Raw genomic sequence first — 288358 nt, 5'->3', positions numbered from 1 at the left:
TTCATTGACTAGAGTTCAAATCATTTTGACAACAGCCTACAGAGTCCATTGGCCACTTCATCAGCAGATGCAGAGAAAAGAGTACGTACTGTGGTTTTTCAAACACAGAGCTAGCAGACAAAATTGTTCAGCTGGTGATCACATCCGGGAAGATCTGCTAGACAAGCCCAAAACATATAGCATTGAAGTACTGCTCAAGGATGGACATAAGTAGGAAGTGATCCTCACAGGTCAACAAAGCTTACAGGTCCTAAGTACCACCGCAAAGCTAACAAGGCATGTGGAATGTGTGGCCTTCTGAATGCACCAAGGAAATGCCCAGCTTTCCAGCAATTCTGCAAAGCATGTGGTAAAAATGGCTATTGGTAGCAGCAGTGCACTAGAACAAAAGCTGATGCAGCTACAAAGAGCTGTGCACTGATCCAAAAAGACCGTACACAAACACATGCCTTCAGGCAGGAAGAATGACCATACGGAATCCCAGCTGAAACAAATCAATGAGGTGACTGACAAATTAGAAAATGGCGATGATGTGCATGATGAGACGCAGAGCGGTGAACGTTTTTCACACCATCATTCTGGTCAAAAACTTAGTCGCTGTTGGGGTTGTGGCATAGTGGTATTGTCACTGGACTAGTATTCCAGAGACCTGTGTTTGAATCCCACCATGGCAGATGGTGAAATATGAATTCAGTAAAAATCTGGAATTAAAAGTCTGATGATGAAGTCATTATTCAACTGTTGTGCACACTCAAATACTAATTTCAGTTTATTTGGTGTGCCTAGAGAGATCATTACAGATAACGGCTCTCAATTTATTGGCAAGCCATTTCAGGGTATATGTGAGAAGTGGAATTTCAATCATACTACTTGTTCTCCTTGGAAGATATATCCTTGGATCTACAAGTTAACATCATTCACATCAAACTTGAAGATGTTCTCCAAGTTGATCTGGTACATTTAGCACAACACAAATGCCAACAACAACAGGAAAAAATGGTGAAAGATTCTACAGTACAGGAACTGTGGAAAACCATCATTGAAGGTATTGACTGATCCAATTCAGCATGTCCACAAACACGTGAGACCATTTTGGCCTTATCAGGACAAGCTAGGCATCTCCCAGGAAGTCATTTTTAAAGGTAGGCAGGTCACCATACCAGAATCCTTGCAACCTGATATCCTTCAACAACTTCATCACTCACACATGGGCAAGGATCGGACGAGAAGACTCACAACAGAGAGTCTATTGGCCAGACATGAACAATGACATTGAAGTTGTCATCAGAAAGTATGAGGTGTGTCAAGAGTATCTGCCCAGTCAGCACAAAGCACCATCGTTTCCACATGAAGTTCCTTCACATCCATAGTCCAAAATGGCATCCAACCTCTTTCATGTCCATGACACTGACTCCTTCACACCGTCGACTACTTTATCAAGTACCCCATTATTCAACAATTGCACAATACATCAAGCACAACTCAAGTACTATTTTCAGTTTATTTGGTGTGCCTAGAGAGATCATTACAGATAATGGTCCACAATTTATTGATAAGCCATTTCAGGATATGTATGAGAAGTGGAATTTCGATCATACTAATTCTTTTACTCATTACCCTAGTTCTAACGACTTAGCTGAACAAATGATTTGCATGGTGAAATCTCTAATTCTCAAATGTAGACTGACCAAGCAAGATCTATTCATTGCAATGTTACACCTGAAATCAACACCTTTAAGTGCAACTATTCCATCACTGGCAGAGCTCATGTTTGGCAAACCAGTGCATACCAAAGTACCTACTCTTACCCACTCTCTCAGAAACTAGAGAGCAACTTGTAAAACAGCAAATGTGACCAACATGCACAATAAAAATGTGGGTACAGAATTGCCAAGTTTACAGTTGGGACAAACAAGTTCACATCCAGAATCCCACAAAAGGTACGTGGCAACCAGCTGAGGTGACAAGGATTTGTGCAGGACCAAGGTCCTATAAAGTCATTACACACAAAGGCACAAGAGTGAAGCATAACCGAAGACAAATCAGATCCATTCCAGCTCTTCAACCACTGTGCAGTCCAATTGCATTGAAGGCAAGATCCCAAATGCAACCAGGAACATTGTCCAAGAATGACAATCCCACAGATCACTGTGAGCAATTATAGAAACCTCCAGACAAGGTTACCATTGTAAGATCTGAGCAGGCCAACAGATTACATCTAAGCTCTAGGTGCTCTAGATTCATCAGTTGTATACACTCATATAATGGTAACTAAACATGAACATGTGTTGTAAATAGTTATACTTCTTTGGAAGTGGGGGGAAGTACCTTTAAAAAGAAAAGGGGATATTGCCTTTAAGGGATAGCAGCATGACACCATTGGAAAGGAAGTCTAGTTTCACTTTTTCCTTGGAGCAGAGCACAGGCACACACACAGAGCTCAGCAGTTGATGTCTTCAAGTTTTCTACCTATGTATAAATGTTCTCATGTGCCTATTCTAAATAAATGAACCCTTATGAGCAATTTGTGTTTATATCAACACAACAGCGGTGAACCTTCTTAAACCTCTGCAAGCCATGTGGTGTAGGTACTGCCACAGAGCTCCAGGATTTTGACCCAGCGACAGTCAAACAAAGGCAATATCATTCCTCATTAGGATGGTGTGTGAATTGGAGGGGAACTTGCAGGTGGTGGTGTTCCCATGCGCCTGTAGTCCTTGTTCTTCTAGCTAATAGAGGCTGCATGTTTGGAAGGTCCTATTGAAGGAGCCTTGGCAAGTTGCTGCAGTGTATCCTGTAGATGTAGGGGCAAAGATGGGAGGCTGCCAGGACACTGTTGGAATAATCAAGTCTAGAGCTTTTGGTCATCTATCCCAAGATCTTGTTATGTATCCCGGTGTCAAATTTTGTTTGAAATCTGTGAACTTTTGTTTCTGTGAAGCACTTTGGAATTTTTTACTACGTTGAAAGCACTACATAATACAAGTTGTGGTTATTGTTGTTGAGCAGAGAAGGCCCTTCATATCTCATGGTCTTCAGCAATGCTGGACATTACAATGCTGGGTAGCTTTGGAATGATGGACAGGAATGATTTAACCCCTTTTGCACATTTGGTACTCTACAATGTATAGAAGCTGAGAGGCGTACATGAACCATATAGTATCTGCTTGAAATGAATCACTCACTTTTACCTAGAGGATGCTCCACATGTAGAGGAGCCAACACTGAGACATACACAAACCATACAGCACCAGACAGTAGTGAATCACTCCTCTTTACTTAGTGTATACTTTACACATAGAGAAGCTGAAACTGAGACATACACAAGTTGTGCCATACCACACAGAAGTGAATTGTTCCCTTTTATCCGGTGTGTACTGTACATGGAGGAGCTGACACTGAAACATACACAAGCCATACCGTACCAAACAGGAGTGAATTGTTTCCTTTTATCTGGTGCATGCTTTATTTGTACAGGAGCTGACACTGAGACACATATAACCTATACTGTACCAGATAGGGGTGAATCGCTACCTTTCAACCAATGCATACTTGAAGAATCAGAGGTTGCACAACTCGTGCTGGCCTCCACTTTAGATAACTGGCCCAGCAAACAGCAGAGGGGTGATGTTGAGTTGGCTGTGCGAGTCAAGGAATGTGCAAAAGTGACTTAAGTAAGAAAACATCTGCTTTCTCTGAGTGTTCCTTTGAAATGGTGACTATTTTTCCTGTTGCAACCAGTGCTGAAAGTCGATGAGTGGAACATCAGATTAATTCATTTCTTTCACGTAAATACCAACCACAGACGGGTGCTGTGGAAGCTCGGGCTAGACAGCCAGACCACAGAAAAGGAGTAATTCAGCTGAGAAGGAGGGTGGAGAGGGGCAGGCGACTCGCAGCAATACTCTTGAAGATTGTTAAGCTAATCAAAGGCAACACTTTACAAGACCTAACCTTTGAGGAACGCAGTGAGTTCAGACACAGACCTTTCATTTCTGGGGTCTTGGTTCAAATTAGGCCCAGACTGATGCAATGAAAATGCCCTTGATCTGTTGACTGTCAGGGTTCAATCTGGTGCCTTCATGGGCCCGATTGCACAAAACTAACACTGATTGGCAGTTTCATTCATAGGAACATAGAAACTGGAGATGGTCATTTGGCCTCTTAAGCATGTGCCACCATTAAATTAGATCATGGCTGATCCAATATTAAATGGAGTTACAGTCAAAGCAAGTGACCTGCTTCTGAATCTGCTGATTCTAACCATTAGCTCAGGTGATGTTTCCTCCATAATGGATTGGGATGGAGCCAATCTATAACCATAGTTTTAGAGGTACTGTTACTTCCCAACTTCCTTCACCCTTCCCCTCATCCCACACTCTACTATCTGAACTCCATCTACCTTGCTTGATTCCATAACCCTTCAATCCATCAACTAACTTAAATCTATCAATCTATTAAACACAATTTTTAAATTTTCAGTAGCCACCACCCCACCCCCAGTCACAATAAGATTTAGGAGAAAATTCAGAATTCCACTACCCTTTGTGTGAAGAAATGCTTCCTGACATCGCCCCTACACATCTGAGTATCCTTAGCTCTAATTTTATGGATATCCGCCATAGCTTTGGACCACCCTCTGCGGGGGTGGGGTGGTTGAAGTAGGAAATTATAAAAATGCCATAATGGTGCCATTTTGGTTGAGGCTGGAGCATACTTTTGTGTGTATGTTACTGGACCAGATATCCAGAGACTTGGGCTAATAAGCAGCAAAACACAAGTTAAAATCCCAGTTTGAGAATTTGAATTCAGTTAAAAAAAAATCAGGAAGTAATGTTCTTTTCGCATTTAAAAAAAAACCTAGCTACTGATATCAGTAAAATTGGCCATGAAGCTGCCAAATTGCTGTTAAAAACTCAATTAGTTCAATAGTGCCCTTTGGGAACATTAGACTGTGCTGGAATTGACTTCTAGGGCTATCTTGCGTTGGGGCTTGGGATTGGTCTTGAATTTCAGAATGGGAGTGAGTCTGTAGCTGTGGGAGCCTATGCTTTCCTTGTGGGGACTGGAAGAGCACTCTAATCTCCACCCTAAAAACCTGCCATCCTCACCCGCTCTGGGCCTATATGTAATTCCAGCCCCACACCAATGTGGTTGACTCTAAAGTGCTCTTTGAAGTGGCTGTGAAACCCATCGGTTGTGGCAGCACAACATGAATGGACACACAGACTGTGGACAATAAATACCAGCTTTGTCAACAACCCCCATGCCCAGAGAAATTAAAACAAACTTAGGTGGGCCAAAATAGAGAGAAATTTAATCTGTATCTAAGTGGTGCTGCACCTTCACAGCTGCTGTACCACCTGACAAGATGGGATTGTCTGTCAGAGTTACAGTTAGAAGATTATGAGCCTGATCCTGTCACCTATGTTCCTCATTTAGTGTCAATGGACCTTTAGTGACCTATTGTTGCCCCTGGCCCTTTATCAGGCAAATTATCACAATCTGCGCCATTTCTATAACATCCAACCAAATATTGATGCACCTCCTCATTGAAGGGGTTTGTTGACTCAAGGAATATTTTTAGTCTAACTACCTGGTGGATATAGTGCAGGTTTGGGGGATATTTCAGGTCTGCTGAAAAGGCACCAGGAATTCACTGTTACTGAATTCTAATCTGCTTGATTGAATAGGCAACAAGAGCAAACATCGAATGACAGTGTCAGGACCTGGTTGTAACTTTACCCATAGCCTGAGCAGCTGCCGTAACTTTCCCGCCAGATGAAGACAGGGAGTGATGGAGCCAGGGCCAGACCACACCCATACACACACTTTTTACAAACTTTTCCTTGTGAGGCTAGGAGGGACAAAGTGTTCCTCTGGGCCGCACTTGAATGTTTAAGCTACCCAAACCACAAACTCCACCACCACCCCCTCAACCTCCTCCCTTTCCCAAACGCGAGTCCATCCCACAGAGAGACATCCCTAGAAGCTAATCCCGCCACTTCCCACCCAGCAAATTTTAGAAGAGACCCAGGTGTTTAAATTTCCCAGGGGTAGTGGATGGGGGTTTGCATTTCTGGAGAAATGGATGAGCTTCCTAATCACTTTGCCATCCATCTGTCCACAATGAAAATGGAGAGCTCAGTCTCAGATGCTGCAGTCTAACGTTCAGTGTAAGAGATGGTTATGAACAATGGCCCTGAGTTCAGGCATTGTCACAATTGTACATAAGTATCATATACATAATTATGCACCAGTAGCCAGTGTTTATGTAGCTGTATCAAAAGACGTTTAATGTAAACTTTTATATTCTTTTGTTCATTCTTGTTTCACTGGCAAGGCAGCATTTATTGCCCACTTTAAGTTGCCCTTGCCCTAAATGGCTTGCTAGGCCACTTCAGAGGGTACAGTCAACCATAGTTGTTGCAGGACAGGAGTCACAGGTCCAAATTAAATAAGGATGGGAGCTTTCATTTCCTCAGGACATAAATGAACCAGTTGGGTTTTTATGACAACCCAACAGTTTCTTACACACTTCTACTGATACCAGCTCATTTACTTTTATCTCAATCTGCTCTGGTGGAATTTGAACATGTACACTGAGATTGCTAGCTGAATAACATAATTGCAACACCACCATACCTCGCTTACACATGCTGCCCTATGTGTAGGTCTCAGCTGGGTACAGGATTTGAATGGATGTTCCTGCTCCTTCTGACAGTCACTTGCATTTCACTGACTTCAACAAAATTCAGTAAATTTGGAAAAGATTTAAAATGCAAAATGCTTCTTTTTGGGCTGTAGTTTAGGGTGTGCATTCACGCTTGAGGAACTCCTTCTCCTTAAATGCCCCTGCTGAATTCTGTCACTGCTTCAAGAACATGAATACACAGACCTCGTTCCTCAGAGGCCTTGAAATTTACAGCCTTGCCCTCAAACTAAGAAACAATCGCCTGCCCAGGAGACTGGCTCTCCACGGCTAGTTGCTGTGACTCACTGGCCGTCAGCGGAGTCAATGAAAACCTGCATCCTTTTGTCTTTGCAAAGAGACAAGGCTTATATTTCAACACAAGGCTCTCCCAGCTCCTTTCAGGCAGAGGTAAATTCTTTGAATCCTGGCAAGTACGTCCTGTCAATAACCGCGCCATTAGCTTTCTGGGAAATGAGATCTTTGAGGACAGATCAGCCCCTTTGTAATTCTCTATAGACAAAGCTGAGAACATACTTCCAAGTCGAATCATACAGGTAATAAATTTCAAAATGAGAACATAGACCCATGTCTCTTTTGTATAGTTTATATTCCCACTTTTATGTGCTTGCTTTTTGGAATGTGTTGACTTGTTGTTGACTGTTGGTTCCATGACCAGCCCTGCACAACCATTTATATTGCATTTGTATAACCCCTTTAACATTGTGAAGCTTCCCGAGATGTTCACTGGAGCGTTATCAAACAAACTTTGACACCGAGCCACATAAAGAAATATTAGTTCAGGTGACCAAAGTTCAGACAAAGAGGTCAGCTTTAAAGTGGAAAGAGAGGTAGAGAGGCAGAGAGGTTCAGCGTGGGAATTCCAGAATTTAGGGTGTAGACAGCTGAAAGAACAGCCACCACTGGTGGTGTGCTGAAAATCAGGAATATGCAAATGACCAGAATTGGAGGAGCGCAGGTATCTCGGAGGGCTGTAAGGCTGGAGGAGATTACAGAGATAGGGAAGGGTGAGGCCATAGAGGAACTTGAACACGTGGATGAGAATTTTAAAATAGAGATTTTGCCAGACCAGGAGCCAACGTAGGCCAGTGAGCTCAGGGTGCCTGAGCTCCCTGTCCAAGGGACCAGTTGCTATGTGCGTGAGCCTAGATAATAAGTATTGGTGGATTCTCAACCGCAGGGAAACAACACGGCCCAACCCAGTAACCTTATTTCACAATCTCCTTGCACATTCACACCCAGCAATGTTACTGGACATCAGCCAGCTCTGACCTTGACTGATACCTTCCCCCAACTTACACTGGCCCTGATATTAATCTGAAGGTGCCTTCCAGATGATATGGTGCAGGGTAGGTAGGTGGTGGTGGTAGCGGGGAGAGTGGTTTGCAATTGTGTGGACACCCAGAAGTCAGAGGAAGTGAGCAGCAGGACATTGTGCCCTGGCTTGTGGCAATGCATGCAGCAAGTGCTTTAATAGCCTAACCAGGGTCAGGAAAGGTAAGTACATTTGATGAGTCAACTACATCCTGTGCTTTATAAGCCCCAACCCCATGTCACTTACACCAAGGAGAGGGAGAAGCCTGCAGGTGGATCACAATAAATGTGCTGCTCACAGGTGCAGAGGAGTAAGTATTGGAGATAAATGGCATATTGGTGTCTCTCTCAGCTGGAGATGAAGAGACTGAAGTTCATGGTCAGCTGGTGACAGACTTGGCAAATACCTCCAAAACACATATGTTGACTTTATTTCATCATTGATGGAATTATAAGCAGACTGAGTATGTTGATTGGCAAGAATGTGACTTTGTCACAGTTAACACTTTCTTTTATTTTCCAGAGAATGAATGCTCCAAGTTCTTGTTGGTTTGGCTGCTGTGAGGAAACGTGGGGCCCAGGCTGACTTACTGGGGGAAAAAGGTGTAAGATGTTCACACCTGTAAACAATGGCAACAGCAGCTATGCTGACTGTGGATAGGTTTTCAGTCTCTAAAGAACCACAGAATCGCTACAGCACAGAAGGAAGCCATTTGGCCCATCATGTCTACACTGGCTATCTGAATGAACAATTCACCTACTGCCTTTCCCCTGCGTTTGCCCCATGTCCCTGCGCATCCTTCCTTTTCAGATTAACAGTCTAATTCCCTTTTGAATGCTTGAATTGAACCTGCCTCCACCACACTCTCAGATAGTGCGTTCCAGACCTTAACCACTTGTTGCATGAAAGAAGTTTTTTCTCATATCACGTTTGCTTCTTTTGTCAATTACTTTAAATCTGTGCCCACTCCTTCTTGATCCTTTCACAATTGGGAACAGTTTCTCTCTATCTACTCTGTCCATATCCCTGATGATTTTGAATACCTCTATCAAATCTCCTCTCAGCCTTCTCTCCTCCAAGGAAAATGGTCCTAGCTTATCCAATTTTTCTTCATAACCGAAGTTTCTTATTCCTGGAACCATTCTTGTGAATCTTTTCTGCACTCTCTCCAATGTCTACACATCGTTCCTAAAGTGCAGTCTCAGAACTAGACGCATTACTCCAGTTGAGGCTGAACTAGTGTTGTATACAAGTTCAACATAACCTCCTTGCTCTTGGACTCTATAATTTACTAATTAACTCTACTAATAAAGTTAGGATACGTATGCTTTATTAACGGTGCCACTCAACCTTTGGGCAGCAAAGAGAGAGAGAGAGAAGAGAGCCTCATGGACAGGCAAAATACTGCAGCTGGTCTGTGGTAAGCAGAGAGGAATGTTTCCTTTGTGTGGGCTGCCAAGCAGAATGCGGGAGGGTACATGTTCTCTGGTTAAAGAGATGCATCCTGTGGTAATCTAAGGAATCCAGCAGATTTGTCCTGCTGCAGCTAAGGGGGAAAGAATCGCCGGAACAGGCCTTTTGCTATTAGTCGGTTTTGGACTTCTCCAGTAACTAAGAGAAGTGCCTTTTGATGATCACTCGACATTGCAAATTGGCGAAATGGGGAGAGGTAGCCTTTGGAAGCTCAAAGTGATGTTGGTCTGGTTACTGTAAGAATTGCAATTCTGCAGATAGCAGGCAGTGAGGTATAACTGTAGCTGGGCTTTTCAGGCATGTTAAAAAGTTAAATTTGGATATCTTCTCTGTAGATTATAGTTTAAGTAGCCGACTAAATAATTTTTTAAAAATTCATTCACGAGATGTGGGCGTCGGTGGCTGGGCCAGCATTTATTACCCATCCCTAGCTGCCCTTGAGCAGGTAGTGGTAAGCTGCCTTCTTGAACTGCTTCAGTCCATGTGGTGTAGGTAGTGGTCATGAGTTTGGAAGCTGCTGTCTAAGGAGCCTTAGTGAATTCCTACAGTGCATCTTGTAATTGGTACACGATGCTGCTACTGTGCATCGGTGGTGGAGGGAGTGAATGTTTGTGGATGTGGTGCCAATCAACTGGGCCGCTTTGTCCTGGATGGTGTCCAGCTTCTTGAGTGTTGTGGGAGTTGCACTCATCTAGGTAAGTGGGGAGTATTCCATCACACTCCTGACTTGTGCCTTGTAGATGGTGGACAGGTATTGGGAAGTCAGGAGGTGAGTTACTCATTGCAGGATTCCTAGCCTCTGACCTGCTCTTGTAGCCACAGTATTTATATGGCTAGTCCAGTTCAGTTTCTGGTCAATGGTAACCCACAGGATGTTGATTGTGTGTGATTCAGTGATGGTAACGCTATTGAATGTTATGGGGCAATAGTTAGATTCTCTCTTGCTGGAGATGGTCATTGCCTGGCACTTGTGTGGCGTGAATGTTACATGTCCCTTGTCAGCCCAAGCCTAGATATTGTCCAGGTCTTACTGCATTTGGACATGGACTGCTTCAGTATCTGAGGAGTCGCGAATGGTGCTGATCATTGTGCAATCATCAGTGAACATCCCCACCTCTGACCCTATGATGGAAGGAAGGTCATTGACGAAGCAGCTGAACATGGTTGGGTCTAGGACACTACTCTGTGAAACCCCTGCAGTGATGACTTGGAGCTGAGATGACTGACATCCAACAACCACAACCATCTTCCTTTGTGCTAGGTATCACTCCAACCAGCAGAGAATTTTCTCCTGAATCCCATTGACAGTTTTGCAAGGGCTCCTTGATGCCACACTTGGTCAAATGTGGCCTCGATGTCAAGGGCTGTCACTCTCACCTCAGCTCTTGAGTTCAACTCTTTTGTCCATGTTTGAACCAAGGCTGCAATGAGGTCAGGAGCTGAGTGGCCCTGGCGGAACCCATACTAGGTGTCAGTGAGCAAGTTATTGCTAAGCAAGTGCCACTTGATAGCACTGGTGATGATCCCTTCCATTACTTTACTGATGATGGAGAGTAGACTGATGGAAGGAAGGTCATTGACGAAGCAGCTGAACATGGTTGGGCCTAGGACACTACTCTGTGAAACCCCTGCAATGATGACCTGGACTGACCTCCAACAACCACAACCATCTTCCTTTGTGCTAGGTATCACTCCAACCAGCGGAGTTGGATTTGTCCTGGATTTTGTGTGCAGGACATACCTGGGCAATTTTCCACATAGCCAGGTAAATGCCAGTGTTGTAGCTGTACTGGAACAGCTTGACTAGGAGCGCGGCAAGTTCTGGAACACAAGTCTTCAGTACTGTTGCCGGAATATTGTCAGGGCCCACAGCCTTTGCAGTATCCAGTGCCTTCAGCCATTTCTTGATATCATATGGAGTGAACTGAATTAGCTGAAGTCTGGCATCTATGATGCTGGGGACCTCTGGAGGAGACCGAGATGAATCATCCAATTGGCACTTCTGGCTGAAGGTTGCAGCAAATGCTTCAGCCTTATCTTTTGCACTGATGTACTGGGCTCTCCATCATTGAGGATGGGGATATTTGTGGAGCCTTCTCCTCCAGTGAGTTGTTTAATTGTCCACCACAATTCACGATTGGTTGTGACAGGACTGCAGAGTTTAGAGCTGATCCGTTGGTTGTGGGATCACTTAGCTCTGTCTATCACCTGCTGCTTATGCTGTTTTGCACACAAGTAGTCCTGTGTTATAGCTTCACCAGGTTGTCACCTCATTTTTAGGTATGCCTGGTGCTGCTCCTGGCATGACATCCTGCACTCCTTATTGAACCAGGGTTGGTCCCCTGGCTTGGTGGTAATGGCAGAGTGAGGGATATGCGAGGCCATGAGGTTGCAGATTGTGTTCAAGTACTGATGATGGCCCACAGTAGCTCATGAATGCCCAATCCTGAGTTACTAGATCTGTTTGAAATCTATCCCATTTAGCATGGCGATAGTGCCGCACAACACAATGGAGGGTATCCTCAATGTGACAGCAGGACTTCATCTCCACAGCAACTGTGCGGTGGTTACGACGATCGATACTGTCATGGACAGATGCATCTGCAGCAGGCAGTTTGGTGGGGATGAGGTCAAGTATGATTTTCCCTCATGTTGGTTCCCTCACCACCTGCCACAGACCCAGTCTAGCAGTTATATCCTTTAGGGCTCGGCCAGCTCGGTCAGTAGTGGTGCTACCGAGCCACTCTTGGTGATGGACATTGAAGTTCCCCCACCCAGAGTACATTCTGCACCATTGCCACCCTCAATGCTTCCTCAAAGTGATGTTCAATATGGAGGAGTACTGATTCATCAGCTGAGGGAGGGCGGTACATGATAATCAGCATGAGGTTTCCTTGCCATGTTTGACCCGATGCCATGAGACTTCATGTGGTTCGGAGTCGATGTTGCGGACTCCCAGGGCATCTCCCTCCCGACTGTTTACCATTGTGCTGCTACCTCTGCAGGGTCTGCCCTGCCGGTGGGACAGGACATACCCAGGGATGGTGATGGTGGTGTCTGGGACATTATCTGTAAAGTATGATTCCATGAGGATGACCATTTCAGGCTGTTGCTTGACTAGTCTGTGAGACAGTTCTCCCAATTTTGGCACTAGCCCCCCCGATGTTAGTAAGGAGGACTTTGCAGGGCTGAGTTTTCTGTTGTCATTTCCGGTGCCTAGGTCAATGCCAGGTGGTCCGTCCAGTTCATTTCTTTTTAGTGACTTAGTAGCAATTTGATACAATTGAGTGGCTTAATAGGCCACTTAAGGGTCAACCACGTTGCTGTGGGTCTGGAGGACATTAGTGAACCAGATGGGCCTTTACAACAATCGACAATGGTTTCATGGTCATTATTAGACTTCTGATTCCAGGTTTTTATTGAATTCAAATTCCAGCATCTGCCATGGCCAGATTCGAACCCAGGTGTCCAGAGCATTATCCTGGATCTCTGGATTACTAGTCCAGCGACAATAACACGACACCATCATATTAGTCAATGTTGTTTTTAGTTTGTTTGTTACAGTAAACATCTTAAAACTTTAAATCTTGTCATGCAATTCCCTTAAGTTACCTTTTTAAAAGTTATGGATCTCTATGGGGATCATGACAGACGTCTGTGACCATCTCACATGACAACCTCAGCCTTTGGAAGCACCACTATTCTAAGATGTCAAGGAAGGTGAGCCTCTGTCTGTAAAGCCTGTGAAATGTGTAGCGCCTCTTGCGACCTCAGTCTCCCCACCACCGCACTTCTGACCTCTGCCCCGCCCTCCTGTACACTGCTCTCCTCGGCAACTCCCACCTCTACACCTCTGACTGGTGCATATGCTGGTCCCACCCACCACATCACTGGGATGGTGATATTCTTCCTCCTCTGAAGTGCTGTCAAACACGTCAGACATGCCTCCCATTCTGCTCTTGTCGATTTGAAAGCTTTCAAAGTTTAGAAAAAGTTATTTCCAAACAAGTACTCCATTCCAAACATTTGTCAGAGGAAATTAGAACACAAGCTGTGCTTAGTGAGCTCTTATTCAGATGAAGCAATCACAAAATTAAATATCCATTTGAGATATGCAGCTCAATCTCACCTCCACTTCTCTGGTCAGTTTCCCAATTCCAGGGAACATGTACTGGAGACAGCAGTTTTAAATCTCAATGGGAAACTGATTGAATTGGATAACCTCTCTGATTTATACTCACTCTATTTTACACCAGCCACATTTAACACCCTTCCCAATTTACACCCATCTCATTTTATCCACGTCCAATTTCACACACACACACACTTATATTTTACATCTGTCCCAATTACACTAGTCCCAAATTACAGCCATTCCAATTATACCTGTCCCAACTTACTTTCCACTGAACTCAATAGAAGGTAATATTGTGGAAGTTAACATGGATGGCCAATCTTATCCCATTAGTTTCTCACAAAGAGGTTTAAGTCATAATTACCCTCAATAAATGATCAGATAATCAGTTATTGCTACAATTACTGTTAATCAGCATACAGGCAGAACTCACATTGTGCCATGGGATCTTTAACAACCACTTGGGCAGATAGATGAGGCCTTGGAATTATATCTCATCAGAAGGTGTTATAATGCCCAATCATCTTCAGCTGCTTCATCAATGACCTTCCCTCCATCATAAGTTCAGAAATGGGGATGTTCGCTGATGATTGCACAATGTTGACCACCATTCAAGTCTCCTCAGGTACTGAAGCAGTCCATGCCCACTTGCAGCAAGACAATATTCAGACTTGGGCTGATAAGTGGCAAGTAACATGCACATCACACAAGTGTCAGGCAATGGCCATCTCCAACTAGAGAGAATCTAACCATCTGCCCCTGGCATTCAGTGGCATTACCATCACTTAACCTCCCACCATTAATATCCTGGGGGTTCCCATTGACCAGAAATAACTGGACCAGCCATATAAATACTGTTACCACAAGAGCAGGAATTCTGCAGCAAGTAACTCACCTCCTGATTTCTCAAAGCCTGTCCACCATCTACAAGGCACAAGTTGGGAGTATGATGGAATACTCACCTAGATGAATGCAATTCTAACAATATTCAAGAAGCTCAACATCATCCAGGACAAAGCTCACTTGATTGGCACAACCACCACCACCTTAAACATTCACTCCCTCCACTACCAATGCACAGTGACAGTAGTGTGTACCATATTAAAGATGCAACGCAGCAACTCAACAAGGTTTCTTTGACAGCACCTTCCAAACCTGCGACCTCCACCACCCAAAAGAACAAGGACAATGGATGCATGGGAACCCCACCACCTCCAAGTTCCTCTTTCCTGGTTTGGAAATTTATCACTGTTCCTTCACTGTCACTGCATCAAAATTATGGAAATCCCTTCATAACAGTGTTGTGGGCGTACCTACATCAGATGGACTGCAGTAGTTCAAGAAGACGGCTCATCACCACCACCTTCTCAAAAGCAATTAGGGATGGGTAACAAATGCTGACCTTGCCAGTGATGCCCACATCCTATGAAATAATATGAATAAAGTAACAAAATACAGTATTTATTCTGTCTCCCCAGTTCAGGTTCCTTCTCCTCCTCACAGAGAGAATTCCAAAGGTTAGGAATCACAGGTGCACACAATGTCACTTGGCATCCGGCTTCATATATTTTCCTTTGCAAATCAGTTGATGCATCTCACCTCCTCCAGAGTGGTCTCCTAATTTGTCAAAAGCTAATAATTTGAATTAAGTCAAGTTCATAATCAATAGAAGTGGTCTCAGCATTGTTTGGTTAGCTGTAGCTCAGAAGGTAGCACTTTGCTTCTGCGTCACATGGTTGTGTGTTCAAGCTCCACTCCAGAGACTTGAGCATATCATGCAGGCTGATGCACCCAGTGCTGCATTGTGGAAGGTGCCACCTTTTAAATGAGGCGTTCAGCCAAGGCCCTGCCTGTCCTTTCAGGTTAGCATAAATGATTCCATGGAATCTATTTTGAAGGCATGCAAGGGGAGTTTTTGTTGGTGCCCTGGGGCCAATATTTATCCCACAGCCAACATCACTAAAACAGATTATCTCATCATTATCATGTTGTGGGATCCTGCTATGTGCAAATTGTCTGCCAAATTTCCTATGTTACCGTGATTAAATTTCAAAACTACATCATTGGCTGTAAAGCACTTTGGGCATCCTGAGGTTGTGAAAGGTGCTATACGAATGCAATTTTTTTTACAAGGAACTATATAAATAAAAATAAGAATAGAAAGTGCTGGAAATATGCAGCAGGTCAGGCAGAATCTGTGGAGGAAGAAAAACAAGAGTTACATTTTCAGGTCTGTGACCTTTCATCAGAACCAGAAACAGAAGTGAAACAGAGACAAGGAGAGGGGCAGAGGTGAAGATCTATGATAGGGAAAAGGAAGGAGAGATTAATGAGGAAAGGGATGATGGAGCAAGGCAAAAGGGGCTGTTAATGGAACAACAAAATAAATAAAAGCTGCGTTTGGAGGAGCTGAAAATGACAAAAGCAGAATCATTACCAGTAACTGCAATCTGAAAAAATGGGACCAATAATTATGATTTGAAATTGTTGAACTCAATACTGAGTGCAGAAGGCTCTAAATTACATAATCAAACAGTGAAGTATATGAATAGAAATATTATTATATTTATGAGAAGGAGGGACTGAATACAGTGACAGGGAGTGTTACAGTGAAAAAACAAGTCTCAAGGAATTTTCCTAGTCAGCAGCTGAGCCATTCAGATCCAAGTAGTGTGAGGCTCTAATCCTCTACTCTTAATGAGTTCATGGGGATGGAGGGGGAAGGAGGGGGGGGGGGTTCACATAAAGATGCTAAAATTGTTCTCAAGTACCCCTGTAGGAAACTGAAAACTGGCCAGGATAATACTTCCATGTCAATATCTAGTAATCCACGGTGGATAGTCTGCACACGTGTCTGACGAATGGGGAAGGAATTAGGCTTTCATGTGATGCCCCAAATGGTTGAATGGCCAGTTTACATTCACTCAGACATGGAGAATGGCTACAAGGAACAGGAATCAGAAGATAACCAGTGAACATGACCTGCAGCTCAACATGAGTCTATGTCATTGGGAGAGGAGAGGCTGAGAGAGAAAGCTGGGAAGGAAAATAGTGCTGGATGCATCATCCCTCACCAAAGATATTGCATTCATAATTCTTCTCACCTGAAATAACATAGGAACAAGAGTCAGCCATTTAGCCCATCAGGCCTGTTCTGTCATTCAATGAGATCTTGACTGATCTGTGATCTAACTCCATATATCCATCTTTGCCCCATATCCCTTTTTACCTTTGGATAACAAAGATCTATCAATCCAAGGTTTAAAATGTACAATTGATGTAGCATCAATTGCTTTGTGGAAGAGAGTTCAAATTTCTGCCACCCTTTGTGAAATTGTTTCCTAATTTCACTCCAGAAAGGCCAGGCCCTATAATTTTGCTTATGCGCCTAGCCCTAGACTCCGCAAACAGCGGAGTCTCTCTCCGAGAAACAGAGTTTCTCTCTGTCTCTACCCTATCTGGTCACCTTAATACCTTGAAACCTTCCCTTAAACTTCTAAATTCCAGGAAAATCAACCCTAGTTTGTGTAATTTCCCTTCCTAATGGGATCCATGATGTCTAGGTTTCATTTTGGTAAATCTACACTGTGCTCCCACCAAAGCCAAAACAGTATTCCAGGTGTAGTCTAACCAGGGCTTTGTATAGCTGAAGCATGACATCTACTCCCTTGTGTTCTAGCCCTCCAGATACAATGGGTAGCATTCCATCAGCCTTCCATTAGTTTTTTTAAAAAATTCTGTACCTATTCATGACATTTTAATGATATATGTACTTGGAGTATATGTACTCCAAGTTTCTGAAGATCTCCACTGTTTCTGTCTTTTCACCATTTAGAGAGTACCCTTCCTATCCTTTTAAGGTCCAAAGTGAAAGACCTCATATTTGTCTGCATTGAAATCCATTTGCCACAGCCCTGTTCATTCACAACTTATCAATATCTCTTTGTGATGTTGTGCTTCAATCCATTAATCAATTACAAATTGATTATCATAAATCGATCAATATGTGATTAATCTAGGCAACTTGCAAAACATCTGTCTTGCTCTTTATAGACGTATTTTAAAGAAATTGTCCCTGCGATTATAAACATTCAAGTGATTTTAAAAAACAGAATGCAAGAATAAGTACCCTTTTAATTGGTGCACAGCCGGTGTGATTGACAGCAGCGTCTCCCGGGATCCGCCCCCTTTGTTTCTTTCAGACGCCAGCCCGGAGTCGCCATGGTGACTGACTGCATGACGTCAGGGATTCCCCTTCCCCCCTCCCCCACCTGCTGCTTGCGGCTTTGAATGGCAGATTGAAGAGACCGGAGAAGCTCCAGCCTGGGTTCTTCCCTTTGTATTTTAAATTTATTTCCATCTTTTTTTTTAACGGAGGAATGCAGGGATCGTCGGACGTCACGATCAACGCTATTGACCGGAATGGGTGGAAAGTCTTTAAAACGCTGACCCCTTTGCCCTTGTAAACAATGGAGAAAGGAGAGCATTTCAAACCCTAATTGTCTCCAGTGAAGAGAAATGTTACATCTGTAAGTTATGCTCTAACACAATCCATTATTTTGCTTTAATGCAAATACTTCAAAAAAAAGTGCGTCAAAGAAATTGACGCCAGGGCAATAAATCAGTTTGGAAGCGCTGCCCTCGAATGTGCAGGGCGAAGATTTACAATTACAATTGTGCTTTTCCTGTACTGAAGTCGAAAGTGGGAAGTCTGCATCCGAGATACGCTCGTATTTTACAGTCTGACTAATTTTATTGTGCCAGGTCTTACAATGTCATGTCGAAGTTATTAGAAGCTGCAAGATTTTCTTTATAAAAACAGTCCTCACTTCCTGCACGGGTATTGAGGGTGATGGTTTTTAACAACAATATTACTGAACTTAATAATCTGTGACGGCAGTGGACTCATTAAATTCCCTTCCAACACAGCACGTGTCAATCCCTGTGCATATACAGTGCACGAGATATAAAGGAGGATGATTCACCCCTCTCTGGGAGTATACAGCTCGTATGACTGTTGTGCATATACAGTACAAATTTGGGTCAATGAGAATGAGTCACACCTGTCTGGTACTGTACGATTCATGTGAGTGTCGCAGTCAGCTCCCGTGCATTACAGCACACACCAGTGAAATACAAAGATTCACTCTCATTGTATATGTCTCAGTGTCAGCTCCTGTACGTATACAACACACATCAAGTAAAAAGGAACGGCTCACTCCTACCTGATTGTGTACAGCTCGTGTTTGTCTCAACGTCAGTTCCTATCCAGGTAGAGTAGCAGTGGATAAAATGTACTGTGCGGGGAGTAGAGCTCCTGTTTGTCTCAGTGCCAACTTTTATCCAAATACAGTTCACAGCAGATAAATGGGAACAATTCTCTCCTATCTGGTACTGTAGGATTCGTTTGTGTCTCAGTACCAGCTTTTGTACCTGTACAGCACACAGTGGGCAAGATGAAACAATTAACTCCTGTCTGTACAATCCTGTACTGTACAATTCATGCGTATTTCAGTGTCATTTCCTGCCCAGGTGGAGTACAGCACGGGTGAAAGGGAACAGTTGACTCCGTTTGATTCTGTATGGTTTATGTGCATCTCAGTGTCAGCTCCTGTAGATTGTACAGCAAATACTGAGTGCAAATGTGAAGTAAAAAGAATTGCTCAGGTTCAACGCAGTACATTGGTATGGTGACATCAAAAATATGAGGTACTGTAAAATTCATTGTATAAGTCATACAAGTCAATCTCCTATAAATATACCAGTCCATCTGCAAGATTTGAACAACCAAGGGTTGGAATCACACTGCTTGAGATTAGCAAACAATTAGTTGTGGTCTGCATTAAAATGGCAGGCAGGGAGGTTTATATGGAAGGGTTAATAGTTTTATCTCCAATAGTTTTTAATAACAGAAGATGGGATGGGACCTGGCAAACAAAAAAAGCAAAATATTATTGCAATGAAGAACCACCATATTAGTTAGCAATCGACAAACTTATTTAGGACTTTCTTCAAGCAGTACTTTCAGCTGGGACGTCTTATATTTAATTATATACATTTTTCTGAGCTCACACACAGCTCAGAGCTATACATGATGGAAATAGATCCCTGTACCTGGAATTCAGGATAAGGTTGCAAACCTCCCTAAACTGTCCTGGAGTCTCCAGCAACAGCAAGCAACACCTGGGAGAAAAATCATGGGAAAAATCACCCTAAAATTTTTTTTTCAATTTCTTTGAACATATTTGTTCATTAGTTATTAAAATCTTAGCAATAGGGAGAAAAAACCTTTGATTGCTAGTCAAGAATCATCTAATCAGTCATGGAATTGGCAAACTGGGCAACCATTGATGGGAGCACAGGGATGAGACAGTTGGAGGTTGGAAGTCATGTGATGAAACTTCCAAGAATATGTCCAACCAGAGTCGGCAACCCTAGGTTCAGAGGTCAGTAATCTGATTCATGAACTAGACTATTTTTTAAATGGTGGAAAATCATGTATCCTATGCCTGAATTCCTGAAATGGCTTCCCTAAAGTGGCAGCTGTGGCTGAGTATTTCGAGGGGTATGCCTATGGGAATTCAGTGAACATGAGGGTGAGAACTGTGAAGAGTTCATCAAAGAGACACCTATCTACATTTATAGCAGACTCTGTAGACATTCTCTTATCCATATATGTAGGTTTGTGCATTTCCTACCACACTTACTGTATGAAGAACAGTTGAATTCTATTGCACTTGCTGTAATTTTTGAATTTGCCCCAAGTTTTGCCCCAAAGCTGCAAACTGGACGTGGAATGTATTTTGAAAATATCAAGAGAATTACAGTTGTACGGAGGCACCTAAGAGTGGAACATACTGTAAGGAGACAAGTCAAATTTTATGGCACTTTCTGTAATTTTCAAGTTGAAATGTTTTGTAATGTACTTTTACAAATTTTATGAATAAAGTATACTTTGGGAAAAAAATTCATACCGTTCTTCACTCTCTCTCCTTGATTAAGTGAATGGGTGCAACTGTAAGAGATGGGAGTTCAACAGGGTAAGTATCATGTTATCCACTTTGGACCTAAGAAAAGTAGATCAGGGCATTTTCTAAATGGCGGGAAGCTAGGAACTATAAATGAGCAGAGAGATTTGGAGGGTTGGGGATGGGGGGTGGGGGTGTTGGTGTAGGGGTTGCAGTTCAGATAGAAAAAGCACCAAAAGCTAGGGGACAGGAACAAAAAATAATTTAAAGTGTTAATGAAATGTTGCCTTTAATCTCAAAGGGTTTATAATACATTGGAGTACTAGTTATGTTACAGCTGTCCAGAGCCAAGCTTATATCTGGAGCACTGCATTCAGCTTTGTGCGCAGCACCTCAGGAACAAAATATTAGCTTTGGAACAGATGCAGTGCAGATTCACCCAGAAAGATACCAGAGCTAAAATGGTTAAATTGTGAGGACAGTTGTGTTGACTGGGTCTGTATTGCTTTGAGTATAGAAGATTAAAGGGTGATCTAATTGAGGTGTTTAAAATGGTTAAGGGAGTTGATAGGGCAGATAGAGAAAAACCTATCTCCCCTGGTGGGGGAATCCAGAACAGGGGAACGTAACTATAAAATTAGAGCTAGGCCACTCAGGGTGATATCTGGAAGCATTTCTTCACATAAAGGTCAGTGGAAATCTGGAACTCCCTGCCTCCCCCCACCACCCCCGCTTCCCCTCCACCCCCTCCCCCACCCATCACCCAAAAAAAAACTGTTGTTGTTGGCGATAATTGAAAATTTCAAAACTGACATTGATAGATTTTTGTCAGGCAGGAATATTAAGAGTTACAGAGCCAAGTGGGATGAGGGTGTATGGAGTTAAGACACAAATCAGCTGTGATCTAATAAATGGTGGAACGGGTTTAAGGGGCAGAACAGTCTCCTCCTGTTCTTATGGTCTGAACAATATTCCACTTACATCCATGGCAAACCCTCCAGAAACGTTCAAGCCAGGAATAATTAAGTAAGCGATCTGCCTCAAGGAAACTGCAGAGAATCATCTGACTGTCTTTCACTAGCTTTGCACCAGCACTAGCTAACAGCACTAAGTCAATCCTAAATTTTCTTAATGTCTCTTACAACAGTGCTCGCCTCTGGAAATAGAACTGGAACTCCTGCAACTTGTCCATTTCTAAAATCTCCTTCAATATTTTGTAACATCTTTCCAAGATTTGCACACTGCTCCCATATAGAATCATAGATTGGTTACAATCTGGGAGTTCAATAAAATTGAATAATTTCAGTGTTAATTTACTAATAATTATGCTTGCAATTTGTTTCTCAGGATCATCTACATTGACGATCTCAGTGTGAGATAGACCAGGATGGGGTAAATGGAACATTATTGAATTAGATATGCGACACTAATGGTCTGCGGTGTAAGATAAACCTGGGTATGGTATTGATCTATCTACTTACCCACCTTCTCACCATAACGCCTAATCCTTTCTCTCTTTAGAAGCATTTCTTTTCCCTCCTTGAGCTACCTCCTTGCGCATGAAGAATGCTATAGAACTGAAGGCTGTTGCTTAAGTTATTTGTAACAACTATTTCAATGACTTTATATGGTATCTTGATTCATGTATCTATTACCCTTACAGTGTCAATAGATGGAAAACCTAGCTTAGTTTTAAATCCTATCCCATGGTTTTGTCAGTATAAATCACAGAATTTTAATGGCACAGAAGAAGGCCATTCAACCCATCGTATCTGCACCTGCTCTCCAAATGAGCTTTATGACCTAGTGCCATTGCCCTGCCTTTTGCCTGTACCCTTGCACATTGTTTCTATTCAAATAATTATCTAATGCCCTCTTGAATGCCTCGATTGAACCTACCTCTACTGCACTTCCAGGCAGTGCATGCCAGACCTTAAAAATTCATTGTGTGAAAAAGTTCTTTCTCACATCACATTTGCTTTTTTTGCAAATCACTTTAAATCTGTGCCCTCTCGTCCTTGATCCTTTTACGAATGGAAACAGCTTCTCTCTATCTACTCTGTCCAGCCCCGTCATGACTTTGAATATCTCTATCAAATCTCCTCTTAACCATCTTCTCTCCAAAGAGAACAGTCCCAGCCTCTCCAATCAATCCTCATAGCTGAAGTTTATCATCCCTGGAACCATTTCTGTAAATCTCTTCTGAAATCTCTCCAATGTGTTCACAGCTTTCCTGTAATATGGCACCCAGAACTGTACACAATATTCCAGCTAAGATCTGAGGAGTGCCTTTTTAAATTTCAGCATAACCTCCCTGCTCTTGTACTCTATGCCCCTATAGATAGAGCCCAGGATACTATATGCTTTCTTAACTGCTCTCTCCACCTGTTCCGTCACCTTCAATGACCTATGCACATATACACCCAAGTCTTTCTGCTCCTGCACCCCCTTCAAAATTTCACCCCTTATTTTATATTGTCTATCCATGTTCTTCCTACCAAAATGCATCACCTCACACTTTTCCGCATTGAACTTCATCTGCCACCTATCTTCCCACTCCATCAACTTGTCTATGTCCTTCTGAAGTTTCACACAGACCTCATAGTTCAAAACACTCCCAAGTTTCTTATCATCTACAAACTTTGAAATTGTCCCCTGCACACCAAGATCTAGATCACTAATATATATCAGGAAAAGCAAGCGTCCCAATACCAAACCCTGGGGAACTCCACCACAAACTTTCCACCAGCCCAAAAAATATCCATTGTCCTTTACACTCTGCTTCCTATTTTTCAGCCAATCTTCTATCCTCATTGCTACTGTCCCTTTTATCCTATGAGCAATAACTTTTCTCACAAATCTGTTGTGTGGTAATGTGTCAAATGCCTTTTGAAAGTCCATGTACATCACATCAACATCACTACCCTCATCAACTTTTTCTGATACCTCTTCAAAAAACTCCAGCAAGTTAGTTAAACATGATTTCCCCTTTAGAAATCCATGCTGGCTCTTCTTATCAACCCATATTTTTTCATGTGACTACTAATTCTATCCTGAATAATTGTTTCTAGATCTTGCCCACCACTGAAGTTAAATGATTGGTGTAGATCAACTTGGTAATCCTTTCATAATTCTGAAATTTTGTGTTTGGTCTTCATGAAATCTCCAGCTTTCCGAATGTTCTCAAAACTCCTTTCTAACAAAGTCCAGTTATCTTCCTTGTTAGGTACCATCTTCTCAATGACCAAAATCTTCTGGCATAATGACCATTATAACCATTGACCTATGTCGGAACAGTATCAATCTCCTTTGATATATTTGGAGCTAGTCAGGTGAGTCACGATGATAATTTTTGACCCTGTCCATTCCCATACTTCAATCTTCCTGTCTCTTTGCCATTGTAGCCCAAAACACTGCCATTTTGCTATAAAATCTCCTGGATTTTTTCCTTCGTCACGATACTGCAAGACTCTACTCAAGGGCAATTAGGGATAGGCAACAAATGCTAGCCTTGCCAGGGTCACCCACATCCCTTGAAAAAAATAAAAAATACACCTGCTTCCTACCTTGTTTCTTGTTCTCCTACCTTGTTTCCTGGTCCCCATTTAGTTACTTTCTCCTTATCTTCACTGAATTTACCACAAATTTGCCTGATTTCCCAAAAATCAACAGCATTCAGGATTGTGTTGCATTGCTCCTTGGAATTTTCTCTTCTCTAGATTTTGTCACTTGTAATTGTTAAGATCTACTTTCAACATTAAAGTTATGTTTATTGTAACAGGGAACTCCAAGAAAGATTTCTTGGGGTAACTGATCAATAGTCCCTTTCCAGCCTGAAAACCAGTCAAGGTACTTTGGATTTTATGTCAATTTTCTATCCAATATTTGGCTTATTTCCCAATCTAATGTTGAATCTTGTGTCCAATGTTAAAAAAGACATTTTTATCATCAGCTGAGTATATGTAATACAACTGCATATGTGCACCAACTGCTGCATGTATACACCAGCCACTGTATTTATGTATACTACTAAGAAGTTACAACACAGAAACATGCCATTCATCCTCACTTGTCCAAACTTTTTTATTCATTCATGTAATATGAGCCAGCATTTATTGCCCATCGCTAATTGCCCTTGAGAAGGTGGTGTTGATCTTCCTTCTTGAACCACAGCAGTTCATCTGGCTTGGGTACACCTACAGTGCTGTAGGGAGGGAGTTCAAGATTTTTGACCCAGCGATAGTGAAGGAACAGTGATATAATTCCAAATTAGATGGTTGTGTGGTTTGGAGGGGAACTTATAGGTGGTGGTGTTTTCATGTGTATACTGCCCTTGTTCTTTTAGGTGGTAGAGGTTGCAGCTTTGGAAGGTGCTGTTGAAGGAGTCTTGGCAAGTTTCTGCAGTGCATCTTGTAGCTGGTATGCACAGTTGCCATTGTACACTGGCGATGGAGGGTCTAAATGAGGTGGATGGGTTGCCCATCATGTAGGCGGCTTTGTCCTGGATTGTGTTGAGCTTCTTGGGTGTTGTTAGAGCTGCAGTCATCCAGGCAAGTGGAGAGAATTCCATCACACTCCTGACTTGTGTCTTGTAGATAGAGAAGCTTTGAGCAGTTAGAAGGTGTCAGGTGTTGATGTTTACCCTTCATTCAAGCAAGTAGTCCTAATCACATCTAAAACTCTGTTCTCAAATCCCTCCTTGTCCTTTAACTTTATCCACTTATTCCAGCTAACCCTGAATGTTGCTGCTTCAACCACTAACCCTGGAAGTGATTTCCAGAACCTCATAACACTGTATAAAACAATTTATCCTACCCCCCACCCACCCCCCATTCTAACTAACTTTCATTAATTTTGTACTTATGGCAATGTAGTGCACTTGGACCTGAGGAAGCCTTTTGACAAGTAATCACATGGTAGATTACTGGAGTAGAGTAGGGGTATAGAATTGGGGGCAGTGGTGGGGGGTGGGTGTTGGGGGGGGAATAAAAAACTAGAATAAGAATTGGTTACAAAGGAGAAAAAAGAGAGTAGAAGTTGAGGGCAGTTTTTCAGAGTGGTTGGATGTGGATAATAGAGTGCTGGTGTACATTACAGCTACTGCATTTCACCCATCCATCATGTCTGTAAGTTCCTCAAAGAATTCTGTGAGGTTTGTCATTCTACTTCTACAAGGATATCTCTATTTTCTCTCTATATAGATATGTGGTAATCTCATCCATAATTATAATTTTCCCCATCACAAGTACTCCATTAACCAATCTGTTAACCTAGATAAATTCAGTCTTCTCTTAAAAATATATGACCATTCTCCAATCCTGCAATCCATCCACACTCAACAGTGCCCTCAAATATAATGTCCAGAGCCTCAGCAATCTCCTCCCTCACCATCCTTGGGATCCTAGGATGTATCTCACTGGGTCCTGCTGCTTTGTGTTCCTTTAACTTATCTAAAATATTCCTTCCTTCATGGTATCACTCAAGTAACTTTCAGCCATTTTAGGATTTCCTTTATCTCTCATATCCTCCTTTATAATAAAGATAGATGCAAGCCACACACTAAATACTTTTCTATATTTAGATCATCATCCACAAATTGACTAGTCTCTCTCTCAGGAATCCCACCTTGCTGTTATCATTGTTTAAATACTTTGCTGTTTCTATTGTGGCTCAGTTAGTAGCACATTCATCTCTAAGTTAGCAGAGTGCAGGTCCAAGCCCCACTCCAGAGATTTGAGCACATAATCCAGACTGGCATTTCAGTGATGCACTGAAGGAGTACTGCACTGTTGGAGGTGCTGTCTTTTTAGATGAGACATTAAACCAAGGATCCATCTGCCCTCCCAGGTGTGTGTAAAAGATTCTATGGTACTACTTGAAAAAGAGCAGGGGAGTTCACCCCAGTGTCCTGGTCCATATCTATCCCTCAACCAACATCACTTAAAAAAGCACAGATTACAACAACAACAGTTTATATTTATATAGCACCTTTAACATAATAAAATGTTCCAAGGTTCCTCACTGGAGCATTATATAAAAAATTGACCCTGAGCCACATATGGACTTATTAGGTCAGATGACTAAAGGGCATGGCCAAAGAGGCAAGCTTTCAGGAGTGTCTTAAAGGAGGAAAGTGAAGTAGAGAGTGGAGGGAGGTTTAGGGAGGGAATTCCAGAGCTTAGGGCCTGAGCAACTGAAACCACTGTTACCAATGGTACTGATGGAGTGATTAAAATCAGGGATGCTCAAGAGACCAGAATTAGATAAGTCAGAAGTTAATGGAGCTGGAGGAGATTACAGTGATAGGGAGGGACAAGGTCATGAAGAATATGAAAACAAAGATGAGAACTTTAAAGTCAAGACATTGCTTGACATGGAGCCAATGTGGATCAGCAAACACAGGGGTAATAAGTGAGCAGACTTGATGCGAGTAAGACATGGGCAGCAGAGTTTTGAATGACTTCAAGTTTACAAAGGGTTGAATATGGGAGAGTGGCCAGGATGTGTTGGAATAGTTGAATAGTTGAATGTAAAGGTAACAAAGGCATAAATGAGAGTTTGAACAGCAGATGAGCTGTTATGGAGGTGGAAATAGGTGGTCTCAGTGATGGCATGGAAGTTTATCTCGGGGTCAAATGTGAGTTTGGAGCAGGGACAGCAAACAATGCTTCAGTCTTCCCAATATTTAATTGGAGGAAATTTCTGCTCATCCAGTGCTGGATGTTGGATAATTTAGTTTAACTTAGTCTGATAATTTAGCAACAATGGAGGAATCCAGAGAGAGGGTGGTGAGGTAGAGCTGGGTGCTGTCAGCATACACGTGAAAGCTAATGTTGTGCTTTCAGATGCTGCCCTTCGAATAGATGAGAAGGAGGGGTCCAAGAATGGACCTTTGGGGGCTTGTCTGGTCACTATCACATTGCTGTTGTGGGAGCTTGCTGTGTGAAAATGTTATAATAATGACTAAACTTCAAAAACACTTCATAGGCTGAAAAGCGCTTTCAGATGTCCTGTAAATGTAAAACAGGATACATAAATGCAAGTGTTCTGCTTCTGATATTTTATTTTCCCCTCATATTCACTCCTCTTTTCTTATCCCGCTCATAGCCGCTTTTCTTATTTTCTCATCTTCTTCCGGACAGTGCGGCACTCCCTTAGTACAGCACTAAAGTGTCAACCTAGATTTTGCGCTCAAGTTTCTGGATGGGGGTTTCATCTCATGGCCTTCTGAGAATGCTACCGGCTGAGCCAACCTAAACAAGTTACATTCAAATCGAACTTTAAAAAAAACAGTTGCAAATAAAGGAAATAACATAAGAATCTGGTCGAATGGGACAAGTTTAATAAATAAAGTTTAATAAACAACAGCATATTCTGTCAAGACACCTTCTCTGAAACATCCTGTTGGTTCAGGGTTTTATTTTTAAATTCCCTTTAACTGTAACTTCTGTAACTTTTTGATACTGTATTACATTGATATTCCGGCCCAACTCCAAGATTTGCTTTCAACTTTCTCTCTCTCTCTTGTCATACAGGATTTATGAATTCGCTCCAAACCCCTAACATTGCTCATCCAATTAACGAAGAAGTTTGGCCAGGTCGGGAATAACTGGGGTCAGGTCGGGTTTCCAAAATGCTGAAAACTACATGAATCACACGCACATTGTGCAATGGAACTCCGAATATAAGGGCCGGCTCAACGAAAGCAGAGTGAAGAGCCGGGCGACCAGCCAGTCTACAGGTAAGGAAACTGAGATTGGAAGGCGGTGGGGGCTGGTGAACTTTTGAGGGGACCACAGATTCTCGGTCGGAGACAGGCTCTGGAAAGATTGGTCTTCGGAAAGAGGAGTGAGATGCAGGGCTCTTTTAGTTGTTGATACTCATTTTCATAAGTAGGATTTATTCAAAACAGCACATGATTCTTGTTACAGAATCCTGCTGCACTTCTCAACTGGAATGAAACAGGTTCCTGTCCTATCAGTGATGTCAGTCAGCTCGGCTCCGCCCGGGACTACTGCAGAGAAGAGGAATTTTTAAAAATAATTTTAAACTATTTTGATCAGGTTTCTCCCCCACTCCCCCGGAATCTCTCCCACTCTGTTTGCCTCACTCACGCTCTTTTTGTCACATTCACTTTTTCTTTTCCTTTTCCCAAACATCTGTATTCCTTCCTCACTCCCTTTCTACTTTTCTCACTGAGTCTTCCTTGCTCTTTGCTATACCCCTCCCCCCTCCCCGCCCGCCCCACACCCCATCCCTCACTCACTCTACCTCTTTCTCAGAGTCTCATTCTCCTTCTGCTGAGATTTCTGGTTCTTTAACTCTCTCGCTGTCTCTCGTTCTGTTTTTCGTTTTCTCCCATGTGTTTACTGTTTTTCTCTCTCCTTCCCATTCTGTCTCATTCCCCTCTTCGATTTCACCCATCTCTCTTCCCCGTCCACGACTGTGTCCTACTCTACCCCTCTGCCACACTCACTCCTTGTCTGTCTCTCTTATTCCTTCTGTGTCTCATTTGCTCTTTCTATCCATCTTTGCCGAGTCGATCTTTAACTCTCTCCCTCTATATATCAATCTCTCCTTTACTAAATGAACCGTCCAATTCCTTGACCTTCCTTATGGCTGGTGCAGGAATACAGATTATTGCTGTGAAGCAGTAATAATTCCTAGAAAGTTCCAACTGTTGCTCAACAAGAGTACCTGACAAGCTCACTGGAGTCTTGAGTGGGAGACCAGTAAAGGTGTAGCAGAAATCAGGACACCACCGCCCCCACCACACGTCCCCAGTACAAATACCCTCTAATTTTATGTTCTCCCGGCTGTGTGATTTATGCCCCCTTTTGGCCCTGAACACGGTCACGTGAGGTGTAAATAGGATTTCCTCGCGTCTTTAGCGGGCACCATCCCACTCTGAGTAAGCGAATCTGGGCCACCCCGAGTACTGCCCCCCGATCAGGGAACGATGAGGTACAGAATGGTGCTAGGATGGGACAAATTCCGCGGGAAAGGGAGAATTGGTGTCCCTTTGACAATACTTTTCCCGGGTGTATCTGAAGAGCATTGTCACAGAGCGGTAAGGATTTGTACGGGCGTCACTGCAATAAAATCCACATGTTTGAAACTGGAAATGAATTTTCCTGTCTTTGTTGCCAGATTCACCTGATTCCGCCAACTCATCGTTCGGGCAATTCTTCAATCTCACGTTCTCAAAATGAGGAGATTCGCCTTGCCCGCCTGGACCGTTCTGTGGATCCTGGTCCCACTCTGCTCGGGACGTCCCGCTGTCACTGAGAGACTCATCCGTGACACCCGCCTCCTGGCCCAGACCGTCATCAGCCGCGTTCAGGAGCTCAACAACCAGGTACAGAGGGGCAGACATGGCCTCGCTCCCAGCCGCATCCAGTGGGAGTCAGTTGAAGGGGGTCAGCGGGTGGGGGCTGCAGCTTGGAACTGGGTTGAGGACACTGCAGGCGGGACAGTGGGATGGGGTGCAAAGAAGGGTCTGAAATAGGGAAGATGTTTGTAGCACCACATCTTTCAAATGCTCCAAATCTGATATCTGTTGTGTTAGGGAACAACCTCAGTCTCTCAGTCTTCAGGTATCATTGTGATGGATGAACTATTCGTTTGTTGTTGCTGGTGTTGGTTGAGGCGGGGGGGAACGTTGGCCAGGATACCGGAGAAATTCCCAGTTCTTCAAATAGTACCCTGAGATCTTTAACATCCACTGGAACCATTGAGACAGATAAAGGTCCCCCTCAAAAAAATCAGAGCTGGGAAGAGAGTTAGAGGAAATAACCAGGCAGACAGACAGACAGATAGATAAACTGACACAAAAACAAAAAAAGCTGGAAAAGCTCAGCAGGTCTGACAGAATCTGACAGTTAACGTTTCGAGTCCGTATGACTCTTCAACTGAGTTTTCCCAGCTATTTTTATTTTTGTTTCAGATTTCCAGCATCCGCAGTATTTTGCTTTTATCTTAGATACAGATAGATAGACAGACAGACAGATAGAAATACAGAGAGACAGACAGAAAGAAAAGAAAGAATCCGCGATGTTTCCATATGATGCTTGCGGCCGCGGGACCCATCGATTCACTCAGCCACTCATTTTTCGATTCATTTTAAGCATAATTTACCCATACCTTTGGAAATGTAACATTTCTTCAACGTACAGAAACATTTCAGCCATCAAAGTTCAGAAGAGCAGTTCGGCGACATACAATGTTCCGGGCATTAAACGTAAATCATACAGATCCAGCATGCCCAATCATTAAATAACCTTCTGTGTCTCAATAAGTAACAGGTTCATGGGAGTAAACGATGGAGGGGTTGCAGGAAATTTCGGGCAAAGTTAGTAGGAGGGAGAACGGAATAACGGAGCGAAAATTAATAAGGAGAGAGAGGGGAAAAAAAAGAAGTGAGAAAGAAAAGTAACAAAGAGACAGGGTTAACAAACAGGGAGTAAAGAAACGAGTGCGGGCATTAATTCCACGGTTTGGAGTTAGAAACATTTCGTTATCCGGAGCAAGGCAATTTCCATCCTGCTCTAATTGTACATCTCTGTCAATTTCAGGTAAATTTCACTACTCTTCACTGTAACAACCTTTGAATAAAATTCATATATTTTATATAAGCAGCTAATTGTCGACTTGGTCGATGGAACATACAATCACTTCCTGAATGTTGTTCAGTTCCCAGCCACCGGATTGGAAAACACCAGTGGGACTCAACCCGATTGGCGAAACGAAATTAGCAGCAACAAATCCGTGCAAAACGGAAGAAATTAAACAGCCATCATTTACTGTGGGTGTCATCGCGAAATAACATTTTTCCAGCAGAGAAATTTCAAATCGCCATCAAAATTCCAAAGTACAAATAGCCGGACCGAGAGTGACAACTGAAAGTAAAATTTCTAGTTAGGATTCGTGAACGAAATGTGAAGTTAAAGAGTTAGGAAACGATAACTAATTAAACAGGGAGGAACATAACAAATGGAGATTTCATTAACAAGAGTTAAACTGGGTTTTCTGATAATTCTGGATTTGAGGAATCCGGGAATTGAGCGAATTAGTTTTCTCCCAGATTTAACATGTTGGTATCGGATACTGTTGGCCAGTTTTAACATGGTTAAAACCCTGTGCATTCTAAACTGCTTCATCCCTGGTTAAAATGATACGAGACTAGTTCTGTAGGGGAGAATCGTTAAATCCTTTAATTCTCTGAGACATTCCAGTGTGCAGATTTTTTTTATTCATTCAAAGGATGTGGGCTTCGCTGGCTAGGCCAGCGTTTATTGCCCATCCCAAACTCAGCAGGGGTGTGGGAACCAGGAGAGAATATTAGGAAGTAATACCAGGGAGCACGGAACGCTGGGAGAGGCAGATAGCGCTAAAATAGAGAATAGGTAAGTTAATGGATGGATTCGGAGTAAGGGAGCAAGTAATAAAGTCTAAATCAGGGTTACACTGCACGTATATGAATGCACGGAGTATAGTTAATAAAACTGGGTAGTTACATGCACAGATTGCCTTGTGGGATTATGATGTTGTAGTGATAACAGAGACCTGGTTTAAGGAAGGGCAGATTTGGGTGCTAAATATCCCTGGTTGCAAAGTATTCAGAAAAGATAGGAGAGAGAAATCTGCGTTTTCAATTAAAGCGAGTATTGTAGTACTGGAGAAAGATGATGTGTCAGGGAATTCAAGGACAGAATCGACTTGGTTAGAGCTAAGGAATGAGAAAGGTGCAATTACATTGCTCTTGGGAAGGATATAGAGGAACAAATCTGCAAGGAAATTACAGAGTGGTGTAAACATCAGAGATTAGTTATACTGGGGGACTTTAATTACTCATATAAAGACTGGGATAGTGGTAGTGTAAGGGACAGTGAGGGACAAGCATTCCTAGATTGTGTTCAGGAGAATTTCCAACAGCAACATGTGTCCAGTCCAACAAGGAAGGAGGCACTGCCAGACCTGGTTCTTGGCAATGACGAGGGCCAAGTAAATCAAGTGACAGTGGGGAACATTTAGGGGACAATGATCATTGTGTCATAGGGTTTAGGATGATGATGGAAAATGGTGGCAGCTAACATAAAAGGAAATCTCAAAGTATTCTATAAGCACAAGAATAGTAAAAGGGTGAGAGAGGAGTAGGGCCGATTAGACACCAAAAAGGAGATTTACACATCGAGGCAAGAGGCATGGCTGAGACGTTAAGTGAATACTTTGCCTCTGTCTTTAACTACGAGGCAGATGCTGCACAGGCCATGGTGACAGAGGGGGAAACTCATTCACCAAAAGGGTTTAACTTTGATATGGAGGAAGTATTGGATAATCTGTCAGTAATCAAAGTTAATAAGGCACTGGGACTGAATGAGATGTATCCAAGAGTACTGAAGGAAGTGAGAGTGGAAATTGCAGAGACACTGGCAATAATCTTTCAATGGTCCCTGAATTCGGGGGAGGTGCCAGAGGACTGGAGAATTGCAAACATTACGAGCTTGTTCAAAAAAAGGTTGTAAAGATCTGCCCTGCAATTACAAACTAGTCAGTTTAACTTTGGTGGTGGGGAAACTTCTAGAAACAATTATTCAGGATAGAATTAATAGTCACATGGCAAAATGTGGATTGATTTGGAAATTTCACCATGGATTTTTTAAAAGGAAAATTGCATCTAACTAACTTGCTGGAGTTTTTTGAAGAGATAATAGAGATGGTTGATGAGGGCAAGGCCATTGATGTGATGTATGTGGACTTCCAAAAGGCGCTTAATACAGTGCCACACAACAGACTTGTGAGGAAAGTTATAGGTCGTGGAGTAAAAGGAACAGTAGCAACATGGATACAAAATTGGCCTGAGGGTTGGGAAACAGAGAGTAATGGTTAATGGGTATTTTTCAGGCTGGAAGAAGATTGGTAGTGGTGTTCTCCAGGAGTCGATATTGGGACCCTTGCTTCTCCTGATATATATATATATAAATGATCTAGATCTTGGTGTGCAGGGGACAATTTCAAAGTTTGCAGATGACACAAAACTTGGGAGAATTGTAAACTGTGAGGAGGACAGTGTAGAACTTCAAAAGTGTATTGACACATAGTGGAATGGGTAGATAGGTGGCAGATGAAGTTCAATGTGGAGAAGTGTGAGGTGATACACTTTAGTATAAAGAACATGGAGAGATAGTATAACATAAAGGGTGCTATTCTAAATGATGTGCAGGAGCAGAGAGACCTGGGTGTATATGTACATAAAGTGGCAGGACAGGCAGAGAGAACTGTTTCTAAAGCATACAGTATTCTAGGCTTCATTAATAGGGCATAGAGTGCAAGACCAGGGGGGTTATGATGAGCTTGTATAAGACTGGTTTGACCTCAGCTGGATTATTGTGTACTGTTCTGAGTGCCACACTATAGGAAGGATGTAAATACATTGGAGAGAGTGCAGAAGAGGTTTACCAGAATGGTTCCAGGGATGAGACACTTCAGTTATGAGGGAAATTGTGGACTGTTTTCCTTGGAGAGGAGAAGGCTTGAAAAAAGTTTTCAAAATGCTGAGAGGCCTGGACAGAGTAGAAAGGCAGAAACTGTTCCCACTCATAAATGGATCGAGAACCAGAGGGCAGTTTTAAAGGGCAGAATTTTATGACCTACGGGCAGGCCCGTGCCCGATCTGATTGGGTTTAAAATAACCCGCGATGACGTTGGGTGAGCATCCCGAGGTTATCGCGTACTCGTACGATATTTCAGTCAGCGGGCAGATGTGAGAGTTGGCAGCCCACCTGCCGACAATTAAGAGGCCTATTAAGGCCATTAATGTAGAAATTAACCTGTTCATTTTACTGCCCGCTCACCACTATGTTTGGCGGGTGAACCAGCCAGGAAACCTTTGGATTTTTGAGGAAACCTCATCCAAGGGTGGGATGAGGCTTCCGATATTAATTTAAAAAACATTTGGGCAGAATTTTTATCATGAATATGTTTAAGTGAGTGATTCTTAAAGGGTGGAAATATTTTTTGGAATTTCTTAATGTTTATTTTTCGCTTCAAAATTCTCCAGCTCCCTGAGACAGTTCTCTGCCTTCATGGAGCTTTTATTGCATGCTCCCCCTTGCACGCGCTGACTTCACTGCTTGCCCTCTTCCCACACCGACCCCAGCAGTGCTGGGCCTTTCAGTGCATGTTTCACACTGGCTGCCTGTTAATTGGCCAGCCAGCGTGAAATCGCGGTCGGGGGCTCATTGTGGGTGACGGCCCGTTTCCCAGCCACTTCTGGGCATGCCCACTGTGCCCACCCGACGACCCGAAAATCCTGCTCAAAGTATTTTGCAAATAAAGCAAATGCGAGGTGAGATTAAACTTTTTCACACAGCAAGTAGTTAGGGTTTGGAATGCACTGCCTGGAAATGTGGGTTCAATTGAGGCATTCAAGAGGGCATTGGATGATTATTTAAATAGAAACAATGTGCAGGGTTATGGGGAAAAGGCAGGAGGTTGGCACTAAATTAAAATGCTTAGAAAGCCGGTGCAAACATGATGGGCCAAATGGCCTCCTTCCACACCGTAACAACTGGTTCTATGAACTGCCCTTGAAAACGTGTTGGTCTGCCTTCTTGAACCGTTGCAGTCCATGTGGTGTTGGTACATGTGGTGCTACCGTACAGAATATCAAAGATCAGGAAGTTCCCACTGCAGATTCCCTCATCTTGCTGAATTAGCTGATCTCAGCTGCTGCAGCAGTGGGCTGCAGCTCCTCTAGGCTAGGGAGGGGAAATCTTACAGCTGCACAATTCTTGCTGACTCCTGCATTGTGTGAATGTTGGGTGAGGGTAGGATTGAGCTCTTGTGGCCATTGATAAGTTCAATGTTAAGGTAGTAAAGGACCTGCTAGAAAGATGAGACGCTGTTCCTCGAACTTGCTTTAAGTTTCACTGAGGTCAGAGGAGGAGTGGGAAGGAGAATTGCCAAACAAATTGAAGTTCATGGTCATCCTTGCAGACTCCAAAGTGTTCAGCAAAGCGTTAACACAATCCATATTTGATCTCCCCAATGTGAAAGAAACTGTACCTGTGAGTGGCAAAAGCAACAACAATTCACATTTGTATATTGCCTTTCAGACAGTGAAATGTCCCTAAGTGTTCACAGGAGTGATTATCAAACAAAATTTAACACTGAGCCACACAAGGAGATGTTAGGAAGGTTGATCAAGAGCTTGGTCAAAGAGACAGGCTTCAAGGAAGGTCTTAAAGGAGAAGAGAGAGGAGGCGAGGTGGACAGGTTTGGGGTGGGAATCCCAGAATTTAGGACCCTGGCAGCTGAAGGTGTGACCATCAATAGTGGAGCGATGGTAATCAAGATGTGCTGGAGCCCAGAATTGGAGGAGTGCAGATTTCAGAGGGCTGTAGACCTGAAGGAGGTTACAGAGAGAGAGGGCAAGACTAAGGAGGGATTTGATTACAAGGATGAGAATTTTCGCATGGAGAATACAGGACAGAAAGCTGGAAGAAGTACAAGAAAATAGCTGCTTTATCCGAAAGGTATGTTTGGGGCTCTGGATGGTGGGGAGAGAAACCTAAAAGGTTAAATGCTGAATCAAGCTGCACTGATGCCTAATTCCATGTCAACCCTCACTGCCCAGTTCAAGCTGATACAAGAAAGAATAGTCACTTGAGCAAGACGCTGGGGAGGGGTTAACCCTTAACCATGGAACTTTACCCCAAGAATCTGCATGTCCCAAGGGGGAGCAGATAGAAAGGAAAAAAATGAAAATAGCTTAGCTGAGATGCAAGTTACTATTGAATTAGATCTTGTGCAGGATCCATTGCAAAATAATTTTGTCCCTTACAGAGAGTAATAGCTATTGATAAGTCATTTGCTAATGTTGCAAAATGTTATTTTGCCCTGATTAAAATGATCAGGAACTATGATTCCCTTTGGGGAAAATGTTCTAACTATAAACAACCTGAAATCATGAATATATATAAATATAAAGGGTCCTCTTAACATCTGAGTGACATAAGTACCATAAGAACACATGTAGCAAGTGGCAATTGGGCTCAGCCAGTAGCGTTCTTCAATGTGAGTTATAAGGTTGTGGTTTCAAGCCCCACTCGTGAGCAAGTAATCCAGGGTGATCGTGCAGTACTGAAGAGATGCTGCACTGCTGAATGTGCCATCTTATTGCTAGTAAGGCAACAAGTACTGAAATTTGATAATATTAAGGACCGCTTGGATTCCAGAGACCCCAGTATGAAAACTTACAGTTTGCTGCACCAATGTCATTTGCATTGGTAAGGTGACCACATTTGTAACCTGGTAGATAATTGTTAGACAAGTAGATGGATGGATGATCTTGGTAGACAGATGGCTTTGTCCATTGAGCATGACTGGATGATAAAAGTAACTCCATAAATTAATGCTAATGTTAAATAGATCAAATCATGTGCGTTGTGTTTTTTTTTCAGTTCAAGCCATCCCCAAGCCTCGTCATCAGTGGACTTGACCTGATTCCGGAACCACTCAAAGAGAATAACCTGGAGAACCTGGGCACAGTGGAGGAGGCACTGGGCTGCTTTATTGAGAGTCTGTCCACTCTCCAGATAGATAACACTATGCAGATCCAAACTGATGTGAAGAACCTCAAAGTCCTAGTTAGGTCTTTAGCCACTTCATATGGCTGCTCCATCTCTAAGTGTGAGAAGGCACATCACCTGAAGAAGTTTCTCCGGAAGAACTCTGCTTTCGTTTTCACCATAAAGCATGTGGTTCTGGATAGGCTCCAAAAATACCTCAGTAGGCTGCTCAGGACTTTGGACAACCCCAGGAGCTGCAGGGCGTCTTAATCCATGGACAGGTCCATTGGATAGACACCTTGAGCATTTGGGAAATGCACCAGCAACATAAGAGTGTGCATTAATGAGACATTGCTCTTTCTTAGCTGCATATAGTTTAATACCACAATCCTTAGCTGGCAGTAAGAGTATCATAATTGGATTCAGAGTCCCTGGGCTAGGGAGGGAGAAATCAGCAAGGGCTGTTGCTCCTGATTGCTAGCTTGTGACTCATGCTGGAAAATATATCCACGTGAATATTGGGTGAGGACACAATTGTGTGCCTCCTACACATCACCAAGACTTGTAGAGTAAGTGAAATATTAGGGGACTAGTGGGGAAATGAGTCATGAATCACAACCTTAAGATCAGGAGGGGAAAATGTTAGAAGGGAAACTATTTAGCGTTTACACCTGCCTGTCTAGAGATGGTTTTGTTGACACATGACATCCTCATATGAGAACCAATAGAGAAGAATGTTTTACAAGTTGGCAACATGATGTAGGGGTCAGGTCATGTCCAAGGTTGTCAGAGCCATCTGAACTCAGAGATATGTTAATCTCGTTAAACATTTCTGGAAATATTTATTATCTGATATAAATACTCACCAGAAACTAAAACATGAATTTGTGACAAGCAGTGTGACAAGTTTCTGAATATCCCAATTTACATTGACATAACTCATTTGGAAGCGTCCCAATTCATATAAAGGGTGTAATATCTCATTGTCTTGAAATTATATCACATAATACAGTGTGGTGCCTTGTTAATATTCCATTAGTTGTTTAATACAAGATAACAGCTTGTATGTAGGAATAGGTAAGAGAGAACGAGAATGAGAGAGAGAGAGAACTTTCTCTCCATCCCTCTCCATATATTAGCTATTCCCTAAGCCCACAAAGCTACATGATAAAATTCAAATGTTTATATTTGGCCAATAGCTTGTAAAGGGAGTTAAGAACTAGCCCACATCAAAATCTATGATGTCTCCTAACCTACAGATGACTAATTGGCTCCAATATTTTGTTGAATCTGGCTTTGGTAGAATTCTTACAAAGAAAATATTAAAAACTAAACCAAGATATTTTTCAGCTGTCGCTGGAGATGGCTGATGATTGATCCCAAAGCACCCCAAAAAGTTACTGAGGCTAGACCATTCGAAAATTTCCAAACTGGGATCAATAGACTTTTGTGCCAAAAGAATAGTAAGAGGTATGGAACCAAGACTTGTAAATGTATGAGCTAAGTGAATGGTGGAACAGGCTTATGTGGTGCAATGGCCTCCTCCTGTTCATATGTTTCTATCCCACAGACCAAGAGGACAGGCTGAAAATCTGCTCCCAGTTCTCTGCTAATTCTTCTTGTGAACTTGCTTGTTGCAAAATTGTTTTAAAAGACAGCAGAGAATAGTTTATTCAATCCATTGGTCACCATCTTCCATTGCCAGAAATTGGATATGGAAAAGTTTGAATTACATACACCCCACTGCATCTGATTTGTCCACTGAGTCCTTAGCTGTAAACTTAAACTCATTCAAAATTCTGTTGCCTGAATCCTAACTTACAGTACCTTGGGACATTTTTACTATGTTAAAGACACTACAAAATGCAAGTTTTATATGGATTTATATGGAGCCTTTCACAACCTTAGGACATCCCAAAGTGCTTTACAGCCAACAAAGTACTTTGAAGTGTTGTCACTGATATAATGTGACGCTTAGTAATATTCCAGTAAAGTCATAAAGTGAATCCCTGTTAATCTGGAATTATGCAGCTATAGGAAGTGCATTGATGTCTCGTTAATGTTTAACACAGTAGATCTGGTAATTTATTTATTTATTTGCAGCAAGTAGACTTTACAGGGTAGAAAATATTTAGAAGCAATACTATTTATTCTTTTCAAGGCAATAAGTGAATAATGTTCCAATTTTTTGCATCCACTGTCAGTGCCAAGCACTAACTGATCAGGTCAAGCATGGCCTAAGCTCCCTTTCTGCTGCCTCATTAAGTATTTCTGAGTCCTATTTATGCAAGGGTCGATGCAAAGTAAAACCTCCTTTGCATTCACCCAATGAAGTGCCTTAATTCCAGTCTTCATTAGAGTGGCTCATTGCCAATGATTGGAGCCAGAAAGTAATTCACTGCTGTGTGTAACTCAGTGATGTACACTATCTCACAACCTCACCAGCGCTGTACACTCACCCATCTGAAGACTGGTTGGTGTGTGGAGTTCTACAATGCAGATCTAGCCTTGTCTCTTAATATCACTCTGGTAAAGTTCATATTTATTTGGAAGACTGGGCCTTTAATAACACCAGCGATTATGGCGCTTTAACACCTGTGATTTCCCCTTCATCTCAGTGGTTACTCACTGTTCACGTACTGTATTTATTAAATATGTACTGTGGTTGCTTAGAGTTATAAACATTATCCAGTCAGACTGAAACAGGATTAAAAAGACTGAATGTCTGTGTTGCTTCTTTATTGGGAAAAAGTAACTTATTTATAGTAATGCAGATTTTAAGATTGATGCTTGTATTTTTAACTTATTAAAAATAAATGCACTACTTTAATATTTAAAAATTACTGTCTTATTTATATCTTTCATTAATGTTTCCTTTATACAAATCAAATTAAGGGTCTTAAATCCTGTCCAAGCCACAGAGCACTATCCATTCTGAAATTCTGAAGATTTTACCCAGAAGTGCCTGGCTGCTAGTACATAGCAAGCCAGCAATGCACTGATCAGATTCAATGCATTTTTCGAATAATTATAGAAACATAACATCGTGCAGCAAAGAAGGAAGCCATTCAGCCCATTGTTCCTATGCCAACTCTTTGAAAGAGCTATCCAATAAATTCAAATCCCCCTTCTTCTTCTGTTTAACCTTACAAATCTTTCCTTTTCAAGCACAGATCCAATTTCATTTTGAAAGTTACTACTCAATCTTTTCATCACACTTCCAGACAGTGCATTCCAGGTCATAATGGCTCGTTGTAAAAAAACACAATTCCTTTCAACTTACCCTGGTTCTTTTGTCAATTATCTTAAAACTGTGTTCTCTGGTTACTGACCCTCCAATAGAAATGGCTTTTCCATATTTAATCAAAACCCCTTATAATTTTGAACATCTTCATTAAATCTCCCCTTAACCTTCTCTGCTCTCAGGAGAACAATCCCAGCATTTCTTGTCTCTCCATATAACTGAGAAAACATAAGTTAATGCTTACACATAAGTACAGTGAGGACAAGAACAAGTCAGAAGCTGGGTATTCTGTGATGAGTAACTCACCTCTTGAGTCCCCAAAGATTCTCCACTAACTAAAAGGCACAAGTCAGAGGTGTAATGGAATACCCTCCACTTGCCTGAATGCTCTTTGCTTATCAGGATGAGTGCAGTTCCAACAATACTCAACACCACTCAGGATAAAGCAACCTGATTGATCCATCAAATTAAACATTCACTTCCTCCACAATTGGTGCGCGGTGGCAGCAGTGTGTACCACCTACAAGATGCACTTCAGCAATTTGCCAAGGCTTCTTTGACAGCACCTCCCAAACCTGGAATCTCTACCAACTAGAAGGAAAAGGCCAATTAGTGCTTGGGAGAATACCACTTACAAGTTCTCTTCCAAATGACTCAGTATCCTGACTTGGAAAGTCTATCACCTCTGGATCAAAATCGTGGAACACCCTACCTAACAGCACTGTAGAAGCATTTACACCAGTTGTTTACAACAGTTCAAGATGGCAAGGACAGTTGGAGATTGGCTCTAAATGCTGGCCTTGATGCCCTCATTCTGTCAATTAATTCAAAAATTGCATTTAACTACCCCTCCTTTAATGTGATTAAATGTCCTATATTCACAGGATTGTTACCTGACAAAATGTAATACTGAGTCAGCTTTTGCCACTTCAAGTGTCACATGCAAATTTCCATGGCCTGAATTTTCCTGTTGGAAGGGTGGTTGGGGGGGAGGGGGGGGGGGGGGGGGGGGGGGGGGTGGGGGCGGGTGGGGGTGGTGGCGGAGGGGGGAGGTGTTGAGTAGGAGTGGGAGCGGGCGAGGGTGGGCGCAGACCCGATCACCGCCCACGATTGGGTCCACGCTGCCATTTTACACATTTTACAGCGTAGTTCTGAACTCCCGAGGATAGCGGGAGTGGGCAGGCGGCAGCGGGCAGGCACTGACTGCCAGGTCCCATGGCTACCCAGCAGCCTGTTTGAATGAACGCCTGGCAGCCTTTTCTAGGCTGCTCACAATGGCAAGTGCAAGGCCACAGCAGAGGGCTTCTGGTGAGCAGGCCAGCCCAGAGGGTAAGCCAGCGGGAAAGGCCAGGCCAGGCCGGAGGTGTGTGCCCCTCATTTTTCAGATGACTGCCTTGCTGCCCTCCCCGAGGAGGTGGCAGCACGGGCGGTGGTGCTTGTCCCCCAGGATGGAAAGAGGAGGCCCCCCCCTCACATGACGAAACCCGCCTGGGAGGAGGTGGCGGAAGTGGTGAGGTCCCGCGAAGTGGTGCGGTGCACCTAGATCCAGTGTCACAAGAGCTTCAATGACTTGTTGCACTCTGGCAGGGTCAATACCATGTTGGCATTGGGCATTTAACCCAGCAGGTCGGCTTACCCACCACCCCCCCCCACCCCCCACCCTGCTGCCACCCCCTGCCCCCGAATCTGAGTGTAGTGACTGCATTGAATCATTGATGGCATTTGGTCCTTTGCTGGGTGGGCCAGCAGATATTGCCCATGCTGAGGTCAGCCTGAGATGGTGATGAAGAGATATGTATTGCCCCCCGCAGTATGTGTTACACTGAGTCCCACATGACTGGTATGGGGGAAACCTGGAGGAGCTGCACCTAGGAGCTGTGTTAGAACTCTAGGACATGTCCTAGTCAGGGTGAAGAGATGGTGGGAGGGGAGCTTCAAGGTGGCGTGGCAATGAATCATCTACTGCGCTCTGCGCTCCACGTGCTTGCACCTCCTTGCTTTGGAAGGATATACCGTGTGGTGCCTAATGTGATGTAGGCAGCATGTGTCCAAGGGTGGGGTGGGAGGAGCGGGGAGCAGGCTAGGCATCTTTGTGTAAGTGTCGGCAGCAGCCGGGTGAGGAGGCTCTGGAGCCCTGCAATGTCCCACTCTGGTTGGGGTGGGCCGTGCGCGAACAGAGTCCATGTACAATTTGCACTAATCAATGCTCTTCTCTCATTTTCAGGAGAAGAATGCTCATAACGCAACAGAGCGTGCGAGGACAGGCGGTGGCCAGGCGCAGATCGCCATTCTAAGCCGTTTCAAGCAGAAGGCCCTGGATCTGGAGCACCCAGGTCTACTGGTGTCGGTGAGGCTGGGGTGCCACGGCCAGGTATTTATGCCCAACAGTGAGGTCAGCATTGTCCTCCCAACAGCCATAGCACTGCTGAATGTTAAATGATTTCATTTTATAACATGGCTTGACCTTGGTTATGGAAGGATGAGCACATAATGATCCGGGGGACAGGGATGGACTTTGTCATTGTCTCCCCGGTAAGTGATCTACTGTCCTTGTTCTTCCTTTCAGCATCAATGGAGTAGTGCCAGGAGGACGAGCAGCAGAGGCCCCCTCTCACACCTGAGGGGCCTGAAGTCTCACCAGTTTCACTCCATTTCTGCCAGGCAGACACCAGCGCAGATACTAACACCTCAGTGAGAATTCGAACAATGGCTAGTGTCCCAGGGCACAGCGGTGAGGGTACCACAGTCGCTGGAGGAGCTGGCAGAAACAGAGAGTGCCCGTGGCACCAGCAGTCAGAGGACTGCAGGGGACCAGGCACATGCTCGGTTGGTGCCTGATGATGTGCCTCTGGTGTCGACCGCGACCCAGCAGGTGCAGGAAGTGCGGCCGTGTGTGCGGGAGCATCTGGGGGAGATACATGAGGCTGTACTTGGCATGGTCTCCGTGATGGAGGAGTCTACACGGACGATCGTCGAAGCAATGAGCCACATGTCCAAGCACCATGCTCCCCCATGGAGAGAGTGGCGACTCTCGTGGAGAGGCTCCTCCAGGAGACCCATCAGGCTTCCTGGTGATGAGCTGTGACCAGCAAGCCCTCACATCAGCATTGACATCAACTGGTCAGTGCCAGTGTGGGAGATGGTCTGGGCATCAAGTATCCCAGCTTGGTGCATATCCATCCATGGTGAGCAGGGAGGTCAGAAGCGACCTCACGTCAGTGCAGCAGCTGCCTGCCGTCTTTATGGGCACCTCGCAGGGCACTCCGGATGAGGGCAGAAGCTCTTCCGCCCGTCTCCCAGTGACTGTATCATCCGGTGAGTCTGTGACGACTGGGGAGATGCCAGCTGTGGAACTGGCAGCTCCCTCCCGTGTGGGGCCAGCACAGGCTCCATAGGCCAGAGGACGGTTGCCAAGGTCATCAAGGCCAACAGGACAGCAGAGTCAGCAGGCTGTCTCAGATGCCACTCCGAGCAATGGGAAAGAACCTAGACTTTGCACCTGGAAACGAAAGCATAAGGCACCTTAGGCACACCACGGGCTTTTCACTGTGGTTTTTTGTTGGCCCGAGATGAGGCCCTTATGATTTTATTTGATTTGTAACACCCTTGTCTTTTTTTTGTAATAAGCTGCTTTGTTTGACACATTAAATTCAGATATGTTACCATAGCTGAGGGTGCCTCTTTTCTTCTGCATTTGTATGGCTTCCAGAACTGTAATGAGTGCTTCTTTGGAAGTTCAGCTTTATTAACAAGGCCCTTAGTTACTGTTGCTAACCTGGCAGACTTTGCACTTAGGTGTCAAGTATCGAGCCAACAGCCCAGGCTTGTCCTGGTGGGCCCCCTGCGGCGTGCTAGCTCAAGGTTCATTGAGTTAAAGCCTCCCAGGTGTCCCTGGCTCCCTGGGAAATGCCCGGGTCAGCATCTACCGGTCAGCATTTCCCTGTATGTGCTCATCCTAGGACTCACTGCTGGACTCATCATGTGCAGCCGCAGCTATTGTGTCAACGTCTTCATCGTCCACTGCGTCCCCCCTTTCCAGCGCAAGATTGTGGAGAGCGCAGCATGCAACCATTGTCACCGAGACACGATCTGGAAGGTACTGGAGTGTCCCCCCTGAGCGGTCCAGGCATCAGAAGCGCATCTTGAGAAGGCTGATGGTTCTCTCCACCACAGCTCTTGTGGAGCCGTGGTTCCTATTGTACCGCTGCTCAGCTTCTGTTCTTGGGTGGCGGAGAGGCGTCATGAGCCACCTTCTGAGGGGATGGCCCTTGTCACCCAGCAGCTAAACATCCAGCCGGACCGGACCACTGAAGAGCCCCGGCACCAGGGAGTGTCTGAGGATGTAGGCATCGTGGGAGCTGCTTGGGTATCTTGCACAGACTTGTAGCATCAGCGTCCTGTGATCACACACTATCTGCATGTTCATGGAGTGGAAGCCCTTCCTGTTGATGAAGGCACTGGGCTCGCCTGCTGGTGCCTTGATGGCCACATGTGTGCAGTCTATTGCACCCTGGACAGGGGGCAAGCCAGCAATGGCCGCGAAGCCTCTGGCTCGCTGTGTCTGACTTGTCTGGTCGCAGCAGAAGTGGATGAAGGTCAATGCACGCCTGAACAGAGCATCTGTGACCTGCTTGACACAAGTGTGCACAACTGATTGGGAGACACCGCAAAGATCACCCACCGAGCCCTGGAAGGAGCCAGAGGCATAGAAGTTGAGGGCAGCTGTGACCTTTAGAGCTACTGTGTCCACCCACACAGTTAGCGGAGATCTCAGGCCCTATCATCTGACAGATATAGTTGACTGTCTCCCTTGAGAGACAGAGCCTCCTTCGGCACTGCAGCTCAGACATATTGAGGTAGCTGCTTCGCTGCCTGTAAACCCTGGCAGCAGGATGGTGGCATTTTCTGCTGCACCTTCCTCCTTGGACTTCCTGTTGGCCCTGCGCCCCTTGTGCCTGCGCTTGTCCTCCCAAAGGTGGCTCCCCTGGAGGCTGAATGTGCACTTCTGGCCTCCTCCTCCTTCTAGCCCTCCCTTCCTCCTCAGAGGAGCTGGACAGTTCAGCTCCCATTCCCAGGCTAAGGGAAGGCTTCTTGAAACCTGCAGGCCCAGAAAAGATTCCTCACTGCAGAGTGCTGACCTGAAGATTAAGATTCCAGAAAAAGCAGCTGGTATCCCGGTTTGAAGTGCTGTAGATGACACAAGCAAGTTTGTAAAACTTCCAAAAATAAATAGTTGACTGTGCACATTCACGGCCTCACTGAGCCCTCTTATACCACCCATGGATGAGGTTAATGCAAGTGTGTCCTATCTGTGTGCCTATTGTGCCCATGCGCCAACTCAAAGATTGCAAGATTGCACTTGTGCAGAAAAATCGGCGTCAGTTGAACACTGAAGGGTCTTAAATGGCCCGTTAATTAATGGTGGGCGCATGTTGGATATCGCGATGGCGCGCGGTGACATCGGGACACTCACCCAACGTCACCACGTGTCATTTTACACACGCGCATGCAGGGCCCACCCTCTGCACGGCAACCGGAAAATTCTGCCCCATGTTACATTTCAACCCTGTAACATTTCTGCAGCAGCATCTCCCAAGCTCTTGGCCTCTACATAGAAGGATAAGGACAGCAGGTAAATGGGAACAGGACCATTTCTGTTTCCCCTTCAAATTACATACCATCCTGACTCAGACGTATATCAGTTGTTCCTTCATCGTCGCTGGGTTACAATCCTGGAACTCCATACCACAGTGCGTGGGAACATCTTCACCATATAGACTGTAGTAACTGAAGAAGGCCTGCCACCACCATTACAAGGACAACTAGGCATGGATCTTTGGATTTGATCCACAGATACCTAAATAGGCAGTTGACTAATTATAAGTAATTTTAAGATGGTTTATTAAGTTGATTAAGAAACAACAGTTTAGACATGATACATTAACTAAATAGACAGAAAAAAAGATGTGACCCATAACAGCTTGTGATAACAGCAGTCCACTCTCCAGTCAAAGTGTTCAGAAACTCTTCCCTCGACCTCTCAACCTTCCTCCTCTTTCTCTGGTCCATCTTCCATCTGAAGTAGGCCTCTGCCCAACGAATACTGCCACCTCACGAGGACCACAGCAGCCCCTCACCAGCACCTCAGCAGCACCTCAGCCCCTCACCAGCACCTCAGCAGCACCTCAGCCCCTCACCAGCACCTCAGCAGCACCTCTGCCCACTACCACAGTTTGACACCAATCTATATGTTCTTTTTTGGGGGCTGGTAGCTTACCCAGTGTTAATCATCTATCTAACTATTCTGACCAATGGATACAGGGCAGGTACTCAAAATGTCAGAATGGTTACCACCCCCGTTGTGCATCATCCTGCTCAAGGTCAGCTTTTTAAATTACATCTTGCCGAGGGTCATATCCTGGTCCTTTTTAAACATTTGCATAGATAAGGGGGTACAGGAGATGCCATCATAACTTAGGAATGACAAAATGAACTAAGTGACCTTGCCTGTTTCCACAGACTGTTTAAAAATTGTTGCCTTTTTAGAAAGCTTTTTAGGGGGTGTTATATTATGCAGAAAATATCTGTTTATTCAAGACCCCAATTTCATTCAGCTCCCCCCTTTGAGATTGACTTCTCACAACTGATTTTTAGATAACAGTTATTTCTAAAATACAAGCTGTTTCCCTAATTCCTTGATTACATGTCGTAGAAAGCATACTAAAGCTACGAGAATTATCTAATTACTTGGTTTGGCACTCCCCACCAGCAGATCTTACAGTTTCCCCCTATGAGAGGGAAATGTCCTTAGGGAGGGATTCTCTGGCCCCGCGCACTGCTGGAATTGCTCAGTCCCGCCGAATGTCAATGGGCCATTGGCTGGCCTGCCACATCCTCCGCAGTGTGTCCCGCCAATGGCAAGGCCAGAAAATCCCAGCCTTATCCTATTGCAAGAGTGCTGCTAACGTCCAGGCTCTTAGCACATAAATATGTATAATTAAGGTAATAGATTATGCATGGACTTAAAAGATTCTCCAGCTCTCTCTATTCATCTGTATCCATCTTGTGGCTAATTCTATTAGATAACAATGAGTAACCCACCTCCTGTCTCCCCAAAGCCTGTCCACCATCTACAAGGCACAAGTCTGGAATACCCCCCACTTGCCTGGATGAGTGCAGCTCCCACAACACTCAAGAAGCTTGACACTGTCCAGGACAATGCAGCCTGCTTGATTGGCACCACATCCACAAACATTCACTCCCTGCACCACCAACGCACTGTAGCAGAAGTGTGTACCATTTACAAGATGCCCTGCAGGAATTCACCATTTTTCCTTCAACAGCACCCTATCAAACCCACGACCAATACCATCTAGAAGGACAAGGGCAGCAGATAGATGGGAGCACCACCACCTGGAAGTTCCCCTCCAAGTCACTTACCATCCTGACTTGGAAATAAATAAGAAGATAAGAACATAAGAACTAGGAGCAGGAGTAGGCAATTCAGCCCCTCGAGCCTGCCCCGCCATTCAATACGATCATGGCTGATCTCATTTCAGCTCAACTCCAATTTCCCGCCCTCACCTCATAACCTTTCAACCCGTTACTAATTAAAAATCTGTCCATCCCCTCCGTAAATTTATTCAGCGTCCCAGCATCCACTGCTCTCTGAGGTAGTGAATACCATAGATTCACAACCCTTTGAGAAAAGTAATTCCTCCTCATTTCTGATTTATATCTACCACCCCTTAGCCTAAAACTATGGCCTCTTGTTCTAGAATGCCCCACAAGTGGAAACATCCACTTCTACTTTATCTATCCCCTTTAGCATCTTATATACATCAATTAGATCTCCGCTCATCCTTCTAAACTCTAGCGAGTATAGGTCTAAACTGCTCAATCTCTCCTAATAAGACAAGCCCCGCATCTCTGGAATCAATCTAGTGAACCTCCTCTGAATTGCCTCCAATGTAACTACATCCTTCCTCAAGTAAGAGGACCAAAACTGTGCACAGTACTCCAGGTACGGTCTCACCAATGCCTTGTACAGTTGCAACAACACTTCCCTATTTTTATACTCTATTCCTTTAGCAATAAATGCCAAAATTCCATTTGCCTTCCTTATTACCTGCTGTACCTGCATACTAGCTTTCAGCGATTCATGCACGAGGACACCCAGATCCCTCTGCACTGAAGCATTCTTAAGTTTCTCTCCATTTAAATAATAAGTTGCCTTTTTATTCTTCCAACCAAAATGGATAACCTCATACTTATCCACGTTAAACTCCATCTGCCAAATTTTGGTCCATTCACCTAACCTGTCCATATCCATTTGTAAATTTCTAATTTCTTCATTGCAACTTATTTTGGTGTCATCTGCAAATTTAGCTATCGTACCTTCTATCCCTGAATCCAAGTCATTAATATAAAATGTAAATAGTTGGGGCCCAAGGACCGAGCCCTGTGGCACCCCACTAGTTACAGCTTGCTATTCAGAAAAAGACCCATTTATCCCAACTCTCTGCTTTCTGTTGGTTAGCCAATCCTCTATCCAAGCTAATATATTACCCCTAACTCCGTGTGATCTTATCTTGTGTATTAATCTTTTGTGCTGCACCTTATCAAAGGCCTTCTGGAAGTCCAGATATACTACATCTATAGGGTCCCCATTATACACTTTGCTTGTCACATCTTCAAAGATATCGCCATATAAAAAATATTGCCATCCCTTCACTGTCATTGGGTCAAAATCCTGGAACTCCCTTCCTAACAGCACTGCGGGTGTACCTACACCACATGAACTCTGCGGTTCAAGAAGGCAGCTCACCATCATCTTCACAGGGCAGCTAGGGATGGAAAATAAATGCTGGTGAAGCCCACATCCCATGAATGTATAAAAAAGAAAAAAAATTCTTATTAAGTATTATTTCTCCCTAGCCTTCATTTGTCCTGATCCAAAATTCCTTTTACATTTACTTTAGTTTGACTCTAAAATGGTAATTGCCAGAGGGAGTAAGATTAATTGTCTTAAAGTCAGTTTCTTTATGGAGTCTGTGTCAGTGCCTTGATCATTTAAAAATGTTTTCTTGCTCTTCAGGCCATATTAACCACTTCATGTCACACTGTTTGTCAAGTAGCTGAGCAAGTCTGGGACCCGTTCTTCAGTGTAGCTGCACCATGTCGTCTCGCATGTCAGTTATTTCAAAAGTTACAAATCACTTCTGTGCACTCACACCGGTGTTCCAATTCCTTCTTTAACCCTCTGTTGGAATTTCACATTCATAATTTATCTTCACACGTTTCCTTATCTGTTGGATGTGGTCTCTAGGGATTCTCTTTTTACCATATTTTGTATTCGGGCAATGTTCCTTCCGTTACACGTCACTTCGTCATGTATGGTGGCAATCTCTCTGCCCTCTCCCACAAATCCTCATTTTGCATTTGTGGAAGGTTTATCAGCTTTATAGGGATCATGCTGTGTATTTTGCCAATCAACTTCTTCATCAGGGATTTCACTGTCTTTAAAAGGATGTACCATTCAATAGTTCTTCCTGACTTTCTGATCATCTTCTCAAAAGAACTAAGGGGGTCTCCTGTCTCAAGATTTTTGCTTATCTCTCCCTGTAAGTTCCCAAGGTCTCAGGTGGTGGCCAGGTTCTCAAATTCGGTTCTCTAAAAAAAGTTCATAGGCAGAGACACAAATGTCTCCAAGAGAAAGCTGTCACCTTACTCATCTCACCTACACTTTCCTTTCACTAGAATGTACATCAATAACAGATTTATATTTCCATTGAACTACACCCAAGGTGAGTTATTCCAATTGCCATTTTGTGTTGTGTCCTTTTTCCTCTAACTCTATCTCTAATTCTAAGTGGGGCATCTCATTTATTACCATTGTATCTCTTCCATGAGTTCTGGAGAAACTGTGCAATAACATGTTTTCATAATATTTTTAAAACATAAATTGAGCATTCCTGTTTGATTCCAGGCATTAACAAATTTTTCTTGTTTGTTCTTCCACTTTAGCAACATTTTATTTTCTCAAAAGTAACCCACTAGTTCAGGCTTGTCCAAGGGCTGGTCCGCGATGCAAATGTGGCAGGTGCTGATACAGCATGTGGTGGGGAGGGAGAGCTCATCACGGGCTGACAGATCTGGGATGCGCTATGATGTTACATTGACTCCTGTCCCAGGCAAAAACGAGGGCGGATGTCTCATTGATTCAGTGCTTAATGGGCAGTGGAGGTAAAGCAATAAATTAGTATTCTCATCTGCAGCTTGTTTACAGAGATGCAGATGTGTGTTGGCTGGAGTAACAGTGGGGTAAATTTCAATTCGTCTGAGCCTGTTTCCTTTCTTCCCAAAAATTTTGCATTGGCCCCCACCCCACAAACAAGAGAAAATGTGAAATTGACTGCCCTCCCCAAGTGAAAAGGTTGAACAAGCCTGCACTAGATTGTGCCTGACTTTGCTTTATTTTAAAATTATCCCAAATTCAAATAGCGGTGTTGTTGGCAGACAGATTTTGTTTCTCCCAGAAACAAACTTTATATTTTCTGATACTGAGAAACCACCTGTTTTTCCATTAGCTTTCTTTTGAAAAAGTAGAATTTGTTTATTCCCTTAAATGTCAGGTTAAATTTCCCTTTGAATGCTTGAAACAGCAACTTACGTCCAGTTATTTATCAATTCCAATTTCAGAAACAGGAATGGTGGTTTTAAATGGTGATTTTGCATCAGAGACAAAAGCGTTTGCCATCAGTTTAGAGATGATTTCCATGTCTCCTGCACTGAAACACTTTGTCTCAAAAGATAACAAATGGTCACAAACGGCTTGAATGGTTAAGGCGAAGTCTCTGAAAGGTGAAGTCTTTTTGCTGTGCTTTAATTCTCAAACCTGCTGGGTTCACTCAGAGCTGGAAACCATCATCACCATCATTTTAAAATAAAAACACAAACAATCCATTGTGGCTCGGGCCAATCATATCTGTAAATTTGTAAACTTTAAATCTAATAATGCCCAATATACATTTAGTAATCCGAACATTGTGTGTTGATCTTTTTTAAAAAAAGAAACAGCTGTCAGCAGAAACAGTTAACTCCATAGCTTGTTCAGGGGATTTGGCAGGGCAGGTGGCAGTAGAGAAAACTTGGCACCCATAATTTAACTTATTATACTTATTTATAACTTATTATAAATTATACTTACATAATTTTTAAAAAACTTCTCCAATCAGAAACCAAACTCCATTTTTAACTTGTTCTGTTAAAACCTCTTGTTACCTCCAACTTCCCCCAAATTTAAGGTTAGATTCCAATTATTTCGAAACCTTTTTAGCGTTTTGTAAGAAACGGCAGCTTCCTAAAAAAAAGGCAACACTGAAGCCTCTCAGGTAACTGTAGAAAAGGAACAGAATCTTTCCCTCCTCTAAAACAAATTTCAATTTTGATGTTTGCTACTTAACCAAATTTGAAAGAAATCGTAAAAAGTGTTTTATTTTGAATTTTAGCAGTTTAGTTAACTCATATGATTTTGAAAAGTTCAAATTGGATTGCTGCCAAACTCCAGGCTTATCTTTATATTTTGGGAACAACCTGGCCTTCACAGTTGTACACTGGCACAAATTGTAAATCTTTTTTCCAAACAGAGACTCACAGTTTAAATTAAAATCAGCAAAGCGTGTCGTTTGAATTTTAAACATTTTAGCTTCTTCCTCAAACCCAATTTTTTTGAATCTTTGATGTTTGCAGACAACACCCTGCTTTAGCAAAGATTTGACTCGAATGTACGGTATATTCTCAGCTGGACAATTGCTGCCAACTTCATAGTGTCAGAGTAAGGGTTGTGTGTGATGACAGTGCAGGAGTCAGGCCTGTTGGCGCGTACACTCGGGCTTTCAGTGGGAGCTGTTCTTCTTGAGCTCGCTCTGATACAAGATGTTTGATGTTAACTGGGACCTTGTGAGAGGCCCAGCCCATCTCTTGTTTTGATTCGTGGAAGCCTGCAGCTAGGGTGATCTGTTTAAAATCATTGCTCTCCAACTCTGCTTTGGAACCTTCCAGATCCCTTTTTAACTCTGAAAGGAAAGATTCACGTGGCTTCTCCAGAGCCACTTCAACGCTTGTGGATGATAGGGTTTGCTCTAATTTTACACCTTGTATAACGTACTCTGTCATGTGTTTCCTGTTCACAGCAGAACTGATCGAACGGGTCGATCCCTTTTTTTTAACTTACTGACCTGTTCATTTAACTCCTAGCACTTTTTACTCATCTGTTAGGCAAACACACGTACACCGGAGAACAATTTATTCTGGAACTTTTTAAACTTCACCTTTCCTTTCTGAACCTTTTTAGAAAGCCCATCAAATCTCAGTATCACCCTCACTCCAGGCTCACTTGTTTTCACAAGCTCCCAATCGCATATGCCATTGTGACTCCTGGCTTCACTTAAAAACTACTCCATACATTTAACTCCAACCTAAGACTGCTGGTTCTCAAATTCCAAGCCAGTCTCGATGACTGTGGATCCAACTTCTGACACCAATCGTAAGATTTTTGGATTCAGCACCACAGATACCTAGTCATAGGTAATCATAAGAAGGTATATTAAATTGGTTAAGAAACAACAGTTTAGATATGATACATTAACTATTTAGACAGGAAAAAAAACAGACAAAGTGTTAGGAAACCCTTCCCTCGATCTCTCGATCTTCCTCCTCCTCCTTTGGTCCAGCTTCCATCTGAAGAAGGCATCTGCCCAACAATGACTGCCACCTCACCAGCACCTCACCAGCACCTCAGCCCACTATCACAGTTTGACACCAATTTATATGTCCTTTTTTGGGGGGGCGGTAACTTACCCAGTGTCAATCACCTTTCTAACTATTCTAACCAATGGATACAGGGCAGGTGCTCAAAATGTCAGGATGATTACCGCCCCCATTGTGCATCATCCTGCTCGAGGTCAGCTTTTTAAATTACATCTTGCCGAGGGTCATATCCTGGCTCTTTCTAAATTGCACAGCTAAGTGGGTACAGAAGACACCACCTTAAATTAGGAATGACAACATGAACTAAGTGACCTTGACTGTTTCCTCAGACTGTTTAAAAATTGTTGCCTTTTTAGAAAGCTTTTTAGGGTATGTTATAGTATGCAGAAAACATCTGTTTATTCAAGACCCCAATTTCTTACAGTAAATGTCAGTGACACACACATCCTGAGAATCAGTTAAAATAAAGCATAAAGAAACTCAAAAGGCATTTAACACAGGTGCAAAAATGGCAAAACTTACATATGGCAGCTTTTTAAAAACAAAGGTAAATAAAGTCAGAGTAATGAGTTACAGCCTAATGACGGTTGACAATAGTTAGGATTTAAAGAGATACAGCTTCACCTTAGCAGCAGAATAATACACTGTGGACCAGGAAGTGTAAATCATTCAGTTTCTTATGAGCAATGCCTCAGGGATTTGCCCACCAGCACATCTACAAGTTTTGTAATCAGCACTGCCACACATTGTTACAGATGCAAAACAACACGATAGCAGTCATAATATGATGGCGTTCAATGTAGTGTTTGAAAGGGAGGAATGTGAAATAGCTGCTAAGACTCTAGAGTTAGGTAAGGCTGGCTTCAATGCAATGAGTCAGAGACTGTTCAAGGTAACCTGGGAAAATCTGTTAAAGGGTAAAGCAACAGTGAGAATTTTCAAAAATTAATTTAGTGTGATATAGGACCATTTTATAGCACTAAGGGGCAAGAGCTCTACTGACCAAAACCATAGATGCCTAAAGAGGTAAGAGACAACATAAAACTAAATTAAAAAGCATATAAAAATGCAAAAGCTAGTTCGGATACTGGAAACTGGGAGAGATACAAAGAACAACAGAAGGTAATAAAGCAAATAGTAAGGGCTACAACAGGGTGTCTGAAAACCTGCTAGGGATATCAAAATCAGCACAATTTTTTTTTTACAATAACAATAAGGAAAAAAGAGGGTGGCCAGGAATAAAGTGTATAGTGTAAAGGGTTAATGATTATGTGAATGAGACAATGATGTTAATGATGATGTAAGCATGACATCAAAAGTCAGATGACCAAGAGATTTCAAGCGAGCAAAACATAAAATAGACAGTGCCCAGAAAACCATGTACTTATGAGATCTTTGTAAATAGTTCTTAATAAATAGTTTCAAGAAATACTATATACCAACTATCTCAAGTCACTCACAGGATAAGCAAAACATCATCAAGACCTGGTGACAACACAAAACATGGTGCCAGTGCTGGAGGCCACAGTTTAAGAAACTGAGGCCACAGATTGGTAATGCACAGGTGAAGACCTTGGAACAGCTTGAATTCGCAATGAAGCAGAACAAAACTGAAATGTACCCTGGTTGGGGCACAGTGAACCAGTCACAATGTCAACAGCTATTGAACAGCCACTGCCCCTTCCACAGCCTTTGCAACACATCAAGGGTCCGCAGCAAGGACAATGATGGGAGCTCTGGAGGAGACAGCTTGAAACGTACTGAACGGCTTCAGATTTACAAGATAAAGTACAGAAAAAGCAGGTCGGTACCCTTTTATATACAATTGGGGCCATAGCCGATGATATCCTGGTTTGACAAGGATTTGAGGAGACTTCAACATCCTGTAAGGAGGTTATAAGGGCCTTCGATAATTACTTCAGCCCTAAGAAGAATCTAGTCATTGAAAGGGTGAGATTCAACCAGAGGAGCCAAATGGATTCGGGTGAATCCATTGATGAATTTATTAAAGATTTGTATTGACTGGCCAGTAGTTGCAGCAATGGAGCTTTAAAGCATGAGTTAACTAGTGACAGCATTGTAGTCGGCATGCTCGACAATGCATTATCAGACTTATTACAAAGCAAAGGGGATTTAATGCTAGAGAAGGCCGAACAGTTTGTAAGACAGGTGAAGATGCGACAGCAGAATCGAGGTATACTTTGGGGGGGCATCGAGGGTTGGGAGGGGTTGATCCAATATATAGACTCAAAGTTGGGAACTCTGCCCATCGAAAAGCCCACAAAAAAGCCCATCAAAACCACTGAAGCAGGGGGCAGAACACTTCCACCTATTTTAAAATGTTAAAATATTAAATGAATTATCCTTTCATTGAAGAAAGTAATAAAGAGATGAATTTGTCTACTGATTCCACTGACTCCACCAATGACATACATCAACAATTGCATACAGCCCGCAGAATGTTATCCTGGGAGAACGAGATGCTTAACTCCAAGTTGGATCAAACTATCGGAGGAAGTTCAGTGCTTATCAATTTGTATGAGTGTAAGCTTGGATCTCACCAACAAGTCATGGATACATTCAAATCTTCTTTCAATAAAGAAGCAGGAGAGGCCCAAACTGCAGAGCTTCTACAGCTGAAGAGCATTATGCAGGAACTTCATGTAGATCTAGATCTGGAGATTTATTCCATTGTTGATGATAGTGCAATCCTCCTTTCTCAGGCTAACCCCTAATCCCATTGTCTACGGTAGAGCAGCATCATGCTGAAGCAAGCGTGCAAATGATACCATTACCTACAGAAAGTGAAAATACTACCCTAAAAGTTCTTCATATTCTTCGTATCCTGCAATGTCTTCAGGATGATCTTCCTTCTTCTTAGTATACCAGATTTGTTCATGTCTCAGGTATTGAATACTTCTCTCGATGTCAAAGCAGCAATGAATGATACAGCTGCAAAGTTCTTCATGGAGTTGAAAGTGCTTCATTGTCTCAAACCAGTGCTTTTACCTTCCCCTAGTGTGCAACACAAAAGAAATAAAAATAGAAAATGCTGGAAAAACTCAGCAGGTTTGGCAGTATCTGTGGAGAGAGAAACAGAGTTAATGCTCCGAGTCCATATGACTCTTCTTCAGAGCCGAATGTCAGGAGCCCCGTTTTGGAAGTTGGCATCATCAGAACAGATATGACACAGGCAGAAAAACTGGGAGAATGGGATGGAAGGAGGGTGTGAGGAGCTGTCGTCGAGGTAGCTGTTGGAGTTGGTGGGCCTGTAATGAATATTGGTGGACAGTCCATCACCAGAAATGGAGACAGAGAGGTCAAAGAACGGAAGCAAAGTGTCAGAGATGGACCATGTGAAGGTGAGAGAGGGGTGGAAATTGGAAGCAAAATCGATAAATATTTCCAGGTTCAGACGAGAGCATGAAGTGGCACTGATACAGTCATCGATGTACTGAAGAGATAATTGTGGGAGCGGACCTAAGTAGAACTGGAACAAGGAATGTTCCACATACCCCACAAAAAGACAAACATAACTGGGGCCCATGCGGGTACCCATAGCCACAGCTTTTATTTGGAGGAAGTGAAACAAGTTAAAGGAGAAATTGTTCAGTGAGAGAACAAGTTCAGCCAGGCGGAGGAGAGTGGTGGTGTATGGAGATTGTACAGGCCTCTGCTCAAGGAAGAAGTGGAGAACCCTCAGCCCAGCCTTGTAGGGGATAGAGGGGTAGAGGGACTGGACATCCATTGTGAAGAGGAGCCAGTTAGGGTCAAGAAACTTAGCATTGTTGATATGACAAAGTGTGTCAGAGGAATTGCAAACGTAAGTGGGAAGAGACTGGACAAGGGATGAGAGAATGGAATCAGGATAGGAAGAAATGAGTTTCATGAGGCAGGAACAGGCTGACATGATGAGTCTATCAGGACATTCCTCTTTATGGATTTTGGGAAGGGGTAGAAGCAGGCTGTGTGGGATTGGGAAACTATAAGGTTGGAAGCTGTGGAGGGAAGATCTCCAAAGGAGATGAGCTCAGTGACAGCTCTGGAAACAACGGCTTGCTTTTCGGTGATGGGGTCATGGTCCATGGGAGGTAGGAAGCAGTGTCTGAGAGTTGATGTTCAGCCTCTGCAAGGTAGAGGTCAGTACGTCAGAAAAAAACAGACCATCATTGTCAGTGGGTTTGATAACAAAGTCAGGGTTTGACCTGAAAGAACAGGGCGCAGCAAGTTCAGGAGGAGACAAATTGGAGTGGGTGAGGGGAGCAGAGAAATTAAGATGGCTGATGTCACACTAGCAGTTCTCAATGAAAAGATCAAGACCAGGTAAGAGGCCAGAAGGAGGGGTCCAGGCAGAAGGAGAATACTGGAGGCGGGTGAAAAGATCTGTTGAATGGGGGGAGGGCTCCTGCCCAAAGAAGTGAGCACAGAGACAAAGGCGACAGAAGAAGAGTTCAGCATCATGCTGAACATGAAATTCGTTGAGGCGAAGGTGTAATGGAATGAAACTGAGTCCTTTGCTGAGTTCAAAACGCTCAGCATCAGAGAGGGGAAGATCAGAGGATATGATGAATACATGGCAAGGGCTGGGATTAGAAGAAGGGATGGGGTCAGAAGGGCAGGAAGGGGCGGAGGGTCCTGGATGGGCATTGGTATCAATAAATTGTTGGAGCTTGCATTCCTTAACATCTGCAAGGAAGAGGAATAGTTTCTTGTTAAGGTGTCAAATGAGATGAAGAATAAAATGAAACTGGGAACAAGGACAGCTTTGAGATAGGATGAGTCAGCACTGCTGCTGGGAGAGGTTGAGTGTGTACATATGGCAAGGCATGGCACTGAGAGTAGATTACAGGATGCGGCGAGAACAGCATTCCAAGGAATATGAGGGATGAGACTTCAGTTGGAATCCACGTGGGGTAAGTCAGAGACAGAGACAGTCGCTAAGGAAGGAAATATGGCTATTTTGGTAAACATCTTGTCAAACACAAGGAGGGAAATGGAAAGTGCCATGACTGCGGAGCCTATCTCCTAGATACTTATGGACATATTGAACTTTTAAGTATAACATGTGTGTTTTTTAAAAAGGACTTGCAAGAAAAAGCTGGCTGAGACTGTAAGGTAACCATTTGCTGGAAAATTCCTATGTGGATTACTTGACCAACTAGTTAGAGAGAACAATATATTGCACCTGAAAGATGTGATATGGCCTACTTCAAAGGGAAAGATACAATGCAAACTGAACTGTAATCTCCTATGGTTGCAGATATGATGGAAAATGATTACCATCCCAGCTGAAACCACCTCCTGTTGAGTTATATCCCAGGCTATGAACATGAACTGAGTTGAAAAGAAAACAGATCTGGGCAAAAGACATGTTTGTTTTTTTTTTCCCTTCCAGAGATACACAAGGAAAGGGGTTTAAAACTGCAACCCTAATTCTATGTGCTAGTCTGGTGTTCTGTTCTTGCGTGTCTGTGTGCTGTGAAGGTCACAGCTGAAGAACACCATCTGAGCATCCCTGCACTTGCAGGTAAAAAAACTGTTTCTCACTGATTGCTGAAAGCAAGGTGCAAGTCAGCAAAGCCACATTCGAAAAGGAAACGGGACAGCTCCTTTCAGCTAACCTGTAGACCAAGAATCTCCAAACAAACTGTTCAACTGCAAAAGTCAGTGCTACTGGCATCACCCCAACTTAACAGCAGCAATGTTTCACCATCTACTCCTTATGAACAAGCCAAAGGATTGATCCTTATATCTTTTTAACTTATATTTTTGGACTCAATTTCTCATTTCTAATCTGTGCGTATGTGTGCTGCATTTTTATTATTTTTGCTCACATTTGGCAACTAATAAACTCACTCTTTCTTTGACTCAAGACAACCTGGTTAAATTGGCTCCTTTTTAAAACATAAACACATTTGGACTGGAAAAAGGTATCAACAAGGGGAGGGATCTCTTTTAAATTAACCTTGTTGCCACCAGCCAAGTGGGTTGAATAAAGAAAGGGAGCTAGTTCATCCCTCCTCATCCAGGAGCATAATTTGGGTACTTTATCCGGGATTATGACAAATTGAGGAAACATTGCCCGGGGACCGGTCATAACAAAAGCAGTGAAGGTGAACATAGTGAAAGAGACAAATGGAAATTCCGTTGGAGAAAAGAGCAGTGCTTCTTCAAGGTAGGCATTCCTGGAAGAGACGTGGAAGTGAATTAAACACTAAGTTAAAAGCAAAATACTGCAGATGCTGAAAATCTGAAATAAAAACAGAAAATGCTGGGAAAAACTCAGCAGGTCTGGCAGTAACTGTGAAGAGAGAAACAGAGTTAATATTTAGAGTCCATATGACTCTTCTTCAGAGCTTCAGGATGTCAGTTTGTTGTCTTCCTTTTCAAGAGGTTGTGATCATTTGAGTCCTGAAGATTTCTCTGATGAATCAGTTTTTCCTTGATTGGTTTTCATTGCCTTTACATTCAGGTTGTCATAAGAGTCACAGCCCAGGAATCAGCTGTTGTGCGAAGCTGGTAACCCACTCCACCAATGTGTTTGCCTTGCAATGAGAAGGAGACAGAACACATATATCAGACACATCTTCCATGAGAGCCAGGCCACACTGTTGGGGTTTGATGCCTTATGTGACAGTGACTTGTTGGAGGGGGTGGGGGGGGGGGGGGGGGGGTGGGGGGGGTGAGAATGGAGGTAAGAGTTGGATGGAAACTCTAAACAGTACATGAAGTTTACAGTTGGTGGGAATGCAATGTGAATAGTTAAACAGAAGAATGTATGTTTTGAGATTATATCTGGGGGGAGATGTAGAGTTAAGGGTTAATGGTTGTGTTAATGAGACAATGATGTTAATAAAGATGTAATCAGGTCATCAAAAGTCAGGTGACCAAGACATAGACTAGACTGTGTCCAGAAAACCATGTACTTATCGTGAGATTTTTGTATAGAGTTCTTAATAAATAGTTTAAAGAAAAACTATGTACCAGCTATCTCAATTCACCCACAGAGTAAGCATAATCTCATCAAGACATGGTGATAACATGAAAAAACATGGGCTCTTGAAAAGTGACAAAAGTGATATTATCAATGAAAGTAAGGAAATGGCAAAAATATTGAATAATTGCTTTGAATCTTTGTATTTACAGTAGAGGAGGTCAGCATGCCAGATAGCCCAAGCAAACTAATATTGAATCAGGAATGTGGATTCACCAAAATTAATGTAAATAAAACAACGGTAATGAAGAAAATAATGGCATTGAAGAGTGACAAATCCCAGGATCAGACTGTTTCCATCCCAGGCTTCTAAAGGTAGTAGGTGAGAATGTTATAGATGTCCTACCTATAATCTTTCAAAGTTCTCTCAATTTAAGAGCCATTCCTTTAGATTGGAAGATTGAACATATCACTCCACCATTTATAAAATTGAGAGAAGTAAAGGTATTATTGACCAGTTAGCCTAACATCTGTTGTCAGGAATTTACTAGAATCTATAATTAAGGATATAGTGACTGGACACCTCGAAAACTTTCACCTGATCAGAGTGAGCCAGCATGAATTACGAATCTGATTGAATTTTTTGAAGAGATGTCTAAAGTAATGGACAGGAAAATGTCAATGGATGTTATTTATATAGACTTCCTGAAGACATTCAATAAAGTCCTTCATAAGAGATTATTAGGTAAAGTTGAAACTTATGGAATTGAAATTATTCACCATAATAGGCAATTGGTTTGAGCAGCAGGATATAGACATTGGGGATAATGGACAAGGTACTCTAATTGGCAAGACGTGAATAATGGTGTCCCACAAGGATCTGTGCTGGGCGCTCCATGTCTCAACTATTCACCATATTTATTAATTGTTTATTAGATGATGGGATAGAAAGCCAAGTTTGCCAATGACACAGAGATAGTCAGGTCAGGGTTGTAAGCAGTGTAAAACAAAAACAGAATTACCTGGAAAAACTCAGCAGCATTGGCGGAGAAGAAAAGAGTTGACGTTTTGAGTCCTCATGACCCTTCGACAGAACTAGAAAGCAGTGTAGATGGTAGCAGAATTACAAAAAAGGTATTAATAGATTAGGTAAATGGGCAAAACTGTGGCAAATGGATTTCAATCCTCAGGAGGATGGAACAGAGTACCTTCTAAATGGTGAAAAGCAAGAAACAGTGGAGTTCCAAAGAGACTGGGGGGCATGGTGGTGGGGTTCCAGGTACATAGATCATTAAAATGTCATGAACAGGTACAGAAAATAATCCAAAAGGCTAATGGAATGCCGTCCTCTATATCTAGATGATTAGAATATGAGAGGGCAGCTGTAATGCTACAGCTATGTAAAGCCCTGGTTAGACAATACCTGGAGTACCATGAGCTGTTCTGGACACCACACCTTGGGAAGAATATATTGGCCTTGGATGGAGTGCAGTGTAGGTTTATCAAAATGATGCCTGGATTCCAAGGATAAAATTACAAGGAAAGATTACCCAAAATGGCTATATTCCCTGGAATTTAGGAGGTTAAGAGGTGATTTGATCTAAGTTTTCAAGATATTAAGGGAACTGATAGGCTCGATGGAGAGATTGTGGTGGTTGCAGAGACTAGGACTAAAGGGCGTAGCCTAAAAGTTAGAGCCAGGCCTTTCAGAGATGAATTTAAGAAACACTGCTACATGCAAAGGGTGATAGGATTTTGTAATCCTCTTCTGCAAATGGCAATTGGTGCTAGGTCAATTCATTTTAAAATTAAGATGCATATATTTTTGTTAATTAAAGCTATTAAGGGATATGGGGCAAAGGCAGATGCTGCATATAGTGTTGGGTCACAGATCAGCCAGGATTTCATTGAATGGTGGAACAAGCACGAGGGGTTAAATGCCCTACCATTGGTCTTATGTTCCATCTTTGAAAAAAGAAGAAAAAAACCGCTATTCTGAAGTCTGGAATTGACAATAACTTCTACTTGCCCTCTGGTTGACCTCTGGAGTTTATAAGCAGTTTAACTTTATAATTAGCATCTATAGCTCAATCACAGATTGAGCCCCAGCTGGAATATTGTGTCAAGTTCTAAGTATCACAGTTTAGGAAGGGTGTCAAGGCCTTGAAGAAGTTCCAGAAGAGATTTACTAGAATAATACAAGGGCTGAAATACTTTGATCATCTGGAGAGTTTATAGATGCTGGGATTGTTCTCTTTAGAGCAGAGAAAGTTAAGGAGAGATTTAACAGAGGTGTTTGAAATCATGAAGGATTGTGTTAGAGTAGATAGGGAGATACTTTTTCCACTGGCAAGGTATAACCAGAGGACACAGATTTAAGATAATTGGTAAAGGAACCAGAGTGGAGATGGGGAAATTTTATTTAATGTAGTAATCTGGATCGGGATGTGACCTGCAATGCACTGCCTGAGAGGGCAGTGAAAACAGATTCTGTAATAACTCTCAAATAGTAATTGGATAAATACTCGAAGGGGGGAAAATATGCAGGGCTATGGGGAAAGAGTAGGGGATTGGGTCTTATTGGATTGCTCTTTCAAAGAGCTGATACAGGAATGATGGCCTGTATGGCCACTTCATTCAATGATTTAGTGTAGTGGACCATAAAAGATGCAGGCCAGGTTAGCAGCATAAAAACTGCTTTCAAAACTTCCTGTGAGCACCTGGTCATTTTAATGCATCCATTTAATATAATGGGCACACTCTCCTGTCTGGGTCTAGGAGTTGTGTCAAGTGGATGCTTAAAGAAGAAAATTTACTTCATAAGAAAAATATTAGTTGGCGACTGAATTAGTCACCAGCCCATGATAGATCATTGCTACTTTCTGATCTGACCACTAATTGGAGTAGAAAGGTTTGTCTTACATGTGAGCAGGCAAACCTCATTCACTCATTCAATCTGAAGTTGTTGCAACTTGCTGCAAATTACTGGCGGTTATTATTCATGACAAGGGATCGTGTAGCCTAGTAACTGGGATATTTATTCACAATTGTGCAGAAAATGGAGTCAATCCAAGGATTTTTTCATCAGATCAAATCTTCTTAAATTAGTTTTTCTCTCTCCTGTCCTGAAGGTGTTGACTCATGCTGGATTTCACTCTCTCCTTTCCTGAAGGTGCTAACTCATGTTGTTCACAAGCATTGCTGCCCTACAATATCTCAAGCAAGTAACTTTACTTCACAGTGTCAATTAGCAGATTGATTGTGGAAGTGATCAAATTGGTGCCCAATCCCGGTCACATTCAACAGCCACAAACCAGTACTGTGACTTTTTTCATTTTGAGCCAAAAGGAGAAATGTATTTTATTTAGTTGAAGCAACCAATATAAAGTTGCATCATTAGAATCCTGTTTTATCATGCTGCTTCTCACATCTCTTCTAGTTTAATAACAGACTTGTCACAAAATTATAGCTAAATATGACCAAGGGGAGTGAGGTGACCTAACCTGCAGTACTTCTGTCCACCACCAGATGCACTAGCGATCTTTACACAAGTGGGCAAATAACCAGGCAAAAGAATTACCTAATTCAACAGTGCCCTTCACTGGTGGGAAATGGTACCTCTCCATCGACACCCACCCTTCCTAAATGCAGCAACTGCAGACAATATTTTAAACTTTGTTCTGTGAGCAATTTATGAATCCAGTAAATTTTACTTGCTTAAAAGTGATTGTCAATATTTTCTAATTTTTAAAAATCTATTGTTTGCAACATTGATGCAGAGATAGAGACCACAATTGTCTAGAGTGTACATAAACTATGCAAGGAGATTAAATTGGTGTGTAGAGTTCACAATAGGGTAGAGTGTAAAGGAGTGTGGGAGGAGATTAGATGGATAGGTAGAGTCCATTATAGGAAAGAGTGAACATGGGCTGAGAATTCATTCGACCTGATTTTGGGTGCAACCCACCCAATTAATCTCGCTGTAATAAGAATGGAATCAATGGAGATGGGTCTCATGGACGAGATAAACTTGGAAGGGATGGGGGTGGGGGAGATGGGAGAGAAACTAGAGAGAAAACTAATTCTGTCCTCAACTGCCAAGAAAATTTCTGTAAAATTTAGCCTTCACTCTGCCAGCATTTCCTTGTTTAACATCTGGTTCCACCATGGTAACTGTGTTAAAAACAAAACCCAATAGTCTGATTCTAAATGATGCCAGCTAATATCAATCTTCCAAAGCCACCATTGATATTCCTGAGCTGTACCTGCCCTGCAAGTACTTGTTACGCAATGCAGAGAGAGTCTTACTCTATATCTATCTCAGGCAGTCCTTGATCTGGGAGTGTTTATTGAGACAGTGTAGAGGAAGATTTACTTTGTATCTAAGCAGTGCTTTTTCTGACACAGAAGATGCAAATAGAAAACTTTCCCTTCCCCATAAACTCAACAAACACAAAACCATAAATCCAACTATAAGATCATATGAAAATGCACTTAATGCATCTAAAGATTTTCAACCAAACCCTTTAGACCCTGAGGGAACTTGACAGGGTGGATGCTCAGAGAATGTTTCCCCCGGTGATGGAGTCTGGAACGAGGGGGACACAGTTTAAAAATGAGAGGTCTCCCATTTAAGACTGAGCTGAGGAGTAACCTTTTCTCTCAGTGGGTTGTTTGTCTGGAATTCTCTTTCTGAGGAAACAGTGGAGGCTAGGGCATTAAATATATTCAAGACTGAGTTAGATAGATTTTTGATCGACAAGGGAGTCAAGGGTTATGGGGGACAGGTAGGAAAGTGGAGGTGAGGCCACAATCAAGTCTGCCATAATCTTATCAAATGGTGGAGCAGGCCTGAGAGGCTGAATGGCCTACTCCTGCTCCTAATTCTTATGTTCTTGTGTTCTTTAGCTCTACCATGCATGAAACATATTCCATTCATATGAAACAGTTTGCCAAATGAAAGGCGAGTATATGGAAGAGTTTTCAAGTGATTCCCCTGTGTGGTGGTGTCTATGGTTTATTTTGTAGTCTGTGTTCTGTACATGGTCATCCACAAGAGAGAAAGTGTGTTTGGAATGTCCTGTTGGACCCTTTCCCAGTCAGTCTGAAACCTAGCTTCATAGTTTTTGGCAAGTGCAGGGAGTAGTCAGCCTAACATACAACTGCACAGATTGAGCAACATTTTTAATACTGCCAACATTCTTGGGGAAGGGAAAGCAAAATGAAGAGTTCACACAGTTTGGGGAAGGTCTGAGGAAACTGAGTCACATGGGCTGCAATAGATCTACGTCAATTTTTAAAAAAATAGAAAAGGGAAATACGCTTTGGGGATTACTTTTTTATTAACAGCACTCAGTGTCTTGGGAATGCAAAGTAGGGATTAGGATATTGAGAAAAAAAATATGAGTAAAGGGACAATGAGCAATGGAACTTCCTTGTTTTCCACTTCTACTGACGTGCAAGACATCTAGAATTTTAACTCATCACTTGTCCTGGGTGCAATTCCTCATCCTGATGCTGTGGCCCTGTGGGAGAAGTAGGACCATAGGAAGAGGAGGGGGCCATTCAGCCTCACAAGCCTACTCCAAAATCGCTGATCTGTGTCTTAATTCTATTTCTCCACCTTGGCTCCATTTCCTTTAATAACCTTACCAGCAAAAATCTATCAATCTCAGCTTCGAAATCTTCACTTGACACCATCCCCCACCTCAACAGCATATTGGGGAAGTGAGTTCCCTTCAATCTAGAGCTTCTCCAGAGTTACTCCAGGTTCCCAAGCTATGTTATTTAACTGGGGCCAATTGTATGCTGTAGACAACATTCCGAATCGGAGGCATCCTACACAACACAGGGTGTATCCCACAGGAACCCATAATAGATAAGGATGAGGAAGAACATCTACTTTATCCAACTGTTTCTTAGATTATTCCAAGGTTTTTCTCTTCATTAATTTACGTGGGAATCCAATCTATCTGTTCATAGAATCATTGAACACAGAAAGAGGCCATTCAATCCATTGTCTCTATGTTGGCTGTTTGAACGAGCTATCCAATTAGTCCCATTTTTCCACTTCTACCCCATAGTCATGCTAATTTTTCCAGTTTAATGGTCTTGTTAGCAAAACTGAAGCCAATGAGATTAAAATGACAATAATTGTGTGGATGGGAATTGGCTCTGTTTGATATATATTAATAACCTGGGCTTAGGTATACAGGGCAAAAGTTCAAAGTTTTCAGAAAAGACAAAACCCAGAAATATAGTAAACACTGAGGACAATGGCAGCAGATTTCAAGAGGACATAGAAAGACTTGTGAAAGAGGAAGTCACATATTGGGTGAAATTTAATGAAGAGAAGTGTTGAAGTGATACATTTTAGTAGGAAAAATGAGGAGAGGCCTGCCGGGGGCTAAGACCTCACTCTATATTTTAGTTTATATTTCATCATGGCTAATTTATAAAAAAATTTAAAACTAGACAAGGTTTTAAAATGACTTGAGCCATGGCTGGCTATGACTCAAAAAGAGGAATGTTCTGGCATTCAGAAAGACTGATACCTCATTATCTCTAAAGAGATGCTAATGACCCCTGTGACTGTGGAGATCAAATCCAAGGGAATTGTACAAAGGCCATTTACATTTCTAAGGCCAGGCCTGGCCAATGGAGACTACCAGTCTGATAGGACAAAGCACCTTGAAACCTCTTCTGAAATCCTTAATGATTGAAATATTAACCATCTCAAGAACTCAGACTAAGGAATATACATCCTTTGCTTAACCCCCCCACCCCTCACAACAAGCTGGTGGAACCTGTAATATTGCCTTGTGGAGCTACAAAGCATTCCACCATCTAACAACTGGCAGCTCAGGACCAGGGCTCTGTCTAAGTTTAATTGTCTGGCCTCCTCTATGCTGTTTCTTCTGCAACTTCTGAATTTCCATATCAACACCTACAAGACTAATTCATCTCTACGTGCCAAACCCATCGTGGAAGTCATCTCCACTGGAAAAGTGAATTATCCAGCATCAGTCTTCAACGTGACAATTCTGTGAAAGAATACACCATTGGACTTTGCTTCTGGACTCTGGATTCATGTGAAACAATAATTCTTTATCCAGTGGTTTTTGCCCTAAAAATCCTTTTCTTTCTCTATTCCCCCCTTCTTTAATTGATTGTGTGAAAAAGGAGGCTACATTGAAACCCCTCCCCTCGGGTTTGAGTGTGCACAAATAAACTACCCCTCTGAGTTTACCCTAACTTGAGTTTTCTGTGGAGATGTTAATAGAAATTGGAGCACACCAAAACCAAAGGGTTAAGAAAATATCCCACCATTTATAAAGGGGAAAATCAAAATCAAAATGCCTTTCTGTTTATGGATGGGTGGTAAGAGGAAAAATCAGGACTGTTTAAATTAAACCCCCTCCTATCCATAACAGGTCATATAATTTAAATTATGCAACTTTAAAGTGGTGAAGGAACAGAGAAACTTCAGAGTGTGTGGACATAAATCTGTGAAGGGGCAGGGCCAGATCGGAAGGCTATTAGAATATTAGAAAATGGTTACAGGTTAGAAGGAGGCCATTCAGCCCATTGTGTAAGAGCAACAGCTAGTCCCTCTTGCCCTGCAAGTATTTTCTCTTCAGATGCTTATTGAATTCCCTTTTGAAAGGGACACAATTGAATCTGCATCCACAAGGCTCTCAGGCAGTGCATTCCAGGTCCTAACACTCATTGTGTAAAAAAGCATTTCCTCATATTGCTATTGGTTCTTTTGCTTAAAAATTAAATCTGTGTCCTCTGGTTCTCAACCCTTCTGCCACTGGGATCAGTTTCTTTCTATCTACTCTGTGTAGACCCATCATGATTTTGAATACCTCTATCAAATTTCCTCTCTGGGTAAAACAACCAATACATCCAGGCAACTCAAGTCCCTCAGTCCTGGAATCATTCTCGCAAATCTTTTCTGGACCCTTTCTAAAGCTTTCATGTCCTTCCTAAAGTGTGGTGCCCAAAATTGGACACAATACTCTAGTTCAGGCTGAACCAGTGTTTTCCATCATAACTTCAACACAAAAGTAAATACTGCAAATGATAGAAATCTGAAATAAAAACTCCTGGAAATACTCACCAGGTCAGGCAGCGTCTGTGCAGATATACAAAGTTAACAATTCAGGTCAAGGTGAACTTTTGCCATAACTTCATTATCTTTGTACTCTATGACTTTATAAAGGCCAGGATCCCATATGCCTTTTCAACACTTTCTCAGCCAACCTGCCACCTTCAATGATTTGTGAACACATACCCCCAGGTCTCCTTTTTCCTGCAGCCCCTTTAGAAATATACCTTTTGTTTTATATTGCCTCTCTGCATTCTTTCTACTAAATTGTATCATTTCACAATTTTCTGCATTGAATTTCATCTGCCATGAATCTGAGCACTCCACCAGGCTGTCTAATTCCTATTGACGTCAATCACTACCCTCCTCACAGTTCACAATACTTCCAAATGTTGTCATCTTCAAAATTTTTAAATTGTGCCCTGAACACCCAAGCCTGGGTCCTAGTCCTCTATCAAGATAAACTATGGACCTAGTACTGACTTCTGGGGAAACATTCCTCCAACGCAAGAAACAAATGTTTACCATTGCTCTCTGTTTCCTGTCACTCAGCCAAATTTGTATCCATGCTACCTTTTCTTCCATGTGCTTCAACTTTGCTGACAAACTATTATGTGACACTTTACAAAACATCTTTTGGAAGTCCATGTACACCACGTCAATGACACTACCATCATCAACCCCCCATGTTACCTCATCAAAAAATTCAAATTAGTTAAACACAGTTTGTCTTTAACAAATCTGTGCTGGCTTTCCTTAAGTGTCTATTAACTTTGTCCTAAATTAACATTTCTAAAAGCTTTACCACTGCTAAGGTTAAACTGACTGGCCTGTATTAGCTGTGTTTATCTTTACACCCTTTTAAACAAGGGTGTAATATTTGGAATTCTCCAGTACTCTGGCATCACCCCTGTATTTAAGGAGGATTGAAAGATTATGACGAGTATTTTCACAACTTCCACCCTTACTTCCTTCAGCATTCCCGAATGCATCCCATCTAGTTCTAATGGTTTATCAACCTTGAGTACAGCCAGTTTTTCTAATACCTCCACTTTATCAATTTGTAGCCTATCCAGTATCTCAACTACCTCCTCTTTCATTATGCCTATGACAGCATCTTATCCTTGGCAAAGACAGATGCAAAGTACTCATTTAGTACCTCAGCTATGACCTTTGCCTTCATGTGTAGATCCCTTTTTGGTCCATAATTAGTCCACACACTTCCTCTTACTACCCTTTTATATGCCTGTAGAAAACTTTTGGTCTCCCTTTTAGCTTAGCTGCCAGTCTCTTCTCATACTCTCCCTTTACCTCTCATTTCTTTTTTCACTTCCCCTCTAAACCTGGTACTCACTTGTATTATCAACCTGACATCTGTCATATGCTCCCTTTTTCTATTTCATCTTAATCTCTATCCCATTTGTTATCCAGGGAGCTTTGGATTTGCTTGCCCAACCTTTCCCCTTGTGGGAATGTACCACAACAATTCTTTAAAGGCAGCCCATTGTTCTGTTACTGTTTTGCCTGCCAATCTTTGATTCCAATTTACCAGGACAGATCATTTTCTTCCCACTGAAATAGGCCTTCCTCCAATTAAGTATTTTTTATTCTGGATTGCTCTTTGTTCTTCTCCATAGCTAACCCAAATTTTATAATGCTATGATCAGTGTTTCCTAAATGTTCCCCTCCTGACACTTGATCCACTTGACCCACCTCATTCCCCAGAAGCAGATACAGCAATGCCTCATCCTTTATTGAGCTGGAAAAATACTGACCAAGAAAGTTCTTCCGAACACACTTCAGAAAATCCTCCCCTGCCTCTGCCCTTAACACTATTAATATCCCAGTCTATATTAGGATAACTAAAGATCACCCATTATCACTACTCTATAGTTTTTGCACTTCGCTGTAATTTCCCCAACAAATTTGCTCCACTGTACTTTCCTACTATATGGTGGCCTACAGAATACAATCATTAATATAATGGTGCCCCTATTGTTACTTAATTCTAACCAAAAAGAACTTGTCTTTGATCCCTTCAGGACATCCTCTCTCTCCAGCACTGATATTTTCCTTAATCATTTCTGCACCCCTTATCCTTTCTTTCCTTTACTATCTTTCCTGAATACCTTGTATCCAGTCCTGCCCTTTTTTGAGCCATGCCTCCATTAATGCCACATCACATTCCCTTGTGGTTATTTGCACCTGCAGCTCACCAATCTTATTTACCACGCTTTGTGCATTTGCATATCTACACTGTAAGCCTAACTTAGACCTCACTGCATTCTCTCTTAGTCTGACCCAACCCAATACCTTACTATGTCTCGCTCTAGTGTTATCTGTTTCTCCCAATCCTTGTGCACCTTGCTTTTCCTCTCTAATGTTACAGCGTGGTTCTCAACCCCCCTCCCCAGCAGCACTAGCAAACTGCGAGGGCATTGGTCCTGGCTCTGTTCAGGTGCAACCTGTCCAGCCTCCCCCAGAACTGGCCCTCAGGTCCCAGGAATCTGAAGTCCTCTCTCCTTTTAATGAGAAACATATGAGATCCTTGGCTTTATCAATAATAGAATAGAGTACAAAGGCAAGGAAGTTATGTTAAACATTTATAAAGTACTGCTTCAGCCTCTACTTGAGTTATACGTTCAACTCAGGGCAACGCACTTAAGAAAGGATGTCAAGCCCTTGAAGAGGTGTAGAAGAGATTTACTTGAGTGGTACCAGGATGAGGAATTTCAGTTATGTGGAGAGACTGGAGAAGCTGGGCTTGTTCCCTTTAGAGCAGAGAGGGTTAGGAGGTTTGAAAGGGATGTTCAAAATTGTGAACATTTTTGATATAGTGAAGAAACTGTTTCTAGGGGCAACCAGGGGTTACAGATTTAAGGTGATTAGCAAAGGAACCAGAGGTGACATGAGGAAACATACTTTTTACACAGTGAGCTGTTATGACCTGGAATTTCAATTTCAATTCACTTTATTGTCCATACGGAAATTAATTTCAGGTACATTGCTCATTCTTTAAAAATTACCTATAAATGAATGACAACAATAAAAGAAAGAAAAGTACCCTGTTACAAAGATCTAACTTTAACTAATATATGTGTTAAGAATTATTACAATACATTCAAATTATCAGTCAGTGAGTCCCACCCTGAATGCGTATTCTCATCCATACATCAAACTCCAAATGGACTGCAGAAGCTCAAGAAGGCAGATCATCATCACCTTCTCAAGGGAAATTAGGAATGGGCAATAAAAGCTGGTCTTACCAGTGACAGCAACATCCTGTGAATGAATAAAATACACCAAAACTTGTATTTATATAACTCATTTAAAGTGATGAAATGTCATACATTCATGGGAGTGTTAGCTGATAATATTTGAAACTGAAGTACGAGGACAGGTTACTGAAAGCTTTGTCAAAGTGGTAGGCTTTAAGGAGCGCCATAAAGGAGGAGAATGAGGTAGGGCAGCAGAGAGGTTTAGAGACAGTGTCTCAGAGTTTAGGGCCTTGGTAGCTGAATGTATAGTTGCCGATAATGGAGTAAATAAAACAGAGAATGTGCAAGAGGCTAGAATTAGAGGAGTGCAGATATCTTGGAGGGTTATAGAGCTGGAGGCGATTGCAGAGACAGTGAGAGATGAGGCCATAAAGAAAATTGAAAACAAAGGTGATATTTTTAAAATTGAGCAATTGCCAGATCAAGAGCCAATGTAGGTCAGCAAGCACAGGAGTGAAGTGTGAATGGGACTTGTTGTGAGTTAGAATACAAATAACAGAGTTTTGGATGAGCTCAGTTTTATAGACACCACTCATGTTATGGTCTGGCCAAAGCAGTAATTTAATGACATCCTCTGACTTCTATTTGCCTGTATTGGTTATAATTCAGCATTCCAGGTTGAGTGTAGCATCTACTGAAACCTCCAGATCTCCTTCAACATCAGCCTTTCTTATTTTGACCTAATATCTATTTGTCATGTTTTCTTCATATGTGCAAGGCTTTGCATTTGTCTATCCCAAATTTCATCTGCAATTGCTCCATTTTTTTTGTGTTTGGTCTAACTCATATTTGAGTTTCTAAGCTGCCTCCTTAAGGTTAACTTGTTAATTATATTGTTAAGGTTTGTTAATGTTATTGTTAAGGTTAAGAGAACAGGTAACGGGTATTGGTTGTCTTTGAGCACATATAAATAGAGAATAGGTGGGACACTTGGTAGAATGGGAGGACAACTATGTAACTGAACAAGTCAATAAACTTTCTTGATAAAGAAAAGCTCGGTGTCTTGGCTTCAGCTTCACCCATCAGCTTGGATCTGTTCACAAATTTCATGAGTTTGCATTGAATTTCTGAACCCAAGTTACGAAAATGTAAACTGAAAACAGCAGAGAATCGAACATCAATCCCTTAGCTGCCCAGTTCAGAATGTCCCTTCTCCCCATCTCCAACATAACTCCTCTAACAAGTCCCCAATACTTTCTAATCTTCAGCCAATTTCTTATTCATTCCTAAATCTGCATATGTAAATACCTTTGTGCCTGTTACAGGTGAGGGCTCTGTACACCTAAATAAGGGCATTTACCAATATGGTGGGCATTGCAAAATGTCCACATGAACACAAGCTGCCAAATTGGACACCTAGATGCCAGTTTCATGCCTCAACAAAATTCTAGGTCTCTTGAACATACTTTTGGACATGGACAACTATGCCAAATATCCACTCTAAGAAAACCTGGCACTGTAAACAAAATATCATATTAACGTTGGCCTCAATCTTCCCATCCACTAAAATGTGCCTCCCTCAGTGTAAGAACTTCTTGGAAAAGTAGATCATCAGAAAGCAATCTGAATGGCAGACATAGGAATAGTAGTGGACCATTAAGTCTTTCTAGCCTGTCCCACCATTTGAGTTAGGTCTACATCTCAAATAGGAATCTAAGTTGACAACAACAGTTTAAAATGTTGGAATGGAGGGCAAGAATTGGAAGGGATCAAGAGAAACCACATTGGGGGACGGGTAGGAAATGTGGATCCTGCCAGGATTCAGCCAGCAATACCAATGAGACCATTCATAACCCAACAGTGAGTTACAGATGGAATCATGGATGGCTGCAGGTGATTAATCAGCCAGTAATTCAACCAAGGGCGGTAGATGGTATATTATAAGCCACAAAGCAAATACCAAATGATTAGTGAATGTCATTTAAACTGTGCAATTGGACGATATCCTTTTAGTCAGTATTAACTATTTTATATTAACTTACGCTGACTATCATAGTCATAGAAAAACTGATTTATTTCAACATTTCTGACCTACCAATTGAACCACAATGATGTGTGTCTCATACAACAGCACAGTACAGTGACAGAAGAGTGAAAGTAAACCACAAATATCACTTTCAAAGTCCTAATCACCTCCTAAGCCATACACCATTCTATTTGGAACTATATTGCCGTTCCTTCACAGTTACTGGGTCAAAATCCCAGAGCTCACTTCATACCAGCATTGTGGTGTAGCTATACCAGATGGACTGTAGCAATTCAAGGTGACGGTTTCTTCTCAAGGGGCTTTCCAGTGACACTCTCGTCCCTTTGTGTCTGTTGGGCTCAGCGAAAGAAAATTTACAGATGAGTGCTTATCAGCTAAAGTTTCTGTCATTCTGTCAAAACTAAATTTTCCACTGAATATTTAACTGGAAACAAAACAGATATGTCCAGCCTTCTAACAGAAACTCATTGAAAAGCTACAGCTAAGATATAGAATTTAATCATTTCCTTACAACCAGGGCTTAAATGGTTAAATTATGAGGCAAGTTGCATCGATTAAGCTTGCATTCCTTGAGTAGATTAAGAGGTGATTTAACTGAATTGTTTAAGGTGATTAAAAGTTTTGATAGGATAGACAGAGGGAAATTATTTCCTCCAGTGGGATAGTCTAGAACAATGGGGTGTCACCTTAAAATTAGAACTTGGTCTGTCAGGGGTGATGCAGGAAGCACTTCTTCACACAAGGGTAGTGGAAATCTGGAACTCCTGCCCAAAATAGTTGTTGAGTTTGAGGGTCAATTGAAAATCTCAAACCTTTCAAACCGATAGTTTTTTGTTAGGCAAAAATATTAAGGAATATGGAAGCGAGGCAGGTAAATAGAGTCAAGATACATATTAGCCATGGTATAATTGAATGGCATGGAATAGGCTCAAGGGGATGAATGGCCTCCTTCTGTTCCTATGTTTCATGTCTGTTGATAATCTAACCCTACAACTGCCTTCACCTCACATCCTGCTTGCACTGACTGACCTTCCAACTCTGATCTCTTGAACCTTCATTCTCTTCCCTTCAATCTATCACCAAGCCTTCAATCTCTTGCCCTGAGACTCTTGAGTTCTTTCCCCAATCACCTCTGCCTTGCTTTGTCACTTCCTCCTGGTTTCTTCAGCAGCTACATCTTTGATCAGGCTCCACTAACACCACTGGTACCCCAGCAGGGCTCTGGCCCCAAATGGAACACTTTGGGGAAAATTCACTACATTAAATCTGCTGCATAAATGTAAGTAGCTGTAATTATTGAGATATGAAAAATATTCTCAACATCCAACTAAACAACACTCAATCACAATTAGATCACTCAAGAGATATCAGGCTAGGCCAGAGTGTTCTCATAGCAGACCCTGGTTTACCCTATATTCTTTCATCCCCGCCTCCAGGTTCGACTTCAATATAGATAGACTGAGGGGTGGCGGTGGGGTGGGGTGGGGGGGCGGGGGGTTTAAAGATCCCTCTCTTTGATGGTCTTTAGGTGCTGCACAAAATGAGGCTAGGACAATTTGTGGCTAGTACCTAGCGGGTTGGGCCCCAGCATGAGGCTGCTCCTAATTTGAATTGACATTAAAATGTCGATCTTATTTTGAAAGGTCCTAAGGAATTCAGGCTGGGGTGCGGGGAAGGATGGGGAAAATTCATACTGGAGGAAAATGTCATTTCTTTGGACACTGTTCAATGATATTTTAACACTATCCTTCAGTGCATTCTTCAACTGTTAGCAGTGTATGTCTAGGTTTAATAGTGAAAATAATTAGATTCCCTCCCATCTATAAATGTGCTTTATAGTCAGTGGTAGGGAAGATTCTTGAACGAATCACAAGGGAGACATTATACAACTACTTAGACAGAAAAGGATAGATTTTGAATTATGCGTTAAACCAAGGACCTATCTGCCATTTCTGATGAATTTAGAAGATCCTTTGGTACTATTTTGAAGAAGAACCAAAGAGTTCTCCCTGGTGTCCTGGCCAATATTTATCTGATTTGTCTGGGTCAATAAGAATGTTATGTTGGAGTCAAAATGATGAAGCAGGAGAGATGGGGAAGGTGTGTTTAGTGGTGATGTTGTGCTGAAGGAGGTACAAATAGCAGGGTGCAATCTGTTAAAAATAGGGGCTGGGGGGTTGGAAATCAAGTCAAGGGGGATCCTATCAAGTTTCTAGGAGGGAGAAAACAATTAAGACAGAAATGCAAAAATGGGAAAGACACCATCAGGGGTCTTGTAAACCACAGTAGAGGGCACTCAGTAAGATTGTTGTCCAGCTGCAAATGTTTCTTTGTTGTTTTTAGATAGTAGCATTTATGGATTACTAACCAGCAGAGGCTTTAAATGCATGCATTTCAAACTACTTTGAACTTTCAAGCTGTAGAATGTGCTGATGTGACAGCAAAAACACCAAGACTCAGAGAAAAAGACCAAAACAAACTAATATTGGCCAGTCAGGGGCTAAAACCAGTGCTGACTTGATCAGGGTCAAAAACATAGCCACTTAAGTGCTCAACCATTGTGATGTCCAGAGAAAGCAGAGTGGTGGTCAGGTACTCCGGGAATGTGGCAGTGCCAGTGGTGCTACTGAGGCCGGAGAGCTGATGGCCATTTGATTGGCTGCAGCTCTTGAAGGCGGGACTTCCTTCCTGATTGGGGAGGACGTCCCACCTCAAGCCACTTAATGGCCTGGCGGCTGTTAAATGACTACAGGCAAGCTGGCCACGTGGAGGTGGGGTCACCACTGACATTTACACCCCCTTGTAAAATTTAGTCCTATGTTGGGCAGGCAATCTGTTATAATTTAATAGAGAGAAAAGGAAAAGAAATGATTACGTTTTTAGTAGTTTTCACAACCTCAAGATGGAATGCATTAAAAGCATGGTCACTGTTGTAGTATAGGAAAAGCAGTAGCCATTACGCACACAGCAATATCCACTAACAGCAGTGAAATAAATGAACAGGCTTTAGGTGTTAGTTAAGGTATAAATGTTGGCCAGGATACACCAGAACATAAAAAATAGGGGCAGAAGTAGGCCATCCGACACCCTGAGCCTGCTCCACCATTCAATAAGATACTAGCTGATTTGACTGTGGCCTTAACTCCACTTTCCTGCCTGCCCCCCATAACCCTTGACTCCCTTGTCAATCAAAAATTTGTCTAACTCAACCTTGATATACTCAATGACACCCACCTCCACTGCTCGCTGGGGAAGAGAATTCCACAGACTAACAACCTTTGAAAGAAGAAATTCCTCCTCATCTCCATCTTAAATTGGAGACTCCTCATTTTTAAACTATGCCCCCTAGTTCTAGATTCCCCCAGGAGGGGAAACATCTCTCAGCATCTACCCTGTCAAGCCTCCTCAGAATCTTATATGTTCCAATAAGATCAGCTCTCATTCTTCTAAACACCGAAGAGTACAGGCTCAACCTGTTCAATCTTTCCTCATAAGACAAACCCCTCATCCCAGGAAACAGCCTTCTCTGAATTGATTCCAAAGGAAGTCTGACCCTCCTGAAGTAAGGTGACCAAAACTATACACAGCATTCTAGGTGTGGTCTCACCAATGCCCTGTACAGTTGTAGCAAGACTTGCCTACTTTTATACTCCACCCTCCTTCCTAATTACTTGCTGTACATGCATGCTAACTTTTGTGATTCATGGACAAGGAAACCCAGGACCATCAAGAAGTCTATACCTAAACATTCTAAAATGCAGTCTGTCTCTATTTAAATAATATTCTACTTTTCTATCTTCCTGCCAAAGTGTACAACCTCACATTTTCCCACATTATATTCTATCTGTCAAATTTTTACCCACTCACTTAACCTATCTATATCCCTTTGCAGACTCTGTATCCTCTTCACAACTTGCTTTCCTCCCTACCTATCTTCCTATTATCAGCAAATTTGGTGACAGTCCCTTCATCTAAATCTTTTAACATAGATTGCAAATAGTTGCGGCCCCAGCACTGATCCCTGTGGTACTTCACTATCACAGTTTGCCATCCTGAAAATAACCCTTTTATCCCGACTCTGTATCCTGTTTGTTAGCCAGCTTTATTCATGCTAATGTATTACCCGCAATGCCATAAGCTCTTATCTTGTGTAGTAACATTTTATGTATTACCAGGTGAATCTCCTGTGTTCTTCTTCGAATAATGCCTTGTGACTATTTAACATCCAACTGAGAGTGTAGAAATTTCATTTGAAGGGTTGCACCTCTGGCAGTGCAGTACTCTGTCAGTGCTGAACTGGAGTGTCAGCCTAGATTTTGTGCTCAAGCCTCTAAAGTGGGGCTTGAAACCAAAAACTACAAACTCAAAGGAAAGGCAAAGGGAGTCATCATCAATGGGAAATGGATCTGAAGGTGGATTCTTGTAGTGCTTTGTGTTGAGTTCAGTGCTGTTCGTCATCTTCATTATGGATTTTAATGAAGGAAATAATGGAACAATTCACAAGACTGCAGATGGTACAAAAATGTGTAATGTTATTTAGATAAGTTAGAAGAAATGTCCTATATGTGGCAGATTTGATCAACATGATCAATTTGATCAACAGAGATGTATGTATTTGGGTTTAGTAAACTCCAGCTATGTTTCTACCTGCTAAAGTATACAAGTCAAGAAACAGAGCTAAGGGTCAGAGCTGGTAAACCTTTAAAGCTCCACAAACAGCATGACTAAGTTGAGAAGGTAAATGGAGCTTTAACGTTTTATTGCTAGGAGAGTACAATATAAAAACCAAGAATGCTATACTGAGGTTTCACACATGGTGGGAGATATCGAGATCCTAAAGAAAGATACAGAACCGGGCGACCAGAATGATACCCAGTCTTAGAGCTCATAGGACAGATTTCAGAAGTTGAGTAGATTTTCATTAACAAACTGTAAGCTTAGAGGGGACATGATTGAGACGTTTTAAAAGATGAAGGTTTCTGTCCAATGGATAGGTTATTTGAGATGGTTAGGGATGGTTAGGGATGATAGAACCAGGAGACTTTGCATCCTTTGACCTAGGTTAGCTGTGAGGAAGTATCATTACCTTTTAGAATAGATCACCAAAAGGCACAGTGAATATGGATTTCCTACAATCTTTCGAAAGTTCCTGAGCAAGTAAGACATTTCCAGCTATAGACATTAAGTTGGGTTGAGAAAGATTATGGTTTACTGCAGTTTCTTGGGGCTTTGTTGTTTTGCCTTAGGGAGGTGAAAGAAGGTGGGTCAGATTTTCCTCTTGGCACCATGCCTGGATCAACAAGGCTAAATGGTTTTCCCAATCCTTTTTGCATGTTTGTACGAAATAATATTTGCATATAAGACCTTTTGCTTACTTTATATCTTCAGCTTTATATGGCTTGAAGATAGCAATGAAATAGGAACACTAATTGACCTTATAGAGATTGAAAAGAAGTTTCAATGAATGGGATTATTGCAGGCTTGTCCAACCTTCTTGTGTGGGGGGCCACATTTCAATTTTTTTCTCAGTCAAGGGGCTGATGAGCCAATTTCTGAAAGTTGAGGTTTGGCACAACATTAAACATGAATTTCAAAAGAAGAAAGCTGACATATGAAAAGAAACAACTTGCTGAGCAAAACAATGTCAAAACAATAAATTGATAACTTTATAAAAAAGAGTTCCACATTAGAGTATGGAAAGGTGAGTGTGTGTATGTGTCCAACTCACTCCAAGTCTCGGGTGCTCAGTCATTCACCCTCACCCATCTTAAGAATGGGTGAGAGGCTGAAGGTGAATGAGAACCCTGAGACTGGGAGTGAGCCATAAACAACAACACACACACACACGCACACACACTCACCCCTCTCACACACATACACTCACAACTCTCACACATACACTTATAATCAACATCCTAAGAATGGTCAATCCTGTATTTGGATGAGTAATAATAGTAGACATGAAGTCAGTCAGATATCTGGTTTGGATTTTTACAATATAAGTGATGTCAGTAATCCATCTGGTTGGGTGTTCAATGCTCCAGTTTTGCTAAGACAAATTGGATGGTGCTGCAACATAATCTTAGTTGAAAATCCACCTATTATATGGTTCAGGGACATTGTCTGTATGTAAACCATCCACTCACTCTCCCTCCCCACCCATCCCCTTTCCCTCACTCACCCTCCTACCCACACCCTTACCCACACGCTCACTCACCCATTCACCTTCATTCACCCTCACTCACTCACCTTCACTCACTCAACTACCCTCCCTCACTAAATCCTCAGAGGGGAAGTGATGAGAGGGGAAGAGAGACCTGGAGCAATGTCTGAGGCTTAGCTGCGCCCGAGTATGGCTGCACTCCAAGGGCCGTGGGAAAGCAGTGGGAGCCGGGTGAAGCAGGGAGAGAGCAGGGAAAAGTGACAAGAGCCTGAGGAAAGTGGCGAGAATACAGAAAGAGCCAAGGAAGTGTGGTGAGAGCCATGGGAAGCAGGGAGAGAGCTGAGTGGAAGCGGGGCAAGAGCCGGGAAGTGGGGAGAGGGTGGGGGCAAAGTGCGGCCCTACGAGCCCCACAGTCTCTTTCTCTTTTTATCTCCACATGTTCGCAGCTGCCGGTGTTCACTGCTCCTCCAATCACAGCCTGTTTCTCTCCCATGTTTGCTGCTAGGAGCCTATCAGCAGCAAACATGGGAGAGAAACAAGCTGTGATTAGAGGAGCAGGCCCTTTCAGAAATCTTCAATTTCACCAACCGGTCTTACTGGCATTTTGATCAGTGGCTCCAAGGCCACAGAAAGGGGCTTCATGGGCCACAATGCAGCCCACAGGCCATCAGTTGGACAAGGCTGGATTACTGTGTATTCTCTTCATTTCTTTATTGCTATATGGAAGATGTTTTGACTCAAAACATTCCCAATTTCCGCCTGGGTTTTAATGGCATTGTTGGCTCCACATCAGAATTTAACTGTCTCCTGCTTCATATCATCCTAAATAATGAGGTGTTCTGAGTCATGGCTATGATATTTGGTTTCACTGCACGCATCTTGTAAGCTCAAGATGTTGGATTTTCCAAGACCAGGCCTTTGCACGCAATCCCTAGGATTGATGCCTGTGGTTACTGATTGGCAAGTCAAATTGGAAGTTGGGTTTTTCTTTTGTGCCTGACACAGCACTCAGTTCAGGAGCTGCGACCGCAGGCATCCCAAGAGATTGTGTATTGAAACAACATTAATCTGACTGTCCTTTAGTTTAACATTTATAACCTTCCTATCCTCTGACACCACCCCCATTTCCAAGGAGAATTGAAAGATTGTTGTCAATGCAACTGCAATTTCCATCCTTATTAATTTGTATCCTATTGAGTATTGCTACTGCTTCCTCCTTTACTGCTACATTGGCAGGAGCATCTTCTTCTGTCATGAAGGCAGGTATAAAGTACACATTTACTACCTCAGCTATGCCCTCTGCCTGCACAAGAAGATTTACTATTTGGTCCCTAATTTGCCCCACCCTTCCTTTGACTACCTTTTTACTATTTATGTGTTTATAAAAGGCTTCTGAGTTTCTTTTTATGTTAACCACTGATCTATTCTCAAATACGCTGTTTGCCCCTTTTGAGATCTCCTCTGTATGTCCCATATTCAGTTTGGATCTCTACTGTATTATGACCTTACAATAGCCATAAGCCTACAATTTCTGCCTCATTTTAATCTCACTATCTTTAGTTATCCAGGATGTTCTAACTTTGGATGCTTTCTTTTCCTCTCATGAGAATGAGTCTACTCTGTACCCAAACCATCTCTTGTTTGAAAGCCTTCCATTGTTCAATTACTGCTTGGCCTATCAATTTTTGATTCCAGCCCATATGGGCCAGATCCCTTTTGAATACATTGAAGTCAGCCCTCCTTTATGTTAAGTATCTTTATGCTTCATTGACATTTGTCCTTTTCTTTAACTATTCTAGTCCTGATGATATCTTGATTACTGTTCCTTAAATGCTCTCCCACTGAAGCAGGCTCCACTTGACCCATTTCATTCACCAGAACTAGGTCTAGAACCTCTTCCTTCCTTGTTGGGCTAGAAACATAGTGATCAAGATAATTTTTTTGCCAGATTTCCTTCTCCTCTTTGCCTTTTACACTGTTACTATCCCAGTCTATATTTAAGATACTTCAAGTTCTCCCATTATCACTACTCTCTAGTTACTGCATTTTTCTGTAATTTGCCTGCAAAATGGCTTCTCTTTCTCTTGCCCAACATTTGGTGACTTATAGTAGATACCCAGTAGCATAATTGCCCCTCTATATGCCTATTCATACATGTATATGTATGAATGTTATGTATACACACATATATAATATGTACATCTGTTATACAACTGTTTATGTAAAATTTATCTCCACCTGATTAGAACAGTGAATAGAGTTTGGGTCACACAGTAGATTTGGATAAAAAAGGTCTTTCAACTAATTTAAACCATTGTTGTAGAATGCCAATCTGATCATCTCCCCAGTACAATTTCTATGAGTTTCTGAAATGAGTCCAGTGCCCTAGCATCAACCATTCCTGGCAGCCAGTTCCAGTTATTGACCACCTTCCATGTAAAGGATCCTATTACTGATCCGAAATTTGCCCTTCACAGCTTTGAAACTGTATCCTCTTGCCTCTCTGATCCTCAGCATATTTCTCTGAGTTTACCTTGGCTATCTGGTTAAAATATTTAGCACACTACAAGATCTTCATTTTCCAAGGCTGACCATCTTCTTTATTTGTCAGGCAAGCATGCTATCAAAGAGAACCAACAACTATACACATTTAACAAATTTGATTCTGCCAGTTACTGGGAGCAAAAATTGCAAAGCACAGCCTAATGCAGGTTACGAATAGTGTCCATGTATAGTCAGATGATAATTAATTTCATGATATTGGTCTCTAGTGGAACTGTTATTTCTGCCTGGGCATATTTCTGGAGGTTCCATCACATGGTCTCCCACCTCCAACCACCAGGCTCCCACCATGGATTGCCTGACACATTCAGCTTACAGGCACAGACTTCCCACATCAATTGGACAGTGAATGGATTCTTTGTTACCTGACTGAATGACTCTTGACTGTTAGTCAAACAGTCATTTTCTTATTTATTCTAATCTACAGCATTTTTATAACAACTGAAAATGTTCAAGGAAAATGAAAAAAAAAAGCACACTTTTTTTTTTGTCTGCCTATGATTATTCTCCTGGGTGTTGCTGGCAGATTATCTTCAATTCCTGAAGACCGCAGGACAATCTTGAAGGGTTGGTAACTGGTAACTTGAAATTCTGTTCACTTTGGGCAGCCATTGTTGACAATCATTTAGAGGAAGGGAAATGCAGCACCTCCATTTACATTAACTGTACTGGGGCGACAGTTCAATCATATTGCTGTCTAGCCAGAGGAATAGATACAAACAAGTCATTTAACTTGGACAGGGAGCAAAGAACTAAAGAATATGAACACAAATTAACAAGTCTGAAGTAAGAAATTCAATTGGATGAAATCTTTTCTGACATAATACTGGATGTGTGGAATTGACTGAATAAATTTATAATCTCAAATAACACACCTTAAAGGAAAAAACAATTTTCATTCATTCATTCATGGGATGTTGGCGATGCTGGCTAGGCTAGCATTTATTACCCACCTCTAATTGCCCTTGAGAAGGTGATAGTGAACTGCCTCCTTGAACTGCTGCAGTCCATGTGGTTTAGGCACACCCACAGTACTCTAAGGGAAGGGTTTCCAGGATTTTGACCCAGCAACATTAAAGGAACAGTGATATATTTCTAAGGCAGTTTGATGAGTGGCTTGGAGGGGAACTTGCAGGTGGTGATATTCCCATTTGTCTGCTGCCAACATCCTTCTAAATGGTGGTGGTTGTGGGTTTGGAAGGTGCTCTTTAAGGAGCCGCGGTGAGCTCCTGCAGTGCATCGTGTAGATGGTACGCACTGCTGCTACGATGTGTTGGTGATGGAGGGAGTGATTGTTTGTGAATCGGGTGCCAATCAAGCGGGCTGCTTTGTCCTGGATGGTGTTGAGCTTCTTGAGTATTGTTAGAGCTGCACTCATCCAAGTGGAGAGTATTCCATCAAACTCCTTATTTGTGCCTTGTAGATAGTGGACAGGCTTTAGGGAGACACGAGGTGAACTACTTGCCACAGGATTCCTCGCCTCTGACCTGCTCTTGTAGCCACAGTATTTATATGGCTAGTTGAATTCAGTTTCTGGTCAATGGTAACCCCCCCCCCACGATGTTTATAGTGGGGAATGTAACAATAGTAATGCCATTGAGTGTCAAGGGTTGATGGTTAGATACTCACTTGTTGGAGATGGTCATTGCCTGGCACTTGTGAATGTTACTTGCCACTTGTCAGCCCAAGCCTGAATATTGTCCAGGTCTTGCTGCATTTGTAGATGGACTGCTTCAGTTTCTGAGGAGTCACGAATGGTGCTGAACATTGCGCAATCATCAGCGAACATCCCTATTTCGACCTTATGATGGAAGGAAGGTCATTGATGAAGCATCTTAAGATGGTTGGCCCCGAGGAACTCCTACAGTGATATCCCAGAATTGAGATGATTGGCCACAACCACAACCAACTTCCTTTGACTCCAACCAGTGGAGAGTTTTCCCCCTGATTCCCATTGACTCCCATTTTGTTAGGGCTCCTTGATGCCACACTCAGTCAAATGCTCCCTTTATGTCAAGGGCAATCACTCTCACTTCACCTCTGGAGTTCAGCTCTTTTGTCCATGTTTCAACCAAGGCTGTAATTAGGTCAGAAGCTGAGTGGTCCTGGCGGAACCCAAACTGAGCATCCGTTAGCAGGTTATTACTAAGCAAGTGCCACTTGGTAGCACTGTTGATGACCCCTTCCATTACTTTACTGATGACCAAGAGTAGGCTGAAGGGGCGGTAATTGGTGAGATTGGCCTTATCCTGCTTTTTGTGTACAAGACATACCTGGCAATCTTCCACATTATCAGGTAGATGCCAGTGTTATAGCTGTACTGGAACAACTTAGCTAGGGGCGCAGTAAGTTCTGGAGCACAAGTCTTCAGTACTACTGTCGGAATATTGTCAAGGGTCATAGCCTTCGCAGTATCCAGTGCCGTCAGCCATTTCTTGATATTATGTGGAGTGAATCAACTTGGCTGAAGACTGGCATCTGTGATGCTGGGGACCTTGGGAGGAGGCCGGGATGGATCATCCAATCGGCACTTCTGACTTCTGGTTGAAGATTGTTGCAAATAATTGAATCTTATCTTTTACACTGATGTGCTGGGCTCCCTGATCATTGAGGGTGGGGATATTTTTGGAGCCTCCTCCTCCAGTGAGTTGCTTAATCGTCCGCCACCATTTATGACTGGATGTGGCAGGACTGCAGGGCTTAGATCTGATCTGCTGATTGTGGAATTGCTTATCTCTGTTTATCGCTTGCAGCTTATGCTGTTTGGCATGCAAGTAGTCCTGTGCTATAGCTTCACCAGGTTGAAACCTCATTTTTAGGTATGCTTGGTGCTGCTCCTGGCATGCCCTCCTGCACTCTTCATTGAACCAGGATTGATCCCCTGGTTTGATAGTAATGGTAGAGTGGGGGATATGTCAGACCATGAGGTTACAGATTGTGGTTGAGCACAATTCTGCTGCTGCTGATGGCCCACCGTGCCTTATGGTTGCCCAGTCTTGAGTTGCTGGATCTATTCAAAATCTATCCCATTTAGCATGGTGATAGCGCCACACAACATTGGTATCCTCAATGTGAAGACAGGACTTCATTACAACAAGGACTGAGCGGTGTCACTCCTACCAATGCTGTCATGGACAGATACATGTGTGGCAGGCAGGTTGGTGAGGATGAGGTCAAATATGTTCTCCTTCTTGTTGGTTTCCTCACCACCTGCCATAGACCCAGTCTAGCAGCTATATGCTTTAGGACTCAGCCAGCTCGGTCTGTGGTAGTGCTACCAAGTCACTCTTGGTGATGGACATTGAAGCCCCCCACCCAGAGTACATTCTGTGCCCTTGCCACTCTCAGTGCTTCCTCCATGTTGAGCATAGCTGAGTTGGGTGGTGGGGGAGGTGGGAAGGTATATGGTAATCAGCAGGAGGTTTCCATGCCCATGTTTCATCTGATGCCATGAGACTTCATTGGATCTGGAGACCATGTTGAGGACTTCCAACTGTATACCACTGTGCTGCCACCACTGCTGGTGGGACAGGACATATCCAGGGATGGTGATAGTTGGTGTCTGGGACGTTGTTTGGAAGGCAAGATTCCCTGAATATGACGATGTCAGGCTGTTGCTTGACTCATCTGTGGGACAGCTCTTTCAATTTTGGTACTAGTCTCCAGATGTTAGTAAGGAGGACTTTGCAAGGTCGATAGCGCTGAGTTTTCCATAGTTGCTTCCGATGCCTAGATCGATTCCATTCCTTTTAGGCTTTGTAATGGTTTGATACAACTGAATGGCTAGCTAGGCCATTTCAGAATCAACCACACACTGTGGATCTGGAGCCACATATCGGCCAGACCAGGTGAGGACAGCAGATTTCCTTCCCTAAAGGGACATTAGTGAACCAGATGTGTTTTTACAACAATCGACAATGGTTTCATCAGTCACCTTCAGACTTTTATTTCCAGATATTTATTGAATTCAAATTTCACCATCTACCATGGCGGGATTCAAAACCAGGTCCCCAGAGCATTACCTGGGGTCTCTCGATTACCAGTCCAGTGAGAATACCACTACTGATGAATAGAATGATAGTTTCTGACACCATGAAGGTGCCATGATATTCTATTGACTCACTGAACTGCACTGATGTGCAATCAGGTGGCGGAATTTTCAAAGTAAGTTGTGGTCAGGAATGGAGGTGAGTGGCTTCACAATTTGGTGCCACCGGCCATAATGTCAGTGTGGTACTACCATCGCACTTGGAGAGGCCTTATCACAAGTAGTGGGTATCTAATTTAGATCAAATTAATGTAATTAAACGGCCAGTTAAGGCTCTGTTCCCCATCGACGGGAATGTCAGTCAGCATGTGGGCAGCCCACGTTGGTCTGGGCCACGTTCAAGTCAACATGGTGGGCTCAGGTTGGGGAGGGTGGGTGGGGCGGTAGCCTCAATCAATTCCTCGAGGGACCCCAACCCCCACCCCTATAATGGCTGGCATGCAACAGCTGCAGCTGCCCCTCCAAGATCACAACAAGGCAGCTGTGACCATTTTCAAAATAAAACTTATCTTCTCCCTCTTTCCCGCCATCCTCAGACTGGCCTGTGGGGCTCGCAAGTCTCAGGAGACCGCTTGCCATTCCTAATCACATGCAATCTCTCTGGCCTTTAATTGGCTACCGCTTAAAATATAGTGCTGGGCATGTCTGTAACACACTGTGCAGGGTCAGGATCCAGGATTGGTTCCTAACTCAGGTTCCAACTTTCAGAATGAAAATTCAAAATTCAACCCATAGAGTCTTACAGTATAGAAGAAGGCCATTTTGCCCATCATCTGTACCAGATCTTTAAATGAGCTATCCAATCTATTTGAGAATGTGTCCTGAGAAATTAGATACACTGAGCATGCTGAGACTGCACAATCGATACTCAGCTTCCAATGCCACAGCTCTGTGCAGAAATATTAAATCCAGTTTAATGTTTTTGGGAGGGGTCTTATCTTCCAAGTAAAACTTTAATGAAGCCATTAAAGGGCACATGAAATAGCACAAGAGGTTATACAAAGTAATTATGTTTTTCTGAAATATGTATTTTTTTTTCAATGTTTAACCACTTTTTGGAGATTAGAAATTGCAGCTACTGTTGAAAAATTGCAATCAAAATTTTCAGAACGTATTTTGAACAAAGTAATTTAAAAAGCTAAACTGTGTACTTATAATGTGATAATTTACATAGGTGATTCTATTAGAAACAGGGACACATGATGCTACAATGGATTAACAACAGGAAGTAAAGTTTCATTGGCAGGAAGTACAAGGGGACATAGATTTTTAATAAGATATAGCTATAAAAAAGAGCCCAATGACTAACTTTACAGTGGAATTAAATTACATTATGTGTGTCCTAGTCCAATTATTCCTCACACTAACCCGACTTAAAGACTGCACTTGGTCTCAACACCTATTGTGCAAACTTAAGGAAATAAATGAATTAATGCATATATTTCTACCTGAATGTGTGTGTGCATATGTATGTGCATGTATGTATGTGTATGTGAATACATGTCAGCCATTTCTTAGCTGTGGCACTCTTATCTCTTAGGAGGTGGTCGATTCAAGACCCATTTTTGAGGCTTAAGCACATAATCTAGGCTGATACTCCAGTGCAGTGCTGATGGGATGCTGCACTGACGGAAGTGCTGATTTTTGGATAAGACGATAAACCAAGGTCCCAACTGCCTTAGAAGATGAACAGGGAAGTCCTCTCAGTGTTCTGGCCAGCATTTACCCCTCAGCCAAAACCTAAAAAAGACATTATCAGCTCATTTATTTAATTGCTGTGTATGGAATGTTGCTGTGTGCAAATTCGCTGCCAGGTTTCGTACAACAGTGACGACACTTCAAAACTACTTAATTAGTTGTAATGTGCTTTGTGACATCCAGAGGTCATGAAATACACTATATAAAATCTTTAACAACATATACATATATATTGAACCACACCATGACACTGAGTATAACACTGCTGTGTAGATAATATATATATATTTAAATTTTGATTGCAATTTTTCAACAGTAGCTGCAATTTCTAATCTCCAAAAAGTGGTTAAACATTGAAAAAAAAATACATATTTCAGAAAAACATAATTACTTTGTATAACCTCTTGTGCTATTTCATGTGCCCTTTAATGGCTTCATTAAAGTTTTACTTGGAAGATAAGACCCCTCCCAAAAACATTAAACTGGATTTAATATTTCTGCACAGAGCTGTGGCATTGGAAGCTGAGTATCGATTGTGCAGTCTCAGCATGCTCAGTGTATCTAATTTCTCAGGACACATTCTCAAATAGATTGGATAGCTCATTTAAAGATCTGGCACAGATGATGGGCCAGTCACCACTTGTCACTGGGCGCAACATTTACTGCATGTATTAAATATAACACTGCATGCCCTTGCCCCATTTTCAATACTCAATCTTATGATATAAGCCTGTGATCAATTTTACTGATCTGTTCTAACTGAACCTGGATTGTACTTTTTTTGATCAGTACTCCCAGCCACTAAGTTATCTCCACAGGCATTTGGTGGAGATTCACCAAAACCGATCACCATTTTAATTGAAATTTAAAAGTTGACAAAATACGCAGGTGCAAAATTCCTAAAACCGAACATTCCGGTAATTCCTCCAGTGAGATATATCTTCAGCAAAAATGACAGTGAAAAAATGTTTGACTGGCACCTGGAAAACATAGTTTTGTGTGAATATGAATTCTACAACAAGTTGCATATATATGGCACCTTTAACATAATAAAACCCAACATGCCCTACAGAAGCATTATCAGAAAAAAAACTGATATCAAGCCCCATCAGGAGATTTTAGGAGGGGTAACCAAAAGCTTAATCAAAAAGGTGGGTATTAACAAGAACCTAAAGAGAAGAGAAGAGCTAAAGGAGGGAATTCTACAAGTCAGGGCAATGTTCCCTCTAAGTTCCATGGATGCTCAGTTGCACAGCAATCCAGAGCTTACCATGCAGGGGACAAACAGGTTGCAAGCAACAAGCGGTCTTAAGATGTGCACAAGTGAGGCTGCGCAGCAATCTTAAAGGGACCTTGTAGAGCACTACTGACCGAGCTGGCCGAGTCCTAAAAGTCCCAAAGTTCAAGAGAGTCGGGGGGCAGAGGTGAGTATGGTGGCCATTACCAAGGAGAAGGTGCTAGGAAAACTGAAAGGTCTGAAGATGGATAAATTACCTGGACCAGATGGATTACACCCCAGAGTTCTGAAGGAGATAGCTGAAGAGATAGTGGAGGTGTTATTGGTGATCTTTCAGGAATCACTCAAGTCAGGGAGGGTCCCAGGGGACTGGAAAATCGCTAATGTAACCCCCCTGTTTAAGAAGGGAGTGAGGCAAAAGTTGGGAAATTACAGGCCGATTAGCCTGACTTTGGTCATTGGTAAGATTTTAGAGTCCATTATTAAGGATGAGATTTCAGAATTGGAAGTGCATGGTAAAATAGGGCAAAGTCAGCATGATTTTATCAAGGGGAAGTCATGCCTGACAAATCTGTTAGAATTCTTTGAGGAGGTAACAAGTAGCTTAGACAAAGGAGAGCCAATGGATGTTATCAACTTGGACTTCCAGAAGGCCTTTGACAAGGTGCCATACAGGAGGCTGCTCAGTAAGATAAGAGCCCATGGTATTAGAGGCAAGGTACTAGCATGGATAGAAGATTGGCTGTCTGGCAGGAGGCAGAGAGTGGGGATAAGGGGGTCCTTCTCAGGATGGCGGCCGGTGACTAGTGGAGTTCCGCAGGGGTCGGTGTTGGGACCACAACTTTCCACTTTATACATTAATGATCTAGATGAAGGAACTGAGGGCATCCTGGCTAAGTTTGCAGATGATACAAAGATAGGTGGAGGGACAGGTAGTATTGAGGAGTTGGGGAGGCTGCAGAAGGATTTTGACAGGTTAGGCGAATGGGCAAAGAAGTGGCAGATGGAATACAATGTGGGGAAGTGTGAGGTCATGCACTTTGGTAGGAAGAATAGAGGCATAGACTATTTTCTAAATGGGAAGAGAATTCAGAAATCTGGAGTGTAAAGGGACTTGGGAGTCATAGTCCAGGATTCTCTTGGGTTAACTTGCAGGTTGAGTCGGTAGTTAGGAAGGCAAATACAATGTTGGCATTTATTTCGAGAGGACTAGAATATAAAACAGGGATGTGCTGTTGAGGCTTTATAAGGCTCTGGTCAGACCACATTTAGAATACTGTGAGCAATTTTGGGCCCCGTATCTCAGGAAGGATGTTCTGGCCCTGGAGAGGGTCCAGAAGAGGTTCACGAGAACGATCCCAGAAATGAAAGGCTTAACATATGAGGAATGTTTGAGGACTCTGGGTCTATACTCGATGGAGTTTAGAAGGATTAGGGGGGGATCTGATTGAAACTTACAGAATACTTAAAGGCCTGGATACAGTGGACGTGGGGAAGATGTTTCCATTAGTAGGAGAGACTAGGACCCGAGGGCACAGCCTCAGAGTAAAGGGAAGACTTTTTAGAACAGAGATGAGGAGAAACTTCTTTAACCAGAGAGTGGTGAATCTATGGAATTCATTGCCACAGAAGGCTGTGGAGGCCAGGTCATTGAGTGTATTTAAGACCGAGATAGATAGGTTCTTGATTCATAAGGGGATCAAAGGTTATGGGGACAAGGCGGGAGAATGGGGTTGAGAAACTTATCAGCCATGATTGAATGGCAGAGCAGACTAGATGGGCCGAAACGCCTAATTTCTGCTCCTATGTCTTATGGTCCTAAAGAACATGGCTGTTAGACTGGGTCTGCAGCCAGTGTGAGGGAACCAACAAGAAGGAAAAACATACTTGAACTCAACCTCACCAACCTAACTGCTGCAGATGCATCTGTCCATGACAGTATCAGTAGGAGTGATCACCACACAGTCGTGGAGATGAAGACCCACCTTAACATTGAGGATACCCTCCATCATGTTGTGTGGCTGTACCACCGTGCTAAATGAGATAGATTGAGAACATATCTAACAACTCACTACTAGGCATCCATGAGGCGCTATGGGCCATCAGCAGCAGCAGCAGAATTGCACTCAAACACAATCTGTAAACTCATGGCCCGGCATATCCCCCACTCTACCATTGCCATCAAGCCAGGGGATCAACCCTGGTTCAATGAAGAGTGCAGGAGGGCATGCCAGGAGCAGCACCAGGCATACCTAAAAATGAGATGTCAACCTGGTGAAGCTATAACACAGGACCACGTGCGGTGCCAAACAGCACAAGCAGCAAGTGATAGACAGAGCTAAGTGACCCCACAACCAACAGATCAGATCTAAGCTCTGCAGTCCTGCCACATCCACTAATGCCCAGTTTGGGTTCCGCCAGGGCTACTCAGCTCCTGACCTCATTACAGCCTTGGTTCAAATATTGGACAAAAGAGCTGAACTCCCGAGGTGAGGTGAGAGTGACTGCGCCCTTGACAACAAAGCAGCATTTGACCGAGCTTGGCATCAAGGAGCCCTAGCAAAACTGGAGTCAATGGGAATCGGGGGAAAACAGTCTGCTGGTTGGAGTCATACCTAGCACAAAGGAAGATGGTTGTGGTTGTTGGAGGTCAGTCATCTCAGCTCCAGGACATCACTGCAGGAGTCCTCAAGATAGTGTCCTCGGCTCAACCATCTTCAGCTGCTTCATCAATGACCTTCCTTCCATCATAAGGTCAGAAATGGGGATGTTCGCTGATGATTGCACATTGTTCAGCACTATTTGTGACTCCTCAGATACTGAAGCAATCCATGTCCAAATGCAGCATGACCTGAACAATATCCAGGCTTGGGGCTAACAAGTGGCAAGTAACATTCATGACACACAAGTGTCAGGCAATAACCATCTCCAACAAGAGAGAATCCAACCATTGCCTCTTGATGTTCAATGGCATTACCATCACTGAATCCCCCACTATCAACATCCATTGACCAGAAACTGAACTGGACTAGCCATATAAATACTATGGCTACAAGAACAGGTCAGAGGCTAGGAATCCCACGACTAGTAACTCACCTCCTGACTCCCCAAAGCCTGTCCACTATCTACAAGGGACAAGTCAGGAGTGTGATGGAATACTCCACACTTGTCTGGATGAAAGCAATTCTCACAACACTCAAGAAGCTTGACTCCATCCAGGACTAAAGCAGCCCGCTTGACTGGCACCACATCCACAAACATTCACTCCCTCCACCACCGACACACAGTAGCAGCAGTGTGTACCATCTACAAGTTGTACTGCAGGAATTCACCAAGGCTCCTTCAACAGCACCTTCCAAACCCACAACCACTAGTATCTAGAAGAACAAGGGCTGCAGATAGATGGGAAAAACACTACCTATAAGTTCCCCTCCAAGTCACTCACCATCCTTACTTGGAAATATATCGCTGTTCCTTCACTGTCGTTGGGTCAAAATCATGGAACTCCCTTCCTAACAGCACTGTGGATGTACCTACACCACATGAACTCTACCTTCTCAAGGGCAACTAGGGTTGGGCAAAAAATGCTGGCCCAGCCAGTGAAGCCCACATCCTGTTAATGAATTAAAATGACAAATAAGCCACACACAGCGAGGGGAAATCAGAGGGAAAATTGGTTCAGGGCCTTGGCAACTGAAAGCACAGCTGACAATGGTTGAGCAATTTAAATTGGGGATGTGCAAGAGGTCAGAATTGGAAGAGTGCAGTTGCAGGACTGGAGAAGGTACTGAGTTTGGTCAGGGATTTGGGTGGTATTCTAGTTAAATACACTCGCAAGATTTATTTTGCTGACAAACAAATCATATTCTGAGAAGTGCAGTCAACTAAAACTTTGGCCTCAGGTTTCGGAGAGTAACCAGTTAAAACTCCCAGCAACTTAATTCTTCCTGTGTTTGCTGGCCTGCAGCCATTGAGTTAGTTTCTGCCCGGATTGACTGAGACAATCAGCTGCCAGAGACAAGCATAACTGTAAAAATATTTGCCTGCGGGAGGAATATCCTGCACAATCGGTCCTGCGTCACTTTTGTTTGATCTTCTGGATCATGAACCGGAGATTTCGGTCCATGAGTGGTGAGTATTAGTCATCAATAAACCGTGAGCAGTGTCACAATGCAAGTTACAGACCTACTTCTGTACATTTTAGTCACCGGACGTCTGTACTACAAAATTGAGATCGCTCAAATGCACTACTTAATGTCAACACATAGTGACTGAGTGATGTTGTCGTCTCCACACTAACAGGGTGGGGGTTGGGAGTGTGCTTATGATGGTATCCAGGGATACTGAAAAATATAGAATGATATTTGGAATCTGTTCAAGATTAGGGTTGTTATGCATGAACAAATGGAAATATTTTTGTGTTTTTTGCATCTAACAGCAATGTCAAACACTCTCAGGACAGTTACGGCACAGGTTAGATGCAGAGTAAAACTCCTTCTTCACAGCCCTATCAAACCTTCCCAAGGTGGGACAGTACAAACCAGATATAAAGCGCCCTTTATACTGTCCCTTCAAACACTCCCAAGGTGCTACAGCATGGATTAGATATAGAGCAATGTTCAGCATAGGTTAGATAGTGAGCATTGTTCCTCCAAATTTATAACTCATCTCACACCTAAGTGAAACTAACAATGTAACACTATTTGTAGTGAATTGAGAGTATGTGATCTATAACAAGTGACCCTGAGATGGAATGCTCACTTGTAGATGCCAAGTTAGGGCAGAACTGAATTATAGAATTACCTGGAAAAACTCAGCAGGTCTGGCAGCATCGGCGGAGAAGAAAAGAGTTACGTTTCGAGTCCTCATGACCCTTCAACAGAACTAGGTGAATCCAAGGAGAGGGGTGAAATATAAGCTGGTTTACCCCCCACCCCCCCACCTTAAACCAGCTTATATTTCACCCCTCTCCTTGGATTCACCTAGTTCTATTGAAGGGTCATGAGGACTCGAAACGTAACTCTTTTCTTCTCTGCCGATGCTGCCAGACCTGCTGAGTTTTTCCAGGTAATCCTGTTTTTGTTTTGGATTTCCAGCATCCGCAGTTTTTTGTTTTTATATCTATAGAATTGAATTATAATGCTCACCACCATCAAATATTCTTCCTAAATTAAACGTCAAGCCTCACATATAAAATATAGGCACTTACCAAAATACCAAAGGAGCACTGGTGCTTGAAAGAGCAGGAGAGAAAGATAAATAAAGAGAATTGTTAAGAAGGTCAAACTTGAATATAAGATCATGCGAATTGTATGAAGAGGATGGAACAGAAATGTGAAAAGGCCTAAACTTTGAGGTACAGGGAAAGAAACCGAAGGCCAGAAGCTGGTGTGATGAGTTAAACATAGTAGGTCTAGTGAGAAACTTGCAACTAGAGAGTCTATTACATCTTGCTTTCTTTTCTCAAATTATTATTTATGGGATCGCTTAGGTGGTAGGATGTTGTGCCTCCAATCTGTAGATTTGACATTCATCACTTTCAGTGGTGAGTTGGCACACTGTATACGTGATGTTGTGCATATTGCTCCTTGTGTTGTAGGAGTTGGGCTTGATATTGCGTCAGTTGCTGGTGATGTTATTGATGTTGCACCACTTATTAGCAATGTTGTTGATGTTCTCTCACTGGTTAGTGATGTTGCTGGTGCTATTGATGATCTTTTCTGCTTTGCCAGCTCAGATATAGGTTGAATATGGACTCTGTTCTTTCTCAGTTGCTTACTGGTTTCGGTCTCAATGATTTATGACCATGCAGTCTCTGCTTCACTAACAACTTTTTATAGGTTCCAGATTTTCATGATTGGATCCTGTACATGTACAGTTTGCCCTTTCAACAGCTCAGGCAGGGATTTAGTATGCTAATTGAAGTGCTGACCTCCTTCTACCTGTGCATCAGTGAATTATTGTTCTATTTCCTCCAATCACATAGATGGAGTATCTTGCTTTGCTGAATTGTCTTATACTTTCTTCCATTCAAAAGCTCTGCAGGTGATTTCATGTTGGCCTTGAGAGATGTAGATTGGAGTGACAAGAAGATTTGGATCTTCCTTTGTCTCTCAGCATTTCATGAGGATTCTCTTGACCGCCTGGAAGTGTTTTTCTATAAACCCACGTCCCCTTGAGTAATGTGGTGAGAACCCATACTGCTCAACGAATCCCTCCAGTTTTCTGGAAGTGAATTAGGTTCCGTTGTCAGATATTATTCTTTCAGGAATCCTTTGCTCAGCAAACAGGACACATACTGCTGAGATGATTATTGTAGCTCTCAAATCTTTCAACTTTTGGATAAAAGGGAACTTTTTGAGTAGTAGTCCGCAAATATGAGAAGATGTTTCCTCTCATGGGAGAATCTAGATCGAGGCGTCACTATTTAAAAATAAAGGGTCACTCATTAAAGACAGAGATGAGGAGAATTTTTTTTCTCCCTGAGAAGTGAGTGTATTTGGAACTCTCTCCTTCAAAAGGCGATAGAAGCAGAGTCTTTGAATATTTTTAAGGCAGTGCTAGATAGATTCTTGATTAACAAGAGAGTGAAAGGTTATCAGGGGTAGGCAGGAATGTGGGGTTGAGGTTACATTCAGATCAGCCATGATCTTACTGAATGGCAGAGTGGGCTCAAGGGGCTGAGTGGCCTACTCCTAATTCATATGTTCGTATGAGACACCATTCTTGAGCTTGTGTAAATAAATTGGTTCCCACAGTATCCCATGTCTGGGTGGTACTTCAGTAGCTATCATCTCTTTTTGCCATTCATTCGATGTTTTTAATTGTCTTAAACTAAACAGAAGGGAGAAGGGATCAAGTGAGGGGAGATATGGGAAATTAAAGGGAAACAACAAGGTAATAGAGCAGGGTAGCAACTTGGGCAATGATTACCAAAGCGTGGCAGGTGGATAATGCAAAAGTGATAAAAAGACAGAGTCAAAGACTCTGTATCTGAATGCATGCAGCATTAGTAACAAAATGGATGAATTGTTAGCACAGATAGAAATAAACAACTATGACCTGACAACCATTAAAGAGACATGGTTGAAAGGTGACCCAGGCTGGGACCTGAATATCAAAGGGTATTTGACATTTCTGAATGACAGGAAGCTAGGAAAAGGTGATAGGGTAGCTCCGTTAATTAAGGATGTCATTAATACAGTAGTGAGTGATGACCTTAGCTCAAAAGAGCAAGATGTAGAATCATTTTGGGTAGAGATAAGAATTAGGAAAGGCAAGAGGTCATTCGTGGGAGTAATGCTTAGTAGTTACTCTGTAGGACAGCGTATACAGGAATAAATCAATGGGGTAAGGTACTGCAATAATCGTGGATGACTTTAATCTTCATGAAGATTAGGTGAATCAGATTGGTAAAGGTAGCCTGAAAATGAGTTCATAGAGTGCATTCAGGACAATTTCTCAAAGCAGTATGTTCTGGAACCAACCAGGGAGTAGTTAATTTAGGCCTGGTAATGTGCAATGAGACAAGATTAATCAATAACCTCATTGTAAAGGACATTAACGTGATAGAATTTCATGTTCAGTTTGAAGGTGAGAAGGTGTGGCTCAAAGATTAGTGTTTTAAACCTGAATAAAGGTAAATAATAAGGATATGAAGGCAGAATTGTCTAGAGTGATCTAGGAAACTAGATTAAAAGGTAGGACAGTAGAGATGCAGTGGCAGACTTTTAGGGAGATATATAACTCTCAGCAAAAATTTATCCCAGTGAGAAAGAAAGACTCCTTGAGAAAGATGCATCATCCGTGGTTAAATAAGGGAGTTAAGGAAAACATCAAATTGAAAGAAATACTACAATTCTGCGAAGGTTAGTGGTAGGTCAGAAAAAAATGGACAGATTTTTAAAAATAAAGACTAAAAAAGTAATAAAGGAGAAATTAGAGTATGAGAGAAAGCTGGCTAGAATTATAAAAATATTAAGAGATTCCACAAGTATTTAAAAAGGAAAAGAGTAACTAAAGTGAGTATTGGTCTTCTAGAGAGTCCGGGGAATTAATAATGGAAAACAGGGAAATGGCAGAGGCATTGAACAGGTATTTTTTGTCTGTCTTCATTGTAGAAGACTGAGAAAACTTCCCAAACATACTTGAAAATAAAAAAGATGAAAGGGAGGGAGGAACTTAAAACAACCACTATCATCAAGAAAAACTGGGTAAACTACTATATCTAGAGGCAGACTGGTTCCCAGGACCTGATGGCCTGCATCTGCTTCAGATTTATGACTGTGAGCTAATTTTTCATCCTCTTCCTGATATGAATGATTGTGAATTTCTTTCCTCTAGGAACTGTCACATTTGGCCATTTCATGCAGCTGTATGGTTCCTATGCCTATTGTATATCATCTTCTAGAGTATGGATATTTTGGTTTTTTTTAATTCTCATTTGCCCTATTGTTCTGTCTCTGATAACTTGTTTACCATTTCCTTTGTTCTGCACATCTTTCCCAATGATTTGCCTTTTCACAAGCTCTGCAGTTTGATCCATATGAGGGACATTTCCTGGTATCTGTGAACTCCCTGGTTGTTTATATCTTCTGCACTTCTTCTTGTGTGGTGTGAATTATTTTGTTGCTGTTTCATTGTACCAACCCTGGTGCCTTTCTCTTGACTTGACTGAAAGCTAGCCATTTGGGCAGTCATCATCTTCATCTGTCTACTTGTGGCTTCCTGTGCTGTGGCAGTGTCTATAGACTGCGATATTGAGCTTGCTCTTTCCAATCAATTTTGTACTTCAGGGTGTGCAGAACTCCAAATGAGCTGATCTAGTGACCTACATCCTTAAATTTATATTTTCTAGCTGCATTTTTCAGCCTTGTTAGGCAATTCTCAATTGGCTCACCTGATTCCTGCCTGAGGCCTTGAAATTCATATTGGTAGATCCGATGATTTGACTTTGGCTGGAGATTTTTCAAAAATTTTGTCTGGGTTTCTGTTGTCTTCACTCAGCTCCCAGCTATTAAACAAATTTAACCCTTCCTCTCCAGGCCTTCTTCTTCTTCACTAGTGCTTTTTACAAAGTTACCGAATGTCATTCTGCACTTTTTGTTTTACACTTCTCAAGAGACTCTACGATATCATCATAAACTGCAGCTGTATGTTTTTTGCTATGGTAGTGACCATTTTGCTTTTGTAGCCCTTTTTGCTTTTTCTGGCCTAATTCATGTTGATTCATAATCTAATTCGCCATTAAATGTATTTAAATTGTTTGGATTCTTTGGGGTTTTTTTTTACAAACGACCATCCGCTGCCACCATGTTATGTCATCTAGCTCCCATAAGTTCTCAATAATCACACTTTTAGTCTCAAAATGCAGGAGCTTATTTAGAATGTCTTTTGAAAATCCAAATATATCATGATCTACTGTTTCTTCTTTATCTGCCAGGCTAGTTACATCCTCAAATGCACAAATTTGTAATACCCAACTTCCCTTCATAAAAACCACATTAGACAAAGTTAATCTAAACTGATTTAAATGCCATTGCCACTTCCTTAACAATGGATTCCAGCACTTTCTCTTCTGGGACATAGGCTAACTAGCTGTAGTTCCGTTTTCTCTCTCCCTCCCTTTCTTGTATAGCAGTGTTACATTTGCTACATTCCAATCCACAGGGACCAATCCAGAATCTAGGGAGTTTTGAAAGATCACAACCCATGCACCCATCATCCGTGCACCTAGAACGCAAGTCCCTTCAATTCCAGAGGATTGTCAATTTTTAGTCCCATTAATTCCTCCATTACTTTTTTTTATATTGATTATTCAGTTCCTCACTCTCATTAACCCTTGGTGTCCACTATTTATGTTTTGTCTTATATGCGAAAACTGAAAATATTTGTTCACAAAATCAGCCATTTCATTATTCCCCATTATTTCTCCTTTCAAGGCCTCTAAGGGATCCACATTTATTTTAGTGACTCTCCCTTTTTACATACTGTATTATATTCCTTGCTAGTTTGCGCTCATGTCATTTTCGCTCTCAAACAATTTTTTGATAATCAATTGCTGGCTGCCTTTCAAAGTGGTCCTGATGGCAGGATGGTCTTAGGGCAGTGAGAATTCTGAATGACTCAAAAATCAGGCCAAAATAAAAACAAATAGGCTGGGTCCTCAAGGTTTAAAGAAACTTTAGAAGATCACACATTCAGTGGGAACACTCAATTTACAGGGTGTGGTTCCATTTGAGTTATGATTAAAAAAAACCTAATATAGCTGTTATTGCAATTAATTCATAACTTAGTGGCTGTGTGGGAGCCCACAGTGGTGTAGGTAAGATTTAAAAGGCCCACATCATTTATCTCATATATCTGGAATGTGTGAATAAAAGCGAAAGGAGGTGTGTCTTCCTGTGGTTAGTGAAAGGATCCAGCTGCCGTGGGAGTGGCTCCAACTCACCGCCCTGTAGGGAATTGAGGCAACTTTCCACACCTTACTTTAATTACCTGTATGTTTTTTTTAAACACGCAAACTTTCTCCACTCACGTGATTGTTCTCCTTAACCTGCAGGTCTGGTCGGGGCAACTGTTGTCCCTTGTGTCTCAAGAAGCACAGTGCAAAACAACCACTCTACACATCAATTCCGCCATCACCTACACAATCCCATGGACTCCACAGCCCAGCCCATTGCATGCTCCCGAAAGATGATCCTAGGTTTCCTCCTCTCCTAAATGCAAATCCAGAATTAAGATGCATTTGTACAGCACGTTCACGACTTAGGGATGGCCCAAAGCACTTTGCTGCTGATAATGAAGTGTTAGAAATGAGGCAGCCAATTTGTGCACAGCAGCACTCTCACAAACAAGATGCGATAATTACCAAATCAGGTCCTGTTTTTTTTGCAGTGAAGTTGGCGAGGTTCCACCAGACCTACTTGGGTGCAGACATCATTATCGCATTGGTCCAAACATGGACAAAGAGCTGAGTTTCAGAAGAAAGATGAAAGTGACTGCCCTTGACAAGACAGCATTTGACTGAGTGTAGTATTAAGGAGTCTGAGGAAAATTGAAATCAATGGGAATCGAGTAGGAAACTCTCCACTGGCTGGAATCATACCAAGCACAAAGGAAGATAGTTGTTACAGCCCCATCATCTCAGCCCCAAGACATCGCTGCAAGAGTTCCTCAGGGAACAATCTTTGGCTGCTTCATCACTGACCTTTCCTCCATCAGAAGTGTGGGTGTTCACTGATGATTGCTGTGTTCAGCTCCATTCATAGCACATTAGATAAGCATAAGTGGCAAGTAATATTTCATGATACAGAATGACAGGTAATGACCATCTCAAATGAGAGAGTGTCTAACCGCTTCCCTTTGACATTCACCAGCATTATCATCGCTGATTCTCCCACCATCAATATTCTGGGGTCACCATTGGCCAGAAACCTAACTGGACCAGCCATTTAAATACTGTGGCCACAGGTGCAGGTCAGAGTCTAGGAATTCTGTGACTGGTAATTCATCTTGTGACTTTTCCACATCCTACAAGGCACAAGTCAGAATATGGTAGAATACTCTCCACTTGCCTGACTGAGTGCAGCTTCAACAACACACAAGGAGCATGACACAATCCAGGATAAAGCAACCTACTTGGTTGGCACCCCATCCACACCTTAAACATTCAGTCCCTCCACAACCAACACACCCTTGCTGCAATGTGTACCACCTACAAGACGTCCTGCAGCAACTCACCAAGGCTTTCTTTGATAGCACCTTCAAAACCTGCGACCTCTATCACCTAGAAGAACAAGGGCAGCAGACACCTGGGGACACTACCACCTAATTCCCTTCCAAGCCACATACCATCCTGACTTGGGACTATATTGCTGAACTTCAGTGCCGCTGGGTCAAAATCCTGGATCTCCCGACCTAACAGCATTGTAAAAAGTACCTACACCAGAAGGACAGCAGCATTTCAAAGGCAGCAGCTCACCATCACCTTCTCTAGGGCAATTAGGGATGGGCAATAAATTGTGGCTTTGTCAACAACATCCACATCCCATGAATAAATAAATAAAAACTGACCAGAACACCTGGGCAAACTCCCCACCTTTTCTTCAAAATAGTGCCGTGGTCTCTTCTACATTCACCCCAGGGGGCTGACCAGGACTGTTTTAACATCTCCTCCAAATAACTGCATCTCTGACATTGATGCACCCCTTCCATACTGCATGTGTTTTTTAAAGTTCATTCATGGGATGTGGACTTCCACTGGCTGGGCCAGCATTTATTGCCTATCCCTAGTTCCCCTTGTGAAGGCAGTGGTGAGCTACCTTCTTGAACTGCTGCAGTCTATGTGGTGTAGGTACACCCACAGTGATGTTAGGAAGGGAGTTCCAGGATTTTGACCCAGCAACAGTGAAGGAATGGTGAGAGTTTTCCAAGTCGGGATGGTGAGTGACTTGGAGGGGAACTTCCAGTTAGTGGTGTTCCCATCCATCTGCTGCCCTTGTCCTTCTAGATGGTAGTGGTCATGGGTTTGGAAGGTGCTGTTGAAGGAGCCTTGGTATATTCCTGCAATGCATCTTGTAGATGGCACACACTGTTGCTACTGTGCTTCAGTGGTGGAGGGAGTGAATGTTTGTGGATGTGGTGCCAATCAAGCGGGCTGCTTTGACCTGGATGGTGTCAAGATTCTTGTGTTGTGGGAGCTGCACTCATCCAGGCAAGTGGGGAGTATTCCATCACACTCCTGATTTGTGACTTGTAGATGGTGGACAGGCTTTGGGGAGTCAGGAGGTGGGTTATTCATCACACGACTCCTAGCCTCTGACCTGCTCTTATAGTCAGTATTTATATGGCTAGTCCAGTTCAGATTCTAGTCAATGGTAACCCGCAGGATGTTGATAGTGGGGGATTCAGTGATGGTAATGCCATTGAACTTCAAGGGGCGATGGTTGGATTCTCACTTGTCGGAGATGGTTATTGCCTGACACGGGTTGTGCGAATGTTACTTGCCACTTGTTAGCCCAAGCCTGGATATTGTTCAGGTCATGCTGCATTTGAACATGGACTGCTTCAGTAGGTGAGCAGTCATGAATGGTGTTGAACATTGTGCAAATCATCAGCGAACATCCCCCACTTCCGACCTTACGATGGAAGGAAGGTCATTGCTGAAGCAGCTGAAGATGGTCGGGCTGAGGACACTACCTTGAGGAACTCCTGCAAGTGATGTCCTGGAGCTGAGGTGACGGACCTCCAACAACCACAACCATCTTCCTTTGTGCTAGGTATGATTCCAACCAGAGAGTTTTCCCCCAATTCCCACTGACTCCAGTTTTGCTAGGGCTCCTTGATGCCACACTCGGTCAAATGCGGCCTTGATGTCAAGGGCAGTTACTCTCACCTCAATTTGGGAGTTCAACTCTTTTGTCCATGTTTGATCCAAGGCTGTGATGAGGTCAGCAGCTAAGTTGTCCTGGCAGAACCCAAACTGGGCGTCAGTGAGCAGGTTATTGCTAAGCAAGTGCCACTTGATAGCACTGTTGACAACCCCTTCCATTATTTCACTGATCATCTAGAGTAGACGGATGGGGCGGTAATTGGACAGGTTGGATTTGTCCTGCTTTTTGTGTACAGAACATACTTGGGCAATTTTCCACAGCCAGGTAGATGCCAGTGTTGTAGCTGTACTGGGACAGCTTAGCTAGGGGCACAAGTCTTCAGTACTATTGCTGGAATATTCTCAGATCAATAGCCTTTGCAGTATCCAGTTCCTTCAGCCATTTCTCGATGTCACGTGGAGCGAATCGAATTGGATTAAGACTAGAATCTGTGATGCTGGGAACCTCCAGATTAGACAGAGGTGGACCATCCACTTGGCACTTCTGGCTGAAGATTGTAGCAAATGCTTCAGCCTTAGCTTTTGCACTAATGTACTGGGCTCCTCCATCATTGAGGATGGGGATAATTGTGGAGCCGCCTCCTCCATGAGTTGTTTAATTGTCCACCACCATTCATGACTGGATGTGGCAGGACTGCAAAGCTTAGATCTGATCTGTTGGTTGTGGGGTCGCTTAGCTCTATCACTTGCTGCTTCTGCTGTTTGGCACACAAGTAGTCCTGTGTTATAGCTTCACCAGGTTGACATCTCATTTTTAGGTATGCCTGGTGCTGCTCCTGGCATGACATCCTGCACTCTTCTTTGAACCAGGGTTGATCCCCTGGCTTGATGGTAATGGAGAACGGGGGATATGCCAAATGTGTTGGAGTACAATTCCGCTGCTGCTGATGGCCCACAGCGCCTCATGGATGTCCAGTCTCGAGTTGCTAGATGTGTTTGAAATCTATCCCATTTAGCACGGTGGCTGTGCCACACAACACAGTGGAGGGTATCCTCAATGTGAAGCTGGGGCTTCATCTTCACAAGGATTGTGCGGTGGTCACTCCTACCGATACTGTCATGGACAGATGCATCTGCACCAGGCAGGTTGATGAGGATGAGGTCAAGTATGTTTTTCCCTCTTGTTGGTTCCCTCACCACCTGCCGCAGGCCCAGTCTAGCAGCTATGTCATTTAGGACTCAGCCAGCTCGGTCAGTCGTGGTGCTACCGAGCCACCCTTGGTGATGGACATTGGAGTCCCCCACCCAGAGTACATTCTGTGCCCTTGCCACCCTCAGTGCTTCCTCTAAGTGAAGGAGCACTGATTCATCAGCTGAAGGAGGGCGGTAGGCGGTTTCCTTGCCTATGTTGACCTGATGCCATGAGACTTCATGGGATCCAGACTCTATGTTGAAGACTCCCAGGGCAACTCCCTCCTGACTGTATATCCCTGTGCCACCGCCACATCTGCTGAGTCTGTCCGGCCCGTGGGACATACCCAGGGGTGGTGATAGTGGTGTCTGGGACATTATCTGTAAGATATTATTCCGTGAGGATGACTACATCACACAGTTGCCTAATCTCCCAATTTTGGCACCAGCCCCCAGGTGTTAGTCAGGGAAACTTTGATGGGTCGACAGGGCTGAGATTGCCCTTGTCGTTTCCAGGGACGATGCTAGGTGGTCCGTCCGGTTTCATTCCTTTTTTGTGACTTTGTAGCAGTTTGATACAACTGAGTGGCTTGCTAGGCCATTCAGAGAGCATGTAAGAGTCAACCACATTGCTGTCGGTCTGGAGTCACATGTCAGCCAGATCAGGCAAGGATAGCAGATTTCCTTCCCTAAAAGGACATTAGTGAACCAGATGAGTTTTTACAATGGTTTCATGGTCATCATTAGACTTCTAATTCCAGATTTTTATTGAATTCAAATTTCACCATCTGCTGTGGCGGGATTCAAACCCAGGTCCCCAAAGCATTACCCTGGGTCTCTGGATTACTAGCCCAGCGACAATGCCATAACACCATCACCTCCCCCTGAGCATCAATCTAAATTTTATGTTCAAGTTTCTGTAGTGGGACTTGAACCCATAAACCTTCTGACTGAGGCGAGGCTGACCCCTATCCAAGATCATTCATTCTGATTCAGTTCTGTGGTCCCCGCTATTCAGGAAAATCTACCGTTTCCCACATTTTATAGATCACAATCACTGCTAATCTTTATAATATTAAATCCAGTTCCTAACCAGCTATTTAGCCAATGTTTTTTGGCACTCCTTTAACTTGTTGGCTGGGGGTCTGCTCTGGTAATTAACCTGTGTGTGCCAGAGAAATCTTATAATCTTGCTTAAGCTCTTTCAATTATAGATTCATGTCCTCACAGGCTACATTCAATGATCAGGTTAAACAGAGTTTATATATTGTCCATTCTTTGCTGCACTTAAGAGCCTGGGAGTTTTTAGCTGGAGTTGTATAAATATCTGGTAAGGTTTGGGAAGGACAGACAGCGAGATGAACTTTATCCTGGATCAGAAATGTCTCCAAGTGCTTCACATGGAGCTACTCATTTTGAAGGTCTGATGTAGATAGGTAGGTAAATTGATGTAGATAGGGTAGGTAAATTGATGTAGATAGGGTAGGTAAATTGATGTAGATAGGGTAGGTAAATTGGTGTAGACAGGTAGGTAAATTGGTGTAGACAGGTAGGTAAATTGGTGTAGACAGGTAGGTAAATTGGTGTAGACAGGTAGGTAAATTGATGTAGACAGGTAGGTAAATTGATGTAGACAGGTAGGTAAATTGATGTAGATAGGGTAGGTAAATTGATGTAGATAGGGTAGGTAAATTGATGTAGATAGGTAGGTAAATTGATGTAGATAGGGTAGGTAAATTGATGTAGATAGGTAGGTAAATTGATGTAGATAGGGTAGGTAAATTGATGTAGATAGGTAGGTAAATTGATGTAGATAGGGTAGGTAAATTGATGTAGATAGGTAGGTAAATTGATGTAGATAGGTAGGTAAATTGATGTAGATAGGTAGGTAAATTGATGTAGATAGGTAGATAAATTGATGTAGATAGGTAGGTAAATTGATGTAGATAGGGTAGGTAAATTGGTGTAGATAGGTAGGTAAATTGATGTAGATAGGGTAGGTAAATTGATGTAGATAGGTAGGTAAATTGATGTAGATAGGGTAGGTAAATTGATGTAGATAGGTAGGTAAATTGATGTAGATAGGTAGGTAAATTGATGTAGATAGGTAGGTAAATTGATGTAGATAGGTAGGTAAATTGATGTAGATAGGTAGGTAAATTGATGTAGATAGGTAGGTAAATTGATGTAGATAGGTAGGTAAATTGATGTCGATAAGGTAGGTAAATTGGCAGCTATTTTATTTACAGCAAACATCACAAAGTAAATTATCATAAATTTGTTTCCTGCAGTACTGTCTGGGGGAGGAATGTTTGCTAGGACACTGGGAGAACTCTCTTCTCTTAGAAATATGGTATCGTGGATCTAACTGGATCATCCATGGGGGCAGTTAGGAAATAGGATGGCTCCCATGAGGCAGGGAATTGGTCAAAGATGGATTATATGGGTTGATTCAGTAATCTGGAGTTTGATCAAGCTGGGGGAATCCTTACAGAATATTCCTTCAGGCATAACAGCAGATCATAGTGTGTGCAGGTGAATGGGATAGAGTACACAAGGGGGAACATTGTACACAATGTGCGCTGTGAATAGGATGGAGTACACAACAGCACACATTGTACACAATGTGTGCAGTTAATGGTTAGATAGGATGCCTCTCCATCCATGCTTTGTTCTTATAAAAAGAGTTCAACGTGCTGGACATACACTGTCTGAGAGTCACATCAGTACAATCCAAATGTGTGCCTGTGACTAAGAGGTTTAAGATTAGGCCTTTTCCATTTTAAGTTGTTTATTTATAAGGAAGTCTATTGAAGGAAGGGAAAGAATCTGAGTAACATCATTACACAGTGACAATTTGAGACACTCAGCACCAGAAAAGCAAGAAAAATAAATAAAAGCACTTTCTGCCATAACCCATAAAGTCATTGCTAGCGTCAAGCTTTACAATAACAAGGACTTGTTCATATTACAGACTGGAACATAGTTTAAGAATTTACCTATTACAGTGAATGCTTTTGAAGATCAGCTCTCAGTAAAAAAAAAATCACATGGGTGTAACTAGGAGGGATATGCCAAAGAGAGAAAATGCAAAAGTCAGCGAGAGAGGGAAAAAAAAAGATAAGGAGGAGAGAGAAAGTGAGTATATGGAAGAGAGAGGGTGAGGTGTCAGTAGGGACGGCGGAGGATTGGGACAGTGGACAAGCAGGAGGACACTGGAATAACTGGGTACAGAGCCACTTACATGTGCTAGCGGGTCAAAGTGTGTGCTGAGTTTGGTGGAGGAGAAAGGAGAACGTGTTTTTCTTATTTTATTCCTGATAGCAACCCCTTCTTGCTTTTGCGACAATTTCTGGAATAAAGACAGACTAACCAAGATATAGAAATATACGAATAACTTGTATTGTACAAAGATAGAGTCTGTACGTTTAAACTGCACACACACTGCAAGTTAGTTCTGCTGTGATGCAATATCAGATTCATTCAGAACTGAGCTGGTGTAAAGTAAATCTGGAGTCAGGACCTGATTTAACTCGAGGGAGTCCCACCCTGCTTCATGTTGCGTCAGGCTGATGCCTGACAGATTCACTCCAAGAATGGTGCGAGGTGCAAACCGGCACTTAACATTCCAAGCGTAGTGCAAATGCTGCCCTTGACACAGCCTCACGCTCACAATAGTAACGACATTTCAGTGAGAAAGGCATTCATTTACAAATCCACACTCACACTCATGGGACAGGCTATACTCAACGATACACAGGCAGATGCATATCACCAGCAGCCAGGATGCAAAAATGTTCACCTTTAGTTGACTGCAATTCCATAGACTCCTTCACCGTGAAATTAACTTCTTTACCTCCTTCTCCACACCCAGCCTCCCCCCGCCACCCCACTTCTCTCCTCTCATAGCATTGTTACTGTTAGGGGAGTTTAAATCAGAGCATCAGCATACGCAAACTGGGACTTACAGGAGTGAAGGGGGACAGAGATTTATATTTCAGATCAGGCTCAGGGATTCCACAATCTGCATCAAAGCAGCTGAAGGAAGCAATAATGAAACCAAGGGAGCTGGAAATGACAGATCGTTACTGGTAAGGGGCTGCGGCTAAGGTGGCTTATTCATTTAAAACTGTTCCTTTCCCACATTAACATTATTAAACTTAAAATAAACTAAAACAAAGGCAGCTATTTTCTTACTGTGTTGAAGGGCTGGTATTGGTTACAGAGAAATGAGACCGAGCCTCAACTCCCAGCAACTTCCAACTCGACAGCTGGGTGGGATAGGGGTTCAGGGAAGCAAGGGTAGACAGCAGAAATACCAGCAACACAAACACAAAACACATGCACATCACCGCCATTCCATTCACCCCCCCACCCCCCCCTCAAACCTCCAGGTTGGGCTGCGGTCTCCAGTTTAAAACCCCCTCAAACAGTGACAGCTCCCCTGGCATTGACCTGAACCCTCCCTATGAATAGTGAGGAAGTTAAGTATGACGTTACAGACCACCTCATGACCTCCACAGAATCCCACTAAGGAGGGACTCCTAATGTCTGGGTCATAAAAGGTGTCTTATGCAAGATCTCCAATTCAAGCCACGGCCCAGGTCTGGCCTACGGTCAATCTGAGGTGGGGCACAAGTTGGTCCCAGACAGTCCAAGGGAGAGTCCAGGTTGGTCCTGCGGTCAGTCTGCAGTGGAGCCCAGGTTGGTCCCACAGTCAGTCCAAGGTGGGGCCCAGGCTCTTCGTCCCCCACGCTAATCCTGAAACCATTTGCTTTTTTTCATGGGGCAGGAGGCAGGGGCTGTGCCCAGCAGCTTCTTCTTGTACTGTTCGACCAGGGAGTTAAACCTCTTCTCTTCCTTGTTCCGTTCACGTTTGTCAGTCTTTGAGCCCTTAGGGTTTGAAAGGAAAAATTTTTTTTTTATTTAAAAAGGGTTGAAAATACATGAAGGCCCTTAGAAATATTTTATGAATAGGCAAGTTAACTTCCTGGTCTAGCTTCCAACCCAGGCCCAGGACAGACCTGAGCATTCCTGGGGCAGGGTGAGGAATCCAGCCAGGGATCATTTTCATACTCATCTGAAAACTTAAAATGCTTCCTTGTGCTTCCCCCTCCACCCTCCCTACTCCCGCTCCGCCATCTACTGAAGGCCTACAATCTGGCCAAGGTACAATTTCATGACATATGGAAGCTCCCCAACCCCAAGACATCAGCAAAATTTGCCTCCTTCACTACTGAGCGCAGAGTTGCAGGACATTTGATAATGGAGGCTGTAATAGTCAGGCCAGATGGTGGCTGTACCCAACATCCTCAGATGGAGCAATTTCAAGATGGTTCCACAGTAGAGTGATGCACAGCAGGGAACTCTGGCTAATATAACCTCCTCTGTCTTTGCCTAGAGGCACTGAGAGCCATTTTTAGTGCTACCTCAGAGATCAGCTAACACAACATAGGTCATGAATCAACTCTGGGCTCTTCTTGGTGGCTCTCCCCTCCAAACACACATCCCACCCCCTGCAGTTTCACCTCTCTCACCCCTTTATGGTCCCTCACCTGTTTCTTGGGAAGTGCCTGCTTCACCTTGACTGCATTTTTCCCTCTGCTTGCCCGGCTCAGCTGCATTTTCACTTTCTTGGGCTGTGGTTGCAGTTGCTTCCCTTTATCCCGCTTTCTGGAAGAAGAAATGATTCAAAAATTTCAGGTTAATACTAACCAGCATTCTGGGTGGGAGAATATGGGGTCTAATGATACTGTTCATTGTCAGCTTTCCTTCCCCCTCAGCACTCAGACCACCTGCCCTGTGTCAGAACCTCCCCACACTGCCCAAATGATGGACATTAGCTAACTGCATGGGTCCAGGAGAGTAGCACCTAATTCTTCACTGACACACAGACCCCTGTGGAGGGGCACAGGAGGGGGGTGGCTGGGGCGTGTGGGAGGAAGCTTCTGAGTAGGGAGCAGGCAGGAGCTGAGGTCTGCCTCGGCTGAGGCCAACTATCTCAGCACCAACCAGGTATCAACAGCAGGATCCGGCTTCACCCATTTTACCAACTGACTCGACCTAAACTTCAGCTAAAAAAGGCTTGAACAAGTTTACAGATAGACCCCTTTCCCTGACACTCCCACCCGCTTCACCCCATACCCTCTAACAGAAGGTAACAAAGGGATATGGGGATAGCTCATGGTATTTACAGAAATTTCGATGAAGGCTGATGCTCCTAAGTTATTCCCTACCATTCTCTATGCTCAGATTGTCCCTTGCCACACACCAATCCAGTTCAGAGAAATGTGGAGCGTGCAAGAGCATTTACTTCCCCCCCCCAAGGAGAAATGCCCAAAATTTGGAACTTCAAGGATGAGGCTGGGCAACATCAGCAAAATCCTGTTCAAATGGAGAGAGAAGAAAGAGACATGGAGCACACTCCCTCAGCGGAACCATTAGCTGCAGTGCTACCACCAGCCACCAGAGGGAACCAACTTCACTAGTAATACAGGTCAAGCACAGGCAAGGTATCCCCAATGTTATTGGTCTTTACATAACAACCTGCATTTATATAGCAACTTTAACATAGGGAGCAGTCAAAAGGAACTTCAGAGGAGCATAATCAAATATAATTTGCCACTGACCCATATAATATGACCAAAAGTGTGATCGGGGGTAGGTTTTCAGGAGTATCTTAAAAGAAAGAGAAGTGTAACACAGAGATGCCTACACTAGGGAAGGCATTTCAGAGCTTAGGGTCTAGGCAGCTGAAGGCATGGCTGTCAATGCGAGAGCAAATAAAATGGGTGATGCCCAAGAGGCCAGATTCAGAGGAGCTCAACTATCTCAGAGGGGTGTAAGATTAAAGGAGGTTACAAAGATAATTGGGTGGTGGTGGTGGGAGGGGCAGGAAACAAGGTCCTGGAGGGATTTGAAAATAAGGATAATTTTTTGAGGCAGTGCTCAACTGAGAGCCAATGCAGGCCAGTGAGCTCACAGCAATGGGGTGAAAAGGTCTTGATGCAAGTTATAACATAAACAAGTGTGTTTTGGACGAGTGTAAGTTTATGCAGGGTGCAGAGGGTGCAAGGCAGGAGGTTGACCAGTGGTGCGTTGGAATAATCAAGTCAAGGATGCATGTTTCAGCAGGTGAGATATTCAAAATGTTGTTACACATTGGGATGCTGTGTGGAGATGACATTCCAGGGGTTCAAGTCCGTCACACGGTGATGGTCCATGTAAGCGAGACACTGGCTCAATTTTCTTTCCTCAGAAGCTGAGTTGCTCCCTCGGCTTCACTAACAATATCTGCTTCCCTGAAAACCTACTGTGCAAAGTGATTAACGTTTGGTTGAGAAAACTCCCCCAATACACCTTCACGTACACAACTTGCTAAATTTACCTAGTGTCCCTTTAACTTGTGGGATAGCAACCAATCTACTCATAAGATGCCTTATATAGGCCATTGTAGCACAACTGTTCCGTGGAGAACTGCAACACCCAACTTATGCTCAGCAAGTTCCCTCAAACAGCAGTCAGACGAACACCCAGATAATCTTTGTTTTTGTGATGTTGTTTGAAGGATAAATGTTTACCAAGGTGAACTTCCCTTTTCTTGTTATATGACTAAGATGGGATCTTTTTAACAGCTAAACTTGGTTTAATGTCTCATCCCACCTCCGACAGTGCAGTGTTCCCTCAGCACTGCACAGAGAGTGTCAGCCTGGAATATGTGATCATAGGGAGAATTTTTCCTATGGCGCCGCCTGCAATCAGCTGCGCGCCGCCATTTTACGTGGGCAGGTCAATTAAGGCCTGCCCAACATAACCTGCGTCCAGTAGCGCTCAGCGCTACCTGTGCGGGTGGGGGGGAGGGGAGAGAGGAGGGAGAGGAGGGGCCTGTGCGCAGCTATCTCCAAAGCACGGAGCTGCCTCGGGGAGATTAAATGGTTGAAAGAAACTTAACAAATAAAGTGGAAATTTATTTAAATATGCCCCCCTCGTGTGACAGTGTCACATGAGCTGGCACGTTTGTGAAGTTAGTAAAACTTATTTACTTATTTCATAAAACCTTCAGGAAATCTCATCCCGCCCGTGGATGAGGTTTCCTGAAAAACATGAAGGCCGTTTGGGCTCTTCGCCTGCCCCCCGACCTTAATGTTGGGTGTGCAGCGTTGTTGACAAGTTAAATTACTCTTTTAATGGCTTTAATTAAAAGGGCCGTTGACAGTTCGGCGGCCGCACGCCCACTGAACGAACCAGTGCACGATGACATCATGACGCACGCCCAACAGCATCCCGCATCACTTTACGCGGCGACATGTCGGGACCGACCCCACACGCCGACCGGAAGATTCCGCCCCATGTCTGTGGAGTGGGGCTTGAATCCACAGGCTCCCAGTTCTGAAAGTGTGCGCGCGCTGCCTACGAAACCAGCAACAGCAACCCCTAGCCGCACTGTGGGCGCACCCACGCCACACAGGCTGCGGAGGTTCAAGACGGCAAGCTCCCCACCACCTCCTCAAGGGCAACTAGGGATGGGCCATAAACGCTGGCCCAGCCAGCGAAGCCCACATCCTGTGAATGAATTTTTAAAAGAAAAAAATTAAAATAAACTGTGCCGGCTTCCTCCATGACCTGGCAAACATTCAATTCAACCTCAAACTCTTGTTTCCCCCGACACCCCACCCTGCTCCTGCCCTCCCACCTGCCCCGCCCCGCTCCCACCGCCCCCAACAAAGAAAACAGGCTCCAATTTTCCTTAACTGAAACTCTCAACTCCTGGAATCGTCTTAGTTATTCCTTTCTGGGCGGCAGCAACACCCTTTCCTGTGGTGAGGTGACCAAAGCTGTGTTCACACTTCAGAGAGCATCCTCCACAACCTCTGGTAGTCGGGGAGTGGTTCACACAGACGCTAATGAGGTCCACCCTTCCAACCTGTGTCAAGTTAGGACTTAAATGGCCAGAATGTTTCTCTCTGTATCCAGGAGCCTCACCACCCATTGTAATGCAAGGAATGTATTTTATGTAGTAGCCTGAAGCAAACAAGCGCTCAGATTGTAGTTGTGTCCAACCCTAATGTCGCGAATTATTAGCACAAGCAGGAGGTTGTGACCAGGGGCCCCACCCATGCGGCATTGTTTTAACAGAGCAAGTCGGCAGAAAATCATTCCTTTGGCAAGGAGTTCGGTAACCAGGGATCAGAAATCTATAATAAATTGGCAAAAGAACGAGAGGGAAGAGAGGGGGATTCCACCCCCCCCTCCTACTCCAACACAGAAGCTTGTTAAAATCTGGAATGCACTACCTACCTGCCAGGGTGGCAGAACCAGGTTCCATAGGAACTTTCCATGGGGAATTGGGCATGTATCTGAAGGCGGCTAATTTACAGGGTTGTGGAATTAAGTTTGGACAGTTCTTTCAAAGATTCGGCACAGGAACAACAGGGCAAACTCCCTCCTTCTGAGCTGTAAGATTCAATGGCATACACCCCGGGGCAAGCTCACACACCCCGGGGCAAGCTCACACAGCCCGGGGCAAGCTCACACACCCCGGGGCAAGCTCACACACCCCGGGGCAAGCTCACACACCCCGGGGCAAGCTCACACACCCCGGGGCAAGCTCACACACCCCGGGGCAAGCTCACACACCCCGGGGCAAGCTCACACACCCCGGGGCAAGCTCACACACCCCGGGGCAAGCTCATACCGGATTTTGGGGCCTTGGTGGGATGGCAGAGGCAGCACCTTCTTCCGTTTCTTTCCGTTGGCCAGCTCCTCTACCTCAACTTCGGGCTTGGTACAAAATCCAGACCATGTTTTGTGGCGCTGAGGTGCAGTTTTGGGGTTGGTCTGCTGCTGGTCGCTTGGACGTGTACTGAGTTTCCCAGTCTGCACCTGTGTGTTTGCTCCCGCTTTAAGCTGCTGCATCTGCTGTCAAAAGAAGAACCATAAAAGGACTTACAGACTTCCAATTGACTACTAAGTTATTTCTCTTAAACGTACAAGTTTCAGTCGACGAAATCTGTTAGGATTAGAGTTATCCTCGGAATTAAATTGTGGTGCAGTTGCTGCTCACTGGAGGCTCCAACTAAGCTACGCTGTGCAACAGCACCCTCCAGTGGCTCAAATGAGATACAGCAGAATTTATATTTAGAAAGGGAGCTCCAATTCAAACAAGGCAATATGGTATCAGAACCCTAGCAGTTGACGCTTTACTCAAGTGGTTAGCAAGAAAAATTTGCAAGGAACTTTAAGCGAGAAAGATCGATCTTCCATGTACATAATGTCTCATCACATCCTCAGTATATCCCAAAGCACTTTATAGCCGAAAACATTAACTGGTTATTCGCCCCACAGAATCAACTGCAGGGGTCTCGGTGCACTGAAAGAGTAGGAAGCAGATTCAATAACAACTCTCAGAAGGAAATTAGGTGTAAACCTTTCAAAAGGAAACATCTGCAGAGCTACTGGAAAGAGGAGGGAGAGAGAGAGCCCGAGAGAGAGAGATTAATTGGATAGCTCTTCTAAAAGAGCCAGCACAGACACAATGGACCAAATGGCTACCTCCTGTGTTCTAACTTTAAATGATTAGCCAAACATTGAAGAGTCCAGGCATCCCCACTGTCCAATAAATTGCCCACTAGTCCTCAAACTGAATAGCCACGATTTAATCCCACGCCCTGTCAACTCAGCCCCGAGCTAATCTTCCCTTTCAGTGTTGGAACTTCCAACGACTGATGAGTAAATCGTGGCCCAGTAGAGATTCCCTTACCAGGTTGCGCTGCACTCGCATCTCTTTTATTTTCAGCTTCCTCCGATCTTCCAGTGAGAACTCCACGATTGGCCTCTGTGCCAAGGGGCAGGAGAAAAAAGTACAAAGGAATCAGGTTAGGTAACCTGTGCAGATATAACATAGAAGCCACACACCTTGAACCAGTCCCTGCAATGGGCCACCAAGATGACTCCAGCGTCAATAAAGCGAGATCTGGTGCTGCTGATCATCAAGCAGTCCAATCCCACCAATTCAGTTTTTTGTTTTTACACTAAGGTATTATCGCCGCAACAGCTCCTTTTATCACTCTGCTTAAGATGCTCTGTGCTGCTGGCAATGGGCAAGCAGGGAACAGGTGTAAGAAAAACTAGAAATGTTAAATCTATTTTATTTAGATTGTGCATTTTACTTTTCCCTCTTCCCTCCCTTAATTTCTCTCTCCTGAAAGCACCAGCTCTGGTTAATATGAGACAGTACCTCACCCTCTCTAGCAGACTCTCTTTACATATGCTGATATAGAATCAACAGGAGGGTCATCCACACCTCAACTTTTTCCCCCATAACCCTAACAAAATTAGTTAAGTACACGTCCAATATTCTTTTGAAATTACTATGGAATCCGCTTCCGCCACACTTACAGGTCGTGCATCCCAGATCTTAACAACTGATTGTGCAAAAAAATTTCTCATGACCCTTCACATTCTTTTTCCATTAAATCTACAACCTCTGGTTACCGATCCGCTTACCAGAGGAAACAGTTTCTCTCCATGTGGCTCTACCAAAATACCTTCATAAGTGTTGACAGGATATTTCGGGGCATTGCAGCCAGGAGCCACTAGATATGATCAGGAGTGAGAAATCCATTACAAACCAGGAATATCCAGGCTGACATAAGCTAATGCAGTAAAGACAGAGGACAGAGTACTGGAACATTCTGGTCTGCAGCTTGGCTAAGTGTGCACAACACTGTGCCACCAGAGGAAGTGGGATTACACTTTCCACAAATAGAATTCTTGCAAACCTCAATTGGGTTAGGAGGAGTTAGCCCTTCTGCTTTCCAAGGCATTTTATTACTTTCCCACACCACCATCATGCACCATTCAAGACAAGGACCTACCTGAACCCAGCAAGCCCCAACAGCATGCCGCAGGGGGGTGGGGAGGGGAGCTACACAGCCAATGCTGGGGTTACGCCCCCCCCCCCCCACCGCTTCTGCTGGCAGATTTGGCAGTCGGGAATTTTACTGCAAAGGGATTGGAGCTTCAGTGGCCCTAAATTAGTAGTGCTTAGTTGGGCAAAGCTAAGTGAACTCTACTATGCCCAACATGCCATCCGAGACTCAATATTGCTCCTTATGCAATGCAACCATTCTGATGGAGGCCACCAATTCACTGCCCCAGCATCAATATAGTGCAGCATTTGCATTGGAGAGAACGGATGAATTGTTGGAGGATGCATTGGAACCATATCCTAGTAGCAAGAATTAGTACCTGGGAGAGTGAGCAAACCTGTAGGCCTGATGGGAACAGAGACTGAGATTGAGGCCAAGATTGCCCAAGTCCATTTCATGCAGCCAGTAGACAGAGACTTTCACCACATCTGTCTGAATTGCAGTTGGACTTTGGTCCAGGGGGCAATGGGTTAGTAGCTAATCCGCTACATTACCCAAAAACATCCTCAGTATATCCCAAAGCACCTTATAGCCGAAAACATTAACTGGTTATTCGCCCCACAGAATCAACTGCAGGGGTCTTGGTGCACTGAAAGAGTAGGAAGCAGATTCAATAACAACTCTCAGAAGGAAATTAGGTGTAAAACTTTCAAAAGGAAACATCTGCAGAGCTACTGGAAAGAGGAGGGAGAGAGAGAGCACGAGAGAGAGATTAATTGGATAGCTCTTCTAAAAGAGTCAACACTGACACAATGGACCAAATGGCTACCTTCTGTGTTCTAACTTTAAATGATTAGCCAAACATTGAAGAATCCAGGCATCCCTGGGATGTAACCTGCGATATCTCACTGGTTAGAAGATGGCGAAGCCCCCAGACAAAAAGTTGTGAGGTACTGTTCCAGACCGGAGGGCACTGGCCAAAACCCAGTTCCTCCACAACCACCAAACAATCCAATTTATTACATTGGCACACCACAGATGATCTCACTCACCTTCTCTGGCCCAAAAATGTCCGGGTTATTATTCAGGTAGCGCAAAGCCGTCAAGGAGTGGCTATGTTCCATGAATTCTACGAACCCATAGCCCAGAGAACGAGCGCCCGCTTTTGTCTTCGCTGTCCGCAAGTCCCGCATGATCCGACACTAAACGGAAGACATGCAAGACAGTTGTGAGCCGGCTGCAGAACATAGCTCGTCCAATGCACAGGTATATCTGCCCTGTATCCTCATTCAGACCATGACCCATTCACCAATTACACGCTGTACTCACTGAACTAAACTGGCTGCTGGTCTGGTCACACCTCAATAACGCCTTGATTTTAAAATTCTCATCCTTGTTTGCAAATCCGCCCAGGCCTCAACCCTCCTTATCTCTGTAACCTACTCCAACCGACCAATATCTCTATACTCCTCAAATTCTGGCCCCTTGTGAATCCTCGATTTTAATCACTTCTTCATTGGGAGCCAAGCCTTCAACTGCCAAGGCTCTAAACTCAAATTCCCCCTTGAAACCTCTCTGCCTCTTTCTCCTCCTTTAAGAAGCTTCTTAAAACCGAATTCAATAACCTAGCTTTTGGCTGTCCTAACACCTCATGTGGGTCTGAGTCAAATTTTGTTTCGTTATGTTCCATGTTGGGACGGTTTACAACATTAAAAGGTGCTATATAAATGCAAATCGTCTTTGACTATCTGTTCAAGTAACACAGTCAATCTATTGATTTAAAATAGAGCCAACTTATTTTTATAATCACAAGTTTCACAACTTCAGGAGGTCCAATGGTGCAATATGATTGCAAGTTGACATGGTTGCCGACATACAAACATTTGCCATCTTTCAAAATAAATGTACTTCAAAAAATACTTTCTTAATACAGCAGCCCAAATATCTGGAATCTGTCTCTCTAGATTCTGACTTACAACAACCTACCAATCTTCAAATTTCCTCCGGACCACAAAAAACAAAAACAACAACAATAAACTCTGGATGACCTATCTCAGAATAGAAAATATACTTATGAGCTCTTAAAAGAGACACAGCAGCAGCACAGTGCAATCTATGGTAATAATGCGCTTATCCCTCTAAAACCAGGTATCATTTCTTAATGTGAGTAATGTCACTGGGCAATTCTCTAGCATTAACAAAATTACTTGATGGGACCTTTCCCCGCACTCGCTCCCTCAAACAGCAGCACCACAAGATGTAGATGCAGTCAGTGGGGGGGTGGGGGGGGCGTGAGGGGGAGATTTCCACAAATGAAATAGGGGAGTGGTGTGGTGAAACTCCCCTATTTCATTTGTGGAAATCTCCCCACAGGTGCCCCTCCCACTTACCTCCTTTATCCGCACGCCCTTCATGCCCGTGGCCTCTAAGCAAAGCTTCCGGAGCTGCTGGTCGGTCACTGACTTCGGAATGTTGTGGATGCACAGCCTCGTTTGCGAGACAAAGATATTTACGTCCTTCAGCTTCTGACGCTTCAGCTCCTCAAACTAAACACAGAACAAGAGCAAACAATGGGTGAGAGTCCTCTATAAAACCTGTATGCATTTCACTGAAGAATGGTTGGCGGGAAGTGAGAATAAAAGGGTGGAACGTAGTGCCCATCAGGTATACACAAATATTTATCCAGTTCCCCCTTGACTTGCTGACCCTATCCCCTGCTTTAGGTAATCTACCCCAAACTCACTGTATGAAGTAAGTAAATCTGGACCTGCTTGTTCACCATTCAACATGCCCTTTCTGAGCTTGCGCAATGGGTACACTGTCCTCTGTCAGCATTGAATGCATTGTCCCATGGTGAAATGGGACACTTACAACTTGTTAAAATTGCTGTTACGGCCTGTTCTAAACCATACATATTGCTAAAAACCCTGGTTGCAACCCTTCTTTCCACATCCCCAGTAAGAATCAGGAGAAGGGTGGAAAAAGAGAGAAAAACAGTCAACTGTTAACAGTATTAAAAGGAACTGAGATATGTTGTAGTTCCATTTATATTCTGAAGGATGACCATGAGATAACTCACCCGTGTTCTCTTGGTAATGTCTGCAGCACTCATGCCCTCTGCCGATTTCATTCCAGCCCGAATCACTGAAAGGAATAGGAAAGAGGTAAACTTCTGAAAGCCAGTCCCATTACTGGAGAGACAGGCATAACAAGCACAGGCCACAGGTACAATTTCCCACACTGCAGATCTCTGCTCTGATACCACTTCTCTGTAAAGATTTCAATATTTTTCCTTCACATGTGTATCTGATGCCCATCAACAAACCCTTGTGGTCATGTATTCCATATTCAAAACCCCATTGCATGAAAATGCCATTTAACGTCTAGCATCCCAATCAGAGAGAATTTAGTCCTTGAAGCAAGAATGGACTTTCATTTAGTGCCTTTCATAACATCAGGATGACTCAAAGCGCTTCACAGCCAATGAAGTACTTTTTTAAAAAGAATGTAGGAAATGTGGCAGCCAATGTGCACATGGCAAGATCCCAGAAACAGCAAAGAGATAATGGCCAGATAATAGGTTTCATTCATGTTGCTCAAGGGAAAACATTGGCCAGGACACTTGGATTAATACCCCTGTTCTTCTTCCAAATAGTGCAGCATTGGCACTGATCACCGCTGCCACTGTCTACCAAGCCAGAGTGGTAATGTTGCTACCCCTCCTGTGGCCAGAACGGGGACTGAGTGTCCCAACACAAACTGTCCATATAAAACAGGACTGATTGTCCCAGCACAGACTGTGTTTGTGTAACAGGAATCAGTGTACCAGCACTGATTGTGTGTATATAACTGAACTGAGTGTCCCACCGATAACAGTATGTGTATAACTGGTCTTTACATCCATCTGAAAGGGCAGAAGGGCCTATGGTTTAATGTCTCATTCAAAAGACAGCATCTCTGATAGCACTGAAAGAACACTGCACTACATTGGGAGCGCCAGCCTGCATCATGTGCTCAAGCCCCTGGAGCAGGACTTGATCTATGACCCTCGGGCTCAGAGGTGAAAGTGCTACTCACTGAGCCACAGGCCAACATCTGATTACAAACAACTGCACGTGTTACAAGGAACAGGAATCCTCCTGACCAAACACCTCTGCCCAAAATACTTACAACCCTCTCGAGCCAGGTACAGGTTCCGTGTTCCAGTTGGTTTCTTCGTCTTCTTTTGGGCAAGCTTCTTGGCCTCTTCGCGACTGACCGCGAATGTCACGGTGAGCTTCCGCCTGTCCAACCAGAGGCCTCCGCTCTAGAAGTCAAACGCGTGTGGTTTATGTCAAAATGACCGTGGGCATAACCGTAGAAAAGCCAACAGTAAACACAATTCTGGGCTACACTGGTATACATCATCCGTAACATAGCAAGGTGGCTCAAAAATTTGACAAGAAGAATTCAGACAGCAGACTACAGGGAGGCAGTGGCATAGTGGTAATGTCACTGGACTAGCAATCTGGAGGCCCAGGCTAATACGTTGGGGACATGGATCCAAATCCCACCATGGCAGGTGATGAAATTTGAATTTATTTCAAAAGCTCATCTCAATAATGGTGTCCATGAAAGCATTGACAATTGGCATAAAAACCTATCTGATTCATTAATGTCCTTTTAGGAAGGCAATCTGTTGTCAAATGTTGTGGAACACAGGGTTTAGTGGCAGGGAGGAACTGAAAGAAATCAGTATTAATAGGGAAATGGTGTTGGAGAAATTGATGGGATTGAAGGCTGATAAATCCCCAGGGCCTGATAATCTACATCCCAGGGTACTTAAGGAAGTGGCCCTAGAAATAGTGGATGCATTGCTGGTCACCTTCCGAGATTCTATAGACTCTGGAACAGTTCCTACAGATTGGAGGGTAGCTAATGTAACCTCACTATTTAAAAGGGAGGTTGAGAGAAAACAGGGAATTATAGATCAGTCAGCCTGACATCGGTAGTGGGGAAAATTCTAGAGTCCATTATAAAAGATTTAATAGCTGAGCATTTGGAAAACAGTGGCAGAATCGGACAGAGTCAGCATGAATTTACGAAAGGGAAATCATGCTTGACAAATCTACTGGGATTTTTCGAGGATGTAGCTAGTAGTGTTGATAAGATTTGGAGGTTGGAGGTTTGGCCAGTGGATGTGGTTTATTTGGACTTTCAGAAGGCTTTTGACAAAACCCCACATAAGAGATTAGCATGTAAAATTAAAGCACATGGGATTGGGAGTAGTGTATTGTGATGGATAGAAAACTGGTTGGCAGACAGAAAACAAATAGTAGGAATAAATGAGTCTTTTTCCGAATGACAGGCAGTGACTAGTGGGATACCGCAGGGTTCGGTGCTGGGACCCCAGCTATTCACAATATATATTAATGATTTAGATGAGGGAATTAAATGTAATATCTCCAAATTTGCAGATGTCACAAAGCTGGGTGGGACGGTGAGTTGTGAGGAGGATGCAGAGATGCTTCAGTGTGATTTGGACAAGCTGAGTGAGTGGGCAAATTCTTGGCAGACGCAGTATAATGTGGATAAATATGAGGTTATCCACTTTGGTAGCAAAAACAAGAAGGCAGATTATTAACAAAAACAAAATACCTGGAAAAACTCAGCAGGTCAGACAGCATCTGCAGAGAGGAATACAGTTAACGTTTCGAGTCCGAATGACTCTTCAACAGAACTGAGAGAAAATAGAAAAAAGAGGTGAAATATAAGCTGGTTTAAGTGGGGGTGGGACAGATAGAGCTGGATAGAGGGCCAGTGGTAGGTGGAGATTGCTAAAAGATGTCATAGACATCTGTCCCCATCCCGTCTTCCAATCCCAGCCCCGGCCATGTATTCACCAGACCCCTTGACCTTCCCCTCCCTGATGCTGAACGTTCAGTGCTCAGCAAAGGACTCAGTTTCATACCCTTGCGCCCTCATCTCAATGAATTTCGGGCTCGGCACGATGCTGAACTGTTCTTCCGACTCCTTCGTCTCCATGCTCACTTCTTTGGGAGGAGTCCTCTCCCCATTCAACGGATCCTTTTACCCACCTCCAATATTCTCCCTCCACCTGGACCCCTCCCTCTGGTTTCTTACCTGCTCTTGATCTTTTCATTAAGAACTGTTGGCGTGACATCGGTCGTCTCAATTTCTCTGCTCCTCTCACCCACTCTAACCTGTCTCTCTCTGAACTTGTACTCTGTTCTCTCAGGTCCAACCCTGACATTGTCATCAAACCTGCTGACAAGGATGGTGCTGTTGTCTGGCGCACTGACCTCTACCTAGCAGAGGCTGAGCGCCAACTAGCAGACACTTCCTCCTACCTCCCCCTGGACCATGACCCCACCACTGAACATCAAGCCATTGTTTCCAGGACTGTCACTGACCTCATCTCCTCTAGAGATCTTCCTTCCACAGCTTCCAATCTCTGTTGGCCCGCTTCTATCCCCTACCCAAAATCCACAAAAAGGACTGTCCTGGCAGACCGATTGTGTCAGCCTGTTCCTGCCCCATGGAACACATTTCTTGCTATCTTGACTCCATTCTCTCTCCCCCTTGTCCAGTCTCTTCCCACCTACATCCGCGATTCCTCTGACACCTTACGTCACATCAACAATTTCCAGTTCCCTGGCCCAAACCGCCTCCTCTTCACCATGGACTTCCAATCCCTCTACACCTCCATCCCCCACCAGGATAGTCTGATGGCTCTCTTCTTCTTCCTCGAACAGAGGCCCAAACAATCCCCATCCACCACTCCTCTCCTCCGTCTGGCTAAACTTGTTCTCACACTGAACAATTTCTCCTTAAACTTGTCTCACTTCCTCCAAATAAAAGTTGTGGCTATGGGTACCCACATGGGCCCCAGTTATGCCTGTCTCTTTAGGGAGTATGTGGAACATTCCTTGTTCCAGTCCTACTCCGGCCCCCTCCCATAACTCTTTCTCCGGTACATCGATGACTGCTTCGATGCTGCTTCATGCTCTAGTTTGGACCTGGAAAAATTTATTAATTTTGCTTCCAATTTCCACCCTCCATCATTTTCACATGGTTCATCTCTGACACTTCCCTTCCCTTCCTTGACCTCTCTGTCTCAATTTCTGGTGATAGACTGTACACCAATATTCATTACAAGCCTACTGACTCCCACAGCTACCTCGACTACAGCTCCTCACACCCCGCTTCCTGTAAGGACTCCATCCCATTCTCTCAGTTCCTTCACCTCCGTCGCATCTGTTCTGATGATGCCACTTTCTAAATCAGTTCCTCTGACATGTCTTCCTTCTTCCTCAACTGAGGTTATCCACCCACAGTCATTGGCAGGGCTCTCAACTGTATCCGGCCCATTTCCTGCGCATCTGCCCTCACACCTTCCTCACCCTCCCAGAACCATGATAGGGTCCCCCTTGTCCTCACTTATCACCCCACCAGCCTCCGCATTCTAGGATCAACCTCCGCCATTTCTGCCAACTCCAGCATGATGCCACCACCAAACACATCTTCTCTTCACCTCCCCCCCCAACCCCGGGCAGCATTCCGCAAGGATAATTCCCTCCGGGACACCCTGGTCCACTCCTCCATCACCCCCTACACCTCAACCCCCTCCCACGGCACCTTCCCATGCAACCGCAGAAGGTGCAACACCTGCCCCTTTATTTCCCCCCTCTTCACCGGCCAAGGGCCCAAACACTCCTTTCAAGTGAAGCAGCATTTCACTTGCACTTCCCTCAATTTAGTCTACTGCATTCGCTGCTCCCAATGCGGTTTCCTCTACATTGGAGAGACCAAACGCAGACTTGGTGACTGCTTTGCAGAACACCTTCGGTCTGTCTGCAAGCATGACCCAGACCTCCCTGTCACTTGCCATTTCATCACTCCACCCTGCTGTCTTGCCCACATGTCTGTCCTTGGCCTGTTGCAATGTTCCAGTGAAGCTCAACGCAAACCGGAGAACAGCACCTCATCTTCCAACTAGGCACTTTACAGCCTTCCGGACTGAATATTGAGTTCAACAATTTTAAATCAGCAACTCTCTCCTCCATCCCCACCCCCTTTCCGATCCCCCCTTTTTCCAATAATTTATTTAGTTTTTTCTTTTCCCACTTATATCCATTATTTTTAAGTATATTTCCATCCATTGTTTTATCGCTACCTTTTAGCCTATTTCGATCCCTTCCCTTCACCCCACCCCCACTAGGGCTATCTGTACCTTGCTCGTCCTGCTTTCTACCCTTAATTAGCACATTCCTTAGATAATATCACCACCTTCAACACCTCTTTGTCCTTTTGTCTGTGACCTCTTTTGGTTATCTCCACCTATCACTGGCCCTCTATCCAGCTCTACCCCCCCCCGCTTAAACCAGCTTATAGTTCGCCTTTTTTCTATTTTTCCTTAATTCTGTTGAAGAGTCATTCAGACTCGAAACGTTAACTGTATTCCTCTCCGCAGATGCTGTCAGACCTGCTGAGTTTTTCCAGGTATTTTTGTTTTGGATTTCAAGCATCTGCAGTTTTTTGGTTTTTAAGACAGATTATTATTTGAACAGCTATAAATCGAAAGAGGGGAATGTGCAATGAGATCTGGGAGTCCTCATACACCAGTCGCTGAAGGTAAGCATGCAGGTGCAGCAGGCGGTAAAGAAGGCAAATGGTATGTTGGCCTTCATGGCGAGAGGATTCCAGTACAGGAGCAGGAATGTCTTGCTGCAATTATACAGGGCCTTGGTGAGACCACACCTGGAATATTGTGTGCAGTTTTGGTCTCTTTATCTGAGGAAGGATGTTCTTGCTATAGAGGGAGTGCAGCAAAGGTTTGCCAAACTGATTCCTGGGATGGCGGGACTGACATATGAGGAGAGATTGAGTCCATTAAGATTATATTCACTGGAGTTCAGAAGAATGAGGGGGGATCTCATGGAAACCTACAAAATTTTAACAGGACTAGACAGGGTAGATGCAGGAAGGATGTTCCCAATGGTGGGGGAGTCCAGAACCAGGGATCACAGTCTGAGGATACGGGGTAGACCATTTAGGACTGAGATGAGGAGAAATTTCTTCACCCAGAGAGTGGTAAGCCTGTGGAATTCGCTACCACAGAAAGTAGTTGAGGCCAAAACATTGTACATTTTCAAGAAGGAGTTAGATATAGCTCTTGGGGCGAAAGGGATCAAAGGATACGGAGAGAAAGCGGGAGCAGGCTATTGAGTTGGATGATTAGCAATGATCACGATGAATGGCGAAGCAAGCTCGAAGGGCCGAATGGCCTACTCCTGCTCCCATTTTCTATGTTTCTATGTTACCTCGTCTGACCTACATGTCACTCCAGACCCACAGCAATGTAGTTGATTCTTAAATACCCTCTACGAAATTCTTTCTACTAACATCTGGGTGCTAAAATTGGGGGGACTATCCCACAAGCTAGTCAAGCAACAGCTTGACAAAGTCATACTCTCAGAATCACACCTAACAGACAATGTCACAGACACCACCATCACCCTCCCTGGTTATGTCCTGCCCCACCGGCAAGACAGATCCACCAGAGGTGGCAACAGAGCGTGGTTACAGTCAGGAGGGAGTTGTCCTGGGAGTCCTCAACATTGAATCCGGACCCCAAGGTCAGGTCAAATCTGAGCAAGGAAACCTCCTGCTGATTACCACATACCACCCCCCCTCAGTTAATGGATCAGTACTCCTCCATATTGAGCACCAATTGGAAGAAGCACTGAGGTTGGCAAGGGCACAGAATGTACTCTGAATGGGGGACTTCAGTGCCCTTCACTAAGAGTGGCTTGGTAGCACCACTACTGACCAAGCTGGCCGAGTCCGAAAGGACAAAGATGCTAGGCTGGGTCTAAGACAGGTGGTGGGAGAACCAATAAGGAGGAAGAACCTATCTGACCCTGTCCTCACCAATCTCCTTGTCGCATGCATCTATCCATGACAATATCAGTAGGAGTGACCACTGCACAGTCCTTCTGGAGACAAACTACTATCTTAATATTGAGGGTATCCTCCATCATGTTGTTTGGCACTACCAATGTGCTAAAACAGGATAGATTTCAAACAGATCTAGCAACTTAAAACTGGGCAACCATGAGGCACTGTGGGCCATCAGCAGAACTGTACTCGTTCACAATTTATAACCTCATGGCCCAGCATGACCCCACGTTACCATCACCATCAAGCCAGGGGGTCAACCCTGATTCAATGAAGAGTGCAGGAGGGCATGCCAGGAGCATAAGACCATAAGAAACAGAAGCAGAAGGCCGTTCGGCCCATCGAGGCTTCTTCGCCATTCAATGAGATCATGGCTGTTCTGATAATCCTCAACTCCACTTTCCTGCCTTTTCCCCATAGGCCTTGATTTCCTTTCTGATTAAAAATCTGTCTATCTCAACCTTGAATATACTTAACAACCCAGCCTCGATACCCTCTGCGGTAAAGAATTCCACAGATTCACTAACCTCAGAAGAAATTCCTCTGTCTTAAATGGGTGACCCCTTACTCTGAGATTATGCCCACTGGTCCTAGACTCTCCCACAAGGGAGAAACAACCTCTCAGCATCCACCCTGTCAAGCCCCTAAGAATCTTATGTGCTTCAATAAGATCATCTCTCATTCTTCTAAACTCCAATGAGTACAGGCTTAACCTACTCAACTTCTCCCTATAAGAAAATCCCTCCATACTTGAGATCAACCTAATGAACCTTCTCTGGACATCCTCCTATGCCAGTGTTTCCTTAGATAAGGGGACCAAAACTATTCACTGTATTCCAGGTGTGGTCCAACTAGTGCCTTGTATAGTTTTAGCAAGACTTCCCTATTTTTATACTTCATTCCCTTTTGAATAAAGGCCAACATTTTATTTACCTTCCCTATTACTTGTTGAACTTGTATGCTAGCTTTTTGTGATTCATGCACAAGGACCCCCAAATCCTCTGTGCTCCAGCTTTCTGCATTTAAGTAATATTTAGCTCCTCCATTCTTCCTGCCAAAGTGCATAACGTCACATTTTCCCACATTATATTCCATTTGCCAAGTTTTTGCCCGCTCACTTAACCTGTCTATATCCCTCTGTAGACTCTTTGTGTCATCCTCACCACTTGCCTTCTCACCTACTTTTGTGTCATCTGCAAACTTGGTGATAGTACATTCACTGGCCCCAGCATTGATCCCTGACCTAACTCTCTGTCTTCTATTAGTTAGCCAATCTTCTATCCATGCTAATATACTACCCCCACCACCATGGGCTCTTATCTTTTTAACTAGACATATGCGGTACTTTATCGAACGCCTTTAGAAAATCCAAATATATTACATCTACTGGTTCCTCTTTATCTTTCCTGCTTATTACCTCCACAAAGAATTCTGACAAATTTGTCAGGCATGATTTCCCCTTCATGAAGTCATGCAGACTCTGCTTGATTATATTATGCATTTCTAAGTGCTCTGCCATTACATCCTTTACAATAGGCTCTAACATTTTCCCAATGACAGATGTTAAGCTAGCTGGCCTATCGCTGCCTGTTTTTCATCTCCCTCCCTTTTTGAATAAGGATGCTACATTGGCAGTTTTCCAATTGTCTGGGACTTCTCCAGAATCCAAGGATTCTTGGACAATTACCACCAGTGCATCCACTATCTCTGTAGCTATTTCCTTTAATATCCTAGGATGCAACGCACCAGGTCCAGGGAACATATCAGCCTTTAGCCCCATTAGTTTCCCTAGTACAATAACTATCACAAGAGAAAATGTATTTTTTCCTCTCCACCTTTTGTCCCTTAATTATTTAGTATTTTTGGAATGCTATTAGTGTCTTCTATCGTGAAGACTGATGCAAAGTATTTATTCAGCTCCTCTGCCATTTCCTGGTTCCCCATTATTTCTCCAGCCTCATTTGCTAAGGGGCCTATGTTCACTTTGGCCTCTCTCTTCCTTTTTATATATTAAAAGAAGCTCTTACTGTCTGTTTTTGTATTACTTGTTAGTTTACCCTCAAAGTTTATTTTCTCCCTTTTTATTGTTTTTTTGGTCTTTTCTTGATTTTTAACTTTCCCAATCCTCTGGCTTACTACTAATCTTTGCCACATGGTACATTTGTCTTTCAATTTGATACTATTCTTAACTTCCTTGGTTAACCATAGTATAGCAGCACCAGACATACCTAAAAATGAGGTGTCAACCTTCTGAAGATATAAACACAGGACTACTTGCATGCCAAACATGTAGAAGCAGCATATGATAAACAGGGCTAAGCGATCCCACAACCAATATATCAGATCTAACCTCTGCAGTCCTGCCATATCCAGCCATGAATGGTGGTGGACAATTAACTAAGTCACTGGAGGAAGAGATTCTACAAATATCCCCATCCTCCTTGATGGTGCAGCCCAGCTCATCAGTGCCAAAGACAAGGCTAAAGCATTTGCAATCATCTTCAGCCAGAAGTGCTGAGGGATGATCAACCTTGGCCTCCTCCCAAGATCGCCAGCCAGTCATCAGTCAATTCAATTCATTCCAAGTGAAACCAAGAAACAGCTGAAGGCACTGGATACTGCAAAGGCTATGGGCCCTGACAACATTCTGGCAATAGTACTGAAGACTTGTGCTCCAGAAGTAGCCATGCCCCTAGTCAAGCTGTTCTGGTACAGTTACAAAACTGGCATCTAACCAGCAATGTGGAAAATTACCCAGGTATGTACTGTACACAAAAAGCAAGACAAGTCCAGCCTGGGCAATTATCGCCGCATCAGTCTACTCTCAATCATCAGCAAGGTGATGGAAGGTGTCGCCAACATTGCTATCACTCAGCAATAATCTGCTCACTGATACTCAGTTTGGGTTCTGCCAGAGCCACTCAGCTACTAACATTGATCCTAACATTGATAAAAGAACTGAACTCAAGAGGTGAGGTGAGAGCGACTGTCCTTGACAACAAGGCAGCCCTAGCAAAACAGGAATCAATGGGAATCAGGGGGAAAACTCTGCTGGTTGGAGTCATGCCCAGCACAAAGGAATGGTTATTGACGGTGAATCATCTAGTCCCAAGGCATCACTACAGGAGCTCCTCAAGGTAGTTGTCTTAGCCCAACCATCTTCAGCTGCTTCATCAATGACCTTTCCTGCGTCATAAGGTCAGAAGTGGGGATGTTTGCGAACAATTGTGCAACATTCAGCACCATTCGTGACTCCTCAGATACTGAAGCAGCCTGTGTCCAAACACAGCAAGTCCTGGACAACATTTAGGTTTACATTCAGGCTTGGGATGTTAAGTGGCAAGAAACATTCACACCATACAAATGCCGGGCAATAATCACCTCCAACAAGAGAGAATCCAAACATCTCCCCTTGACATTCAATGGCATCAACAGCACTGAATCCCCTACTATCAACATCTTTGAGGTTACCATTGACCAGAAAATGAGCTGGACCAGCCATAAAAATACTGTGGCTACAAGAGCAGGTCAGAGGCTGGGAATTTTGCAGTGAGTAACTCACCTCCTGACTACCTAAAGCCTGACCACCACCTACAATGCAAAAGTAAAGAATGTGATGGAATACTCTTCACTTGCCTGGATGAGTGTAACTCCAACAACACTCAAGCAGCTCGACACCACCCAGGCCAAGCAGCCCGCTTGATTGGCACTACATTCACCACCTTAAACATTTATGCCCTCCGCCACTGACACATTGTGGCATCAGTGCGAACCATCTACAAGTTGCACTGCAGCAACTCACCAAGGCTATTTCAACAGCACCCTCCAAACTTGCAGTCTCTACCACCTAGATGGACAAGAGCAGCAGATGCATGGGAACGCCACCATCCTACATTTTCTCCTTCAAGACATACACCATTCTGACTTGGAAATACATCGCTGTTCCTTCACTGTTGCAAGTCAAAATCCTGGAACTCCCTCCCTAACAGCACTATTGATATATCCATATCAAATGGACATTAATGATTAAAGGAAGCAGCTCACCACCACCTTCTCAAGGGCAATTAGGGATGGGCATTAAATGCTGGCCTAGCCATTGATGCCCACATTCCAAGGAAGAACTTAAAAAAAAAGGAAGCAGGTGCAATCAGAGTTCAGAGAAGTAACCATAGGGATGAGCAAAAAGAAAAATTTTGAGGAGGTAGGAAGATGTTAGTGAGTAGAGAGAGATAGTTTAGGAAGCACTTCGGCTTGAGGGGATTGTGATGTACTTACATCAATGGACAGATGGAGATGAGACGGACCCGCATATGGCAAGATAGGATCCAAAGAATAGAAATTACAAAAGAGAATGGGAATTCTGATGTATGATGAGGAATGAGACTGACAGGGCCAGAGCTCCTTGACACACTCGGTTAAACACAGCCTCGAAGTCAGGGGCAGTCACTCTTACCTCATGAATGAGCATGTTGGCCAAACAGTCTTCTCTCCCCCTCAACTTCCAATGGAAACTAGAGGATGACCAGGGTCTGCAGTGTAGGATACCACCAATGGGTGAAAACAGATGCCATAAATTAAGAAGTAGAGCTCAAATGATACAAGTTTTCATTTTAAAAGCCTAAAAACCTGTAGTGGAAGGGAAGGCTGGGGGTGGAGTGGGTGGGTGCAGGGGGTGGTGATGGTCCCTAATTAAGCTCCTTGTGGGGGTCTTGTGAGTTAAAACCAGAGATGGTGTAATGAGTCTCAATTTCAGTAAGGAGGCAGGCAGGCACCCAACCAGTCTGATAACCATGCAATACTGCCTCTAAACACAGGAGATCCTCACCTCGCACTGGCTCTCTGCTGCCTCCACACAATTCTGTGCCGACTCCTTAGTCACAAACTGGGCAAAGGCACAACCTACAAGATATGGGAATCAAGAGGGTGAGAAACAAAAGGTCAAACAGCACACATCAGCTTCTCTCTCCTAACTAGGGAACTATAAATACAGCTAATAGGCACTCATACGAACAAGAAGGAGTGGGCCCTTCAAGCCTGCTCCACCATTCAATAAGATCACAACTCTCAGAAAAAATTTTGCCTCATCTCTGTTTTAAATGTGCAACCCCTTATTTATGAACAGTGACCCCTAGTTCTAGATTCTCCCACAAGAGGAAGCATTCTCTCCACATCCACCCTGTCAAGGCCCCCACAGGATCTTATATGTTTCAATCAAGTTGCCTCTTACTCTTCTAAGCTCCAGCGGATACAAAGATAAAAACAAAAAACTGCGGATGCTGGAAATCCAAAACAAAAACAGAATTACCTGGAAAAACTCAGCAGGCCTGGCAGCATCGGCGGAGAAGAAAAGAGTTGACGTTTCGAGTCCTCATGACCGTTCAACAGCGGATACAAGCCCAGCCTGTCCAGCCTTTCCTCATAAGACAACCCACCCATTCCAGGTATTAGTCTGGTAAACCTTCTCTGAGCTGCTTCCAATGCATTTACATCCTTCCTTAAATAAAGAGACCAATTCTGTACACTGTACTCTGTGGTCTCACTAGTGCTCCTTATAACTGAAGCAGAACCTCCCTACTTTTGTAATCAATTCCTTGTGCAATAAATGATAGCATTCTAATTAGCTTACCTAATTACTTGCTGTACCTGCATACTAGCCTTTTTGCAATTCACGCACTAAGACACCCAGATCCCTCTGTATCTCAGAGCTCTGCAATCTCTCATCATTTAGATAATATGCTTCTCAGTACAAGCTGTGCCCTGCACATGGCCATAAACGTATCTTCTGGTCGTAGAGTTACTGACAACCACCACTGGAGGAATCAACAGATTAGGGAAGAAAAACAGTCCAGAAGTTTGAGCAGATAACCTACTCCAATTTTCCAGTGCCATAATGACGGGGTCCTGCACTGTTACTGGTGCCGTCTTTCAGATGAGACGCTAGTTGCACAGGCATCAAAAATCTTGACATCCTTCATGTGAAACAGGTCATTTGATTATGAGGTGAGCCATAAATGCTCTATTTTCATATACCAGCAGCATTGAGGGAACAGTGATTAAGGCCAGGAATCCTTGCTACTCTCTCCCTCCTTAACTCAGGCTCAATGAGGCCAATAACAGCACCACCCAACCTCCCCACCTGCGATCAACTAACACATTACAAGGGAGTGGTTGAAGCTGGTTTGCGTGGCCTCCACAACTGTGCACCCCAACCCTCAACAGCCTCCTGGTGTCTACTCCTCTACACCACACTGGATGGTCTATTATACACTAATGTCTGCAATTACGAACAAGCATTTGTTGTAGAGCCCCATGCCTCACCTTTGGAGTGTTCTGTATCATGGTGCATGACAACTCGAACATACTTCAGGTCTCCAAACTGCTCCAACATCTCCCCCAGCGTATCTTCCTCAGTGTCAAAGGACAGGTTCCTGCAGGAGAAATTGAGAAGGAAAGCAGGAAATTATCAGATAACTCAAGAGAGCATATGGAAAAACCAGCTGGTAACAAATAAAAGCCTAATCAGGCTTGATCCCAAAGGGATAAACACACACTGAGCAATAAAAGTCAGAACGATACGCATATACCACAAGGGATCAGAGACTGAGGAAGGGGAGTTGGCCCACCTGAGGAGCAAGAGGATCAAGGAACAGCTGTGACCCAAGTGACATCCTCTGCCTCAGAGTCCACCCCCTCCCCAGGGGACTGGATGCACATGCATTCCCCACCACTCCCCGACCAGAAATCAAAAGACATGATCGGCTGCGTAAATATTCCTTGGCAGTCAGCAAGTTGTTTTGTTCTTTGGACTTTTTGCAGTTGGTCAGTAACTCAGCAAAGGTGTTTGGACATTTGTTTTACTGCATCTCATCAGCAGGAAGACTTGCGGTCAATAGGATACAATTGCTTTTACATTGTCCACAACCTCCCCACAAACCACCACCTCCTTAGGAAACATTTCTGGTCTGACCTGATGAAGATCGTTCGCCCTTCATGAACATCCGCTGGGTGATTGGACTTTCTCAACTTCTTCACAGGCTTTTCATCTGAAGGAGAAAGATGGAACTGTTTGAAGATCACAGGCCCCTTAGGGTGCAAACTCTAGATAACTTCCTTGCCCTCCTTCATCTGCAAAGGCTCCAAATTCCACCAACTTTTAGAAAATGTTTGCATAGGGCTTAAATTCATCACTCACCCTCATCATCTGACTCTGAATTACTATCCTCTGAATCTTCTTCATTTGACACATCTTCATCATCACCAATTTCATCTTCTGTCGTATCCTCCTCCTCCCTCATCATTGATCTGAAAGCCAAGGTATTCTGGTGAAATTTGAGCATCCCAGGCTGATGTGGAATCAGCTCAACACCTGCATCTACAATATGGTGTCAAATTCCCAGGTGGGGATGAGGAGGGAGGGCAAAGCTGAATTCATCTCAATTCAAGCAAAGCAAAGGCTTGTATGGGGCGTAAACAATGACACTTATTAGTTGGGACGAATGGCATGCTTCATGTCGTAGGCGACAGGTAAAGCATGATTCAGTAAATCAGACTGACCCAAGAATTAGCACCAGTAGTCATTATAGCATAATATCATCCATTACTCACCTTGGACTCAGAAGGTTCTGGGTTCAAGTCCCACTGTGGGGACTTGAGCACATTAATTATGTTGAGAGATTATGATTCTAATTAGGTTGCCACATAAGATTATGTAACCAAGGGAACACAAGCCAAATCCATGCAGCCGTTTTTAGCTGTGGAATCCTTCTGGTCAATCTACTCATGCGGTTCTGGAATCATAGAATTTAAAGCACAGAAACAGGCCATTCAGCCTAATCAATCTCAGTCAGCGTTGATGCTCCACATAAGTCTCCTTCCATCTAACCCTACCAGCATATCCTCCTATTATTTTCGCTCTCATGTCTATGGCTAGCTTTCCATTGAATGCAACTGTATTATTCACCTCTATTCTCCCTTGTGGTAGTAAGGCCCACATTCTGGGTAAAGGCAACACTGAATTCCCGATTATATTAAATAACCAGAATGGACCTGAGGAAACGTTTCTTTTTAAACATAGCAAGTTGTTGTAATCTGGAAATCACTGTCTCAAAAGTGATGGAAGCAGATTCAATGGTAACTCTCAAAAAGAGAATAGATAAATACTTGAAGGGAAAAAAATTCTAGAGCTGTGGTGAAAGAGCAGATGAATGGGATCAATTAGATAGCACTATCAAAAGGAAAGATAGATCAAATGGCCTACAACTGTCTTGTATCATTCTATCACTACCTTCTCAAGGGCAATTAGTGATGGACAACAAAAATGGTAGCCTAGCCAGCGACGTCCACGTCCCTTGAAAGAATTAAAAAGTCATATATTTTATTTATGCTTTAGAGTCCCATAAGTGGAAATATTTTCTCCATGTCTACACTGTCAAACCCCTTCCTAATTTTGAAGGCCTCTTTTTGAAAGTCAAGCAATTAGGAAGGCAAACGCAAGGAGTTAACAGTGTAAGAATGAGGAATTCTTGCAGCAATTATACTGAGCTTTGGTGAGACTACATCTGGATTTCTGTATAGTTTTGGTTTCATTACCTAAGGAAGGGTACACTTGCTTTAGGGGTGGTGCAACGAAAGATCACAGGATTAACTTCTGAGATGAGAGATTGAGTAGAATGGGCCTATATTTTCAGGAATTTGCAAGAACAAGAGATGATCTCATTGAAACATGAATTTCTTAGAGAGCTTGACAGGGTAGATGCTAGGAGGCTATTTGCCCTCGCTGGAGAGACTGGAACTCACTGTATTAGGTTCAGGATAAGGGGTCAGCCATTTGAGGCGAGGGGAGACAGATTCAATCAGGGTTGAGAGCCTTTAGAATTCTCTATCCCCAAAGGGCTGTGGATGCTTAGTCATTGAGTATATTAAAGACCAAGATCAATAGATTTTTGGGCACTTAGGAATCATGGAATATGGTGATAGGGCAGGAAAGTGGAGTTGATGTAGAAGTTCAACCATGATCTTATTGAATGGTAGAGCAGGCTCAATGACGCATATGGCCTACTCTTGCTCCTATTTTTTATGTTTGTATGTCACACAGTTGCACCTGCACTCAGACCTGGACACACACTGCCCTGAATCTACTGCATTTGCATGGTTCTAGATCCTTCGTCCTTGCAAAACAGAAATGACCTGGAAAAATATAGGGGTATTTAGTCAAGGATGAATATGGCAATTAATCATTCCTGCAGTTCCTTAATCTGGCAGTGCCCAATACCATTTGACCTATCAAACCACTGCTCAGTGTACTTAACAGGGACAAACCCAATGGCTCATTGGTAACACCAACTTGAGTGGCACATAACCAAACAGGCCTCATGTTTGGATTCTGAGTTTGCTGACTCCAGATCTCAACTAGGCAGCAATAGGGATGTGACAACCAGATTGCAGTGCCTCTGGGCTCAGGCCAGAGAAGGGGAGTTGAGTGAATTAGGACTCCTGCTACCTCCTGCTGTACATTGCTTCCTGGAAAAAGTATGTGGAATTCCAATAGGGTGCATGAGACTGTAACGTCCCCTATAGCTGAACAAGCTTACTGCTACTCACAACAACTTGCTATGTTTAAAAAGAAACGTTTCCTCAGTCCATCCTGGTTATTTAATATAATCGGGAATTCGGCGGAGTTGTCTTTACCCAGAATGTGGAACTCACTACCACAAGGAAGAATAGAGGCGAATAATACAGTTGCATTAAACGGGAAGCTAGACATAGACATGAGAGCAGTATGTCTTTTGCATACAACCACGTGAATGGCACACATCACAAGTCAGTGTCTTTAGAAGAGAGAACTACTGTCTGACCATCTCTTGCACCCAGCAGGAACACCTCTCAAACAGCTCAGGGCATTAGTCCTTAGCATGAGGATTAACACTATGCTCCATTACCCCTTCTTGGGTGCTGCTTTCCTCTGCAGATTCGGTTTCAGTTCCTCAATGGATTCTTTTTCCTCCTGGGTCCCAGAGTCCTCATCATCTTCTTCCTCGCTCTCTTCATCAATATCTGTATCCTGATCAGTTTCCTTATCCTCAGCTCCTGCCATGAATGATCACAATCAGTATTGAGAATTCCAGTTGGGGGACACATTAGCTGAAACCCATATCTTGACTCACCCATTCACCCATCATCGCCTTTGCTCACTAATCAACACTGGCTCTGGGTCAGATAATGCCTCAATTTTCAAAATCTCACCCTAGCTTTCAAAGTCCTCCCACCCCACCTCCCAACCCCACCTGGCCACAGCCTTACCTATCTCTGTGGCTTCCCCTAGTCCTACAAACCTCTAAGATCTCTACCCTCCAATTCTGGTTTCTTGTGCATTCCCAATTTTCTTCACTGCACCATTGGTAGCCATTCCTTCAGCTACCTAGGCTGTAAGCTCTGGAATTCTCTCCCTAAGCCTCTCCATCCTCCTCCTCCCCCCACCCCCCACCCCGTCTTTTAGATGCTCCTTAAAATCTCTCTGTGATCAAGCTTCTGTCCTAATTTCTCCTTATGTGGCTCAGTGTCAAATTATGTTTGACAACGCTCCTCTGGAGCACCTTGGGGCTTTTACTCTGTTAAAGGTGCTACATAAATGCAAGTTGATATTGTAGTATAGATGGACAACCAACTGCAAGGAAAGCTGCCCAGAAGGGAAAATTCTAAGGAAATCTCTCCAACTCCCCCAAATTAAATCGACTGGAAAATCCCAGGATATCAATAACCTGCAGTTAGCTGTTCCAGTTACCTGCACTCTTGAGATTCACTGTTGCTCTGTACTTGTCCTTCGCCACTGCCCAGTCCACTGCCACAGGACGACCTGAATGAATAACAAGGACATCAGAAACAATCAACTCCCACCCCCTTCCCCCCTCAATGCACAACCTCCCATCTGTGACACCCCCAATGCTCCTACACATTACATCCTCCAACTCCCACCTCCACTGCTGAATTCTCTCATTACCCTTAATCTCCTTCAGGTTCATTCCCTTCAACGCTTTCCCAGCCTCCAGAAGGTTCCTGAGCTGAACAAATGCAAATCCTCGCATCTTACCATCTGAAATAGAGAAAAGGAAACATGCAAAATATTTAGAAATATGAAGCCTGAATTGCAAAAATCATATCAAACATAATATCTAATTAATGGAGAGAAAGCATCTGTGCATCCTCTCACCAAACTGCGGCTGTCATACTTAAAGAAAACCACACATTTGGGACGTACAGAGGAATTCACTTAGCCAATTCATACAGGAGTCAGTGCGGCTGTGACTTCCGACACAGGAGAAATAAACAGCCATTGACAAAGGAGAAATAGAAAGCCATTTTTTGGTTCACCACCATCCCACCTTTACACTCAGAACTGGCATGCTAACAGAACCAAAGCATAGCTGCTGGTCAGGTCCAGGAGCTTCACAAATCTTTGGTGCCCATTCCAATTTTCATGCACCTTGAAAATTGGTGATCAGAGCTATGGAAAACAGGCAGCCTCATGCATGCTTGCAAATAGTGGTCAGATGACATAATTTTGGACCCCCCACCACCACCTTCCTTCCCTCCCTCTCCCTCCCAGACCCCCATTGTCACCGCTGCGTCATTTTCACTTCTGCAGACCTGTTAGTTCCTGCACCACCAACCATGGCCGATACAAGACAGGGATGGCCATTGCCAGCCATACTTAACAGGGATCTCCAAATGCAATCAGGTAAAACTGGCTGGTGATTCTGGAGACATCTTTCCTGACAGTTATTTGTGAATTTTCCACCTAAACAAATTTGAAAGCTTATATAGTTACTGCTATAGGTTCTGTCCTCATACCACTTCATAATATTGCTTTCTGCTCCTCATACTGCTCCATAACATTGCTTTCTGCTGTTCCCATTGAAACATACATCTCCTTTTTAAAATGCTACTGCAAGCCACACCATCTGATTACCCAATTCCAAGTTGGTGAGCTTCCAATATGCCCTGCCCACCATCAATTAGCTTAGCACCCGCGTCAACAGTTTACTGCCAGCCTACTATTCCAAACCTAGTTTACCATGGAGATTCAACACTTTTCCCTGTCCACCACCCACCATTGGCCTGTGTGCCGCCTCACAAACTACCACTTTACCACATGGTCCCCTCCTATCAGCTTATCCCACATTGGAGGAGGGAATCCCCAGAATGTCTGTAACCTCTGATTAACCTCAGGAATCATGCTTCGAAATAAGAGGCAGGGACTTTAAGCTGGGATCTGAGCTGCAATTCAACTCTGGTTATCTTTAACCACTGTTTACTTAGCAAGAACTAGACTTTATGGAATTAAAGGGCACAGATCTCCCACAGCAGCAGAATACTACACTGTGCACTATGATATAGTGTTATGGAATGAAGAGGACAAAAGGAGGCTAATCGGGTCAATAGGCCTGTGCTGGCTTTTTCAAAGAGCTACCAATTGCTTCCGCTTCCCTTGTCTCTTTTATAATCTTCCATCCTTTTATATAAAAAAGAACTAACTCCTTTTTGTTCTCATTGCAATATTATTTTGGGCAAGTTCTCCACCTTTTTTTAGTAACTTCTCTCATGTTTCTCCTTGTTTACTTGTCTGTATACCTTCAAACTGACTGGAAAGTTGCACAGCCCTGACAAATATCCCAGTCCAGTCTGGCACCAAAACTAAGAGATCAGTGTCGAACCTCCTGAAGTAGACGGTTCCCCCTGTGGACACTAACCTTCTTTTGTAGGGATGTGAACCTCCAACACAGTACCATATCGTGAGAAAATAGTCTTCAGGTCATCTTCTGAACACTGAAAAAGAGGAACACCTATCAGAGCAACAGTTACAGTTCTGAGGGCAATTGCCAGGCTCAAAAGGGGGTAAGTATTTGGGCAGGGGTGCTTGGAGACATTGAGATGAACAATCCAATAATACCTTCAATACTCCTTCTGAAATAATGTGAGAATCACCACATTCCTCCAAAAATCTTATGCTCAAATCCTCTGTTCTTGCAAATTACTGAACAGCCTACACCGACTTCTATTTGTTATGTTGCCACCCCATCTCGAAGCTCCCTTTCCTCTCCCTAATCCTTGCCCACCTTACCCACAGTTCCTTGTTTGAATCACTCCATCAGGTTCAGCACTGAAACAGACTTAATCAAATGTCACAAGTCATATTTTCTGTTACTGTGATTATGTTGCATTACCCCTGCTCATCCTCTCTGAAGTCTTTGGCAAGGTTGACCACATACCATTCTCCTCCATCACCTCTTGTGGCCTCTCCATCACCTCTCTGTTGCCAGATATCCTGTCCTGGATGAAAGGCAATTACCTTCACTTAAACATTAGGAAAACCAAAACCATCACCTTTACTGCCTGCCCAAAAAAAAGCTCATGGTGAAGGAGGTGACACATTGACATGGACAGAAGATTGGCTAGCTAACAGGAAACAGACAGCACGCATAAATGGGTCTATTTCTGGTTGGCAGGATGTGATGAATGGCATGCCACAGGGATCAGTGCTGAAATCGCAACTTTTTACAATTTATATAAATTACTTGGACGAAGGGACCAAAGGAATGGTTCCTAAATTTGCTGACGACATAAAAGTAAGTAGTAAAGTAAATTATGAAGAGGGCACAAGGAAGCTACAAAGTAACAGAGATAGGGTAAGTGAGTGGACAAAGATCTGGCAAATGTAGTATAATGTGGGCAAATGCAGTATAACGTGGGCAAATGTAAAATTGTTCATTTTGGCAGGAAGAATAAAAAAAATTATCTAAATTGTGAGAGATTGCAGAGTTCTGAGATTCAGAGGGATCTGGGTGTCATCGTGTATGAATCACAAAATGCTATTATGCAACTACAGCAAGTAATTAGGAAAGCTATTAGAATGTTATCATTTATTGTGCAGGAAATTAATTACAAAGGTAGGGAGGTTGTTTCAGTTGTAGAGAGCACTTGTGAGACCACATCTGGAGTAGCGTACAATACTGGTCTCCTTATTTAAAGGAAAGATGTAAATGCGTTAGAATCAGTTCAGAGAAGGTTTACTAGACTAATACTAGGAATGGGCACGTTATTTTATAAGGAAAGGTTGGAGAGGTTAGGCTTGTATCCACTGGAATTTAGAAGGGTAAGAGGTGACTTGATTGAAACCTTTAAGATCCTGAGGGGTCTTGACAGGGTGGCTGTGGAGGGGATGTTTCCTCTTGTGGGAGAATCTAAAACTGGGGTCACTGTTTCAAAATAAGGAGTTGCTTATTTAAGGCAGAGATGAGGAGATATTTTTTCTCTAAGAGGATAGAGTGTCTTTGGAACTCTCTTCCTCAAAAGGTGGTGGAAGCAGAGGCTTTGAATATTTTTAAGGCAGAGCTAGATAGATTCTTGATTAACAAGCGGATGAAAGGTTATCGGGGGTAGGCAGAAATGTGGGGTTGAGGTTACGATCAGATTAGTTGTGATCTTATTGAATGGCAGAGCAGGCTCAAAGGGCTGAGCGGCCTACTCCTAACTCATATGTTTGTGCGTAACCTTGCAGACCAATTTATCTCTGAGCTAAGCTTCCAACCCCACATCCTTCACATCATAAAGACCACCTTCTCCATCTCCATGGCATATGAGTCACAGGGGGTACAGCAAAGCCCCACACAATGGGGTCACAAGAAGTGGAGAAAATTGCAAACTTGCCCTCAACTGTTGCCCCAGGAACCAACGATGATGCAGTTTCTGTTGCCTCTCGAGTTGAACACAACCCAAAGACTAGGTTACAGTGTAGCTGCTGCAAGACCTGCTGAGCGGTTTCAGCATTTACTTATTTTTAAAAATAGTATTTCACGGCATCGCTGGCATTTATTGCCCATTCCTAACTTCCTTTGAGAAGGTGGTGGTGAGTCACTTTCTTGAAACTCTGCAGTCTTTATGGTGTAAGTACATACATAGTACTGTTATGGAGAGAGTTCCAGGATGTCGATCCAATGACAGCAAAGGAACAGCAATATATTTGGGTGCAAGAATGGTGAGAGACTTGGAGGGGAACTTGCAGGTGGTGGTGTTCCCTTTAGCCTGCTGCCCTTGTTCTTCAAGGTGGTAGAGGTCGCAGGTTTGGAAGATGCTGTCGAAGGAGGCAAGGTGTTTTGCTGGACTACATCTTGCATATGGTACATATTGCTGCCATGGTGCATTGTTGGTGGAGGGGGTATATGTTTTAGGTGGTGGATAGGCTGCCAATCAGGCAGGTTGCTTTCCCTGAGTGGTGAGAGAGTTTGAGTTCCTTTGGAGCGGCACTCACCCAGGCAATTGGAGAGTGTTCAATCACATTCTTGACTTGACCTTGTTGATGATGTTGGGAGTCATGAGCTACTTGTTGCAGAAGTTGCAGCCTCTGCCCTGCCCTTGTAGCCACAGTATTTATATGGTCCAGTTAAATTTCTGGTCAGTGATAGCCCCCAGGGTGTTGATGGAGAGGGATTCAGTGATGATAATGTCATTGATTGTCATGGGGATGTGGTTAGATTCTCTCTTAATGGAGATGGGCATTGTATGGCATGAGTGTTACTTGTCACTTATTAGCCTGAGCCTTAATATTGTCCAAGTCTTGATACATATGGACAAGGACTGTCATTATTTAAGGAGTTACGAATGAGACTGAGCACTATGCAATCATCAGCGAGCATCCCTACTTGACCTTATGATGGAAGGAAGGTCATTGATGATGCAACTGAGGATAGTTCGGTCCAGGACACTGCTGCAGGAGTAGCTCATGGCAATGTCCTGGAGCTAAGATGGTTGGATCAACAACAACAACCATCTTCCTTTGTGCTAGCTATGACTTCAGCCAGTGGAGAAAGTCTCTCTCACTCAACTTATTCCTGGGATGAAGGGTTTATCTTATAAAGAAAGGTTGAACAGATTGAGCCTATACACATTGGAGTTTAGAAGAATGAGAGGTGGTCTTGTTGAAACACAAAGTCCTGAGGGGGCTTGATAGGGTGGATACCAGGAGGATGTTTCCTCTTGTGGGAGAGTGTAGAACTAGGGGACACAATTTAAAAATACGAGGTCTCCCTTTTAAGACAGAAATGAGGAGAAATTTCTTCTCACAGAAAGCAGAGGAGGCTGGGTCATTGAATTTATTCAAAGCTGAGTTATATAGACCTTCGATCGACAAGGGAGTCAAGGATTATTGGGGGGAGGGGGACAGGGAGCAAACAGGAAAGTGGAGTGAGACCACAATCAGATCAGCCATGATTTTATAGAATAGCAGAGGTGGTGCGAAGGGCAGAATGGCCTACTCCTGCTTCTCTATTCCTATGTCTCCACTGATTCCCAATGACATGGATTCAATGTTTGCATTCACCACACCAACCACCAGCAGACTTCTGACCCACAAAGTGAATCACTTGTGGAATAATCTCAAACTCATCTGTCAATTCAATATCACCACTGCTCTGCATTACAGGCAACTTCATGTTGTAGATTCACACTGAAGAGCTGGCTCGAGGGTGACCCCAGAGACATTTATTGTTGGACTCTTAATAGGTGCCAAAGACAAAACTTTCGTGCACAGCACTAACAGACTGCAACAAGCAGTTTCTGAGGAGTTTTATTTTAAGTGAAATGACTATCCAGGAAATGAGATGAAATTTTAAAATCCAACTATCCCGTATGTGGACATAGAAACTGGTTGAGGGACATTAGAGCTGGTTGACTAATACTACAATTGATATTGAGACCATGAGTTGTCCCTTGAATGAATAGTTACTCAGTACCTTAAAGCTCAAGTTTCGAACAATCAGTCTTGCTTTCCTCTGCGACTTCTTCAGCGTTTGCTGTTTAGTATTCACTTTAGGAGCTTCCTTGGGGGCTGCAATATAAAATTATTAATTGCTCCTGAATTCATGAAAAAAGGTTTATGAAGCAATGCGCTTTCCACCAGACCAGGAAAGGTGTCAGCACAGGGCAATGCAGCATGTTCTCTACTTTTTACTATCACTAGTAACATAATACCCCCTGGGCAGGTACAATGGGTAGATTAGGTATAAAATAAAGCTCCGTCCATAAGTCAACAATGCACCTGAACCCCACCAGAGGGAATTCTTTCTCTGCACCTGTCTTCATTTCTATCTTACTGTGAGTGAAATCTGAGATTTGTGTCAAATATTGGGGTGGTTTTGTGCAATGAACTAATCTTCTACAAGAACTGGTTAGAGACTGACCTCAAGCTCAGGACACAGAGTCAATGGAACAAGAGATTCTCGTTCCTATGTTCCAGGCTAGATATAAACCTAGCCCTTGAAGGTGAAAGAATATCGTTCAAACACACTCCAAAAGTTAAAATGAAAATAGTTTCACATTAAGACAAGGGGAGTAATAGCATGCAGGAAAATTTATTTCTAAATACTTTTTACTGTAATGTTGAATGAATGTTCCCAAATGAAGACATCAGAAGCCATAATCCAAAAGCTTGTTCCAAGCTACAAATTCTGCGGATTTGCAGTTTCCTATAGCAGACTGCTGCTTGTGCAAAGTTCAGTTTAGCTGGTAACTGCATTCAAAAGCTCATCTGAAGTAACTGGGGCTCTGACTGGGTCACTGCAGAGTCGCGAAGTTGGACTTCACTGTGCCGAGCTCCAACCTGCCAGGACAATTGGATTAGCTGAAGATCTCCTGGCCCCAGTGTCACTATCTATTGTTGTCATTGGGTTTCAGCAGTGATGCAACAGCCCAGAGAAAAGACTCAACAAGCCCATGAATTCAAAACTGTTTTTTCTTTGGGGTGCGAGGCACTGGTGCTATAAAAAAGTTCGCGGTTAGGGACTAGCTTACATAGGTGCCCATGGTGTATCCTTTTCCTCTGCACTCAACTGAAGGTTGCTGATTCTTGCTGGATTATAGTTCCACCAGATTAGCTAATACTATGTCAGCAAGCATCAACAGGCCATTCAACCATGAGAACACAATAATCTAGCTTGATCCTGTTCTCACCCAGTGATCACGTGTGAACCTTGGCACATTCACACACAATTGATAGCAAGGGGAATCAATAATTAACCAGCAGTAGGAACAATCACTGTGTTTCATCTCCCTAGCCCAGGTGCTACTAAGAACAATGGTAACAGCCCAAGTACTTCTCAGGGCAGCTAATGGGAGTACAGCCCATGAATCAGTCCTTGGAGTTTACCGGTCTGTAAGGTTCTACGGGAGGTTGGAATCTTGTAGAATATCACTACTTGTATGGTCAGAGTGTAAGTGACATCTAGACTTGGAAACTGAACATCTCCCTTTCAGGGACTTCCAGAATGGCACAGATTGAACGCACAGTAAAGCTTCCTTGACTGGAGCCCAACCATATGCTTCAGCACCATCTTCAAATGCAGAAAGACTGGCTTAGATCTGACGGACAAATATACCCATCTCTGTGCTGTTCCATTCTCTATGATTCTAATCTCACAAAGAGCACTCAGACTACCTAGAATGACATTTCTCAATTTCCAACATAGACCTGAATGAGACTGTTAGTTCAGTGCCACATTACAGGCAGATTTATGCTGTGGGTCCATGCTAACTAGAAAATGGATTGAGACTGAGAAATATATTTCATGTAGGCGTCTTACAGCAGACAGGGAAGACTTTCAGCTCAATTATCTAAGTCAGATTTGGACCCAAGTCCTAGGGGTGAAAAGTCAATTTCTGATCCACTGTGTCACAGGTTACCCGCAGCTTGAATTTAAAGCCTATACAAATCTTCCCTAACTGAGCAGCAGCCCAAATGGAGGAATAGACGTTGCTCTTTGCTCAGGCCACTGGAATACTCACCCTCTTTCTTTCCCAAAAGTTTCTTCTTGGCGAGAGAAGCAGAGAGTTTCTGGCCATCATAGAATTTCACCTCTTTCAGAGCTTTCTGTGCGTCTTCTGGAAGGGAAAACGTCACGTACCCAAAACCACGACAAGTCTGACTCCCTGAGGTAAAAGAAAAGTGAAGTTAAGTCACCGCTCTTCACAAACTCTGCTCAAATGAATGACAGCATTGCTACATGCACTCATCCAGCAGCACTGCAATACAGTGGAAGTCTGCTGCTCCGCCAAGATTCTGTGCAAGTCACTACTCAATAACATTGCGCTGGAAATTGAAGGAGGGCAGTTTTAGTTACAGTGTGTCAACTTGGCTTTGTCAGTAGCACTCACTTATGTCAGAAGGTTGTGAGTTCGACCCCCATTCAGGATGTAAGCACCTAATGTTGGAAGGCAATCCATTGCAGTATTGAAGGAGTGCTGCATTGTCACAGATGTTGCCCTTAGTATGAGACACTGGCCGGAAAACTGCTGGGGAAATAATGGTGAGTTCATGATACCCATCATTAGTAGTGAGTTCAACCTCCACCACCTAGAAGAGCAAAGGCAGCCAGCACATGGGAACACCACCACGTGCAAGTTCCTCTCCAAGTCACACACCATCCTGACTCTGAACTGTATCGCTATTCTTTCACTGTCACTGGATCAAAAACTGGCCTTGCTAACAATGCTCACATGCCATGAAAGAATAAAAATAAATTGCGGCAAGGAAGAAATGTGCCTCAAGTTCCAATCACCACTAATTACTAGAGGATTTGCACCACTCTATTAAACGTGACAGAAGCCCAAAAAATCACCATCTCACTGTGAGTCTCCCCATTGTGCATCATGAGATTGCTGGATTTGCAAGGTTAATGCAAATTAATCCCACAGAAATCCATGTTATAAGTACTCAGTTATTGATGTGATTTGTAATCCTGACATAAAACTCAACCTTAAAGGCCCAAATAGGCAACAAATGAAACTGTGGAGTATCACTCCAGCAGGTAGAAAAATGCTTACTTACTTTTCCTTTGTTTTTTTTCTCTCTTAATCCACCTGTTCTTTCCTTCTCTTCTGTATCCAATTTCGCTCTAATCCACCCCATTCCCTACATCATTCACTCTGTTTCTTTCCCCAAGATTAACTTTCCTCAGTGAAGGAGGTAGACAATTGGGCACGATTGAGGCCCCAGTTGTGACTCTATCTAACATCACCGCACTATTATCAATTCACATTTCCAGCAATTTGCTACACATCTATCATACAATCTGAAGGGTGAGGTAAAAAAATCCAATTCACATCAGGTGTGCAATTCCAGCAATTAATAAACCCCGCCCCCAAATACCTGTTCAAGTAAATCTTAAAAGATTCTCTGGTACTCCACGAAGGTCAGAGACATTATTCTCATCTCTGGCCAACATTCATCCCTCAGTCAACACCGCCAAAACAGATGGTCAATCATTTCACTGTTGTTTGTAGGATTCTGTTGTGCTTTTATTTACAATTGTCCAAGCTATTGACGATAAAAGGCTTGTTGTGGATGAACCCAATACCCTTAAACATTGCAAATGAAAATCAGGCTCAGTGGAAAAGGGTCAGCTGTTCAAGATATAGGAGGATGGGAGGATGGTCATGTGGAGCATCAAAACCAGCATAGACAAGTTGGGCTGAATGGCCTGCTTCTGTGCTGTAAATTCTATGTAATGATTTGTTAACAGGGTATGACCGATGTCAGGTTGATAACATGGCATATGACAAATATCAGGTTGATAATACAGGGGAGAACTAGACTGAATATAGAAAGCTCAGAGAAGTGAAAAAGGAAACTGAAGACAAAGAGAGAACATAAGAGACTGACAACGAACATCAAACAGAATCCAAAAGTCTTCTATAGGCATAATGATTTTGAAAGGGTAGCAAGACGGTGTGTGGGGATAATGAGGAACCAAAAAGGTGATCCACTCAGAGGCAGAGGGCTTGGCTGAGCTAGTAAATAAGTACTTTGCATCTGTCCTTACAGAGGAAGATGCTGCCTAAGTCGGAGAGAAAGAGGTGATGTTCAAGATATTGGATAGGCTAAAAGTTGATTAAAGAGATTGTATTAGAAAAGCTGACTGTACTGCAAGTTAATGAGTCAGCAGGACCAGATGGGGTGCGTCCATGGATGCTGAGGGAAGTAAGGGTGGAAATTGAAAAGTCATGAGCCAGAATCTCCCAATTCTCCTTAAATATGGGAGTGGTGCCAGAGGATTGGAGAATTGCAAATGTTGCACTTTTTTTGAACTAAGGTTTACGGATAAACCCAGCAACTACAGGTCAGTTGGTTTAACCTCAGCGGTTAGATTTTAGAAATGATAATCCAAGACAAAATTAACAGTCACTTGGACAAGTGGGGATTAATTAAGGAAAGTCAGCACAGATTTGTTAAAGGCAAATCATGTTCAACTAACTTGATCAAGGTTTTGATGTGATAACAGAGTTGATGAGGCTAATTCAGTTACTGTGGCGTACACGGACTTCCAAAAGGCAGTTGATAAAACTGCCACATAATAGGCTTGCCAGCAAAACTGAAGCCCATGAAATCAAAAGAACAGCAGCATGGATACAAAGTTAATGATGGGCAACAAAGCAGTGGTGAACTGTTGTTTCTCGGACTGGAGGAAGGTATACAATGGTGTTTCCTGGGGTTGGTATTAGGACCACTACTTTTCTTGATATAAATTAATGATCTAGACTTGGGTGCACAGGGCACAATTTCAAAATTTGCTCATGACACAAAACTCAAGTATTATGAATTGATAAGGAAAATAGTTAAAGACTTCAAGAGAAATCAGACGGATTGCTAAATTGGGTTGACATGTGACTGATGAAATTTATGCAGAGAATTGTCAAGTGATACATCTTGGTAGGAAGAATGAGGAGAGACAAAATAAAATGTACAATTCTAAAGGGAGTGCAAGAACACGGAGACCTAGGAGTATAGGTGCACAAATTGTTGCAGAAAGCTGGTTGAAAAAGAAGTTAAAAAGGCATATGGGATCCTGGGCTTCATAAATTGAGGCATGAAGTGCAATTGCAAGGAAGTTATCATAAACCTTCATAAAACACTGGTTCAATCCTAACTGGAGTATTTTGTCCAATTTTGGCACTGAACTTTAGGAAGAAATGTGAAGGCTCTAGAGAGGGTGCAGAACAGATTTACAAGAATGGTTCCAGTGATGAAGGACTTCAGTTACATGGATAGATTGAAGAAGCTGGGCTTGTTCTCCTCAGAGAAAAGAATCTCAGAATTGTTACAATACAGGAGGTGGCCATTTGGCCAATCATGTCTGCACCAGCTCTCCAAAAGAGCATTTATGGCTCAGTGCCATTCTCCTGCCTTTTCCCCATACCCTTGCAAATTGTTTCTATTCAAACAATCATCTAATGCCCTCTTGAATTCCCCGATTGAACATGCCTCCACCACTCTTCCAGGCTGCACATTCCAGACTTGAACCACTCGCTGAGAGAAGTTGTTTTTTCTCACATCACATTTGCTTCTTTTGCAAATCACTTTAAATCTCTCGTTCTCGATCCTTTTACGAGGGAAGTTTCTCACTATCTACTCTATCCAGCCCCCTCATGATTTTGAGCACCTCTATCAAGTCTCTTCTTAGCCTTCTCCTGTCCAAAGAGGACAGCCCCAACTTCTCCAATCTATCTTCATAACTGAAGTTTCTCATCCCTGGAACCATTCTTATAAACCTCTTCTGCACTCTCTCTAATGTGTTCACACCCTTCCTTTATCATGGCGCCCAGAACTGAACACAATACTCCAGCTGAGGTCTAACTAGTGTCTTATATAAGCTCAGCATAACCTCCTTGCTTATGTATTCTATGCCCCTATTAATAAAGCCCAGGATACAGTATGCTTTATTAACTGCTCTCTCCTATCCATCTGTCCTGCCACTTTCAATGATCTATGCACACAGACATCGTAAAGGAACTATCATATTTTTCCTGACGTTACTTTGGGATACTTTAAAGCAGACTTATGTTTGTTTGTGTGTGTATGTGAGTGAGAATAATTTAAGTAAACTACAGACTGTTCCACTGCAAGGTTCTAATCTTCAAAGGGGTTAAGTGTAAAAAACAGGTATTTGAAATGCTAATGGATAAGCCAAATAAAGGGGAATTTGCACTTTTAGATAAGTGGAGTGGTTATTGGCTTTTCAAAGGGACGTGGTAAAATGTTTACAACTGGCAAGATAAATAAGGCAAAGTTATTAAGTTTATTTTTCCCAAAAGTGCTGGCTATAATGGCAACATAAAAGGTTTTTATATGGGAAAAGTAAATTCCAAAGACAGGTGGAAACAATGGGACTTACAGATCAAAAAGGGAGAAAATACATTTAAAGAAGGATGGAAAGCTGTATGGGGTGTGGCCTGTGAGATCTTGAAAGGTGCACTATGTGAAACAGACTTGTGGAAAAAGCCTCTAGCCACCCTAGAGAAGCCTGCTGTTCCAGTAACCAACGTTGTGTTAAAAGCCATTGGAGTTTTGCTGTCAAGTGAGAGGGTCTTGAAATTCAAAAGGACATAGATAGATGGATTGGGCAGACAAGTGGCAGATGAAGTTCAATGTAGAGAAGTACAAGGTGATTTGTTTTAGCAGGAAAGATGTGGTGAGACAGTATCAAATAAAGGGAGAGCCTCTAAAAGAGGTGCAGGAACAGAGGGACCTTGGTGTATATGTACATAGGTCACTGAAGGTGGCAGGGCATGCTGAGAGCAATTAATAAAGCATATAGTATCTTAGGCTTTATTAATTGGGGCATTGAGTACAAGAGTAAGGAGGTCATGTTGAACTTGTATAAGACACTAGTTAGGCCTCATCTGGAGTACTGCATCCAGTTTTGGGTGCCGTACTTGAGGAAGGATGTGAAGGCATTGGAGATTCACAAGAATGATTCCCAGGATGAAGAACTGTAGCTATGAGGATAGATTGAAGAGGTTGGGGCTGTTTTCCTTGGAGAGAAGGCAGCTGAGAGGAGACTTGATAGAGCTATTCAAGATCTTGAGGGATATGGACAGAGTAGTGAGAAACTGTTCCCACTCAAGAGAACATCAAGAACTTAAGGGCACAGATTCAAAATAATTGGCAAAAGGAATAAATGTGATGACAGGAATTTTTTTTTCATCCAGAGGGTGGTTGGAGTTTGGAACAAACTTCCTGAAAGGGTGGTGGAGGCAGGTTTGATCGAGGTATTCAAAAGGGAATTGGATTGCTACCTGAAAAGAGAGAATGTGCAAGGTTACGGGAATAAGGCAGGGGAGTGGGACTAGGTGGAATGCTTTCTCAGAGAGCTGGTGCAGACCCGATGGGCTGAATGGCCTCCTTCTGCACCGTAAAGACACTGGGATAGTGAGAAAGCAGCTGTGAAATATACCCCTTATAGAAACAGTGGGTGCTTGTGGTAATCTTGCTGGATGGTTTATAAATTAAGAATGTATTTTGGACTGTTGCCTGAAATGGGTGTGTAGTTGGGAGTCTAGTTAAGTAGAAATATTGAGAACTGCTTTCCAGCTAAATATAACTGTAGCCTTGTATGTGTTTAAGTTTTCTTTTCCTTTGTTAATCTTTAAAGGTGGTACTGGACTCGTTACTTCTGACTTCAGTGCACAAACCTTCTCATAATAAATATAAATTGCAAAATCCAAGTTTCCCTTTGGGATTTGGTCAGCCTGGCAAATGCCACCTACAATATCATAACAGCCCCCCAAGTTCCTCTGTTCCTGCACCCCTTTATGAAATGTACCTCTTGTTTTATATTGAAGAAAGTTGAGAAGAGACTTGATAGAAATGTTAAAAATCATGAGGGAGCTGGTAAAGAGAGACAAACTGTTCCCACAGTAGATAGTTGAGAACCAGGGGAAACCAACTGAAGATGATTAGCAAAAGATCCATCAGTGACATGAGGAACAATTTTTTTAATGCTGATAGTGGTTAGGATTTGGGATGCACTGTGTGAGTGTGGTGGAGACAAATTCAGTTGTGGCTTGGGCTAAGGAAAAGGGGGAAGTAGGACTAGTTAGGTTGCTCTTCCCGAGTGCCGGCATAGACATGACTGGCCAAAGAGCCTCCTGTTGTGCTGTATTCATTCTCTGATTTTATAAGCCTGTTTGGAGCTACCGGCAAAGGCCAATTTCACCTCCCAATTAATTCAGGAAACGAAGTTTCGGCAACAGGCGAGCTAGAAGAGGCAGGCAGGCCTGGTAAGTAGTCTGCGGGGCTGGGGGGGGGAGGGGGGGGGGGTAGGTGGTAGAATAGGATATCAAGATCATACAAGTGGGTCCAGCCTGAACCAGTGATCGATGAAACACCATCCGCTGCAGGTAAAGCAGCCGGAGAGAAACACATCGTCTCTCACCAGCGTGCTGCTCCTCCACCACGTGTGCCTTTCTCTCCTCACCTTTCTCCTTCACCACGAAGCAGTGTTTCACCGGACCTAGTTCGCTGTAAATCTCCTCCAGCCGCTCGCCGACCGCAGATGCGGGGAGATTCCTCACGAACAGAGTCGTCAAACGGCCCCGAACCGTCGGCAGTTGCTCTACCATGGGCGTGGCCATTTTTTATGTGCTGCTGTCCAACCGCTCCGACCGGAGCAAAACAGCGGCAGCAAACGGTCCGGGTGGAGAGAAACGTTCCTACTCCCTTCTTACAGATTTCTTCTCTGGTTTATTGTTCGACTGAAGATTTCTCGTTAATTATCACTGAGATTCTCACATTTCTACTTGTGTTGAGAAATCTCAACTTTTCTGGCATCACATTGTAACATTTTAATTGCAACCTACGATTTTTTATTCATAGGATGTGGACTTCATTCTAGAAAGACTATCATTTATTCACCATCCCTAATTGTCCTTGTTCTTTTTGAACTGCTGCAGTCCATGTGGTGTGTGTAAAACAGCCACAGTGCTATTAGGAAGGGAGTTTCAGGATTTTGACCTAACGACATTGAAGGAACAGTGATATAGTTCCAAGTTAGGATGTTGCACTGCTTGGAGAGGTACTTGCAGGTGGTGGTGTTCCCGTGCATCAGCTGCCTTTATCCTTCTAGAGGTTGCAGATCTAGAAAATGCTGTTGAAGGAGCCTTGGCAAGTTGCTACTGTGCATCTTGTAGATGGTACACACTTAGGGTTGCCAACTCTGGCTGGACATATTGTGGGAGATGTCATCACATGACCTTCAATTTCCCCTCCCCCAGGCTCCTACTATTGGTCATCAGGCCTGTCGATCACAGTGTGTCACTTTCAAACTGTTGAAAAGGCATGTCGCCACAGAAACCAGACTGCTTCCCATTGCTGTTTACCGACATACTGGCGGCTGGAAGAATCCACCAGGTTTTTTAAAAAAATAAAAGCTATGTGAAAACAAATATCCCCAGCTGTAAGCCAGTGGGAAATGACAATGAAGCATATCCAGTTTGGTGTGACCATGAATCAGTACAAGTCGCATGGCGGCGCTGAGCTGTACGATGCGAGCTCATCAATAGTCACTGCTCTCAACTCCCCCTCTCACCTGACTGAAATTCACTTTGGAGAAACTCAATACTGAGTTAAAACTTCCCTAAAACCACAGCAAGCCTCCTTCACAGTTGCCCTTCGTGGAAACGAGTACAGTTCTTTGGTCTCACAGATGCAAGAAACCTGAGGGGGAAACTAACTTACCGGTTGGTGTAATGATCCATAAAGCCACTTTAATCTATTTTCTTAGAATATCTTATTAAAATCTCCCTGATTGCTTTCATTAGTTACTGGGAGATAGATGCCAATTCTAGTAGACTCCCAGCCAATCTGGGGGGGTTGGCAACCCTATACACAATGCTGCCATTGTGTGGTGGTGGTGGAGGAAATTAATATTTAAGGAGAGGGATGGGGTGCAAAGCAAGCGGGTTGCCTTGTCCTGATGGTGTTGAACTTCTTCAGTATTGTTGGAGATGTGCCTTTGATGATCTCAATTCACCCCAAAACGCTTTATAGCCAATAACGTACTTTCGAATGTGGTTATGATTGCAATGTTAGAAATATGGCATCCAATTTGCAAAACAGTCGCAGAAATAGCATAACCAGATAATCAGATTAAGTCATGTTAATAGAGGGATAGATATTTGCAGGACACTGGGTAGAGCTTCCCCGTCCTTCATCAAATAGTGCCATTGAATTTTTTATGTCTACTGAGGATGGCTGATATGATCTAGTTTTTAACATCTCTTTTTAATTGCCGATTAAGGTGATAGTGTCATCAATTTAACATAAAGTGTCAATGTTAAAGGGCACAAAAAATAAATCCAAATTATAATCCAAATAAAAAAAATATTTACCAAAGTACAATATTGGCTGTGCGATTATGCATTCCAGTCCTTCTGGTCACATATGGCTTTAAGCATATCAGTGGAAACTGCATATTTTCCTCTCCAGTGACATCAAGGTGCAGGCATAGTCAGGGAAAAGAAGCAGTCTTGACCATGTTCTTCCTGGTCCTGTTAATGGCCACTTTAGCCAGGCAGTTTTAATATCAGTTTTAATACAGCACCTCTCATAATGCCCTACTCAGTACTGCACTGGAGTGTCAGTCTGGATTACGTGCTCAAATCATTAGATTGGGACTTGAAATCATGATCTTTTAACTCAGAGGCGAGAATGGTACCAAATGAGTTATGTCTCACACCATTTATGCAAGATTCTTAATATATTACTGGCAGATCACCCATGGGATTGCTCACAATTCCTATTAAACTTTAACATCTCTTATGTGTGGCACTCACAAGCAGCACAGGCTACAGGGAAAATAAGAATATTGACATAAAAAAGGAAGAGTAAACAGAACATAAAACATTCCATTTAGTATATCTGGACTTCCAGAAGGCCTTTGATAAGGTGCCGCACAAAAAGATTAATACACAAGATAAGATCACACAGAGCTAAGGCTAATATATTAGCTTGGATAGAGGATTGGCTAACCAACAGAAAGCAGAGAGTTGGGATAAATGGGTCTTTTTCTGGATAGCAAATTGTAAATGGTGGGGTGCCACAGGGTTCAGTCCTTGGGCCCCAACTATTTACAATCTATATTAATCACATGGATTCAGGGATAGAAGGTACTAAAGCTAAATTTGCAGATGACACCAAAATAGGTGGGAAAGTAAGTTGCTATGGTGAAATAAGAAATTTACAAATGGATATGGACAGGTTAGGTGAATGGACCAAAATTTAGCAGATGGAGTTTAACGTGGATAAGTGTGAGATTATCCATTTTGGTTGGAAGAATAAAAAGGCAACTTATTATTTAAATGGAGAGAAACTTCAGAATGCTTCAGTGCAGAGGGATCTGGGTGTCCTTGTGCAGGAATCGCTGAAAGCTAGTATGCAGGTAGAGCAGGTAATAAGGAAGGCAAATGGAATTTTGGCATTAATCGCTAAAGTAATAGAGTATGAAAATAGGGAAGTGTTGTTGCAACTGTACAAGGCATTGGTGAGACCACACCTGGAGTACTGTGCACAGTTTTGGTCCCCTTACTTGAGGAAGGATGTAGTTGCACTGGAGGCGGTTCAGGGGAATTTCACTAGATTGATTCCAGAGATGCGGGGCTTGTCTTATGAGGAGAGATTGAGCAGTTTAGGCCTATACTCGCTAGAGTTTAAAAGGATCAGAGGAGATCTAATTGAGGTATATAAGATGCTAAAGGGGATAGACAAAGTAGATGTGGAGCGGATGTTTCCCCTTGTGGGGCATTCTAGAATGAGAGGCCATAGTTTTAGGCTAAGGGGTGGTAGATTTAAATCAGAGATGAGGAGAAATTACGTTTCTCAAAGGGTCACGAATCTATGGAATTCACTACCTCAGAGTGCAGTGGATGCCAGGACGCTGAATAAATTTAAGGAGGAGATAGATAGATTTTTAATTAGTAATAGGTTGAAAGGTTATGGGGAGAGGGTGGGAAATTGGAGTTGAGGCTGAAATGAGATCAGCCATGATCACAATGAATGGTGGGGCAGGCTCGAGGGGCTAAATTGCCTAGTCCTGCTCCCAGTTCTTAAGTTCTTATTTAGATTTATTTTTCCCTTATAAGAGTTGGCAGGGTAAGAAAAAAAACATTAGATACAAAAGAGAAAAGAAAGCTTCCATTATGCACCTTTCTAGTGTCAGCCATGGATCAATGGGTCACAGATTCATTGAGGGTTATGCATTCAAGTCCCACTCCAGAAGCTTGAGCACATCATCCAGAGTAACACTCTGAATGAAATATTGAGGGAGTGCTTCACTGTCAGAGGTGACCTTCCGGTGAGACATTAAACCTCGACTCCATCATCCCTCTCAGGTAAAAAAATCCCATGGCCTTATTCAAAGAAGAGCAGAAGAGTTCTCCCCAGTTTTCTGGCCAATAATTACCCTCAACCAACATCACTGAAACAGATTATTTGGCCCTGCTGTTTGTGGAACCTTGCTGTGCACAAAGCGGCTGTCATATTTCCTTATATTACAACATTAAAACTACATCATTGGCTGTAAAATGCTTTGGGATGTTGAGGGGTAAAGGCCGTTTTTGCGTAATTGTAAGTTTTTTTCCTTTTTTACAACACAACTTTGGCAGAAGAGTTCTATTTGAGATTGGGGAGCTAATGGGGCCCAGAATATCAACAGATTAAAAATAGACAAAGGTAGAGCAAAAATAAATTACATGTATGTGAGACATAAATAAATTGTGGCTTTGAAGAATTGAGAAAAAAAACAAGATTTTCTTTACCCTATTTGCAGGGCATGGAAGAGACACAGTGATTCAGGTACTACAATGCCAAGGATGAAAGTTGAGTGCATCAATGACATGTCATCTGAAGGAAATTAACGTAAAGTGACAAGAACAGCAAAAAAGTGGATAAGGTTGAAGGAAACCATTATCTGAAGTAGGCTCTATGTTTCAGGTTTTTCACTCTGCTGCAGGTCTGTGATCTCACTGTAAAAGTGATGCACTCCCTGACAACTATTATGACACCTCCATCTGCTGTTGTCTCATGAATTAAGTCAATCTGGGTACCGCATACTGATATGCAGTTGGTCCCAGTTGGATGTAGCCTGATCCAATCAGAAGGTCTTTGATTCCTGGTGTCTGCAATCCTTGCAAGTGCAAGCCTCAGCTGTCAATTACAGGAGTGACAGCAGAGTTGAAATGGGACACTACATGCAGAACCAGTCCAACAGGTGCACGACAGAAGAGTAGTAACTTGGAAAGAGAATTGGCCTGAAAATCAAGAGGAGAAGAGAAAAGGAGTAAAGATGGATCAGTCGACACAATATGGACGTGATTTCCTCACAGGTATAACACAAGCCGTTGATTCTGGCACTGGACCTCCAAGACCCAGCCCTGCACAGCTCGGTGTGGAAGGTGGATCTCTACATAAGCTCCTGCGATCCCGGGAATACAACCTCTTTGCTCAGTCCGCCGTCTTTGAAAGTGATTTTATTCAGGTACAAACATTCAGACAAGAATCCACAATGTGAAACAGGTTATATGAAACATGTGAAAGGTCCTTGATGAAAGACCATCGACCTGAAAGGGTAACCCAATTTCTCTTTCTATCAATTCTGTCAAATCTACTGAGTATTTCCAGCACCTTCTGTTTATATTTCAGAATTCCAGCATCTTTCTAGTATTTACTTTGTGCACGAAACAGGTACCAGCCGTGGCTCAGTGGGTAGTATTTTCATTTCAAGATCATGGGTGCAAGTCCAACTTGAGCACAAAATTTAGACTGATTCTCCAGTGCAAAACAGAGGGAATCGGAGGTCCCAGTCTTTTGGATGAAATTCAAACTGAGGCACCATCTGTCCTCCGGTGAACATATAATATTCCATTACACTATTTCAAATAAGAACGGGGGGTATTCTCTATATTTATCCCTCAACCAACAGCACTAAAAATATTGGTCATTATCACATGTTGTTTGTGCAACATTGCTTGAATGTTTCCTGTGTTACTACAGTTTAAGAGTATTTCATTGGCTGTAAAGTGCTCTGAGGTCATGCAAGGTGCTATATAAATGCAAGTTCTTTCTTTCTATGTTCATTCTAGATTGCATAATAAAATAGATTGGATTTTCCAATCTGAATATGAGTGGCTGGGAATCTATTGTGCTCATTGCACAGATTCCTGTCACTTTTGGGAAACAGAGCGCCTTCCATTCCAGGCACCCTGGGTCAGCATCTCTCTCTCCATACTGCCACATCAAGCACTCATCGCTCTAACTCCTCTGTCCAATCAAACAGCCTGGGTTAGACTCAGGGTAAAGCTCCAACTTTGCTGTCCTGTCAAACACTCCCAAGGCAGGTACAGCATGAGTTTGGTGTAAAGCTCCTTTCTCACTGTCCCATTAAACACTTTCAGGGAAATTACAATACGGTTAGATACAAAATAAAGCTCCTTTCAGACTGTGCCATCAAACACTCCTGGGACAGGTATAGCACAGGTTTGGTGCAGAGTAAAGCTTCAACCACAATCCATCAAACACTTCCAAGTCAGGGACATGGATTTTCAAAAATCATTTGCTAATGTCCCACATTAAAAACTTGTAGCAAAGATAATGGCAGATAGAGGTTTGTGGGATTTGCTTTCAAGGATAATAGATAATTGGAGGGCAGAAAGCAAAGGGCAGAAGTAAAGGGAAGTTTTGTAGAGTGAAAACTAGTGTTCCATAGGGACCTGTTGGGGATTTTTTTCCTTTATTCTTTCATGGAATGCGGGCGTCGCTGGCAAGGGCAGCATTTGTTGCCCATCCCTAATTGCCCTTGAACTGACATTTCAGAGGGCAGTAAGAGTCAACCTCATTGCTGTGGGTCTGGAGTCATATGTAGGCGAGACCAGATAAGAATGTCAGCTTTCCTTCCTTAAAGGACATTAGTGAACCTGATGGGTTTTTTTTATATGACGATCGATGATAGCTTCGTGGTCATTGTTACTGAGATCAGCTTTCACTTCCAGATTTATTAACTGAATTCAAATTCTACCAGCTGCCGTGGTGAGATTTGAACCTTTGTCCCCAGAGCATTAGCCTGGGTCTCTGGATTACTAGTCCAGCGACATTACCACTACATCACCATCTCCCCTCAAAACACCAGGGTGAAAAAGCTAGCTTCAGTTGTTGCTCAATTTTTTGAGCTATCTTGCATTTCCAGGGTAATCTGAGGTGCACTGGGCACTTTTCAGGGGCGAAAGTAATGGCTTTGGGCCTGTTCAGAATTTGCGTGATATACAGCGTGAAATGATATGAACAGGGTTGTCATTATCCTGCAGGATATCTTTGATGTGCCCTTTTTCAGCATCAAAATTTGAGCAACAGCTTTTCATGCTACTACCATGCAGCAGCAACATGAGTGGTATTCACCACTAACAGGATGCTGCCATCAAGCCCAAAACACGTTCTGCCTATCACACAAATGAATAATGTGGTGTATGAATTTCAGTGCCAGGTGATGCTAGGTATGTAGGCCATGTGTCACAAAGTCTGGCGGATCGTGTCAAACAGCATGTCCCTTCTGCTGTTCGCATTGGGCAAGGTACCCAACCAGCCTGTGCTTGCAAAACTCAAAACGCAGTGTCCAACATTAGATGTGATTCCGCGATTGGGCAGCATTTGCTAAATAATCATTAGTGTGCTAAGAATTACGCTGACAACCAGTTTAAGATTGTCAGCTGGACTTACAGTGGTGCATTTGCATGTATTGGAAGCTACATATATTAATACACTGGGCCCTGTTTGCAGACAGGAAGAAGATGTACACACATTGTGCCTGTTTCAGCTAAACAAATTAAGTGACAGCCATTCGCTGGTTCATTTCCCAGGGCAATGTCTTGACCAATCAGACTCAAGCTGCGTGGTTTAAATTTCAAACCATGTTTGGCAGTTAACTGTCAGTCACTATCAACTGGTGTGTTTTTTCCATGGCAACACTTCTACCAATCAGAGCCCAGTTGCCAATCAATCAGCATTGTTTTCTCATACAGTATAAATATGTTGTTTCCCCTGACATTGGTACTTTGTTGTGAATTGTCTTGATGAGTACAAGATGAAAAGTTTTGACAAAAATAGTCTCTTCTTTCAGCAATATATAATTGTTCTGGAATAATATTGAAATCTTCTGATGGGAACATTTTGAGGGTAGGGGAAATTTTGACAAGGATTGTGAATGATTGCAGGTGGGCGTAAATGGACCAGCAGTAAGAACACATAGGTGGCAGATTCCAGTTTTATATAAAACATTGTAAATAAATGATAAAGATTCAAACGGTTATAGGAATCTTGATGTGCAGGGATGGTAGCGTAAGTATACAAGGTCATGAGAAAAGACAAATGAATCTTGGTTTTATATCTACAGGCAGAGAAGGAGGTAATTTTGAACATCTATACAACATTTATAAGGCCACAATAGAATGCTCTGTCAAGTTTGGGAACCCCAAACATGCAAACGATTAGAAAAGCTGCAGGAGCGGGAGGTTCTCTTGGATGTATGCAGGGAAGAAGAATTCCCTCTAAATGGTGCCATTATAGAGTCCACTGATTTCATACGCAGGTTTTTTTAAAGTGTGTTTGAGACAACAGGTAATTTAGATGCTAATATGATGTTGTTACTTGATAGACTTGATAGTAAGTAAAAGAAGCCCTGTTAGCTTGTCTCAGTAATCAATAAATATCCCAAACCCATTGTATTGGAAAGTCTAAGTAGATCTGGCTTTTTCTGGCTGTGAACTTAGAGATAAAACAGAGAGAAATAGGGCAGCAAGGAGAGGAATCTAAGACTGAATGCTGCAAGGTAATTAGGTATGCCTGATATGGAAAATATATTGGGCTGAATTTTACATTGATCGGGTGGGCGTGAAATCACGCAAGATGATATTAGGCAAGCGTCCTGACGCCATTGTGCACTCGCGCAATATTTCGCTCGCCAGGCACATGTAAAAGTTGGAAGCTCACCCGCCGACAATTAAGAGGGCAATTAAGCCCATTAACAGCACAATTGTCTGTTATTTTTCACCACCCATCCAACCTTACGGTTGGTGGATGGGCAAATTGGCCAGGCGGCCTTTACATTTTTCATGAAACCTCATCCAAGGGTGGAATGAGATTTCCATAATGAAACAAAATAAAAGTAAAAATCTGTGGACAGCATTTTATCATCTATATTTTCAGGTGCCTGATCGTGACACTCGGACATTTTTGTTCTGCTTTTTAAAACTTTATTGGAACATTTTCAGGTCTGCAGCTCCCCAAGGTAGCTCTCTGCCTTCAGGGAGCTTTCTCTCAGCACATGCCCACGCCCGCGTTGATCTCATCGTTCACCCTCCTCCTGCCCCCATCCCAGCAGCACTGAGCGTTTCAGCATGCGCTTCACGCTGGTTGACCATTAATTGGCCAGCCAGCATGAAATCGTGGTCAGGGACCGATCGTGGTCCATTTCCTGACCGATTCCAGGCCTGCTGATCATACCTGCCCACTGACCTAAAAGTTCAGGCCATTGTAAATACCAGGAGAAATACAATTGTATAGAGGCACCTAGGAGTGGAACATACTGTACGGAGACAAATCCAACTTTATGGCACTTTCTGTAATTTTCAGTTGAATTGTTTTGTAATGTATTTTTTATAAATTTTATGAATAAAGTATATTTTTCGAGAAAAAAAGCAAAAGGCTGCAAGAAGGTTGTCGTGCAGAAGAAAATAATCAGAACTGGTCACGTTTGTCAGGTAAGATATCCTGCTGATGTGGAGAGGAGCAGTTTGGTCTTTACTTTGTAGTATTGCATGTATGTTCTATTGTTACAGGACTGCCCCAATTCCCCTCCAGGTTAGGCTATTATACAAGTGGCTATTGGGCAGTGTGAGTCAACTCCTACAAATGTAAGATGCTTAGACCAGTTGCAGGAGCGACTGATGCCACTGAAGCAGAGATGATGTCTACAGAAGACCCGAATATGTAAAAGACACACAGTGACATTCAAGACCGATACATATATAGATATTTGCCCTGTACAATCTCAATCTTTTCTTTTCCAAAAAATTAATTTGGCTTTTCTGATTATGCATCCCATTTGCCATTTTACCTCAGTATTTCAAGTGACCACAGCTACGGATCACAATAGCTCTTCTTTTACTCACCAATCTCCCTCTTGAGGATAACACACTCAAGATCACACGATTAGTCTGGAAGAGGAAGGCCATTAGGGGCCTTAGTTCATCCATCCAGAATAGCCCTAAACTTGCCCCACTGTAACATCCAATTGGTTCTTAAATAATTCTAGGTGTGTGTATATATATATATATATATATAAATTTATAATGCACACATGTGAATGGGGAAAACTTTCTCCCCGTCAGGCGGGCCAGTTGCAGTTGGGAGTGGGCGGCACACCGCCATTTTATGTGGGCAGGCCAATTAAGGCTCAGTGCTACCTGTGCGGGCGGGGGGAGGAGGGAGAGTAGGGGCCTGTGCTCTTTCATGTATGCACCCAAAAGAGTGCAAAAATTTCCCTGAGGCACAGAGCTGCTTCAGAAAGATTAAATTGAATGTAAAGCTTCAGAATAGAAGAAGTTAAAATTCATTTACACATGTCCCCTCATGTGACAGCATCATATGAGCTGGGACATGTTTATCAAATGTTAAATAAATATTTATCAATTTAATAAACCCTTCACGTGGATGAAGTTTCATGAAAGATGCAAAGGTTGGACAGGCAGCCCTGTCAAATTGTTTAATTGGTGTGTTAATGGCCTTAACAGGCCTTTGACTGTTTGGCGGGCTTGCAGCCAACTCTGGTCCATGCCTGCTGAATGAAAGATTGGAATGACGTGCGGCGATGTCGGGACGCACGCCCGACATCATCACGCTTCACTTTACACATTGGTGTGCGGGACCCACCCCCTCACGCTGAACAGAAAATGCTGGCCAATATGTATATAAAGCAGAAATATAATCAATACAATTTGCCATGGGACTGATAAACACGGGAGCATTATACCCATTAGCAGAATATGTTACTATAAACACTGATCTTCAATTGCTTTACTGATTGACAAATGAGAAGCTTGTGCATCTCTTTCCATGACTGTTTTGTCTACTGCAGCAGCTAGGATTATTCCCAAGTTGAATTTTTTAACTTGTAACATTTCTGTACGATTAAACTCAGGATTTTTCTCCATAATAAGCTTGAAATCAGGTCAACTACCACACTGAATTAGAGGGTTAATGAGAAGACAAAAGTAGGCTCGTGATAGACAGTCTCAGATATTTCAGGCCACTTCTTTCTCGTATTCTGTGCACCACCTAAAGGACCCAGGTGGGATTTCATTCCATTCACAATAGCTGAGGAATTGGCTGGAACAGACATTTGGGAGCCTCCTCCGGCTCATGCACACATCAAAGGACAAGTAAGAATTGTAAACTTAGTGGGTCAAGCCCATCATCTCATAGATTTAAGGAGAAGCTCTCCCTCTCAGGCATAGCTATGGTAAGAAGCTGCAAATTAGCTAAGCTAGAAAAAGTGAGCTAAGTTCAAAGAATTAGTAAATGGCTATTGTTTTGCACAATGGAGGGCACAGGAAAATTAATTACTCTCACAGAAAAATTCCATTCCATTCACATACTTCATGAAAAAATTAACCTATTGTTGGTCTGAAATTGTGTGCTGGTGTCAACAGAGTGCTTTTCAGCCTGCTTTCTTTGAACAGTAGAGAATGCTCGTGTCTGAACCATTGATAATTTGGCAGCTGGTACATGGAGCAAGGATTCTGTGTTCTAATTTCCAGGCTAAGTTTTTGTTTACTAGACATTTGGGCAATAAAAGATACACTCGATTGTACAGTGGTGAAATAAAAACAGAAAGTGCTGGAAAAATTCAGCAGGTCTGACAGCATCTGTGTAGAGAGAAACAGAATTAATGTTTCGAGTCCGTATATGAGACATAAACTCATGACTTCATACAGCATTTCATGAAGGAATCTCTGTGTTCACAACTGGCTGAGAAGAATGAAGCAAAGGCAAGAAAGGTTTGGCTGGTCTGACCAAAGAGGAGCTGCTGCCACCGGCAAAGAAATTGGACAAACCGGCTCTGCAAAGAGTGAGGACAATTCAGAGCTGAAGTCCCAGTAAAGAGTCTCTTTACTGGAGGGCCTCTCAGGAACTCGCAGTTCCATGTAATTGATGACAGAGGTTGCCTTGGCAACCTCTGCCGTTTTAAGAAGCTTAAGTGCAACACAAGCATCTCTGCTCAAGAGAGAAAAAGATTGTTTTTGGATGATGTACATAGAAACACAGGACAGAATTTTGCCCTTGGTGGGCGGGCGGGCCCCACTGGCTCGGCGGCGGGTGGGCAGCCGATCCCCGCTGCCGAAACGGGGCCTGCCACCATTTTGAATGGGCGGGCCAATTAAGGCCCTCCCAGTGGCCTGTCTGACGGGAAGCACTATGAGCTTCCTGTGTGGGGGGAGGGGGCGGAGGGAATCCCCAACTCTCACAGTACGCTCTTTCGCGCGTGCGCACAAAAGAGCACACTGCTCCCTGAGACTAAGTGCTATCTCAGGGAGATTTGTGACAGGTTAAAAAACTCTAAAAATAGAAAAATAAAAAGTGGATGAGGTTTCATGTTTTATCAAAAGCCCGCTGGGGCTCCTGGCCTGCCCACCAGCCTTAAGGTTGGACGGACAGGGTCTTTAATGATCTTAATTATCCTGTCAATGGCCTCAATTGGCCATTGACAGGTCTGCAGGCAGACAGCGAAATCAGCTGTCCGCCCGTCTTCCTAAAAAATTAAATGGATTGGGATGACGTCAGAGGATCCTCCCGACGTCATCCCGCGTCATTTTTCCGTTGGCGAGCGGGCCCCGCCCCCAAATCACCAATGGGAAAATCCTGGCCATAGAAAATAGGTGCAGGAGTAGGTCGGTTAGCCCTTCAAGCCTGCTCCGCCATTCAATATGATCATGGCTGATCCTCTAGCTCAATGCCGTACTCCCGTGCTCTCCCCATATTCCTTGACACATTTAGAGTCCAGAAATCTATCTATTTCTTTCTTAAACATATTCAGTGACTTGGCCTCCACGGTCTTCTGTGGTAGAGAATTCCATAGGTTCATCGGCCTCTGAGTGAAGAAGTTTCTCCTCATCTCAGTCCTAAATAGTCTACCCCATATCCTGAGACTATGACCCCTTGTTCTAAACCCCTCCAGCCAGAGGAAATATCATCCCTGCATCCTGTCTGCCATCGCTTCAGAATTTTATATGTTTCAATGAGATCTCCTCTCATTCTTCTAAACTTCAGTGAACACAGGCCTAGTCGGCCCAATCTCTCCTCACATGACAATCCTGCCATCCCAGAAACCTGTCTGGTGAACCTTCGCTGCACTGCCTCAATGGCAAGTATATCCTTTCTTAGGTAAGGAGACCAAAACTGCACACAATACTCCAGGTGTGGTCTCACCAAGGCCGCAGTAAGACATCCTTGCTCCTGTACTCAAGTCCTCTCGCAATGAAGGCCAACATAACATTTGCTTTCTTAACTGCTTGCTGCACCTGCATGCTTGCTTTCAGTTATTGGTGTACAAGGACATCCGGGTCCCTTTGCACATCAACATTTCCCAATCTATCACCATTTAAATAATACTCTGCCATTCTGTTTTTCCTACCAAAGTGGATAACTTCACACTTATCCACTTTATACTGCATCTGCCATGTATTTGCCCACTCACTCAACCTGTCTAAATCACCTTGAAGCCTCTTTTTTTTAAATTCATTCACAGGATGTGAGCTTTTCTGGCTGGGCCAGCATTTATTGCCCGTCCATAGTTGCTCTTGAGAAGGTGGTGGTGAGCTGCCCTCTTGAACTGCTGCAGTCCACATGGTGTAGGTACATCCACAGTGCTATTAGGAAGGGAGTTCCAGGATTTTGACCCAGCAACAGTGAAGAAACGGTGATATATTTCCAAGTCAGGATGGTGGGAGACTTGGAGGGGAACTTCCAGATGGTGGTGTCCCCATCTATCTGCTGCCCTTGTCCTTCTATATGGTAGTGGTCGTGGGTTTGGAAAGTGCTGTTGAAGAAGCCTTGATGAATTCCTGCAGTGCATCTTGTAGATGGTACACACTGCTGCTACTGTGCCACAGTGGTTGAGGGTATGAATGTTTGTGGATGTGGTGCCAATCAAGCCTCACCCTCCTCAACATTCACATTCCCACCAAGTTTTGTGTTGTCAGCAAACTTAGAAATATTACACTGCTTCCTCATCCAAATTATTGATATATATTGTGAGCAGCTGGGGTGCAAGTACTGATCCCTACGGTACCCGATTAGTCCAAAAAAGACCCATTTATTCCTACTCTCTGTTTCCTGTCTGCTAACCAATTCTCAATCCATGCTAATATATTACCCCAATCCCATGTGCTTTAACTTTACACATTAACCTCTTATGTAGGACTTTATCAAAAGCTTTCTGAAAATCCAAATACACCACATCCACTGGTTCTCCCTTATCTATTCTGCTAGTTACGTCCTCGAAAAACTCCAGTAGGTTTGTCAAACATGATTTCCCTTTCATAAATCCATGTTGACTTTGTCTAATCCTGTTGATAATTTCTAAGTGTCCTGTTAAACATTCTTTATAATAGACTCGAGCGTTTTCCTTACTACTGATATTAGGCTAGCCAGTCTTAGGCTTGTGGCCATACCTTAGTGATTCTAGGATCATGTATATGACTGAAAGTCAGATTTCTCCAGGCCCAAAGAGTGATGTGTCTGACATCTTTAGCCAGTGGGGTCTCAGCCACGGTTCCTTATCTGAGAGGACCGTATCACTGGCTCTTGTGTCCAATTTGAAGTTGGTAATGCGACAGTTTATTGAGTTGTTTGCATTCCAAAAAGAGAATCCAGGAACCTTGACCTCATCCAAGAAGCATGGTTGGTTCTCTTCCTGGTGTGGTACCTCAATCTCATTAATTGTCTTGGGATCCTCCGCCATTTGGGTGTCTTAGCTTTGCATAGCTTTCTGAAGTGTCCCAGTTGAAACACTGCACTGAGGTTGCTGGCCATTGCTCTCCCCTTTGAGGTCATTTAGCTTCACAGCACTGACCTGGTTGCCCAGCAGCTTGTGGTCTGTTTGGGTATTGCCTTCCTTGGCCTGGACACTCTCTTCCCCTTTGTTGCTTTACCAGCTGGACATTTGGGGTTGCTCTGTACAATGGCTCAGTGCTGTTGGCAGACTTCAGACTGTTTGACTATTTGGAACTTCCTTGGCCTGTAGTATGTCTAAAAGGGCATCATCAGTCACTCCGACAACAATTCTGCCCCTTAGGAGTTCTGACTTAAGGTCACCAGAATCACAGCTTTCAGCCAATCTGTATAATTCAATTATAAAAGAGTCAACCGGTTCTCCAGGCTGTTGAAGACGTTTATTGAGTTTCGCTCTCTCGAAAATTCTGTTGCCTCTTAGATTAAAATACGTATCAAATGATTTTAGAACTTCATCAGATTTAACTGAGGATTTGTTTATCCCTTGCCTTGCAATAATATCATTGGCTATCGGACCTACTGAATAAAGTAGTGTATTCACTTGTTCAGCTCCTCTCTTTTTATCTAATCCCGAAGCTATCAGGTATCTTAAGAATCTTTTCCATCAAAGTCCTCAATTTTGTGTTTGGTCTGGCCCTTGGATCAGTCCAATTGATCTAGTAAGTTGACTTGTTGTCCATAGTTGCTTTGAAGTCCATCGGAGTACAGCTTTAAATGCTGTGCATGTTTTAAAGGTGTCACCACAGTAATCCTTTTTTCAAAGAGTCTTCCCGTGCTTTTCGCATTTTGGCGGGCTCCCGCAGCAATGGCAGTCCCAAACTTTTCAACGGCTTTGTGCAGCGATTTATTCAATCAACTATTCTGGGTCTTTCCTGTGATATCAAAGGATTTTTGAGGCTTTTCTGATCGATTCCTGGCTTTGCATGAGGCTTTTAAATCTTCCGATTCATTTTTGATTGTTTTTCTTACAACAAGCTCAGCCGCCAAGTGGCATGACGTCGACTCTGAACCTGGCCTGGCCATGATGCTTTTGGAAACGGGCTGCTCTGACTTTCTTACAGCACTGAGGCTTTTTAAACCAGTTCTGCCTTAAAACTGAATTTCTTGCTCACACCTGCTAGGTCCTTTGATTTTGCACTCTGTGGGCATTCATAGTGGAAGTCCACGAGATCTTGTGGGGTCCTCAGCTGCACAGTGGAGTTTTTCTTCTGCCTTTCTGCTTCTGGTTCTGCAATAGAGCTTCTTTCAGGCAATCTCCCTCTATGTCTTCACTTCAGGTGCTTTCAATCAGATAAGAATGCTGCTTCCTTAATTTTCCAGCTTTTGAATTTCGGCTCCAGCTTCTCTGCGGTTCTGGGTTTTTCCGTTAGCTGTCACCATGATGTGTGTTCAGTTGGTCTCATGAAGAGGTTCTGGGTCTTGTATGGTTGGGCATTAACTGTTCGTTGATAACACACAGCTATATGCAGTGTATAGCCTAAGCTATGAGCTAAATCCATGCTTTCTCCTACACTGGTCTCTGTCCAGTCCACAACTGACTCTAGTCTCAGGTCATGTGGCTTTTTACATCACACTGTGGATGGTACTATTTTCCAGTCCCACATTAACCCTTGCTCTGTCAGATAGCTTTATACTACACATAAATCCCTTGAGCCAGAGGGAGACACAATTTATATTTATGTTTCTATCAAATACAATTTTTTGTATAAACTCAATGTCCTCCAAAGGATTATACTAATCCAACATGGAAACCATTATAGGCTCAACGGATCTTACATTTCATTTTACACCTTAACTTCCTTAATAAAGCACTGGGGGTTACATTTTATCTGTGAGACAGCACCAGATAATTTACAGACTGCACTATTTTTATGATGCAATAGCAAGTGCCCAGAGTCCACAGCAGCTTCTCCCCATGACATCACAAAGTAGTCTTCCATGATTGATACACAAACAAAAGATGAGAGGGCTTGGCACAGAAAGAATTGCAGAGTGGGTGTTCCAAACAATTGTTATGATCCCATACCAGAGCCCCAAATTTTTGGTACAATCTGGTTAGAGACCAGTAACTTTTTATTTAAAGTAGACAAAATTTGAGATCCAAGATAATTGCTAAGAGAGTAAAGCCACAAGATTCCACCATTTTTGAACAAACAAAATAAACATTACTATTCAAAGTTAGAAAAGTAAAACAAGTTGCAATATCTATTTTATACTCTTAACATTAAGAATTAACATGAGGTAAATGTGAAAAAACAGGTAACCTGTGGTCAAACACACTGCACTGCACAATAAATGGCAGATGCGACCAAGACAGATCCCAAATATTTCTCAGCAAGATTTCCCACCTAGACTGCACTTCAGCACCAACTAACAAACACAACTCCAACTCTTCAGCCACACCGTGCAGAACACCACTGCTCCAAAGGGTTACCTTTTCCCCAACAGCCAGCAACACAGAATTACTGATCTTCTGCTGCCTTTTTAGCTCTCCAGTGTTTTTCTCAAGCCTGCCAACACAGCTCCTCAGAACTAACAGCAGTACTTTAGCTGCACGGAGCTTCTTCTCCTGCTCCTGACTCTCTCTCTGACTAAAACTGATTGACTCTTGAACTGCTCTTCACTGACCCGTGAAGTTATCTGGGTGACCTAGAAAAACATTCCAAGAGGGTCCACTCTTGTTACTAGGCGGGATCAAATGTAACAAGTATGGGAACATTCTGTGCCCTGAATGTTACAGTCTCCGCAGATGCTAGTTTACAAAGCACAGAGGGACAAAATAAAATTGATTTTATGATGCAATCCATTTTTAAATTCACTATTCACCCCTAACAGGAATAGGACATGTTATGCTCTAATTGCACTGTACTTACCTACCTGCCTAGTTGAAACCACCAACTGCACCTGAGTTGTACTGTGGACTGCAAACCAAGGGCAGGAGGGAGTTCTATATGTGCTCATGCTCATTCACAGATGTCTGCTCCTGCTGGTGAATTCTGAATATTTTATGAGCTTTGCTGGAAGCTAAAGCCTAGCAAATGCCCTGAACAATTGAGTTACACTCCACACAGTTAGGAAGAGGAAATTGGAGTAGAGATACTGGTTCTTCCTCCTCTTTGCACTTAACATGCTTTTGCAGGGTTTCCCAAAGTACCACACAACATAAGTATGTGCAAATTAAAGGCTTGGAAAAGACTGACAATAAATCAAGAGTGCCTACAGTCACTGAATTACACAGAATGTGCAGCCTGTGCTGGATGAGTGCTGGGCCATAATTGACCAGATCAGGAAAATTATGGTTACTTCTCCCCTTACAGTTGCCCTGACCTATGTTTCCTGAAACACTGACAGGCTCTGCCCACAACACCAGCATCACTGGAATACCTAATTTGGATGGTTGAGTTGCACCAGTCCCAGTCAGGTGATCTGAAAACCCAGAGTCACTAATAGTGTGGGAGATGTAGGCTGTAATTTACATTCATTTTTTTTAAATCCTCGTCTAGTTGATCTCCCATTGTGTTGCTCATGGACAAAAGTAAAAACAAAAATTAGGTCTCCTATTACTGCCTCTTCCTGTCTTTCACTAAATTTTTCTGTCTCTGTCTTTCTCCCTGCAATGTTCTGTCATGCTTTCTCTCGTTGTTGTTTTTAATTCATCTGTTAACTTGTTACTCTTTTGCTTATCCTTCCTCTTTCTTGTGCTCAAGTATAAAGGCTTCCACAGTTGATACTTCCCTAAACAATATCATGTGACCTTGCTGTGAGCCTGCTAGAATTATGGTGACAATGATCATGAGTGTTGCTGTAAAGATTACACACATATTCATAAACGCTACTTTTCCTGATCTAATTTCTGATGTTTTTTTAATGTGTAATAATATCATCCCCACCTTCAGGCCCTACACTCAACTGTAATGGCAATGCAGCTCAACATTCTGCTTCCTTTATTGATTTCTGCTCTGCAATAACTAGGCTTGGTAAACATGAATTCTATCACTTCCACATCTTTCAGCCACTCCCTTTGCCAGTTCAACACATTCATTCACTAAGTGTGTCCTCCAGTTTTCCTCCAATGTGCAACATCTTGAACTCTTTACACTGAACATTATTTATTGTTATACCTGCTTGCACAATTTTCTAAATCTTTCTTGTGATCCTTGGCTACTTCATCAGACTCAACTATCCTTCCTAAGTTAGTATCATTTGTCAACTTGACCAATTTGTATTGCATTTCAGAAAAGAATTGCATCTATATAGCACCTTTCATTACCTCAGCTCATCCCAAAGCACTTGAAAAGTGTAGTCACTATTACAATGCAGGAAATATAGCAACCAATTTGTGCACAGCTTTCACAACAGCAATATAATAAATTACCAGACATTCTGTTTTACTGTTCTGATGTTGGTTGAATTCAGATAATTTACACAGAATAGGAACAAAATCTTCAGCACTAATCCAGTCATATTATTACATTTATCAAATGTGTCCAGTACAGAACCTAGAATTCCATAAATGTAATTGTTGCAAGTTCTTTATTTCTTCATGAGTGAAGTGATCCCTTTCATGCTGTTTGGCTAACATTTGGTTTACGCTGGTTAGAAGCAGTATTGAGAGTGGCACTTCAGATGTCTCACTCTACCACTGCAAGAAAAGCCAGGGAAAGGAGGGAGGGAGGAAAAGTCCAGACAGGAAGATGGCATTTTGACAATTTAAAATTTGGTTCAAATCCAGGTGACCAGACGAGGAAATCTTGTGGACATCCACAACATCCCAACTCTCCTGACCCTGGGAATAACAGCCTCCGTTCCATTCTTACCCCTCCCAAATATCTTGATCATTGCCAGCAGAGATAGTGAATCCAAAGGAAAAGAGAGAGAAGAAGGATGCATGAAGATAACCAGGTGACAGTAACACAGATGGTATTCCCAAATTAATGAATAGCTCTCTGATAAGTCAATCGGTGAGTGGCGTACTCAGTGCAGAAATGAGCTGTGCAAATTAACAAGGTTAAGGTTCTGATTCTCCAAGGAATAGGGTATTCATTCATAGGATGTGGGCATTGCTGGCAAGGCCAGCATTTGTTGCCCATCCCCAATTGCCCTTGAACTGAGTGGCTTGCTAGGTTAAGAGTCAACCACATTATTATGGGTGTGGAGTCACATGTAGGCCAGACAGGGTAAGGAAGGCAGATTTCCTTCCCTGAAGGACATTAGAGAACCTGATGGGTTTTTATAACTATCGATGATGGCTTCATGGTCACCATTACTGAAACTAGATTTTCAATTCCAGATTTATTAATTCAACCATCCATGTCCCTAGAAAGTTAACTTGTTGATGCAAAGAAACATTAGAACAGGTGTAAGCATTCAGTTTCTGGAGCCTGTTGCACCATTCAATTAGGTCATGGTTGTACTTTACCTTAATCCCATTTACTCACCTTGGTTCTGTAACCCCTAATACCCCTTCCCGTCAAAAATTTATCAATCACAGTTTTCTAAATTTTCAACTGACCTCTAGCCTTGACAGCCATTTGGAGGGGGGTGATAGTTCCAAATTTTTGCTTCACTTTTCAACAGGTTATCTCTCCCATTAAAGCAGAGGAAATGAGGGACACCAAACTGACCTGCATTCTTGGCACACATTTCTCAATCTAATATATAAGGGGAGTAATCCTCTAGCAGCATTACAAGGAAGAACTTGCACCTATCGTTAACCTTGTCCCACAACCTGGGGATGGAGCCATTTAAATAACAGGGACAGCAGCCACATCTGTATGACACAACAGAAGCCCCGGCCCTGCAGAGTCATTGAAATTTTCACATGGCACCAAGCCAGTGGCCTGGAAAGACAGAAGATAAAGTCTCCAAGTTATTTTTTGTTTCTACAAAATGGTGCCTTGCTAATTCATGTGGCTCAGTTCTGCACAGAGTACTGTATCCACCAACTGAGTAAGGAATATAATGGCCACCCTGTAATGGTAATCAATCCCACACAGTTACATTGTTCAGTACTTGGACCTTTACTGTTCTCAGCAGGCATTGTCTGAGCTGATGAGCAGGATGTCTTGGGTAGCCCAAGACACAAGATCTCTAGATACCCCCAGATGCTGCCTATTGCAGCTGAGCTCTTGACTTACCTCAGGGTCTCTCCTACCATTTCCAACCTGGGTGGTGTCCAACACTATGGAATTTTCCCCTTCTGTTAGAATTGGCAAAATATGAATCTATATTAGAAAATGAAGTGAAAAAGTATCAGGAGAAGGATTTTAGAAATAATTCCTTGTTCTTTGTTTTCTTTGAAAGGATGCTTCCCATGAAGCTGGTCAGATTGAGTGTCCATGAAAAGGTCAGTCGATGTTTGAAGCTGGTCCTGGCAAATCGAAGCACTTTCTACCTCCAGCTCCAGGACAAGCACTCCAACCATGTCTTCAAGCTCTGGCAAGAACTTATTCACATCATTTATGCTGGACTCTCTATAACATTCAAAGATACTAATGTCAACCTCCCCCAGGCCTGTGTGTGTGACTCAAGGAGCTCCTCGACCTCAGTCATCAGCTCTGAGAAATTTGCCTATGATGCTCAGAAATCCTGCCGAAACATTCCCATCAAAAGCAATGTCACAGCAAATTCTAAAATAGGATTTTGGAAAAAGAACCAGCTCTTGGTTGGGAAGGAGATTCGTGATGGCTCTGATGATGTTCACAGTACAGAATCTTCAGGAAGCACTCTCAGATCACAGACAAATTACGGAAAGAGCCACATCAAAGTTGTCAGGAAAGACTGGTAAGGAAACCACAGAATAGAATGTTCCAGTTAAAAAAATTAGGCCTTTTACTGGTATTTTTCTCCATGAGCCACTTAGAATCAGACAACAAATTCTTGGCTGATTTCAGATTCACATTCCCTGAAATATAAAGTGGGTTATGGCACCAATTGGATGGGTGAATAATATTGAGATGTGGACTGAGAAAGACTTGATGAAAGCCAGAGAAGAAGCAACACAATGCCAATGGCTCCACTAAGGCCATGGTCATAACGAACGAACAAATAATAGTCACAATTATAGATTCAGGCCTGGTGTAGACACCTTCCTGGATTCAGTGGAGTCAGTCACCCCCTTAAGTGTTCTGAGCATTTTATTATTATGGCACTGCTTTTTATGCATTTGTATGATAGCACTAGCCTGAGGATTATAACAACAGTATCAGATATGGGCTAGATGCTTATGTGTTTTGCACTGCAATCCTTTAAACTCTACAAAGGCAAACTGAGTTTGCACTACATAAGATAACTTAAATTATGAACTGTTTTATTTCATGAAATGTACAGAGAAATCAGTAAAAGAAGTCATTCAGTTTAATTGGTACAACTTAGAGTAGCGTAACAATACAAGCAATACTGTTCCACTTTGGGTTCACTTTAGTTTATAAAGAATAACCCTTATGTGTTCCTCCCTACAAAACTGGGGCAGAACCTCCTTTCTTCAGTGTTGTTTACAGAAATATTTTTATTCTTTCATCATAGATGAGTGTCACTAACAAAACCAGCGTTTGTTGTCCATCTCTAATTGCCCTTGAGAAGGTGATGGTGAGCGCCTTCTTGAACTGTTGCAACCTGGTGTAGGTACATCTGCAGCACTGTTAGATGCCAGTGTCATAGCTGTACTGGAACAGCTTGGCTAGGGGTTTATTTAGTTCTGGAGAAGTATTTTCAGCACTGTAGCAGGGATGTTGTGAGGGTGCATAGTCTTTGTTATGTCCTATGCCTTTAGCTGTTTCTTTGATATCACATAGAGTGAATTGAATTGGATGATTCCCAGCTGTGGTGGGGACCTGAGGAGGAGACTGAAATGGGTCATTCAGTTGGCATTTCTGACTGAAGACAATGAAAATGCTATAGCCTTGTCTTTTGCACTGACATTTTGGGCTCTTCTATCATTGAGGGTAGGGATGTTTGTGGAGCATTCTCTTCTGGTCAGTTGTTTAATTGTCCACCACCATTCGTGACTAGATGTGTAGAGCTTTGATCTAATCTGATGGTTATGGGATTGCTTGTCTCTGTATATAACATGCTGTTTCTGGTGGTTTGGCATACATGAAGGCTTCACCAGGTTGGCACTTCATATGTATGAACATACAAACAAGGAGCAGAACTCGTCCAGTCTGAAGCACAACCTCCCTGCTTTTGTATTCAATTCCCCCCCGCAATAAATGATAACATTCTATTAGCTTTCCTAAATATTTGCTGTACCCACATACTAGCCTTTTGCGATTCATGCACTAAGACACCCAGGTCCCTCGGGATTTCAGAACTCTGTGATCTCTCAACATTTAGATAATATGTTTCTCTTTTGTTCTTCCTGTCAAAATGGACAATTTCACATTTTTCCACATTATACTTCATTTACCAGATCTCTGCCCACTCAATTAAACTATCTATATCTTTTTGTTCTTATGTCCTTCATTTTTAAGTATGCCTGGTGTTGCTCCTGGCATGTTCTTCTGCACTCCTCCTCATTGAAGCAGAATTAATCCTCTGGTTTGATGGTAATGGTAGAGTGAGGAATATACCAAGCTTTGAGGTTACAGATTGTGGGTGAATAAAATTCTGCTGCAACTGCTGTTGACAGCCCATAGTGTCTCATTGATATCAGTTTTGAGTTGCTGATCTGTTCTGAATTTATCCCATTTAGTATGGTGATCCTCAGTGCTTCATAAGGACTGTGTAGTGGTCACTCTTACCAATACTAACATGGACAGATGCATCTGCAACAGGTAGGTTGGTGAGGGCTAGATCAAGCAGGTTTTTCCCTCTTGTTGGTTCTCTCACCACCTTCAGGATTCAGCCAGCTTGGTCAGTAGTGGTGTTACCAAGCGAGTGATGGATGTTGAAGTTCTGCAGTCAGAGTATATTCTGTGCCCTGGCTACCCTAAGTGCTTCTTTGAAGTGGTGTTCAACATGGAGGAATACTGATTCATCATTTGAGGCAGGGAAATAGGTGGTAATCAGCAGGAGGTTCCCATGTTTCCATGTCAGCAGGAGGTTGCCCATGTTTAACATGATGCCAAGAGACTTAATTGGGTCTGAAGTCAATGTTGAGGACTCCAAGGGCCACTCTTTCCCGACTGTATACCACTGTGCCGCCACCTCTGATGAGTCTGCCCTGTTAATGAAATAATGATAGTGGAGTCTGGGGCATTGGCTGTGTGGCATGATTCAGGGAGTATGACTATGTAAGATTGTAGCTTGACTAGTCTGTGCAACAGATCTCCCAATTTTTGCACAAGTCCCCAGATGTTTGTAGGGAGGACCTGGGCAGGGTGTGCCTTTGTCATTTCTGATGCCAGGTGGTCTGTCCATTTTTTTTTTTACTTTTTTTACAGTGGTTTGTTGCAATGGAGTGCCCTGCTGGCCATTTTAGAGGGCAGTTAAAAGTCAAATTGCTATGGGTCTGGTGTCACATGTAGGCTGGACCAGGTAAGATGGCAGAGTTCCTTCCCTAAAGCAGATTGGTGAACCAGATGAGTTTTTACAATAATCCAGTAGTTTCATGGACACCATTACTGAGTCTAGCTTTTTATTCCAGATTCATTTATTAATTGAATTTAATTTTGGAAGCTGCCGTGGTGGGATTTGAACTTGTGTCTCCAGGGCATTAGTCTGAATCCAGTAGCTCTGAAGAAGAGTCATATGGACTCAAAACATTAACTCTGTTTCTCTCTCCACAGATGCTGCCAGATCTGCTGAGTTTTTCCAGTATTTCCTGTTTTTATTACTAATCCAGTAACATTACCAGTACACAACCACTGCCTGATTGCCTGGGCAATGTTCTGTTTCCAAAGGCTAAACTGCTCATCGATGCCTTTATTCAGGTCTTCAAAGTCATTGTCACTTTTTTAAAAAAAACACTTGTCCCTCTCACTCCAATAGAGATCAAAATGCAATGGTGAGAGGTGTTTTTTCTGAATTTCCAGACAAACCAATGGTATTGGAAACAATTGGTCACACCTGTTAAGCTCTCTTTCGTTGGCTTGGTGTACATTTTACCTCATGCCTGTGTGAAACACCTGGGACATTTTTCCACATCAAAATGGCTCTGTAGATAGATGCCAGTTAACTAAGTAATAAATGTTTACACAGTGTTCACAAGTGCATGCTAAAAGGAGTTGGCATGCATAAACAGCTCTGAACTCAGTGCCTCATTCCTCATGGAATGGCAGTCATCTGTATATAAAGCAGGTGATTAAACATACCTAATAGTAAAGAAGAGCTTCTTGTGTTAAATGGGAAAACAAGCAACAAACAGCACAAATTTTAAACTTTAACTTTAACACCTATGTGTTCTATTGTACTATTGTCGTTGACATCTTTTGATGATCTGCTTCTATCACTGCTTGTTTGTCCCTACAACCACACACCACCCCCCCCACCCCCCCACCACCTCTCTATCTCTCCGCCCCCCACACACACACCTTAAACCAGCTTATATTTCAGCTCTTTCCTGGACTCGAACTCAAGTTCTGTCGAAGGGTCATGAGGACTCGAAACGTCAACTCTTTTCTTCTCCGCCGATGCTGCCAGACCTGCTGAGTTTTTCCAGGTAATTCTGTTTTTGTTTTGGATTTCCAGCATCCGCAGTTTTTTTGTTTTTAACAAATTACTTCTAGTCTGACAGTACAAAAGATGCTGCAGATAGCTGCCAGCCTAGCACTGATAAGCATTAGTGTCAATCTGATAGACATTGCAAATGCTGCCAATCTGATTGATGTAAGAAATGGTACCAAACTGATAGACATTACAAATGGTACCAATCTGGCACCGATTGATGGGCACTGCAAGTGACCCATTAGTGTTGATGAGCTTTAATTTCAGAAAGCCTCACTCCAGACAAGTGTTAACAAAGTCTTCCCTAATCAACTTGTGTCAGATGATAATAGAATGTATTTCCATCAGGATGCCTGATACTCAGGAGGTTCAAAGAATACGGACAAGAACCGAACAATTGCTTGATGTGAAAGAAGAGAAAAGCCCAGGTACCAAAGAAGACAGTGTTTACGTCTAAACTTTGCTTTATGATTCTGAGATCTGTAAGGGAAGGATGCTATCTGAACAGTTGTGTGTCTGTGTGTGTGCATAGCTACAAATCAGAAGCATGCTGTTCTGACTTACATACTACTTTCTACTTTAACTCATACTTTCCCAGGGCCTCAACGCCGTGCAACTTTTCACCACCCTCCATTTTCACTTCCTCCCAACAATTTACAGGCTTTTAAAACTATATCCTAATGTATTTTATCTTCTGCCCTACCCTTTTTAACCTCAGTTAAATTTATTTGTCTAAAAGACACTGAATATATATGAGGCTACTTGTTTGAGTTCACATGTGAAAATGATTATACATATGCCCAAGGGGGTGGATGTGAGGGTATATGTGCTTGTGTCCCTTTCTATGCCTCTAATTGTGATTCTACATGTTGTACCACTCCTTCGCTCAGTCATATTCCACCCAGCCATGCCAGTACACTAAGGGTCCTTATAATCCTATTCCCAAATACAGGGTTGTATCTGTGCTTCAATCTGGATTATTTACTGGCTGTTGTGAAGATGAAATGGGATAACTGTTTGTTGCCTAAGCTGCATTGAGTTAGTGGGCATTGTACGTGTGTAGACTATTAAATAACATCATCAGCTTTTCTTCCAATGGCTCTTCAAATACCCAATTAGATACTGAGCCACACAGACTCAGTCCAGTTCACTTAATTAGCCTCAGCAACCCTGGAAGTATGGAATCAATCAGACTTGCTGTTCTTGACTACTATCCATGAGTTCAGCATGTGTATGGGTGAACACCATATCAATTTCTGGCTCTGGTACTATCTACAGTTCAATTGTCTGATTCAAACCCAGGTCCTCAGAGAAGTACCCTAAGTCTCTGGATTACTAGTCCAGTGACAATACCACTACTCCACTGCCTCCCCAGTAAGCCAGCAATGGCCCAGTGTCCAGAGAGGAGAAGAGAATGCTCAGGGTAAAAAGTATTTTTTGTGTGCATATAAGAATATATTAAAATATTACATATAATACAGAATAAATGGTGGTTATGAATCCTCCTGCTAGCCAGCACAAACTCTCTTCCTGTTTTACTGCTACTTTCTGTCACATGGCATGATTTACTGATGATTGTTTATTATAACTGGATGTTGGATCGCTTATCTTGTCACATCACAACCACCATTACCTCTGAAGACTGTCATGCTGACAATCACAGACAATAGAGGCAGGTTAGAGTTTAATTACTGTAACCTTTTTATTGGTTCAAAGTCAATATGGTCAGGTATGTTATTAAAACAGGTTGTATTGTAGTGAGTCATAAGATGTAACATAGACCCAGGGTTCAGGCCACATTCACAAGCACCTCATTGCTTGTTCCTGGGGCTCATGATGCTCATGTTCGTGGCCTCCTTCTGCGCTGTAAAGACTTTATTTATAATTTGTTATGGTTATGTACAAATTATTTTGTGTTAATATTGAGCATTCCATGACCTGATCCAGGCAGCTTAGGTACAAGGTGAAACTTGTACATATCCACATGTTGACAGTGAAAATTCCTGACCCTGTGGTAGCTTCTTTGTCAGATCAGGAATTCCTGTGTTGAGTTTATGTCTAGAATGAATCAACAGTGTTGGGTGGGGCAGGGTGAACAAGGCCAACCAGAACTATCTACATTGTCTATTTATTCCTTTTAGGGATGGCTCAAAGCTTGAATCTATGTTAATCATCCAGTACCTCACCATCATCTTCCCCACCCTGATAATATGATTGCAATTGGAAGCTCATGTTGTTTACTAACACAAACCTAGCATTCTGTGGCAAGGAGCATTAGTCCCCTTCACCAGCAAGCCATCCAAAACTGAAAATTGTCTTAATCGTTAAGTAAAATAAACTAAAAACTATTATATTGTTTTGCATATTATACAAAAACAGATTGTGACTGTAATAAGATGATGAGCACAGGCATGCCAGTTTCTCCGAGTCTTATAGAATTTAGAGCTGTTCTTAACCCCATTCAGAATATCCCAACTGCCAACCTTTTTGACATTATGGGCTCCATAAACGTGTATCTCCACGGCTACATGTAAAGTTTTAATTCACATTCACTATTTATATTAAACTTATTTCCAGAACTAGGCATGTCTGTGATCAAAATATTTGTTAAAGGAGTCGGTGAGTCTGGGAAAAACAATTTTATTCAAAGTATGTCTCCTGTGGGGAAAAAAAGCCATACACTCACAAAAATCCAAAATTTATTAAAATAAAACTTCAGGTTTGGAATTCCTTAGAAGCAGTCCCTATTGGGTCTTTCTCTCCATAAGAATGGTCCATGATGGCAATCAGGATTGGGATGGGATTGGGGGGGGGGGCGTCACTCCATATTTACTGGACCACCTCCATTGAAAGCAATAGGGATACCAAATTAGGCAGGCCAGCAAACCAATTCTACAGGTAGGGTGGGAAACCACCCCATTGACTTGGGTTAATCTGTATTTTTTATATATAAATATATAAACATTAAACTGAGCACATCCCTCCCTAGACTTGCCTTCCCCTGTAATTACGCTAAGCTCTAGACTTAGGGCAGTAATGAGAATGAACAATAAGATCTGAGGCTCTATTATCTGACACTCGTGTGTTTCATGATGACATCAGTTCGTTTTATGTGTAGGAGACGAGTGGGAACAGATTATTGAAAGATGTTCGTGTGACCACTGCAAAACATGTAACCAAGATCTTACGCTACACACCCTGCCCTGTAAACAAAAGAAAGCTGGGACTGGAGAACAAGAGGAGGAAGAGGAAGGAGGAGGAGGAGAAGGAGAGTCTAATGCCTTTGAGGCAGATGAAGATCGTACATACTTCGGACTCTGGGAACGTGACAGACCAACATTGATGCCACTTTCCAGGCTGAGCAGCCTCATTGCTGTTGGCCTCAGATAGTTTTGAATTTATGTTTTTTAGAAGACAAATTCTGTTTGATTTATATTAAAAAAAATCTGTATCTGACATTTTTCACATATATTGTATATTGGTAATTTTTTGCTACCAGCACAGTCAGTAATTTCAGTGCAGGACATTTTTCCCAAGTAATTTCAGATCACTATTATATAGATTAAATATACAAGAAAGCTGCCTCCACCCTGTCCCATCATGCACTCCCAGGATAGAATTATGGGCCAGATGCAGAGTAAAACTCCCTCTACACTGTCCAATCAAACACTCACAGCTCTGAAACAGTATGGGTTCAATATACACTGGAAATTTCCTTAGGAGTTCTCTTTATCTGCCCCTATAACTTCAGTGTAAATCAGTGTTTACCTGGTGTATTTACCGAAGTTCCAGTTGCCTATCGGGAGAAAACCCAAGGAAATTCATGGCAACAGTGAATCAAGCACTTCCAGGACAGGTACAGCACGGGTTAAATGTATAGTAATGCTCCCTCAATATTGTTCCATCAAATATAGCCAAATCAGGTAAAGCATTGGTTAGATACAGTGCAAACCTCCCTTTACACTGTTCCATCAAACATTCCAGGTCAGGTGCAAAACAGATTAGAACCACAGTAAAGCTCCCTCTACATTATCTTACCAAACTCTCCAAGGTCAGGTTGGGAACTGAGTATATGCAAAGGAAAGTTTCCTGTACACTGCCCCATAGTGTGCCTTGATCCTTTTTTGTACCAAGTTCAAAACTGGACAAGAAATGCTAGGGCAAGAGGACAGTTATGGGGATGGATTAAAGTTTGAGTACTGATAAAAATGTAATCAATTACCTTAACCACAAATGCCTTCACAAAGTCATACTTGTGTGAGAAAACTGCATTTCATTTTAAAACAAGGTTCTTTGATGTCTGTTTTACATTTTAGAAATCCAGTACAGACACATGCAAGGTACTGTACATTGGAAAAAGTCACCCTGAGCAAATTTTTTGAACATCCTTAGATATGTAAGTTGTGCTACAGTATTGGAGATTTGTTAATGGAACATATCAGTTAAAGAGAAGAAAGGAATATACCAGGTAATTATAGGCCAGTCAGCCTATCATTAACTTATTGAACTTCTAGAGGCCATAATGCAGGGTAAAGCATAATGCAGTTCCTTGAGGAAATAATGGAGTGTTGATAAAAAAGAATGAGGTAGATGTTGTGTATATGACTTTTCAAAAGATAAAATGTCACGTTTGATTCTTTTTGATAAAATTAATGTGGTTTATTTTCAGATTATACCAAGATGGATATGTAGTTAGTTTTTTTTGAAGACCCAAGGAAATTGTGAAGGGGTATTGATAAGAGGGAGGAATGGGCTAAAGGTGACACATGGATTTCAATGTCAGGAAGTGCACTTTAGTAAAAAAAAGTGTTTTGAATAGTACTCTGAATAGAAGAAGACTAAGTGCTCTGAGAAAGCAAGGGGATTTTGGGTTACAGATTCACAGAACAGGCTGATAAAGCCATCAAAAAAGCTAATGGAAACCTATATTTTATCTTGAGAGGTGTAAAATATAAAAGCCAAGAGATATTGATGAGCTGATATAAAATCTAAATGTGACCTCAGTTAGGGTAGTGGGCAGTATTGGGCCCTGCACTCTGGAAAGGATATTGAGATTCTAATAATGGTATCGTGCAAATTCCTAGGAAACTGCCTAGTAAAAGTAAAAAATATAGAAAGATCCATGGTGCATTCAGCCCACTGTGTCAGCCAGAAAAGAACATGTCAGCCTAATCCCACCTTCCAGCTCTTGGTCCATATCCCTGTAGGTTACAGCACCTCAAGTGCACATCCAAGTCTCTCTTAAATGTGATGAGGGTTTCTACCTCCACCAGCTTCTCAAGCAATGAGTTCCAGACCCTTACCAGCCTCAGATGGGAAAAAATACACTTTAATTCCCCTCTTATCCTTCCACCAATTACTTTAAGTTTATGGCCCCTGGTTTTTTACTTTATTTCTAATGGAAATAGGTCCTTTCTTTCACTGTGTCTAGACCCTTTACATAGAAATATAAAGACAGACATGAAAGGTGGGCTCTTTTTATTAGAATAGCACAGGTTACAGGGTGATATAAAAATGTTTACAATTATGAAAGGTTGGGACAGGGTAGTTAGAAGCAGATTGTATTTAGCTGATGGTCAAGGGAGAACATGGAGCTGTTGATAGAAGGTTGAATGAAATAGATTTAATACTGAAGGCAGAGAGTAATTAGGCGATGGAATTTACTTCCAAGATTAGTGAATGAAGCAAAAACTGCCAATATTCAAGAGTAGGAATTGATAAGTAGTTTAAGGGATGTGGGAACAGACTAGGTATGAATGTGTTTAGGATAGTTGCTATTGGAATAGTAAATGCCTCTCCAGATTTTGACCCAGCAACAGTGAAGGAATGGTTATAGATTTCCAAGTCAGGATGGTGAGTGGCTTGGACAGGAACTTGCAGGTGGTGGTGTTCCCGTCTATCTGCTGCTCTTGTCCTTCTAGGTGGTTGTGGTCATGGGTTTGGAAGGTGCTGTCAAAGGAGCCTTGGTGAATTCTTGCATTGCATCTTGTAGATGGTACACACTGCTGCTATTCTGCGTCAGTGGTGGAGGGAGTGAATGTTTGTGGATGTGGTGCCAATCAAGTGGGCTGCTTTAGTCCTGGATGGTGTCAAGCTTCTTGAGTGTTGTGAGAGCTGCATTCATCCAGGTAAGTGTGGAGTATTCCATCATACTCATGACTTGTCCCTTGTAGATAGTGGACAGGCTTTGGGGAGTCAGGAGGTGAGTTACTAGTTGTGGGGTTCCCAGCCTCTGACTTGTTCTTGTAGCCATAGTATTTATATGTCTAGTCCAGTTGTTTCTGGTCAATGGTAACCCCCAAGATGTTGATAGTGGGGGCTTCTGTGATGGTAATGCCATTGAACATCAAGGGGTGACAGTTGGATTCTCGATTGTTGGTGATAGGCAATGCCTGACACTTGTGTGGCATGAATATTATTTGCCACTTGTCAGCCCAAGCCTGGATATTGTCCAGGTCTTGCTGCATTTGGATATGGGCTGCTTCAGTATCTGAGGAGTCATGAATGGTGCTGAACATTGTGAAACCATCAGCAAACGTCCCCACTTCTGACCTTATGATTGTAGGAAGATCATGGATAAAGCAGCTGAAGATGATTGCGCCGAGGACACTACGCAGACCTAATCTAGTAGCTTTGTCCTTTTAGGACTCGGCCAGCTCAGTCAATAGTGGTGCTACCAAGCCACTCTTGGTGATGGAAATTGAAGTCCCCCAGCCAGAGTACATTTTGTGCCTTTGCCACCTTCAGTGCTTCCTCCAAGTGGTGTTCAACATGGAGGAGCACTAGTTCATCAGCTGAGGAAGAGTAGTACGTGGAAATCAGCAGGAGGTTTTCTTGCCCATGTTTGATCTGATGCCATGAGGATTCATGGGGTTTGGAGTCAATGTTGAAGACTCCCAGGGCAACACCCTCCCAACTGTATACCACTGTGCCTTCACCTCTGCTGGGTCTGTCCTGCCGATGGGACAGGATATTCCCAGGGATGGTGATGGTAGTGTCTGGGACATTGTAAGATATGATTCCGTGAGAATGATTATGTCAGGCTGTTGCTTGACTAGTCTGTAAGACAGCTCTCCTAATTTCGGCAGTAGCCCCCAGATGTTGGTAAGGAAGACCTTGCAAGGGCGACAGGGCTGAGATTACCGTTGTTGTTTCTGGTGCCTAGGTGGTCCTTCCAGTTTCATCCCTTTTTTGTGTCTTTGTAGCGGTCTGATGCAACTGAGTGGCTTGCTAGGCCATTTCAGAGAGCTTGTAAGAGTCAACCACATTGGTGTGGGTCTAGAATCACGTGTAGGCCAGACCAGGTAAGGACGATTCCCTAAAGGACATTAGTAAACCAGATGGATTTTTACAACAATTGACAATGGTATCACAGTCATTATTCAACTTTTAATTCCACATTTTTATTGAATTCAAATTCCACCATCTGCCGTGGCGGGATTCGAACCAGAGTCCCCAGAGCAGTACCCTGGGTCCATGGATTACTAGCCCAGCCAAAATACTATTGCTATTACTGGTCCAGTGACAATACCAAATGTAGATAGATTTATTACTGACTAATGGGGAACTTTGGAAAAACTTGTTTACCAGAGTGATGATGTGAAACTTGCTACAATAAGCAGTTCATAACGGTGCATTTAAGGGAAAACTGGATAAAGATATGAGCATGAGGTTATGGCTGCTTCTAAAGTTGGATGAGAGGAAGTTGGTGTGGAGCTGAAAGCGCCAGCACGGACCGGTTGGGAAGAATGGCCTGTTTCTGGGCTGTAAACTCCATTTAATTCTAATTTTCCAACAGTACACCAATTAATCAGTTATATTACCAGCTTTAAAATAAATACAATTTATTTACAGTTAAAAAAAATTGCCTCACAATCTACCACCATCACTCCAGATATCAGCTCCATCTAAGGCGTTGAGATCTGCGGCCCCGCCCTCGTTTCCCATGGCGACCCACCATTGTCGAAATGGGTGACGTAACTGCGTCGGCGCGTACACTAGAACTCGCGCTTGCCCACGTAGCGAGACAACTGGGCGCGCGACGTGGCGGTTTGCGACCAATGGCAGCCCGCGCAATAACCGACCAATGGGGACCGACCTACGTGACGTCAGAAGAGATGCGGGCATGCAGGAGGCGAGCGGTGATTGGTTAATAGTAACGGGTTTGTTTCCGTTTTGGTGCAGGGGTGGGCAATTTCCGGTAGACCCCTTTAGAGAGTGGCTAGAAGACAGAAGAAGGGGTGAGAGATTTGGTAATGATAATTTGTAATTAATGCGTTAATGCTAAAGATTAGTACACTAATTAACTATTCAGTTGATTGGAAGATGGTTGCGACCCTCGCTATTATAGGGTTAATGTTGCTTTTCCATGGGAAAATTTTGAATTTAATATTTACAAAAATAATGTAGCTGTTTAATTTACATTATTAAGCTTCATTGTATGCTTTAATTTTGCATCGGAGATGAATTTGTAGTAAATTGCACTTAAACCGTTAAATTGGTAATTGTTCAATATTACAACACTGTTTTACCTAATTAATTTAAACCATAGGATCATAGGGCAAGTCTGCCTTTTGCGAATGTGTTAGAGGGTTGACCTTTGTACTTGCAATTGGATTTCCCCACTTTTGATCTTTTTCAATTTGATGGTGGGTCAAAAGTAGGTTAAATTATACCTTAACCAGAGTAGTTAAAGACTTTTTATTGCTTTCTTTGTTTCTAACTTCCAAGTTAGATCATTTTAGATCTTTGGTGAAGAAAAACCTTGTGCTTTTCATGACCTTGGGGTGTTCCAAAGAAGTATATTTTTGATATGTAGTCATTGTTGTAAGGTATGTAGAGACAGCAACCAATTTGTCCAGAGCAAGGTTCTAGAACAGCAATGAGCTAAATGATCAGGTAATTTGTTTGGGTGATTAAGGTTTAGATATTGGCCAGAACATTAGGAATCTCTTCTTTTTATATAGTATTGTCAGATCTTCTATGTCCATCTTTGAGGGTAGATGCAGCCTAGGTTTAATATCTTGTTCAGAAGACTTTGCTTTACTCCCTCAGATTTATTTTTTGAGTTGAGACCAGGCTAATTATAGATTGTGTGGCAGGTGTTTGTTTTTTCAGAAATTGACAGCAATGATGTGGCTAATCAAGGCATTCCCTAGATTACTAACTTTTAAATGTTATAACAAATTAATTGGGTTAATTAAATATTAATATGCTACCCTTATCCTCACTTTCTCTCAGACAAGGAGACCATCTTAATTTGACCCTCAACCTACCTTTGTGCTTGGATCAAACTGAAAGATTTGTTACCCAATGTGAAATGAAGTCTATCTGCTAGCTAGGTTCCCAAGTTTGATCCCCTGCTCAGTTGCCTGATCTCTGCCAGGATGTAGTAATTGGCTCAGCATCCTTGAACTAGGGAGAAGAATATCAGTCAAGTTCTCTTTCCTGCGAGCTGTGGAATGTGGAATGGTGTAGTGTTGCATTTGGCTATGACGCCTTGGTATTGATGATGCACATAACCAGAAGTAGTTCTTCCCCTAAAGTATTACCGTTTTAAGGTGTCAGATTTGGTGCCTTCAGGAATGTGAATAGTTAGGGAAAGGAGTATGATTTCACTTGCATGCATGGAAAGGGAGCTCTAATCTTGCCATGTGTATATAATTTTGTGTTGACAGGTGTTTTGAGAATGTTGATATGATATCCCTCCTCCGCTGTTTGAAATATGGATAAATACAGTGTTTGTAAACAGTGTGAGGCAATGGCTATTTGAGAATTAAGTAGTCAATGGGTACTGAATTTTGCACTTGGCCTATTAACCCATATAATTGTAACCATGTAAATTCATATTACAGAGGGTGAGTGCGATAGACAAATTTATCTTTGTCAGTAATATCTGATAAGACTTGTGAAAGTTTCAGTGCTTCCTTTTTGTGGTAAGTTATCAAAAAGTGGTATTGAATTACAAGTAATTGTGCTCGAAGTCTGAAATAAACCCACTTGTGATCTTTGTAATTTGATGTAACAATAAAGAGGGGTTGGCATTTTATATTGTGCCTTTCGTGACCTCAGGATGTCCTAAAGCCAATGAACTACTTTTGAAGTGTAGTCACCGTTATAATGTAAGTAAGGAGACCAATGTGGCAGTAGAAAGGAGAGGAGGTGCTTTCAGCAATAGTGAGACCCGACCTTGAAAAATTCTAACCTCAGCAGCACCGCCCCAACCTTCCAATGAAACACATTGGTGAATGTGTTGAGATTGCTGTGTGTGCTGCACGCTGTGATCAATGTAGCATAAAAGCTTGGATTTTGGAGAGCGTTGTGAACTGTATGACAGTGGGCTATGTACTAGTGCTGGGGACAACTTAGTGATGATTTGATTGTCTTGGAGGGTAAACAGATCGCATTTAAATGTGATGGCTTATATTCCCCTTGTTTGTTATAAGGCTAACAGCATTAGGAATTATCATCATAAAACAAAACAATGCTGGTTATTACTTTGCTATGTTATTTTCATTACTTATTCTTTCATGGGATGTAGGTGTCACTGGCATTTGTTACTCATCCCTAATTGCCCTTGGGAAGGTGGTGGTGAGCTGCCTCCTTGAACTGCTGCAATCCTTTCTATAGCTTTTTGGTACCACTGAGTGGCTTGCTAGGCCATTTCAGAGGGCAGTTAAGTGTCAATCATGTTTCTGTGAGTCTGGAGTTACGTATGAGGAGAATAGATAGAGTGGACAGGATAAACTTGTTTCCCTTGGTGGAGAATTCTAGAACCAGGGGACATAGATTCAAGATAAGTGGCAGAAGGTGTAGGGGGGACATGAGGAAGAACTTTTTTATGCAGAGGGTAGTGAGTGTCTGGAATTCGCTGCTCAAGTTGGTGGTAGAGGCAGAAACTCTAAACTCTTTTTTAAAAAGTACCTGGAGCTGTACCTTAAGTGCTGTAAGCTGCAGGGCTATGGGCCAGGTGCAGGAAAGTGGGATTAGAAAGGGCATCTCGTGTCCTCGGGCTGGCATGGGCAAGATGGGCTAAATGGCCTCCTTCTGTGCTGTAACTATTCTAGGTACGTCTAAAGGACATTAGTAAACCAGATGGGTTTTTACAACAATTGGTGATAGATTCATAGTCACCATTACTGAAATTGGCTTTTAATTCCAGGTTTGTTAACTGAATTTATTAACTAATTGAATTTAAATGGGATTTGAACCCATGTTCTCAGAACATTATCTTGAGCCTCTGGATTATAGGCCAGTGATATTACCTCTGCCACCATTGGTGCTGGATTTTCTCCGAGCAAGCTGTAAGACTAAAATTATGTAATAATTATGTAAGGAAAGCTGGGTTATGCATGAAGCTGCACCTCAGTTTATTAATGAGGGAGCTGTAATGTTGCACTGAGGTATGAACTCTTCATACATACTACTAGCTTGTTACAGTAGAGACTGATCAAGGTTTTAGAGCACGGTGTTAATTAGGGGTTTACATGCCCAGCATATTTGTGGAGAGGGGATAGAGTAGGGCAGCACATTGAAGAACATCGTTGTCAGATCAGGAGGGAATGTGGATAAGCCTGAAAATGAAGCAATCTGTACAAGAGTTGCAGAGAAATGGCAACGGTTCAAGAAATGCATATGATGCAAACTAAGGAAATAATTTGTTTATAGTGGGACAGGGATATGCAAATGCTGGTAGGAAAAGAAAGTGGTGAGTTTGGGAGGGGCAGAGCAGAAGAAAGAGGTGATCAAAACAAGAGTGCTCACGTGTATAAAGGAAGGAATGATCATCTTCTGGTAACCTGCAATGATTGAGATTTAATTGTCCAGAAAGATTTAAATCATAGCTAATAGACATTTTTATGGCTGTATTTGGCAGTTATGTTGAACATTTGTTCAGTATTGAATCCTGGCGAATTCTTAGCAGTATTTGGCCTGGGGTTATCTTCATCTTTTTCCACCTTTTTTATATGAGCTGAGAGCTCATAAGCAAGTATTTGGTTTTCTTGTTGGGTCGTTTTTATAAATCTAATTAGTTACTTTTAGGCTTTTGTTTGTTGTTTCAAGTGGTGATTTTCCTGTATTTCTCTTAGATAAGAAAGTGCTGAAACCATTTTTCAGTAATTCAAGCTGAGGGGTGAAGAATTGAAAACTTGTGGTGAGATGATATGGTTTGCTTTTTGTTAAATATTAAATTATACTACCCAGATTTTTATTGTAACTGTAAAACAGGATTTAAAGTAAGAACTCTGATCAGTGATTTTACGAAAAGATAATTAAGAAAATTGAGTTTTAAAATCTACTGCTTTGGTTAAGTTTGCTTACGGCAGAAATGATTTGCATTTATATAGTGCCTTTCATGTCCTCGGGACATTCGAACCTTTTCATGGCCTATAAATTCTTTTTTGAAGTGCAGTCACTATTGTTTTGTAGGGAAATGCGACAGCTGATTTCAGTACAGCATGAGATAAATGACCAGTTAAGTAATCTTTGATGTTGGTGGAGGGATAAATGTTGGCTAGGACACCTGGAGAACACCCCAGCTCCTCTTCAATAGCACAATAAGATCTTTTTTAAGTCCACCCCAGCCTCTTATAGTTTTTCATCTTAAAAACTACCTCCAATATTGCAGCACTTGTTTGGTATTACACTGAACTTTTGTCAGCTTAGGCTGACACTTTTGATGCCTAGCTTTTTTTCCTCCCTGTAATTTTCTCCCCCTCTCCTGAAACTGCTATCTCCTGTGGAATGCAGTGCCCATGGATGCCAAATGTCCTGTAGTACATCACCAAAATGGCCAACATAAAACAATAAGCGTTAACATTTGGAGGCATTGCAGCCAAAATTAGATCCTGGCCATAACGATCATCCACGTGCACACTTCTAGCAAGTGTTAGTTACTAGATGGCAACCAGGAACTGGAATCTTTTTGGAAGTGTAAAAGTGGTACGAGAATATTTGCTCAAGAGAAAGAAGAAACAGATGCATTTAAAATGACTCCACCAAGACTGTATCTCCCAGTAAATCAACTACAAGATCACTGGCACAGGCACGCCCTGTCTGGCTAGCTGCATGGGAAGACCTGGCAAAATAATAAGGCAGTTGAACAAAACTCGATCAGTGCTCTTATAAGGCATCTGACCTTAAATGTTAACCTTTTTCTCAGGTGCCTTGGTACCCAGCATTTTGTTTTTAATTTGAATTCCAGCATTTGTTTGCTTTTTTCTAAATTGTAAAGCAAGGAAAAGGCTTCAATTATTTTCTCTTCATTTCTCAACACCATGTGCATTCACACAACATAGACCAATTTTTGGGGGGGCTTTAATACTCTTTTTTTTCCTTTCAGAAGGACAATAGACATGATGGGTTTAACAAAGCTGATTCTGTATTTGACCATGTGTGGTGTTTATGCTCTGAGCAAACCCACTGAAAAGAAGGATCGTACCTTCCATGAGAAGGAGCTGAGTGACAAGGTGCATGATGACTCTGAGAACTTTGAATACGACCACGATGCCTTCCTTGGAGCTGAGGAGGCAAAGACATTCGACCAGCTCACTCCTGAGGAGAGCAAAGAAAGGCTTGGGTGTGTAAGAACATGTCAGAAAATATTTAACAAATAATGGTTTGCATTAGAAAAGTTGTACTTATGTATCTATCTCTCATTGCCAACTTTTGTTTAATTTGGAATAATAAATGCTGTATTCTGAGTTTGGATCTCTACCACTAGATATGTGGGGACTTGGTGGTGGCATTTGCATTCTATACCATTGTAGATGTAACAGGTTCCTCCTGTGGGAGTTGAATGTGTCAATATTAATAGTGTAGGGAGACGGGTTCTTTAACCCCCACTGTTTAAATAGGTGATTCTCCTTGGCTGTTGGTCACCAACAGCAATAAGGTTAGAAACTTCAAATCAGTTCTAATTATCCGGATTTTGACTTTTTTTAAATGCTTTTAAAATAAGGAGAACAAGATTACAATAGTTCAGTTGCTGGCTTTCTCTGAAGAAACGTGAGCAGCTAGGTCATTTAGCTGAGATAAAAACAAAAAACTGCGGATGCTGGAAATCCAAAACAAAAACAGAATTACCTGGAAAAACTCAGGTCTGGCAGCATCAGCGGAGAAGAAAAGAGTTGACGTTTCGAGTCCTCATGACCCTTCGACAGAACCTGGGAGGTGCTCTCTTTTTGATTTATGCTCCCAATGGAAACTATAACCTGATGGTTGAAGAACAAAGTTCATTTGGAATATTTTTAGTGGAGGAGGAATGGATTATTTTCCCTGAGAGATTGGTTTGTAATTCTACACAGAGCAACAATTTTTTTTGATGGTGTACTGTTGCCATTGAGATTTAATTGACCTGTTTCCGATCCAGTCTTGCCTCTAAACTGAGGTATCTACTGGACTATGACCAGAGAGCACTTTCTCAGGTTGGATCATCTGAGTTTGTTGATCTTGCCTGGGTTGGTAGGAGGTGGTGGGTTGCAGCTAGCTCCTGAGCTAGGAAGAGGAGGTGAAATTATGAGGTACTCAACGGTGATCATTGTCCAAAGGCTCCCATAGGAAAATTGCTCAGGTACTGAGGGCGCATAATCTCAATATTTCACTGTTTAGATTTGCACATGAAGAATGACCACACGGGTGAGGTATGGGGTGGGGGTGGCGGTGTTTGCACGTGGAACTAATCTGAGCAAGAATTGTCACCTTCACCTGAATAGAGAATGGAGTCTCCTTTTTCTTCTGAAAATAAAATGTGATGAAAATGCGTGTTAACTCCGAGTAACTAGCTCTCTTTTTAAGCTCATTGTATAACAGTGAATCACTAGGACATACTTTAACTGGTTTTGTTCACCAGCATTCTGAAGTTGAGTTGAAACTGAGTGCTTTTGCTTTCATTTGCTTCCTTACAGAGCATGGCCTTGTTCCGCAGCTTGTGACTTAAACTTTTGTTCGAGTCAACACTTGAGCAACTTGCCCCTGTGGGGAAAAAAACAGCCCTTTGATTTTACGACTTTGCAAGTTCTGTATCCCTCAGGGCATTGACTTAAAGCCTTCAAATTTACATCTTTGTTTTTTTACACTGAGCCCTACATCGCAGCTTATATATTCTGCACTTTCAATTCTGATCTAAGTGTTGACTCACCCAACTAACCGTCAGTCACAGAACAGTTCCTTCCTCTACCCATTGCTGCCCAGAGCCTTTGCTACTTCCTTCCTCACCTATACAAGCCTCATCAGAAATCTAGTTTAATGTACCGCCACATCTCCTAATTCCCTTCCTATCTCTGCTTTTTGTCAGACTGTTAGTGAAGTGCCATGAAATGTTCTGCTACGTTAAAGGTGCTGTAAATATGAGTTGTCTCATCTTTAACAGAAATTCAGTTAAATTGGAGTCCAAGTTGGAATGCAAGAATTATTAACTTGAATTTATTAATGGCACGCACTGGACCTTGACCATTCATTTTCCAATGTGCCTCCTCTCAATGCAAAATGGCCATGTGCACTGATCTGTACAGATGCCACTCTGCTGCACCAAGCCTGTTAAAGATTTTTAAAAATCTTATGGCCAAGCCCAAAACGAAAGCAGCAAAGGCTAAGAATGCAGCTTAAGAAAGGAAAGAAGCGAAACAGCCTGAGCAAATTGCAAACATCTGAACCCAAAGGCTCTTCTCAGAGCCATCCATGTCTCTTGGGAAAGAGCTGATCCCTGTCCTGATACTGAGAGCAGATTTCAAGTAGTGTATATTTAAAATTTACGCGAAACAGCTACTGCTTAGTTTCCTTAGTCAAACCATATAGCATACAGACTTAGATCGTTAGATTGTGATTTAACTGTTGGTAAAATTGATAGCAGTAGCAGGAATCCCATTCATTTTGTTGGAGGCGACTGTCATGAGAGATCATAAATATTCTATCTCAGCTGTCAGTGATGGCTGTAAAGCTATGGAGCACTGAAAACACCAGAACACTGCATGTGTGAAATTGGCAGCAAACGCAGCCCTCATTTTCTTCTGCTACCGTGTAACTCATTTAACAAATGTATCCAATTGTTAATACTGTCCAAAAAATGCAATGTGCAGTATCCCAACAAATTTAATGTACACGTAAGCATAGCACTAAGTTTCCCCCAGACCAGGTCAGTGTTTTTGTGTAAAGTTTAAAAAACTGTACTCTGATTTTAGCATCCCCTTTTTCATCATTCTGATATTTTCCCCACTCCAGCAATCTGAGAGACTTTATTGAGTTAAAGGTTGTGAACATTTGTGGTCACTTGCTACATGGTTGAGTCTGCATATGCTCAACACCTTTGTGACTTTGAGTGATATTCTACTAATGAAGCTGGATTTGAACTCTGGTTCTACGGGTGAAGAATAAATTATGTAAGTCCTTTTTTAAATTTATCCTTTAGGTTTCCTGGTAGTTACTAAACCATTAAAACCGGGAAGTTTCTTCATTCAGAAACTGGTTTATACAGTTGGCTGATTCCAGCTTGGGAGCATTGGGGACATTTCAATTGACCTGTTTATCTCTGCTGGTGAATTTAAAAAATGAACCAAGATTGATCCTTGAACAAATGGTCTAGTACGTAAAGTATGTTGGCAACTGGTGAAGGTAGGATTTGGACGTAGTGAACCCAATCGTCCCTCATTTTTACCCCCTTTAGTCAAGTAAATGGGCATTCATGAAGAATAGCCACTTGGATGAAATGTTGGAGGGGACCCTGCACATGCAGAGTCGTACCCAGCGTTAGTCACTGCCCTGGGGGAAGTTGGCACCCTATTGCAGGCCTATTTGTAAAATTGGTGCCTTGGAATAGTACTAACATCTGATAATTTGAAGGCTATGTCCATTTTTTTTGCTTAGATGCTATATGGTCCTTTCCTATCCCTATACCTGCGCAGTAGACCAAGCTATCTTCAATAAGGATACTTTATATTAAAGGGTGCTGAAAAATTGAGATCTAGGCAGTACTCCTGCAGCTGATAGTACTCTAAATATTAAACAGGGATCCTCTGGATGTCAGCACTGTTCTATCTGGTCTTCAATTAAATCAACAACTGGAATTTTATTGTCTCTTACCCATAAATCACCATACCCTGATCTTGATTTAAGGTAGCTGTAAGAGTAAAGTAATTAGCAAGTGCACCCCACTGAAGTATCAATTTCTGTGTAATGCACCATAATCCCCTACATCGAACATTAAAAGTACCTGTTGATCAGCTTCGCCAAGCTCCTTTCCTAATCTTTCCCGGGTTTTCTGACTCTCCCAACAGAAAAATTGTAGATAAAATCGACGGAGACAAGGATGGGTTTGTTACAGAGGAGGAGCTTAAGCAATGGATTAAATTTGCACAAAAGCGTTGGATTTATGAGGATGTCGACCGTCAGTGGAAAGGTCATGATCTAGACAACGATGGCCTCGTGTCCTGGGAAGAGTACAAAAATGCGACCTATGGGTCCCTGTTAGGTAGGTTTTTTTGACAGCCCTTTAAGGTTCAGAGTCTGACCCTGCCATCTACACATTTTTTGTCTCTTTGTAGAATGATAGTAGATAAAATAGATGAGGATAAGGACGGATTTGTGACGGAGGCAGAGCTGAAGGCCTGGATAAAGCGGGCTCAGAAGAGGTACATCTTCGAGAATGTTGGGCGCCAGTGGCCAGATTTCGACAGTAACCAGGATGGGCTTGTCTCCTGGGAGGAATACAGAAACGTAACATACGGCTACTACCTGGGTAAGGAGCAGCGGGGGTGGGGGGTGGGCAGACAATGAGCTGCATGCAAATAATAAAGGGAAAGGGTTAGTGGCCGTAAACAAAAGGAGGAATTTTGGTAAATACTCAGCTGTGAGTTGTAGGAGTGATTCAGTATCTATGAATTCTCCTGGCATTACTGGAGACTTCAACTTCTAAGCTACCCTTGTGGAGGTCAGTAATTCAGCAATACAAATTCACGCCATCAGAAAAATTGCATTCATAATTCTCTCTACTTTATACACGTGTAAAGTATCAGTGACTTGGTTGGCTACTTGATCATGGAACAGGAATAAGCCATTGAGCCTGTTCTGCCATTCGTTTAGATCATGGATGATTTGTCTGTGCCTCAGCTCCATTCAGCCAACCTTGTTCCATATCCTTGTCTAACAAAATTCTACCAATCTCGGTCTTAAATTTCAATTAACCCAGCTGCTGCCTTAGGTGTTTTTGGGGAAGCACATTCCAAATTTCTACTACCCTTTTGTGTGGAAAAAGTGCTTCATTATTTCACCGCTAGATGGCTCTAACTTTAAGGCTGAGTAGTGATGTAGAATGGCTGCACCTTTCTCCAGGTTACTTCCCTTCAGAGTTTCCACAGTTCCACTCACTACCACAATCCTTTCAGAATGTTGCCTCCACCTCATTGCACTCACTAAGTCTTTGAATTCTTTTGTACTGTGGATGTTGAGACTTGGGGAGTTAAACGTCTTTCCACTTCTAAGACCAATAGATCACTCTGTGATGGAAGTCTCCTTTTGCTTGGTTGTAGGGTATGCCTAATAGCTTTAGATGGTTACAGTTCAGCTCCTCTTGGCTGTAGGTTCACTGCGTACCAAGCTCCAAATTCAAAAAATTGATACTCGTTTGAGCAGCTATGAAATGGCTGTGAGGTTGGACCCTGTAGAGGGAGTTTTAATTTATTTGGTCTAAGAACATAAGTTGGAGCAAGAGTAGGCTATCTGAGCCTGTTCCACCATATAGTAAGATCACGGCTGACTTTTTTACTTCAGGTACATCTTTCTGCATAAACCTTGCATCTCCTTGTATCTAAATTGTGTAGATCCGTTCTATCTCCAGCAAATATTAATAAAATTTTACCATTCTTTGGAACTAACAGCAATGATTGTGTAAAGAGAAATTTTACTTGTTTTGGATACAATATTTTATTGTCTTATACCATATGATCAGATACAGCAAATTTAGCTGGAATAAATGTGGTGTTGATCGGTTATATTAATATACATAGCCACTTTTAAAAGTTCAGAGTTTTAGAATAATGGAGAAGGGGAAACCTTGAATAAATGTAGCACCTTTTCAAAGTTTTATAACTGCTCTATAGTAAATGTATTAGCCAATGATCACGTGCAAGTCTAATCAATGAGATGGTTTTTGACCATTGAGCCACACAAATCTATCTTGTGTAATTATTTTTTTAAATGTTGACTTGCCACTTCTGTACATCAGTGTGCTGTGAGCAGAAATGTAAGGGCCTGTGCAACTAAATATTCTAACTTGGATCTCTGCCTGTTGACGGTGGGTGAATTGAGTTGGTGAATCGCATGGAAAAAGTCCCTTGAGTTGTAGTTTTGGTTACATTATTTGTTACAGGGTTATGTTATAGATTGAATTATGGACAGTGCATTCTATGTGCAATTTAGAATGCTGTATTAGCCAGTCTTTGTGTTTTGCATAATGTTTCCCAAAGTTTAGCACGCGGTGTGCAAACAATCACTAATTGTCTACTGTTGCATCATGAAGTGGCTAACACTTAAATGCATGAATAGGGTAAATTAGTGCCTTTTCATATTAAGTGACCTCAGTCGTAACAAACTGTCAACTTGTCAGTTCCAAGACTTGATAGATCCCCCAAGTGTTGATCTTGGTGGGTGGAAGCATGTTTTTCCATCACCTTCCTGTTCCCCTCTTCCTCCTTGTCACCAAGGCCAATTGCAATGTCCTGATGTCAGCTAACTTGATAAGATGAAACCAAACTCTTTTCCTGTTGAGCAGGCTTTTTCTATGAATGGAAGGAAAATTGACTGGAAATGAGTCATGACATTTTGATTTTTTTTTCAATGGGCCAATATCTTGGAATTGTGGAAACCACCAATTGCAGTAGCCCCTTTTAAAAGAATGACCAAGTTTTCCTTTCATTGCATTGTAACTTGACAATGCAAAGTCCTGTTCTGAGCAGAGATTCCTACTGTGCGTTGCACCAAAGGCAAGAAAGAAGTACTTCAAGGACTGATGTAGAAACACACTTCTTGCTTCAGTAGTCAGTCAATGTCAGTTACTGAACTTTCTATCTGGAACCTGACATTCTCTTTGGTCATTCACTGTCTCTGTTTTCAACCGGTTTACTAATGTTGGAATTATTCTCCCCTCTTGACCTTTTTCCTCCCCACCCATTTGATCTTCACAGATGACGTGGATGCTGATGATGGCTACAACTACAAACAAATGATGGCAAGAGATGAGCGTCGGTTCAAAAGGGCTGACCAGAATGGTGACCTGTTTGCCACAAAAGAGGAGTTCACTGCCTTCCTGCACCCAGAAGAATATGACCACATGAAGGACATTGTCGTGCTGGTCAGTGCTTTGATAATGCATTGTTTTCCCCCAACTCTAACTTAAAAATTATGTAGTATTCATAGCACAGAAAAAAGTCATTCAACACAACTAGTCTATGCTGGTTCATGCTGTACATAAGCTCCTTCCACTCTGTTTCATCTAATCCTATAAGCATGTCTTTTTTCTTTCGCCTTTTGTACTCATCTAACTTCAATTATTTAATGCACCAGGACACCGAAGAACTGAAAGAATGTCTAATGGGGGATGGGTTTGAGGGTTAGAAGAATAGACTCTACTGTGGCTTCTTGGAACTATGCAACTGGTTGGGACTGAGCAATGGGGATTGTGATACATTTTCATTGTTGATTTGTGAGGTATCTACACAACCAGAAAACACCACTGTGGCCTATTTGGCTAATCCTAAAAGAAACAAACCTACAAAAATGTTCTTGTCTCCTCAATTGCAATGCTTCCCTTTTTTTTTGTTGGATTTTCAAGATTTTCCTTCCACCTTCATTGTGTGTAGCAGGATGTTTGGGAGCACACTCCATTCTGCACCGTTAAACCTAAACTGTTCGCTTCCTTCCGTGTGAGTCTGTCTTCCCAGTTACAATTTGAGTAACAGAGACTTTTCATTGTTCTTAGCTACTTTTCCTTGTGGGCTGTTCATTTTTTTTTCTCTGGTGATTTGCTTTTTAAACTAGGAGAGTCCACAACAGTGGCAATTTCTATAAAGTTGACTGACCAGAGAACGCTTGATGGTTCTGTCATTACCAACTTTAATTCTCTGGTTGTCTCGACATTTACCTAGGACATGACTCCTCCCGTTATGGGCTGTGTTAGTTCCATTTTTTTTTTTAAACACTGGTATTGTGTCTCAAACCTGGCAACCTCTGGACCAAAGCTGTGCTGGATTTCAGATTTCAAGGGTTGCTTGGAACATAGGAGTAGACAAATTTGTTGCGCTAGCAACAAAGCCGGCAACTAGTCAGGCACTGCACCGTGCTATTGCAGCACCTAGCCAAATTATCCAGATGTTTTTAATTTTACTCTATTTAAAATGTCTGTTTTTTGGACTGGTGGATTTGAAACTCTGTACTGTTTGTACAGACCAAACCTTGAACAGCAAACAGAACTCCTATGTGTCCTGAGACACACTACCTCCTATGGTTGTAAGTTTATATACAAAAATGGGCAAAAGTTTTGTTTCTCTGGCAGGAAACCATGGAAGATATCGATAAGAATGGAGATGGATTCATTGATCTGGAGGAGTATATTGGTAAGTAGATCAGAAAAAGAACAAAAACTAAAGTGTAAAATTGTACCTGATCAATTATTGACTGTAGTTTGTATGGCACCTTTTGCTGTAGCATCATCTCATGAGAGCTTGCATAGTAAAACAGGCTAATGAGGGGTGGGTATGAACTAGGATGTGGGAATAAAGGAGATTGGAGGATTTTGACCAGCGTTAGGGTTGATGCAGCAATTGGCAAGGATAAATATGTAACAAGAGTTGAAGCTTGGGTGGAAATCAAACTTGTTGGTGAAGCAAGATAAGTAAGCTGACCCTGTGCACGTGCAAGTAATCTTGGTGATGGTCTCGAGGGGTCAAACTGACACTTAAGGGTGTATGTTGTTGCAGCTGTGGAAGGAATCTGAACCAATGCAATATTACAGCCAAGAATTGAACAGATAGCTTTGGACTTGCCAAGGTTTAGCTAGAGGAAGTTCTGACTCATCCATGGCTTAATAGTTGACCGCACAGCAAAGTTGTGAGCTCAAAGGTGGAGGTTTATTGTTGGCAAGCATCTGGGGAAGTTGAACTCTTACTTGTATAGTTGCCACCAAGAGATAGTATACCTACTTAAGAGAAAAGAAACAGGCTTCAGCTAGAGCCTGAGAGTCTCTGCAGAGCTGACTGTGCAGGAACAGTGATTGTAGAAGGGCTGGGTAGATGAAACCAATGACAGAGCAGTTGTAGGGGTGTGGGTCATGAGGTGGTAAAAGATGGATTGGTCAACTACACCAAAAGGCACAAATCAAGAAGGGCAAAGAGGGATAATATGCTGCAGTAGCTGTTGCATAGGGTATGTCTGCCCATCTCGGGGCTCTGAACAGCATGCAAGCTGCACAGAATGCAGGTGCACGGAGTGCAGTGAAAGTTCATTAGGCTTATACTAGGGATGGCAGAACTGTTGTATGAGGAGAGATTGGTTTGACTGGGCCTGTATTCATTAGAGTTTAGAAGAATGAGAGGGGATCTGAGTGAAACATATAAAATTCTAACAGGGCTAGACAGACTAGATGCAGAGAGGATGTTTGCCCTGGTTGGGGAGCCTAGAACAGCCTAGGGCCACAGTCTCGGGATACGGGGTAGGTCATTTAGGACAGAGATGAGGAAAAGTTTCTTCACTGGGGGCAGTCAACCTGTGGAATTCTCTACCACTTTGGAGGCCGGATCACTGAGTACATTCAAGAAAGAAATTGATAAATATTTGGATATTAGGGGCATCAAGGGGTATGGAGAGAAAGTGGGAATATGGCATTGAGGTAGAGGATCAGCCATGATATTGAATGGCGGAGCAGGCTTGCAGGGCCAAATGGGCTACTCCTCCTGGTATCTATGTTTCTAGAAGATTCAAACTTGGAGGAGTGGGTGAGATTGGTTCAGATGAGCTATTCAAGGACTGTAGAGAGGAAGGAGAGGTGAGCTAAGGGGTTGAGGTGGAGTGAATAGAGGGTGGGCATGCTAAGTAAGTGTTTTGAATGGTGCATTCACCTAAGGAAGTGGAGAAAGAGTTGCACTTATACAGCATCTTTCACAACCACAGCAGCCAATTTGTGCACAGCAAGCTTTCATGAACAGCAATGTGATAGTGATGAGATTGGTTTTTGTGATGTTGATCAAGGGGTAAATTTTGACAAGGGACACCAAGGAGAGATTGATTTGTAATTAACTGATTGTTAAATGCTTAGAGATTCAATTAATTAGTGGTAAAGATGGCTTGTTACTGAGTCATTGGTTCTAGACTGATGGGTGTTATGATGTGGCAGGTAATATATGCCAGGTGGACCAAATCTACAAGGGAAATTTGCCCACGCTATCGTAACAGTTTTGCAATTTGTATTTATTATGTGAATATTTGTGCACTGAATTCAGAAGTGATGAGTCCACTAACAACTCTAGAGATTTTAAAAATTAAAGCATTTATTAACAAAGAATTCAAACATTTACATAAGATTACAGTTACTTGATATTATAACAAATCCCAAAATTCCTAATTAACTTGACTCCCAACTGCACACCCCCTTTTTAAGGCAACAGTCCAAAACAGATTTTAAATTTAAATAAGCAATTCAGCAAGGTTACCACAGCATCCACTCAAATGGAATTCCAAAGGCTTTTAACACAATTTTAGTTACTGGAACAGCACTTTTTCCAGAGTAGCTAGGGCTTCTTCCAAGTTTGTGTCTCGATGTACCATAAGATTTTACACGCGCCACCACCACCACCACGAGCCTTCCATCCTTCTTCTTTATGTATGTTTCTCTCTCTCTCTAATGTGTAAAATCCCATTGTGCTACGTGTCTTTGGAAACTTACTTTTCCCATGATATAAAAATATTTCATATCATCATTATGGTCAGCACTTCTGGGAAAAATAAACATATTGCTCTGCCTCTGTTTTGTTAGTTGTAAGCATTACACCATCCCTTTGATCAAACAACCCCTTTGCTTCTCTAAAAGTGCAAATTGCCTTCACACCCTATCTGGAGCCCTCATCCTAGCTTATCCATTGCCATTTCAAAAGTTTGTTTTACACCTCTTTTGATAATTTCAGCCTTGCAGTCTATCTGACTCTAATTCAATTAAATCCAGCCACCCACATAACCACACATAAATCTACCTTTCAATATCCCACAATATTATGAAAACTGATAGTTTTGTGACATTGGGCTGTGGAAATTTCATCTACATTCATTATCTAGTCAAGATTCAATGATGTGGATTGCAATGTTGAGTTGGTGTCTTGAGTTTTACTTGATCACTTATGATAATGTTGGGGTGCCTGAGGAAAAAATGGCCATTTTTTTTCTATTGAGTTTTACCTGCAATAAGTCGCCTTTGACAGACAAGAATATAGAGAAGGAGCCCTTGGGGCTGAGAGCTGTATGTTGTCTGTTGAACAGAGTTTGGACCAAATGGAAGTTTGGTACTTTTCTTACTGCACCAATATGATTGGGCAAAAGTGGTTTTGTTAACTAGAATCAGGCATGCAGAAGATCAAAAGAAAAAGTTGCATACCTATCTGACCTCCCCTCACCTTTCAGGTGATATGTACACTGCAGACAGCGATGGCCATGAGCCAGAGTGGGTCAAAACTGAGCGTGAGCAGTTCACTGAGTTCAGAGACCGCAACAAAGATGGTAAAATGGACAAGGATGAAACCAAAGACTGGATCTTGCCAGCTGATTATGACCATGCTGAAGCCGAGGCACGCCATCTTGTCTACGAATCTGATGAAAACAAGGTGAGCTGTGCACGTCGCTTGTCCAGTTTTTCATATTGAACTGTATCAACATTTATTAACATTTAGTCCTGTTAATGCAATGTATCAATCCTCCATAGCTGGCTGAGCTTTAGCTGCCAAGGGGCTAGGCTCTGGAATTCCCTCCCTAAACCTCTGTCTCTACCTTCCCCCGCTACTTTGAGATACTCTAAAACTTTGGTCTCCTCTCCTAAAATCCCTTTATGTGGCCCACACTTAAGTTTGTCTGATAAATGGTCCTGTGGAGCGCCTCGTGATTTTTTTTTACTTAAGTTAACAATTTGTGTTTAGACAGCACCTTTTTAAAACAGTATGAAGTCCCCAAGATGTTTCACGAGAATGGATAAAATTGAACACCATGCCACACTGATCAAGCTTATGGTCACATGTCTTAATATCTAAGAAGTAGGCTTTAAGGGCTCATTTTAAGTGGGTGAGAGGTAGTGGCAAACATTAAGGCATGAAATAATTGTGAATTTTGTCACAAAATGGACTGATCACACTGCACTTGGATGGAGCAGCAATGAGGGGAGGCAGAGAAATCGGCTCTCGTTGTTCTCACCTGATTGAAGTGCCTCCAAGGGCTACAGCTGAAGATGTGATCAGGCTTTTGCACCTTGCATAGTAGAATAGGGTACTAATCTTAACTGTTTTAGATTAAATATGACCACTGAGGATATTCTAGAGACTGCTAGCTCCTGTGAAGCCCTAACCAATGATTTGGTTGATAATATGCAACCAAGTTTTTCAGTGAATACTCTTAGTGGACGTAGGGGATCAGTTTTTATTCTCTGTACTGGAGTCAATCAGAGAGTGGAAACTGTAGATGGGAGGGGTAGAGTGAGCTATAGTTTTTCCCCCTAAAGTTAGGGAGGGAATTGATGCAATTCATAGACTAATGTTTTTTTCCACTTCAAATATCAGTGAAGACTAGTTTTAAAAATTCAGAACTTATTCAAGAGTCAGTACAGATGTTGAGTAAGCATCTTTTCACTTGAAGGGAAAATATTGTGGAATAAGCTGAGGGAAAGGCATTGAAGGGGAGAATTCAGTAAGTTCAAGAGGCAATTGAATGCATTTCCAGAGAGAAGGGATTGAATGTTGGATATGATAGAATGGGATTGATGTATCCAAGAGGTAAGATTGTTGATCTAATGGCCGTTTCTTGTTCTTAAAAGTTGTTCTGCTGTGATTGTGTGGCTCGCTTGTAATTGTTTGCCTCCCAATTTGTTCTAGGATGGAAAACTCACCAAAGAAGAAATAGTCAAAAAGTATGACCTGTTTGTGGGGAGCCAGGCCACAGACTTCGGAGAGGCCTTAGTAAGACACGATGAGTTCTAAGCATGTAGATAACTACTGCGGAGAACGAACAAGAATCCATTCCATAAAGAAGGGATAATTTATTTTTTACAACTTGCTGTTTAACTCGATGTTCTGTTCTCAGGTTGTTAAATGAGCTTTATTCAGAAGCAGAGGAGGAGGGTTGGTGGCTGAAAAGAAGCAGCCATCTTGTGCCTGGAGAGTGATGTGTAATTACTGATATATATTTACTTCCCATGTATGTGTAGAACCTAACTACATTTATTTTTGTATTTCTTTTTTTCTTCTTTGATTGGATGACTTCAGAACTTCTAATCCCATGCAGAGCCTATTTAACTTGCAGAAAAGTCCAAGACCTGCTTCATAGCAGTCCAGAACAATTGCTTATGTATAAAATTGAGAAATGCTTCGATTATGGAAGTGTTTTTTGATCAGACCACTCATTTATACCTTAACAGCAGGTGTCTTTGTGCAATTTGTGCAATTACCATTTTGGGGCTCAAGCTAATGTGTGTGTATATACACCAGCACTGGGAACCAGATACACCTTCAGTAAATTACCTTGGCTATCTGTTACATTTGTGTTTATAGAGCATTCCACCATCCTGTAATGTACTGCAACAAGGTGAGAAGGAGTAGAATCATTCTATTAACATATATGAAATTGAAGGCCAGAAAAAACAAGCTGGTCCATGAGGCTGCCCCATATTTCGTGATGGCTGGAGCATTATAACTAAACACTTTTCACCCTGTTTTCTATCCCCCTCCTTGAGCCATCATGTAATTTCCCTGCCTAGGTGATCACATGGACAGAATATCTGTAAAGATACTTGCCTTCCATATGATGCAATCTCTGGTCAAGAACCAGTTAGGCTCCCCCCATTGAAAGCATATTAATTATAATAAATATTGATCACGTTAATAAACATCATATACCTTTTTTTATCTGACCTCTGAGCCTTTTACTGGCCTCATGCCGCCTTCTATAGATTAGTATATTAAAGTTTAGAAATAAATAGTATACTATGTTTTTAACCCAAGTGGCAATTGTTCTAAGGCAGGTTAATCTCCTCACTGGGATAGGGGCAGGTGGTCCATTCTGCTGATCATCAAACTAAGCAGGCATCCCTCAGAGAAGTATAACTTTGTCCAAGGTTAACATGAAGTATTGCCCTATAACTTTGCTGGTCATTTTGTTGTCCTATATTTACCATCCTGTGTTTTGAGGAGAAAATGTATATTTGGAGAGATTTAATATAAACATTCACAGAAGTGACATACTATTAAAAAAGCACCTGCATCTGTTCACCAAGTAAATTCAGTGTTATTTGTGCACACAATGAGACGTGTAGTTGATTCTTCTTAGTATTAGTGCATTTATGTGCACATGGTGATTGCATTCTTCTTGTTCAGTCCACGTTGTTGGATGAAAAACAGAAAAGGCTGGAAACACTCAGGAGATCAGACAGCATCATTGTGGAAAGAAACAATCAATGTTTTGAGTGGATGACCTTTAATTTGAGCTGGAAAACAAAAGTTGGCTGCTGTTGATGGTGCTTCAGATTAGTTTGAGTTTGGGGCTATGATTTGCATTCTTTGCATTTGACTAAATTGGTGTTCAAAAGGTGATGGTACTGTGTAAGGTTTCGGAACAAGACATGAGTCTTGTGAATGTGAGTGGAAGAATTCACAAGTAACAATCATTTGTGGGGATTGAGGGAAGGAAACATGCATCAAAGCTACTGCACGACATTTAGTGTGGTTTCCTTTTTGTGTGTATGATAGAAGTTAAACTCACCAACAATGTGGTGTGGTTAGCCTGCAGACTGCAGAGGCATGTGCTTAAAATTCTTAGTATCTTTGGTGTTTCAAACTACACACCATATTAGGAATAGCTATAGTCTGACATTTTCCTACTGCAGTTTGTCTAGCCTGCTTGAAGCAATATTCACGTATTAATCAATTGTGGGATTCTTTCCTTGCCCCTGCTGTGCCAGCCATACATCAGTCAGAATTTGAAAGCAAAGGCAGTTACCTTTTCCAGTGAGAGCTGTTGTCAGTAACCATTGCATCCAAAACATTGACCAGTCTTTCTTGTTGATTGAGTTGAAGATCTATCATTTCCTTGCTTACCTTATTTGTTGCACCACTAAAACTTTATGCTGCAGTGTTTTGTCTGTCTTCCATGCGCTCTCTTCCCAATTCCTGTATCAAAGTAATGATATGATTTTGATTACATAGATATGAGGGCACCAAAACAGGCCATTTAGTCCAACTGGTCTGTGACACTGAGGAGTTACCCATGCCCGTTAGTCAAGTGCCCAATTCAGAGCATTGGATTCAGTCTCCACATTCACTAAAGCTCTTGAAGGGAAAATTGGATTCATGTTCTCCAACTGTGCAATTTTTGTTTTCCTCCCTGCCCCTGTCAAGTGATGTCAAATGTTGACTTCTAATCTGTGTTTTGACAGTTGAAGAGTCATTTCTGTTTGACACAGTTCCAAATGTGGCTCCTGGAGATATCTAACTGTCAATCACTTTTCACTTCACATTGAGCTGATTGCATAACAAGGAGAGCGACTAGACTCCGACATCTTTTTTTATATATGAAAGAGAATCTTAATAGACATCATCTCCTTTGGATGCCTGGCTTGAGGTTGAGCCTCTAGTGTAAGACCATCTCCTTCCCTTGCATCGTACCACAGCAATTTTGATGATCTCTCCCTGGTTTAACCAGACATTGGAGTCTTTCTCTCAGTAAATGGATTTCTTTTCAAAATTGTATTGTGCGACAGTTCAGGCAGTAACATCCAGTTACGGACTGGAATCTAATCAAGGTTTGTATTATGTTTATAGATAGCATAAAGGATATCTGCGAGTGAGTTATAGGCTGGGCTAACAGATACCTGGAAGAGACTTAGAGGCTGAAATCTGACTGGGGGGTTTCAAAAGAATGCCTGGAATTGTAGTAATTAACTTCAGTGGAGTAATTTTATAGTTCATCGTTCTGCTTTTATACCAACAGCACCATGATTTTAGTATGTGATTGAAACTTTATACCCTCGCCCTCAGAACCCTGTGTAATGTAGCCAACCTCCCTGCCATGCAGCACAAGTGGATTAGATTGTTTTCTTGTTGGAGATGAAGTTAATACATTTAGATTTTGTAAAATTTCCTTTTTAAATATTAGTTAAATCTAGTCCAGTTGTTACAAACCTCTTTTATTCAACATCTATATCAGTGAATTGAGAGATTTGTATGTGTTTTTAAAGAAAAGATCATAAATAACATTTCCACCCATGCTCGAGGGCAATTTAGAATGTCTGCACTGGGATGTCATGTCTCCAGAATTGAATAGCTGTCGGCACTTAATACCTGTAGCTGACTCTGGTTACATGGGAAAGGTATTAATGGACAACTATTGTCTTAAAAATGTGTCCTAGGAAGAATCAGCACTTTGTAAGCAGAGAAAACTAAAGGAGAAAGAACCAACAGATGGCTTAGTTTCAGATGGGGGTCCAAATCTGTTGCTCCATCTAATCTGAGTGCATCATGTGCTGGTGGGAGAGGCAGGTGCACATGTTTGTAAATTAAACTGCTTTTATCATGTGACAGGGAAGGTGTGATCTTGGAGGAAAATCAGTTGCAGTGTGGCACTGGGATTTTCAGCACGTTTGCTATATGTTTTCACAAGTCAATTTAAACATCCAGTTTTGCTGCCTGTGGCCATAGGGCAGGTCTGAGCTGCCACTCCCATTCGAAGTGTCAGTAAACTCATGTTTTTGATATGTCTACATTAGTACATTTTCTTTGTGTAAGATGTTTTGCCTGTGTCTGCTTTGAATTGACTTCTAATCCTCAATAAAGTGTTTTTTAAGTAAAGAGATTTGTTTCGTTATTTTGCCAAGTACCCAGTTCCATCTTGTGCTCTTTGTCATGACTTTTTATTTTGCAGGTTTTTTTTGTCCTAGTTCTTGAATATTGTGGATCACCAACTCTTAAGGTTTGAATTGTAGTTCTTGCATCAGACCTCTTTCCCCCCGCCTTTAACAGTCTTGCAGGCTTTAAATTTCTGTACTGTGCCCTCATACCTGTTGAACAATTGCACCATTTGCTTTCTATATTTATCAGTGTCTAGTTCTATGCTTGCAAACTCTTCAGTGCAGCAGGTGTCACTGCACCAACCAGAGATTTCCAAACTAAACTGAATAGGAATATGAAGTGCAGCAATCAAATGCCAACAGGAGTAACTACTATAGTGTTTGACAACCAATGAATTATTTCGAGTCCAGTCACTTTTTCTTGATTATATTCTAGTCCTGAAACTGTGCTATGCCCACGAAGTAGCGACCAACTGTAGTCTAACTTTAGTCTTCAGGTGAAAGAGTTCGAAGTGGGGGAATATGGGTACAGGTATGCACATGGAATTCAGTCCCCATTTTAGTCATTCAATTCCTCGTTCCATTTTAAACTCCTGTCTTCATTGAGAATGTAGACTTATCCTGCTATAAATATGCTTTCTAGCTGTGGTGTTTTAGGATTCAGTGTAATTAGTGTATGTTTACATTTTTGGTTTCCATGAATAATGTGAATGTAGCAATTTAAGAGAAAATGATGTATGTAGAAGATATTGAAGTCCACAGAGTTAATTACCCTTTTACACATGTCAAATGAATAAAATATACTTGAAGTTTCCATGGGTATCATAGATTGAGAGGGATGGTTTCTAAAATTGAACTTGTTTCATAGCTGTAGTTTAAGATATCTAACTGTCTCTTCAGATTGGCTTCATTTAAGTTTGCAGTCTACAGGACAAGTGCATACGGTCACAAAGCATAGTGTGACAGTGAAGTGTCACTTTTAGCTCCTTACCAGAGTATTCAAAGAGGAAAAAAAAAAGATAAAAACAAAAAATGCGGATGCTGGAAATCCAAAACAAAAACAATTACCTGGAAAAACTCAGCAGGTCTGGCAGCATCGGCGGAGAAGAAAAGAGTTGACGTTTCAAGTCCTCATGACCCTTCAACAGAACTAGGTGAATCCAAGGAGAGGGGTGAAATAATCCCTCTCCTTGGATTCACCTAGTTCTGTTGAAGGGTCATGAGGACTCGAAACGTCAACTCTTCTCCGCCAATGCTGCCAGACCTGCTGAGTTTTTCCAGTTAATTCTGTTTTTGTATCAAAGAGGAAGTTGGATTTAGGGACAAATCAGCAAACACTTTTTCACAATATCTGATGCCATCATCATCATCCTGGTTTTAAAAATTGAGGATTACATTACAGTGGCTGGGTATTTATTGTCAATCAATAGAGTCTTAAATGGTCATGGAACAGTAATTTTACCCTACTTCCTAAACATAGTCACTCAACAGAATCTGCTTACACTCTAATAGTCAAGGCTGGAGAATACATTTACAAAGATTTAGTTTACATTCTTCTTTCAACATATTACAGGTAGATTGCAATGCCAACTTCCTGACATCAGTTAAAAGCAAAAAGGTGGTTCTTACTTCCTTTGGAATACATGAGCACTTCAGAGATTGCATGAAAGATATCCCTGAAGTGCTTAATTATTCCAACGGAATTCTTGTCATAGCTCAGCTAAACTTTCTATTCCTCCTGTGCTAAGATGCAATCTATTAAAGTGCAGTTGTGACATACTTTGTGGTTTTTAGCTTCTGTTTGATTAAGTGTTTAATCTTGGTTTACCAACTTCCAGCTCTAACATTTTTTGTGGCTTTGTGGACCTGCTTCCAAAGTTTTTCATCTTGGCTTCAGATATGGATGGGGATATGCAGCCTCAAATTGCCTAAGAAAATCCCACAAGAAATTATGATCTCTGTCCATTGTTTACTAACCAAGTTGAACAATCAAATAGATTTATGCATTCGGAACTGGACTGAAAAAACAGTAAAGCTGATGTACATAGTTCAAAGATATTCATTGCATGTTTTAAATTGCACTAGTAGGTAGAATTTTAATCATCATTCGCATTGCTGAAGCTGAACATATCAATCAAATGGGCCCTGTTACAATGTTTAATTGGATTGTTTAAAGATGTCAATGATTACTTGATTTTAATTAGCTTAACAAAGAGTCTCTGAAGTAGAATTCTTTAATTTTTATCACTCGCTACATCCTGATCACCCATTGCCCCTGTGCTAGCTGACCTATATAGGCTTGTAGTCTGTTAATGCCTCATTTCTTTTAAATTCTCATTGTTTTCAAATTCTTCCTCTGCACCATCCTCCAGCCTTACAACCCACCAATCCCTGCACTCCTCTAATTTTGCTCTCTTGTTAATCCTGTTAATTGGTGACGGTGCCTTCATCTTGATGCAGCACTTCCCCCTAAATTATACTAAATTGGACATGTCGTTCTGGGTTTTGCACTTGAGAAGGAGCCCTGTTTAAATTTTGTCCCTCACTTCCTTTAAACGCTTTCACCAAACACCTAAAAGTAGATAACCTGGTTGCGTTGCTGTTTGTGGGAATCTGGTGTGTGCAAACTTGGCCACTGCATTTCCTACATTCTATCAGTGACTCCACGGGCAAAGAATTGTATGAGCTGTAAAGTGTTTTTCGAGATACCCCGAGGTCACGAAAGAAGCCATATAAAAGTGTTTTTACACACTAGAATGTCAGGTGAGCTCCAAATTATCTTCACAAACCAGTAATTGTTCTCTGAAACAAAATACTGTTGATTCTGAAATTAAAACAGAAAATACTGGCAAAGCTCATAGTTCAAGAAGCATCTGAAGAGAAACATTTAACATTTAAGGCTGATGGGTTTCATCACTCATGGGAGAGGTTGGATTTAGCAGTTTAAAGGCAAAGGGAGGGGCGTGAGGGAAAAAGAAGGAATGGTATGTGAATAAATGACAAAATGGGTGATGATGCAGGACAAAAGGGGTAATGAAGCAAAAGAAAGTGGTAACAATAGAATCATTACCCACTATCTGAAAAATGGGAGCTGTGGTTATGTTCTGAAATTTTTGATGTCAATGTTGAGATCACAAGGCTGCAAAGTAACTAATCTAAATGAGTGCTGTTTCTCAGGCTTACCTTGAGGTTTGGAACAGTGTAGGAGGCTGAGCTGCAATCATTCTCATGAGATGACAAACCAATGCCTCCATTTCCTCATTCAATAATTCGGGTGGTTATGAAAAGGTCCCGTTTGACCTACATTCTTCCTTAACGAGCATCATCAAAGAGAACAAATTCTGATTAGTCATTTTGTTAACTGGCAGTGTCATTTTTGCCAACACGACAACAGTGGTTGCACTTCAAAAGTAACCCATAGGATGGGAAGCACTTTGCAATATTGAGACACGTGATAAGGTGCTCCAAATATTTATCTTTGTTTCCCCTGTAAGACTGATTACACGAGCATTGAGTGAGTGTCTGTATGTGTATACTGTCCCCACACTCACTGTATGTAAATAAGGAAGAGATTTTTTAAAATCGAGGAGCTGCTGAACCAGGAGTGGATGTAGATAAGCGAGGATGGGGTGATGGGAAAATGGAAATTGGTACAAATTCGGAGTTTTGGGTGAACTGAAGTTTACGGAGTAACTGATTTCCGATCCTATCCTTGTGTACCTGTTGCTTTCTGTAGATTTTATGCTCTGCAGGCTGATGACATACTTGGAAGTTACACTATTAGGAATTCAGGAGGGATGTAAAGATTGTTCTAAACTTTAACTGTCTTAAGTTGAAAAGTGAGAATTAGATCTTACTTTCCAAACAGAAAACTTTTTTTTAAAAAAAACACCTTTCACTAAGAGGAAAGCTTTTTTTAAAATAGGGATTCATTCATGATCTCATATTTTAAATTTACAAAAAACCCTATGGAAGGATCATATTCCTAGACCAATGAGCATCAGTGTAGTGTTCTGCCAGATGTTTAACCTCTCTCTACAAACTGCCACGTCTCTGCATTCTCAGCCTGGACACAGGGAGAGAGGCTCGAGTTCCTCACCTACAGGCAGTAACAGTCTCCTCCGGGATGTATTGAGGGGAGGTCTCTGTCTGTGAGAGGATATGTAACACTTCATTACATCCTCTAGAATGACCCAAGGTGCTGCCTATCCACTACAGTACATATTAGACTGTTGTGAAAAGTGAAGACATCTCTCTGATCAACTACTTTCACCTTCTGTTCACAGTAAAGTTTCGACATAGCTAAATCTCCTTCTACACAGCCCCATTAAACTCTCCCAGGACAGGTTTAGCACAGCTTAGATACAAAGTAATGTTCTCTTTACATTGCCCCATCAATTGCTCCCAGGGCAGGTACAGCATGAGTTAGATACAGAGCAAAGCTCCCTCACACTGTCATCTAACAAACCCAGGTCAGGTACAGCATGATTTAAATGCAGAGCAAAGCTCCCTCCACATAATGTATCACAATATAGTTCCAGGGTCTGGCTGTTGGGTGTGATATTTCCAAAGTTTCTCTTCCTAACTCTGATGCCATTCTGTATACAAGAAACACCTAAAAATATCAACTTATTGGGGAAGCAATACAAACAGGTTAATACTTGTACCACTTTAAAATATCTTCTGTGATTATACTCTACGAAAGATTTTTGGTTGGGAGGAAGTTGGGAAATCCACATTGCTGTGTAATGTGTCAGATTATGTTGTCAGTGTTTCATGTGGCTCAGTTGGTAATGTTCTCACCTCTCAGGTTTAAGCCACATTCCAAAGACTTGAGCACATAATCTAGGCTGGCATTTCAGTTTAATGCCGAGGGAATGCTGCACTGTCAGTGGTTCTGCCTTTTGGATAAGACATTAAATTGAGGCTCTGTCTGCCCTCTCATGGATTCAAAAGATCCCATAGAAGTGGAAAGGAGGAGTTCTTCCTGATATTTCAGCCAATATTTATCCCTCAACCAACATCAACAAAAACATCATCCAATCATTTATCTCATAGTTATTTGTGATAACTTGCTGTGTGCACAAGTTAACTGTCATGTTTTCTATATTACAATATTGATTATCCTTCCAAAGTACCTCATTAGCTTTGCATTTTACAATGTAAGGTATGGAAGGTATATGGAAGGTATAAAAACCAGTCTCTCTTTTAAGTGTTGGAAAATGTATCCAACTAGAAAAATAATCCACTATATTTACAGTCTTCTACACTGGATTTGCAAATATTATTGACCTCTGTTACAGCTGTCCCATGAAAAGGTCCAGTAAACAAAACTCTCATATTTATGCTTCATTCTGATTTTGTGTGAATTACTCGAACCAAAATTCTGAAATTTGCAATTATACTTTTAAAATTTTATTTCAAATGTAGTTTTTGATGGCACTTTTCCAAAATTTTTGTATTAACTTGAACATGAATAAAGACAAGTGTATAACATATAATCCTTCGATAATTTCTCACTTACCATTCCAACATTCCAAAGCTAGGGCCAGTAGGAAATTCCTAAAGGGATCAGTCCCATAAAAGAAAAGTTATGATTGAGGAGAATCACTAAGTATTTGGAGCTTTATTGTTTTGGAGCTGATGGTATAGGTAATAAGTGAAATAGTATATATAATCTATCAAAAAAAGCTGATATAAATTCTACTCTTGATTATTCTTATGCCTTAATAAATAGAGTTTAGTAGTCTTAGTTTGAACAAACAATCTGTTGGGTGACCATTTCCTTCAGTCAGAGAGATCAGGAATAAACAGTGGCAACTGGTATTATTTTTACTGTACATTCCAATATCGCAAAGATTAAGTGTTCACACACAGACATCTTAGAAACTTTCTACACAAAGTCAATTATCAATGACTGCTTATGGAGGTTGACTTTTGCATTCAGTATAAATAAAAAAAATTCCTGGAGAAAGCCCAATAGCTCAAGTGTCAGGGCTTCCAATGGGAAATCCTGTGGCAAAAAAGGGAATGGAAAAAGTTGAAAATTACAGCAATAATGTCAGCATCTGAAAGTGAAGGAAATAGTTAAAAAAGAGAGGTCTGCATTTACTGTTTAAGAATAAGAGGTCTACATTTCAAGAAAGAGATAAGGAGAATTTCTTTCTCTCAGTGGGTGATTACTAAGGAATTCTCTTCCCATAAAACAGTGGAGGCTGGATCATTGAATTTATTCAAGGCTGAGTTAGACGGGCTTTTGATAACCCTTGTCTATGGGGCTGGGGGGCAGACAACAAAGTGGAGTTGAGACCACAACCAGATCAGCCATAAACTTACTGAATGGCAGAGCAGGCTTGAAGGGCTGAATGGCCTACTCCTAAGTACATGGCACTTTTCAAGACCACCAGACATCTCAAAACACCTTACAGCCAACTAAGTATTTTTGATGTGTCGCCACTGTGGTATTGTAGGAAACACAACAGCCAATGTTGTGTATAGCAAACAGCAATGACTAGATAATCTGTTTTTGTGATGTAGGTTGAGGGTTATATATTGACCAGGACATCAGGGATGGCTCGTCTGGTCTTTCTTCAAGGTAGTGCTATGGGATATTTTACAACCAAAAGCGGCAACAAGGCCTCTGTTTAACACCTTACCTGGAAGGTAGCACCTACAACAATGCAGAGTAGGACTTGAACCTAGAGATTTAGGGACATAAGTGGTAACAACTGTACCACTGCTGATTGCTTTCCTGATTGCCCAGTACTGAACTTTAGACCTGAGGGTTCCATGTTAGAATCATATAACACAGCATTGAAGGAGGCCATTCAGCCCATTGTGCCCATGCCTACTTCCCTACAAGTGTTTCCTTTTTAAGTATTTATTCAATTTTGTTTGGAAAAGGAATTAGTATTGAGTCTTCTGCCACCCCTTCAGGCAGTTCATTCCAGATTGTAACAACTCACTGCGTAAAAAAGGTTCTCTTTTCTGGTTCTTTTGTCAATCAACTTCAATCTGTATCCTCTGGTTTCTGATGCTCATGCAACTGAGAACAGTTTCTTCTTATTGCTGGCACTGTGCTGAGTTTGCTGATCACAGCTTGGGAAGAATTTGCAGTGATACAATTGGCCTCAGTATCCCAAGGCTTGGGAGGAACTTAGCTAGACTTCCAGCTCCTGATTGCTATCCAGTATCCTCTGGTGGGAAGGGTGTTCATATGGATATTAGGCTAGATAGAAATAAGTAGCATTTATATGACACCACCTCAGGACATACTATAGCTCTTTACAGCCAATGAATTACTTTTGAGTTTAATCACTGCTGTAACAGCCAATTTGCATACAACAAACTGCAATGGGATAAACGACCAGATTATATGTACTAATAGTTCTGGAAGGGGAATTAATGTGGCCCAAGACACCAGAGAACTCCCTGCCCTTCTACAAGTAGTGCTGTGGGATCTTTTACATCCAACTATAGGCAAACAGTGTCTCAATTCGATGTCTCATTCAAAAGATGCCCTCCACAGCTGAATAACCTGCTGACATTCTACTTCGCAACTCACTCATGAAGACTGGCCACATGAGCAAAGTTCTGTAGGATGGATCTGTACCCCAGCAAGAGTCAGAAGGTGCAGGAGGTGAAGAGAAAAACCTGACAAATGGGTTAAAGCTATAGCTCTGATCTCTAAAAAGAATAAACCATGAGCCTCTGACTGATGGAGGATCATTAAGAAATTATATAAAAATGATTATTCCTTTATCATTAGGCCAAAACTAGGGCTCGTCCGGGATTTGAACCCGGGACCTCTCGCAGCTTAGTTTTGTGAGCTCCCCTAAGCGAGAATCATGCCCCTAGACCAACGAGCCCTCCTCTGACTGTAACTGAAGATTTTTAACTTCTCTCTCTCAGAACTGCCACGTCTTTGCTACTACAGGCTGTATATAGGAGCTGTATGGAGGATGGATCAGATTACATAGACACCCAACAGCAGCATAACACACACACATGTTCCTTGTCAGCTGGGCAACATGTAATGGAAACATGCAGACCAGGAAAGTATAGACTTTAATCTGTACTGAGTTGTCTGATCTGAACCAGCTGGTATTTGGGGTAATAAAATTAACCTCTGTATGCTAGGGCAGTGAGGGGAATCAGCCAAAGCTCCTGCTCCTGATCATTGCTCAGCTACCCCTGCTGGACAATGCACATGTCAAAAGAGGATAGGGTAAGGCTTTGGTGTGGTTCCCTCCATAGCCTAATAGCTGGTCTGAAAACTTCAGGGGTCAAAACTAGGACTCCTGGGTCAAAAACCTGGAACTCCCTTCCAAACAGCACTGTGGTGTACCTACACCACATGGACTGCAGTGGTTCAAGAATGCAGTTCACCACCACCTTCTCAAGGGCAACTAAGGATTGGCAATAAATGCTGGCCCAGCCAGCGAAGCCCACATCCGTGAATGAAAAGAAATTTGTGGATTCAAGACCCACTCCAAAATTTTACACATATAATCGAGATTAGCACCATGAATGGTGCTGTCTTTTGGAAGAGACATCTGTATAAAATTCCTTGCCATTAGTTGAAGAAGAGCAGGGGAGTTCTCATCTTGTGTCCTGATCAATATTTCCCTTAGCCAACACCTAAAACAGGTTATCTGTCAAGGTCTTGAGATGCAGTAGTAGGGTCCCCATCTCTAGGTTCAAATCCTAATTCAGGACTTGATAGCCATGGAAGGTGTGTTTGTAAAGTAGGCATACAGGTTGATTATCAGCCTATAAATCCTTCCAATGTGTCTGATGACAGATAGTGAGAGCTTCCTGGTCAGCCATACTGCAGAAGGCAATGGCAAACCAGTATTTGCCAAGAATAACCATGGACCAATCTAATGGAAGTCCGTGATTGTCAATGCCATCTTGGGCATGGTAGTTGATGGAGGAGGTCATTATCCCCATTGCTGTTTGTGGAACCATGTGGTGTGTAAGTGGTCGGTTTCCTGTATACAGACTACACTCTAGAGGTGGGATATTCACAGGTTGGGAAAAGTGTCCTCTTTTCTTTGCTGGTTTAAAATGCAGCTTTTACTACTTTTCCAACTGTGAAATTCATGAAGTTTATTATCAAATCTGTTAAAGGGAATCTGTACTGTATAAACACACATAAATAGACAGCTATCTTGCACTGTATTTGAACAACCAGTGGGTGTCATTTTGTCTGAAAGGTTGGGTGGGAATGATGAGGCTAAGCTCTTCTTGAGCATATTAAGACTGTAGATTCTCTGTGCTGGTTCTATGTGCAGGCTCTGTTTCTGTAACCTGAACATCCCTCCCTACAGCTGCTGTGTGCATGGAAAGCATAGAGACGTGGCTGTTCTTAACGAGCGAGAAGCAAAACATCTGGAGAAGGGCTCGTTGGTCTAGGGGCATGATTCTCGCTTAGGGAACTGATGAAATTGCGAGAGGTCCCGGGTTCAAATCCCGGACGAGCCCTGTTTTTTTTCTTTTTCACTGAATGCATATAAATCACAAATCTCACTGCAATAATTTTATTTACAAAGTTTCTTTCCTGTATAATTCTACTCTCACAACTCCAACCTTCTCAAATAAATTTCAATCAACCTTGCATTGCCCCCAGGATTTAAGGTACAGAAAGCCAACCTTGTCCATCTGTGTTTTCTTCATCCACACCCTCATAATCTTTTGCTCTTTCCCCCCAGTTCTTTTTGGAGTCCTGCTGTTCAGGTTTATGACCACCCTGAGAACTAAGCCAAGTGATAATTCTTCTTGTGTGCAATGACATGTAGCAGCCTATTCAACCCTGGAGACATCACAATTCAGGAATACAGGCATTGTATTCCAGATGTGCACACATGTTCACTGTTAAGTCCAAGAGTGCAGATAAGAGTGGGTACTCTGGCTACCTGTGCTTCCTTTGAGCTCAGAGGCACTGAGATGAATTGTATTGACCTGAATAGCTGTACCACCTGAGATCAACTAACTCAGCATAGGCAAAAGATCAAAACAGATCCCTTAGGGCCCGTATGATTCAGTGCCATACAATATGATGAATTTACCCATTGAAACATCATGGGAACTTCATCCACCCATTACAATTGAATACTTAATGCCACTGTCATGTCATGCAAGGACAGGTGGTTTGGAAACCTTGTAATGGTACTACACAGACTGGACTCCAGAAGTACTTAATCAGCTAAAAAGCACTTTGGGATATCCAGAGGTTGAGAAAGGTGCTTTCTTTTCTTTGCTGGTTCAAAATGCAAATTATAACACTTTTCCAACTGTGAAATTCATCGTTTATTATCAAATCTGTTAAAGGGAATCTGTTCATTTATTATTTTAATTGGCTTCATTTATTCCAGTCTTGCTCTAGATGTTCATGTTGAAATCCTGGACTTTGGCAGAGTTTGAAGGCAGCCCAGAAACAGATTTATCTCTCTGAATTTAAAGGTCAAAACCCATGGTGCAAGAAACCAGCAAGACTAAGGGGAATAGATGAGGCAAAGCAGGAAATAATTCACGTAGCAACAGGAGAGGACCATTCAGCCCCTCAAGTCTCTTCTGGCATTCAATTAAATCATGGCCGATCTGTACTTGTCAAATGACATCAAGATTAGAGATTTAGAAGCTTGCAGATTGCAGTTTGAGTGAAGGAAATGAGGAGTTTCACAGTTTGAGGGAGGATTGAAGGAGATGAGTTTCACAGTTTGAGGGGGAAACTGAAGGAAATGAAGAAATCATTTATCATCTCCACTTCCACTGCCCTCATTGATAGCAAGTTCCGGGTCATTATTAATCCCTACATAATAAAGTTCTTTGTCACATTCTCCCTCCATCTCTTGCCTAACCTTCAATCTGTCTAGTCCTTGTAACATAAACTAATGAGAACGGCTTTTCTTTGTCTACCTTTTCTAAACCTGTTATAATCTTATACGTCTCTATCAAATCTCCCCTCAGTCTCACTTGCTCCAAGGAGAACAACTTCAGCTTCTCCAACCTAACTTTGGAGATAAAATCACCTTTTTCTGGAAACATTCTGGTAAACCTGGTAGCTGCTCAAGGACCCTCACATCCTTCTTAAAATGCAGTAACCAGAACTGGATGCAATACCCTAGTTGTAGCCTAATCAGAACTTTACAAAGGTTCACTTTCCGACTTTTGTACTCAACACCACTATTTATGAAACTCAAGATTCTACATGCTTTGCTAATTACCATCTCAATACATCCTGCCACCCTCAAGGATCTGTGCACATGGACCCCAAGATCCCTCTATCCCTGCACACTATCTAGAACCATTAATTCGATATTGCCTCTCCCAATTCCTTCTGCCAAAATGCATTGTCACAGTTCTCTGTATTAAATTCCATCTGCCACTTCTCTGTCCACTCTACTAGCCTATCTACTTCCTGTTGCAATTGAATAATTCCTCTGTACTTCAATATCCAAGTCATTTTTATATATATATATACAAAAATAAAAAAAAGTGATCCTAGCACTGACCCTTTGGGAACAACACTACCATTCTCCATTTTGAAAAATAGCCATTTAATACCACTCACTGTTTTCTGCCCTTAAGCCATTTTTTAAATTCAGGCTGAAACTGCTCCTCCTATTTCATGAGCCTCAATTTTGTTAACTAGCCTTTAATGTGGTATTTTGTCAAATTCATTCTTAAAATCCATACAGACAACATCCATTGCATCCCCCTCATAAACCTTGTCTGTTACTTCATCAAAAAATTCAATTGGATTAGTCAAGCGTGATCTGCCTTTTACAAGTCTAGCAAGTGGAGAGTTGGCCCTAATTCCCATTGACTTCAATTTCATTGATGTTTGATCAAATGCAGCCACATTAAAGGCCTTGACATGAAGGGTAGCTGCTCTCACCTCATCTTTGGAATTCAGCTCTTTTGTCCATGTTTGGACTAAGGCTGTCATGAGGTCTGGAGCCAAATGGTTCTGCCAACTGAGCATTAGTAAGCAGGTTATTGGTGAGTAAGTGGAAGCATCTTCTCTGTGTCTAACCTATCAAACCTCTTCACAATTTTAAGGAACTCTACATGCAGCCTTCTCTTTCTAGAGAAAAGAGTCCCAGCCTGTTCATTCTTCCCTGTTGGCTATGCCCTCACAGTTCTGGTATTATACTTGTAAATCTTTTTTGCACCTTCTCCCATGCCTCTACATCCTTTTTGTAATATGGAAACCAGAACTGTGCACAGTACAGTACTTCAAATACTGTATAATCTGACCAAGGATGCTTCATAAAGTAGCTGTATAGAATGGATATAGTGCCATCTACCAGTGCTGGAGGAAAATGCTTCCTCCAACCTTAGTTTCCATCCTGATACAAAAGCAAAATACTGCAGACTCTGGAAATTTGAAATAAAAACAGAAATGCCAGAAATACTCAGATGCCAGGCAGCATCTGCAAAGAGTGGAACAGAGTTTACATCTTAGGTCAATGACACCCATTTTCTTAGGAATTAACAATGTCAAAAGACTAAATGTCTGCCCAGTTTGCAGTACTGCAGACGTGATATGAATTTTATAGAGTGAATACCCTCGGGATTTTCCCGTCCTACTGCCATAACTTGACACAAACTCTGTTTAAGCATGCATGCAATGCCACAACCCTGGTTTTGGAATGATTCCAATAAGAGCTAAAATGGCTGCTTAGAGATGGTTTATCTATATCAGAGGGGATGAAACTCTTGACCTCCTCAAACTTGCTACCACATGGCACATGGAGTAGTTGAAGCAAATAGCATGGGTGAATTTAGGGAATCTAAATAAATACTTGACGGAGGAAGGTATAGAAGATTACGCTTATAGGGTTAGATGAAGTAGGGTGGGAGGAGGCTCATGTGGAGCACAAATGCTGGCACAGGCCAGTTGGGCCGAATGGTTTGTTTTTGTGCTGTAACTTTCTATGTAATTCTATATAAATCTTTGATCTAGAGTTATTAGTTCAGTGAGCAGCACCCGAGGCGAGATTTTCTATGTGATAGCAGCTGTCTGTCTCCAGAAACAATGGACTGCGTCCAGGGTGGATGTCACTTTTGTATTGAACATCGTCTGTTGTGTACAGGCTGATTTGTGAGCGGTAGTCCCTTCCTCAGCTGGCACAGATCAATAGCGATAGCCCAAGGTCAACTGATGCTTTTTCCTTCCGACGGGCTCTCATTTCCACCATCTGGTCACTTTTTTTGTCCTCTGCTTTTTCCACACCCTTCCTGACTGCTTGTCTCTAGGCACTCTGGTCAGCAGTGAAGACTTCCCATACACCAACTCCGATCCCAGTCAACTCAAATTCTCACTTGCAGACATCCTTGTATTGCAGGTATGAGCATGTAAGATGTTGGTCTTGTGCCATTAGCGAACATGCCTTAGAGCATGTCTTTGGGGTGCGGCTGTCTTCCATTTAGTTCACATAACCTAGCCAATGGAGTTGCCATTGACTCAAGAGACAAATGGGTGTACTTTGATATTTGGCACTCTGCCTTGCCAGGAGATGCCCAATATTCTTCTGAGGCAGTGGAGGTGGAAGCTGTTCAGCTGCTTTGTCTTTGGCTTGCTTCAGTTATCCATACTTCACTACTGTAAAGGACAGTGCTGAGAACAGAAGCCTGGGGCACATGGAGCTTTGCATTTTCAGTTAGTTTGCTGTTGGTCCGCACACGACTTCTCAGCTTTGACAAGACAGCTGCAGCCTTGGCAATCTGGTGCTGATTTCAGTAGGGACTGATTGCTGGTAATTGTTGATCCAAGATATGTGAAGCTGTTGACAACCTCCAGGGTGAGGTTGTCCATGTTGATGGAAGGTGAAGTCTTTATGCCCAGGCCCATAATCTTGGTCTTCCTGACACTGATTGTCAATCCAAACTCTTAGCAGGCCCAGGAGAACCAATCTACAAACTGTTGTAAGTGAACCTCAGTATGTGATGCCAGTGTGGCATCATCAGGAAACAGCAACTCATGGACTAGGACATTACTCGCTTCACAGAATCACAGAATCACACAGTGCAGAAGAGGCCCATCGGCCCATTGAGTCTGCACCGACACATGAGAAAAACTGACCTACCTACCTAATCCCATTTACCAGCACTTGGCCCATAGCCTTGAATGTTATGATGTGCCATGTGCTCATCCAGGTACTTCTTAAAGGATGTGAGGCAACCCACCTCCACCACCCTCCCAGGCAGCACATTCCAGACTGTTACCGCCCTCTGGGTAAAAAAGTATTTCCTCACATCCCCCCTAAACCTCCTGCCCCTCACCTTGAACTTATGTCCCCTTGTGACTGACCCTTCAACTAAGGGGAACAGCTGCTTCCTATCCACCCTGTCCATGCCCCTCATAATCTTGTACACCTCGATCAGGTTGCCCTTCAGTCTTCTCTGCTCCAACGAAAACAACCCAAGTCTACCCAACCTCTCTTCATAACTTAAATGTTTCATCTCAGGCAACATCCTGGTGAATCTCCTCTGTACTCACTCCAGTGCACTTAGGCCTTGGCACGCAGTCTTGCCAAATTGAACAGCTTGCACTCAGCTCTGGCGTGCAGATAAATACCCTCATTTGAGCCACTGAAAGCGTACAATAGCAGCAAGGTGAAAAATAAGCCTAAGAAGGCCTTGGTGAGGCCTATGAAAACAATGTAGAGTGACTTGTGCTGTTCGGGGCACTGCTCCTGTAACTGCCGAAGTAAGAAAGTCATGTCAACTATTGATCTGTCAGCTCTGAAGTCGCACTGAGACTCAGGGTAGGTGTGTAATGCTAGGGTCTGCAATCTGGTCAGAGCAATGTGAGCAAAAACCATCCCCACAATACTTAACAAGGAGATCTCTTTTGGCAATTGTTACAGTCACTGTGATCCCTTTGTTTTTGTACAAGGTGACTACTTTTGCATCACCCATGTCATGAGGCACAAATCCTTCCTTCCAGCAAAGAAAGAACAGCTCTCTTAATTGTTGGTGGGCATGCTGCTGACTCCTCTGCGCGCCTGTCAACTGAAATATCGTGAGTGGTTGGTGACGTCAGGATGCTCGATCAATATCATCGCGCGCTATTTCACGCTTTGTGCATGTCGGGTGTGCGCCTGTGTGCCGAGCTGAAAATCCAGCCCAGTGAGTGCAGAGTTATAGATGGTGTTGTGCAGATGATCCCACTTTGACAGCACACTCTGGCCTTGGGCGCAGTTGTCCAAAAGAGCCTGAAGGAGCATGTTGAGGAACTCCTGGTTCCTTTCTGGGTCAGTGGTATGGCAAGCATTGATCCAGATAACCTTTTTTCTTGAAGTGGTAGAGATTCCTTGGCTTCGCACCAGGGAATAGTCAGTGTCACAGTCAGCGCTGTGATAGCTACCGGTGATTAGGGCACTATTGAGGGTGGTATGTCTAGTGATAATGAGATCTAGCTGGTGCCTGTGGCGTGATCTTGGACGTCTCCAGGACATTTTGTGCCATGTTTGGTTTGGAAGTAGCTGTATGCCACTCAGTTTCCATAGTTACAGCATAGCTCCAGCCACCTCTGTCCATTTTTTCATCTTGCCGATTCCCTGGTTCCCAATGCACGTTGGCCAAGTTGTATAGTCGGTACCCACGCTTGCAATGTAGTCCTCTAGAAGGTACAGTCCCTCGGTGCTGTGAATTCTATTGATAGCAGCATCAAATGCCTCATAGAACTGATCCCTGACATCTGGATTGGGTCTGAGTGTCAGGGCATGGATGCACAAGAGGTTCTTGTTGACAAGTGACGAGTAAGAAGTTTCTTTGTGTGTGGGGGAATAGAACATTTTTTACTGCGAAACCCACTCCATGCTCATGTGTTGCCTCTTGAAGCAAGCAGGTCATTGTGGGGCAGCACCAAACAGACTCGGGGTCGCCTAGCTTGAAGCAGGCAGCAACTATCCAATGAGATGCGATGATCTCTCCTACTGTTGGAGGTAACCCCTGGTGCTCATATTCTATGCTAATTGACCAGAGCTTATAACTGGTAACTGTTTCTTCCCGTGCTGTGCCAACATAAACCACAAAGCTGGAGTGTCCTCTCCAGGGCACAGGCCTAGGTAAATATTTTGGAGACTCTGAGTTGCTCAAGCATCAGGGCTCCCCCCATCTGCATTGCTAGTATTGTCCAAAGGAAAGGATGAAACCAGTACTGCTTGGTACCAGCTCTGCTGCAGGAGTTGTCAGAAAGCTGCCTGATAGGTAATAGATTACCAGCTGTGGGACTCAACTCCAGATTTTCTGTCAGGGTTTACTCCCTTTTCCTTTGTCTCTCCTGAGACACCCATAAGGTAGTGGGGCTATTTATCCATAGCTGGGGATCTGGTTCATGGGTACCAGGGCATAAACACATGTTGTTGGCGCTATATGCCATGCATCTCGGGGCCAGGCTTCCTCTGAGAGCCCTGTCATTTAGTCTGGGCCCGCAAGGTACCCTGTTTACGTATGTCGCCATGTGGAGGCACTACCTAAGGCCTGCTGATGAAGAGCTATGTACTGGCAGGAGAGCCTTACACACTTGGCCCACTTTTGTAATAATTATACTGTTAACCAGCAGAGAGAGCTGAAAGTAAGAGGTGACAAGCAGACTGACCACTACCCACTACGCTAATACACTTGACGAATCACATGAACCAGAGACACACTGAAGATCATCAATCAAATATTTTTGATATATATTACTATATTTAAGAAAAGAAGTTAGAACAAGTCCAGGGAATTATAGACAAGTTAGCTTGATGTCAGTAGTAAGAAACATAATGGAATTCTTATCCAACAATGTAAAAGAAAAACATCCATAAACTGTAAATATAAATAGTTTGCACAGATTCCAAAGTGCAAGGTCATACTTGACCATACTGAATTTTTTTTGAAGAAGTAGCAGGAAGACTAGACAAGGGTAATGGAGTAGATGTAATATATTTGGATTTTCACAGGGTAACTAATTGCATAATAGACATATGACTAAGTTCAGAACATGTGGAGTCAGGGGACAAGTAGCAGGATGGATAGCAAGCTGGGTATAAAACACAGAAAAGGGAAGTTGGGATAAAGACTGGCAAAATGTCAGAGTATCTTCCACAGGGACCGATGCTGGGAACCATTGTTCTTCCCAATCGACATTCATGATTTGAACTCGGGAATTGAAAATACTACTTCAAAATTTGCAGATGGTATCAAATTAGGCAGTGTAATTAACATAAAATGAATGTGGCAAAATACAAAAAGACACTGGTAAATTTGAAGAATGGGCAAATGATTTTCAATACAGATAAGTGAGAGGTGATGCATTTTGGTAGGAAGAATAAAGAGGCCACATACTTCTTGGGTAATAAAACTCTAAATGGGATAGAGGAGCAATTAAGGGATCTAGGGATAGACATTCACAATTCGCTAAAAGTAGTGACGGATGCTAACAAGGCCATGAATAAAAACCAAGAATTGGGATTCAATTCTAGAGGGATAGAATTGAAAAGCAGGGAAGTTATGTTAAACTTGCACTGAAGAACACAATTGGAGTATTTTTCTTTCTTCTTTCAAGGGATCTGGGCATCACTGCCAGCATTTGTTGCCTATCCCTAATCGCCCTTGAATGAATTGCTCAGCCATTGCAGAAGGTGGTTAAGAGTCAATCACATTGTTGTGGTTCTAGAGTCACATGTAGGCCTGATCAGATAAGGATGGCAGATTTCCTTCCCTGCAGGACATTAGTGAACCAAATGGTTTTTTGCAACAATCAGTGGTAGTTATCATGGTCACCATCACTGAGACTAGCTTTATGTTCCAGATTTTTTAAAAAAATGGTTAATTGAATTTAAATTCCATCAGCTGCCATTTGAATCCATGTCCTCAGGGCATTAACCTGGGGCTCTGGATTACAAATCCAGCAACATTACTACCACACTACCATCCCCTTGTATACTGTTCTGGTCTCCATGTTATAAAATAGGATATAAAGGCATTGGAAAGTTGCAAAACAGATTCACAAGGCTGATGCTAGAACGGAAAGGAAATACTTTTCAAGAAAGGCTGAACAGCTGGAGCATTATTCTTGAGAAAAGAGAAGGCTGAGCCAAGAAAGACTGAACATATTGGAGCTCTATTCTCTAGAAAAGAGAAAGCTGAGCGGTGATCTGATGGCCTACAATTATTAGAAAGGTTTGATAGGATTGATGTAGAGAAAATGTTGATATAGAAAAATTGTGGGAATGCAAAATTAGAGATCATAAATGTAAGATAATCACTAATAAATCCAGTAAGGTATTCAGGAGAAATTTCTTCACTCAGTGATTAGAACGTGATTCTATTGCCACAAGCACTAGTTGACGCAAATAGCATTGATGCATTTAAGGCAAGCTAGATAAACATGAGGGAGAAAGGAATAGGAGGATGTGTTCACAGAGTTAGATGAAGAGGGCTAAGAGGTGGCTCTTGTGGAGCAGGAATTCTGACATGGCTCAGTTGGATCAAATGGCCTATTTTTGTGTTGTAGACTCAATGCATTTCGATGTAATCTTTTCCAAACAAAAACTATCAATCTCAGTCTTGAGAATTTTAGTTGACTCAGCGTCCAGAGACTTTTGGGGGGAGAGAGTTCCAGATTTCTACGACCCAAGGTGTGAATAATTGCTTCTTGATTTCTCTCCTAAAGGCATAGCTTTGTTTTTAAGTCTGATCTCTCTTGTCCTGGATTTCTCCACCGGGGGTAATGGTTCTTCTCCATCTACCCTAAGGTATCCCATAAGCAATTCAGATTTCAATTAGATGTCAGTCTTTCAACCTTCTAAACTTGAGGGAATACAAGCCAAGTCTACACAACTTGCTTCTTAATTTAATTGTTTAAAAAGAGAAGGAAGACTTGCATTTATATAGTGCCTTTTACCACCTCAGGAGATCCTATGTATTTTACAGCCAATTAAGTATTTTTAAACTGCAGTCACTGTTGTAATATAGGAAACATGGCAATGGATTTGTGCATGACAAGATCCCACAAATGGCAATGTTACAATGAGCAGACAATGTTTTTTTAGCAATGTTGATTGATGTATAAGTACTGGTCAGGACAATGGGGATAGCTCTCCACCCCTTCTTTGAAATAGTGCCATGGGATCTTTTATGACTGCATGAGAAAGCTGAGAGGACCTCAGTTTAACGTATCATCCAAAAATGGCACCTTTGATAACGCAGTACTCCCTTAGTGCTACACTGGTTTTTGTTGTCAGCCAAAAGTTTAGTTGTCAAGCTTTTGGAGTGGAACTCGAACCTACAATTGCTCATACTCTCCAAATCATTCTGGTGAATCTGCATTGGTCCCTCTCAAGAGCCAATATACCATTCCTGGAATTTGGTGGTCAAAACTAAACACAATGCTCCAGATGGAGTTGGACAAAGGCTCTGCACAACAGATGAATCACTTCCTCCCTGAAGATGAATCACTTCTAGCCCCCTTGGTTTTCATAATGCCACTGTCAAACTCTCCCCTCCCCTCCCTTTTGTCATGTGTGTTTGATTGTGTCACAATCTCATGTCTTTCTTTGAAATTATGTTTTCATTTGTGATATAATTGGAGATACATGCACACTTTAGCGTCAATCAAGGTTATGTACTGAAGTCCTGGAGTGGACCTTGAATTCATAACCTTCTAAATCATGTTGAATGCATTATTAACTGAACCAAGTTGACAATATATTGCAGATAATACAGAAGGCAATTCAGACCCGCAAGTTAAATCCACCATTTAATTAGATCATGGCTAAACTGCATCATAACTCCACCTTTCTGCCTTGGTTTGATAACCCTTAATATCCTTAGCCCAACAAAAACCAATCATTCCCGTTTTGACATTTTACATTAATACCCAGTCTCAATGTTTTTTTGGGAGAGGGTGTTCCAGATTTCCAGGACCCTTTGTGTGAAAAAGTGCTCCCTGACATCATCCTCGAATGGCCTAGCCCGAATTTTAAGGTTACGCCTCCCTTGTTCTGGCTTCTTTCACCACAAGGTGGGAAACTAATGCAAGCCTTATTTTCAACATCTGCTTTTCTCTCCTTTTCCGCTGCACTTTGGTATCACAAATCCCATCGCTCAACTATCTGAGGTGGATATTTGTTCATGGGTTGGCAGGCTATTCAACTACAGGGGGAATCACATTGAATCTTTCTTCCACCACCACCACAACAACAACAAAAATAAATGGGTGTCCTCTTCCATTGAGAGCTGGGTTCAGGTATTTCAGGTTACTCAAAACACCGTTGCCCCAGTGGAATGGAAAACAGGGGCGTGCTGTTTGCGGAACAGAGAGTGGGCCAGGGGTTGTCTCTTGACCCGGCTGCTTCCTGCCTATGCGGAACCCTGGAGTGAGGGGTGGGTATTCCAGTCGGAGCGCTTGCTGTGTGAAGCCGAGTTCCGGTGCGGGCTCAATGGCGGCCGCGAGAGCTGGTGAAGACATTTAAAACCAGAGAAAAATTTAATCCCCGATTCTCATCTCAAACACCCGAACGAGCGGAGTTGGGCAACGCCAGGGGAATCGAGCGGCTTCCAGTCCCACCGTCCTGCCCACTCCGTGCCGGAGCTGCCAGGCGCCATGGCCGGGGACAGGCCCTCGCTCACCGTCGTCTACCAGGCCGTCAAGGCGCTTTACCACGACCCGGACCCGGCCGGCAAGGAGCGCGCTTCCGTCTGGCTGGGCGAATTCCAGAGATCGGTAAGGGAAAAGAAGGGCGGCTAATCGAGCCTCAGGCCTCAACCCGGGGCCTGCAGGCCCTTCCCCCCCCCCCCCCTCCCCCCCCCAAGCTGGGAGGAAAAGGCCGAGCCAGAGAGAGCCGGCAGCGGACACCGAGGGAGGAGGAGGAGGAAATTAACAACGCGGAGGGGAAATGGGGACCTGCGAGCTGGGAAAGTCTGTTAAATTCATGACCACTTGATCTGAAATCCTTGACATTAAAGTCGAAACGGGCCCAATAAATCCAAAAGGGAAACTTGTCACCAAGTTAACGTAAGCCGACAGCCTTGTGATTGCGGACCCCGTGAGCTCTACCTTCGCCTCAACAGCTCCATAGTTAATATTTATCTAAACTTGTCACCGAGTGAAATTCAGCTGGGGACCCTTTTCATGATGGAATCAGAGGAGAAGGAAACAAGTTTTTAAAAATAGTAACCACGCTTAATCTACTCCACTTTGACATCAATAATTTTACACCTTTGAGTAAATGTTACATGTAAACTTGTCACGAAGTTAAAATTAAATCGTAAACGTTTTAATAGCGCCAGTGGAGAGAATAGTTAAAACAAACTTCACATTCAGTAGCTTCCACTTAATAATTTTACATTTAATATGTAATTTGAAGGTTTAAGTCAAGCGAAAAGCATCTGCATCGTTCTGATGCAATACTAGAGAAGAGAAAAGCAATTTAAAAATTCGGGGAGTGCCACTTTAATATATGTAATTTCACATTTAATATTTATTTGGAAGATTAAACTGATAAGACGAAAGTAAACCTGGATTGCTCTAATAATTGAGTCAGTGGCAAGGAAAGCAGCTTGAAATCTTCACCAAATTCAGCACTGTACTTTAGTATAACTAATTTCCTACGTGATAATCTTTACTGAAGGGTTGCATTCCCAAAGTCTGCGGCATTTCCAGACTCAAGAAAAATGCTGATTAAAATAACCCCAGTGTCAAATTAGCTCACAATTTTAATAATGTTATTGTTTGTTTCAGTTCTTCAAATAAAATATTGATGACAAGGATAAATAAGTGTGCATCTCTTTAGAAAAATACATAGATTTAGGCTATTGAATTGCAACAATTATTTGGATTATTTCAGATCTGACTGGTGATAGACTCAGAGGCTTGCAATGCCTCCACAGTTTTAGATGTCAGGTCCAAATCTTCTAGGTTTTTTTGGGGATGTGGACATTGCTGACAAGGCCACATTTGTTGTCTTTGAGTATGAAGTGCTGGTGGCCTTGACCTTGAACTGCTGCAACTTTTGTCCCAATGGTGCTATCTCTAGGATGTTCAGGAACTTGACCCAGTGACAATGAAAGGATAGTGATATATATATGTCCAAGTCAAAATTGTCGTTAATGGTTATTCTCCAATTGGATGGATAATGTTTGTGTCGGCTGGAGTGTGTGTTGCCCTGTTTGGCGTTGTGTTACAAATGACAAAAAATGGTGCAATTTTAGTTGTAAATCTTGGATCAGTGTATAGCCCTGTGAACTCTGAGTTAGAAGATCATAGGTTCAGGTTCCACTCCAGAAAGATGAACACACCATTCAGGCCGATACCTCACTGCAGTGCTGAGGCAGGTGTTCACTGTTGGAGGTATGGTATTTCATGTGAGATGTTAAACTGATGCCCATCTGCCCCTCCAAGTGAATGTGAAGGATTCGTTGCATTATTTTGAAGAAGAGCGGATGAGGATGGTGGTGTTCTCGTGATGTCCTGGCCAATAGTTATCTCTCAACCAAATCACTAACGTAGATTACCTGGCCATTATATCGTTGCTGTTTATCGGACCTCTCTGTGCACAAATTGGTTCCTCTGTTTCCCAGAGTTACTCAGTAACTACACTTCAGAGTTGTTTCATTAGCATTGAAACACTTTGAGATGCTCTGATATGAAAAATGCTATCTCTATAAATGTAAGAAAAAAAGCATTTAATTTATTCAAACATAATGTAAGCAGTAAGAACATTTGCTGAAAGGCAAACTTTTTTCTGGTATGTAATAATACAAAGTTACTTAGGCTTAATGTTGAGTTTTGAGAGGCAAAGAAAAGCCTCATTACATTGCAGGGTGTGTAATCTGAGGGCATTCTAGCCACTTCACATTATCACATGCTATGTGATACAATTAAGGGTTTACTTTAACTTGTTTTTTCTTGGATGGGTTTTGAGAGAGAAGCTTTAGTTCATTTCCCCCACCTGTAGCATAGGAATTAATTTTGAGTTTTATAAGGAAGCAACAAAGAATGTTCTCTGCAGCTGAGATGTTTAGGAATTCTGAATGCTAACAACTGCTATGATATTACTAGTTTTCCCACCTCCATTTGCCTGCTAGCAAGATGTGTCCACTGCTATGTTCTAAACAGCTGTTGGAATATCTGTTGGGATCATCTCTTTTTGGTGATGTGTCTTCTCATATGAAGGAAGGTCCTAGGTTTGTGCTGATTTTAGGGAGCGTTGCACATGATCTTGGCCATGGGCCAGGGAGGGAGAAATCAGACAGAGTTCCTGCTCCTGATTATTAGACAATGACCCTTGCTATTAAATCTGATATCCTGGGCAGGCAGTGGTTGCCGGGGGACGGTGGGGGTGATGGTGGAATTGAAAGATCCTGAGCAAGCAGGCAACTGGAGGGACTTTTTTTTTAATCCTTTCACAGAATGTGGTTGTTGCTGCCTAGGCCAGCATTTATTGCCCATCCCTATTTGCCCTTGAGAGGTGGTGGTGAGCTGCCTTCTTGAACCACTGCAGTCCATGTGGTAAAGGTCTGGATTGGGCTCCTGGAAGAATTGAAAGGTCTAGAGTGGGCTCCTAGGGGGAAGGTTGAAGGATCCGTAGTGGGTTCCTGGGAATCTCAGACACTGTAGGGTACAGGATGATTTGCAGAGGAGAGATTTTCTGTGGGATTGAGGTAGCAGACCAGTGATTTGTACTACTGTGCACAAATAAAATAATTTTAAAACATTGCCTTTAAGATATTTGCAACAGTCGCCTGCCTTTAGCCAATGACCTTTGATGTTAAATTTGATATCCTGAGCAGGTAATGGTTAGAGATGGTGGAATTGAAATGTCTTGAGCATTCAGCTGAGGAGATTGAATGTCTGGAATGGGCCCCCCAGGGGGAGGATTGATCCTTGCCATTAATGTCACCTATAATGTGCACACAGCCTTGAATGTTGAGACTTTTCCAGTGACTTGATAAGCTGCTCCCATGTTTGCCGTATGAATTGTTGCAGCTTATCCAGATCTTTGAACATGTAAGAACCAGTATGACCAGCTCTGGCTTGCTGACACTGCTTCTATTGCAATGTGCTCACTACCACTTTACTGAAGTGCAATGGGTGTGTGAGGTGAAGAATGGTGTGAAATGGGTAAGTTGTGTTGTACGGATGGAGAGGGTATGGAGTGTGAGCTGAGGAGGGTATGTTGTATGGAGGGAAAAGGTGTGGCTGTGGAGTGTGAGGTAGGGGAAGGTGTAATGTAAGGAGGGAAATGGTGTGGGTATGGAGTGTGAGGTAAGGGAGGGCGTGTTGTAAGGAGGGAAAAGTGTGGCTATGGAGTGTGAGGTAGGGGAGGGTGTAAAGTTACAGTGTAATGTGACAGAGTTGTTGTAAAGTAAGTTGGAACTCATTCCCTCTGTGCAATGTGAAATTGATTGATCATTGAGGAACACATCTACTAATGTGTCTCTTCCCATATCTATCTTCTGACCAAATGACTTTCTGTCCGCAGCTTTAGCTTTTCACCGTTATATGTGAATGACAGGCAAGATTCCAAAGACTGATGGTGGTGTGGAACAGAAAATGTGCTTTACTGCATGAAGTAAATAAAGCAATGAATCATTTTGTGTAAGAGGGCATTTGATTGAGTAGAATTTTATGGCTTGTCTGAAAATTGAAATTAACTGGAGAACGTGTCAAAATAGACAGCATCGTGTGTTGAATGTTGGTTTCCACAATGTGATTAATTCCATTTTCCCATTCCCTCCCACCTTCATTTTCTGCCTGATCATGTACCCCTATTGAGACAAACTCGTTTCTGGTTATGGGATTTTAAGTTGGTGACAGGATACTGAAGGAAAAAGGCACTTCAATGACTCACGTGGTCTCTATCCCATTTTGCAATGTGATTTTGGGTCATTTGAAGGACTAACAGTTAGGCTCAACTGCATTACTCAATTATCAGTTTAAAAAAAACGGATATGATTTTGACAGTTCAGAAATTTGATATTGCATCCACTTTTGGGGCAAAAATTGCAATCAATTGGGCCAAGCAGTGCTCACCACAAACGCATCACACAAGTTGCTGTGAAAACCCATCAATTGTTGACCCAGAGCACTATGTACTTCTTGCATTGCTGCATGTGGTACAACCATTATGGAAGCAATGGTGACTTGAGGAAAAGCTTTTTGCCGTATCAAGTGGTTAGGATCTGGAATTCACTGTCAGAATGTATGGAGGCGGCAGATTCATTGGTGCTTTCGAAAGAGAGTTGGACCATTGTCTGAAGAGGAAAAATTTGCAAGACCACAGGGAAAAGGTGGGGGAGTGGCACTAGGTGATTGTTCTTGCAGAGAGTTGGCACAGATATGGTGGGCTGAATGGCCTCCTGTGCTGTAACTATTCTATGATACTAAATAAGATCACCCCCTCCACCTGTTGAACTTGTGTGATGCGGTTGTGGTGAGCACTGCTTGGCCCAATTGATTGCAATTTTTGCCCCAAAAGTGGATGCAATGTCAAATTTCTGAACTGTCGAAATCATATTCGTTTTTTTTAAGCTGATAATTGAGTAATGCAGTTGAGCCTAAAAGGAAGTAAGGCTTTTGATATCAGAAATCTTGAAGTATGCTGAGCTAAGTAATTTTCACTAATTTTTCTTCCAGCTTGGTTTTGTCTGTTGTTGCGTTCAACAACTTTTCTGGGAGTCTGTTGTCCTTTGCTGCCAACACAGAGAAGCTCGTAATCCCAACAACACAGTGATATGCTGGGCGAGAGAAAATCATTGTTCTGTGCTGACTCTCTCTAACCAGAACTTGACCTTAAAGCTGAATCCTTAGACTATCCTTGATCAATGTCTCTAACATTCACCCTACAATTGAGTTCTGGTCTATAATTTGTAGGATCACCATCTGCCCCCTTACGATTTTGGGGAGTCCATTTTAAATATTCCAATACATGTGGATACTTCCTGATTCCATTGAGTCTTTAAAGGATATTGACAAGGGGATTTGTAGGCCCCTCATCCAGCTCTACCAGTGCACTTTGATGGAAATTAGAGTTCCAATCCTTACCTGCAGCTTTTTAAACCTTCAGTGTAAAAAGAAAAGTCCCAAGATGCTTTACAGAGAGGCTAGTTAAAAGTAGATAACAATTTCACTGTTTGATTTTAGATATGTCCCTCTCCTGTTCCATCCCTGCACATATCAGGATTTTAAAATATTTGTTCTTGGGACGTGAGTGATATTCACAAAGGGGGAACATTTACTGAGTTACTGTGAGTGCATTAAGAGTCAGCCATATGATATGGGACAAAAATCAAATCAGGTCAGGAAAGCAGATTCCATTCCCTGAAAGTCATTTTCTGTACTGAATTCAGTCTAATAACTGGCCATCTTGGGATTTGGACTCCTGATTGCTTGGCTGTTAGTCCAGCATAGTAATCATTAGGCTACCTGAAACCTGTTTTTCATAACTGTTCTGGTCTCATTAGCCTAGTGCCCTCTTGCGGTGCTACTTCGTGATGTTGATGTTTCACTGTGCTATTTACAAAATTAAGTATGGTATGTGTGTGGCATGGTGTGGACTATTTATGTGTGAGTGCAGCTCCAATATTCCAAATAACCCATTTCAGTCCTGTCTTCTGGGGAGGTGCCATGCAGGGTAAACATCCTCGTATTCGGCCCAAAGAATCCTCGCCTTGGAAGGAATCTCTTCCCACCTTTTCAGTTTCCTACACCAACCGTCCTTCTGCTCTTTGAGACTGTGTCTGGTTGTTTTGCACTCCACTTCTGAATCAGTGACTTTCAGGAGCTTTGTTGAATATATGCCAAAGTTATTCCATGTAGGACCTTCCTTTGGCAGAGAGACTTCTACATTTTTGGTAGCCTGAATTCCCAATGTTGTTGAGTTTACAGTGTTATTTGCATATGTACTTTCACTACAGCACTGTCAGCTCTTGAAAAGGAGTCTCACCATCAGTACTGAAATGAGTTGTTTCTCCTCAACATTTTTTCTTTCTTTCCTTATGTTCGCTATTTTGGAAAAAGTAATGCTGGTGGCTTAGTTGGAAGAATTGGGTGGTGGGAGCTATTGAGTCCAACAGAATGAAGGAGTGGAATTATTCTGCTTACCCCAAATGGCTGCTGATGAACATCTTCACCTCGGTCGCTTTGAGATATTGGGTTTGTTGTCACCTCAGCCAGCATACTGATCTAACTTCAAAACATTTGACTTGGGAACTTCTTTCAGCCAGCACACTGTTACTGACTGCATCATTACTGATAATTATCCAGTTCCTTTGCACTAGCTGAATTCTGTGACCCTTGCTCTGGGTGAAATAGTATTTGGAGTCCGAATGTGGCTACATCCCAAGTTGAGCCAATGCAGCTTCCCTGTGTGGGGAGGGGCTATTGGCTAAAAGAGAGTGAGGAAATCTGAGATAGTATTGGCAGGTATTTGAGGGCTCAAGGGATATGTGCAAGGAGAATGAAGTTATTTCACAGGGCCATAAACCACATCCTGTCTGTACCAATGTTTAGCTTCCTCTTATCCTCAGTTCAGTAGAAATATAGAAGCAGCAGTAGGCCATTTAGCCCATTGAGCCTGTTCTGGCATTGTGAGATTATGGCTGATTGGTGGGCCCCTGGCCAGATCGCTTAATACCTTTGGTTAATAATTTAAAATTTGAAATAGATAGATTAACAATTGACCGAGCATCAGCTGCTGTTTGTGGAAGAGTGTTTCAAACTTCTACCTTTGTGTAGAAGTGTTTCTTAACTTCACTCCTGAAAGGTCTGGCTCTAATTTTTAGGCTGTGTTCCCTCATCCTAGATTCCTAAACCAGCAGAAATAGTTTCTCTCTACTCCATCAGTTCCTCTTAATATCTTGAAAACGGCAATCAAATAACATCTTAATTTTCTAAGTTCCAGGAAATATAACCATGGTCGGTATTATACTAATAGTGTCTGAATAATTCTGTCGAACTGTTTTGTGATGAACAAATTTAATACTAATAAAGAAAGTCATCCATCCCTTTCAAAACCTTGGATGCCCCAGAGGCCTTTACAGCCAGTGAAGTACTTTTTGAATCGTATCACTGTTATAATGTAGAAAACATGGTAGCCAATTTGTGCACAGCAAAGTCCCATAAGCAGTAATGGAATAATGGCTAGATAACCTGTTTTTAGTTATGTTGAGGATTACATATTGAACAAGGCACTGGGGGAACTCCCCTGCTCCTTTTCAAAATGCATCCACCTGAGAATGCATAAAAACAGAAAATGCTGGAAAAACTCAGCAGGTCTGGCAGCATCTGTGGAGAGAGAAACAGAGTTAACATTTCAAGTCTGTATGACTCTTCTTCAGAATCATATGGACTCAAAATGTTAAATCTGTTTCACTCTCCACAGCTGCTGCCAGATCTGCTGAGTTTTTCCAGCATTTTCTTGTTTTTATTTGAGTTCCAGCATCCGCAGTATTTTGCTTTCACCTGAGAAGGCAGATGGGGCCTCAGATTAATGTCTCATTTGCAAGCACCACTCACAGAGCAGCACCCCCTCAATATTGCATTGGAGTATCAGCCTAGATTCTGTGCTCAAGCCCATGGATTTTGAGAAATACTGCTTCACACAGTAGACAGCTCTTGGAAGGAACTGCCAGGTAAGATCATGAAAGCAAAAGCCTGGGATCATTTAAGAAGCAGTTTGACACTCTGATGAGCATGACTAGGTTTTTCTGGATGGATGAGCTATGAACAGAAAGATGCGCTGCCTCATCCTTATTTCGTGAAATATGCTGGCGGCTGGCATGTGAACTGGTCCTCTATAATAATGATTGCCATCCAACGGTGGCTCCTATTACTATGTTTTAAACAATATGCATAACAGGGAAGGTTGATTTTGCACCATTATAGGGCTATATTGGCTTTACTGCAAGCTTTACTATAAGAGTTAATCAAGCCATTTACTTGGGAGTTAGATGTTCAGTCCATTCAGGCTATTGGTATAGGGGAAAGGGGCTGTATGGCAGACTTCTGCTGAAATCTTAATTGTGTATAAAAGAATAGTCCTTTTTATGTCCTGCATGTTTGGCTATTCTCCCAAAGGTTTTACTTTCATGGGCATTGTGTCCATCTGTTCCAAAACTAAAGCCCCATCAATGTCATGTTGTTATCATCCAGCACAATTGTGCTTCAGATAATGCTGACGTACACAGATTTGCCTTTAACTTCTTCCTGTGAAAATAGAGCCGTGCAAAAATAATCCAGTTTATTTTACTGTAAGTATTTGGTACTTTGCAGTTGGGTCAAAATAGAAGTTGTCCAGAAATTTGTTTACACCTTGAATCTCTCCCTCTCTCTTTCTCCCCACCCCACCTTTCTCGCTCCCCACCCCGTCCCTGGCTCTCGCTCCCCACCCTGTCCTGGCTCTGGCTCTCTCCCCCACCTCCCCTCCCCTCCTCCTTCAGATGTATGCTTGGGAGATTGCGGATCAGTTGCTCCAGTTGCAACAAGAGGTGGAGCTCTGCTACTTTGCAGCGCAAACGATGAAGATGAAAATTCAGACGTCATTTAATGAACTTCCACCTGAAACGCATTCGTCTCTACGAGACTCTCTGCTCACCCACATTCAAAACTTGAAGGATGTGTCTCCTGTGATTGTTACACAGGTGAGTTGTTGACTAAGCAGGGGTAGACAAACTCATCTCCCTGACTTCCATGGTACAGGTTACCTTTGTGTAAGTATTAATGGGGGCGATACTAAACTGATCTCTTGACCATGAGATAAAAACTGCTGTTTTGCTTTTCTTCCTCACTTATCAGAAGACCCAGATTGATGCAAGGTGGCACTTCCCTTGTCCACCTCTCCATTGATCCTATGTGAGTATGGGCTCTGTTAATATTTTGTGAATTGTATTGTTCAGCTTAAGGATACTGTGTGCAGATTTGGTCTCCTTGTTTAAGGAAGGATGTAAATGCGTTGGAGGTGGTTCAAAGGAGGTTTACTGGATTGATACCTGGAATGAGCAGGTTGTCTTATGAGGAAGGGTTAGACAGACTGGGCTCGTTTTCACTGGAGTCTAGAAGAGTGAGGGGTGACCTGATTGAAGTATATAAGATCCTGAATGGTCTTGACAGTTGGACGTGGAAAGAATGTTTCCTCTTGTGGGTGAGTCCAGAACTAGAGGGCACTGTTTTAAAATTGTGGGCCCCCTTTTAACACCAAGATGAGGAGAAATTTTTTCTCCCAAGGGTTGTGCGACTTTAGAACTCTGCCTCAGAAGATGGTGGAGGCTGGGTCAAAGAATATTGTTAAGGCAGAGGTAGATGGATTCTTGTTAGGCAAGGGTATCAAATGTTATTGGGGTAGATGGGAATGTGGAATTCGAAACAAATAGATCAGCTATGATCTTATTGAATGGTGCAGCAGGCTCAAGGGGCCAAATGTCCTACTTCTGCTCCAATTTTGTATGATAATCAGGTGGAGCATGTTGAATGATTAGGTACCTTGAGCACATATAAAAAGGAGCTTGTGGCACAATGGTAGCGCATCTGACTCCAGACCAGGTATGTTGTGTGTTCAAGTTATACTCGGCTCAGAGTTTTCACAGCAGCTTTGATATTCAGATTTGGAACATCAAGTAGCTCACTCGGGGAAGGTCTGGGTTCAAGACTGCTCCAGGACTTGGGTGGTATAGGAGTAGCGTTCTTCTGGATTAAATTTTCACACTCTGACTGCCTATGGCCATACTACTCTGAAAACTAAATCTCATCTGATCTCGGAAGCTAAGCAATATTAGGCCTGGTTAGCACCTGGATGGGTGACTGCCTGGGAATACCAGGTGCAGTAGGTTTAGAAGGGGATGGTAGTGTAGTGGTCATGTTACGGTACTAATAATCCAGAGGCCTAGACTGGTGCTGCAGGGACACAAGTTCACATCCCATCACAGCTGCTGGAGAATTTCTAAAAAGGGATTGCTGGGATGTTGGTAGGTAGATGGCAGAGATAAGTAAAATGTTTCAAACATTGACAAAAGAGCTGAACTCCAGAGGTGAGGTGAGAGTGACTGCCCTTGACATCAAGGCAGTGTTTGACTGAGTGTGGCATCAAAGAACCCTAACAAAACTGGAGTCAATGGGAATTGGGGGGAAAATCTCTGCTGGTTGGCGTCATTACCTAGCACAAAGAAAGGTGGTTATGGTTGTTGGAGGTCAGTCATCTCAGTTCCAGGATATCACTGCAGTAGTTCCTCAGGGTAATGTCCTAGGCCCAACCATCTCAGCTGCTTCATCAATGACCTTCCTTCCATCATAAGGTCAGAAGTAGGGATGTTCACTGACGATTGCACAACGTTCAGCACCATTTGTGACTCCTCAGATACTGAAGCAGTCCAAGTCCAAATGCACCAAGACTTGGACAATATCCAGGCTTGGGCTGACAAGTGGCAAGTAACATTCGCACCACACAAGTGTCAGGCAATGACCATCTCCAACAAGAGAGAAGTTAACCATTGCCCCTTGATATTCAATGGCATTATCATTGCTGAATCCCCCACCATCAACATCATGGGGATTACCATTGACCAGAAACTGAACTGGACTAGCCATATAAATACAAGAGCAGCTACAAGAGCAGGTTGGAGGCTAGGAATCCTGTGGCGAGTAACTCCCCTCCTGAATCCCCAAAGCCACCTACAAGGCATAAGTCAGGAGTGAGATGGAATACTGCCCCCTTGCCTGGATGAGTGTAGCCCCAGTAACACTCAAGAAGCTTGACACCATCAGAACAAAACAGCCCACTTGATTGGCACCCCTTCCACAAACATTCACTCCGACTACTGACGCACAGTAATAGCAATGTGTACCATCTACAAGATGCACTGCAGAAACTCACCAAGGCTCCTTAGCACCTTCAAAACCCATGACCACTACCATCTAGAAGGACAAGGGCAGCAGATACATGGGAACACCACCACCTGGAAGTTTCCCTCCAAGCCACCCACCATCCTGATTTGGAAATATATTGCTGCTCCTTCAGTGTTGTTGGGTCAAAATCCTGGAACTCCCTCCCTAACAGCACTGGGTGTACCTACACCATCTGGATTGCAGTAGTTCAAGAAGTCAACTCACCACTGCCTTCTCAAGAGCAATTAGAGATGAGCATGTAGATTGCACCAGACATGTTACAAGAACAGAATGCACAAAAGTCATAGAATAGTATTTTACATTGAGGCAAACGGTTCCATTGTAACTCGAACACAAAAACAAAATCCTGTGAATGCTGGAAATCCATTGTAACTCACCCCAGAATGAATTGTTTCAGTAAGATACCCCGGCCTCTCCCCAGTTCCCTTCAGTGAACACTGACTGTTACGCTGCTAAATTATGCGGAATGCTAAGTTTCAGCAGTAAGGAAATGTTAACTCCGACGAGTAAACAGCAAATCTCTACTATCACACGGAGAAGCCTTTAGACTAATACTGAATTGTCCTCTGAACTTCTCACCACCATCTTGGGCTTGGCCACTCAGCTGAACTTTTGGTAAGACTGGGAATTTGCCATGCGATGAGCTGCAGTCCAGAATCTCTGTCAGGACTGTATCCTGTGAGGGTGCAGATGGTTAAAGCTTTTCCAATCCCTTAGCCTCTCTTCTACACAATTATTGAACTGATGAACTTTTATGCTGGGTTGCAGTTTCTGAAACACAATTTCTTTCTCCCTTCTCCCCAGCTGGCACTGGCGATTGCGGATCTTGCCCTGCAAATGGCCTCGTGGAAAGGATGTGTGCAAATGCTAACTGAAAAGTAGGTGTCTTTAGTTTTGGGGCATGTTAATATAAGAGCAGAGGAGTCGCTTCTCTTCTCAGTACTAGTTAGCCAAAGACGATCACTACCAATTCAAGCCTGTTTCTCACAATTCCTTCCCCCATCCATATATCATTTCACTGTAAAGGTGGTGGGTGTGCAGCAACCTGTTGCTGCAGACTTCCCGTGTTGTTTTTTTCAAGAACTGTATGTACGCCAAGGCCTTCCAACACTGATGCGATCAAAGGCGCTCCTGTATCTTGGTTCTGCAGGATGAGTTTCCTAGTCCAAAGTGACACAATGTGATTTCAGGCTCAGCTAGTCAGTGAAAATGTAGCTATAAAACATGAAGCATTTACTTCTGTCAGAGATCTCCCTGACAAAATTTGCTTTATGCTGATGATGCTGGAGAGATATGCTTTTAAACGGTTATGTTTAGGTCTCGTTTCATATGGGAGAAAAAAATTGAATGTTGGTCAAGTTGTCATATCTCTTTTGGGGGACAAATGCTGTTGTGTTGTTGTCCATACACTTGGGCGACTTGGCTGCTTCTGTCTGTGTTTAATCTCCAATTCACCAATGACCCATCATGCCTTCAATTTCAGGTATAGCAATGACCCCTCATCCCTTTCCTTCCTATTGGAAATCCTGACCGTGCTTCCAGAGGAGGTTCATAGCCGGTCCCTTCGAATTGGAGCCAACCGCCGCACTGAAATAATCGAGGACCTGGCATACTCCTCAAGCACAGTGGTATCACTGCTGGTATGTACATAACGTTAATACCTGGAAGGAAAAGAATGGTCAAAGGGAGTACATTTTACTTTTCTGCAAACCCCCCCCCCCCACACTATAGTGAGGGGAGTGAGTGTTGATGGGGGCCAGGGGTAGGAGGGGTTGAAAAGGCAAATCTGAACCAAACCTTATCCTGTCCTCACCCAACCTCCATGTGTAACTCTAGTTGGAGTAACGGCGTAGAGATTAGTAGAGGGAACCTCGCCCAATTTATTCACCTCCTTTGCCCTGGGCAACGAGGTCAGTTGTATCAACTTAGCTGGCTCTGTGGCTAAGACCAGCTAACTCAAAACCTGGCAGCTTTCTCATCTGTGTGACTCAGCATGCAAGGTAAAGGAAGAGTCATCTAAGTTTCTTCTCTAATTGCTTTGCAGTAGCTGATCTGTCAACAATTAATCTTGGCATCTATTCTTCCAAGTTTTATATTTAAGAAAGAAGCTGCATTTACACGGTGCCTCTCATGTCCCCAGGATGTCCCAAAGAGTCTTCACAGCCATTGAATTGCTTTCAATAGTTACTGTAACATAAGGAAAGAGCAGGGCCTTATGAACCAGGTTGCTGGACCAGGAGCCAAGATAGGGGTGATAGGGGTGCGGGACTTAATGTTAGTTAGGATACAGACAGCAGAGTTTTAGATGTGCTCAATATTGATTTAGCATCATTATTATCACGTCTCCTCTCTGTCACCTCTTCTCAAGGCTAAAGAACCCAGACCTCCCCAATCTTTGCTCATAATTCAGCCCTCAAACTATCCCTCGAATGGCAGGATAGGCGTGCTGCTTGTGGAGACGTTTATGTGATGGACACTAACCTTGGTCAGTGCTCTCGGGGCCTGTGGGTTGATGCAATGTAACTTGTCTGTATTTGTGACTGAATTTGAATATGTTTGCATTTTGTTCATTTGCCTGTTAAACTAAGCCAGGTCCTAAAAATGTCAGAAAATAGGTGGCGTTTCAGGCAAGTATTGAGTCCTTTTTACAGTGATGGGTGCAAGATTCATGATTGAATGAAGAGCCCCATGCCATCGCTGTTATAATGGGCTCTCCTACCCTGACAGAAATACTTCGCCTCCAAACAAAATCTGTTTTAAAAACAGCAGTTCAAATGCCCTCATTGCCACTTATTTTTCTCTCTTTGTTTTTCTCTTTTTCTTTATTGCACTCACACCCATCCTATTTCTAACTTTGCTCTGTGCTATTTAGAATCTGCTGTTTAATAGCTTGATTAGGGAACTGTACACTGCATGTAGTGTTACTGTGGCTATGTGAAATTATATTTAGTTGAACTGTGAAAATCACCTAGCAATATAGTTAAAGCTTTTGTCCTTCTAAACTCGGGTTATAACTAGCAAAAGTGCTTTGTGCTGTGCAAGTTTGGAGGTCTGTTGAGGGCCACAATCCCAAAGAACTGTCTTCGCTAAGAGTCAGTCTGAAGCATATTGAGGGTTGTAGCATGAGGTGATGCAGGTGCACTAAGGCGAGCTCAGGAAGGACAGAAACCTCCTGTGGAGCAGAAGGGCATATGAATCTGTGCCCATGATCCTGCAAGGAAGTTTCTACAAGCAATGCCAGGTCAGTCACTTACCCAAAGGAAGAGAGGAAAATGTATTCAGCCAACACTTGCAAATATTTTTCCATTACTGCAATAACCCTGCCTCCCAGTAAACATACCCCACCCCCCACCATTACTCTCTTGTTGGAGAATAGATCAGAGGGAACTGCCCTGAGTTTCACTTTGGTCAACACCTGAAGGCTATGAAATAAGGCTGAGACACAGACGGAAGGAGGCAGATTTCTTTTAAGAACCATGGCTTTCAGGGCCATGAGTGGTGAAAAATTGAGTATCATAATACTTTAAATATAAAGCCTTGGGGTCACTGACTAGTGATCAGTAACCCTGGCTGCTTTTCCTTCTGCCTGATTTTTCCATCCACTATCTAATGCAGAAATGCTGAAACCATTTGTGTTGTCCCTATTTCCAGGAGTCCTTCCAGTCCTGGAACTTCAATATTTGCAGTCGATCTGAACAGAAACTGAAAAAACACTCCCTTCATTACAGAAGGTTAAGGGGTGATCTGATTTAAGGGTATAAGATGATTAAAGGATTCGATAGGGTAGTTTTGGAGAAGCTATTTCTTCTGGTGAGGGAGTCCAGAACAAAAGGGGATAACCTTAAAATTGGAGCCAGGTAGTTCAATGGTGATGTCAGGAAATCTGGAACTCCCTTCACCCACCCTCCAATACTCAGAAAAGCTTTTGAGACTGGGAGTTAATTGCAAATTTTAAAACTGAAGTTGTTAGATTTTTGTTAGGTGTAGTTAAGTATTATGGAACCAAGATGAGTAAATGTTTTGCCTTTCCTAAGAGTTAAATAAATGAGATAAGATACAGATATACCATGATGTACCTGAATGGTGGAACTGGTCAGGGATGGTAAGGGTTTTTTTAAAATTCATTCTTGGGATGTGGACTTAGCTGGCTGGGCCAGCATTTATTGCCCATCTCCAGTTGCCCTTGAGAAGGTGATGGTGAACTTTTTATATTAATTCCATCTTTACCAGTGAATGGTGAGAATGTCGAACTTACTACCACAAGGAAAATAAGTATGAGGGAGAAGAGAATTGAGGGTTCATTTGATAGTTGGATGAGGAAGAATGGGACGAGAAATGAGTGTTCTCTAAATGCTGTCATGGACTATTTTGACTGAATGGCTGGTCTCGATGCTGTATACTCATCTGTCGAAGCGACAGGAGCAGTCGTCATACTGTATATTCTGTGTAATCTTGATCCTGTACTTTACTAAGTATATATGTGTGAGGATAGGATGACCCACTGCTGATGATTGATCAACTTGCCCAGGACAAAATGTTGAGACTCATACATGAGTGATCGCCATGTTGAGGTCCTGGAATGCTGGCAGCGCCACTGAAGCTGTAAGTCCTGCAGGGATCCAGATCTTTAACCGAGGAGCAAAATCTGTTGCTGCGTAAAGAAAATTCATAATAGCCATCTCTTTTTCCCCAGACAGCCTGTACAGAACGTAGCGGCAATGAGGAGAAGACTCTAATCAAGGTGTTCCGGTGCTTGGGGAGCTGGTTTAACCTGGGTGTGTTGGACAGCAACTTCATGGCAAATAACCGACTGCTACTAATCCTTTTTCAGGTTTTGGTGAGTGTATGGGGCTTGCTGCCCAGTATTCTGTATGGTTCGCTGAAATAGAGGAAGTCTGAAGGATCTGTGAGTGTTGAACTGAAACTCCATTTCCAATGTTTGAAAGTGACTTTATTATAGCAAGCAATATATGAGCAAGAATAATTTCACAGGTGTATAATGGTTTGGTAATTTGACTTGAACAGACAGTAATTGGTTTGTATTGAGACAGCTAACAAAACAAATTCACTGAAGTACTTTGTGAAGGTGTGATACTGGGCATTCTAATACTAAGGCCATTGTTTAAGAAACGCAGGTTCAGTGGCCAATTAGTCAATCTGAGCTTGATGTTTAGTATTGCAATTGGCCTCAGTTTCCTTGAATTAGGAAGAGTCCCAGACTGCTGCCTAGGGTTTCCTGCTCGGAAGTGGAAGGCGTAGATATTAAATGAAGGTACGACCTGGCTCAGCAGTCAAATGGCCCACTGGCATTTAACTGTTTAGACTCCTTCATAATGACTGGTTGCTAGTGTATTAAAGGAGTACTTCCAGTGTATGTAGAACCATAACCTCGTAAGAATCCCATGCCAAAAGTTTGTGTACAATTACTTTTTGGTTGTTAGAAGTTCCCCCCGCCCCCCCATTCTAGTGTCTCTATGATGCCTGCCTTAAAAGAAAATGTCTCTGATGTCAACTTGTTATCATCTAGGGTCGCTTTGACATTTTATTGCTCTGTTCTTCCTTATTCTTCTGTTACTTGGCTGAAATCATGGACATTAGTGCAAGTGATGCACTTAAGCCCAGTAACAAACATGTTAGTACCTAGTACTGACATTGAGGGTCGCTGCTTTTTAAACAGGAGTGGAATCCCTGGCTGGTTTCTCCCATGCTAACTCAGGAATGCTGATGCGCTGCCTTTTTATTTCAGCAACGTGATGATACCTCAACAAACCTACACGAGGCTGCGTCAGACTGTATCTGTTCGGCACTGTATGCCATTGAGAATGTAGAGACAACCCTACCTCTAGCTCTGCACCTATTCCAGGGTGTGCTAACTCTAGAATCTGCATATCACATGGCTGTGGCACGTGAGGACCTTGACAAGTAAGGATCTTGTATATTTAATCATTGTAAGGCTTTGTTATAATGTGATGTTGGCAACATAACTTCCTTCGTCCCTCACGTGGTCCTGATGTAAATTGGAGTGGATTTATTGTGCACGTGGTGGAAAGCAAGAGCAAACTTTTGCATTTCTCTTCCTGTATCTATGCTGTAGAGACTGGAGGCTGTGGTGACTTATAGAAACCATGTTACTTGAGTCTTTAGGACATGAGGCTCACCATTGGACGGGGTATGTCCCTGTAATAGTTAAATCGTCAACTAGATTGCTGCAATTGAGCCATCACTGACAGAAAATACAAATGATTGCCACCTCCCACAGTTCGACCTGATACCATGATGGGTGTAATCTGGAATGTAAGACTGGTGGAGGTAGATTGTAGGGGCAAGGTGGCAAGTATTAGGGCTGTGAGAGAAATTGAGAAAGCAATTGCTGAATGTGATAATGTGCATGAAGTGGAATTGACAGCAACAGATGCTAATATCAGTACAATGCAACTCCACCATCTCCTCCCCTCCTATTCAGTCCACTGCACCACCCAGTGCCAATTTTCCTGAACTTAGCATATTCAGCAAAGTGCATTCAGAAAAAGGCATGTAAGGGGGGTTGAATTTGAATGAAAGGGGAAACAATCTCAATGTTTGAAAACTGAAATAAAAATGGCAGAGGCTGAACGTACAGAGCTGGTGCATCAGCTTAAAGTGAAAAACAGTTTTACATTTCAGGTGTAGATCCTTCATCAGAACTAGAAACTGGGAAATGGCCAAACCAATTTGAAAAAACTGCATCAGAAATTCTATCCTGTCTTTTCATTCAGATTGATCTGCTCCACAGTTCCAGCACTGTTTGTTTTTATAAACTTCAGGCAGTTTGAAATTACTTCTCTTTTCGCATTGACTTTTTCCAGTCATATGTAGACGGTTTGATCTCATGTCCTCCTGCTTGGCCGTACAGATTGGTTGCAAGCATTCCTGCTCTATTATTGCTCAGTCTGCTCTTTTTTAAAAAAAAAAAAATATTTTTGGTATGTGGATTTCTCTGGCAAGGGTGGCAATTATTTCCTATCCCTAGTTGCTCTTGAGAAGGTGGTGGTGGGCGTTTTTCTTGAATTGCTGCAGTCTGTATGTTGAAGGTTCTCCCACAGTGCTGTTGGGTAGGGAGTTCCTGGAATTTGGCCTGATGATGAAGGGATGGGAATATGTCTCCATGTGGGGATGGTGTAAGGCTTTGAGGGGCTATCCTGAAATAGTATAAAACGTGGTGTAAAAAAAAATGGTCATAGGGCCAATATTATTCCTTCTCAGTTATGTGATAACATTTGCTTGAACTCTTGCAACCCTTTGCATGCTGTAGTTCTCCTCCCCATACCCACATGGACACTCTGTCTTCCTTCTTTCTGTACACACACACATGCTTGATTTCTGCTTTTTGGACATGTGTGCTTGCCCCACACTCTTTGCTGCAGTCTGCTTTTTGTAAGAGCTCTCTCTCCCTTTCATGCTCGATTGTGCTCTCTCCTTTTCAAATGCACAGTTTTGTTCCTTCACTGCATGATCTTTCAATGGCAGCTGTTATCTCCTCTCTTTCCCCTCCCTTTTCAACCTTCAATCCCTTTGATACACTCTTCCTTCACTCTTTTTTACTTTCTCTTCACATGCTGTCTGTACTAGACATACCCTTGCCATCTCCCTTTGATGTGTTCTCTTTCCTGCCGTCTCATTTTCAATAATCTTAATAGTTATGTTACCGGGCTAGTAATCCAGAGACTGCACTAAAGTACAGAGAATGAGAGTTCAAATCCCAACATGGCATTTTGAGAATATGTATTCAGCTTAGAAAGAAAATCTGGGAATAAAAAAGCTGGCATCAGCATAAGTGAAAGAAACTGTTGGATTTTTCCAAAGGAAGGAAATCTGCCATTTTTTTGTGGGGGAAGGTAACTTGTCGTCCTTCCCTGGTTTGGCCTATATGTGACTCCTATATCAGACTTGCACCAACATGATTGACTATTAACTGTCCCCTGAAATGCCACATAAGCCACTCAATTACATCAAACCACTCCCACCACCACCTCACTACCTTGCCAATGACACCAACATCACAAGAATGGATTAAAAGCTCAACTAGTCATTCACACATGACTCTTAATGGTGACAGTGAACAACCCTTTTGATGTGCATCTGCTTTCCAGCAATTGGAATGAGGATGAGGCAGGATCAGTGGATTGGGGAACTTTGATTCTCATTGCCGTAGCCTGTAGGCAGTAAACAAAATGTAGCACCTAGCTGCTTCCAGGGTTGAGACCAGCTCATTTGGGAGGAACCTTATGTTTTGAATATTTTATACCATGTAGCATTTCTAATTAATAGAGCATCAGAGTGCTGAATATGTCACATTGTCCTCTGGAAAATAATGAACCTCCTAATTGTACTTCTCTCTACCCTACCCTAATTGTCTCATCATGGATTCATTTTTTAAAAAGAGGAAACTGAAAGGACCAGATTTTACTCTGCATCCCATTCTGATCTCTAGTCATTCTTTCTCTGCACAGGGTTCTGAATTATTGTCGGATTTTTACCGAGTTGTGTGAGACGTTTCTGGAGACAATCGTACAGACCCCAGGGCAAGGGCTCGGAGACCTGCGGACGCTGGAACTATTACTGATCTGTGCAGGGCACGCGCAATATGAGGTAGGGAGAGGGTCCTGGTCACATTGTGGTGGGCAGATCCTGGCAATGATTTTACTGTTTCAATTTTGATAGGTCACATTACACTTTCCCCTCTCTTCTGAAGACAGGGGCCTGTGATGGGCAGATTTCTTTTGACATCAGTTGCCCTCCTGTACCCCAGCCAAGGAGACATGGTTGAGCTTGGGGGCGCGATGTTGGGGCTTTCAGCTTTAATCACACATGATGCAGTCTTCCCTGATGGGCATCCCCAGCAGGGGGTCACTGGGTTGGAGAATCTACTGAAATTTTCTATTCTATCCCTGGCAATAAAATGTTGTGCACTCCTCTTTGTCCTGGCTGAGGTCAGCTAATTTGCTATAGACCAAGGACAGACTTTGTGACAGCCCCACAACCTGGAGTGCAATTGAACACTGAGCTATGGAAATCTGAACCCTTTGCTTTGAAGAAATCTTTTCTGTGTGTGCTTTAGATGTGTATTTACAGACGATCAAACTTGTATTAAATTATATTGTGCCTTTCATGCGTTCAGGACAGCCTGAAGTGCTTTACAGTCAATAAAGCATTTTTGTACTGTAGCCACTGTTGTAATGCAGGAAACATGGCAGCCAATTTGCACATAGCAAGGTCCCACAACCAACAATGAGATAAATGACCAGATAACCTTTCAGTGATGTTGGTTACTTAGCAGGACAGGAAGACTCAGTACTATCAGTACAGAAGTTCACAGGGACTCAACAGCAACAACAACTTGTAGTTATATAGTGCCTTTAACATAGCAAAATGTACCAAGGCATTTCACAGGAATGTACAAAGCAAAGTTTGATATTGAGCCAAATAAGAAGATAACCAGAAGCTTGTTCAAAGAGGTAGCTTTTAAAGCATGCCTTAAAGGAGGAAAGAGAGCAAAGGTGTCAAAAAATTTTGGGGAGGGAATTCCAGAGTTTGGGGTGTTGGCACTGCAGGCATGGCCACCAGTGATGGAGCAATGAAGATCTGGATCAAAAAGCCAGAATTTGTGTAGATTGCAGAGGTAAGGAGTGGCGAGACCATAGGAGTCGCAAGGTAATGGAGGGATTTGAAAACAAGGATAAATATTTTAAATTTAAGAGACTTTCTTAACCGGGTGCCCATGTAGGTCAGTGGATGCAGGAGTAATGAGTGAATGGGACTTGGTGCGAGTGAGGACATGGGCAACAGAGTTTCGATGCCCTCAAGTTTACTGAGGAAAGAATGTGGTCGGCTGGTGAGGAGCATGTTGGAATAATCAAGTCTAAAGGCACGGTTGAGGATTTCACCAGCAGATTAGCTGAGGCAGGGATTGAGTCGGGCGGTGTTACAAAGGTCTTAGTGATGGCACAACATGTGGTCGAAGCTCATTTTGGGTCAGATGTGACACCAAGGTTCTGGACAGTCTGGTTCAGCCTCAGACATTTGCCAGGGTGAGCGATGGAGTCAGTTTTTGTAAATGGAGATTGTAATGGGGGAAGAAAACAATGGCTTCAGTCTTGCCAATATTTAATTGGAGGAAACTTCTAATGCAGGGCTGGATGTCAGAGAAGCTGTCTGATAACGTAGAGATAGTGAAGAAGTCACAAGGTGGTGGTGCGGTGGAGCTGGATGTCATCAGCCTACATGTGAAAATTGATGCTGTATTTTTGGGTGATATCGACCAGGGGTAGATGAGAAATGGGATGGGGCCAAAGATAAATCCTTGGGGTTTACAATGTAACCTGTGGTTACAATGCAGGAGCGAATGATTCTCATTGCAGCTGATTCTCTGGCTGAACAGATTGTGGCTTGCTAAAGTTGAGTTGTATCTGAAGCGAAAATTTTGAGCTGTGTAACAGTGTATTGAAAGAAAGAGCTTGCATTGATAGAGCACCTTCCCAAAGTGCTTTGCAGCCAGTGAAGCACTACTTTGAAGTGCTGTGACTATTATGTCAGCAACGGCGACAACTATTTTGATTACTGTAAAATCCCACAAACAGCATGTGAGCCCTGACCAGATAACCTGCTTTTGATTGAGGTGGAATTGTTCCCTAATGTGCTCAGGAAAAACGTTTCAGTTTTTTTGTTGAATTGCTCTAACAGATCACCTGCATTCACCTAAACAGACGATCCATACAAAGGTTTAATGTATTTTCTGAAAGATGACACTTCTAACAATGCAGCATTCATTCAATGCTGCCCTGAATTCTAAACCTAGATTGTCCTGAAGCCCTAGTGCAGTAGCACAGGTGATTACAAAACTCTCACTTGTAGTAGTGGTAGGAGAATTTGAAAGGATGAAATGAGGACATACTGGTGGAGCTCAGGAGGATTATAAACCCTCGTAAGTAATGTGTGTAGCTTATTGATTAGTTTTTCTGTGTTGTCTAAATAGTGTTTTTGGAGGAACTGTAAACTGTATTTAAGTAGTCGCTGCCCTACTTTTCTGGTTGATGAGTCCTTTCTGTTTATCCAGGTAGCGGAGATTAGTTTTAACTTCTGGTACAGATTGGGAGAGCATCTCTACAAAATGAATGACCCATCGCGTCACGCTGTCTTTCGTCCATACATTCAGCGGCTGCTTCATGCCCTGGCCCGGCATTGCCAGCTAGAACCAGATCACGTAAGATTTTCAGGAATTCATGCATGACCTTTTTAACCGGAGTAGTCTCCTGAGATGGGAAATCAGTGGAGTCTATGTGAAGGAGCATTGGTGTGATGGTGTGACTTCATAACAAGTAGGAAGGAATTGCCACGGTGCTGTGGGTGACCTGGGGTGTGTAACCTAGAGACATTGGATCTTTGCTGCATTAAAGAAACTGATTACGTGAGTCAGTGAGTTTCCATTTATGTGCCCAACTCTCTTGGAGTCCTTCCCAAATTATCTCTAAGCCTAAATAGTGAGTATTTAAGGTGTTATTCAATTGAGGGAAAAAACAGCCAAGCTCAGCTTGATCTTGTGTTCACCCATATCTGCATTTCCATAATTTCCAGCAGGGGTTCACTGGTGTGGTCGGGTAGGAGACACTGATGTTTTTATTTTCATCCCTTCCCATAATTATTGCATCCCGTTCCCATAATTATTGATGCCAACTGTCACTCCCCTATTGACTCAGCAATGTTGATGGATCGAAGTCCAGAACTATTTTGTCCCTGTGACTCAGGAGCTAATTATGCAGTATTTAAAAAAAAAAATGAGCATGTTGGGGACAATACCCTGACTTGTGCAGCTAAACAATGAGTAGCAACTTCTTTGGTTTGTGGAAGGAGTTAAATGGGTGGGTGTAGCCCATGATAAGGCAGATTTGTATATAATCTATGGAAGAAGGTTGTGTGAAAAAAATGTATGCTGTGGGTGTCAATATCTTTCACTTCTTCAGTTCCCCCTTTGCAGATGATATTGGTTCAGCTCCGTTTTTAAAGGTGGCACTTGACCCTGAATCCCCCCTCTTGGAGTTTACTCCACTCATTCATTATCCTGCGAGAGTGAAATGAGGATTCTTCTATCTTCCACCCAAGTAAAAGCTTGTGAATTATATGCCTCTGTCCTCTAGTCCTATGACCATTGCCCAAGTTAATTAGCTTGTTTACTTCTACCCCATGGGCACCTTCATTGTTTTAAAGCCTTGTGCTAACTTTTTTACCTGCAGGATGGAATTCCAGAAGACTCAGATGACTTTGGGGAGTTCCGGATGAGAGTGTCTGATCTTGTGAAGGATGTGATATTCCTGGTTGGTTCGATGGAATGTTTCACACAGGTGACACACTAGATTCAGGAAGAAGCTGAACAGGGATCATAATTTAAGAGAAATATTGTGTGCGAGCTTTAGGTTTGACCTCTGAAGGTACTGACTTGGACAAGGGCCAGATTCAATAATTGCTGCATACTCTGCAGTAATTTTCTCGATTGATCACCCTTCACCTGATGGTCTAGATCATGATGGTATGGCTGTTTGGCTATGGGAGCCATCATGGCTGAACCTGATCTTGTCCTTGTCAGATGTCCAGAGGTCACTGGATAACAATTAGTAGAGAAACCCTGATTGATTTTTCTCTCCCCCAATCAGTACTCTGGCTCCCACATGAAAGATGCTGTAGTGAGGTACTGGTGAAAGGCTGCCATTAGTAGAATTAAATTGTTAGGAGTCAGAACATTCAGACGAGAAAATTGAAAACATAAAAAAAATTCTCCTTAAGGGATTGAAGCCTCGACGTACAAACCTTAATGTGTGGATACCTTGTATGAAGCTTTTACTCGCTATTTTAGCAGATATTGACCCATTTATAATAACAGTATAATACTTCCTTCACTACAACTGACCAGGGAATCTATACACTGTCATTTGGAGGCCCGAGTGTGTTGAGAGAGAGAGTTTGTGTGTGCTGTATAAAATCATTGGGTGAATAGAGTCCATGATAAGGTAGAGTGTGTTTGGGCGATGGAAGGGGAATAAATAGATGAATGGAGTGCATGTTAGAGTAACAGCTACTTGCATTTAAATAGTACCTTTAACATGGTAAAATGCCTCAAGGCGCTTCACGGGAGTGGAATCAGATAAAAATTAACACCGAGTTAAAGAAGGAAGCTTTAGGAATGGTAACCAAAATCTTGGTCATAGAGGTACATTTTAAAGGATGAGAGGTGGAGAGATTTTGGGAGGGGATTCTGGAGCTGAGACAGAATAAAGCATGGCTGCCAGTGGTGGGGTAAAGGAAATTGAGGATGCCAGAAGGCCAGAATTGGAGCAATGCAGAAGGCTTGGAGGGTTGCAAGGCTAAATTTGCATGTAGAAGGTGACTAAATGGGTAACTAGTTCCCATAATGGGGTAGAGTATATATGTCCTTTGAAGAGCACATTGTGAGTACAATGCCCTTTATCTGTTTCTTTTTTTCAAGTCGCAAAATAATTAGAATTAAAAGAGGGTTCTAATTGAATGGTGGAATAAGCTCAAGGGGTTTAACGACCTACTCCTGTTTCGAGTTCCTAAAAGTATTTTTATGTAAATTTATTTAATTATATTGTATTGTCTTATTCATCTCCTAAGCTTTATTCCACACTGAAAGACAGTGGGCCATCCTGGGAGATCACTGAAGCTGTCCTTTTCATCATGGCTTCCATAGCAAAAAGTGTAGATCCGTAAGTAGAATAAAATTGTAGAATTCTGGAAATGTCATTGCAGAAAAAGTGCTTTTTGGAACATTGTATTGCTTCTCCAACAATGAGTTGTTTTCTTTCCTCATACCTTTTAAAACCTTTTTCTTTTTCATTTTTCCTCTTAAGTGCAGTTGACTCTGCTTCAAGACACATAGTATATTCCATTACATTTCGGACTCGAAATGTTAACTGTCTTCCTCTCCACGGATGCTGTCAGACCTGCTGAGTTTTTCCAGCTATTTTTGTTTTTTTTTCAGATTTCCAGCATCTGCAGTATTTTGCTTTTACCTTAGTATATTCCATTAACTGTTTATCTCCCCTCTTTGTTTTTCGTGCTATTCCTGAATTCATGCCCTACTGGAAATAATTTTTCACCATTTATTCTCCAGTCCTATCTTATAAATTATTCCATGGATTTGTGAATGTTTGGATGGAATTGATTTACCCTTCTTACTCCAAATTAATTTTTAACGTGTGTCTCTTGGGTTTTAAACTCTGTGACTCAGTGAGCAACTTGCTGAAATCAGCTTCAAGTCCCTTCACAATCTTTAAGGCTTTGTTAGGCTAACTTGAAGTTCCCTTTTCTCCAAAGAAAGGGAAGGGGAAGTCAAGAGAGAGGTACTTTTTGTTCAAAATGCACCTATTTTCTAGGGATAAGGTTGCGATGGTAGCTCAAAATAAGGCAGCCCAGATCGTAAGTCCTGACCATTGTCTTGTGATACCCGGCTGGATTGTGCCTGTGTAGACATGAGTTGAAGATAGGCTCACATTTAGCTGTTAAGCCTCATGGTCAAGTTGTTTGGGTGGGAGACAAGAGGCGCTCACTTTAAGTTCAATTCTACTCACCCCTTCAATACCAGGCCGCTGGCTGTGTGGATTTCCCAGTAGTTTCTGGGCTGAGGCAGCTCTGGTGCTTCTATTAGGCTGTTGTGAACCATGGAACTCTGGGACTTTAGTTAAATAAAAGCCTAAGAAATTTAAGATATTCTCTAATAGTCTTTTTGGCTCAGTTGGTATCTCTCTTGGTCGCTTTTTGAAATCAAAGGTAGTAGTTTTATTCTTTCACGGGATGTGGTTGTCGCTGGTCAGGCCAACATTTGTTGCCCAATCCTAATTGCCCTTGAGAAGATGGTGGTGAGCTGCTTTCTGGAACCGCTATAGTCCATGTGGTGTAGATACACTCATTACTATTCAGGAGGGAGTTCCAGGATTTTAATCCAGTGGCAGTGAAGGAACAGCGATTATAGTTGCAAGTCAGGATGGTGTGTGGTTTGGAGGGGAACTTGCAGGAGGTGGTGTTTCCATGCATCTGCTGCCCTTGTCCTTCTAGGTTTACGTCCCACTTCAAAGACTTGAGCACACAATCTACTCTTGACACATCAGTGCAGCAATCAGTGTATGCTACTTTGTCACAGAGTCTACTCTAAAGATGCTATGTTATACAAAGGGCTCTGTATTTCATCTATCTGTTCAGGTGGACATTAAAGATCTCGTGATACTATTCAGAGAATCTTCAGGAGTTTTCCAGATGTTCCCTCTTCAACCAGGATCACCAAAAACAGATTACCTAGTCATTTATCCAGTTGCTGTTTGAGGGATCTCACTATCTGCAAAATGTTTTCTGCACCTCTGAACCTAACAGTTACTGCACTTGAAAGTAAATTCAGTATATCTGATGGGCTTTGGTAGTTTTTGAGACATGATGAGGCACTTTATGATAAGATTATTTACGTAACCATTGCAAAAGATTAAAGGTAGAAAAACAAAGTTCCTGTTTGCTAACAGAATTCATTCTATGCTTTTTATTTTGTTTTAGTGACAATAACCCTACCTTGGCTGAAGTACTTGAGGCTGTAGTTCAGCTCCCAGACACTGTGCACATGGCAGTCCGATTCACTAGCATTGAACTGGTCGGAGAACTGAACGAGGTTGTTGATAGAAATCCAAGATTCTTAGGTATGTAATATCATTGTGTGCTGCAACTGTGGTGGGTAAAGTTCTGCTTTTGTATGCTGTGTATGTCTTTGTCGTAATATGTTATGTGACATCATTTTCTTTCTGCCTGATGGGTTTGGAAGGTGCTATTGAAGAGCAATGAGCTCTCCTAGTGTCATTCAAGCAACACTAGCCAAGAAACAGGTTAATTGGTAGGCAAGTAGGTGATGGAGAAAGGAATCAAAAGAGATGTTGTCAGGATTTGATTTAAGTGGGATTGGAGGAGGCTCGTGTGGATCATAAACACTGGTTTCTGTGCTGTAAATAGTATAATTTGGCAGACCCCATCTCTCAGTTCTTTGTAGGATGTTACTGGTGTATAATAGTTTACCTCCTTTGACTGCACTTCAGAAAGTCACTGATTGTGTGAAGTACTTTGAGTTCAAAGTGATAAAATGCTTTGTAATTGGGAATAGTTTTTGGTTCAGCTAACTATATTGTGAATAAATAGCCAAATAGCATTATTGTGCATCATTTTTAAACCCTCTCGAGTTTTTTTGGATAGAAATTTGAGGTTGAAATTTAAGCCCTGGTTGATCGTTTTTCCATCATAACCCACAGTTACAGACCATAGAAAAATAGCGCACAGAGGAAATCCATTCTGTCTTTTGTGCCTATGCCGGCTCTTGGTAAGAGCTATCCATATAGTCCCACTAAGCCCTGCTCTTTCCCCACAGCCCTGCAAATTTTTCCTTTCCAAATAAAAATTCAATTTCCTTTTGCAAGTTGCTAATGAATCTACTTTCACCAACCTTTCAGTCAGTATGTTCCAGATCATCATAACTTGTAGCGATTTAAAAAAAAAAATTCTCCTCATCTCTCCCTGACTCTTCTGTCAGTTATCTTAAATCTATGGCCCATAGTTACTGATCCACCTGCTGGTGGTAGAACTCAAACCATTTGTTTATCTGAGATCAGGGAGCTCAGAAAAGTTGGAAGAATTGAAGCCTGGACTTGGCCTGTGCGGGTGACTTGTTTACTAAATTTGGGAAATTTCAGGAAGCAGTTTCAGCTCATTTTCCTGTCAGTTAAATCTTTTGAAAAAGATTTATAATGAAGAGAAGGCCGAGGGCATGACCTCATAAAGGTCTTTTAAAATTATGAAGAGGTTATTAATAAGTACAATAAGGAATTAGAGAATTCAAGAGAACCTTCTTTACCACAGAATGGTGAAAAAAATGACATCACTCCACGTGATATCAAGAAACGGCTGAAGGCACTGGACACCGCAAAGGCTATGGGCCCTGACAATATTACACCAATAGTACTGAAGACTTGTGTTCTAGAACTTGCCGCCCCCCCCTAATCAAGCTGTTCCAGTACAGCTACAACACTGGCGTCTATCCGATTATGTGGAAAATTGCCCAAATATGTCCTGTGTACACAAAGCAGGACAAATCCAACCCGGTCAATTATCGACCATCAGTCTACTTTCCATCATCAGTAAAGTAATGGAAGAGGTCATCAACAGTGCTATCAAGTGACACTTGCTTAGCAATAGCATGCTCACTGACTCCCAGTTTGGGTTCCACCAGGGCCACTTGGCTCCTAACCTCATTACAGCCTTGGTTCAAACATGGACAAAAGAGCTGAACTCCCCAGATGAGGTGAGAGTGACCACCCTTGACACCAAGGCCTCATTTGACCGAGTGTGGCATCAAGGATCCCTAGCAAAACTGAAGTCAATGGGAATCGGGGAAAACTCTTCACTGGTTGGAGTCATACCTAGCACAAAGGAAGATGGTTGTGGTTGTTGGAGGTGAGGAGGTGAGTCATCTCAGCTCCAGGATGTCGCTGCAGGAGTTCCTCAGGGTAGTGTCCTTGGTCAACCATCTTCAGCTATTCCATCAGTGACCTTCCTCTCATCATAAGGTCAGAGTGGGAATGTTCGCTGAGGATTGCACAATGTTCAGCACCATTCGCGACTCCTCAAATACTGAAGCAGTCTATGTTCAAATGCAGCAAAACCTGGACAATATCCAGACTTGGGCTGACAAGTGGCAAGTAACATTCGCGCCACACAAGTGCCAGGCAATGATCTTCTCCAACAAGAGAGTATTTAACCATCGCCCTATGACATTCAATGGCATTACCATCATTGAGTCCCCCACTATCAACAACTGGGGGTTACCATTGACCAGAAACTGAACTGGACTGGCCATATAAATACTGTAGCTCCAAGAGCAGGTCAGAGGCTAGGAATTCTGTGGCGAGTAACCCACCTCCTGACTCCCCAAAGCCTGTCCACCACCTACAAGGCACAAGCCAGGAGTGTGATGGAATACTCAACACTTGTCTGGATGAGTGCAGCTCCCACAACACTCAAAAAGCTCAACACCATCCAGGACAAAGCAGCCCCTTTGATTGGCACCCCATCCATAAACATTCACTCCCTCCACCACCGACGCACAATGGCAGCAGTGTGTACCATCTACAAGATACACTGTAGGCCTTCACCAAGGCACCTTAGACAGCACCTTCCAAACCCACGACTACTACCATCTAGAAGGACAAGGGCTGCAGACACATGGGAACACCACCACCTGGAAGTTTCCCTCCAAGTCATTCAACATCCTGACTTGGAAATGTATCGCCATTCCTTCACTGTTGCTGGGTCAAAATCCTGGAACTCCCTTCCTAACAGCACTGTGGGTGCACCTACACCACATGGACTGCAGCGGTTCAAGAAGGCATTACTGCCTTCTCAAGGACAACAAGGGATGAGCAATAAGCATTGGCCCAGCCAGCAAAGCCCACGTTCCATGAATGAATTAAAAGAAAATGTTGAACTTGCTACCATATGGTATAGTTAAGACAAATAACATATATGCCTATGAGTGGCATCTAGCTAAGCACATGAGAGAGAAAGGAACAAAAGGATATGTTTATAGGATTAGATGAAGTAAAATAGGAGGAAGCTGGAGTAAAGCATATACGCCAGCATGGACTAGTTGGACCAAATCGTCTGTTCTATCATGTAAATTCTATCCATAATAAATAAACCCAAAAACTGTCTTGTGTTTTGTTTTCTTCCTCCCCACCCCCAACAAGATCCAGTGTTAAATTATTTAATGAAGGGACTGCGGGAGAAAACACTTGCATCAGCGTCAGCCAAAGCCATTCAAAACATCTGTTCCTCCTGCCGTGATCACATGACTCAGCACTTTGAGGGCCTCCTGGAAATAGTTCGTTCTCTTGATACCTTCAGCCTCTCGCATGAAGCTGCCATTGGCCTCTTGAAAGGTATTTAAAATCTTAATCTGTACAGTAACTGTATCAAAATCCTGGAACTCCCTTCCTAACACGACTGTGGGCTCACCTACATGGACTGCAGCGGTCAAGAAGCAAGCTCACCACCACCTTCTCAAGGGCAACTAAGGATGGGCAATAAATGCTGGCCCAGCCAGCGAAGCCCACATCCCCTGGATGAATAATAAAATGGGGATTGGGTTGGATGATGGCCGTTGCACTAGATGTGCTTATATGCTGACCAAAGTCCAAAAACAATATACAACATAATGTTTGTACCCTGCTAATTACCTGTTTCCTTCCCTTCCCCATTGCTCTGGTTGTTTAGAGGAGTCTAGTAAGTTTCCCAATGAGGTGAGTGAGTTTGATTGGTGGATTTGGTGGATGGGTGTGGAACTAGAGATAAGAGGATTTTGTGTTTCCCTTGGGGAGGAGTAACCTTCTATTGCAAAAAGTAAATGAATTATCAACTGATTGCAGTCAGCTGTTCACCTACTGGTGGAAAGATTATTTTGAAAGCGGTCTTGTAATTAGAATTTTAATGAAACTCAGAATCTTCACAGTGCAGAAGGAGGCCATTCAGGCCATTGAGCCTGCACTGGCTGTCTGAAAGAGCATTTAACTTAGTCCCACTCCCCTGCCTTATCCCTGTAACCTTGCACATTCTCTCTTTTCAAATAGCAGTCCAATTCCCTTTTGAATTCCTTGATCGAACCTGCCTCCACCACCCTCTTAGAAAGTTCGTTCCAGACTCCAGCCACCCTCTGGGTGAAAAAACCTTTCCTCACATCACTTTTACTCCTTTTGCCAATTATTTTGAATCTGTGAAGTGTGATTGCAAGTGTGTGAAATGTTAGTACTTATACTGGGAAGATATCCAGCAGCACAATTTACGGATTTTGTATTTTCAGGCTTATTGGCAAAGAGCCTTTTAGAAATGAGAATACTTGGTAAGAGTAACCAGAATAAACATAGTGACAACACTGTCGGTGTTCAGGTAGTGCCCTTGAGCACAGGGCACTGAGTTTGCACCTTTATGTTTGGTGTTAAATTTATTTTTAAACTGAACTAACAACACGTCATCAGGTGTGTATAGATCTGGCTTAGTGGCTAGCACATTCACCCCTGTATAAGAAGCTTGTGAGTTCAAGAGCAATCTGCGATTTGAGCTTTATGCTCTAGGCTGACACGCCCAGTGCAGTACTGAGCAAATGCTGTTCCGTCAGAACCGAGGGTGTCTCCTGCCCTACGGAGTTCATATAAAATATTCCATATATCGTGGAAAAGCAGAAGAACACTCTCTGGTGTCCTGGCCAATATTTATCTGTTAACCAATGTAACTAAGAGATTACCTGACCATTATCAAATTGCTGTTTGTGAAAGCTTGCCGTGCTTATTAACTGTTGCATTTCCTAAATTACAGTTGGGCATCTTTGAGCTAACTCTGCCTTCAAGTACTTCTGTGCATCAGTCCAGACCTAAAAGTGTAGGGCCTGAGAGGAGAGGGCTCAGCCATTTACTGTGCAATAATTGGAACCATAAGTCTAATCTACAGAGAAAGCAGAATTTAGGGGACCTGCCTGGAACATGGCAAGATGGGGTTAAGATCAGGAGGATCACTGAGGAACGTGATTTTTTTTTGGCCCTGATGATCCCTTTTCTGGAGGTAATTTTAACCAAATGCATCAATATGGCCCTTGAACTGAACCTGCCCAATTCCTGCACAGCAAGTTAGGTTAAAATTATAAACTTTGTTTTTGTGCTATCTGCGCATATAATTTACTGTGTATATTTAAAAGACCCCAAATCTGGTTTGGAACTGGCAATATCTGGGTGGATGATAGATTGGATAGATTGTTTGTGTTTTTTCTTACTAAATAGATTTTCTCTTTTTGCGATAGGCACAGCACTTGTTCTTTGCCGGCTTCCTTTGGAGAAGATCACCGAATGCCTCAGTGAGCTGTGTGCTGTACAAGTCATGGCACTGAAAAAGGTAAGAGAGTAGAGTCAGAAAATGGGCAATGGCCAGTGGATTAATACAATACCTCTGAGCGTAGCTCAGACTTGTGGCATGGAACTCTGCTATCCCTGTCTGCTGATGCCGGGGATCTTTCCAGTCCAATTTTTGGTGGGCTTTCCATTTCACATAACTGTCTCTTTTGAAACAGAGTCTTCTCACTTCCTCTCCCCACTGCCACCACCTGTTCAAGCCCTAGTTCATCAGGTTGTAATCATGATTTCTTTTACTTGCAGCTCCTGGCACAAGAGCCTGCCAATGGCCTCGCTACGGACCCCACCATATGGCTGGATCGGCTGGCTGTTATTTTTAGGTATGACCATGTTTTCTCAAAACCATCTTTATTGTGCTATTGTAATGGTGCAGTTATGTTCTCTATTGCACTAAGGAATGGCAGAGTTTGTATAGGGCCATTTGCAACAGAGTTAAATGCAAATGCTGGAAATCTGAAGTAGAAACAGAAAAGAGCACAAAATCTAGGAAGTTACGATAAACCATCGTAAATCACTGGCTAGGCCTCAGCTGGAATATCCAGAATTGTATTCAGTTCTGAGCACCTCATTTTAGGAAAGATGCCAAGGCATTGGAGAGGGTGCAGAGGAAATTTACTAGAATGATACCAGAGATTAGGGACTTTATGTGGAGAGACTAGAGCAACTTGGCTTTTTCCCCTTAAAGCAGGGAAGGTTAGGGGAGATTTAATAGTGTGTTCATAATAATTAAAGGTTTGATAAGAGTAAATAATGAGAATCTGTTTCCAGTGGCAGGATGGTCATTAACTAGGGAACACAGATTTAAGATAATTGGCAAAAAAAATGAGCAGAATCTTTTTCACACAACGAGTGGAACACATTGTCTGAAGGGGCAGTGGAAACAAACTCAATGATAACTTTTTATAAGGGAATTGGATAAATACTTGAAACGGGAAAAAAGTGCTGGGCCATGAAGAAAGACTAGGGGAGTGGGACTAATTGTTTAAATTCATTCATGTATGTAGCCTTCTCTGAAAAGGCCAATATTTATTGCCCATCTCTGATTGCTTGAGTGTAGGTGATAATGAGCCTTCTTGAACTGCTGCAGCCTGTGTGGTGATTTTAGGCTTGGCCTAAATAGCCAAGTGGTTATGGTACTGGGCTTGCAACCCCAAGATCAAGAGTTCAAATCTCACAATGGCAAACTGTGTGGTGATTTTATTCCCAGAGCACTGTTAAGTAAGGAGTCCAGGATTTTGACCCAACATCGATGAGGGAACGTACATGTCCAAATCAGGGTAGTGTGTGACTTGGAAGGAAATTTGAGTTGGTAGTGTTCCCATTGCCTGCTGCCTTTGCCCTTCTAGGTGGTAGAGATCACAGGTTTGGGAGGTGATGTTGAAGAAACCTTGGTAAGTTGCTGCAGTACATCTTGTATATAGTGCAAGCTGCAGCCACTGTGTACTGGTGGTGGAGGAAGTGAATGTTTCAGAGATGGATAGAGTGCCAATCAATTGGGCTACTTTGTCCTGGATAGTTTTGAGCTTCTTCAGTATTGTTGGAGCTGTACTCATCCAGGCAAGTGGAGGCTACTCCATCATCCTCCTGACGTTCCTTGTAGCTGGTGGACAGGCTTTGGGGAGCCAGGAAGTGAGTCACTCGCCATAGAATACCTAGCCTCTGATCTGCTCTTGTAGCCACAGCATTTATATGGCTGGTCCAGTTAAGTTTCTGGTCAATGGTAACCCCAGAATGTTGATAAGTGCGGGTTTTCACAGTGTTAATGCCATTAATGACAAAATTATTGTCTTTTGCACTCAGGTGCTGGTCTCTGTCATTATTGGGGATGGAGCCTCCTTTTCCCATTAGTTGTTTAATTACCCACCATCATTTGTGACTGGTTTAGCAGAACTGTAGAGTTTTGATCTGATCCGCTGAAAGCTCTTTTGGAAGATCGATACACGTATGATGGACAACTGATAATGATGATTTTCCACTACCCTGAGGAACTCCTGCAGTGATGACCTAGGACTGAGATAATTAGTTTCCAACAACGCATCCAACTTCCTTTGTGCTCCAGTCAGTGGAGAGCTTTTCCCTCTCTTACCATTGGTTTCAATTTTACAAGGACTTCACGATTCCACACTCTTGTCAAATGGCTGCATTGAAGTCAAGGGCAGTCATTCTCACCTTGCCTCTGAAATTCAGCTCTTTTGTCCATATAAGGCTGTATTGAAGTCTGGAGCTGAGTAGCACTGGTGAAACCCAGACAGAGCATCAATGGGTAGGTAAATGTCACTTGATAGCACTGTCAGTGACACTTCCCATCACTTTGCTGATGCTTAAAAAGTAGACTGGGGTAGTAGTTGACCAGGTTACGTTTATCTTGCTTTTTGAGAACCGGATCTACTTGAGCAATTTTCCACATTGTTGAGTGTAGTTATCATTGATTTGCTATACTCAAACAGCTGGACTACTGATGTGGCTGGTTTTGGAGCACAAGACTTCAGCACTACAGCCAGGATTATGTTGAGGCCCATAGGCTTTCCCGTATTCAGTGTGCTCAACCACTTCTTGATATCACATGGAGTGAATCAAGTTGGCTGAAAACTGACTTTTGTGATGATGCAGACCTCAAGAGGAGGCCAAGATGGATCATCCACTCGGCAATTCTGGTTAAGATGATTGCAAACGCTTCAGCCTTGTCTTTTGCACTCAGGTGCTGGTCTCTGTCATAATTGGGGATGGAGCCTCCTTTTCCCATTAGTTGTTTAATTACCCACCATCATTCGTGACTGGTTTAGCAGAACTGTAGAGTTTTGATCTGATCCGCTGAAAGCTCTTTTGAAAGGTCTTTACAGGTATGATGGGCCAAAAGGCACATGGACACCTGCCACCTCTAATTTCCCTTCCAAATCACACACTACCTTGACTCAGACACACACAAGTCCTTCATCATTGCTGGGTCAGGAACCTTGAACTCCCTACCTAACTAATGTGGCAGCACTTTTCACTGCATGGACTGCAGCAGTTCAAGAAGGCAACTCACCATTGCCTTCACAAGGGCAAGTAGGGATGGGCAATAAATGCTAGCTTTGCCAGCAATATCCAGATACTGTGAATGAATGAAAAAATTAACCCCACCCAGAGTACATTCTCTGCTCTTGCTATCCTCTGTGATTCTTCAAAGTGGTGTTCAACATGGAGGAACACTAATCCATCAGTTGAGAGAGGGGCGGTAAGTATTAATCAGCAAGATTTTCCCTGCTGTTGTTTGACCTCTAGGCTGGCCTGGTGGAGGCTCAGGAGTTCAAATGTTCATCAAATGAGAAGTTTTCAGACTACCCCCATTTCCCATAGTTTCTAATAGCTGAGTAGTGTGTTGTGGGAGGAATCACTCATGCATCCTGTTTTATAATATTTAGCCTGTGATGACCAAAGTCAGTTCTAATGGGCGCTAGTAGTAATGCCATAAACTTCCATGTTTCTAAATTAGATTGCATAGAGAAAACTCTTGTCATAACCAATAACCACAATCGCATTAGACTTTTAAAGTATAAGATCAGTATTCTCTCGAGTCTAGTTTGATGCATCGGCATCAAAAGGCTGTAGGAACCAGATTAAAACACTGCGCTTGAGGCTAGTACATTTTGGTGTTGTGGAATGTGCTTAATCCGCCATCTGGGATTTCTCCCACTGCCAGTGATCGACCTGTACCTGTACCCTTACACCTTTATTACACAGTTGAAAATCTCTTCTCTGGATACAGCTCACATTTACAAGAGCAAAATCTGTTGTTTTGTTTCCTTACACACTTAAGTCGCCATGGTATGATTACTTGGCACATCCACTGTTAGGTCCTTTTTTTTTACTCTTTCAGAGACTGTGGGTGTCGCTGGCAAGGCCAGCATTTGTTGCCCTTCCCTAATTGCCTTTGAACTGAGTGGCTTGCTAGGCCATTTCAGAGGGCTGTTAAGAGCCAACTGCATTTCCGTGGCCCGAGTCACATATAGGCCAGACCAGGTAAGGATGACAGATTTCCTTCCCAAAGGACATTAATGAATCAGATGGGTTTTTACAGCAATCAATGATAGTTATCATGATCATCATTACTGACACTAGCTTTACGTTCCAGATTTATTAATTGAAATTAAATTCCACCAGTTGCCATGTGGCATTTGAACCAGAGACCCAGGCTAATGCCTGGGTCTCTGGATTACCCATCTCATGATAGGTCTCTGCTGAGATCGCAGTGAACATTGTATGTGGCGCATGCCTTGCCTACTATTCTGTACCAACATGTTTTGTGTCAGCCTTACGTCTACCCATTATATATTATCAATCCATATTCTTGATTTTTACCATCAACTCTTTCAGACAGTAAAACCACAACTTCTTTTCCTGACTCCCAAATAATATGCCCAGAAGTTGTCTTCTGATGATTGGCTTTGTTGCTCCTTAAGTTAGTTCAAGGATCTGCTGGCTCATCAGTTTGGTTGCCCAGCCAATTTGCAGCCTCTGTCTGTAGCATCAGAACTCTACCATATCCAGTCATCTTAATTCAGCGTTCATGATTCTGCTGTCACATCAGTACACTGCTATTCGCAAAATTATTCAATGCCAAGAAGGGACATCCATTATTACGGATTTGTGATCTGTTCTACCATGGCCCTAATCACAAGACTATGATTGCTTTTCAAGCTATAGGTATGTGCTTCCATGGTAACGATACTTCTTTTTTAATCCTACAAGACTTCGGCTTGGAGCAGTTGGTGAGAGAAAGGAGTGTGTGGCTCTCTCATGTTGCCTGCTGTGATTGTCCATTTCTTTGGAGTTGGTCTTTTTGTTCGCTGAGCCTTTCCACAATAACCTGTTAGAAATCAGGTTCAGTGATGCGGAACTCCCACTGACACAGCATCCATATCTTTAAGTACTATTTCCCATTTTTCTTTTTTCCTGATCTCCATTTGCATTCCTCTTGCCAGCAGGTCTCTTGCATTGTAGTTCTATACAAAGTCATGCAGAGGTGCCCACATTTGGCCTGGGACTGGCACTCCAATTTGTGCTCTCTGCCCCTGCTCTAAACACCTCCCCTCTCCAGGGCAGCAAGGCTGATGTAGAGACCTCGGCCCCTGGAACTGTGAATCCACACCCCTGCCCTGCGTGCTGCACTGAGCTTCTCTCTTACACAGTCCGCTATAATCATGCAGTTTTACATTCTGCTGTATTCAGTAATGAAACAAATATTTGCCCCCACTCCTACTCTGTTTTGAAGTCAGACCAATGGCCTTATCAGTAACAGGATGTTGTTAATTTTCTTGCCCTCTAATTGTGTTTCCTTCTTGCTGATGCAGTTGACTCTTGCAAGCTTAGTTCCATGGATGCTGATTGTACAGGCATCTTAATTCCTCATGTATGCAGCCGATGTAGTGACATTCAACTGCGGAGGTATCACAACCAATTACTTATCTGCAGCTACACACAGTCATTTTCATGCTCACAGTTCCCGGCAGTGAGCAGGGACATTGTGGTTTATTGCTACAGCCCAACTGAGATCAGCTAACTGGGCACAGTGGTAATTAAACCTGGGACCTTCCTGGTCTCTGTGACTCAGCTGCTCACAGCTTGAACCAGCTGATCTATCATGGGAGCGATGTAATGAAAACCATCATTATAACCTTGTTCCCGCAGTTAGCACATTCTCGGGCACCTTGCCACAATTTACTGCCTTACAAAACAGGAATTGCCAACAGTGATTAACCCGTAGTCTGCTGTACAAACTGGGCACAGTGACTAACCCTCGTTCTGCTGTGAGAGCAATGGAACTGCTCAGTGATTAACCCTTACTCTGCTGTGTAAATTGTCGGTTGGGGCACCCCAATGATTAACTTCATCCTACTGTAAAAACTGGAACTGCACAGTGATTAACTCTTAACTTGTGGTGGAAAGTTTGGAACTGGACACAGTGATTAACCCTTACTCTGCTATGGAACTATACAAGCTTGCATTTCTCTAATGTGTCTCAAGTCTCTTTCATATAATCAATTCAGACAAAAGTCTGACTCTAAGCCACATAAGGAGATACTGAGACAGGTGACTAAATGCTCAAAGGGTTAAAGGTGGGTTTTAGGGAGGAGGCAAAGAGATAAAGAGGTGAAGATGTCTAGGGAGGGAATTACAGAACTTGGAGCCGAGGAAGTTGAAGATACACTGCCAAAATTCTGAAGCTATGAATCAAAAATCAGCAATCGGCAGCAGATACCAAAAGAAAATGGTAGTGAGCTAGTCAAATTTTTCACAATTCTTTTGTTTTTGGAAATCCTTTTTCTCCTCTTTTGTCTTCCCACATAACTACCAGAAGCAAGGTTTATAAAATAAAGCCTTCAGAGTAGCTGGGTATTATGTATGACAAGTGGGACCGAATCTGAGCTGCAGCTATGTATTGAGTGACCAATTTTTGTTGAGCACATTCTTTGCATGCTGGAAATATTCGGCAGCCTTTGTGGACAGAGAAACAGAATTGACATTTCAGCTCGTTGGCCATTTGTCAGAACTGTCTTGTCTTTGCTTTTAAAAACCAGCTGTAAAAGTAAACGCCACTGCAAAATCCTTTCAATGAAAAAATTGTCAGAAATATCCTGAAATGCAACATTTGGGTTTAAGTATGCTGAACAAATGTTGCAGAGGTAAAGAAAGATGCAGATAAGTAAAGATTATCCCAGGGTTCCACCTGTTCTTTGAACTTTGCAATGAAGAACTACTCAAACCAAATGCTGACAATAAAGAACTGCTATCCATATTGCGTAGGAAGATTTATCTATGCTGATATCACATGGTAAGGAAAAAATTATTTATTTTCCAGCAAGCAATTAAAATTGAAAAAAAACCTCTTCAATTTCTGGGAGACCTCTTTCAAATTTCCAAATTTTTTCTGCTATAATCTGCACTGACCCTACACTTACAGACCTCCCAACTTCTGACTTGGTGTGACCAATATGAGTGCTCACTGAGGTGGAATGCTGAACTGACCTGACCTTCACATGGGGCAGAGTGATGATTCTGCCTTCTTGTTATCATTACCATTTGTGCTCAGCCATGCTAACTCAATGTGAGAAGACTGCGCGGCCATAGATCCTGATTACTGTCACTAATTTCTCCTCTATATCCATGATTGTTTTTCCTTTTTATCCTTTATTTAACATTATATAGAATGTCAGATGTGGTACTAATGATTTAACTTGGTCTTGTTTCAGGCACACAAACCCTATTGTGGAAAATGGACAGACGCATCCATGTCAGAAGGTGATACATGAAGTAAGTGCATGTGTCAGAATGACACAGTCCATGCCACTGATGGATGAGTTGTTTGTTGTGGATATGGGATCTACTTTTGGGTTGTTTGACTTATTACATTTCTAACCATTCGCCCTTCACCTCCAACCCAACCCCATCTTGGAATTGGCTCCTTTGTAAAATGTGGAGTAGGGCCTGTGGTTTGACATCTCCATTCCTGTATTTTGTTCTTCTTACCACTTCTCTTTATTCAATCATGATTTCATCAACATGACAGAGTATGGTGGCCTGCACCTTGAGTCCTGGATACAAATGGAGTAGGGGATCAGAGAGTTGTAGGTGAAAGGTGATGGGCTTTAGAGTTTAAACATCCACTCTCTCCACCACTGGGATACCATGGCTACAGACTGTGTACTTTCTACATGGTGCGCTTCAACTTGCCAAAGCTTCTTTGGCAGCACCTAAACAAGCAATCTCTTCCACCTAAACGCACAGGAATAGCAGCGGCATTGAAAAACCATCATTTCCAGGTCACCCACCATCCTGACTTGAACATATACCGGTTGTTCCTTCATTGTCTCTGGGTCAAAATCCTAGAGCTCCCTTTCTAACAGCACTTTGAGAGCACCTTTGCCAATCGAACTGCAGTGGTTTAAACAGAAAACCCACCATCACCATCTCATGGGCAGTTAGCGTGAGCCATACCAACGGTGCCCATATCTACAGAATGATTTATTTTTAAATATGGCTTTGCTCTCCCTTTCCTGAAGAGACTGACTTTTATTGTAGCACTGGCTCCTGTCTTTCAGTATATGAGACCAGACTTGACACATGGAGTCTGGGCTGATAGTTAATGTTCTCCTTTCTCCCCCAGTTGCTCTATGTTTGAGGGTTAAGCCATAGGTGTATTTCTTTCATTTTCAATTGAGTTCCTCCCCTTATGTTTCAGATCGTAGCAATATGATACATGTGAGTTCACATTACGCAGCCCTTATGCTGTTTGACAGCTTGGCTCAGTTAAGTCATTTGGTTGTGGGTTAAAGCTCTACTTCAGGACTTGAGCAGGTATCCAGGCTGACGGTGCAGCATGGTACTGAAGGAGTGCTGCATTGCTGAAGGTGTTGCACGTTGATGAGATGTTGAACAAAGACCCTTGTCTGTTGTTAGCTGGTTCAAATGGATATCAAAGATCCCATTCTGTTATTTGAAGAATAGAGTGATTGTCATGTCTTGGCCAACCATCATCCACACCTCCAAATATCAGATTATTTGATTTCTCATCTCGTGCTCTTTGTCAGTTGCTTTATTAACATCTGCTTTATTAACAGAAGTCATATTAAAATAATTCATTGCGTGGTGATCTTAGATGCATTCACTTATTGGCTTATTAAGTAAAAATATTCCCCTTTTTTGTTTTTCCCACAAACTGAAATGTGTTTGTAAATAAAGCAGACAAAGGCTCTGCAAATCCAGGTTTGCTCAGGTGCCATGTCCTGACGGTACTCCTGTGTAGCCCACTAAAGACTTCAGACCTCTGGGTTGTATCATTCATTTTTACTGTGGAAAAACTTTTGTGCACCTGATAGGAACAGGAAGAAGCCACTCCGCCCATGGAAACTGTTCCACTATTCAATTAGATCATGCCTGACCTGCATCTTAAGTTATTCTACCCGCCGTGGTTCTAGAACCCTTAATACCCTAGCCCAGCAAAAATCTGATTAACCTCCGTTTTGAAATTTTCAATTGTCCTTCCCTCTTGGCAGCCTTTTGGGGGAGAGAGTACCAGATTTCCACTAACCCATCTGAGCACGGAAGACAGAAGAACTAGGAGATGGCTGAGCTACCTAGTTTACTCACCATCTTTTTCAAAAGGTTGACTCTAGCTCATGGCAAGATGCCCATTACTTATGTGCTAGTCTAGAAGCAGAATGTCAGTCTGGGCATGAGCCTGATTTTCCCCACACTCCTTAACGAAGGTCTCCATGATCAGATGTTATACATGTGGTGCTACTATAATGGGGATTAGCTAACTCGGCATGGACCAGGCGCCTTCCTGTCTGAATGGCTCGACTGCTTGTTGAATAAACTTGCTGAGCTGTCAGGGAGGCCCTGTTTGTCTTTGGAAGAACGTGCAGATTGTGTGGCAGTTTGCCAACATTGCTGAAACACTAATACCCATTTCCACAGAATGCTGGGATGTAGATTCATGCTTGGAATCTTTCCCTTCATTCTATTTATCTGTCCGCTCCCTACCCACCCCAGTCTCTGCTGAATTTCTAATATATATACTCGGATGTTATGCAGAGGTGCTGACTAGCAACACTTGGGAAGTGGTGCCCTTTTCTTTTAGATCCTGGCTTCATTCCAGCCCAGACTTGCTAGGATTATAATGTTTGTGTTCATTGTACTTCATTTGTTCTCAGGGTATGGATATTGCTGGGAAGGCCACATTTATTGCCCATCCATAGTTCCCTTGTTTACACTTCAGAGGGTATTCAGAGTGCCACGTACTATGGCACAAGAGTTGCAGTAAGGCCAGACAGGATAAGTGTGAAGGATTGACTCCTCTGAAAACCATTAGAGATCCAGTTTTGTTTTCACAACAGTCCAGTAGTTTTTGTGGTCATTTTTCTGATCATCAGACCCACCAAGCCCAACCCCTCCTTAGCCCAACCCCTCACTAGCCCCACCTACTCACCTTATTTCTCCGCCTTTTCTTCTCTGTTTTCCCCAACCCCACCTTATCACCATATCCCTTGCATTTTTCTCCATAAACTACTAGATTATTGAATTATGTTTAACAACCTGCCACGGTGGGATCTGAACTCATGACCTCTTGAGTTGGACTCCTACACCATAATCATTAGGCTACATTTTTAAGGGCCCCATGAGTGTGAATGTTCTAAATCCAGTTCTGAGTGGACATTCGCCCACAGCACTGAAATGCCTTTTAGCTCAGCATTAATTTGAAAAAGGCATATGGGACACTTGCCTTTATCAGTCGAGTCAGATTAAAAGAGTAGGGAGGTCATGTTGGAGTTGTATAGAACCTTGGTGAGGCCACAGCTGGAGTACTGTGCGCAGTTCTGGTCGTCACATTATAGGACGGATGTGATTGTACTGGAGGGGGTGCAGAGGAGATTCACCAGGATGTTGCCTGGGATGAAACATTTATGAAGAGAGGTTGGATAGACTTGGGTTGTTTTCTTTGGAGTAGAGAAGACTGAGGGATGACCTGATTGAGGTGTATAAGATTATGAGGGGCATGGACAAGGTGGATAGGGAGGAGTTGTTCCCCTTGGTTGAAGGGTCAGTCATAAGGGGGCAGAAGGTTTAGGGAGGATGTGAGGAAAATCTTTTTTTACCCAGAGGGTGGTGACAGTCTGGAATGCACTGCCTGGGAGGGTGGTGGAGGCGGGTTGCCTCACGTCCTTTAAAAAGTACCTGGATGAGCACTTGACACGTCATAACATTCAAGGCTATGGGTCAACTGCTGGTAAATGGGATTAGGTAGATAGGTCAGGTGTTTCTCACATGCCAGTGCAGACTTGATGGGCCGAAGGGCCTCTTCTGCACTGTGTGATTCTGTGTAAACTTAGAGGTCAGTGATGAGGTGGAACAATGCAGAAATAATTTTGCTTTGTATTTATTCCATACAGTATAAGGCCTGGGAGTGTTTGACCTCATGACATGGGATGTCCAGAATGGAAAGCATTCTTGTTGCTCAGCTCAAACACCCCTTGCCTCAGAGCATGAAACTGCCCGACAAGAAGTTGATTTGAACAATCGTGCTTCAATTCTATTAATGAAAAATAGAGGGGGAAATGGAAAATGTGCTTGACTGCTTTCAGAATTGAAAGCTGTATCTCACAAAATAAACTAAGTAGTAGAATGGGTTAGTCAACATGAGAGCAAAGGGATAACGTTTAAGACTAGGGCCTATGGAGTTGATCAGACTGCAGTGCAGTTCCATGTTCTTGGTTTTCTGTGACTCAGTTGTTAGCACTTCTGCCCCTGAGTCAGAAAGTTGTGGATTCAAGTCCCATTCCAGAGACATGAGCATAAACATCAAGGCTAACACTCCAGTGCAATACTGAGGAGCTAGAGGTCCCAGCCTTTCGGATGAAATTCAGTCAAAACCCCCTCTTGTCTGCGCAGGTGGTGTAAAAGATCCCACTGCATTGTTTTGAAGAAGAGCAGGGCAATCACCACTGTTATCTTGGGCCATTTTTTAACCCTTAATCAACATTACTAAAGAAATAGATTTATCTGATTTCTCTCACGTTACAGTTTGTGGGAGCTTTCTATACGCAAATAGATGCTGCCTTTCCAACATTATAACAGTGAACACACTCAAAGAAAAATGTACTTCGCAAGCTGTGAAGTGCTTGGGATGTCCTGAGGATATGAAAGGCATTTTGTAAATGCAAGTTCTTTATGTCTAACTTTACTTGTTCTCTAACTGCAGTTTATTTCTCCCTGACTTCTCTGTTTTTGTAGATCTGGCCTGTCTTATCTGAAACCTTGAACAAACATCAAGCCGACAATCGGATTGTAGAGCGCTGCTGTCGGTGCTTGCGTTTTGCTGTCCGTTGTGTGGGGAAAGGGTCAGCTGCATTGCTTCAGCCCCTGGTCACCCAGGTAGGTTGGTTTGTGGATCCTGCTAGCTGGTAGAGGTGGAGCAAGAATTCTAAAGGTATATCTGCTCATGATCATAAGCAGATTCCTTTGTGAGGTAATGGACCAATGAAATAAGTTACAAGGAAAGAACATTTGAAATGAGCAGCATAGAAGGTGACATTTAGATCTGTTTCTGGGGTGAAAAGAGGGTGAGGGATATGTTGAGATGGTGGGTTGAAGGATTAGAAGGTGGGTAGGTGGGGTTGTTTAGTCAAATGAAGGGATGGACTTGCTGGGCTGAATCTTTACCCAGTACTTAAAAATTCTTGCATTCTAATATCTGTTAATGGGGTAGCAGGGTTCCCTCTCATACAGCAGGTTCAATTATTTATCTCTTCAACCGAGACTGAAGTTTCTTTACTATATTTTTTCACCTGTTTGTCATCTGAGGGTCAAGATGTGAGTTACTCCCAATCCTCCAGTAGTTTGCACTCAAACAGGCAATCGAACATGGGTAACTCACTTCTCTCCTCTCCAGTTCAACATTATGATGGCATAACTAGAACTGGGGGAAGAAGGGTAGGTTAGTGTCTTGTGGAGCATTAATTGTAAACCTGCACTCTACCTGACTGAGGGAGGATTGTTGTTCAGCACTCCCTCAATCCTGTATTGGAGTGTTGATCTAGATTATTTGTTCAAGTCCTAAGGTAGAGCTTGAGCCCTCAGCCTTCGAAATTCTTGCACAGAGAGGGGGCTGGTAAAGATCTGTTAAAAGAGACTCCTCTGCAGATTCCTAGGAGATTTGTCACTGACCACGGCAGTACTGGATCATGCCATCTGATCCTGCAGTTTAAAAGTAGAATCATGTTGCAGTGTCTGGATTGTGAGAGAGATCTAACTCGGGAAATGCCACCTCTTGGGCTTGAATTGAGGCGCTTCAGTTCCATATATTTCCTCCTTGTGCTAAGGCGTCATATCTCTGTCATTCTCCCCTCACATTCTAGCAAATTGGCAGATCCTCTGTCTTTGTGTTAAACGTCAGCTGTGTTCTGCTTTCCTGGATGGCGTACTTGTGCCATTAGTTGCTTCAAGCAATGGTGTAGTATTGTCCCCTTTGATTCTTCGTTAGGTGTTTTGTCACAAATGGGGGATTACCCCTGAAATGAGAGGGCCTCCTTTGCAATTAACTGTGCACTTACAGTTTACTACTTTTCCCACTGTGCCTGAAGATGGATTATGGACTCATGGACACTGGGTTTCCTGAATGGTTAATGTGCATCAAATCCACAGAACTTGATAGCTTTTAGTGTACTGGATATCCCTGCTGGTATAGTGCCTTGCCCCAACCATGGTGGTTACCTTCAACGTGGTCCTTGGTCCTTCATTCAGGTTCAATAATACATAACAAACCCATACCAATGCATTGATATCCTGAAAGGTGAACAGTGAGGTTGTGATGCTGTTGCCATATTTTATGCTCACCACTAGAGGATGATATTGTGTAATGTATGGCACTGCTGCTGCTAGCTTCATGTCTGATGAAATTTCGATACAATATTTATGCTACCAGATTAGTCCATTGTGTAGTGCTTCATGCTCTTGCAGTGTCTGATTGGTGCCACTTGCTGCCAGCAGTGTAGGCCATGAATGCATTTGAACAGTGCAGCCACCTTAGCACCATGTAATTGTAAACCACAATAATGGGGGAATGTAATGACCAGCATTCCTTTTAAGATTGTACAGGTCCAGCTGCGCCGCAATCTTAACAAGCTGGCTGATCACAGCAAAGAATAATTAGATGGAATGTTGATTAGGAGTATGATCTATAATCAAAACATTGATCAGAAACACACAGGACTAAAATTGCTTTGCTTTGTTTTTGTTTTTTGGGTTATTGATGGGGGGTTGGGGGCCCAATTCATGACTTCATCACGAATCTGGTGCTGCCACTTAATTTACATGATAAAGTTGGATTGAGCATTTCCTGCACTGTTGGTTGCCTCTCTGTGCTGCCAGCTGCCTCACACTCAGCAGGGGGTGTAACATTGTTATACCAGGCTGCCAGACAGCTTCCTGTCACGGTCAAAGAGCATGTGGAGGCCTGGCTGCAGCTTGGCAGAAGACATCGTTCAGAGGTGTCCTCTCAGCTGCCTCTGCTCCATTTTCCTGTCATGCTGCAGACCTAGAGGCACTGCAGCTACTACTGCCTATACCTATAGGTCTTTGTACACTCAGGCCTCTAAACCTTCTCTAAGCCTTCTCATTCAAGATGCAGCAACAATCCCTGCAGAATCCAGGAACTTGGTGCAATACCAACAACAATGCCCCACAATAACTGGAGAAACTTTGCAATAACATAAGTTCTTAAAAAATCACCTTAAATGCAAGTTGGATGCCTGACCTTTTAAGTAATGTTTGTGCTAGACACCGCTTGCTGCTGAATGCCAGATCCTTGTTGAGTAATTTGCACATGCATTCACTGGACAAGCGTGGTCCAAATTTGGGCAGTGGACATCATTAGCTGTAGGGTTGTGTGACATCAGGATAGCCCTGGTTCAGCTGCATGTGCACATGCAGGCGCCTCTCTCAAGGTGGCACGGCAGGAGCAGCTGCTGGTGCAATGTGCATCACCCCATGAAGGCAATTAACAGGCAGCAAGAAATTTGCCCCCACAGACCTCATTTTTTACAGCAAAGTAAATCAAAGGCTGAACTCATGTTTCCCCCTCAACTGGTACCACCAAAATAGATCAGCTGGAGATTCAGCTTGTTGCTGATTCTGGGATTGCGTTGTGTGTATAATGTAAAAAATTGGGCTATTGAATAAACAGGTATTTTCTGCATAATATAGAACCTTGATAGGATTTTCTAAACAGCATCAATTTTCTCTCTGGAAAAAGGACTTCTAGACACTTTGACACCTAAATAGTCTTAGTTCAGGCTGCCATGTTGACAATCCTAAGCTGTTAGGGTGGTGTCTTGTGTGCCCCTTATCTATGCAAGCGTTTAGAAAGGACCAGGAAATGACCCTCAACATGATGTAAACTAAAAAGCTGACCTCGAGCAGGATGATGAACAGGGGAGGTGCTAAACACCCTGATGTTGGAGTACCTGTCCTGTATCCAGTGGTCAGAATAGTTAGATAGATGACTGACACTGGGTAAGCTACCAGCCCCCCAAAAAGGGTACCTATGTACTGATGTTATACTGATGTTAGGGATTGAGGTCCTGGTGAGGTGGCAGTGCTTGTTGGCAGCCACTGCCTTCAGGTGGACAACGAGGAAGAAGACCAAGGGAAGAGTTCCCTAATACTTCGACTAGAGAATAGAGTGTTGTTACCACAAGCTACTGAGATCAACACAGTCTGTGCCAACTGTCCGTTCATCCTCTGGGATCAGTAAACTGGTCTCAACTGTCAGAGGCCATATACATTTTCTGTCTAATTAGTTAATGCATCATATCTAAACTGTAGCTTCTTAATAAAATTGATCAACTATCTTAAAATAGTCAACTGTCTTGGGTACCGAACCCCTAAATCTTACATAATAGCTGATGTATTTTCCCCCCCATCAGGAACCGTATATCAAGATAATTAATCATTTGCCATGACCCCAAATATTCTTAATCCAACTGTGGTTAGGTTGGAAGTAAGTGATAGACATTGAATCTTTCTAAACCCACACAGCCAACCAGCTGAGCTGACTGAGAGACAGGAGCCAGAGAACTCCCACTGTGTTGTATCAGGCACTGTAGATCACATAGGGCACTGTGCCATGTTCACATGCTCACAGGACAATTGCAAATGGGGTTGTTCATGTAGAATGTGTTAGCTCATTCACCTGGAAAAAATCCTACACCTTGACTTCTCCCTTAACCGCTGCCTCCCACCACCATTACATTGCAGCATCTGTTTATTCACTTTTACAAACTAATCCTTGGGCAGTGCAGGTAAGGTCAGCATTTATTACCCATCCCCAGTTGCCCTGAATTGAGTAACTTACTAGGCCCCGTCAGAGGGCAATTAATGGCCAATCATGGTGATATGGGACTGACATCACCCATAATTTTGACTGGGTATGGATGGCAAATTTCCATCCCTGAAGGACACTGGTGAACCAGTTGGGAATATTACAACAATCTGACAGGTTCACTGTCATTTTTCCTGATATCGGCTTTTTATTTTCTGATTTTGTTTTCAGAGTTGAATCCAAATTCTCAAACGGAAATGTTTTTAAACCCGCTTTCTCTGGATTTTTAGTCTTGGCTCTGGATACTAGCTCAGTGCCATAAGCAAAACACTATCATGGCAAGACTTTTGCCTCCATTTCCCTGCAGAATGGATTCATCAATGTTTGTGTGAAGAATGTCCTGACATCAGTTCTGAATATGCCTGAGTTTGACTTCTACCCTTAGTTTCTGGATTTGCCTGTCCTTTAATAAACCTTTATAAACTTAGTTCCCAGCTGCCACCTTTCAATCCTGAAGAGCCCAAGTTTTTTCTCAGAGTCTTCAAAATCAGATCAGCAACTTGATTCTTTTGTTGTACTAAAGAATAATGAAATTAAAACTTTGAAAAGTAGAAAAGAGCAGAGTGACTCACATCTTTACAGGACACTGTCATGATGGAAAGTTGTAGTTGTGGTTTGGCCCTTTCAAGGAATGATTTTAAAATTCTACATGCTTATTTGTGTGATATTTGTTTCTCCTTCTTAAAATACAAAACAGCACCATCAAAAATTTGAGTGGGAAATCAAGGTGAAGCTTGGCTGTGTGGTCCGGTAGCAGACATAACTGAAGGGTAGCCTCGTGAAGAAAGTGGGAAGTTCGTTATTTGGGGCTACGTACGGCTAGTGTGTGGGTACACTGTTGTTGTCCCTTTTCATTCTCCTGTTTCTCCTCTCCATGTAGATGGTGAACGTTTATCGAGTGCACCCACATTCCTGCTTCCTCTACCTTGGCAGTATCCTGGTTGACGAGTATGGAATGGAAGAAGGCTGCAGGCAGGGACTCCTGGACATGGTGCAGGTAGGATGTAGCAACCCAGTGCAGAAGGAATTGGCTTTGGAAAGGGCACGGTTTGGGGTTTCCTTCAATTGCAGGTTCAGACAGGAGGTCTGGGACACTCTTTGTGGCTCTTTCCTGAGGGGGATGGGTGGAGGGTGGAACAGGAGTGATATTGAATCAACAAGAGAACAGTGAAGTTACCTGCACACTTTGGGAATTCCTGATTTCTATCGCTCCACCATTGGCAGTTGTGCCTTCAGCTTTCTCGGCCCTAAGCTCTGGAATTGCTCCCTGCCCCCAAACTTCTCCACCGCTTGACCCGTCTCTCCTCCTATAAATCACTCCTTAAAATTTAGCGCTCTGACCAAGCTCTTGGTCACCATTCCTAATATCTGTTTATATGACTGTGATGAGTTTTGTTTGATAATGCTTCAGTGAAGCAGCTCAGGACATTTTACCACGTTAAAGGCACTTACAAATGCAAGTTGTTACCAGAGTGAAATGTCTCAAGGGAAGCAGTGAAAGGTGAACTTAGGCTCAGCTACAGTGGTAGGTATTGAGGCTCTTGAAAATGGGAAGTGAGTTCTGGAGAATCAAGGCTCATCACATAGTTTCCTACTTGAACTTAGGACCACAGAATTGTGGAACTCCTCAACACATTCTCTCAAACCTGTTGCAGCCTTTTAAAACCAAGCGTGGCATCACCTGATTATTACTATTTCCTGATTGACCCACTCCCTCTACTCTGCAACCTCAATGGTATCCTGCACTGAGTTTTCACCTTTCAAATCGGTTCCTCTCACTACATAAAAAAAAGTCTATGAAGTATTTCATAAGCAATTCTCCATGACAAATGAATGATTGACTTGTGTTGCATTCAGACATGTCACCATATTTGCCCACCGACTGACAGTCTGCTGAAGATGACTCCACCCCCCCCCCCCCCCCCCCCCAAAAGAATGTCAGGTACCTACATTTTGATTTAACTCACTGAGCTAGTGGCAGGAAAAGGCAGCCAGGCTGAATCATCCTTCCCTGATAAGTGGCAATGGTGACCATCTTTCTCCGTTTGGCCTGCAGGCATGTGCCTTTAACTCTTGACTTTTTTGCAGGCCTTATGTATGCCAACATTTCAGCTGCTCGAACAACCAAACGGCCTTCGGGATCACCCAGACACAGTGGATGATCTTTTTCGCCTAGCAACCAGGTACTTTGAGGACTTGTGCAGCATACTCTTGTCTGGAGGTTGTGGTGGTGTTTACTTGGAACAGTCGCCTTTGTAATAGATTTGCATGTCTCACATTGACCGAATCTCCCAAACACTGACATCTCTGGGAAGGTGTTTCTGCCAGTTTATCTGCCCCAGCAAGGCATTTCATCTTCCCTCTTATGTTAAATACACTGTTCTTTGTGGAACTGAGGCCAGAGGAGCCCTGGTTTGATTCCTGACCTATGCTGAGTTAGCCAGAATGCCGTTGGAACCTCCACTGGTTCCAGGTTCTCTCTTTCTGCCCTGTGCTACTGCGCACACACATGCACACACACACCCGCCTCCACCCCCCCCCACCTTCCCACCAGCTCCTGTAGACAGCATAGTGAGATGGATCATGGATTGACAGCTTTGATCATTTTCTGCCCCCCAACCCAGACACTGAGATCCTTTCGTGAAGAGCATCTACTGCATCTGCATTAGAAATCAGCTGACTTGGCACTGACCAGGCATCCAGCCTAGGTTAGGAAAGCTTGCGAAACTAATAATGGAGCTGACGTTTGAATAGGATCAGCCATTGAGCCCTTCACATCCTGTGCTGCAAAATCACTACATCAGCAGATTCTCATTCTGCCTCTGCATCAAACCTATGTTCCCTGTTGCTTGAACCAAACTGAAACCTAAACTAATTTAGGGAGTCTGGTGTGGGAGGCTGCAAGTTTCCTTTCCAACCCTTTACTTGTTTGATCAAGTGGAGCAAAGATTTACCTGGACATTGAGCATGCTGGCACACGCTGCTAGTGGTGCTTGCTGTGTGTCATCACATCTCTGTGCTGCTTGGAGAATTTTACAGCACAGGAGGAGGCCATTTGACCCATCATGCCCCTGCCGTCTCTTGAAAGAGCTATCCAATTAAACCCACTCTCCTGCTCTTTTCCCATAGCCCTACAAATGTTTTTGTTTTATGTATGTATAATTTCCTTTTGAAAGTTATTCTTGAATCTGCTTCCTTTCCCCTTTAAGGCAGTGCATACCAGATCATAACAAATCACTGTGTTTAAAAAAAAAAACTCATCTCCCCCATGGCAATTTTGCCACCTAGTAGATGTATGCTTAAAGCTTTATCTGTCAATTTACTACAGCAATCCATTCCTAACCAGATATTTATCCAGCTCTTTGTTTTGAAGATTAGAAGGATTATTACATACTGACTTGGTTCCTGTTCTGCTGAAACTGTGGAAATTTAATATCTTGAATGCTTGGTTGCAGACTTATATAATGGAAGTGGAAGTGTAAGTGTAGGCCGATATTGTGGAGTTCTTACTCCATTATCTGTGGAACTTAGAGACATTTCGTAAAACTTCCCCTCGGGAGATGCTGCACACTAATAAAGTTTTGATTCTGTAATGATGGAGCTAGTTTTTTGTGGGCATTTGAACACTATCAGCATATCCTTCTATTTCTCTCTTTCCTATGTTTAGCTTCCCCTTAAATGCGTCTGTGCTTTTTCTCAGCTACTCCATGTGGTAGCAAGTTCCGCATTCTAACCACAGTCTGAGTAAATAAGTTTTTATGTATTCTTTATTGGATTTATTAGTGACTATCTTACATGTTATGTCCTCTGGTATTGGTCAGCCCCACAAGTGGAAAAATCTTTTCTATATCATGCCTATCAATCCCTTTTATGATCTTTAAGACCTCAACAGGTCATCTCTCAGGCCTTTTTCTAGAGAAAAGGGCCCTGCATGTTCAATCCTTCCTGATCATTATAATCTCTCAGTACCACTCTTTGTAAATTTTTTTGCATCTTCTAGAATGTGTCTATATTTTTGCAATATGAAAACTGGAAGTGTACTTTCCTTCCAAGTATTTATGGAATTCCCCTTCTTTTCCCCACACAGATTTATTCAGCGAAGCCCGACCACGCTCCTACAGAGTCAGATCATCGTTCACATCCTGAATTGCGCCATTGCAGCCGTCATCCTCGACCACCGGGATGCTAACTGTAGCATCATGAAGTTCTTGAGGGACCTTATCCACACGGGGGTTGCCAAAGATGTAAGTTTGTTCCATGACTGAGCTCAGAGTTTGTAAAGTGTATGGGTGCCCTTAACTTGGTAATGGCTGCCGAGCAGCAGTGCTCTCACCCCAGACGTGGAAGGTTGTAGGTTCGAGCCCCACTCCAAGGTTTCAGCACACAGTATGGGTTGTTGCCACGAGCGACAGCTGCATTGTCTGAGGTGCATGATCACAGCTCTGTGTCTGTCTGTTCGGATGAATGTTAAAGATCCTGCAGCACTAATTGGAAAACATGTAAGGGAATTATTCTGGTGTCCTGGCCAAAATTTACCCCTTGGCCAACACATCCATTGGTCATTCATCATGGGATCCTGTGAAAAATGGCTGCTTCTTTGTGTCTGCTGCATACATTTCTATTCTGCTAAGAAAAGCTTTGGTTTCCAACATCTGAGTCACCAAATAGTTAACGTGATGCTTTTGTTATGCTTTGGGTTTTAGAAAATAGCTTTCCTTTTAAATACTTAATACAGTCTCATTACAATCCAACTTGTGTCTATACTTCAATCTAGTTCTTGTATGAGAAAAACAATAAAATGTTTGCCAGGTGTGACAATGTGTTTCAAAAACTTCATTGTATGTGCAGATTTGCTGTTTGCCCATTTACTGGAGGGACATGTTTGCGTATCCTAACATCCACCTATGGTGTATATCAGTTCTGTCGCCTTACTAAACTTTCAAAATAAGGATCATCGGCACATCCCATACTCTACTTATCCTCCCTCAAGACTATGGGACCCCTCATCTCTAGCCTGCTGTTAACCTCTGCAATCTCTAACCTCTTAAGACCATACTTTGATGTCACAGTCTAAAGTCCTACAAAACCCAAGCTTGGTGTCAGCCTCAGCATTGATTCCTGACTTGCCTTGCCTTCTCTCCAGCCTTGCCGTTCTGAAATCCGGAATCTGAGCCTGTGAATAGTTTTCTCAATTTAAAATAGGGAGTTTCCAGATTTGCACATGCCATATGCCAACCTCAGCACAGTGACTGAGGAGCCTGAACAAAATAATAGTAACAATTAGATCTTGTTTCCACAGCACGAGGATGACTTTGAACTTCGGAAAGAACTGATCAAGCAGGTGATGACCCAACACGGTCAACAACTGGTCAACCAACTGCTCCAGGCTGTGTGCTTCTGCCTTCCCCCATATACCTTGCCGGATTTAGCAGAGGTTATATGGGAAATCATGCAGGTCGACAGAGCGGTAAGGCCACATCTGTACCTAACAATTGGCTGGAGGCTTTATCTTGCTAATCAATGTGGTATGGGAAGGGGTGAGGTGTGTTACAAAAAGGTGCCCCTACACCCAGGGCGCGGCATTTTCAGTTTCACTCACCGACCTTCTTGTGACTTCCGAATAAGATTCTGCTGTCATGGAATCAAACAGCACAGAAGGAGGCAATTCAGCCCTGTGCACCCATGCTGGTTTTTGAAACATCTACCCAATTAGTCTCTCTCCCTTGCTCTCCCCCCATAACCCTGTGTAAATCCTTTTTTAAGTTTTTATCCAATTCTCTTAAAGTTATTATGGAAACTGCTTCCGCCACCCTTTCAGACAATGCATTTTAGATCATAGTAACTGCAGTTAAAAAAAATCCTTCCCATTGCCACTACCACCCCCCCCACACACCCCCCACACACCCCCCAACCAAACCCCAGTCCTTTTGATGATAACTGTAAATCTATGTCCCCTGGTTACCAACCGATGTGCCAAAACTGGCCTGCCAATGGGTAAACAGTTGCACCCAATCTATCAAAGTCCTTCATGATTTTGAACACCTCTTGTGGCCTTCTCTTTTAGAAAACATCCCAGCTTCTGCTGCATTGGGGCAGTTTTGCACAATTGCCTTGGCCATATCAGGCAGTTCATACACTCGGATAGAACCCGTACGCCTTTCCCATAGAGGAAAGTTCCATCTTGCATATCAGGGCAGTTCCAGGGTTGAAGGCCAGTCAGGCTTTAAACATTAAACACTAAGCACTCACATTTGCAGCTGTTCGGTATATTTCACAGAACCAATCAAGAGTGTAAATTTTCCAATTTTGTAAGGCCATAAGATTTTTAATTTAGCATTCAAGTCCAAGGTTGCACAGAATAATATGATGTCCAGCCTTTCAATCTGCCAATGTGTTGCCCAGGGTTCACAAATATTTGAATCAGGAATGCACGTAAATGCATGAGTGCATGCAGGTGTAATGCTGGTGCTATGTCTTGCCTGTGTCGCTTGGGCCCTATCAATGTCCTTCGTTAAAATGCACTCCACTTATTTGAGAGAGGAAGTATATGCGTGAGAGTGTGGTAATGTATTTTTGTATCTGAATGAGTAAGCACAATGTATGTATGACTGTGTGCTTGTGACAAAAATCTGTCTGCACTTCCCCTTCCTCTTCACCATGTATGTACAAGAAGGATTCTGCCTGTCTGCTTTGAGAATCTGATATTCATCAAATTGTAACGAAATCAGAAAGTAGCATCTGTCTGAAATCTAGGCTATGTATTCAGTCAACGTGTTAAGGTGTTAATCTCTTCCCAGTTCACACCCTCAACACTAGTGCTTTTTCTTTGCACTTTCTATAAACCTTTAGGTGTTTCTTTGCTCTTGTACCCTCTAGACCTTTTGCCGATGGTTGGAAGCTTCACTCAAGTCGTTACCTAAAGAGACAGCAGGGGGTGCTATCACAGTAACACACAAGCAGCTGACTGACTTCCACAAGCAAGTTACCAGGTGAGAACAGATATAGGCAGAGCTACTCAGTGGGCTTGCAAAACCAGCCATTCCTACTAGGTTCACTAATGTTTTGGGATGGTGACAGGAGCCAGTGTTGGAGAAGTTAAAAGTTTTCCCCTCCTTGACACCTGGTGCCTGTAGCCAGCACACTCTGGGACTGGTGAGATTATCTCTTGGTCTTTTTAATACATCTACAGTAAAATGGTGGAGTGGCACTTAGAGATCGTGGCTCACCGATTGCACAGTGCTTTCCTGGAACTTTCCTATCAATGTAAGGCAGCCTAACCCATTTCCACAGCGAGACCAGTTACAGGGGAAGAAAACTTTCAATGAATTAACCATCAGTGACATGCTCGGACGTGTACAAGGGCTGACTTTTTGGTGGTGGAAGCCAATCACATAGTCTCCCCATAATGTAAGGTGCTGGCACTTAGCAAGTTCTGACTTGAATCATACGATTATGGTCTCAACCTGTCTATGCACTCACGCGCTTCTGAGTCAGGAATGATTCTTAACTGAAACCTGTGCCTCCTGAGCCCTCTGCTCTGAAACTGTTTTTCACGTTGTTCAACTCTGAACAGAAGGGAACTATTTTAAAAGGTTGAAATTTTACTGCTGTTAATAGTTTAAGCAACTGACTGGGGTAGGTGAGTCAGCAAACGTTTGTGCTTCTGCACAATCTGATTTTTGAAGTTGGCATTACACCTAAGCTGGATTCTGTCATCACTCGAGCTGGCTAGGGATTAGGAGAGGGGACCCTGGTTGATTTTATACTTTTGCCTCCTTACTCCAGTAATATCAGGAGTGATTGACCACTGCTACTCATGAAAGAGGCGATTGAACTTGTGATGCACTGCTGCCCCAATATTGTCTCACCCAGAAACAGGGCAGTGTGATAATTTTAGACATTAAATGTAAGTTATAGCTTTACAAATTGCAGCTTGAGCCTATTGTTTTAGTTTGACAATCAGTGAGAATTTTTAATGAGTGATAACTCTTTGGATTTTGACTTTAACTTTGTTCATGTAAATTTGTGATTGAATTGGTTAAAACATGACTGACTTTTTTATGATCTTCATGCACTTGCCAAATTAAACAGAGCAAGACACCACCTTTTGTACAACAGGCTCTCTTACAAAAAGCTTTTATTTCTGCTGTATGTGCATTGAGATCTCCTTTTCAGTACAGTGAGTTTTGCAATTGGATTGTCCTTTTAATAAACTGTACAAAATACTCTCTGGATGGTCAGCTGTGTAGACATGCCAGCCCCAGCTCATTGAGCTACACAGACCAGTGAGTCCCAAGGTTTGATCCTGAGGCTGTGTGGAGTTGGCTAACATCAGTCTGAGCAGGCACATTAGTATAGCCAGTGTACTCTGTCTCTGAGTTAAGAAGCTGCAATTAGCCAGGGTTCCTGATTGCTATCCAGTGACCCTCCCTGCTGGACAGTGCATATGTGTGTAGACAGTGTGGGGTTCAGCTCCCATAGGTCATAGGTCCACTGTTCCTCACACTTGGGGAGTAACCAAAAGCTGCTTCTAAAACCCACAACCCCAATCAAGATTTAGAAGCGTGAGAAAGGAGAAAAATAAATTGGAATGGAGAGTCAAAAGCTTTGAAAAGAACAAGTTTGTCCATTTTGATTCTTTTCTATGTTGATAAATAAATGCAACTATCTTCTTGGGAGAAGGTTCATCTGGGAGGAGCAATTGATCCCAACTGTGCAGAGATGGGTTCACCTGAAAAGACTTGTCAATAGTCTTGGTGCCTGACATTTTACATTTTTTATACTGGCAATTCTTTAGGCCAGAGCATCGTCATCTTTGTACAAGTTCTTTTATCTGTTTATAGAGTTAATGTTTTATTATGTGTTTTTCCCTCTTATCCTAACTCCCTGAGGTACCTTGTGATTGCGTATCAATGCATTGTGTGAACCCAGATAAAAAGAGCATTATCTTAACCCATGGCTCCAGTAATTTAACATGGGGCTCTGTGCTAGTAATTAATGTAGATCAATGTTAATGTAGCCCATTTCACTCATGTTATTTTAACCTAGTGCTCTGTTAATTTAACATACTGCTCTGAGTAAGTAATTTATATAGACCAGCGTTCAATGTTAATTTAACTCAGGTACTCAATGTTATTTTAACCTAATGCTCTGTTGATTTTCAATGTGTCTCTTTTACCTGTTGCAGTGCTGATGAATGTAAGAAAGTTTGCTGGGCTTTAAGAGACTTCACACGCCTCTTCCGATAGCTGTGTTCACAAATCCATGACTTGCATCAGTCTCCCAGGTAAGAGCTGTCCTTATGTCCCATAAAATGCAACTGTAGGTAGACTGGAACCAGCCATTTAGATCTCTTATGTGAAGAATCAGGAAGGAGTGTTGCTGGAACATTAGACCTCTTTTCCTTGTTTTAGGTCTGTCTTGCTACAATTTTTTAATGTACCCTTCCTCTACTCACTCCGTCTCCATAGAAATAAACTTTAGGGAGATTAAATGACATTGAGTGCTACGTAGGGCGATGGATATATGAGACCCTTAAAATCCTTCCAAGATGGGAGATGGTGGCACAGTGGTAACGTCATTGGACTAGTAATACATAGGCCTAGGTTGATGCTCTGGGGAAACGGGTTCAAATCCCAACATGGCAGCTGATGGAATTTAAATTCAATTGATTAATAAAATAAATCAGGAATTGGAAGCTAGTCTCAATAATGATGACTATGAAACTATCATCGATTGTTGTAAAAACCCATCTGGCTCACTAATGTCCTTTAGGGAAGGAAATCTGCCGCCCTTACCTGGTCTGGCCTAGATGTGACTCCTGACCCACAGCAATGTATCCTTGCCCTCTGAAATGGCCTAGCAAAGGATGAGAGTTTAGGGATGGGCAACAAACGCTGACCATGCCAGCAATACCCATATCCCATGAAAGAATAAAAAAAATAGATGAACTTGTTTTATGTTTAGGTTTATGAACTGCTTGCCTACCTCTGTGCTGTCCTCCTCCCACTTCTTTAAGAAGAAATTTAAAGCAGCCTGTGTCTCTGTCTGTCTGTCTCTCTCTCTCTCTCTCTCTCTCTCTCTCACACACACTCTTATTTTCTCTCTCTCTCACATACCCTTATTTTCTCTCTCTCTCACACACTCTTATTTTCTCTCTCCCCCAATGAACAGTTGAAGTTAGTACATGCTGTCCTCATTCGCATGCAATTTCCAATAGGGATTCGCTGAATTGCCAGTACTGGCAGATGTTCCTCTTCAGAGCTTGCCACCACCGAGACAAATTGTAGATCCCAGTTAGCATCCCACCTGATGTCTGTCAACTCAGCAGAGACAGCCGGAGCTGGGGAACTCTCCAGTCTCTCGCTGAGCCATCGGGGCAGTCTCAGAGCCTTTATTCTGAAGCACCTCTCCTTCTCATGACTCAATAGTGGTCTAGAGACTTTCTCCCCAGCTGCCTGCAGTGCCTCTCTGAAGCTGCCAGCTGAGATGGTCCACTAACCTAGAGAGGAATTCAGTGTCAAAATTTTATACGTAGTTTCAGCATCAAGCATTTCAGTGTAAGCTACTGTCTAAAGCTCTCACTTCATCTGTTCTAAGCTTAAAGGAGTACCAGTTTTCCCATTTCACACAGCAGTCATCCTGAGTATGAGCAGTGGTGTATTTGTCACCCATCTTCCTGTGCTCTCACCGAAGAATCTCCTCTTGTCTCCTCCAGTGCCACCCTTCAAAATGTTCATTGGCAGGGAGGGGGCCCACCCATTCCATGACTTTGGAAGAAATATTTCAACATTTTGCCACCTGAAACCCACCTCACTGCTGGTAATCACTTCTCCCTCACCAGTGTGACCCTACACTCCCTCCCTCTCCCAAACTCCCCCCTCTCCCTACCCTTCCTCTCTTAACTGCCTTTCCATTCCTACTACCCCCCACCAATAGCTAGTCCTCTCCTTTCTCCCTAAGTTTGGTATCTTCCAGTTCCTTTTCCTCTGTATTCTGGTGTTATAACATGTCTCTTTCCCTGTAGGGAGTGATTTGCAAATACTATTGCTGTGGATCAAAGAGACTGTAAACTGCTTGGGACTGTTAAAAATAATGTCTCTCACAAAGCTTAGTGGAACAGACAGAAGGGACTTTCAAGCTGGACTGGGATTTAGATCCCTGGGCTGTGGGAGGTTGACCCCGATCCATTTTCCCATCCAGCTTCAATTAAGTTTCTATAACAACTTGTGTTTATATCGCGCCTTTAACATAATAAAATTGTCCTATGGCAGTTTAAAGGAACATTATAAGGCATATTTTGACACCAAGACACATAAGGCAGTGTTAGGACCGATGGTCAAAGATGTAGGCTTTAAGACACATTTTAATGGAGGAAAGAGAGGCAGGGAGGTTTAGGGAGGGAATTTCAGAGCTTAGAACCTGAGCAGCTGAAATCACAGCCGCCAGTGGTGAAGCAATTAAGATTGGGGATGCTCAAGAATTAGATGAGCGTAGGTATCGTAGGATTATAGGGCTGTAGGAGATTATAGAGATAAGGGATTTGAAAAGGATGAACATTTTAAAATCAAAATGTTGGTCAACCGAGTCAAAGTAGTAGATCAGTGTGCATAGGGCTGATCAGTGAACTGGACTTGGTGCAAGTAAGGACATTGGTAGCAGAGTTTTAATGATCTCAAGTTTACAAAGGGTAGAATGTGAGAGGCTGGTCAGGACTTTGTTGGAATTGTCAAGATTAAAGATACAAAGACATGAATGAGGGTTTCAGCAGCAGATGGACTGAGGCAGGGACAAAGTCAGCTGATTGTCATGGGGGTGGAAATAGGTGGTCTCAGTGATGGTGTGGGTATGTGGTGAGCAGTTCATCTTGGGGTCAAATATGACACCAAGATTGTGACCAGCCTGGTTTAGCCTCACAGTTGCCAGTGTGAGGGATGGAGTTGGTAGCTAGGGAACAGAGTTGTTAACAGGACAGAAAACAATGGCTTACGTCTTCCCAGTGTTTGATTGGAAGAAATTTCTGTTCATCCAGTACTTTATGTTGGGTAAGCAGTCTGATAATTTAGCAACAGTGGAGGAGTTAAAGAGAGGTGGTGGTGAGGGTGTCATCAACATACATGTGAAAACTAACACTGTGCCTTCAGAGTCCATGTATTTTTATTTATTTCTATTCAATGTATTTTTTAAAAATTCTTTTGTAAGCTCTTCTAAAATTGTTGCTTATTCTTTCCACAGAGGACTGTGTCTCAAAAAAAAGACCAGAAATGCAAATCAAAATAAAACCCAAAATGCCATGGCCGGGTCCCAGCGAGAGCAAATGGGGCAAACAATCACAAGCAGAGGTCTGTAGCCTGGGAGAGAAGTGCCAAACGCCCTACTGCATAACGCCACATGGGTGCAGCTTCCCTGGCATTGTGCATCAGGGCATGCAAGGGATGGGGGAGGTCCAGATTTTTGTCCCCCTCCCAGCATCAAGATGGCTTCAACGGGGGATCGACAGCATGAAAGAACAGCTACCAAAATGACTGGTGGCGGAAATTCAGTTGCCTCAAGCTTGTATGTAAAAGGAGGATCTGGAATAAACCAGCTTTTAAAATCAGCCAGAATTCCTTCAGGGAGGAGTTTGTTTTGTTTATTTTTGGGGTGGGGGGAGGGTAGAATGGGGGAGGGGAGATTATTGTGCATAGCACAAGAGACTTTCTTGATTTTTAAAATGAAAATCATATTTAGTGTTCATGATTAATGGACAAAGGACAGAATGGGCTTTGTAACCTCAGCTGTGTCACAACTTTAAAAAAAACATTTAGGAAAGAGCATTAGTAAAAAAAATACAAAAAAAAATCCAGAATTCCTAAAACGGAGCCATGGATCTCTGGGACATGGAGTTGTGGATCTGAGCCTGACCTTTAGTAAGGAGGGGGTGGAAGCGTTTCATGTCCATTGATTGTGAAGATTTTGACTGAGACTGAATAACAGGTCAGAATAAAAAAAGCGAGTGCAGGGGTGGGTGGACAGTGGCTGTTTACAGAAACGTACCAGGACAGCACTGTTGAGCTGGGTGGGAGGGATGGGAGTCCCTGGAGAGGGGGGTGGGGGGAGGGGGTAGTGCAGGGGGGCAATGAGGGTGTGCAAGTGCTGTTCCGTCTGGTGTTGTAACCATTTCGAGAACAATTAAAAAAAATGAATGCTAATAAATGTGTTTGGCTGTTTTTATAATGAAAGTTCAGGTAGCAACAGCTTTCATAGAATTTACAGCACAGAAACAGGCCATTCAGCCCAACTTGTCTGTGCTAGTGCTTTTGCTCTGCACAAGCCTCCTCTAACCTATCAGCATAC

General features: G+C 42.7%; 5 protein-coding genes and 2 non-coding genes across 14 annotated transcripts; 5 read left to right on the top strand and 2 right to left on the bottom strand.

Annotated features, from left to right (window-relative positions):
* The first annotated feature begins 29811 nt into the window (after nt 1-29811).
* lepa (leptin a) lies at nt 29812-37444 on the top strand. Its single transcript, XM_041203130.1, has 2 exons — nt 29812-29961; nt 37067-37444. Exons 1-2 carry the CDS (start codon nt 29812-29814, stop codon nt 37442-37444), a joined length of 528 nt encoding a protein of 175 aa, XP_041059064.1.
* A 55836-nt stretch (nt 37445-93280) lies between these two features.
* On the top strand, nt 93281-179574 carry LOC121286339 (protein FAM71F1-like). 2 transcript variants are annotated; one of them, XM_041203424.1, is made up of 6 exons: nt 93281-93340; nt 155212-155919; nt 170233-170402; nt 171804-172283; nt 176454-176533; nt 179224-179574. In XM_041203424.1, the coding sequence occupies exons 2-6, from the start codon at nt 155728-155730 to the stop codon at nt 179493-179495; spliced, it is 1194 nt and encodes a 397-aa protein (XP_041059358.1). In that variant the 5' UTR covers nt 93281-93340; nt 155212-155727; the 3' UTR covers nt 179496-179574. The 2 variants fall into 2 exon arrangements, with proteins under 2 accessions (XP_041059358.1, XP_041059357.1); XM_041203423.1 differs by lacking the exon at nt 93281-93340 and adding an exon at nt 151784-152125.
* rbm28 (RNA binding motif protein 28) lies at nt 107114-151241 on the bottom strand. 2 transcript variants are annotated; one of them, XM_041203422.1, is made up of 19 exons: nt 150865-151241; nt 144395-144538; nt 142348-142442; nt 138310-138385; nt 136560-136652; nt 136344-136415; nt 135502-135649; nt 132756-132865; nt 132531-132606; nt 131882-131991; nt 130389-130462; nt 119774-119909; nt 118683-118747; nt 117994-118149; nt 116656-116805; nt 114493-114567; nt 113428-113648; nt 109289-109406; nt 107114-108626 (listed from the first exon to the last, which is right to left on the bottom strand). In XM_041203422.1, the coding sequence occupies exons 1-19, from the start codon at nt 151019-151021 to the stop codon at nt 108489-108491; spliced, it is 2214 nt and encodes a 737-aa protein (XP_041059356.1). In that variant the 5' UTR covers nt 151022-151241; the 3' UTR covers nt 107114-108488. The 2 variants fall into 2 exon arrangements, with proteins under 2 accessions (XP_041059356.1, XP_041059355.1); XM_041203421.1 differs by having other exon boundaries at nt 113428-113651; nt 150865-151238.
* A 4656-nt stretch (nt 179575-184230) lies between the features above and the next one.
* LOC121285682 (calumenin-like) lies at nt 184231-206179 on the top strand. 6 transcript variants are annotated; one of them, XM_041202351.1, is made up of 8 exons: nt 184231-184357; nt 188195-188259; nt 189451-189684; nt 193643-193836; nt 196280-196446; nt 197647-197707; nt 200760-200959; nt 202214-206179. In XM_041202351.1, exons 3-8 carry the CDS (start codon nt 189461-189463, stop codon nt 202316-202318), a joined length of 951 nt encoding a protein of 316 aa, XP_041058285.1. In that variant the 5' UTR covers nt 184231-184357; nt 188195-188259; nt 189451-189460; the 3' UTR covers nt 202319-206179. The 6 variants fall into 6 exon arrangements, with proteins under 6 accessions (XP_041058285.1, XP_041058280.1, XP_041058281.1 ...); XM_041202346.1 differs by having other exon boundaries at nt 189448-189684; XM_041202347.1 differs by lacking the exon at nt 193643-193836 and adding an exon at nt 193376-193569 and having other exon boundaries at nt 189448-189684.
* A 7777-nt stretch (nt 206180-213956) lies between these two features.
* On the bottom strand, nt 213957-214046 carry trnap-agg. Its single transcript is given in 2 exon segments — nt 213957-213992; nt 214011-214046. It is a non-coding gene; the product is annotated as a tRNA-Pro (tRNA).
* Nucleotides 214047-215580: 1534 nt separating this feature from the next.
* On the top strand, nt 215581-215664 carry trnap-agg. Its single transcript is given in 2 exon segments — nt 215581-215616; nt 215629-215664. It is a non-coding gene; the product is annotated as a tRNA-Pro (tRNA).
* Nucleotides 215665-226335: 10671 nt separating this feature from the next.
* tnpo3 (transportin 3) lies at nt 226336-287923 on the top strand. Its single transcript, XM_041202987.1, has 23 exons — nt 226336-226903; nt 235621-235821; nt 238883-238956; nt 239562-239718; nt 242772-242915; nt 243825-244000; nt 246568-246706; nt 249171-249317; nt 250345-250452; nt 251741-251832; nt 253667-253806; nt 256897-257088; nt 258996-259087; nt 259348-259424; nt 266337-266397; nt 270877-271017; nt 275904-276020; nt 277112-277206; nt 279111-279267; nt 280323-280490; nt 281900-282012; nt 284211-284309; nt 287258-287923. Exons 1-22 carry the CDS (start codon nt 226784-226786, stop codon nt 284269-284271), a joined length of 2772 nt encoding a protein of 923 aa, XP_041058921.1. The 5' UTR covers nt 226336-226783; the 3' UTR covers nt 284272-284309; nt 287258-287923.
* Nucleotides 287924-288358: the final 435 nt, after the last annotated feature.

The sequence above is a fragment of the Carcharodon carcharias genome, chromosome 13 (assembly GCF_017639515.1).
Source record: "Carcharodon carcharias isolate sCarCar2 chromosome 13, sCarCar2.pri, whole genome shotgun sequence".
Classification (NCBI taxonomy): Eukaryota; Metazoa; Chordata; class Chondrichthyes; order Lamniformes; family Lamnidae; genus Carcharodon; species Carcharodon carcharias.
The sequence above is the reverse complement of the archived record's forward strand: the minus strand, read 5'-3'. Positions and strand labels throughout refer to the sequence as shown.

Coding starts and splice junctions, on each gene's coding strand:
- lepa (XM_041203130.1), top strand. CDS start 29,812: ATGAGGAGATTCGCCTTGCCCGCCTGGACCGTTCTGTGGATCCTGGTC. Junction 29,962..37,066: donor TTCAGGAGCTCAACAACCAG/GTACAGAGGGGC, acceptor TTTTTTTTTCAG/TTCAAGCCATCCCCAAGCCT.
- rbm28 (XM_041203421.1), bottom strand. CDS start 151,021: ATGGCCACGCCCATGGTAGAGCAACTGCCGACGGTTCGGGGCCGTTTG. Junction 135,650..136,343: donor AGTGAATCTCAAGAGTGCAG/GTAACTGGAACA, acceptor CATTCATGGCAG/GAGCTGAGGATAAGGAAACT. Junction 119,910..130,388: donor CAGCAGAGAGCCAGTGCGAG/GTGAGGATCTCC, acceptor TTTGACTTCTAG/AGCGGAGGCCTCTGGTTGGA.
- LOC121286339 (XM_041203424.1), top strand. CDS start 155,728: ATGGATCAGTCGACACAATATGGACGTGATTTCCTCACAGGTATAACA. Junction 155,920..170,232: donor TTGAAAGTGATTTTATTCAG/GTACAAACATTC, acceptor GTTCAAATCCAG/GTGACCAGACGAGGAAATCT. Junction 172,284..176,453: donor AAAGTTGTCAGGAAAGACTG/GTAAGGAAACCA, acceptor TATTTCCATCAG/GATGCCTGATACTCAGGAGG.
- LOC121285682 (XM_041202351.1), top strand. CDS start 189,461: ATGATGGGTTTAACAAAGCTGATTCTGTATTTGACCATGTGTGGTGTT. Junction 193,837..196,279: donor AACATACGGCTACTACCTGG/GTAAGGAGCAGC, acceptor TGATCTTCACAG/ATGACGTGGATGCTGATGAT. Junction 197,708..200,759: donor TGATCTGGAGGAGTATATTG/GTAAGTAGATCA, acceptor CTCACCTTTCAG/GTGATATGTACACTGCAGAC.
- tnpo3 (XM_041202987.1), top strand. CDS start 226,784: ATGGCCGGGGACAGGCCCTCGCTCACCGTCGTCTACCAGGCCGTCAAG. Junction 238,957..239,561: donor GTGCAAATGCTAACTGAAAA/GTAGGTGTCTTT, acceptor CTTCAATTTCAG/GTATAGCAATGACCCCTCAT. Junction 259,088..259,347: donor AAGTCATGGCACTGAAAAAG/GTAAGAGAGTAG, acceptor TTTTACTTGCAG/CTCCTGGCACAAGAGCCTGC.